Source organism: Pituophis catenifer, unplaced genomic scaffold, assembly GCF_029215685.1.
Source record: "Pituophis catenifer annectens isolate HBS135680 unplaced genomic scaffold, rPitCat1.0.hap2 SCAF_16, whole genome shotgun sequence".
NCBI classification, from domain to species: domain Eukaryota; kingdom Metazoa; phylum Chordata; class Lepidosauria; order Squamata; family Colubridae; genus Pituophis; species Pituophis catenifer.
Genome location: NW_027256896.1, coordinates 21,419,527 through 21,647,014, shown reverse-complemented (window position 1 = coordinate 21,647,014; position 227,488 = coordinate 21,419,527). Strand labels below are relative to the sequence as shown.

General features: G+C 51.7%; 10 protein-coding genes across 15 annotated transcripts; 6 read left to right on the top strand and 4 right to left on the bottom strand.

Annotated features, from left to right (window-relative positions):
- Positions 1 to 5,284: 5,284 nt before the first annotated feature.
- On the top strand, positions 5,285 to 8,112 carry SOCS1 (suppressor of cytokine signaling 1). Its single transcript, XM_070955080.1, has 2 exons — positions 5,285 to 5,427; positions 7,036 to 8,112. The coding sequence occupies exon 2, from the start codon at positions 7,111 to 7,113 to the stop codon at positions 7,717 to 7,719; it is 609 nt and encodes a 202-aa protein (XP_070811181.1). The 5' UTR covers positions 5,285 to 5,427; positions 7,036 to 7,110; the 3' UTR covers positions 7,720 to 8,112.
- A 20,475-nt stretch (positions 8,113 to 28,587) lies between these two features.
- On the bottom strand, positions 28,588 to 66,646 carry CLEC16A (C-type lectin domain containing 16A). Of its 5 annotated transcripts, none has more exons than XM_070954922.1 (24): positions 66,461 to 66,646; positions 64,176 to 64,304; positions 63,770 to 63,903; positions 62,611 to 62,759; positions 62,133 to 62,238; positions 60,649 to 60,772; positions 60,384 to 60,558; positions 59,149 to 59,202; positions 58,351 to 58,464; positions 55,750 to 55,960; positions 55,142 to 55,250; positions 54,812 to 54,912; positions 53,282 to 53,404; positions 52,539 to 52,648; positions 51,910 to 51,954; positions 51,039 to 51,089; positions 50,379 to 50,507; positions 47,477 to 47,597; positions 44,362 to 44,513; positions 43,269 to 43,473; positions 42,777 to 42,941; positions 34,965 to 35,108; positions 31,895 to 32,011; positions 28,588 to 29,576 (listed from the first exon to the last, which is right to left on the bottom strand). In XM_070954922.1, exons 1-24 carry the CDS (start codon positions 66,547 to 66,549, stop codon positions 29,263 to 29,265), a joined length of 3,171 nt encoding a protein of 1,056 aa, XP_070811023.1. In that variant the 5' UTR covers positions 66,550 to 66,646; the 3' UTR covers positions 28,588 to 29,262. The 5 variants fall into 5 exon arrangements, with proteins under 5 accessions (XP_070811023.1, XP_070811019.1, XP_070811020.1 ...); XM_070954920.1 differs by having other exon boundaries at positions 29,493 to 29,576; positions 31,895 to 32,015; XM_070954918.1 differs by lacking the exon at positions 31,895 to 32,011.
- A 435-nt stretch (positions 66,647 to 67,081) lies between these two features.
- DEXI (Dexi homolog) lies at positions 67,082 to 67,697 on the top strand. Its single transcript, XM_070955016.1, has 2 exons — positions 67,082 to 67,415; positions 67,611 to 67,697. The coding sequence occupies exon 1, from the start codon at positions 67,188 to 67,190 to the stop codon at positions 67,392 to 67,394; it is 207 nt and encodes a 68-aa protein (XP_070811117.1). The 5' UTR covers positions 67,082 to 67,187; the 3' UTR covers positions 67,395 to 67,415; positions 67,611 to 67,697.
- A 1,401-nt stretch (positions 67,698 to 69,098) lies between these two features.
- On the bottom strand, positions 69,099 to 81,430 carry CIITA (class II major histocompatibility complex transactivator). The gene is made up of 19 exons (XM_070954997.1): positions 81,130 to 81,430; positions 79,869 to 80,048; positions 78,443 to 78,538; positions 78,175 to 78,300; positions 77,650 to 77,709; positions 77,281 to 77,346; positions 77,017 to 77,058; positions 76,267 to 76,416; positions 76,004 to 76,123; positions 74,163 to 75,816; positions 73,374 to 73,547; positions 72,891 to 72,962; positions 72,545 to 72,625; positions 71,993 to 72,085; positions 71,533 to 71,616; positions 71,146 to 71,229; positions 70,651 to 70,734; positions 70,243 to 70,355; positions 69,099 to 69,689 (listed from the first exon to the last, which is right to left on the bottom strand). The coding sequence occupies exons 1-18, from the start codon at positions 81,428 to 81,430 to the stop codon at positions 70,280 to 70,282; spliced, it is 3,543 nt and encodes a 1,180-aa protein (XP_070811098.1). The 3' UTR covers positions 69,099 to 69,689; positions 70,243 to 70,279.
- A 258-nt stretch (positions 81,431 to 81,688) lies between these two features.
- Positions 81,689 to 87,272, top strand: TVP23A (trans-golgi network vesicle protein 23 homolog A). The gene is given in 10 exon segments (XM_070955356.1): positions 81,689 to 81,694; positions 81,976 to 82,425; positions 83,531 to 83,624; positions 83,627 to 83,640; positions 83,836 to 83,915; positions 84,723 to 84,867; positions 85,513 to 85,602; positions 86,077 to 86,205; positions 86,826 to 86,957; positions 87,201 to 87,272. Coding segments are annotated over 10 exon segments (1,200 nt in total). The 3' UTR covers positions 87,261 to 87,272.
- Positions 87,273 to 87,946: 674 nt separating this feature from the next.
- NUBP1 (NUBP iron-sulfur cluster assembly factor 1, cytosolic) lies at positions 87,947 to 92,945 on the bottom strand. Its single transcript, XM_070955122.1, has 11 exons — positions 92,887 to 92,945; positions 92,060 to 92,164; positions 91,495 to 91,628; positions 91,242 to 91,310; positions 90,743 to 90,775; positions 90,303 to 90,393; positions 89,865 to 90,019; positions 89,312 to 89,422; positions 88,891 to 88,993; positions 88,656 to 88,739; positions 87,947 to 88,435 (listed from the first exon to the last, which is right to left on the bottom strand). Exons 1-11 carry the CDS (start codon positions 92,927 to 92,929, stop codon positions 88,383 to 88,385), a joined length of 981 nt encoding a protein of 326 aa, XP_070811223.1. The 5' UTR covers positions 92,930 to 92,945; the 3' UTR covers positions 87,947 to 88,382.
- A 584-nt stretch (positions 92,946 to 93,529) lies between these two features.
- TEKT5 (tektin 5) lies at positions 93,530 to 103,272 on the top strand. The gene is made up of 7 exons (XM_070955077.1): positions 93,530 to 94,096; positions 95,761 to 95,844; positions 97,025 to 97,095; positions 97,704 to 97,847; positions 98,381 to 98,603; positions 102,129 to 102,283; positions 102,934 to 103,272. Exons 1-7 carry the CDS (start codon positions 93,530 to 93,532, stop codon positions 103,148 to 103,150), a joined length of 1,461 nt encoding a protein of 486 aa, XP_070811178.1. The 3' UTR covers positions 103,151 to 103,272.
- A 10,051-nt stretch (positions 103,273 to 113,323) lies between these two features.
- On the top strand, positions 113,324 to 123,728 carry EMP2 (epithelial membrane protein 2). 2 transcript variants are annotated; one of them, XM_070955229.1, is made up of 5 exons: positions 113,324 to 113,384; positions 118,207 to 118,332; positions 119,318 to 119,408; positions 120,662 to 120,808; positions 121,391 to 123,728. In XM_070955229.1, the coding sequence occupies exons 2-5, from the start codon at positions 118,255 to 118,257 to the stop codon at positions 121,576 to 121,578; spliced, it is 504 nt and encodes a 167-aa protein (XP_070811330.1). In that variant the 5' UTR covers positions 113,324 to 113,384; positions 118,207 to 118,254; the 3' UTR covers positions 121,579 to 123,728. The 2 variants fall into 2 exon arrangements, with proteins under 2 accessions (XP_070811330.1, XP_070811329.1); XM_070955228.1 differs by lacking the exon at positions 113,324 to 113,384 and adding an exon at positions 114,083 to 114,107.
- A 704-nt stretch (positions 123,729 to 124,432) lies between these two features.
- ATF7IP2 (activating transcription factor 7 interacting protein 2) lies at positions 124,433 to 132,397 on the bottom strand. The gene is made up of 11 exons (XM_070955171.1): positions 132,339 to 132,397; positions 131,245 to 131,826; positions 130,652 to 130,788; positions 129,580 to 129,711; positions 129,265 to 129,336; positions 128,431 to 128,567; positions 128,202 to 128,278; positions 127,277 to 127,326; positions 126,969 to 127,017; positions 126,408 to 126,487; positions 124,433 to 125,252 (listed from the first exon to the last, which is right to left on the bottom strand). Exons 2-11 carry the CDS (start codon positions 131,816 to 131,818, stop codon positions 124,851 to 124,853), a joined length of 1,710 nt encoding a protein of 569 aa, XP_070811272.1. The 5' UTR covers positions 131,819 to 131,826; positions 132,339 to 132,397; the 3' UTR covers positions 124,433 to 124,850.
- A 9,925-nt stretch (positions 132,398 to 142,322) lies between these two features.
- Positions 142,323 to 200,596, top strand: GRIN2A (glutamate ionotropic receptor NMDA type subunit 2A). Its single transcript, XM_070955215.1, has 12 exons — positions 142,323 to 142,742; positions 179,101 to 179,693; positions 185,524 to 185,638; positions 188,058 to 188,263; positions 188,689 to 188,857; positions 188,956 to 189,109; positions 190,162 to 190,287; positions 191,040 to 191,269; positions 191,826 to 191,986; positions 196,110 to 196,297; positions 197,233 to 197,471; positions 198,821 to 200,596. Exons 1-12 carry the CDS (start codon positions 142,323 to 142,325, stop codon positions 200,594 to 200,596), a joined length of 4,377 nt encoding a protein of 1,458 aa, XP_070811316.1.
- Positions 200,597 to 227,488: the final 26,892 nt, after the last annotated feature.

Sequence of the window (227,488 nt, the reverse complement as noted above, 5' to 3'; positions counted from 1 at the left end):
TCCTTGGGTGTCCTGTGGCCTCCATCCTGCACCCCAATGTGTCCGTCAGTCCAAAAGACCAGAGATGGCTCAAGAGCTGCACTTCCTGATGTTGCCGGGCAGGCCTCTTGAGCAGATGAAGGATGAAGGGAAGGAGACAGGCTGTGCAATTCCATTGCCCCAAATTCCTGCTCTCAATTAAGATGGTGTGCTAATTCATGGATCTCTTCTTGTTAATTGTCAGGATGACAATAACCTGACAATTAACTGTGGCGCTTCCTGTTGTCTCACTCCCAGCCTCCCTGGCCCTTTGGCCAGTCAGGCGTCCTGAAGGAAGCACCGGCCAGGAAGGCTGGGGTGGGAGGGGGCATCCAGGCCACTCTCAAATTGCTGTTCTCATTCAAGAGAATTTCACTGTGTGAAGAGGAGACCTGAGGATCATTGTTCTCTGCCTGGGATGGGATGGGAGGAGGAGCAGTGGGCAAAGAGCCCTTTGGGCAAGGGGTCTCTGAGCCAAAGCACAGAAGGAGGGCATTGAGGGCATTCGCACACACACAGAACTGAACTTGGCTTCCCAGTTTGCGTGGAGACAGGCAGGAAAGCCGGCTGTCTAATTTTAGCTTGGCGTGGGCGTTGCAGTCAAGATTAAATCCATGTTTCATCTCATTACAGTCTAATGAGTTCACTTTTCTTCCTGAAATCTAATAATCTTAAAACATTTAAAAGCTGATTTATTCATACCACAGCCACCCACTTCCCTTCCCTTCTTTGCCCTGGAAAGATTTTGTGTTCCAAATAGGGCTTCCTTGCATGGATTTGATCCATTCCCCCCACCACCACCACCGCCAGGCCCAGCTGGGGCTGCTTGAAGTTCGGCCTGCAGAGACCCGTTCTAGCCTGGCCTTTGCCGAGTTACGCTGTTCAGGAGAAGCTGTTTTGGGGGAATTGGGTGGAGAAAGGGGCTCTTGCCTCACTAGCCTCCTCCTAACCTGCTGCTGGCCCCACCTCAGTGGGTACAACATGGGCAGAAGGAAAAGAATGGGAGGGGGGAGCTCCAGACTCCTTTCTTGTTGCACAAAAAACTAGCAGGAGCTGAATGTTTTACAAAGGGGCTGCTTTCTGGGGCTGCCCCCTACTTAGGCAGGCAGCCTTGCATCTCTGGGGCCAGGCCTGGTAAGTCTTCCTCTCCTCCCTTCGCTTCGCCTCCTCTCTCTTCTCCTCCCCTCCCCTCATCTCTTCTCTTCTCTTTCCACCCTGTGGTGGAAAATTCACCAAAAAAGAAGGGAGGGCGAACAAGGCTGCCTTCCAAGGGAAAAGACCCTACAGGAACATTCCCTGAAACAGAACCAGTTGACAGGCAGGAGGAGCCAGGCCACCCGAGCTGGCTAGAGGACAAGGAGAGGCAGGTGAGAGATGAGCTGATCTACGGTCCAGCCTTGGCTCTGGCCCTTCTCGCCAAGGACGGACACTTTCTCCCTCAGCCCCAACGGACCAGCCTTAGATTTCTGAGGGAGAACGACTGCGGCAAAAGCTTCAGCCGGGAGGGGGCAGCAGTATACAGAAGTGCCTCTCTTGACACGCTGGATTTCTTTGGAAGCTGAGTAATCTTTGTACCGTTGCTACTTTGGTAATTTCTGCCTCCTGTGTATATACAACCGCTCTTCCTCAGAAGCAGAGCCACAAATAAGCAAATTAATGTAACTGCTTTCCCATTTCCTTCTCTACAACAAACCCCCACCAATGTATGTGCACTCAAAAAGTCCACACCTCCTCAGCATACAAATCCGTGGGTGATGTCCATTTTGCTCTCTGAATTAATGCAAACCTAACCCTAACCAAGTGGATTCCCCCACCCCACCCCAAGGGGACATCTGCTTTTCTGCTACCACATGTAGTGGTGGTGAGTGTGTGGGCCATGAATTACAAGGAGGTTGGTAGCCAATAGATGTCCATCTTTGCAGGGTTCTACTGCTGCTTTTTTCCTCCAGTCAAACCCCTCACCTGCCTCCCCCTTCTGGGACTCTGAAGGAGGTGGAGAAACCACCTTTGCAGTGCTGAATGGCTGGAGGTATCCACGGCACTCAGTCGTGCTCCCAGGGGGGCCCCATGGTCAGAAGCCGTCTAGCCTCCAAGGCAACCATGAGCTGGCTACTTCTTGGCTTTGTGTCCCCCCCCCTTTCTAATCCAGCAGTTCTGTCAAAAGTTTCCTCAGGTTTGTGAGTTTCCAAGGTTTTCCTTGGAAGGAGCCCCCAGGCCATCCCCCTTCCTCCTCTTCCATCTTTCCCCACCTTGCCAGACTGTGATGTCCACCACCTTCACCCCTGGCTTGGCCATGACCTAACAGACCAGGAGCCCCTTCCTGTGAGAGAGAGAGAGACCCCCACCTCTTCCAAGGAAAAGTCCTCGGAAGGACCATCGAGTCCTCAATGCAGAGCCATCTCCAGGGAGGAAGTGGGAGTTCCATGGAATTCTGGGACTGTCTGTCTTGCAGGCGTCAGTCTGCAGTCCAGCCCATCTTTGTCACTTGCATCTCTGCGTGGTTCGGTTTCCCTGAAATCAACCATTTCAGAAAAGAAGATAGAAACCGCAGTTTCAGTCTTTCTGGAGGATCAGAAACTGGCTTCAGGAAACAGAACTGACTTTGATGCTGGTAAGCTCAGCACCCTGAAAGTCTAGATTTCTTCTGAAGCGCTTCCCACAAGAAAAGCGAGTGTCCCTTTTTTAAAAGAAAAAAAAAATCTCCATGGCAACTTGTGTTGCAAACCTCTGCTCAGAGCACCTGGGTCCCTGCCTTGCTGCAAGTCAGACTGAGCTAGTCCACTAGTCAGACATTCAACAGGTGCTGATTTTCCCAGCCTGGAAACGTGTCGCAATCCTGCCTGTTCAGAACTGTTTTAACCTAAAAGATGAACCCAAGCCAGGGGTCTCTCAGGGGAAGATAAATTTCTGAGGCTCCTTTTAAAAATAGTTGCTGTTTGAAAGTGTGTGTGCTGTGTGTGATTAGACTGAACACCCAGTTCAGGTAGAAATTTGTCTTTACAGAGTGTTTTGCTTGTGCAAACGAACACAGGAAGACGTAAACCAGCCACAAAACCTATGTTAAAGCTGGCTTGAGCATCCTTACCAATAATAATCTAGGATTTGGAGATCCTGTAAGACTCTTGTGTGAAAACAGGAGTCAAAAGCTGTAGGCCCAGTTTGCCCGAGGGCTGTGGAAGCCAAGATTCCTGGCTTAAAAGTGACAAGAAATCCAGTGGTTCTCTGGAGGTCCTGCAGATTTCAGGAAGCAGCAGCTGCAGCCTCTTTCCAGGAAAACAAAAGTAACATCCTGCTTTCATTCTCCGATCACTTATCTTAACCTGATCAACTTCTAATGGGATTTCCAAAAAAGCTCTTATTAGAATCTGGGACAGTGAGAAGTGCAAGCATGGGGTTTTCCTGGAAAGCCTTTTGTGAGAGGGAGGGGGGAGGGAGGGGCAGGGGACAGAGAGAGAGAGAGAGAGAGAAGGGGGTGGGGACCGAAGGCTTGAGAAGCAGAACTACTGAGAAGCAGAACAGGGACAGCTGCTGTTCCCAGTTGTGGACGCACCGGAGCAGTGGGGGGGAGGGGCAGGAAGGACTACCTGGATCTGACCCCCCTTACTAAAATCAGCAGTAGATTATTGGACACTCCTGACAGGATCTCCTACTTTATTTCACTGCTCTGCTGGGCCCCTCCCAGAGAAAGGAGAGGAAAGAAGGCTGTAAATACCATTTGGAGACCCCCACCTTCTTATGAAAAGATCACTTGCTCCTTCGGCCACTGCAGAAACCACCCTCTGCTGGAAGTTAGGTGACAGGACAGCCAGGAAGCCCCCTGGTCCAAACCCCTGGGAGATGATGGGAGGGGGCTGCCCATCAGCTACTGGCCCTCTGAACAAGCTCTCTGCAGGATAACCTTCAACTGGGGTGCATCTGGTGGCCTTTATTCGCCAAAAATGTCTATTGATTTATTAATCTAATTTGTGGTCTCCCCAGAAGCCACTCTGGGTAGTGTGCAAATTCACTGGAACAGCCGGGCATTAGGTAAAGAATTCGGTGTTAAACAGGAAGTGGCTTTTCCAGGCTGGAGAGTTGGTTGCCAGCGGTCCCTGATGCAATGCCTCACTTCTGAGTTCCCGTGAAAAACATTCTGCCTGGGTTCTTTGGAACCGTCGCTCCTTCACCTGGTCCAGCAGCAACCAATGCGGCCCCGGATTGCCTCCCCACCCCTCCCGACCTCCGAGCCCAGGACATCTTGTCCCGCTCCGGCTGCCAAGTCAGCGGTGACTCCTGTCGCCTGCCTGGAAGGGGGGGGGGGAGGGTAGAAAAGGAAAGGAAAAGTCTCCCAGAGATGCAGCTGACTGCCGGCCACGTGTTTTCTGAGAAGTGGGCCGGGAGAGGAGAAACCAGCGCCGCTAAGAATAAACAGAGCGCCTATCTGGAGAGGCTCCGCCGCTGCAAAGACGCTTCGGGCCACTTTGGGCCCACCGACCCCCCCCCCCCTCAGCCTGGCCGCCTCAATTGTCGCGTGAGCCACGGGCCCTCCACGTTTGGCCAGTCTTCCGTTGCCCCCTTTTGATCTAGTTTGCCCCATCGGCTGCCAGCCTTCGGAGGCTCCCTCCAGGCTTGGGGCCGCCCCCTCCCCTTCCCCAGCCCCCCTGCTTCGCCTGATCCTAGAGCGGGGCTGAGGGAAGACCAAGATGAACAGGTCGCCCAATGCAAGGCTGCCCCGCGCTGCCATCTGTTGCCAGTTACAATTTTCCAGAAATTGGCCACCGCTTCCCAGCCGAAGATGGTCCCGGGTCCCATCGGCCCTTCCAGCGCCTCCTCCGGGAACGAGGCCTGAGGGATCCAGGAGGGGGTGCTGGGGGTCCCCGTTCCGCCTTAACTGCAGGGACGACTGTGCAGGCCGAGGAGAGGGGCGCCAAGCAGCCCAGAGTCCCGCTTTCCCTTTCTTTCCCCCGCAGCCGCTCGCTTTCCTGGAGCCGCCGCGCCTCCAGAGGTGCCCAGGCGCCCCCCCCCCCCCGCCCGCCCGAGAGGGAAAGCGAAAGTGCCGGGGGGCGGGGCCTGCCAGCCCTTCAAAAGCCCCCGGCGAGGGCCGGCCGAGCAGACGGGCGTTGGGCGCCGCGCCGAGAGCAGCTCCCGCAGCAGCCCCAGAGCAGCACCAGCGGCCGGTCCCGGCGCGGACGATGCGGCTGCGGCGGCCGCGGCGCCCCGACCAAGCAGCGCGCGCAGGCAGCGGGGCCCAGCCTCGGCGAGCCGCGGCGGCGAGGAGTCCCTTTCGCCGGAGAGCTGCGGCGGCGGCGGCGGCGAAGAGAAGGCGGCGGCGGCGGCCGAGGCCCGGCCTTGAGCGGCCCCGCCGCGTCCCCCAGCCGGCCTCGCAGCTCCGGGCGGGGAAGGCAGCCCGCCGACGCCCAGGCGCCCCCGGTAAGAGCCTCGGAGGGGTCGCCGGGCCTTTCGGGACGCACCGCGGCCGGCCGACGCCTGCAGGAACCCGCGGCGGAGTCGAGCCCTCCTTGTCCTGGCTCGGCTCCCGCCCGCTCCCGACGCGGCGGCTTTGTCTCCCCCGCGCTGGAGGGACCCTTTCCCGCCCCGTCCCCGCGCCTCCTTTCGCCATCCCCACGGGCCGGCCAGATGTGACCGCTGTCGCGTTGCCTCGGCCAGCCTCGCCCCAAGGGCTGGCCTGCCGGGGGCAGCTTCGGCGGCGCGGGACTTCTCTCCGGCCAAGCCGCTGGTGGGTCTTGCTTGCCCTGTGCCGGCCTTGCCCGGAGCATCCCCCTGGGGCGGGCACTTCAGTGGCGCCCCCGGTCTCCTTGGTTGGTTCAAGGAGGGCAACTCCAGGTGGTCCTTATCCTGAAGTTGCGACTCCTCCAGCGCGCCTGCTCTTGTTGGCAGGCCAATGGAGCGTGGGGGGGGGGGCGCTGCTGGGACCGCCTACCTGTAGGGCCTCTTACGGCTCTCCTGGTCTGGACAGAGGCACAAGCGCAGGAAGCCAGAGGCTCAGGACCCCCGGCAGAAGTCCCGCATCCCTCAGCTCTCCCCTTCTCTGGCCCTCTCAGGTCTGCTGAAGGAGAGAGCTCCTTCTTTTATTGATCACACTTACATGCTGCCCATCTCACTCACCCCTTAAGAGCCCTGAATCCTCGCGGGGCTCCCCTGGGAGAACCTCCTCTTGCCCCCAGCTGGAACACCCCTTTTGAAGAGCAGCTGAGTAACATTCAAAGGTTCACCTCTCTGGAGGCTGATCTGAAAGTCTGCTTGAAGATGGGGAGGAGGGGCTGCTTGAGCAGGGAGAGCTCAGATTACTCAGGAATTTGGCAAGCAGACAAGTCACAAAGAAGGCTTGATTCTGAGGAAAGGAACTCTTTGGGATCCACCTTGGGGGATTTAGGCCTGAGCAAATTCTTGACCTCTTTTAGGGTGGACTTTCCTATCCCCTGGGTTTCCAGAGAGAAGGAGAGAAGAGATCTGGCAAAATCTGCCTGGACAGTTCTGCGCAGGCTTTGCTGGGGGGTGGGGGGCTGTTCCTGTGCCAGGAAGGCCTCTTTTGTTCCATGCATCACTTAGAGAGCTTAGATTCTGGCTGATGAGACTTCCCTCCTTCTCGTAACCATTCAAAGTAAAACCAGAAAGATGGGGAGGAGTGTAGCCACAGCAGCCCGTTGTGGTGAGGGAGGGGAGGCCGAAAATATCTTGCTGTGGAGGTTGGTCTTTCGCTCTGCCTCTGTTCCTGGAGAGAAGCCGGGCGGAGAAGGGTTGGCGGTTGGAGCATCTGATGGAAAAGGCGTGAAGCTGAGCTGGCGGTTCCTGTCAATGGGCCTCTGTGGCTGAGAGGGGAAACCACGGCTGGGCAGAGAGGCGGCCTTGTCAGGGGTGCCTCATTTTCTGACAAAAGCAGCCGTGAGTTGGGTTTGCCTGGCAGAGGTTCGGATCCGGCACCGTGAGGGATGTTTCTCTTGTTGGTCCCAGCAAGGCTGCTTTGACATGCTGTGGGTGGATCCTAAGTGACCTCTTTTGTTTCTCTCTGATTTGCAGGCGAACCCCAACACAGCAGCCCTCCCCTGGCCCCCCACGCGATGGGAGGCAACTCCAGTGGGCCTCAGTTGTAGGATGGTAGCGCACAGCAGCGTAACGCCCGAGAATGGAATTGCAGCGGAGCTGAGAGGCCGGCTTCAGCCCCCCATCCGGGCCGCTCTGCAGGTCCGGCCTCCCCACGGCACAGTGCAAGCCCCGCGGGACACCCACTTCCACACCTTCCGCTCACAGGAGGACTTTGGCATCATCGTCCGCACCATCACCTTGCTGGAGGAGTGCGGCTTCTACTGGGGTCCGCTGTCGGTCAGCGCTGCTCACGAGAAACTGAAGGACGAGCTGGTGGGGACCTTCCTTCTCCGCGACAGCCGGCAAAAGAATTGCTTCTTCAGCGTTAGCGTTAAGACGGCCACTGGGCCCACCAGCGTCCGGGTCCTCTTCCAGGCCGGTCACTTCAGCCTGGAGGGCAGCAAAGAGGCCTTTGACTGCCTCTTCAAACTGCTGGAACATTACGTCAACTCGCCCCGGAAGGTCCTGGTGGCCCCACTACACAAGGAGCGCCTGCGGTCACTGCAGGATCTCTGCCGCAAAAACATTGTGGCGACTTTTGGGAGGGAGAATTTGCCACGCATCCCGCTCAACCCAGTCCTGAAGACTTACCTGGAGTCCTTCCCCTTTAAATTGTGAGGGGGGGAGCATTACACCAGTGGATGCACCGGAGACCAGGAGGAGGAGGAGGAGGAGGGGTCCCGGCGCTGGGAGTGGCGCCTTGGGGGTGTGCAATCCAGGGAGCCAGTTGTGCCCTGGGAGTTGCGGGAGAAACGGAGTCCCTGCGGTGGCAAAGCGCAGGTGGCACGGAGGCCCCCTGTGGCGCTGGGCATTGTGGCGCTCTGGGAAGATGTGAAGGAGACCCCTGGCTGGATTGTTATACAAGCCCAGGCACCGACATGAGCGCATCTCAATTCTGTAGCAGTTCCACTGAATTCGAACACTTGACTACCAATGTTTACACACTTGAACTGTTTGCACAAACTGAGGTCCTCAGAAGCCTCGCCAGTCATTTTCTGCTATGCAGAAACATTTTTGTTACTTTATATCTATTTTTTCTAAAAGTTAATAATAAACCTTATTATAAAGGTTCTTTTTCTAAGGAAAAAAAGACGCCTTCTCTGGTCTTTGTGTCCTGGGATTTGGAGTAGTTGCTGTTGGAAAAAATGCAAAGAGGCTGGATGGTTCCCCCTCCACTCCCTGTCAGCCTTCACACTGGATCCCTCTCTGGCCCAAAGGGATCTCCCCCAGGAATCCCTGAGCCCAGAAAGCACCCTCTTGGGCAGGGCCATCTCCATCCTTCCTGGGGTAGGGCAGGAGAAGGCAGCCAAGGCCCCCCCCTGAAGGTTCACTTGGGCCCTGCCCACTGGGGGCCCCTCCTGCAGGAAAGCCTCCTTGCTCGGTGGGAGGGGGGGCAGTGGGCTCTGCGTTGCTCATAGGCTTCTGGGTACTTCCCAGGCTCCTCTCCCGAGGATTGTCTTCCCCCAGCAACTCCAGGTCACAAGAGGAGTTCTGAAGGGATGGTGCCAGCCCATCTCCCGGCCTGGGGAAGCGTGTCTATGCAGATGGGCAGCCTAGTTGTGGGTGGGGAAAGAGCCACCTCATCCCCTGGGCTGGAAAGTCAGCTTGGGGGCCTGGCAGAGATATTGGGTTGCTTGGTGGGGAGGGGGCGTAGAGGGGCTCTAAAAGCCTGGACAGAGCCAGGATGCAGGTTTTGTGCAGGAGGGATCCACTCAGTTTTCTCCCTTGGCTGCCCCATCCAGTGATGCCAGCAGAGCATGGGGCAACATAGAGCAAAGCTGGGTTTTCTCTCTGCTCCTGTGTAGAAAATCAGCCCCAGGGTGGGTGGGTGTTCTCTGGGTCTCCGCCAAAGCAGAAACAAAAATGCCACAAAGCTGCTTTTCTGCCTCCTTTAGCCCAGAGCTGCCCTGCTTCACATGACCTGGAGGGTGGGTGGTTAGGCTGGAAGAATCAGCCACCTAGACTGATGCCCCCCTTCTGCATCCATGGGAGAGGATGTTTCTCCTCTCCACACACACACACACACACACACACGCACGGCTGGGTCCAGCATGAGCTTTATTTGAGTGGCTTCTCCATCCATGCCAATCCTGGCCTCCTCCTCCTGCTTTGGTTCTGCGCACATGACTTCTAAGTACAGATGGGTAGTCCTGAGTATTGTTTCCTTTCAGTTGGAGGATGAAAAGCAAATGCCCTAACAAGGTGAAGAAGTAAAATAAGCCAAGAGGTTCCCCCTGCCCCATTGCAGCTCTGAGGGCAACGTGGCCATTGGGAGGCTCAAGACAAAGAGCAAGGCAGGGGGATGTGGGAGAGCAGGAGCCAGGACTGACCTGGGGTTAGGATCAGGACCCAAGGCAGAAGTGGAGAGGATGGACGGCTTCCCTTCCCGAGAGAAGATCCTTCTGCTCACCTTCTCCAACTCCTAACTGGTTTCAGTGCTCCGCTAAATCTTGGACGGTGCCCAGTGCATTCAGCTCCACTTCCTTCCTTGCTGTTATTTCCAAGTAATTTGGAGGAGGGGGAGGGAATAATTGTGCACAACAAAATACATGAATCTGTTTAACTAGCAAAACTGCTTGACAAGCAGAGCAAACTTCTAAGAACTTTTTCCCCAGAAAAAAATTCACTTGGCTCCATGGAAAGGTTGAGTAAAATCTAATAATAGAGCAGCCATAAGGAGGTAATTGTTATACGGAACTGTGAAAAAATGGGAGCGTCTGTAATTTCCCCTCATTCTGAGCAATGCATGCCATTTCCAAGGAACCCTGTGCATTTCCTTAAGTTTCACCAGCTTTCTTTCTTTCTTTCTTTCTTTCTTTCTTTCTTTCTTTCTTTCTTTCTTTCTTTCTTTCTTTCTTTCTTTCTTTCTCTTTCTTTCTTTCTTTCTTTCTTTCTTTTCTTTCTTTTTTCTTTCTTTCTGTTTGTTTCTCATTCTGTTCTCTTTAATTTCTCAGTAACAGAAGGTCAGTTTCACCAGAATCAACAGGGGCTTTTCACTGTACAATGGAGGCCATCTTTGGTTCCCTTTCCGTCAAACAACAAAGGGAATTCTACCCCAAGCAATGTTTTTTAAAAAGAGAAGGGGGGGGGGAATAAACAGAAAGAAACCCCAGCTGTGCTTTGGTGCATCGTGCAGAAAGTGCAAAGCTTTCTCCGTCTCTTTCAGAAGGCTTCGGTTTCCTGGGAGTCCCTGATGCGCTGTTGTCATTCTCCAAATCTGCTTCAGGCAGGGGACTGTCTGTCCATCCTTGCTCAGCTGGATTCCGCCCCCCCTCCTCCCCGCTTAGATTCCTCTCAGTTGAGGAGGTTTGAATCCTGGCTCAGCCGGGGACTTCACCAGAAGCTCCTGCCCAAGCCGGTCTGCAGCCACCCAGGGTTGACGTGAGGTGATAGAAGAAGGAAGGAAGGAAGGAGGGAGGGAGGGAAGAAGGAAGGAACGTGCTGTTCCCTCGCCTCCTCTTGCAGAAACCGAAAGCAAAGGCAGGCAAGTCAACCGTCAACTGGGACGCTGAGCTGTCCTCACAGCCTTAGCAAAGGCTGCCCAAGCACCATCCTGCTGGGTTGGCGAGCCCACAGGGAGATGCCTCCGCACCGTTCCCCTCTTGGTGCCCTGCGGCCCTCCTGCCCCCACGGCATAAGCAGGGGGCCGCCATTAATGGCTACTGCCAGCCAGTCATGCTTGAGGATTCTGCAACTGGTTCTCCTCCCAAGAAGAGCCAGAAGTAAGAAAAGCCTCAGAGACCAAAAGTGGGGCTCCTTTTCTGAATCTGCCGCTCAACAAGGTGGAGGGTGCTGGGGGGAGGGGCAGGAAGGACACCCAGAAGACACCAGCACGGACGCTGTCATAGCCTGGATGTCGTGTATACATTTCAGGGTCTGCTCTCGCATTGGAACCGAGGCAGCCAATGCCTCCCGGTTCTTCCTGGCTTCCCAGGAATTTAGCCCCAGAGGCTCAGGGGCCTCGTCCTGGGCAGGGCCAGGCTGGGCCGCTTCCTTATTTGAGCAACGCCTGGACAGGAAAGGGAGGCAGCTTTTATGGAGCTCAGGCGGGACCTTGCAAAGGTTCTTGATTGGTCTGCCACAGTTTATCCAGAAAAGCCAGATTGGTCTCCGAGCAGAGTTTACATTGCTTAATCAACTCGAAGCATCGTCAATCAACCTGAAACCAATCCTGATTTAACCAGGATTTTGATTCTTCCCAACCCAAAGGAATGCTGGAGAGAAAGGAGCCAGGAAGATGCTTGCTTTCTAGGGCCTGCCCCACACTCTCTGCTCCTTCACCACAAATAACCAGAGGGGGCCATTTTCCAGTCCTCAAGAGGACCCACAGTTTCCCAAGAGCCAAATGGTGTTTCCTGGCCACTGCAGCTGCCCTCCTGGAAGAAAGGGCGTGGCAGGGTCTGAGTCGCATTCTCCAAAGGGTCGCATGTTTATAAATTGCCTCGGTCTTTCAGGGGGGGGGGGGGTTTGAAAAGCAGCAAGCAGGAATAATGCAAAACATGATGCGGAACTAAGACACCATCAGTGCCACTTTTGGCTCTTTGGGCACCGCTGCCCTCTTCCCTGCCTGCCAACCCCAGGACAGGCCTTGGAGGCAGAGCTTCCTGGGGCCCTAGGAGGTCCTGGGGAGACTGCATTGCCACCCACTGTTGGCACATCTATGACACACCTCTGATTGTGCCCCTCAGCAAAACTGAGGCACCTCTGCCAACACCTGCCCTCCTGCTAAGGCGAGGCCTGGGTTGGCAGCACCTGGGAGAGGCCCCTCGTGTTACACAGTTCACAGCTGGAGCAGCTACTTCTTCTCAGCTTACTTGGTAGACAATAACAAGAGAGGCTCAAGCATATTCTGATCTTGGTGATTAAAAGAAGCCACTTCCTTCCTGGCAAACATACAGAATGGCTCTGCTACCTTCCTCCAAGTACAGCACATTAGCACAATTGCAAGGAGTGAACTTCCCACAATGACGGCTCACCTTCATTTGCAGCCCAAGAGACGCAGCCATGGCCGTTAGAGAGAAGCAGGACCTCCAAGGAAGAGCCTGGCGCCCCATGGCGGCTAAGCCTCCCCAGGGATGTGTCTGTTGCGACTGTGTGTGTGTGTGTGTGTGTGTGTGTGTGTGTGTGTATCCCACCATGGCTGAACCGCACCATCCTGGAAATGCCATACGCATTTCAGAGCGACAGATATTGGGAAAATGTCGGGGCTTCCTGGGGTTCTCTTTTCCCCGCCTAGCCCAGCAAGGCATGTTTAGTACTTTCTGGGTTCCATGTAAAATTAGATTAAAGGATCCAAGTCCTCACCTAAGAAACACCCAGAGAGGCTGCAGAGGGTTCCCAGGAAGTGCTTCACAACCAGCCAAACTGCAGCACCCTCTAAAACAGGGCTGGATCCGCACTGTGGGACCAGGACACCTGGAGAGCCCTCTCTGACTCCCAGGAGGTTTCTGTGTGTCTGTCCAAGGCCGTTCTTTGGGGGGGAGGATTCAACAGGTAAAGCTGTCTGTCTTGCAGGCCCAGGGTAGGGAAGGAGAGCAGGGCGGGGGGGGGGCAGGAGTGAAAGGTGAATTTACAACCAGCAGCTGCCCCACCTCTGCCGTAGGGGAGGTCTCAGCTGCCACTTCACATCTCTTGCTGAAGTTGAGTTTCCTTTGCTTGTTGAAACCTCTGATGTTAGTAATCTTGTTATGACTGAGGCCATTTACAAGAAGTCAGACTCCGGTTCCAGTGAGCAACGCGGCTGCTGTTTCTTTTCTTCAACAGCAGATTAAAAAAAGGGAAGAGAGGACATCCTGTCAGCCGGAGCAAGCTGGCCGTATCTCGCCATCAGAACTGCTAATCAGCAACGGCACAAACAGCCCCTCATCATCTGGGTCCCAACCCACTGCCAGCGATCAAGAAGGTTGCGGGGAGGGGGATGGGGAGGATGTCAGACCCTCTCCAGCTCATCTTGAGGCAGCGAGGGATCCCTGCAATCCCTCTAACCAGAGATCCCGGTTCAACCGAGGGTGGAAAGCCGTGCTCAGAAAGGCGAGGTGGGTGGGTGGCGGAGCACCGGCCCCTTCCTGGTCTGCAGGATTAAAGCTGAGCCAAGGCAAAGCATGCAGAGGCTGGGGGTGGGGAGGGGGAGGAGGAGGGGGAGGGGGGAGGAAGCAGAGTTTTATTGGGTGACATTCCCCCTCTAGGTGAGGTTCTCACGTTCTCACCTGCTTGCTACAAGGATATCTTCACCTGCCTGGCTGGGAGGGAACCTGCACCTGGAGAAGCAGTGGGCGTAGTGAGTTTTGGCAATGCAGAGCTTTCCCAGAGAGAGGCCCCGATTCAGAGGCTGCAGTCAGGAGCTGGTGGGGGGAGAGGGGAAGAGGGCCTGGGGAGTCACAACGCTCCCTCCCTCCCTCCCTCCCTCTCGCTCTGTCATCTTGACGCCTGCCATCAGTTCAGAAAGAGAACAAGGGTTGAGTTGCCTTCTGCACAAAGTTCAAGGCTGAGAGGGAAGTTCAGGTGCCTTGTTGAAATTCACCCACTGCGCAAGGCCCTGCACTTAGGCAGGAAAAACCGAATGCCTAGATATGAAGTAGGCGGCCCCTGGCTCAACGTTCATAACTGTGAGGGGGATCTAGGCATCCTGGTGGGCAGCTGCTTACGTACGAGCCAGCCGTGTGCGGCAGAAACCAAAAAAGCCAACGCAATTCTAGGCTGCATCAACAGAGGGACAGTGTCAGGATCACGTCAAGTGTTAGGACCACTTTATACCGCACTAGACCTACTGGGTCCAGTTTTGCTCACCATGATACGAACAGGACGCTGAGCCCCCTGGCCCCCTCCAGATCCCTCAAGAGTCCCTCTCTTCATTTTGCAGAGCCCACCATTGTTCCTGGGCACAGCACAGCCCCCTGGTCCCAGATGCCCAGGGGACATTCCTAGGGTGACTTGGGCATGGTCCAGTCAAGGTTAGCCTCCTCCTCCTGCTCCACCTCCACCTCCTCCACGTGCAGCTCCCCTTGGTTTCAACTGCCCTCCTTTCGGCTGCAGCTTCTGCTTCTCCAGCCAGGAAGCAACTGCCAGGATCTGCCAGGATCCCCTTCCGAGAATCTTCCTCTTCTGTGTTGGTTTCTTTTTAAGGGCAGCTCATGCTGATTACTCAGAATCCAGGGGCGGCTTGTGGCTTTTCTTCATAAATACTCTGCCCTCTTAATTCTCTGGACATCAGAAGGGGAGGCAGAAGGACAAACACACACGAGGCCCTCAACAAGGTTTAATCAACACCAGTTGAAGCTCTTGGAGAAGGGAGAAGCAACACACATTCGGCTCTTGGCTGAATTACACCAACATGTAGCCCGCTCTCTAAGGGGTCTTCTCCTTGAAGACTGTTTCTAAATGTGGCTGCTTGCAGTATTAAAATAAACAGGACACACTTTATCCCCCCATCCCACTGTTATTGGGATTAAGGGCTGATTAAGTTGTGGGGTCGCTTGTCCTCCCTTGGCCCAGCCCACTTGTGGCCTTGGGAATGTATGTTCCTCAGGAGGCATCCAAGCCCTCAGAGCCACACAGATTTTTTGCCACGCATGTCAGATAATTACAACAATAATTCTCTCCCTAACGAGTTCCAGTAAACAATCTGCTTTCACTTTCTCCAGAATATCAGTTTACTCTAAAAGGGAGGTTCTGCATTGACAGTCGTGGCTTTGCTAACCATCCACGGGAGGAAGCCCTGCCCATCATCTCTGCTGTGGGGAGGGGCTGGGCTTTTGAGAACCCCTGGCAAAATGCTGCAGGGTGGCCTTTTGTGAATTGATTCTGTGGAAACAGGTGGAAAAAAACCTGGAAAAAGGTACGAGCCAGGGAAGAGATCAAGCAAGTTCCCAGGATCCAGGGCTTCCACAAGGCACAGGAAAAGGTGAAGCTTTACCCTGCTGAATGGGGAAGCCCCCATGGAGATCTGGCCTCCCAATTTAGCATCTCTGCATCCTCGTAGCAAGTATGCAGTGGATGATGGATGATGATGGCTGGCCTTCTAACGGGTTGATGGAAGCTGCAGCCCAAGGTGGGAAGAGGACCAGCCATGTGAGCTGAAGATGATGGGTGTTGTAGTCCAAGCATTTTAGAAGGCACCTGGAAGGCTGTTTCTGTTGAGGCTTTGTGCAGGAATCAGCCTTCTCTTCCCCCACCCCAAACGAGCCCAGGGAATTGACCACCACAGGGGTGCTGAAGGCCACTGAAGCCGGTTGGCTGAATTTACACAAGGTGCGTTTGTGTTTCTGGATCAATGCTTAATCTTGAGGGCTGAGTGGAGCCTCCTTGTGCAAGAGCAGCTTGCCTCCGATGGAGGCGAGTAAAGCCTCTGCTTGTTCTGGAAGGCATGTCTCTTGGGTTCACACAGTGACCTCCATACTGGGAAGGCCAGAATGGTGAACTGGACCGGCTGGGCAGCTGAGAATCTGGCTGCAGATGAAACACATCTGAGTCACCCAAGAATTCCCTTATTCTCCCCTTCCCCCAACCTCCCCACTCACCTAGGAGTGCCTTGAAATCTTCCTAAATTAGGTTTAAAAAACCTGCTAAATTGGACTGGATGTTCTGAAGAAAGAGAAAAAAAGTCTAAGAGATGCTGGAAATTCCCTCCGTTCCAATTCTTCCGCCTGATTCTCGATTCAACTTCCTTTGTAAACTCGGAAGGTGCCCAAAGAGGCCAGAAGAGCCGGGTGCTGCTCTGTTCTCTACCCTCAGGGGCTTTCCCCAATTCCCCCCACTACCCTGGCCTGAGAAGGGCCACGGGAGGCCTGGACGTGGCGCTGGTGCTAGGAGGCCCTGGGGCTGCAGAGGCTGAGGCAGGCCAGCCTCCCTGACCGGCTCCTTTCTGAAGAAGTGGGGGAGCAGAAGGGAAATGCCAAAATTGCCTTGTCTTCATCCCAGGCCATCCTAGTTCCGCAGCCTCCCAGGCTGGAGCATCGTCGCACTTCCTCCGGGTGACTCACAACTGGCTGGTTTTCTCTAGGGAGATTTGGAGGCACTCAGAGAAGTTGACAAAGCAGCCCAGGGAAGGGGAATCGGCACTTCCTCTTTCTCGTGCAGTTCAAATGGCCTCTAAAAAGAGGCTTAAGCCACTTCTTGTGGAGAGGGGTCAGGATTAGCTCTGTCCACCCAGGCACGCCACCAACCATACGGCTCACGGATTGGCCTTCCTGCTCGACACCTGGGCCAGAGATCTGCCCCCCCCCACAAAGCCCAAGGACAGCCCTCCAGAAGGACAATCAGCACAGGTTGGGCTGTAAGAAAGGAAGGTGCAAAAATAGCTTTTTTCCTTCTTCAGCTCAAGGTCACCGATGCACCTAAGCCTGAACTAAAGTCTGCCACTGAAGGGAAACTGGGGCTGAGAAGACCCCCAGTGGTGGGGCTTATTTCGATCTGAGCGCCTCTCCCTCAAAGGGAAGGTTTGCGGTCTGGTTATGCTAGAGGCAAGGGACGGTTCCTCCCCTGGAGACCTCCCAAAGGTCCTCAGGCTTCGATCCCTCGGAAGGTTCGGCTTCAGATCTCACCGTCTCCACGCCCTGCTGTCGCTTCTGGTGGTGCGGTACCAGGGGGTACAAAAACAGGAACAGCTGAGCTTATCGGTCACTTTCTGTGAAAGCCAACACAGAACAGCAACTTCCCAGGAATTGGCAACAGGGAGGAGGAGCAAAGGGAAAAAGTGAGGGTGTAAGGTTGGGGGGGGGGCATTAAACCAGCTGGAAGAAAACAGCTAGAATTACGTCACCCGTCTTGCACTCAACCACAAACTGAGCCCTGAGAGAAGAGAGCCAGGCTGGCCCTGTCCACAGCTCTTGAATGCAGCCTTGGGCACTGAGAGAGCCCCACGCAGTGACTGCTCCTGCAGCCCAGAAGGGCAGCCGCTGGTGAAAGATGTTGCTGCTCCCTTAGACCTCCTGGGGACTCTTCAAGCAGCAGCAGCCTCTTTTTCCCCCCAAGTCCGAAACGGCTGCTTTCATGAGCAACAGAGAGATGTCTGCACTGCTTTGAATCGCTTTTCATTTTTTTAAAGAAATAACTTTTATTAAACAGTTTGTCTTTAAAAACAACAGATTAGATTAAAACAATAGATTAAGTCTATGTTTAATTATCTCTTTTTCGTTTCTAATTTCCTGGTTGTGGGGTTCATTCTGCATTTTATCTTCTAATTTTCCCAATTTCTTTTTCTATTTGTTGAAAGTAATTTTTTTCTTTTGTTATCCTTTGATTCATGGTCGATCTCTTTTTTCTTTTTTCCTCCCCCTTCCATTTGACTATTATCGGGTTAAGATCTGCCCAGGTATTCAGTTTTATCTCTATTTCCTCTACGGTTTTTCCTGTTTCTGAATCCATCCAGACCATGTCTGTCCGGGACCATGAGTTATGTGGGTTGGAAAAATACGTATATTGTTTTTATTGTGGGTTCATTTCCTTCCAAATATCTTTGAGATTTAACTCTTGGGTCATTTCAAAGAACGTCTTTGATAATGTTCTCCTTTCATAATTTTTTTTACTTCCTGATTTGTAGTCTTTTTTGGGATCAACCACTGCGTTGAAATCTCCTAATACGCATACATTATCTATTTTCAATTGTATAATTTATCAAATTTGCGGTAATATTCTTTCTGTTGTGTGTTTGGTGCATATATGACTGCAATTAATGTTCTTTTTTGTTTTATTAGTACCTCAATCAATAACGTTCTTCCCTCTATATCGGCATATATTTGTTTGGCTTTTAACCGATCTTTTATATAGACTGTGATTCCTCATTTCCTTACTTCTGTTAGGGCCAAAAATATTTTACCTAATTTAGGGGCTTCCAAAAGATTACAAAAGATTCCAAAAGAATGGAGGAAGAAGTGACATTATTTTTGGTTAACATAAACAGACTAAGCTCACCGATAAAGAGAAGACAAGTAATTGCTAAACTCCAAAAACAAAATACAGACATTATATGTTTACAGGAGTTTCATATGAAAAAAGAAGAAGGTAATCTTGAATTGCTTTTCAGATCACGTTCAAGGCTCCAGAACTGATGAAGCTGCCTCTGAAATGTGGGGATGTTTAAAGAATAAAACCCTGTTAGAACACCTTGACATGAAAAAGCACTTCTGAGAATTCATGATATTTGAACAACTGAGCTCTGCTCTCCAGAAAGCTTTTTAAAGGGCCTCTTTCAGCAGAATGTGTCTCCTGCAAAGGCAGTGGCTGCTGTACGGTTTTCAGCCACCAAAATTATTCCTAAAGGGAGAGATGGAAAAATGGAAACGATGAGGAGGACTTCTTGGAAACGGAGGTGGGGCTGGCAAGAGTAAGCCGATTCTGGTGAATTCAGAGGTTGCTTTCAAGAGGGGAACTGGCTCGCCTGCTCCTTTCCCACCAGTTAAAGCAGACAAATGAAACCCAGAAGGACTCGGATGGTGGCAAAGCTGAACCTGCCCAGGGTCGGCTGCATCCAGGTTTGTGTGACGCCAGGCTGGGAGTTTCTGCCCCACAAGGGTCTCTGGGCAGGGGTTTACCTGCCCCTGCTGGGACCAGCCACACACGGGGGAAGAGGGATGTGAGTTCTGCCTACCCGTTTGGCTACCTGTTTCATTTTCAGAAGGAGCATTCTTGTGTCTCCACTGAAGTGCTTTTCCCGTGCAGGTTCTGCCTTGCGACAGACAACCTATCTGGGGTAGAGTGTGGGGCCTCAACAACTGCACAGCCTTTTGCATGGGTGACAAAATATTGTTGTTTTAAGAGCCGCGTTATAACCTTCAACATGAATTCCTTACAGCCCCTTTTCCTGGGGGAATAGATCCATGCATGCAAGGTCCAAGGAATGTCTCCTGAATCACTTATAAAAACAGGGGGGTGGGCTCGGTGGGTCTGTACCTGACCCTGCACCTGGTTGTACACACACACACACAAAGCCTGGAGGGGGAGCCAATTTGACCTTGGTCTCTCCGGAAAAGCTGGATTTTTCTGAGCGTCTTGAGTGAAAGGTGAAGCCAAGCTGAAAACAAGAGAGGCAGCCAGACTCCCAGCTGTGGCGCTGAGGCCAGAAACCCCCTTGCGGAGAACATGCAGTGCTGTCTGCAGGTGTGAACGCAGATGAGGCGGCCCTGAGACATCCCTGAGCAAGAGGAAGATAGAGACGGAAAGAACCCTTGAAAGCCTTGAGTTGGTTTTGTGGACTGGCTTCACATGAAACTCAAAGTTATGGGTGCTGAGCGCAGGGCCTCCCAGCCACGGTGAAGCCAAGATGGGTATTGAACGCCGGCTCCTCAGATAAGGTGGACAGGTGATAAGATCACAAGGCACACGAAGCCGGCTTTTGGATCAGAGGCTTCGTCGTAGATTCTCTTCTGCAGAGGTTGACAGCTGCCATTTCTGCTGCTGTTGCTGTTACAAGGACGATGCACCCGAAGCCTCCCATGGGCTCCAGGGGACAGGAATTCCAGCTGCCAGTGCAAGGCAGACATGGGAGATGAGGCTTTTTGTCTTCCTTGCTGACTTTCATTTCCTCTGTTGCCTCCATTGACCCCATGGCATCACCAGATGCTCGTCTGTCCTGCAGTTTGAATCCTGTTGGGCTTGAAGAGAGCCTCCCGCTGACCCCTCCACTGAAGGGGCAGCCAGGGACCAGTGCAAGGACCCTGGCTGACGGTTGAAATCCCAGCGAGCCTTGTTCCATCACCGGGTTCCCGACCCAGAGCAAAGAGGACCAAACGAAGCAGCTGCAGGTGCAGATGTGGGAGAGGCTGGCCTTCAGCCAACCACAGAAGCCCAGAAGGCCTTGGGCTGAGATGGAAGGAGCCCTTGGCGGCAGCAATCGGGAGGGCAAAGGGCTCGCTTATGGGGCAGGAGCCCTTGTGCCCTCAGCCTCTGCTGCTTCTGATTTTGAAGAGGAGCTGTGGGCGGCTGTTGTTGCTTTAAGGCAAAAAGGGAAGAAGCCCAAACCTTCCTGGTTGCAACTCGGTGTGCATCGCTCTTCTGGAATCTGTTTATCTGGCCTTCATAGCTATGTGGGCTTTTAAACCGCTGATGCTGCAATTTGGACTCTTGATTTAGAACCCATAAGGCTTATTTCCAGGGAAATGGCCCTAGAATTACAAGATTATTTACTTTTTATTGTCTTCCATTTGTCTTGATCTCTTCAATGTTTAGACAGGGGTTTTTCCTCAGAAACATCAGGCATCTGGAGGAGTGGATCTATTGCTGTCCCAGGTGCCTCCCACAGAGCTGGCTCATCGTCTCCCTTTCACAGGTGTGCTGCTCTGCTCTTTCCAGCTGAGGATAATCTTGGGACAGGTTTCCTTCACCCAGCCATGGACACTCTTCCAGGCAGGCCGCGCAGGGTAGATGGGGCCAACCCCCCAATATCTTGCCAGGTGCTGGTCTCCCCTCAGAGGGTATCAGGGCCTGCTATGGCCAAGCCAAGAAACGTTGGCCACAGGGATGGGGAGACCAAGCGGCCAAGACCCACCACGTCAAAACACATCTGGATTCTGGATCCAAGGGACTCCACCAAAGGTTGCTGTTGGGTTTCAGCTGCTCCCTGCCATGGCCATGGGGCAGAGTGGCCTCCTGCAGCTGAGGACATCTTGGCATCTTACTAGGCAAAAGGTTGCCTCTAGTCCTGCTCGCGCTCTCTCTCTCTCTCTCCCTCCCTCCCTCTCTCTCTCTCTCTCTCTCTCTCTCTCTCTCTCTCTCTCCCTGCAGACCTTCCCCTTGCTTCAGTCCGCTCCTGCTTTGCTTGGCAGAGTCTCCCTGCTGGCTGCTTTCCTTGCACAAACCAGGACCATCCTAAACCGATGTCTCAACCCAGGTCCAAATCACCAGACAGCAGGGAGCTGAAGAGGCTGCCCTTAGCAGCCCCAGAGGGACCCAGGCAGCCCCAGGGGAGAGGTTGGGAGCAGGAGGCTCAGCTGGATGCAGGCCAGACACTCCCGGCACCCCTTCCTCTCCTGCTAGGCAGCCTGCAGAAGATGAGGCAAGACAGAAGGACAATGGTCTTGCCAGGAGAAATGGAGCTTACTTCCTTCAACTGCCTCACAGGGCTCTGCCTTCCTGTTTTCCATGACCCAGGAGGGCTGCCAGCCAGGGCAAGACTCTGCAAACAGCACAACAGTCCCAGGTAGCAGCCGTGGGCACAATGTCTTCAAGTGGCACTTCACTCTTGCTGCCACAGTTTCAAGGAAAGGAAGCACTTTGGGGAAGGGAAAGAGAAGCTGGGGAGGGGTGGCGAGGGGTTTCCTTCACTGCCAAAGAAGACTCTCTTGGGAGCCTGCCAGGCTGCAGAGGCAGAGAGGAGAGCCAACAGATCGAACTCTTCCTCCATGGCTTTCGTGAGCCCGAGGCCAGAAGGAGAGGCTGGCGCAAGATCCCAGCTCATCCCAGCTCTGCTGCTGCTTCGGCTCCAGACGGTCTGAGCATACTCCCAGCCGTGCCAGCTCAGCAAGGCCTGTGAGCTGAGCCCAGCAGGCGCTCCAGGATCCATTCCCATCCAGCCCTGCCCTTCACGGGGAGCAGGCCCTGCCTCCCCCCTGCTTTTCCCAGAGGCTCCTGGAAGTCCCACCTGTGGCACTTGAGGTCCAGCTGCTTGGATGCTTTCTCTGCCCTGCATCCAGAATGCAGCCGGAGCAGCTCCCTCCTGCCGATCTCAGTTGTCGGTCTGTGAAGTGGGAATGTTTGGCAAGTCAGAGCATTAAGCAATCATACGAAAATGTTGGCTCTCTGGTCCTGGGACCGTCATCTGTAAGGAGACCATAAAGCCACAGGGGCCACGGGGCTGGCCCCAGATGACCTCAGTGAATGGGCAGAGTGACGTGGGGGTAGTCACCCCATCTGGTGCCACCGTGGCCTTTTCAGCTGGTAACCAGCACTATGAACTGCAGGCTGGCCGGGGATTCTGGAAACGGAGGCTGCTGAGGCTGTGAGACTCTGTCCTAATTGTGGGCTGACGAAGGAGTGACTGTGAGGAATACTTAGCTGCAACACCTGCATTAGGCACCTTTCCATCTATGTAGTGAAGCTCACTTTTTTCCCATTGTTTTTTGAAAGAGCCACGTCCTGAGGAAGGAGGCAGAAGAGGGACGGAGGCAGCTGCCTGACTCTGAATAAGCAAACTGCTGCCAGCTGACCTCAGGCAGCCTTTCTGCATCATGAGGCTTGGAAAAATGGCTTTGACTTCCACACAAGCTGATTACCAATGTGTCTTCTGGACACAGAGAAGGCCGGTCGGTGCCCTTTCCAAGCTCTGTTCGCTGCCTGGCAAAGGGTGCAGCAGCTTCAGCCCCGTGCCCAGCGTGGCCTCTGCCCCCTTCGCCCAGGAGCGAAAGGTCCCCACAGAGAGCCTTCCTGGGCCACAGAGGTCACCCCTGCCCCACCACTCATTCAGCCCCTGGCCAAGAGCACTTCCCCATCCAGCATCTCCATCAGGAGCTGAGTTCAAATCACCCCCCCTCGGGTGCCCTGGGAGCCAAAGCAGCTGCCTGGGGGGGGGTGTTAGGGTGGTGGCGGAGGAGAGGCACAGAGAGTCTCCTTCTCCTCTCTTCTTTTAATTTGACAGCAATCAGTGCCCAGAGGAAACAGTTTAAACAAATTTGTAAAGGTCTTTGGTGGAAACGATTTTGTCACGCTCTTCTGGGGAAACTGAACCTGGATCCTTTCCAGCAGTAAATGCTTCCAAAGAACAAACACTTTTTTGATGTATAAAGGAGGCGCACTCAGAATCTGAGCAACAGCCCTGCCAGGGACCCCCTTGGAGTGCTTGCAGCAGCCCCTCACTGACTCTCTTTGCTGGGGGGAGTTGCAGGGCGGGGGACACGGGCACCCAAACTCCTTGAGACTTTTGAGTGTCTGATGAAAGGCTTATTATTATGGCTGGTTGCCCAGTCAGCTGGATGCTTAGCCTGCATTTGGCATTTTTGTCTGCTTATTGAGTCTGTCCTGGGATAGGCAGATGCCTAATTATACTAAAGGTCTCCTCGCAGGATGTGAGCTGTTCCAAGCTTTATTGTTATTATTGGCAGCATGGGGAGACCAAGCCCACTGCTGGATCCGTATTGACTTCTCTTTGCTTGCCTCTTGCCTTGCTGTCCTAACGAAGGTGCACAAGACCTGGGGCTTCCCGGAGCGTGTCCAGGCCCCAGGCCTGCTTAGCGACCCACATAAAGAAGCCCAGCACACCTCCCACCCCAGGCTCCATGAGGGTTCAGTTGTTGCTTGGATGCAGCATGCAGAGCCCGCCTGGATCCCGTGCAGAAGTGGATGGCCATCACCGGCCCCTTCCCTCCTCCTGGCAGCGCCTTCTCCATTGCCCAAGAAAAGCTGTTCAGCTGGAACAGCTTGGCACATGGCCATCGGGGTGTGCCTGGCTCTGGGCCAGAACGTGCTTCTTACCCAGAAAGAGTGCTGCTTCCAGAGAAGCTGGGGGGATAATTAAGCAGAAGAGAAAATCACACAATAGAGCTGCAGGCTGTGTTCACACAAGCGTTGCCCAACAAGTGTTTCGCAGGCAGCGCCTTGCTGGCAGCCTCGATTCAGGGGCTCCTTCCGACAACTGGATCCACACTGCCCCAAACTCCGACCTCTCTGCCTGTGCCTGGCATCCGCCTCCCCCTTCCGCAGGAAGGCCAGGACGAAGGTCCCAATGACCCAGGCAGGAGCAGGGAAAGCACACCATAAGGAAATGCCCTGGGCACCACGGTTAGGTTTGCTGTAGGGTGCCCCTCCTTGCTGGCATTCCACGTTGCTTGAGTCAGGGACAAGAAAAGGCAGATCTTAGCTTGCTGGGTTTTTCTCGGCATCTAATTGGGGCCATTTCATCAGTTTTTGCTTCAGTTTTTAAGAAAAAAGTCCACACCAAAATGTGCGTATACCAGAAATGCACTTTTCATCAGGCATTTTTGTTTTCAGTGTTGTCAAGTGTATATGCTTCATGCAAAGTGTGATTTTCAGGAACAGATCAAAACTTGAAGAAGTAAGGGTATTCTTTTCCTTCTAACTGAGCTTTGCTGTTGGTTCAAAAAAGTGGAATTAGCTATGTCTAATTTAATTCAGATTAATTTCTCCCTTAACTCTAGTGAAGAGAGCTGTACTTTCATGGAAGTTTCTGTACAGATTAAACTGTGGAATCCTAACGAAAGGTGTCAAAATGAGCGCCTGGTGAAACCCTCTGAATGCTGGAAGGTTTGCAGATCGAGGTCTAGGCTGTGTGAAGATCCTGCTCTCTCTGCCCAGGGACCTTCTGAATGATCAGGCTTTGCAAAGGCCTGGAGGAGGAGGAGGCCCTGTCCCAACGCAGGGCAAAGTGAAAGAAACTGCTGTGGAGGAAACAGAGACTCTGCCATCTGATCTGGACCAGAACTGACCGGCTGAGACAGGCCACTCCCCAGCTCTAAGCCCCAGATCCTGTCAGAAGCCCAGGGGGAGCAAGCTTTGGGCTCACAAGAAAGCCTGAGGTGGGTCCCAAAAATCTGCATGCAGGTGGCAGGAGGGGACCAGGGTTGGACAGGAGTTCTGGCAGGCCTGACTCAGGACCCTTCATGGCACAGGTGGTGCCAATGGTGAAATCCAAATTTTTTTACTACCGGTTCTGTGGCCGTGGTTTGGTTGGCGTAGCAAGGGAAGGATACTGCAAAATCCCCATTCCCTCCCCACTCCTGGGGGAAGGATATTGCAAAATCCCCATTCCCTCCCCACTCCTGGGGGAAGGATATTGCAAAATCCCCATTCCCTCCCCACTGGGGCCAGCCAGAGGTGGTATTTGCCAGTTCTCCGAACTGCTCAAAATTTCCACTTCCGGTTCTCCAGAACCTGTCAGAACCTGCTGGAGTTCACCCCTGGGTTGTGCCCACCTGGGCCTGCACAGCTGGCAGACATCATTATGAGTTCTCAGCACAGACCACAGCCGAACAAATGTATGTGATCTTCTGCCAGAGAATTGGAGAATCCCTCCTGCTTTCCTGGCCATTCAAACCTCTGCATTGGACGAGGAGGGCTGGGGAACACCCCAGCGAAGAGACCCACATTTCCAGCCAGGTGAGAGGCAGCACGAAACGAGGGCAGGGCAGGACAGGGCAGGGCAGGACGGCAGCCCTGATGCCAGACAGATCCTTTATGATCCCTGGCATGACTTTGCCCTCTTTGAACCAGGTTCTGAGGACTTTGATCTTTAGTTCAAGCAAATTCAGGTTGTGTCGCCCTCAATCAGCCCAATTCTCTCCCCAAACAGTCAACTCAGTCCATGCTCTGAAACAGACACCCGCAGGGCTTCCTCCTGTGCAAATGTGTCCCCCCCCCGCGTCTCCCTTTGGGCCTTTTCCAAGCCCTGCTGAGGAGGGGCATCATTGGAGGTCCCTGCCCTGCACAGAACTTCTCACCAAGGACCCATGTTGGGTGCACCTCAGAGGAGTTGCCGAGGAGGGTTTCTGCATTCTCCCTGCAACTTGGGGGCTAGAGGATCCAGCATCCCGGCTACCCCTGGTCCCCTCAGGACTTTGGGGGCAGCAAGGAAAGCTTTCTACCTACCTACATCCCCCCCACCATCTTCTTTAGCCAGCTTGGCTCTTGGCTCAAATCAAGCGGGTGCCTCTTCCTGGGGAGCCACGCAGGGAAGCCGTGGGAGCTGGCAGTCTGTGGCTCCTTTTGGGAGGCTGGGACGGACGGACACCCAAACTCCCCCCAGGCCTGCTCCTTCCACAAAAGGCTCCTGTCCAGCTGTGGGACTATTTTTGCCTGCTCGTCTGCGTCCTCCCTGCCCCCCCCAAGATGTGGGATTTCTCCATGGCCTTATTTGGACTCGTGCCTTCCACTTCCCTCTTGTGGGAGGGCCATAAAATTGCTGCGTGGAGATACTGTCAGAGCAAGTTGGGAAGAGGACGCTCCGTGCTTGAGCAGCCGTGGCTGCTGGGAAGGGGCGCAAGAGGAGGTGGTGAGCCCCATCCTCCCAGCACCGTCCCCCTTGGGTTCCTCTACGAACGGCAATGCACACATAAAGTGAAGTGGAGCTCCCGCACTTGGGGCGCAGGCGGTAAAATTCACCCAGGCAACCTTAGGCCAGGCCTTCCTGGCTGGGGACAATGGGCTCTGGAATGCTACCCACCTGGAGAGCCCCAGGGAAGTGGAGCTGCTGCCCTCCAGCTACTCGCTCTGGTCGACTTGGGCCGCCGGCCAAGAGCTGAACCCAGAGGGCTTCTGGCGCCCAGCATCCTTCCCAGGACAAGGCAGGCCAGGAGAAGGAAGCCGAGAAAGCGCCCACCGCAGGGGGCCTGGCAGGGAGCCAGGAAGGGCCACGGCAGGAGGGGTCATGGAGGACCACCTGCAAGGAAGCTGATCTCTGCCTTAGCAAGCCAGCCCCGAGGGCCACGTGTGCCTCAGTTTACTCATCCAGGAAGCCAAGCAGCCATTTCCTCCAGGAGGCCTGCAACAGGAACTCCGCTGAACAGCACCAGCTCTTGCTTTCTCTTCGTTCTCATTTGCACTCATGACAGGACTGCGCCCCAAGTTAGCGAAGGAAAGATCAAGGAAGGGGGGGGGGCTTTGGGCTGGCTTGCCCACGGCCCCCCCCATTTGTTTGGAGGAGGGGTTACGCCTTCTGCAAAACAAACCCTCCCACTCATGAGGAGCCTGCTGAGAAACGTCTGCACATGGGTGGCCATTTGGCCTTGGCCTGGCTTCCCATCCGCTGGCCACAGGGGGAATGTAGACAGTCACTTTGGGGGGGGGGCACACCTGGATTCTGAAGCTCCCCCCACCCCCACTGGCATACCTGCAGACGCGGCCCATGCCTCTCTGGGCCAAAGGTGGGATCCTTTGTGACGTTCCCGGAATCTGACTCAGCCGGGACCAGGGGCCAGATTTCAACCATGACTCAGAGACTATTGTGGTGATTTCACAGAAATGCAATTTGCCACGTCATGCCATGAAAACTCTTCCCCACTTGGAGGGCTGGACTACAATTCCCAACGTTCTCAGCTGGGGTGGCGGGCAGGCCCAGCCCCACCACCATTAGCCCACCCAAAAGCCTGGGCAGGTTGAGAGCCAGAGACCTCCGGCTCAGCTCACGTCCAGCCCCCTTGAGCCCCTCTCCTTTGTCTGCTGCTGGGCACCTCCCTCACAGAATGTGGGGGGGATCTTCCTGAAAACACAGCAACACTCCACCCCCCCCAAAGTTTGCCGTGTGTTTCTGTGAAGCTGCTGATTTCCCAGGAATTCTTTTCGGCCACTGTCTCAACACGATCAGCTGCTTTCCTGGGAAATCAGCGGTCACAGACAAGTCAACTTGGGCAGCCGGGCTGGCAGGGATAAAAAAAAGGGACTAATTGTTTAAAAAGAAGTCAGAGAGAGATAATGGAGGACAAAGATAACACCTTTTGTATCAGCATCAGAAAGGAAACTGAGTCAACAAAGGATGAATCACAGCCAGTAAGCCAGGATTGGGGAGGTGGGTCCCCAGCTAATTTGGATGGGGGAGGTTACAGAGAGTCATTGGGGGGAGGGACACCCATCATTTGCTCAACTCCTCTGCCAGCTGCAGACTTCCAGGCAAACTCAGCTGTGGCTCCCCCAAAGCCCACATCAAGGGAAGAGAAATAAATCCCCCTCCTCCTCTTCCTGTGGCTTAAACAGCTGCCCACCTCCAAAGAATAAAGTCAGTGAGCTTTTCTAGAGAGGAAAAATGCAGCAGCCACACAATGAGGCCACCCAAATACTGCAACTCCCAAGAAGCTCCAGGCGGGGGGTGGGTGGGAATGCCTGGTCCCATTAGCCGCTTTCAAGGGGTGTTCTGTGAGGGGGGGGGACAAGGCTCAGCCTTGCAGCGCTGCGAGGGAAGCAGGGAGGTGACCCCCTCCTGGGCGCTTGGAAACTCAGCGGTGGTGGCGAGTGGGGGATCAGTGGGCAGAGCGAGAGGCGAGCTCCTCCTCAACTTTTCCAGCTCCACCATGTGACAGTGGTGAAATGTAAAACGTTACTTGTGGGCGTGGCTGGGTGGGCGTGGCCTTTTTTAAAAATTATTTTTAAAAGCATTTTTTTCTACAACCTTGAGGTTACAAAAAAAGAAAAGCTTTTAAAAGCCTCTGACGATCCCAGCTGAGCCGCACGATCATGAGGCTTTTTTTTTTCTTTTAAAAGCATTTTTTCGGCTGAAGAGGTTAGAGAAAAAATGCTTTTAAAAGTAAAAGAAAATAAAAAAGCCTCTGAAGATTGCGCGGCTCAGCTGGGCATGGGGGGAGGGGGCAGGGATTTTTGCTACCGGTTTGGTCCGAACCGGGAGCATTTCACCCCTGACGTGATAATAATGGGGCAGAAGCCAAAAGGTTCCTCAAGAAATGCCATTTTTCTGTTTCAGGAGCCAGGAAAGAGAGTCATCAGTTTCCCCCATAGATTCATTGGAGGAGTTAATTTGAATGAGCTGTGGCTGAAATTCTATTCACCCATCTCTCTCCCATCCCCCACTAAGAAAAATGAAAGGAAGGACAGGATCAGTAAGCTAAAATATTTTACATTCCTCTGAAATCCTTTACACAAAACTCTTGACGACATTCCTCCGTGTCTTCACCTAGAGCAGCCCTTCAGATGTAGGCAAAAAAATTCCAAATTCTGTATTTGTAAATCCCCACCCCTAACAGACGTGTGTGTACAACTTCAAGTTAGAATTATTTCGCAGCAGAGACACACAAGTGGAATATTACATTTGAGGGTGCTAGGAGTACAAGTGGCCAGCTCAGCGAGGATTCCCACATGCCCTCTAATCAAAGGAAAGAAACCAAGAAAAATGAAATGGCGAAAGGCTGACAGACCAGAAGAGTTCTGTGTGTGTGTGCGTGTGCAGGAGCATTCATGGGGGAAATCCCTCTGCAGGTCCTTGAGAGGCCTTTCCTGGCCAAAGCCGAGAGCGTTTGGTGGAGATCCATCCCAAAGGAGCTGGCATCGGGGCTTTGCTGCAGGGGACCTTCTGCTGGCAGCAGGTGGGACAGAACCAGCCCCCAAGGAAAAATCCACAGCTCCTTCCGAAATGTCTCCAGCCCCACGACCACTTGATCACTTGAACGTTTCTTTAACGCTGATTTATTGTTTCAGAGAATTGGGCGACCGGCTGCGCTGGGGAGATGAGCAGGAGGCCTCCAGCAATGGGTCCCTCCGGCTCTCACCTGGCAACGGCTAGGACTGCTGCCTGGGGTCTGTGAAGGCCTCTGACTCCGCGGGCAGGGACTGGACAGTGCCCACGGCAAGGATCCTGTCCACGGCCACGGGGGGCACCAGGGTCAGCGACTCAATGCTCAGGCTGTCCGTGGAAATCAAGGAGATGGTCGGCTGCGGGGCAGGAATCAGGCTGGGCGACCAGGTGGCCGTCTCCACTTCGCTCCTTGAGTGGTTCTTGCCAGGCTTCAAAACTGGCGGCAACGAGCGATCGGCTGCGGACAGGTAACCGGATGAGGAGGAGGGCAGAGACTGCTCCAGCGCGACCGAGTCGTCTGTGGGACAGGAGGAAAGGGCAGCGCCCGTCAAGCTCGGAGGGAAGGCGGCCAGGCGACCTGGATTCGCTTCCCTTGCCCAAAACCCGGGAGGGTTTGCCTGGCACACTTAGGCAATCTAGGCCAGCCCTGCCCAAACCTGGATAAATGTTTGCTAACCCAGGGCTGGCTCACCGCTCTCTGCCCTTCTCTTCCCCATCTCACAGGTTTCTCCCTTCGTTTAAAGCTTTCTTTAATCTTGGAGCCGTCTTTTTTCCTTGATGCTTCCTAAGAACGTTTGAACTGTGCTTAACTTACAAAGTGACTGTTAATGGTCCTGATCTCCACCTTCAGCTCAGGTGACACAGAGATGCCTCTCTCTCCCCAGCCATTTAACAGTCTGACTTTAACATTGAGGTCTTAATGCATTATTGCCTGTGCATCTGTGCACAAAGTGCGGGTGTCTGAAATACATCCTTTAATTTTAAAGGCTCTAATCGACAGGAAAAGGGCAGTGCTTTGGGCCAAGGTTTCCTTCTGGATCTAACCCTGCCTGGTGGGCCTCAGCAACACCGATCCCTTCCCCAAAGAGCCCCATACGCTCGGCAGAACCTTTGCTTGGCAGGGAGGGCACCCACAGACCCCTCCCCCAGGGGAGGGGGAATTCTGCTCTGGCAAACCAAAAACTTCAAACGGGGGAGGGTCAAATCAAGAGAAAAAAAAACAGCAGAAGGCCCAGAGGGCAGAGGGGCAGAAGGCGACTCCTGGGAAGCCTAACCATTTCTAAGAGGCTCCCAACCCAGGAAGAGGGGCCCCTTTGCCACCCTTCTTCTCCTCTCACAGCAAGGAGAGCAGACGCTCCAGGCAGAGGCCTCTGGATGAGGAAGGGAGCACCTGGCCTCAGCAGATGGGGAAGGCCTTCTGGAATCCTTGCTGAGGAGAGGGGGAGCCCAGGAGGCTGAGCTGCTGGGACCTGGAAGCTACCCCCACCAGGTCAGGCCTTTGCCCATGGCCAGCGGGGGGGGGGGGGGAGGAGGAGGGGGGAGTGCAATGAAATTCCGGGGAAGGCTGCTCTCAGCCTGAGCCCAGATCTCTCTTGCCTCCCCTTGGCTTCCTCTGCCAAGGCCAGCTGCTGTCCAGACAGGTTGGCTTTGCTGCTCCTGGCATCCCTCCTGCCAGGGAACTGGGCCATCTCTGCTGCCTGGCATGCCAGCAAGCCCGGCCCTTACTTATCAATGAAGGCAATCTCGGTTTCATCAGACCAGGAGGACTGATCGGTTGATCGATGGAATTGACTTACAAAGCCTTCCCCATAAATTAACACCGGCCCTTCCAACTGTCACAACCTATCACCAGGAAAAGACCAAGGACCAGGATCCCACGAGGCCTGGGCCTTTCTGGTGGCTTCATGGCCACAGCTGCCCAGCCACGGATTCGGGTGCCAGGAACAGGGCGGGCTGGGGGTTGGGCAGCTCAATGTCGCTGGGTCAGGCCCTCTGGAGACCGGCTCAATGAAGCTAGAGCAAGGCCAAAGACCCTCATCTGGGCAATTGGCTGAACGGCCAGTCACCTCTCAGCCCCCAAACACATTTGTGAGCCCAGGAGCAGTTCCCAAGAGGGAAGGCCAGGCGTGGCAAGAGGGAAGACCCGGCTTTTTCAGCCATTCACCTGCAGCGAATATTTTTCTTGCTGGGAAGAATGTCTCCGGAAGAGCTGCACGACCCCTGACCTGAAACTGGGGTGCATTTTGTCAGCTGAGGCACGAGGCTGGGAGAAGGGAGAGGTCTTGGCAGGAGGCCCTCCCCATGGATTCCCCCGCTACAAGGGGTAAGGAAAATTGGGATTTCAAAATTAAAAGATGGGAAGAAAGCCACCCTGGGTGAAAGCAGAACGCAAATAAAACCAAGCAGCCAACACACTGCAGAAGGAAAACACGGCCAGCACCCAAGTTGGAACTTACAAACAAAAGGAAGCTCCTCTCATGCAAACCAAACCGGTGGCTTCAATCAAGCCACGTTTGAAGTTTTCAGGTTCCGCTGAGTTTACCTCCAACCAGGTTGTGGCAGGAAGAGAGGCTCCCTGGATGTGACCCACGTGCCGGTTCCTCCCATGGCTTTGTCAGATCTTACCAGACACACACCCCCCCACCACCACCGCAGAGACCTTCTCTGCCCGGAAGGGGAAAGCTGCCTTTCTTTCAAGGAAGGTGGGGGGAGAGGAAAAGGCCCTGAGATGGGGAGGAAGGCATTTTGGGGCGGGAGGAGGAAGGGGCCACCCGATTAGCAGGGATCCGGGTGCGAGAGATGCGTGCACGAAAACACATCCACGAAGACACCTGCCTGAAAGGGCTTTGCCAGGACGGGGGCCACGGCTGCTGGACGGCCTAAACCCAGTGTCCACCATGACTGTCAGCCTCTGAAAGACTAAGCACTCTGCGGCGTCCTTTCCTGCCCGGCCTTACTAGAGGGAAGCACAGGGAGATATCATAGGAAGCCTTCCACAACTGGAGCGGGGAGGGGGGAACGACAGGAGGAAGGAAACAGGAAGCAGCACACGTTAGAGTGACAACAACACAACTGCCTCCAAAGCAGAGACCTCAGTGGCCCAGCGGCGACTGTGTCCTCGACCTGCCTTGAGGACGGGGCCCCAAGACAAGACCAACCTCCCCACTTACAAAGGAAGCAAGTAAGCCTGCTTTTTCAGAGATTTCAGCAACAGAGCCCTCGTTTCACGACTACAATAAATTATATGGTGGAGAAATTGATCCTTTCACATAGCAGGCCTGAAATCCTACACCTGGAATACAAAGCTAAACGCATGGCTTCATTTATTTAAACCAAAAAGACGACACAGGGAGCAGGATAAAAAAAAGGCTGGGACAAACACTGAATTTAGCATGCTAAACAGCCTGGAAAGTTATGGGGGGGGGGACAGGCAAGAGAGGAAAAGGAGAGAGGGAATGCACTGATGCTGCCTCCTCCTCCTCCTGTTTTGTGAGGCCCGAAGCTCTTCCCAACACTGCCCGCGGGGAGCTCCCACCAGGATCTGCTCTGCCTGGTTTCAGCAGGCCAAGCTCGCCAGAACTCTTGACAACTCCTGTGTGGTTACACAACCCAGCTGGACTAGCTCTCTGGACAGCCCCAGATGGGCCTGGGGATGAAGGCCAGAGACCGCCACCCCTCAGAGAGGGAGGAGGCCCTTTCCTGTGAGACTCTGAGGGGCAGCCTGGCCACCTCTGCTGCCCCTTCACGCTCACCTGTTAAGCAGGCGTCCTCAGGCCACCCACTCCATTCCATAATGGGATTGTTCTGAGGCCTTGACTGGGAAAGCTGCTGCAACCAGCTGACGTTGCAGGTGGACTTTGCTTCCCCACAGCTTGGGCAGCGCACAAAACCGTCCGGCCTGGTGCCACCTGTCCTCGGGCAAGAAAGGCCGGTGGGGGAGAGCGAGGCAGAGACGCAACCCCCAGTGGAGCCACCTCGGCAATCGTTTTTCTCTTTGTTCCACCTTTTTATAAAAATGGAAGCAGCACCAGGGACTTTACGGCAATTCTCTCCAACGGCCACCTTGGTGAAAGCGAAGGACTTTGGGAAACGGACTTTGATCCAAGTGAAAGCACTAAAATCCCCTTCTGAGCTTTGCAGCAAATGATCTCTTCGTAAATTGAAGGGACTTTCCTGGGTGCCCGAAGGAAAGCTTCCTCTTACAAGTTTCTAGGGGCTATTAAGAATTTTCCCTGAAGGCTACTCAGGGAGTAGCCAGAGTAAAATCCTTTGATTGAAAACCAACAAGAAAAAAAGCCAAGCTGGAAGTCTGCCAGCATCTTGGGAGTTGCCTCATTATCAGCTTACTCCTCCAAATACACTACACATTTCTCATTTCTAATCTCCTTACCTGAAGACACCTAAGGAGGGTTTTCAATCATTAAAGCATTTCTCACCATTTTTAGGAACGGCTTGCTAGTCAGAAGCGCAACCCCCCAGCCCTGTGTTTGGGCCGTGTCTTCAACCCCCATTTTGGCACCCTGTGGGGTCCACAAGCCGAGTTACACGTGGGCAGAAGCAAAAGACCGGCAATTTGGCCAAAGCAGGGCAGAGAGCAGAGCCTCCCCATGGAAAGGAATCTGGTAGGCAGCAAAGCTTTTGCCTTTTCATACCATCTGATCCGTCAGCTGGAAAAGCTGCCAGCCTCCCTGGGACAGGGCCCATCACAGAGCTCACCCCATGCAACACCAAAAGGGAGATTTTGCCTTTCCTGGGAAGGGCTACAGAGCAGCCTTTCTCAACCGTGGCAACTTAAAGATGGGTGGACTTCAACTCCCAGAATTCCCAGCAAAGCATATACTGGCTGGGGAGTTCTGGGACTTCGAGTTGTCAAAGGCTGCTACAGAGAAATGACTCGCACGTGACAAGCATCCATGGGCAAGCATTTGATTTTAGAAGTCCTTCCCCCAGAATTCCTGTTTGAGAACCAGGTTTAAGGTCTCTAAGACACAGAGGAAGTAAATATGGAGGGGTTGCTTGGAATACTTTTGGGGGGGGGGTTAAAGCAATTTACCACTTCTAGGCATGACACAGGAAGGCCTGGAGATTGAGGCTGGGGCAGACGGATTTTGGTAGGGATCTAAATCTGAGTTTTGCAAGAGGGATTCTGACGTGAAGCTCGGCCTGCAGCTTCTCCCCAGCCTGAAACCAAAATCCAGGTGGCCCCACTGCTTTGTCTCCAAAGGACACAATTCTGAAAGGTTATTTTCACTCTTCCTCCTGCAGCTACAGCCTGGAATATATCTACACAAAAATTAAGAACCTGGCATCAAAAACATGGGTATCAAAAAGCGGAAAAAAAGAAATATAAACGAATCATTTTGAAAGCTTTTTAAAAACACATATGGTAATCCTGCAGCCATATTAATCCTTGGGATACTCCTGCCAAAGAAGGTGGGAAATGAACAGTGGCGTCCACACAGCAGCCTGGGACACGATGGCTTCATTGCAGAGAAGCCAAGACGGCTCCTCGGAGCCCAGCCTGGAGGACGGAGGGCACAGATTGGGGGAAAGCTTGGGGCTGCCTTCCTTTAAGTGGCTCAGGATGATACCTCCTGTTAACCCAGCACTGGGGAGGGGGGTGGGGGGGGTCAGCCTGTGAACGGGCTGGGGATCCAAAGCTGTGTGGCTTTCAGTCACGTAGCCAGTTAATTTGTCCAAATTGCAGAGAAGCGTTTCTAAGGAAAAATAACTTGGCAGATTGCTTTAAATGTGTTATGTTTTCCAGAATAGTTTCTTAATGATTGACGGTATTTGTACAACTAAGCAGCTTCATTAAAACCTCAAGTGAAGTTCAGACCGAGTTTGTGACCCGCCTGCTCGGCCCCCCACAGTTGCCTTGCGCTAGAAGGCCAGGCGCGGGTACCTGATGGGCTCTGTGCCACGGAGGGGGTGGATGTGGAGCTGGCCACGGCTGAGTCACAGCACCCGGTGCTCCTGCTGGAGGACGGGGACGGTGAGGAAGAGGAGGAAGGGTTGGGCTGGTCGAGACACTGGGCTACAGCAAAACCTGCAAGAGAAGAGGGAAGCAGAATTCACACCACACATGCCGGTGCCTTCATGATCGAAGGAGACACTGCAGGGGGGAGAGGAGGGCAACGTTGCGGGGAAATGGGGCAGGCGATTCAGGAGGGGCCCTGTTGAGCAACTCTGAGGTTCCTCTCCTTTTGCTGTTTCTGGAGAGATGCAAGTGCCGCCAGCGAGGACTCCGACATATGATTGACGGGGCCTCATTCTGTTTACATCCCACCCTTCTCCCTGGGCAGGTGCCAAGAATTGCTGCCCTCCCCATTTGGGCAACAAAAAGCCCCTGCTGGAGGCTGAGCACCACCTGCCCCGCACAACACCCTCCGTGGCCATCACAATTGTTCCAAGCCTCCTATCACGTCATGGAATGAACTTTCTGTAGCTTCTCCAGAAAACTCTCCGGCCCTTTGGGTCTGCTTCTGGAGGAGGCTCCTTTCCCCAATGGAGCCGTATCCACGTTTCCCTGCAAACCAGGCCGAAGACAGCCCGGGACCTAACGCTGCAGGAACCGCTCCTTGCACCAGTCCTCCAGTTGCTCCCTCCCAAGCAGAGGAGAGGTTCCCCACCCTGGGCAAGAAGAGCAGCTCGTTCCTCCCATTGCCTCCTCCTGGGAAAGGATAACCTGCTGCACAAAAGGCAAGTGAGGTCAAGGGCTGGGGCCTGAAGCTGCGCCTGGGATGTCAACTCCCCAATTCCATCCCAACATCGCTAATCCAAATGGAACACACACTCCAGCATCCCTTGCGTTTTGCTTGGTTCCTGCCTCTGTTTGGGGTGGGCACACACGGACCCCACTCGCTGCCAGGCAGCCCACTGTCCCTGGAAACGACAAACTGCCTCCAACCACCATTCTGGGGAAGTGCCACCAAATCAAAACAAACAAAAATCCCGGACTCGGATTCCAGAGATCTACTGGCATTTAAAAATAGTTCCTAGCTCTTGTGACTCTAAACCCAGTTCTAAAAATAGGAGGACAAGGCTATAAAAAGCTAACTGGCTGCAGAAAGGCTGAGAAGGGCCCGTTGGGCAGAACCGGCCTACCCAACGTTTGTTCCCCTACAGACTCCTTGCCCTCCTCCCTGGTCAGACGTTTCCTCTGAGGCCGCTTGAGAGCAGCTGCACATGCTGGCTCTGGAATTCTGGGAGTTGAAGTCCACACCTCTTAAAAAAGGGCCTAGGCCAGTGATGGCTAACCTTTTTGCCGTTGCGTGCCAAAAGCGTGGGGGGTTGCGCGTGCCCATATCCATAATTCCATGCCCCCCACCCCCGCACGTGCGACCCCCCTGCGCTCCCCCACGCACGCACGCACGCACACACACACACCGTGCCCCGTTTTGGGCCTAAACGGCCCATTCCCAAACTTCCGGTAGGCCCATTTTTCCCAACTCCCAAGGCTCCAGAAACTTTCCTGGAGCCTGAGGAGGGCAAAAACGGCCTCGCCCTGCCTGCCTGGAGGCCAGAAAGAGCCTGTTTCACGACTTCCAGTGGGCCCGGAAAGTCCGTTTTTCAACCGCCCCAGGCTCCAGAAGCTTTCCTGGAGCCTGGGGAGGGTAAAAACAACCTCCCTCACCCACCTCGGAGGCCAAAAACGCCCTCCCAGAGCCTCCGTGCGAGCCCTGTACTTACCTGGCATCCAAAATGGGCCGCGTGGAGACTCCTGGGAGGGGAAGAGTGGGGTCAGCTGAAAATCAGCTGGCTGGTGCGTGCATGCATGCTGGAGCTGAGCTAGGGCAATGGCTCGTGTCCTCACAGATTTGGCTCTGCATGCCACCTGTGGCACACGAGCCATAGGTTCGCCATCACGGGCCTAGGCGGAGAAACATGGCTCCAAGCTCACAACCGCACATCCAACCTTCTCCTGGGTCTCTGCCCGAGCCCCCCACCCCTCTCTATAATTCTCACATCAAATCCACCTCCAAACAGCATGGCATATTCATTTACATCAACAGCTAACACAGGGGTAGGGGTCTCTTTAAGACTGTTCTCCAAAGGAACTGCTGCTAACAATGGAGGCCAGAGACTCCAGGGATTAGCGATACATCAATTGATTGGCAGATTTTTCTGGAAAGGGGTGGGGTGGGGAGAGGGAAGAGACCATGATATTCTTTGATTGCCCAAGGCTGTTCCGCTCAAAGGAACGTTTACAGAACTTCTTGTAAGGGGAAGGCTGGGACCAAGTGGGGGAGCTCCACTCTTAGCACAGTGTTTCATCTGCATGGGTGACTCACTTCCAAGTTCCTCCCGCTGCCGTTTACAGGGACTCCAAGGGAAGCGCTGCCTCCCTCCGCTAGTCTGGAAGTGCTGATGGCCGTCCCTTCCCAGCACCGGGTGCCAGCAGCCTTCCCTCTCCCATTTTCAAGGCCCTCCTGGAAACAGGACTTCCAGGACCCCTCCTTCTGAGCAGCCACCGCAGCCTTGGAATTGTGCCTCTGTCCCTCTTTGCCTCCACTCGACAGGACCACACTCGCAAATGACACAGGTTTTCCTTCATCACAGCTCTATTGGCAACCGCCCTATAACTTGAGGGGATGCCCTGGAAGGGCTCCACCTCATCAATGCCACCCAAGTGATGGCAGCTTTGTTTACTGTTCTCCATGGTGACTCTGCCCATAGGGTGCAATCTCCAACCATTGTGTCCCAGCCTCTGTATGGAGACGCTGGGGGTCTTGCCTTGGAGGCTCAGCAAAGGTGCAGAGTTTATGTTTCAAATGTGCTGCCTGGCTGCTAACAATTTGCCCTGTGCCAAATGCTGGATGGAACCAGGCTGAGCTCCTTGAACTCCTTGTGTAACTGGAGCTCATTCCATGTTAAATGCACCACAAACGATGGTACCTGACAGGAACTAGGAGAGGAGAAGGGAGCAGGCTTGCTTGGCAAGGCCCAGCCTCCTCTCAGCACCAGATCTCCGGCTGAATCACCAGCGATCTGAATGCAAGGCAGAATTTTGAGAATGTGATCATGCCACTTTCAACTGAAGAGATAAGAAATCTATGAAAAAGATTCTTTTTAACAAAATCAGCAACAGGAAATAGCACCCATGTCTGCTAGAAAATACAATACTTTTGAAAACCGCAGCTTCACAGAAGTCAGTAAACCTGTTGTTTAGGTAGACCTTGGGAAGACTTCATGGCCTAAAAACCAGCTGTTCACGGCACCAGTGGAAGGAAGGCATTTGCAAAAGAAAGTCTTTGCCCCCCTCCCCTCAAGAAAATCATTGCATTAGAAGGGCAATTTCTAGGAACAGAAATTTCAGTCAAGAGCTGGAAGTCAATAAAATCTCAAGGGTAGAAAGTTCAGAAAGTGTCTGTTTTCAAAGAATGTTAAGCAATGTGGGGAAATGGTTGGTACTTATTATTACTAGTGGACTGTGAGAAGACAAACATAGATACATCTGGATCACCAGGTCATGAAAAGTCAGGTGACAACATTATTTTCTTAAGGCAAAACTTTTCAGACCCATCACTTCTCATCTCCTTGAGATAATTGAAAGCCAAAGAAATTCAGAGGGGCTGAAGGTCTAGTACGTTTATTGAAAATAGTGGCTATTTTCAGGAAGTGCAGAAGAAACCCAACACTGTGATATTTGACTTCAGAAATAAAGAATGTTTTATTTTTTAAAAATGAGGAGAGTGGCCGAAAGGAAATTGATGGGGAAAGTTAAGGGGACCAGGCCTCTCCAGAACACATTGTCTGAAAATGGGCCCTGACCCGTCTTTATAGTCCTCTGAATCAAGTGATCGCTCTCCTCCAGAGACTAGTTTGCTTCAGCAATCTGGGGGCTGAACTTGAAATAGAAGATCCCCCACCCCCACTTCAACACGAGAAAATCAGTGGTTGCATTGAGAGTCTTAAGAGGCGTGACACCCCCCCCCACAGCCCCCCCTTTTCTTATGCTCTACATGAATTGTGGTGATTCAATTTCCAAGCAACAAAGATGACATGATAAGTCTGCCTTACTAAGCGCTACTATGAAATGGGCGACGACAGCTCAGAGGAAAAAGAAGACACCCAAACACCCTGCCCTCCAGGGAAAACCAGGCTCCACTCGCATGTGGACGAGGGGCATTGTGCTGGCTTTGCCTCACAGCAGCCTTCCAAAACCCCACAGCCCTAAACTTCCCCCACTCTTCCCCACAGCCCTGGGGATGGCCTGTGACACGGGCTTCCAAGGAAAACGCAGCAAGGCTTTGCCTCTGAGGCAGGGTGGCCCAATGCTGGGCTATTGGTTCGTGACTCTTTCCCAGGGTTGATGGGAAATGAGCCCGCAAGCTCACTGACTGTCACCCAGCTTTTATCATTAAAAATAACCAGCAGCGCCATAAAACAGGAGGTTATGAAATCCCCTGCCTTGCAATGCAAATTAAGAAACAGGACCTGGGCTTATCTCGCTCTGAGCTATCAGACACCTTATCCCTCTTCTTCTTCTTCAGAAAGGCTCATTTGGCTATCAGGAGGCCAATTAGCACACAGCTAGTTCTCACAAACCTATCAGATGGATTATGTCATTTATAGCTTCTATGGAAGGACACATCATTCTGCTGCCAGTGCAAAGAGGCGGTTTCTGTTTGTAAAAGGAAGAAAGAAAAGCTAATCACAGCCTCTTGTTCACCTAAAAAAGGCATCTTTTTCTTCTCCTGAAATGCTCTGTTGCATTGCTGTAAACTTGGCTACCGTAATGTGGTGTCAGCCTTCCAGCTAAAAAGATTTCAAAAGCAGAACTGGGAGAAGAAAAACAGCCCTTATGAAAGGGTCAAAAGACACGGTTCTGGGTTGAGGCCCAAGGGATTGGCCCCAAGCCCCCCAAGGCCTCGGAGCTTCACCTTCAGCCTTTGCAACCTGCCAATCCTGCTCTAGGCCAGCTGGACGGACGGACGGACGGACGGAGTCCCTGTCCACAGCCTCCTCGGCCATCCATCTGCACTGGGACCACTGGGCCTCTCAAATCACATTTTGGGTCCCCTCCTCTCCCTCCCAACCACTGAAGGCCAGACTGGTACAGATTCTCGGCTGTTTTTAGTGTTCCAAGCTTCCGTGCATCCTTTCCCCCCAGTCCATGTAAGCCTGATTATTTTTCTTCCTATTCGGCAGCCTCCATCCACAACAGTCGGCTTCTTTCGCCTAGCGCTTCTTCAAGCAAAGGAACTGGAAGTTGTGGCGGCGGTGGCAGCGATGAGGAGCGGGGTCCCTTCTGAGGAGTCTCTTCCTCTGTGCCCCTGCTTGCAAAAGAGAGTTGCTCTCAGGTAATGAGTCTGCCCAGGACGATTCTTTAACCACACCTGCTCCGTTTGGGGCCAAAGCCGTGCCGGGATGCCTCATCGCAGGCTTGAGTGAGCCGGGGCTGCTGAAGGGCGATGAAGGGAGGCTTCTGACCCCGAACTGCCAGGCTGCTTTGGAAAGGCTCGCGCAGAAGGCTCCCTAGCCCAGGAAATCCTGGATGGCTGCATCCTCCTGCAGGGAGCAGGTCCAGTGGGCTTTTCCAATTCAGAAGCCGTGAGAGGCGATGGCTTGACAGCCTTCTCGGTGCTGGGCAAGCAGGGAGCACAAGGGACGGGATCCCCACATCCCCGTTTCCAACCAGGCGGTGCTGGGATGAAAACTGGAGGTCTGAACTGAGCTACAGTATTGACGGCTGCCAAGAGGGTACATGACCCTGGTGGGCAAACTCTTCCCTTGGGCCTCTCAGCCAAAACACGCCAACCAGTCGCCAGAAGCAGATTTCTGTGGGTGCCGTTGGTTCTGCCGAATGCCGCCTGGATGGGGGAATCCCAATGAAAGGGAAGCCGAGGGGAGCAGACCCCTCTCGCCCCATCTTCAGAAAACAACATGCCTCGCTCGTACTGCCAAACACCTTTGTTCAGAGCCCAGGAAGCTGCAAGTGGCCCACCTGGGAGGATGGCCCTTGCTCCCAGCCCTGCTCAGGAACCCACTGATCGGGAGATGTGTCAACCTAGGCCTCCACTCTCCACAGGGCTGCTATCTGTGCAGGTGGCCCCTTTGAGGACCCCTCAAGGCCCAGATCTAGGGAAGGCACCAGTCTGGATGAAAGCACCAAAGGGACCGGCTGAAGCCCCCAAATGTGTGGCTTTTCTTTTTGCCACAGCCCTTGACGGAGCCAAAGCAGAAGAGCCTCTGAAACAGACCATGGTTCAGCTGTCAAATCCAAAGCTGACCTCAACTTTCTGTCAGGCCAGCTTCCTGGCCCCTAAGAGTGCCAAATTCATCGCTGGTGCGAGCGTCTCCCTCCAGCCGTGGCCTCTGCACCGTGTGACGCAACTGACGTAATTCCCGTGCCTAGTGTAATGGCCGGCACTCTTGCCCACAAACAAGCAGCAGCTGTGTTTGTCTCGGCCTCCAACTCTAGACGTGGCTGCAGCCCCCCTGCACCTGGAGGCTGCCTGCTGGAAAGGCTGCCCAGCCACTTCCCAAGCACCGACTGGGCTGCCACCTGAGCTCCACGCGGGCTCTGCCTGCAGCCCTTCCAGCACTTCCCTCCTGGCTCATTTTCTGGGTTGGGTTACCTAGCCAGTTTTTTAGGTTTCTCTAGGCAATATCAAAAGAAATGGATTTAATATACTCTGGAACTATCAAGGTTTTGCTTTGATCTATCAATTTGAATCGTTTCATTTTAAAAAATATCACTTTCTAACATTATAGGATCTTTTTTCACAACCACACAGTGTAAGAAAGAGAATCACACCTATAAGAATGAATGCTTATAAAAATTCAATTTTAAAATATTCAGGACTCACATGAGCAGTAAGTACTCTTAGGCAGTAAGCATAGGTGACAAGAGGAAATTTGATTTCAATCCATGATTTAAACAGCATAGTTTCCTAGCTTTATTAAGTTGAAGATTTTAAATAACTGTTGTGTTTAATCTGTTTTAATCGACAAAAGCAGAGCATTTTTGGAGGCTACTTCTATGGGATTCACAGACCAGAGACATAACAAACACAACACAGCCAACTGCAAATAGAAGCACCAGGTTTAAATGCCACATATAAATAAAACAGAATCAGAAATGATGGAAACAAAGGATATTCAATAATCTAAACGCAACAGCTGCCACCCACGGGCTTCTTCCTGTGGAGCCTATTCTCACACACCTTTAAGCCTCTCCCATCTAGGCTCCATCACAAGAAGACTCGGGTAAAGACCTCTTTAGAGAAACAACAAGGCAACATTAGCACGTACCTGAAGCATTTAAAAAATCTTGCTGGAGAGATGCCAGGTTGCACTAAGCCCTCAAAAGCCCCCCTTCCCCCCCCCCCGAAGGTCCCACCAGGACAGTTCCTCAAACAGAGTTTCTTTTAGTTTGCATGTCAACAGCACCATCAAGTTTTAATTACTTTTTAAAAAAGGTTACATCTTTTTATTTTTGCATTTTTAACTCATTTCATTTATTATGTTTTTGGATTCTGAACTTTCTTACGTGTCACTTTGACAGCATTCTTGCTACAGGGTGGCAAAGGAAGATTTTTAAATGAAGTTGTCTCTAAAAATAATAGAAATATTATCGCAGAAAGAGAAACTCATTTGCCAAAGAACACCGGGTTACGCCTTCCTCTGCCACAATGCCGTAACCTCACTGTGGCATCTTACCTAAGATGCACCCAGGGGAGGAGGAAGGCGGAGGGAGGCGGGAGCTTACCTGGGACTTTGTCGACGGAGGCAAACACTGAGCGCTGCACAGTTGGGTCACAGCTGCTCCGCCGGGTTTGCTCATAAAACCGGAATGGCAGGTGTGATGTGGCAGCTGAGCCGTGTCCAAAGCCCATCACTTCATTGGCTGGCTGGATGGGCAGGTCCAGAAGCGCTGGGTTCAAGGAGACACACGTTACATTTTGGCTAAGAAACTAAGAAAGCCGAGACTGCACGAGTGTGCAGGGATGCCAGGTCCCTCGCTTGGAAGGCCTCCAGCTCTCTCCCCTCCGGAGATAAATGCTCCTTTTCTTGGCTGATTTACTATAACTTGGGAGCTGTGATCCCACAATGGCTCTCCCAAGACTAGCCTGGAATAGGAAAGCGAGAAGAAAGAACGGCTTCTGTCTTGCTTGGGAAAAAGCAGGCCGGCCTGCCCAATTTGCAAGAGGTGAAGAAGCCCAATGGGACCCTGAGAGCAACAAGAGGACCAGGCCGGTACCTGCGATTCTTTGCATTTTCATCCGCCGAGCCTGGATCCTTCCCTTGGCCAGGCGCTGCTTCGCAATGATGCAACGGATGTGATCCGAGAAAACAAAGGTGGCCTGAAGGATGGGGAAGGGTTTGGAATGCGGGCTGGAAGCCGGCTTGTGTATGACGATATTCAGGGCCCGGCTATCGTCTTCCACTCCTGTCACCTGCATGTCCTGCAAGGGGCAAGGAAGGAAATGACTGGAGCCGAGATCCAGCCCAGAGCTACCTTTGCAAAAGACAAGGCAGAGGCAGTTTGTCTTTCTCACCGCAGCCAAACCAGCCCCTCTTTCTCCTCTCTCCCTACGAACGGAGAAGGCTAAGCAAGGGGCCATGAGGCTCAGAGGCTTCAGACTGACTGCATTCACATAACACGCTAGCCCAGCTTCAGAGTCACTTCTTCAGCTTGCACAACACACGGAACAAGTTTGCTAACCAAAGAGGCCGAATTTGCATAAGGCACTAAGCAACCGTGATGAATACAAATTGAGCTCCAGGGATTCTGCCAAGGCAGCTGCTAGATCTGTCGCTGAGCTGACTCCCCTTGTCATGTGGAGCCAGTCAATTACGGCATGATGAACCCCAAATACGGTGCTGGTTATTCCTGTTGCTTTAAAGTCGATAAACTGGAAACCGGTTAGCCACAAACAAATACTGGCAAGTCTCCTCTTGCAGGAAGCTGTGCGCACCGGCAGCTGCTCAGGCGCATTCGACCAGAAAAAGGTAAGCCACCTGGCTTAGAGAGGAACAGGATGAAAGAGAAAACGGCCACGAATCCCCGCTCTCAAAACATCCCAGGTGCCTCTCATCTGAAAAATTCAGGAGGAGTCTCAGCACCTTCACCTTTGGGAAGCCCCTAAGAGTTCGGTGGCTTTTCTGAGCAGGAGACTGGTCCCTCTCCACGTGGGGGGCGGCCAGGGGGTGGGGGCAATTGCTCACCATCAGTGGACAAGGAAGGGTTTGCTATACAGTGGCTGAAGGCTCCGCTTGCCAGAACCTGCAGACACCTGTGCTGTCATTTAGGCAGCTCAAAACCTGAAGCATCTGTCAGGTTTTATGCTCACCTGGAGAAGGCCAGCAAATTTAACGACTCCCCAGCCTAAGCGCCCAACATCTGGCTCCACCAAACTCATCTGGTAAATATCCACTGCCAGAAACCTCTGGACCTGACCGCTGTCCTTGGTGATCACAGTGCAGGCAATCAAATCACTGTTATCTGAAGAAGAAGAGCAGGAAGGAGAGCCATTACCGAGGTGATCCAGTGGGTTATCCTGAAGGAGAACTCTTGAATCGCATTCTTTCCAACTACTTTTATTGGGAGGTTCACTCCTCTACATGGTGCTTTTTATCCCTTTTTGTCTGAAGGCCCCAAGAGAGACCCACATCTGACGACCTGACAAAAGGCTGCCCTGGAAGAGGACACTTGCGTAATTAAGGCCTCCCTTACTTGGCATTATCTGGGTATCTATTTGTCTAATTGTTTTCTCCCATCTATTCTCTATCTATTTTATCTCTATATCCTTATTCATATTTCCTTTCTAACCAATCATAAAATTTATCCCATGTCTTGAAGAATGGGGAGGGGGAGGGTAAAGGTAAAAGGGAAAGAAGTGAGATATTATAAAAATGTACACAAATGATGAAACAAAAATAAATATTAATCGAATGAGAAATTGAAATGAGAAAGATAATTAGAAAATCAGGGCTGCTCAAATACCACTTTAGATTGGACTGAAAAGGGAAACAACAAGAGAGAGGGGAAGGAGTAGAGAGAGAGGAAGGGAGAAGAGAGGAGAGCAGAGGAGAGGAGAAAGAAGAAAGGGAAAAGGAGAGGAAGAAAAGGGAGGGGAAAGAGGAGTAGAAGAGAAGGTTAGAAGGGGGAAAGAAGAGAGGAGTGGGGGAAGGGAAGGAGGAGTAGGAAAGAGAAGGAGAGGAAGAATGAAGGAAGTAGGAGGAGAAAGAGGAAGGAAGAGAAGGGGAGGAGAAGAAGAAAGGTTGGAGTAAAGGTAAAGGGTAAAAGAGCAGCCCCTAAAAAGTAAAAATGAAAAATGAAAGTTAAAAGATGAATGAAAAATGATGGATAAATGATTGTACATGTAAATGTGTTTATGAGAAATAAAAATAAAAAACTTTTTTGAAAAAAAAAGAGGCCTCTCTGCGTTGCCCATCGACTTCTATTTGCTCAACTTTGAATACCCTTTGTCCCCACTAAAACGGGGTTGCTTTTCCCCTTTATAGAAGAGAACTAAACACAAGTTGGGCGCGAGAGCATGTTAGCTTGCCTCTTTCAAAATTCATGGTTATCAGCCAGAGCAAAGGGCCAGGACAAGCGCTCGGCAGGTGCGGAAGGAAAGTCTGGGGTTGCAATCAGCGGCTGAGATGGGGCAGAATCACCACCGCAGCTCCTGCCTGGAGTGTGGTTTGAACAGCCTGGCTGGCCCACTAAATGCCAGGAGTCAGTCTTTCACAGGCAGAACATACAGACCAACAGAGCCGGTCTCCTCGAGGCCGAAGACAACTAACCTCCACAAGACAGAATTTGGCTTCCAGGAAAAATAACCGAACTAGTATTATTAAAATTTGCAATAACTGTGATCGGAATGTTGGGAACGGCATGTTTAGTCAAGACAGACTGGGAAACTGAACTGCAAAATGCGATTTAATGCTCCAGAGCGCAATTGTGATTGTTCTATGAAACAGAGTCAGGGTTACAGGAATAGACATTAAAACCACATCAATGAGCATTACTGAAAATTAAAAAAGAAGAGGGAGGGCAAAACAGGTACTAATCAAAAAATCAATATGCAAGAAACAACAATATTCCATTTTGAAAGCCAACAGGAATATTGTAATTTGATTTGTTTCAAGCACATCCATATAAAAGAGTTGACATTGTAATTATATGCAGTTAGTTTGCAAGCTTATTTAATTGCTGCTCTGGGAAGCCTTTTCCCGAGAGTCCAGAGCAATTCACAAGCATAACTCCCAGGAAAGCAAGAAGGGACCCCAGAGCAGCCTCCTCATTTCCTAGCACATGGGCAGAGAGCATCATCTGGCCTGAAGGCCACCCCTCTCCCCTTTAGGCTTTCTCCTCCCCAGGGGCTCCCATTCCCCTTATTTCCATCATGTTTCCCACCCCTTTGCAGTGGGACTGCTGAGCAGGCTGACTGGAACAGAAGAGATGCACCAGGCCAACCACGTCAATTTGGCCTGGCCTTCCCCTCACCTCTCTCAGCCACTGCCCGTCCAGGAGTTGTTTCCCCTGAATCTCTGCCACTGACCCAGAGTCCAGATGGCTTTTTCTCTGGACTTTGGGAGAGGAAGCACTCAGCGGGAAGAGGAGGAGGATCGAATGGCTGCTTGAAATCATCCGGGCTTTCTCGCTCGCTCAGGGCCACAAAGCCAGGTCAAAAAATACAGAGTTCAACTTCCTAAAATACCCATTATAGTAAAATAAATTCTTTTATAATTACTACCGTAATGTGACTGACATTTTTCTATTCATAGAAGCTTTATGTACCCAAAGTGAAACAAGGGCACTGCACTTCCTAGCATACCCAATTTATCCTCATCATAAAGTTATTTACCAGAATGTCACAGGGCTATTTTGGGACTTCCAGTTAGTGTTACTGTGACAAGTGATTTCACATCTCCCAGACCAAAAAAAAAAAAAAAAAAAAAAAAAGGGGGGGGGGGGGGAGACCCACACAGAGCCAGGAGGGACGAAATGGCCTTCCTTCAGCTCAACTGGTCCTTCTGATACGGCATACGTATGATCTGCAACAATGGTTACCATACAGAACAGCTATAGATGGCCCCAAATCAGTGGTGGGTATTACTTACCTTTGCTACTGGTTCGCTTGCGCACGTCCACGCCACTTCTGCGCATGCACAGAGCATTTTTGATGACGTCTGGGCGGAGCCTCCCGCTGCTGCTGCTACTGGCTTGCCCGAACCGGGGCGAACTGGTAGCAACCCACCACTGCCCCAAATCTTTTTCCCTCCCGACCAGTTAAGACCCCACTGTGCACTGAGAGAAGGCCATCAATCAAGGTGTGTGCGTATTCTGGAAGCAAAGAACCTGAAAGCTGGAGGAACTAAAACAATGATGGGGAACCTATTGTATTTTCCCAAGGAAGCTGAACACCAGCTCGGCTTCTCTCCTGGGTGGCTACTCACTCAGATCTAGGACGTCGTCTGTCTTAATTAAGTCTTCCTCCCTCGTCAGAGGCAACTGAGTCTCTGGCTCATCCTGAAGGTGCAGTGACAGAGAACGCAGCATGAAGAACACTCGGATGGCCTGAAGGCACAGAAAGGCAAAAGGGAAGAGGTTCAACCAGGATACGCAATGAAAAGATAAAAGTGTCTTAAAGCACTGAATATTCTGTGTAAAAAGATAAAACTTTTCCACACTTTTCATTGCCAGCCAATTCATTTCCTCTTTGATTTTTAAAACTCTTTTGAGTAGCCTGCCATACAGGTACACAGGAGCAGTTCAGGATATGGCAGCAAGGGGGCAAAATTAGGAACAGTAAGAAATCCAGCCCATAATTCTTTGGTCCAAGAACTGCAGGCTTCTTTAATCATCTCCCCAGGGATGGATGGAAAGAGCCAGCCGCCAACGCTCCACACCAGCATTCCCCACCCTTCAGGGAAAGGTTGGCTCCAAATGTCATCATCTCTGGCCAGCATATCAAAAGAACTGAACTGAATTCACAGTCCAGGTTGGCTGGGAACCATGCGAGTTGTCAGATGATTGATGGAGAGGGGAAAGGTACTTTACACTGCATTTGCTGTGCCCATTTTCTGAGAATACAAAAATACAGAAACCCAGAAAAAAAACCCTGCAAATGGCTGCCACTGCTTTCCACTTTATAGTATGATCTAAGAGATGACAAAGAACAGGTGGAAAAAAGATTTACTGTAGGTCTGTTTGGCAAATCATTAACTCCCAAAGCCATTGTGGATTTGCTGCTAGATAAAAACAACCAGTTCTTTATCAGCAAAGTAATAATTGAAATGGGTCTTGAAACACCAGCTTTTGAAAAAGAAAAACAGAAAGAAAGAAAAAAGACCGGTATGTAAAGTCTTGAATTTTCTTTTTTGAGCCCAGTTCAGGCTACTGGGAGGATGAGACGGATTCCATAAGGATGTTGGAAGGTGCACAGATGGTTTTAGGCTACGTAATGTTGCCCTTGAATGGTCCAGAAGAAGCCTCACCCAGAAACTGCTAGGGGTTGTAGTGGTGTCTCTCTGTATGCACATGCACATCTGGAAACATCTGTATAGGTGTGAAAGAGAGACCAAGAAGCCCATCCTAGGCAGTTGCACCGGCCTTTTTTTCAAACATGGCCCTTGATGGGATCTTAAAATGGTGGGTTAGTGGAGGAAGATGACCCTTCCTTCAACGAGGCCCTTGAGGCCTCCCCTGGTCAACACCATGAATGGGTCCCACATCAAACAGGTAGCCAGCGCTCAGGTTCAGAACCGCTGGCCTGGCAACTTCTTTTTCAACCAGTTCTCCTCTCTGAGGACTTTTCAAAGGCAGCCCAAACATGCAGGAAACAGCAACGATCAAGCCAAAATGATTAGCCTTCACTAGACAAGGCTGGGCTTAATAAACTGGTTGACACAGGAGGATTTGATCGCAGGAGGATTTGTTTGTCAGGCAAAGGATGTAACACTGCCACAGCAATTACATCTTATTTATTCAAGGATTTGGTGGGTTTTCTGAATTCAGCCCGAAAATGTCACTTGGGTCATTTTTAGGTATGCTGGCAAAAATCAAGAAGTTACTCAAGGCTCTACCAAGTGTTTGCAAAGGGATGTGGTTTGTGGCTTCCTACAGAAAGAGATAATTTTTTAATGTACTTTATTTACATGCATTAGAATGCAACCTTTGTTTGTAAGGACAAAATCTATGTACAAAGGTTATCACCACCTTGTAATTCTGGACAGATGATCTAAAATCTCTATTTCCAGGCAGCAAAAACTCTTGCTTCAACTATTATCAAAAATAGGAACATTAACCTTTTTTTAATCGTTCAAGACTAAATGATCCAAGATTCATTACAAATAGATTTATAGTATGGCTTTTCTTCATGACCCCGGCTATTCAGAAACCCCTTTTAAAAAGAGTATGTTTTATTCTAGGAAAAGGCTCCTTGGCTTTCCCAGAAGCCTGTTATAGTGAAAAACAAGATAAGAGATAATGTAGCGATAAGAGCTGCATAAACCGAACTATTCAGAGCCCAGCCTCGTAGCTGGGATTTCCAAGAAAGCTCTTCAGGCTCTTCTGTAGCTCCCCCCACCCCCCCGCCTCCCCAGGCACAGCCCACTTGAGGCAGCTGAGAGCAGAGAGCCCTCAGTGTCGGATCAGCCCAGCAACCAGATCAGGCATTCACACGCAGGACTGCAGAAGGAAAGAAACGGACCATCTGGCAGGAATTCTCCCAGTACCAACCATTCTGTTTCTCATGGACAGCTTTACAGGAAGGAGAGAAGGGAGCCTGTGGAGCCCAGAGCTCCTCTAAACAGGCATTAAGGGGGCCATTTGTCTTTTTTACAGCAAGCTGGTTACAGAGTCTGTGATGCAGGTCTTTCTCAGAAGCTCCTTTCCGTGCGACAGGGCTTGACACGCTTCAACACTTTTGTCATGCTCCACATGCACTCACAGGTGGCTGTGCACTTCCCTAGCTTGCATCACATGTGTGGGGCGAATATAATGCCCCCCTCCCAACTCTGAGTGCTTCTACCTCTCTAGCCTCATGGCATCCCCACATTACTTTCTCTTTTCCAATCATCCTTTGCAAAAGCTCATGGAGAGAAGAGTCTGAGCAGATTTTCTACCAGGGAGGGAGGGAGGAAGCTACAGAGTTGCTGGCACAATCCCTGCAAGCCCCCACAGTGGCAGAATCACGTCAATCTCCTGGCATGAGCAGGGTGGCCAGAATGGCCAGCTAGGAGAGACCCAGGCAAACCTCTACCCAACTGTGCAGCTGTTCCAGGAGAAGGCAGGGGACCACTGCGTCCCTTGAGCACTTAGGACTGAAGGGCAAAGCCCCAAGGGAGGCCCACTCACCCTCCTGGTTCTCTCCACGTCGCCACAGGGAAGCCTCTTAACGAAGTCAATCCCCGTGAGGGGGGTTCCCGTGGGGGGCAGCAGAATGGAAGCGTCCATCATCAAGTACTCCACATTCATGGGCTTCAGCTGGAAGAAGAAATGCTACACTCAACTTCAAGTACAAACCCCAGCCATCTTACCTCCGCCTCCTCCCCCTCTTCCAAGGAGAAGACCATAGCAGGACGAAGACAACCCTTTCCACAAGGGTTGTCTTCCAGAAAGGCTCCGGTCTCTCAGGCTGTGGCCAACATCCACCCTTAAAGACAGATACAGCCCCTCAGGGTTTAGTGCATTTCCCCCCACCTCAGAAAAGAGCCACTGGGGTTGAATAGCGGAGGGTCACCCATTCTGCAGCTCAGATTCATCCCTTCTCCAGCTTTGCCAACGCGTCCAGCTTTCTCCCTGTTCAACTGTTCCATTTATGCAGTGCTATTAATCTTTAATTCATATTTTGCCTATTTTATGGGTCTTCTTCAATACTTCCTCCCCTTTCCTTAAAAGGTGACTGATAAAAGGCTAATAACAATAGCACTTTTAAATAAAACTTTACAACAATGTTTGCAACAATGTTCCACTTTGCCAGTTTTGTATCTCTCTGGCAATTTGTTCATTACTTACCATCATAGTTCTATATTCATCTTCAAACATATCCAGAAAAATTTCTTCTCCCTTTAAAGAAAGTAAAGATTTCATTTTTTTTCCTGCATAAGCATTCTTAGGGTGGTAATGTTACTTCTTTAATGATGGGCTTAAATCAACCTTTCTTTCCATTATCCCACTTTCCTGAAGATCTACTTCTGTCCCTCCAACACCTATTTACTTCTTCTATTTAAAGAAATATTTATCGGGAGGAAAGGTTATACCTCCCTAATTTGCCATGCCTGGAGCCGAGGCCACTTGCTTAATCATGCAGCTGCTTTTGAAGTGTTTCTCTCCTGTTCCCGGTCTTTTGTTTCCTGTGAGTCAAGGACCAATTCAGCAGCTTCAGAAGAAACTCCTGCTCAGACTCTCGCCAGCCGAAGACCCCTTTTCTGAGACAGACTCTCTACCAACCATATCTAAAGCACTCGATTAAATCAGCTGTAGGCATGCTGGGACATCTGACAGCTGGCCAGCTTTCCTGGGCAACTGTTTAAACCATTTAAATGACGATCCACCTGTCCTCTGTCAAACATGTCCCAATGAGGGGGTCCTTTCAACCATGGTCAGAGACTCCTTCCCTGTAGCTCATACTGCCAGCTTGGAAACTCTCTTGCTCCATGCAAACTTTGTGAGGAATCATTCAATGCAGTAACATCCAAAACCTGAAGTGGCTCAAAGGCCACAACTGATCAGGACCAGGCATGAAAAGTTCTATCAAGCGGGAGAGAAACGACCAAACGCCTGGCATCCAATTGCAACAGTCTCTCTGGAAACCTGAACAGTCATGCTCAGCTCCCTTGGATGTTTCCAGAATTCAGTTTGGGAGGGTTAAAGGCTGGGAGGTTACCTTGTAAAAACGCCGCACCAGGTGAACGCTTTCTTCTCTTGCCCCCTTAAACAGAAATGAAAAATCCTCAGTTCAGGACACAAAATGTTGAGGATAACAGAAGTAGCATGCCGCCTCCCTGCATGATCTCCCCTCCCCAACATGAACTCTTTGCTCCCTGAAAATGATTAAGAAAGGAAAACGTGGATCATGGTGCTCCTTAGTCAGGTCCACACAGGCTGGGAGAAATGGGTGGAAACGAAAGAATCAAAGCCTATGAAGAGCGACTGGCTATGGGCAAGGATCACAAATCAAAAGGAGCAGAGATCGCAGGGTGAAGAAAGGGATCCCTCTTCCCAAGAATCCAGGCGGGGTGGCTCAAACTCCGCTGCCAAGGGAGGGAAGGAGCTTCATTCCACGAGGGAATCTCCCGAGGTTCACACAGGGGACCCCTGAGCCTCAGAGTCCCGCTATCAGTTCCAGACACTTGCTGGAAAAAGCAGGGACAGATTCCAGGTGCACAAAGGATTCTCCTATGGGGAAAGGATCATTCGTGGTTTGGCAATTTACTTCGGAAGAGAGATCGACCTAACAGGACAGATCACTGCTGGGAGACAGTTTTGTTTTGTTTCTTGTTTAAAAAGACTCACTTCCAAACAAGCAAGGTGCACATCTTTGATAATGCTGCCGTGTTTGTTGAACACCAGCTGCTTCAACAGGAGGCAGCCCAGCTCCAAGGTGGCCAGACGGATTTTGCCATCTGTGTGTGGGGGGGGGGGGGAGAAGAAGAGGGAAACAGAGCAGGAGAAGATTCAGAGAACTTATTGAACTGTTGATGCTTTTTCCTGGCAGATCCAGTTTCAGTTCACATCTGTCCCACACCAATTCAAGGGGGGGGGGGTTTAACACACCAACAGCAAAATGCTTTCTGCCCCTAAAGATAGAAACATTACAGAGAAGTGGGTGGAAATTCCACCAGGCATTAAGAAGCAGGAATTTTATTCATAGGCAGAAAAAGGGCAGAACCGCTTTGTGTGAGCTATTTTTGATTTTTTTTTTTTTTAACTAGTCCAAGAGCGTAATAGCAGCCTGCCTCTTTGCCGATTGTGGAGGGAAGTTCTTGCCTACACAACTCTGGACATAAGCTCCCTGTCCTGGGAGATACACGCTGCTTGGAACTGCTGCATGCCATAGAAGACTGGTGGGTTTATAATGACTCTTCCCGAAGTCTTTAAACAGCTGCTTGCTGGTTTCTGCTTATTGTCAAAAACTGCTTTCGGAAGAAAAGCTGCATGTTTCCTCCTTTTTCAAAAACGTGTTTTAGACCACACACAGCTGTGCAGTTCCAGGACTGACGTGTGGGAAGTGAAGGTGGTTCATGAGAAACCTCTACCTGGCTGAGCAGCGTAGCTCATGATCCTGATGAGCCTCTCCGCAAGCCCGGGGTTGTAGGAATTCTTCTCCTCAGCGTCCTGTGCCGAGAGCTGAATCCTCTCCAGGGTGATCTGCTTGATTCCTTGGGAGAAACAGGAATTGAATGTTGCAATTACAGCTCTGTCTGGCAAAGCAATTCCGAGGAACCACCAAAATGGAAGGGCAGTTCAGCTTGCAGTACAATTCCTCAAAGCAGCCCACACAAAAATTTGGAAAGCTTAGGAGGCGAGGATTTCTTTCTTTCTTTCATTAGTTTTGGGTGTCACCCCACTTTAAGCCGACTCTGAGCTGCTAATAAAGATGGTGAAACAGTAGCCCCATTCACACAACGTGAACCAACCCGCCTTCCTCTCTCTCTCCTATTCACTGAATTCATCTTTAGCTTCCCTCCAACTCATGACCCTGATAAGCCTCTGAAAGTCTTGGGACCAGGTGATTCTTCTTCTCAAGGAGCTGTTCCACCAGCCCTCCTGTGGTCAACTCCTCCTGGGTCTCCTGACAATGTAAATGGCACTGCTTGATGTTTTTGATCCTTGGGAGGGGGAGGGGAGGAAAGGGCTGATAAAACCTAAATCAACACCTTGAGAGCCATTCAAACCTCCCTCTGAATATGCTTCTCACTTCCTTCGTACAAAGGATGTTCTCACCAGACACTCTGGTACTCAGAGAGGATGCAGAGCCAAGAGGAGGGCTAGCCCAGGTCGCCAAAGGGGGTCTCTGATGCCCGAGGCTCCAGTCCAAGCCAAAAGCTACGTCCACTGGTGTTTAGCCATTGGCACCAGCATCTTAGTAGCACAGCTAGGTCATAATCGGCACCTCTTGTGCCTTCTCTTGCTTACTAAAAGGACTCTCGGGGAAGAGGAAGCCCCACGGGACGACCGAAAGGCAGAGGGGAAGAGAAACAGAAAGCTACAGATTGGCACCGGTATCTGTATTGTTGTCACTAAAGTTACACGCATAGCATCGTGAAATGAAACTAAGGTCCCCTGCAGTTGGGAGTTGAGAGCGACAGTCAAGATCAAGAAAAGCTACTGATGTTTGTATGCAAGAGCAGAGGAACTGAGAAGATTAATTAACTGAACTCTGTGACCCGGAATTTCCAGGAGAGCCATTTGTGACTGGAATTTAACCAATTCAGGAATTCCAACCTCAGGAGTCCCCAAACCTTCGGGCACCAGGGACCGGTTCTGTGGAAAAGTTGCATCTTAGGGCAGGAGAAACCAGAGAGATCAATGGGCTGCCACGAGTGGCTGAGCTTTCTGCCCCCGAGATGGATGGCAGGCTTTCAGTGATTCCCCCGAGAAGTGTGGTTCAAACACCCACCTCTTCCCCTCCAAAAATCTCACTTCTTTTGCTGATGCAAATTAGGACTCAGGTGGACAAAACCAGGGAGGGAAGGGGGACCTGGCTGAAATTTAATTCCATGAGCCCACCTGAAGAGGTTGGAGCAGCAGCCCTTGGTCCCCTTCACTAAGCAGCACAGACTTACCTTTGTTGTGAGACATGGCGTACAGAAGACACAACACAAAAATAGCGTAGTAGTCAAAGTCGGCACACTCCAGGGCATTATACACCATCTCCAGAAACGGCCTGGGGAGAAAAAAAAAAGATTTTTTTTAAATTAAAAAAAAACCCATTTCTGAGGATTCTGCCTTTTATCTGTATGCCTGAGGGTGACCTATCTCCCTATGTGGGCCTGAGTTATAATGAGCAAAAGAGTCCCTGGAGAAACCCATCAGGGGAGGGGCCCTTGGCCTTGCTGGGTTACAAGTTGTGGGTTCCATCGCAGAAGAGAGGGGGGAGAAGACCTCTCGCCCACCTGTTCCAGCTGCACATTTCGGAGGCTGCTGCGCTCTTTTCCTCGTCAGTTATGTTCTGCTCTGTGGCAGAAAGGAGTTTGCAACGCTCCATGATCACCATCTCGATTTCTGGGGGGAGAGAGACACACACACGTTTTAGAGAGAGACGGGCTTATTCCACAAGACGGAGGTGGGTAGACATTGCCCGCGGGGGGTGGGGTGGGGGCTGGGATTCTGGCCAAAGGGAAGAGGTCATGGGGATCTGGTCAAAGGGAGAGAGATGACTGGTGCCCTGATTGTGAAGAAACCCTGCTGACCTATAAACCCAGGGATTCTACTTAAGAGGATCAAGACCAGCAGGTTAGGAAGGGCTGAAGCCAGCCTCCTATCCGGGCACTCTGCAGCGGGAAGGGAAGCCCAGTTTGACCCAGGAGAACCTCCACAAGGCAGCAGCTGCAGGTCCCGGGAGAAGGGCAGTGGGCGGGCAAGGCAGGCAAAGACCACCTGAAGACTCAGAGGAGTAGGAAAAGAAGAGGGGAGCTGCACACAGCAGTCCAGCCAACCTGACATCAACCCCGCAGGCACGGGAGTACAAGAATGGGCAGCCGGCATGGGGGGCCCTGCTCACCTTCACTCTCCCCACTGGGCTTGAGACCCTTGGAGGGGCTCTCGTTGCCTTCTGGGATGTCTTCCGGGCCCCTCTCCTCCTCCTCCTCCTCCCCAACGTTTTTATAGTTGGGCCTCTTCTGCAGCCTCTTTTTTCCCTTGTGTTTATTGATTTCTAGTGAGCGCTCCAAGGTCTCCGAAGGTTTAATGAAGCACCTGATGCCCGCCTTGACCTAAAACATCCACATAGACAGAAGGAAGTCAGCTCCATCACCTTCCTAACCCAATGAACGGGCCAAGCTTCAAATGGAGAAAAGCCAGGAGTTCATCTGGGTATTTTAGAACTGCAAAAGAAACGCCAAGCAGCCTTTCTGCTCCCAAAACATGGCCTCTCGGTGGCCGATTCCTCGCCACTAGCATATGGCAAGAATGGGACAGGACAAGGGATGCCAGCAAGTCTGTGCTCTTACCCCACAGCCTTTAAGGGGCCACCCCCATCTTTCAGGGAGGCAGAGGGACGTCCTCTCTTTGGAACCTTTTATGGTTACACTGGAGGGCAGTAAATTCACGAGAGCCTTGAAGAAAAATCTTGCAAGGACCATTACAGACTGCTTGTCTCACCGGCTCCTAGAAACCTAGAGTTTTATTCCATGCCAAGAATCTTGTTCCACAGGAGCCAAGGGGATTATTCAAGCCCAACCTCACGATAGGATTTCTTCTGTTTCATGGAAATTCAATCAATCCCCAACCAAGTCTAAGTACAAATGGCACTTTCTTGCTTATAAATGTGAGCGCTTGGATTGGTTTAATTCTTGCCCCACAGATCTTCGACAGACACCAAAAGCAGATTTAAGGGTACAATCCAGGAAACCTCTGCTCTTTCGTTCAATTGAAAGTCTACGTTTATAGTCCAAAGAAGAAAGAAGGCAGATTGAGACCACAGCTGGAAAAGCTCTCAGCCTAGAAGGAGGTTTCCGTCTTATGGTTTTTAAAGATCCAACTCTTGTTCAGTTCTGGTGTGCAGTTAGTTATTCATGGGACCCTTCACCTCTTTCCTAACTCTACTGAGCTTGGCAGAGTCTTTCAGCTGAGACTAAGAAGCAAGCCATGCCGAGACAAACATTTATCACGGCTTGTCTGCTTGGGCCAGGCTCTTTACCCACCTACTGTGTACATTTAAAAGTAGGCTGGAGCATCTGCTTGACAAGCCCAACCTTCCCAGGCCCCCCTCAGGGTTACAGGAAGGAGCGAAAGTAGGTTAAGCCCAGCCACATCCGACTGGGGCAGGAAGCAGAGCAAAACCAGTTCAAAGGAGGCCAGGCGAAGGCCGAGTTTGACTTTGGGTCGCCTTGGGTGGGTGTCAGGCAAAGGCGCATGACTCACCGGCCCCAGACAGCGAGGAGGAGGAGGAGACCACCACCCTCCTCTGGCACTTCCCACTGCTGGAAACACAAGCGGCTTCTCGGATCTGAGAACTGCCTCATAGCAAGAGAAGCACTTTTCTCCAGACCACTCAGATTTCGACAAAAGAGTGCGTCAGGGATGGGGGCTGATCACCGAGATAGGGGAAGGTAGGGTGGGGGACAAACTGCAGACTGCTTTCCCAATTTTTCTCAGCTGCTCAGAGAAATAAAGCTTTTCTCGATCACTTGGTACCTCCATTTCATCTAAAGAAAGATGGCACGGCCTGAGCCCAAGACCTGCCTACCAGCAGCAGCGTAGTCTGGGGTGCCATCTGTAAAGGGCAACCTAAATCAAAGCCACTGTGGCCGTCAGAGCTGCTTCGAGGAAGTGGGCAGGGATTCTCCCAAGCGGCAACAGTCATTTGAATTCCCCACGTTCCTTCTCTCCGCTGCACCACTTGCTTTATTATCATCAAGGCTGCTGTTTCCTTCGGTCTTTTGTTCGTTCCCTCCCTCCCCCGGCAAGGGAGGGAGGGGCCTCTTTAAACCCATGCGATATCAGGTCTGCCCAAACTTAGCTGGATCATATTTCTGCCACCTACAGATTTCCAATAACTGTCCTATTCCAGATCTGTTTCCAAAGCTTTAGGAAATCACCCCCATCTTACTTAATAAATGCTATGAGCATGTAACGGTGATTGCTGGATATAGTAAAGGATAAAGCAAAAATGCCATGATAAGCTCTTGAACATGTCCGCCTTTTGAGGGATGAAATTTACCTAGAAAAACCACTAAAATAACATCCACTCTTGTTACAACCCACTGCGAATAATCCACCCTCTCACATACTTAAAAAAAAAAAAAAAAACAAGACCAAGTAATTCTGCAAAAGACATTCAGTGGAAGTCAAACTGCTAGAGCAGAAAAAAGGCGACAAGCTTCTAACCACAGATTTCCCAGTAACAGAACCCACTGAACAGAAAAGCGGGCAAAAGCCCAGAATGAGTCTGCCTGCTACAAAGACAAGATCATTTCCATGTGCCACAGTGCTTTTTATCTTTCAGCTTGCATGCGAGATCGGGCCTGATTTTTTAACAAAAACACCAAGATAAAGGGTACCCAAGAACCCTTTACATGCCAGGCAGAGCACGCCACAGCCCCGGTCTTGCCAAACAAACCAAGAAGGCACCTGAGAGCCGACAGATGTTAGTTCTACTTACAGAGCTTTTCTGGATGTCTGGCTCCACTTTTGAGGAAAACACCGCGAGGTCTCCGTTCAGAATGACTTCGGCCAATGAATTCACCAGCGGGGCATAATGGATGATTAGAAAAACCTGGGGAGGAGGCAGAGAAGCAAAAACTGTTGGGGAGGGAGACTCAGAGAGGGGATGCAGATTAACTTCCCATTTATCTTGCTACTTTCCTCTCCGCTACAGTATAAGAGAAATTACTTTAGGTTGATCTCACCGGATGGTATTTCTTTCAGTGCTTGGGAGAGAAGAGGAGGACAAGGAGAAATATCTCATATTTAAATGCTTCCTGACATCATACTGAAGGGCAGCCAGTCTTCCATAACAGGGAATGTGGTTTGTAAAGGCAGCTGTAACTAATCCAGGAGTTCTCACCCTCCCAATCATTAAATACCACATCCCGCCTATTTGCCTTGACTCTTTATCAAGCCAGCTTCTAACCCTGGTCCTTTACAGTTTTTTTTCCCCTTACCCCACCCCAAATCACAATTGCAAAATGACCGACAACCCCCCCTCTCCCCCCGGCACAGCCAGTTTCAACACAGTTGCTACATCATTGTTAAAAAGTAGACGTGACCTGCTATTAAATTCTTAATAGAGTCTAGAGCAGAGTTTCTCAAACCTCAGCAACTTTTAAGATGGGTGGACTTCAGCTCCCAGAATCCCATGCTGGCTGGGGAATTCTGGGAGCTGAAGTCCACCCATTTTAAAAGTTGCTGAGGTTGAGAAATGCTGCTCTAGAATCAGTACTGGATCATTCGCACTTACTTGTGACAACAGATACAGAGAAACCTGGACGCTTATTCTTGGCCGTTCTCCAGTCTAAGGAGGAAAAAATTAAGAAACGGCTTTTAACTGTGGAACAGTTAATGCATGTATTAACCAACAGCATTCCCTTTCATTTTTGAATTGCACACAAAAACCGCTCTCCAAAACAGGCACAACCGATGAGGAAAACTGTCTGCCATGATCTCCCCATTGCTTCCCTCTTTCTAAAACAGAAGCATCACTCAATTGCGCAACCGTTTGAGGAAAACGTGGGAATCTGGACCAAGTCCTCCTCTTGTCTACAGACCAAGGAACATCCCCACGGAGAACACGCAGGGAACTCCAGGGAGCATCACCAAGGGATTACAACTCAGTGCATGTGGATGCGACTGTTTGATACGTATTAAGTCACTCAGAGGAACTCTACATAAAAACCTGTAAAAGGTTCCAGGAGTACTTGGGGAAAGCTTTTTTAAAGACCAAACACCTCTGTATAGCGCTATACTACAGACTGACTTCTCATTTGGTTTGCCAGAGACCACAGAGGGAGCTGCCTTCCTGAACAGGGGGCTCTGCTTTTCCTTGGAGAAACAGCCAGGTGAAAATACAAGGGAGACAGGCACATGCTGCTGATGAATGCAGGAGGCCTCCTTTCTTGCTTGTGGCAGCCAACAGATCCCTACCCCCACCCCGCCCCTTAGGACGGGGTCTGCAAGGAGGGAGAGCTTCCGACAATCAAGTGAGGAGGAAAAGACAAAAAGCTGAAGCTTTAATCAGAACCCATGAAGTAACTTCTGCGGCTGGCCAAAAGGCGATTAGCCAAGGCAAGCCACAGAATGATTCATACGCATTATTACATCAAGAGGGGTTTAGAAATCTTTGTTATGAAAGGAGGTAGCTGTCCTTTGTCACTCTTTCAACTGAACTGACGGTCCAATGATGACGCTCGTTGTGCTGTCATGACCTCCCTTTCTCCCTCCTTTTGCCCTGACAGGGAAAGAGTGGTGAGAGGAAGCCTCTGTGAATCGGTTCTCTCTCCCTCCCTCCCTCCTCCCTCCCCCCCTGTGCTGAACTGCGCAAGGTTAACGATATAAGTAATAATTATTTTAATAGAGTAATGCAGGTTTGATTCTGTGACTCAATGGAGACTCCTGAGGTTGCATTATTTCAGAAAGATGTCACAAGGCAGCCAGGTTCTCGTAAAGCCACCTCGAGCAAGGAAAGGAACCCCTCACCTTCTCCTGATTGACCAAGGAGTACACGTAGAGAGGCAGGAAGAGGCTGTTCAGCAAGTGGTCCGTCAAGACATCATTTAAGAATTCACAGTTGATAATTAGGATGTCGTTCAGGTAATGGAGGTGATCCAGGTGCTCGGCTACAAGGTCGCTTAGTTTGCCCCGATTTCTGTGCCTGCAAAAAAAGGTAGCAGACTAAATATGCAGTCACTACCACGACCCCCCACCCCAAAGAAAGGGCACCGGGTGAACAAGAAAGGCTCACTCCTCATCTGTTTGAACGCAGTTGTCCAGCTCTATGACATGGCTACCGATGAACCAGACAAGGTTGGAGAAGTAAGGGACGGCCGTCTTGTCTCGAATATAGTGCAGCATCGGCTGGTTGTCCACTGAAGGCAAACAGGCTGTTATCATTGTTGATGTATTTCTCCCCAAACACTCTAAGAATGGATTCCTTCCCCTAACTCACTTTTGGCAGCATGGGCCAAAATCAATTCTATTTCTACGGCAGTTTTTGGGAAATGTCAACATTCCCTTTGAGATATTATTCTAATAATAAAAAGGCTGAAAGCGGCTGGACTCTGCCATCACTGAGAATGGCCCCGCTTGCAATCTAGGGAACTGGGCAACAGCACCAGGCGGGAAAATCCACCAGCAGACTTACATGACACTGTTTTAAGGGAGACGGGATGCGCCAGTGAAGAGAGGACGAGGAGAGACAAGAAAGACAACGTGGTTAACAGGGTTAGGAGCTCCAAAGAGGTCAGTGGTTAAAGCAGCAGAGCATCTAGGCTAGAAGAGAGCAGTTAGAAACAAGCAGGCAGCCCTTGGAAAACCCTGTCCCAAGGCCAGCCACCAGGGGGTGCCCTCCCCTCAACTGCACATCCCAGGGCAGGGCCTATTCATTATTATTTTAATTTTATTTATTTATATCCAGCCTTTATTATTTTTTTATAAATAACTAAGACTCTGACAGTCTTTGGTCATTCACAGACTGTCTAGAAGCCCCGTAGCTGAGAACAGAAGAAATTCTGTCTATATCTGACTACCATTTCTAGAGCATGTGACCAAAAACTCTCTTTGAAGTGGGTTTATGGGGTTTTTTTACATGAGGGATGGGCAAATCCGATGGCCCTCCCTCTCCTCTGTTGCTTGATTCCATAGATTCTGGGCGCCAGCTTTAAATGGACACGAAAACCAGCCCAGAATCTATCCCTACCTTAAAAACATCTTCTACCTCTAATGTCTGGATTCCTAGGGCAAAATGAAGAGATGCATGGCCTCTATTTCTTTACAATGGAAAACATCTGGCTGAGTTCTAGGTTGCAGCTGACATTTTCTTCACTGATGAAGAAGAGTGTGCATGCATGAGAGAGGGAGAGAGACAGAAGCGGGTCAAAAGTTCTAATAAATATTTCAGGAAGCTGCTCTGGGTCCTGACCAAGCAACTCAGAGAGTCTCACTTTCGCATTCTCAAGAAAAATCCTTCCCGAAGTGCAAAACCTCATGCCAAGAGCGCCCTCCAGCGGCCATCCCCTGAGAATTCTCCAGCTTCTATTGCTTCCTCCTGGCTGAGATGACAGCACTGGCTTAAAACACTGGTTCTGAGAAGAGGGTCATGAGATCCACTAGGTCAAATTGGGGTCTACCCTGCCTAACTTTCACCCGATAAACCTGGGAACGCCGGACATCCCGGCTCCTTCCTCCCAAGGCGCATGTGGTGCTGAAACTACCCAAGAAGACGCTTACCTTTGTAGACGTTTAACGTGATGGTTCTCACTGCGATCCTGACCATGCTCTCTGGGTGGTTGAAGAATTTGATGGCCTCGGTGTACAAGGCAAAATCGTTGGTATGCTGAGGAAGAAGGCAGCAAATATGCGTTATGCGCTTTGTGCATTTTTATTCTGCCCTTTCAGACTCTGGACTGTTAAAAGCGTAATCTGGGGCCTCAGTCAGTACAGGAAGCTTCAAGCTTCCCTCGGCACCTGCTTTGCTATACAAGCGTTGGGGCAGAATTTTAAAGCTGCGTCCCTGCAGGCACTCTCAGCTACAACTCCAACAGAAACATCTATTTTCTTTTTTAAATTTTACAGATTTTGAAATGAACAATTAGGATGCACAGTGTATATTGGCAACAATATATACATCATTCCAGAAAATGTTTATCCAACTCTCAACAAAAAGAATTTACTGAAAACAGTGTTTTGTTTCCAACCTGCAACTCACCTCGTTGTAAAAAAAGTGAACCGTGTGATTATTGAGTTTCAGAGAAAGTGTTTTTAAGAATGAAATATAGTATGCCATGATTTCTTCATCTGAGAAGTCAAATTTGTGCACAATGATAGAGTTCACGTAGTTGTTGGACAGTAAATAGTCTGAAGGAAAAAAATACAGATGCATAAAATACAGGTAGTCCTCTACCTATGACCACAATTGAGCCCAACACTTCTGTTGCCAAGTGAGACATTTGTTAAGTGAATTTTGCCCCATTTAACAAGTGTTCTTGCCACAGTTGTTAAGTGAACTGCTGCACTGGTTAAGTTGGGAACATGGTTAAGTGAATCCAGCTTCCCCATGGACTTTGCTTGTCAGAAGGTCGCAAAAGGGGATCTCGTGACCCCCCCCTGGATGCAGTGACCGTCATAAGTATGAATCAGTTGCCAAGCATCCAAATTTTGATCACATGACCATGGGGATGCTGCAATAGTTGTAACTATGAAAAACGGTCCTAAGTCCCTTTTGTCAGTGCTGTTGTAACTTTGAACAGTCACTAAATGAACTGTTGTGAGTTCAGGACTACCGTCCTATACAGATTAGTATAAAAATTAACCCAACAAACTAAAGGATATGCACAATACATTCTAGCAGACCATTTTTTTAAACGATCATTGTCATCTCTGAACTGTCCAATCACAAACAACCAGAAGCACCTAGAGACTCATAGGTCCCACCTTCTTATTCTGTTCGCTGCCTTCTCCTGCCTTGTCTGCACACGTTGACATGCATCAAAGGAGAACTTTCTGTTTAGAGTTCATGGTTTCAGGTGTCAAAGCATTTTAGAAGCATGTTTAAAAGAACCTGATGATTTATATCATAGGTCTTTTGCAAAATTTATGTCTCCATGTGAAAAGAGAAACCACTTGGCCTAGCACAGACAACTTAATAAAATTAAGTGGTTGAACAGTACTGTATGTTGAAGAATATTAACCAGGTCATGTCCCAATTAATTTAATACATTTAATATCTAATACATTTAAAACGTCTCAAATTCTACAATCTTCAGGACAGAAAACAAGAACCTCTGTTACACGTGTAACTTATATAGCAAATGGTTTTCAACAAAAATGTTGCTTTGCATAAAGAGAAAAGAAATGTGCATACTTACAAAGGGATGTTTCATGACTGATGTTCTCAAAGAGGATATTTAAAGTCTGCAGAAGCTGCACACAGACGTAACGGCCCGACTTCTGGCGCAGAATGTTCAGAAAGAACACAAACATGTTTTTCTCCAAGAAAAAGCTGGAATGCAAGCATTTTTACCAATTTACTATATCTTATTGGAGAAATTTCATTCAAATGTTTATTGCTGGAATGTAATACTGGTGAAGATAGTGATATTTTAACTAGCACGATTAGAACTATACTGATATATTTGCTAGCTTCTCAGACCACTGCAGTCAAATAATTCTCAGCAGTTACAGAAAATAAAACATCCATGGAATAATAAGGTGATAGATACACATAATGCAAAGAGTCTGCATTTGTTAAAGCAAAATCCTACAAGCTCTTACTCAAACACTGAACTGTCATTTTGATCTCCCCATATCAGGATCTCGGTTATTGATCGAATGGTTTCCACCAATAGGTTGCGGTTGTGGTCAGTCACAGTGGTATTTTTGGTCAAAACATGATACATATACCTGAAAGGCAAGAAGAGAAAGTAAACATTGGGCCCTCAAAATGGTCTCGAGAGGTTTATGTATGTTGAAGGTTAAACCTGGGAAAATCTGTGGCTCTTTGGAATCACTGCAGAAACAATCCAAATATTCTCATCACTTCTTGTCTCTTCTTTAGATTTGTTAAATGTTCTTCATTAGCATAAGCCACCCTGAAATCAAATTACTTGGCACCAAAAGCATCCCCTATATTTCTTTCTCTGTTCCAGGCATTTTCCCTGCAGAAACAGCAATCAAGAGTTCCATCAGAATGGTCTTCCAGCTAAAGAGAGGCCAGAGGAAACCCCAAGAAAGCCAGCAAGTACCGAAGGGTGCCAATTTTATTTTATTTTTTAATTTGATTTATATGCCGCCCTTCTCCGGAGACTCGGGGCGGCTTACAATCCGCTAAGCAATAGCCTTCATTCTTTTGTATATTTATACAAAGTCAGCTTATTGCCCCCACAACTGGGTCCTCAATTTACCTACCTTAGAAAGGATGGAAGGCTGAGTCAACCTTGAGCCTTGGTGAGATTCGAACCTGCAGTAATTGCAGGCAGTTGTTCTTAATAACAGGTACTACCAAGGCTCTTAAATATAAATAAATAAAACTTAGGCATAATTAGCTTGAACTATATATTTGTTTTACACAAACTGTTCATGTATGGTTTTACAGAATTATGAAATCTATGAAAACAAACAAACCTCAGCCTGTGTTTCAGTATCGTTTAAACCTGGAATACTGTGTATTGTGCACCTCAATTAATTCCTACAGGCATGGGATGCTGATGAAAAATAATCTCCAAGATGGTCAGGGGAGTTAATAAAATATCCTAGCAGAATTTCTGACCTTTTGTGGGGGTAAAGAATAAGAGAGATGCCTGACAGATTATGCTGGTTGAGAAAGCAGTACCAGAAAACTTTCTTCATTTTCTGAAAAAATAATCCGATAAAGCCGAAAGGAAGTAATTCTTACTCACAAAACAAAATTATCAGATTGACTACCACAAATCATTTTGGCAGCCTTTGTAGTAAAAAGCAAAATAAGAATAATTTAAATAAAACAAATGAATAAAAATACAGGGCTGACCACCAATCTTGACACCTTTCGAAGAAAAGTACATAAATGCTCAGCAGTTAAAACTGCTGGTCATGATGGCTCCGTTACCTTGGAAAGACACACCACCTCTCCCTCCCAAATGCAAGGAGCTGTCAGCCCGTGCTGCTCTGCTTAGAGGCCTCCTTCCCTTTACCAATAGCAATAGCCTATATGCCACTTCATACTGCTTTACAAGATGCTACAGTGTCAGCATCTTGCCCCCAACAATCTGGATCCTCCTTTTACCAAGGACGGAAGGCTGAGTCAGCCTTAAACTTTAAACAGGATTATCTTTCAGCCTTCAGCTCAGGAGGCAGAGAAGCGACTGCTGCAAATAATCCTTGCCTTGAAGCGCCTTTGACCTGATCCAGCCTACATCTTGTGACCTTATGTTCCCCTGAGACCAGACTACAGTTCCAATTGTTCTCTCTCCACACACTTCCTGGAATATTAAAAGGTGGGGGGGGGGGAAGAAAGATATTTATGGCCATTTGGGCAAATTGTCTAGTTTATCTCCTCCACTTTGGGAGTCTTGTTTTGTATAGGACTAATGCTAGAGCGATAAGCTGAGAAAAGCACAGAATTTGCTTTGGGCACACGGGGGTCTTTCTTATTAGGCTTCGGCTGCTCTGCGCTTCCCTGTTCCCCACCCAGCCTCCCAACCCCGGCAAAGAGGCAGCAGCCACCCCCGGGGGAGGGAAGCGCCTCCGCTTCTTCCAGCCTTTCCGGCTTCAACCAGACTCACAGGGCGGGGGGGAGGGGGGGGCAAAATCAGCCCCCGCCCTTCATTCCCTCCTGTCTTGGCCTTCAGAGGGAGGCGGGGGGCGGGGGGGGGCGGGGGGGGGCAGGCCCTCCCTGCGTCCTTTTCCTTCCCAGGGAACCCTGGAGCTGTTGTAGTCCACCCGTCCTGCGGAGGCCCCTTCAGAAGCAGCCCCTCAAGAAGCCCCGCAACCACCCCACAGCGGGGGGGGGGGGCGGGGGCGGCTGCGGACGATGGGAACCCCCGGGGGGGGGCAGCGGCGTCACCGCGGCGGGCGCTCACTTGAGGTGCTCGAGCGAGTGGATGTTGCGCGAGGCCTTCCCGCCGCCCCCGCCGCCGCCGCCGCCCCAGCTGCGCGACCGCCCGAACATCGTGCCTCCGCTCCTACGGCCGCCGCCGCCGCCTCCGCCGCTGCTGCTGCCGCTGCCCCTCCTCGGTCGCCTCGTCCTCGGCGGCCACCGCCGCCATCCTCCCCTCAGCCTCTCAGAGTGGCCGGACGCCGCCGCCGCCGCCGCCGCCGTCCTCTCGCTCACCGCGCAGGCGCGGGGCACGCCGGGAAACGAAGTCTTACCCGCCCGCGCCCGCCCCGACGGCCGACGCCGGGCGGACCGGCCGCAAACTCTCCTTCCCGGCGGCCCCTGCGCGCGGGCATCCCGGAAGACGGGCGAGCGGGCGAGCGTTTGTGACCCAAGAGGGGCGGGGCGCGCATGCTAATGAGGCGTCGGCGTCACGCTTAACCCCCTCGCCGCCGCCTCTGCGCTGGGCCTCCGGGTGCGGGCGGGGCGCGCTGAGCTGCGGGTGCGGCGGCCCAGCCGAGCCCCTCCTGCCGCGCGGAAGCCTCCTCCTGGCGGGCTCCGGGGCCGCGCATGGCCGGGGCGGGCGCGGGGCGGGCGGGCGGCCGGCGGCGCTGCGGGTAGGAGGGCGGTGGCGGCGGCCGTCCTGCGAGGCGCGCCCGCGGGGAGGGAGGGAGGGAGTCCGGGCGGCGCTTGTGCTGCCGGGCTCCCCCTCGATGTTCTCCGCCGGGCTCTTCCTGGTCAACCTGCTGGTCCTCTACTACGCCTTCCTGCTGGAGTACATCGCCCTCAACGTGGGCCTCGTCTTCCTGCCCGACGACATGGAGCAGGCGCTGCTGGACCTCGGGCTCCTCTCCGACCCGGCGCTCGGTCTCTACCGGCTGGACAGCGAGGGCGAGCCGCTCGACGCCTACTGGGACTAGGGCCGCCCTCGGCCTGCGGAGGTACGGGCGGCGAAGGAGGGGAGCCCCGAGGGTGGCGGCTCAGCCCTTGTGCGCGCTCCGGCGAGGCTCCTGCCCTCCAGTGGGCTGCGACTGCAGCAATTCCTTCAGGGGCATCTCTGCAGCCCCCCCGCCCCGGGCTTCTGCAGGGAACACGGGGTCACCCTTTAAGCGTTGGCTTCATTCGCATTTCTACAGGCTGCCTTGCTACAGGAGGGAAGGAAAAGAAAAGATCCCAGGAAGGCCGGGCTGAGGCCTTCCAGGGTCCCCCAGGGAAGCTGGACTCAGGATGGGACCTGCAGCTCTTGACGGGTTTGCCATCATCCTGCAGGGATCCGTCCAGGGAAAACCCCAGGAGATTCTGGTCTCTTACACTGAACCAAGGGATTGACTCCTCGTCTCCAAACGCCAAGGAGCAAGGCTTGCTTCCCTTGTCTTGAAGAGGTAGAGGTATGTCTGGAGCTAGCCTGGATTCTCTGACAAGGCAAGCAGTGGCTGTGATGGGGTCACCAGCTTTGAAGGGGGCTGGGGGAATAAACACTGAGCGCCTGAGGTTGCTTGCAACAGCGCATGTTCCTGAACACAGAACTGCTCGGCAGTTGAAACTTGACCTTGCACCACTGTGCAGAAGATGCCCGAATCACGTTTTCCCCGTAGGACAGTAGAATGCAGCCCTCCATTATCAGTACTATCCATATCTGTGAGAGCTTTTTAAAAAAAGACCTTCACTCCTCTTTGATGAAATGTTTTCCAGCACGTAGAAAGGTTATTTGACATTAATGAAGCTTGCTCCCTGACTAGGTTTCCAGCTGCAGGGAGAGACAGGTGTGGAAATATGGCGAAGCTATCAATTTGCACGGGAGTCCTTAAGTGTTATTAGCCATGAAGGCTCCGGTTTCTGCTCTTTCGAAGCGTGGAAATGTTGGAAGCCTCCAACTGGCAATCTTAATTTGCTGTGAATGATCAGGTCACCCTTCTTAAATTTTATTTTTTGAGATCCCCCGAACCTTTGCAATACCCACAAAAGGTCTGCTTTTTAAAGAGTAATAATTTAAAAGTGGGGGGGGGGAGAACTGCAGGGATGTTTCTGTCGCACTGTTACAGAGAAGAATTGATTTTGTAAGTATTTTTATAACTTGAGGGAAGGAAAGAAGAGCCTTGTCATTGTTAGGGCAAGTTATTTTGGAAAACGTTCAAATGCATTGTTATGTAAAGCAGAAAATGTAAAAAAAGCAATATCTTGATAACTGGACCTCTTGCAAATATAGATGTGTGCAGGTGACTACAACTCGCTTTGTGTATTATTGCTGGGACCAGGGTGGCCACTGGGGGGTTTTCACAGCAAAGGCTGCAGCTGGACTGCTGCCTTGGGGCCTTTGCATGCTTAAAAATGTGTGTGTGTAGGTTCCAGTGGCCTAGCACACATCCTCCTCTTTGCTGTCTTACAAAGTTCCTGCTAGGACCACCCACCCATAACTTTCCCCCCTCTGCTTTATCGAATCTCCTCTGCGGAATCCTTGGCAAAGCTGCCATCCTTCCTCAGTTTTCGCCAGTCTGTTCCTAAAGGGAAGGATGCATTGCAGGAAATCAATTCAATACTGCTAGTTTTGCCTCTCCCCCTGGATTTTTAATCCAAGACTCCACCAATATTTCCTCTTTCAGAAAAAAGGAAACACCCATAAGTGAGACGCTTCTAGAAAAATATTTATTGACAGTTTCTCAGGGATATGAAAACTGTACATTAGAGTTAACTCGCATAAGAGGCTCTGTGCTCCGATCACTAGAAATAAGCTTCTAGGCCCTGGTACACACCAACACATACACACCCTCAACAGTTGCTAAAGCTTAAAACAACCCTTGTGGGTCCAGGATTCCAGTTCTGCCTTGCCTACTTGTGTGTTCATTACATTATTCCTCCAAACCTTTTAGCAAGCTGCAAGGGATGATTGTGAATCCATGCAGAAATATCCCAGAAAGGTATCAGCTCTCAAAGGGAGCTGAGTTTATTCAGAAAGCACCAGCATTTTCTTTTGTTTTTAGAAAAGTCAGTTGCTTATTCTCCATAGATATCTGCTAAGTCAAATATGGATGCATCCACTTATGTGCAGAGAGACACAAACGTTTCCCTTGCCTTCGCCCTTCACAAAATTTGGGACCTAAAGCCCAACTGCCCTGGAGAGGATTCTTTCAGAAAGGGGATCCAGTGATCGTGTTGATGGAGAAAAAGAAGCAGCCTTTATGGATCACCCAGCTTTAATTTAGCAGCAGAATTTCCTCCTGCGTGAGAGAAAATGGGGGTGGGGGGAGGTCACTGTTAAAGTTATGCAACCGCCATGGGGGTGGGGGGCGGGGTTCTTAGCCTTGGGTTCGAGGTGAGCCATGGGGCAGGGGAGTGAAGCTTCAGCCTGGCTGATAGGGGGAGGCACCGGTAATAAATGTTTATTAATTAGCTATATTGATGACATTAATTGAAAGATTTTTGTCATAGGACAAATGAAAGGGTTTGGATATCTGGGGGCTCAAAGGGCCCATGTTGATAAATAGCTTTTTATGATTTATTTATTTATTTATTTATTTATTTATTTATTAAATTTATATACCGCCCTATTCCTAAGGGACTCAGGGCGGTGAACAGCGAACGATAAAAATACATGTAATACAAACGTTAATAATAATAAAAAAAAAAAAAAAATTTATGAGCCGGCGGGAGCATCCCCGCCCATTGTGAGAGTGGGAAGCCTGTAATTCAGCATCTACTCCACAGGGAGGAGCATTTAGTAGGCCGAATGTAGAACCAGGGAAGCTCCTACAGGTTGCTGGAAGCACTCACCACTGCAGAATCCGAAGCGACCTGTCAGGGGCTGCCCCTAAAATCTCCTGATCCGAGAATCCAGCTGCTGCAGGTGATCCAGAACCCCGTGAGGGATCATTGGGTTCCACAACCTGGAAAGGGTTTTAAAAAGCAAAAAATGAAAGGCAACTGGAATGAGTGGGTCTCCCTCTAAAACATGCCACCAGCAGCTGCCGCTGAGGGCAGGGCAACTTTCCCGGTCCTCCGTGTCTGATGCGGGGGGCTCCCACTCTGCAGCCGGCCAGGAATTTGGGGACATCACGGACACCCCAGATTGCCCTGCCCATAACCTCTTCCAAATGGCACCTGTTGAATCCAGTGCAGCTCGAAGGGGCACTTGGGACCTCCAGGGATCAAAGCTTCGATCACCAAGAAGCCCAAACTTACGCCAAGCTCTGAATGCAGGGGCATCTCCTCAAGCGCTCCGTCAGACACCGGGCTCCGGCAGCAGACATCCGGTTGCAGTGCAGGCTGTGGGGGGCAGGGGAGGGGGGGAAGGATGCACAGGCAGAATTACAGGCACCTCCTTTGCCAGAAACCTCCCTCGAGGCAGACAGCCAAGGGCTGAGCAGCGGTGGAGTCTTTCTGCACCCTTCTGGCTGTACGAGGCCTCCTGGTATTTGGGGGTTTGGGGGGAGGGGCTCCCCAAGAGCCTGGTGGGGCATGTGGCTGAGCCCCTCAAGTGTTGGGGGGCAGAGTTCCTCCTCTTTTCCACCCCATTCAATGTCCAAGCAGCCGGGGTGACTGTGTAGTAGCTAAAAGGTGCCTGCATCAAGACGGGGGGTGTATGTGTACCAAGTCCTGTGCAAAAGTCTGCTTTGACTCCCGGGAATAAAACCTCCCCCCCTCCCAGCTGTCAGCCACAGACCATGGCACACTTACTCCAGCACCCGCAACGCACACATCTGGGGCAGCACCTCTGCCACGTGCTCTGCACCCGCATCCCCAATGTTGTTTTCGTACAAACTGCGGGAGCCAAAGCAAGAGAGAGGCTGAGCCAGGCTCCTCTGCCAAGGGCCATGTCCCGTCCCCCCTGCCCCCTTAACTCTGTTGAGGGCCATGCAGGGGACGGGGCTGAGGCAAGGAAGGAGGCCCAGCCCCAGAGAGGGGAGATGATGCTTTCCTAACCTCCCTTTGGCAGGTGGGGAGCAAGAGCCAGCTTTCTGATCTGCTCCTGGGGGCTCCAGCGGTGGGTCCAGGCTGCTGGGGGTCACAGGTCACAGCCCCGTCTAGTATTGGCTGACCGGAGTGGGGGGGGGCATGACTCACCTGAGGGTCTTCAGCAAACGCAGGGAGGGGAGGGCTCCAGCCAACAGCTCAGCGCCCAGGTCGGTGATCTTGTTCCGGGACAAGCTAGGAACAAAAGATGGTTAAATTCAGGATGTTTTAGGTGGGGGGGGGGTTCCTTTCCCTTCCTCCCATTATGTGAGGCTGGTGGGAGAGGGTCCACCACTCAGGGGCAGTGTCTTCCTGAATGAATGTTACTCTTTTATTGTTTTCTGGGTTTTTTTATTCTGTTTATAATCTGTCCCAAGAATTTTGGCTGTTAGGTGCTTTGTAACTATTACATGTTCCAGCCTGTTTCATTTGTTTACCTGCACACACACACACACACACACACACACACACACAGTCTCCACAATGATTCTCTGGGAGATGCAATGGGGGGGGGGCTCCTTGTGACATTTCTGGCTTCCTGCAACCAGGAACTGCAGAACAATAAACTTACTTCAACGTTTCCAGAGACGCCAAGCGAGGGAGGACGCGGGTGAGGGACTCCACCCCTTCATCTCCGATTTCATTTTCATCAGGGGAATCCAAGCTGGGGAACAATCAAGCCAGAACGGCTGCAAATTCTGGGTTTGTGGGGTGGGGACTGAGGCCAGGGGACCAAGAGGGCAAAGGAGTTGGGGTCTGCCATGGGACTTTGCTTTTCTTCCCAAGCTCGGAAGGGGCTACGTTCTGAGAACCCCCTTTACGTGGCTAGATGTAAGGCTGTGGGGAGGGGGCTGGCAGGATTAGGAATATCCCAGGAGCCCCGTCCAGCTCCTTTCTGGAGGGTCTTGCTTGTTAGGCCAACATATCCTGGAGACCCAGAAGGGCAACCTTGATTGTGAGAAAAGGACCACTGGGGCTCCCTTGTCCTGCGGTCCTGAAGATCTCAGACCTTGGTGCCTAAATCTGGCATCTGACAGAGAGCCCCCCCGTCCTCACCCCCCCCCCTTCAAAGACACTCCCAAGATGGAAGTTGACTTGGGAAGGGGCCCTTTGGCTCACTTACTCCAAGTGCTGAAGAGCCGAGAAGGCAACCAAAGAATCCGCCAACTTTCGGAAACCCTCCAAGCCAGAGCTGGGCCCGAGGCTGCAAGGCAAATGGGGGGATGGGGACAGTGGGTGCTGGACTCCTGACCCAAGGCCCCTCCTGCACCCCTGCAAGCATGTCCTTCCCTTGTTCTTGGTTTGGCCAAGAAGTCATCACCCTCTCTGAGGCACCTGACTGGCAGCCCAGGTGGAAAGTCATGGATGTTCTGAGGTAGACTGCCTCAGCACAAAGAGGTTCTGCTTTCAACAAACAGCTGCCTGCTGCTGCTGCATTCCGCTCTTAAAATACACATAGATGAACTAACCTGAATTCTAGTTGCAGGAACCCAGCGATGGCTGGAATAAGACGGCTGCTGGAGCCCGCAGAGTCTTCCCTGCTGAACCAAAATGGGATTGGGGGCAAAGACGGTCAGGGTGTGATTCTTTCAGAGGACAGGAAGGGCCCAGAGGGTGGGATCTCTCCAGTTGCAGCTTCTACCCTAAACTAGCATCCTCCATCTTCGCAACCCACCTTCAGCTACGCCTGGTGGAGTGGAGGTGGGGGGGCAGGCCATCTCTGGTCAAAGGAACCCAAAGCTTTCTCCTGGTGGCCAAACTGGGGCTGAGGAGCACAGCACCTTCCCTCCCCCTCCCCAAATCCCTCATCCCAAAATCAGGCCTAGAGGCGGACTGGGATTCCCCATTTCAGAGACCCTCCCTCCAGCTGGCCTTTGGGGCTGCCTGCATGGCCCCCATGTGGCGATCTCTCTCTCCGCACGACTCTGGGCCAGCTCAGCTGGGGGCCTTACCCTTCCGCCATGTCTCTCTGCAGCTGCACCAGGCCGAGAAGGGCGTCCACGTCCCCCAACGTCTTCGCCCTGAAGGGCACCACCAGGAATTTCTCCATGGCTGTCTGCAGGGCTTCCCACTCCTGGACGTCCCACAGGTGCTTCCAGAGCGCCACAGCTTCCCCCAGGGACACCCTGCAAAAAGAGTCCCTGAGGAAACTGCGGGCACCTCAGGCTGCCCCTCTCTCCCACGCTGGGAGGGTCCAACTCTCCTGCTGAGTTGGGGGAGGCGGCGTCACCAGCTCCTCCCGGGTTCAGGACGGTTCTGGTTCTGCCTTTCCCTTGGGAAGATCTTGGGTTTGGATCTGGCCCTGATGGGCACACGGCAACGCTAAATGAACCAAGGTCTGATCTTGGCTTGAGGCTCCTTCCTAGGTACCGACAACTTCCCTCCCCTTCCCAGGCTGTGGATCGGTTTCCTTCCAGCCTTGACAGACCTTCAAGTGAAGATTCCTCGAGTTGTTCCAAAGATAATTTTTATGTGCCCACTCAGATCACTGGGAGTCAACCAAGATGCCTTCATTTTGAATAAATCCCATCGGAAGTCCCTCGGAAATAACCTCTGATATTTAGAAGCATTCAAGATGCTCTTCCAGCCACTTAATCCGCAGTCTCCTTCCCCAAGACTGGCCCTATCTAGACTCATTCACTAGATCCACTGGCCCTTTGCTCCTAACATCTGGTCCTCAGTTCCAGTGACCGGAAGCCCAACCCTCACCCAGATGCCACACTCCAAGAACTTCAGCCAACCTGAACTTGGTGATGTTCTTCAGATCGACCAGCTTCCTGAGTCCATCCAAGTGAAGGCAACTCCCCCTCAGGTCTAAAGAGAACTTCTTGGAGGACCTTCTCAACACAGAGTGCAGGACGCTGACATCTGGTGGGGTGAGTGAAAAGCCCAAGAAAGAGAGGTCCGGCCCGAGCTCCAGGGTCAAATGGTTCAAGAGGTATTGATCTTCGGTTTCATGGACGCAGTGGAGCAGCTCCAACAATCTGTCTGGACTGAAATCCCGAAGGGAAAGTTTCCGGATGAATCTGGAGAGACACCTCTGCTTCCTTGTGATCATCTTCTCCGTATCTAACTCACCTTCCTTACCAAAAAGGAGGGAACGGCTGAGCTCGTCCTTTAAGAACAGCAACCCAGACAAGAAACGGGGCACCAGGCCCCCCGAAGAGAAGAATTTCCTGAACCTGGCCCCCAAACCAAGGTATTTGGTGAGTTTTTTGCCCTTGATCTCTTTGGCAAAAGTCAAATGCAGGGCCAGCAAGAAATTCTGGACAACAAAGTTGGAGAACACATATACGTCCCGCTGCTCCACCATGAGCCCAGTTTTCAGAGCAAACTCCTTCACGTCTGCGGAAGGGAACTGCTCGCTCAAGAGGGCCTTTTGGCACCGCTGCCCAAGAGACCAAGAGACCTCAGCCAAGGCAAGGATGCCTTGGTACCTCAAGGCCCTGCAGTTTGCAGTCGAACTTGCCATCTTCTGGAGAAGGTATGTGACGAAGAGGCCGGTGAGAGTGGAGGGCAGCTCTTGACCTCTTGTTTCAAACACAGCCTGGCAAATGAACCGGCAGAGGCCAGGATTGCAACAATGGCTGAACAGGTAAGGTGAGGCCCTGATCAGGTCGGCCTCCTGCTCCCAGTGGGAAGAGCCCTCAAAAGAGCGAGCGAGACAGAGTGAGGCCTGCTCCAGGGAGAGGCCCACGACCTCCAGGACCGTGTCCACCCGAGGGAAATACTGGGGGAGCCTTTCTTTGGGCCGTCCAGTCAGTAAGAAAGTGCAGCCATTGAGCATCTTCCTTTGGAAGAGGGAGGCCAAGATGGCGCCAAGGCCATGGGCTTCCCCGTGGGGTGGGCTCCCAGAAGCAGACGAGAAGCCCTCTGGATCCTTCAGATCTCCCATGCCGTCAAAAAGGAGGAGGACTCTTTCTGGGTTCTTCAAGAGGCTGGCGTAGACTTCATGGATGCCCTGGCAGGAGCCACCCAGGGAATCCGAGAGCAGGGACCTGAAGTCGTGGTAGGTGCCGTGCAGCAGGCTCAGCCTCCGGCAGTCAAATTGGAAAACAAAGTCAAACTGGGGCATGTGGCCATCGGCCCAGTCCAGGCAGATCTTCTGGACCAGAAGACTTTTCCCCATGCCCGCCTTCCCCAAGACCACGATGACTCTGCTGCCAAGGTCGTTTTTCCTGGTCATCTGGAACAAGCTGCTTCTGTCCACGGAGGCCTCCCACTTCTCTCCCAGCTGGCAGCGCCTCAGGTCCGCACTCCTCCCGCCCCTGCCGTCCAGGTGATGCTGCACCAAGTCCCTCTCCAGGTAAAGGTGTCCCAGGGGCTGCCCAGGGCCCGAACGGCATTCTCTGCGGAAATGCTCTTTCAGCTCTTTGCAGAAAGCCCGGACCAACCCTAGAAAAGGAGGACAGGGAAAGGATCAAGGCCCAGCGAGGGGACAGGGAAGAAAGCCGGACCCTTTAAGGAGTCCGAGATTCCAAAATCCTGGCCTGATGACTTCAGCTTTGGTGCTGTGGTGGTCTTGAGGTCCAGCTCTCTTGGAGTCAGTGGGTGGGCAGGCCGAACGAACAAGAAGAATCACCTGGGGAGGTTGGTGCATCTGGAGGCAAGCAGGATCGCTGGGCGTTTTCAAAGGTGAAGATCATCTGGATGTTGCTCCCATGGCGTGGGATGCACCAGAGCTCCCCATTTGCAGAGGGCCCTGGAAGAGAGAGGGGGGGGAGGTTGCTCTCGGCCCTCCTTCTGTCCCGCAGAAGAAAAGGGAACGGTGGCCCAGCCAGAGTCAACCAGGAACCCTGGTGCAGCTAGTCCAAGGCTGGGATCTCTGGAAGGGCTTTCATGTACCCAGCGCTTCTGGAGATCTGCCCGCAGGGCCCACGGTGGCCACCAAAATTTGCAGGTGGAAGTCGGGTGGAGAGTCGGTGCCATCCTGGCCGGGGTTCAGCGGGATGGCAAGGGGGTCCCCGCTCACAATGCACAGAGCCGGCGGGTGAGCTGTCAAAGGAAAGGAAGGTTAGGCTAGATGGGCTCCGTCCCCTCCCTCCCTCCCTCTCCCAGGCAGAGGCCATGACTCCAGCAGCCCAGGGAGAGCCCCGTGGGTGTTTGCACCCAACTGGCCAGAAGGTGGAGCAGGGAAGGGAAAGTGGAAGCCCCTGGAGGCCCCCTCCTCTGCTCAGTCAGCGCCAAACATTTCCTTGTTTGGAAAAGTTGAAAAACTTGAAAAAGGAAACTTGAAAAAGTTTCCTGTTTCATTTCCTTGCTGTCTTCAGATCCGCCGGACTTCCAAGCCAGTGGCAGGGGATGATGGGAGTTGAAGCCTCAGGCTTGGGGAAGGGCTGTTTTCCAACCCCCGGATGGCTTGCCCTCTTGTAGGGAGGGGAAGGCTTGGAGGGCCGACGGCAGGAGTAGCAAGGGCATCTTGGAAAGCCCCGATCAGGAGGGGAAAGGAACAGGGCGAGGTGGGGGCCATGCCAGCAGCAGCAGAGCTTCGCACGGGGCCTTTCGAGAGCGGAAGGGGCTTGGGGCAGGGGTCCCGATCTCTGCACACCCCAGTTACTGGAAGAGAAGCCGCCACTGAAGGAGCAGCCCACTCACCCAGCCTCTGGCGCTTGGCTTCGGGGGGGTCCGAGGATGGGCCTGCAGGGGGAGAAACGCCAGATGAAGTGGGCCATGTCTCTGCTGATGCCCTTCTTTGGGCAGGGGGCTTAACAAGGGTCTCGGCAGCCCTGAGGATCTGTAATCTGCCATCCTCTGAACCTGAACCTGCCTCCGTCTTAATCTAGCATCTGGAACCTCTGGAAAGCTGGGCCGGGTCAGGCCTTCTGAGCTGCCCCTCCTGCTCCCGGCTCTCTCACTTACCCCAGCTTTTGGCCTCTGCGCAGCCCCCAGGCCCTTCTGCAGCCCCCACATCCCAAAAGAGGCTTTCTGGGGATGAAGAGAAGAGCAAGAGATGACTATTAGCATGGGGGGAGGGGAACAGATGGGAAAATAGCGGCAAGCATCCCAGGATTAACCAAAGCCCAAGGAGCCGGTTCTCATGAAGGACGGGAGGGAAGGAGGAGACAGATGGGCACGGAGTCCTTTGCCCAAGGAGGCTCTCCTGCTTAGGCAGCTCCGAGAGGCAAGGGCCACTTTTCTGCCCCCCCCAATGGGCCCCATCCAGACCAGGGGAAGGCCAGACCCCTCCAGGGGAGCCCTGGAAGCAAAGCAGGGAAAGACAGGGCTCACCAAAATGCTCGTCCGCCGGGGCATCTTGCTGGTCTTTCAGCAAATATTCAGCAAGGGCAGCTAAAGATGGGAGGGGGGCAAGTGGGGGGGGGGGAAAACATGACCTGAAATGTCAGGCACCACAAATCCTTTCCGAAGTGTAACTCCCCCTCATCAAAACGGGGCCATTTTGCCTCCCCCTTAAATGCAGCTCCTGGAGGGGAGGGGCCCTTTGCCATTGTGGAAGTGGGGGGCATGCTCCAGGCTGGCCTGAGGTGTCCTCCTGCCCTGCTGGCTCCCCCAATGTCCTCAGCTGGGCATCCCGGGGGTGCCTTTGGGCAGTTGGACTCCTGAGTCGGGTGGAGTTGCTGCCCTGACTGGAGATGGGCACCGTTTCCCATCAGCTGCTCCTCCAAAGTGGGGGGGGGGGGGTTTGCCCTACCAGCCCCCTCTCTGTCTTCTCAGGTCCCGGGCTGTGACCCAAGGAAGGGCACCGCCTCTGCTCGGATGTGCCCTCAGGCCGCTGACCCTCAAGGAGGGACCCACCTATTTTGTCATAGGCCTCCCCCATATCGGAGCAGAGGCAGACGACTTCTCCGCTTTCGTCCCTCTCCACCGTGTAAAACACCTCGGGGTTGTCTTGATCGTCACTGACCACCTCAGACGCTTGAACTTGGGGGGGGGGGAAGAGAAGATGCCATTTGTGACCCTTCTCTCGAGGCCTGCCCCACAGAGGCTGGAGCTCCCTGCCCTCCGCCTCCAGAGAGACAGGCTGCCCTCCCAGGGAGGCTCCCCTTGAGCCAGGCTCAAGCACCTGCAGGCGCCACGGCCATCTCGTTCACCGATGCCAGGTGGGTCTCACTCTGCAGGCAGTGGGTCTCCGGTGGGATCCCTCCAGGGCTCACATCATCTGAGGCAGAAACAGCAGGGAGGAAAAAGTGGACGAAGCTCTTAAGAAAGGGAAACAATAGACTTTCAGTCCCTTGGCCTTGGGCCGCTTTAAGGTGGGGGCTGTTGCTTGGAGGACATCCCACCACCTGCTTTGGAGAGAAATAATTAAATGCCACTTTTCTTTCCTAACCTTTATGCCTGGATTCGCTTTCCAAAGGTCTGGAGAGAAGATGCTCTGAAGGAAAATGACATTTGGAGGGATTTTTGCACGAAAAGAGATGCAGGTATGTGGCTGATCCAGGCTTTGCTTTATTGGGGTTTACTGAATAAACCACAACTAGATAGCCAGCTTCCCAGTGAGGCACTAAGCTATAAAACAGAGTTTGCAATCTGGCTGGGATCAGTTTATTGAGCCTCTGAGGAACCCTCAGGTGGAAAACATGTGATTAAGCTGCACAATGCAGCCCCAGCAACTTTTCTACACTCCTGTTTTTGACTCTGAACGGTTCAAAGGAGAGACCTCACAGCTGCGCTGTTCACAAAAGGAGAACAGAAAGTGGGCTCAGATCCTCTGCCTTCTATAAATATCTGGGAGGGGGAGGGAGGGGGCGACTCCAGCTTAGCTCAAACAAATGTCAAGGAGGGCAAGAAAACATCCCATCTCTTTGGAAGACCCCCCACACACACACAAGGGAAGGAGAGCTGTGCCACTGGTAGCAATTCAAAAGTCTCCCCTGATTCGTGATCACAGTTGTAACATTGAGGTCTCCGACACCTGACAGGAGGATGGGGTGAAGAACAGAGGGCGAACCCCTTCCCCTCTGGACGGAGGAGGAGTAGAGGCCGGTGGGCGGCCTGGAGCTCCTTTCAGGTCTAGCCAAGCTTGCCAGAGTCAAAATGTTTTGGCTCCTGGTCAGCTGCACTGAACGAGCCTCGGTCCAGCCAGAATGTCTGAACTGGAAAGTGAACCTCGTTTCCCCAATTGCCTTCTTTTAAACAAAGTGCAGTTCGCTGCACGCACAGAACAGGGATGCAACCCGAGGCAGAGCTGCAAGACCCCACCCTGCAATTTAAGAGAGGAGGGGGCTGCCCCCTTCTGCTCTCTTCCCTGAGAATTTGAGGGCAGGGCCAGCTTGCCAGTTTACCACTCCAGGGCCACTGACTTTCTTCTCCACAAGCAACACCACCGGCTAAACTTGGCAGCATCGATGAACAAGGTGGGGGTCTTCTCACAGTCCCTTTCTCACAGTCTGGTTGGCAAAGGAGGCTCACGAGAGCAGCAGAGGATCCAGAAACCAGAAGCAGAGAAATGAGATTCTCAGGGTGCGAGAGGGGAGAAAAAAACCGACCTTGCAGGAAACTTTCAAACCGTCCTTTCTGCAAAAAGGCTGGCATGGCGAGTTCCAGATGATGAGCCATCCTGGATGCCCCTGGGCAAAGTGGCCAGGCTGCCAGTCCTTTTCTCTTGCCACAGGTGACTACCCGTAAACAGTAGGAAAATCCCAACACGGGTGTGAGGAGGAATTCCCCTGTTTCAAAATTCTGTTTCAAAAACAATCTATCGAGAGCTTCCAAGTTGGTAACTCCCTTCCCTGAGAACAGACGCCTGCCTGCCTGCCTGCCTGGCTAATAGCCTGGCTTTCTCCTCTGCCCGGCCACACTCCCTGCAGGGCCCAGGTACCTACCGTCCAGGTGGCCACACACACTACTTCAGGCTCATGCGGAGGAGAGCTTACTCCCAGCGTGCTTCCTCACTTGCTTTGTGTGTGCAACTAACACATCAGAAGTGAAAGTGGACTATGGTTTCATTATCTCCTCTCTCTGATTCTGATTCTATCAGGTCCACCCACTTACCTCTTCGTACCTTCCAGCAGCCTCTGCTCCTCCCACCCAGGACAATTTTGCCTCCTCGAGGGCGGCCAGTGTACACTGCAGTGTGAACGCTGGCACCAACATGACTGCAGTCACTGCACGGGCATCAGTGCACAGGAGAGACCAGGGATGGCAAGGGCTGAGCTGGGAGCTGGCCCGGATCGTCTCAAAGGTCATTGCTGTGGGTGCCCCAAAACCCCACCCCGGGTGAGGTTGATGATGAAATTAGCTGGCGCTCTGGACTGCAATTCCCATCATCCTGTCATCCAGCACATTTGTCTGTAGGTTTCTTTCTCAAATTAATTATTTTTGTTAATGGTTCCAAGATTTTAAAATGAGATTCTAAAATGTGCCCCTGCCCTATTTATGACATTAAATTGAAACTCAACAATATTTAAAACATAAGATCAAAAAAGGCAGTTGGCAAAACCTATGGAGAAAAAATCCCTCGCCCATTTAATTCTCAAATAGGATAAATTCTACCTATCAGACGGATAGATTGGATCTATCCTACTTGAGAATTAGTGTTCATTGATTTCTGAATTAAATTTAAATTCATGTTAGGTTTAAGTACCTACCTATCTACTTATCTGTTTGAAAGACAAAGCCAGTGAAATTATCCAACTGACCAGGAAGGTGTTCCTCAGAGTGAGGTTGGATGTACCTTAATTCCCTTCCCATATAAATACTGAAAAATCTGCAGTGCACAGAGAATCATATGATATTAACCAAGCTTACCGGCCCAGTTTCTAGTCCTCAGTGAGACAGCTCCATTCTTAGCATTTTCTGTAGAATTGCCAGAAAGCTGTAAGGAAGAGAGGCCGATGGAATTCGATGGCCCAGCCTGTTTTCCAAGCAGGGTGAGAGCCACCTTCCTTGCTAAATCATCCACGTCTTTTTCATAAAGTAAGCTCTGATAATATTCCTTGGATAGAATTCCTTCCCTCAGCATGGAGTCCAGGAAGGCTTGAACTTGTGGGGCCGAAGCAGTTAATAAAATATCCCTCACTTCTGGCAAGATTTGCTTGAAAATATCCATTTTGGCAGCAGGAGCGTTCCGATTTCTCTGAATTATTTATGCTGCACTTCCCTGTTTTTATACGGATATTTATATGGCAAACTCATCTTACCAGGGTTCCAAAAAGATGAAGTGAAAAAGAGAAAATGAACAATGCGTTTGATTTGGGGAATCATCACTAATATTTCCTCATTTCGCAGAATGCATGAGAGCATCTTCCAAGGATGCCATCTCCCCTATTTTTTTAAAAATCATTTATAAAAATTGATCTTAGCGATAATGGAGGTATTGCTTGGATGCTTGCAATTAATAGCAAAATTCTACATTGTAAGTGGGATGTTTTTTTTTGTTTGTTTTGAAAAATCCCCTAAGAATGGGAAATTCACTCAAACCGTTGCTAGAGTCAAATAGAGACTTTGTGGCGGTGAGAGCGAGAGCGCCTTGCTTGTGAATCTACACGTTTAATTTTATGTGTTTATTTGCAGAAACGTTTGGCAGAGTTTCTGGACCCTCCAACCGCAGAGTGATGGGTGTTTGGCCCCCTCCCTTTAAATCCACCCCAAGAGACTCCAGAACCGCAGCAGCGGGATCCGAGGCGGGGACGCCTGGTAGAGACCTCCAGGGAGATCGGGGGCGGCGGAGGCGTTTCCACCGGCGCAAACGGCTGGACCGGAGCGAGGCTGATGGGACGCTTCTCCCACCCCAAGGAGGGCACCGCGGAGGCTGCCTGGGCTTTTCATTCCGGGAGAAAGCTTCTGGCGGTTGGGGCAGCCCGGGACAGATGGGGCTCAGTCTGGAAGTTGCTCAGGCTTGGGGTGCATCCCAATGTTTCCAGGAGTTCCCCCAACCCAAACCAGGAAGGGCAGCTCAACAGCGCCCAGGGCAGGAAGGGGAAAACTGGGCTCCCCGCTATCCGCCTGGCAGCCTCGCTCGCTCGCACTCGCGGCTCCCCCTCTGGGTTCACCTGCGGCCACCGCGTCTCCTCGGGGCGCTTCTGCCTCAAAGGGCCCCGGGCAGTCGGCTAGCAAAGTCACCTCCTGAAAGGCGAACCTGCGGGCGTGTCTCCTAACAACGCAGGGAAATTCCACTTGCTCAGCTATGCAAATGCACGCCAGATGCAAACATACTGCCTCCTTTATTTATTTATTTATTTATTTATTTGTTTAAATTTCTATACCGCCCTTCTCCAAATAGGACTCAGGGCGGTGCACAGCCTAAGTAAAAACAAAGCATACAAAATTTAAAAAACAGTATTAAAATAATTAGATATTCTGGCCGTAAATTAAAACAACCCAATTTAAAACCAATTTAAAATTTGGAAAAGAAAGCTTGGGGGGGGAAGGGGGGGCTAGGAGCCCCTTCCCCCTTATGCCCGAGTCTTCTGCTGCAGATTATCAGGCCAAGTTTTGCATTTTGGCCTGGATTTCAGCTGGGTGATGTTGCATTAGCTCCTTGGTTGCCATGAAGCAGAGGCTGCTTTGCAATACCTGGCAGGCAGAAAGGCATGTTAAGTGGAAAACCTCACTAAACAGCTCAAGGATGGGCATCGGCAGTATTCCAACATTGGGAGACCCGAAAGAGCAACCCAGACCGGGGACTTTGGCCCGTCACCCAGGAGCTGCCCAAAGCCAGGCAGTCTCTGGGCCAACCTGCCCCTCGCCCGCCTGGACAGCAGCATCCCTGCTCTGGTCGCCATAGCAACGGCCAGGAGGAGGCAGGATGTTGGGTGGATCCTGCTCACATCCGCAGAGGCCAGAGGAGGAAGAGGAGGAGACGGAGCCAAGAAGATGAAGCAGGTGGGGGAGAAGGGGCTGAAGGGGAGGGGAGGGGAGGAAAACCTGAGTGTTATGGGCTGGCTTTGGACAGGATGCAGGAGGCTGTGAATAAAGCAGGGAGAGAGACTTCCCTGCACAAAGGGGGTCTGGGAGAGTCTTTGGCACTGAGCGCAGAAACAGGACCACAAGGCAAAACGGGCAAGGGGACAATCAGGTCTGGGAGTCGATTATTTTGAACGGGATCCATTTTCTGGAGGGAGGCCTATGTGCACACTGTGTCTCTGGAAAATAAGAGGCAGGGAGTCCCTCTGCTTTGGGAGACACAAGGAGCGACTCAACCCTTCAGTCAAAACAGAGGCTTTGTGTGCTTCCCCAGACCCGGAAGAGGCACCTCCACGCAGGTAGGCAGCCAGCTGGCAAGAGCGAGGCCTGGCGTGAAAAGAGAAGCCACACCAGGTGGGAAAAGCCGCTTGGAAACATTGAGCAGGAGGGGAGCAGGTTTGCCAGTCACAGGAGGGATGGGGGTGGGGACGGGAAAGCTCTGCTGGAAAAGGAGGAGGGAAAGAGGCCTGATTCTGCCAGGGGTGGCTTTTCAGGCCTTCATCACGCCTTCCCTTCTGAGCTTGCTCACACAGGGTCCATCTCTTGCAGACCTTAGCAGATGACACGGAAGACGTGTCCCTCGACTTTGGGAATGAAGAGGAGCTGGCCTTAAGAAAGGCAAAAGTCAGGTAAGGAGGGGTGCCTCTTCCAACTGCCCCCCCCCCAACGGCCTTCTATCCGTTTTATAAACAGACCTCTTTTTTATGTACGATGCATGCACAGGCAAACTTCTTTTTGAGTTTCTGCTTCACTGGTTGAGGGTTTTTTCCCTGCTCAGCTGAATTTGGGGCTTATTTGGTAGAAAGCTTGTTGGAATTCTTTGTTTTGTAACCGCATGGCATAGCTGTTCTTATGGAAGCTGACAGAAGCCTTTGGTATTTCTGGCACTTACTTGCCAAATTAATTGGCTGTCCAGAATCATTGAGAATTGGGCTGCACACAAGTTTAATATTGTTCCAGCAATTGTTTAAGTGTAGCCTAAATGTTTTGGATTTGCTTTTAAAATTACTTGATTAAATATGGTGACCTTTGCTGTTTGGGTCCAGAACTATCCAAAAGAGGCTTCTTTACTGAAATTCACAGGTGCAAATAAAATATTTATCCTTGCTGTTCTCTTGCACCTACTGTTGCCAGGCAGGTAAATATTAGATCATCTCATAATGTCCCAGATGTCCTTGGAATCGGCCTGGCTGTCAACAGTTCACCTTTCTCTTTCTCACTGACTAATGTAAACACACCCTGCAGGGCTGGCTCGCTCTTGCAGCAGACGGAGCTCCACCAGGAAGTCAGTGTGCCAACCCCCAGCCAGGCCCGTCTGGCCTTTGCCCTCCGCCCGGGAGCCCCAGAGCAGCAAAGAAATCCTGCGCTACCCGAATGTTTAAAGCAGGGGTGTCCAACCTTGGCAACTTCCAGAATTCTGGACGGTTCCTTCCTAGGTACCCGCTGGCCACCTTTTTCCACCTTTTCTTCCGCGTGAGTGCCATCGTGACCTACCTCTTCTGTGACTGGTTCAGCAAAAGCTTCATCGCCTGCTTCCTCCTCATCCTCCTCCTCCTCTCCTTTGACTTCTGGTCTGTGAAGGTAGGCCTTCTGTTGGCCTCCGCCCAAGAGGCCCCGCTGGGCCACCTTCATGATGTCAAGGCAGGCAGGTGGCCACCGAGGTCCCTTCTCAGTATCATCTTCTCTTCCTTAGCTTCATAAAACTTACTAGCGCTCTTGTTGGCGGGCAGATAAAAGTGGCACCGAGGAAGTAAACACTGTATTTGCTTTATTGGGTAGGAGTTTGTTATTTAACCGGTGCCAACTATGGAAAAGGCACTTTGTTCTCCTAGATAAAAAGGGAGGAGGGATAAAATAGTCTAAGCCGGGATCAAGCAACTGGAGAAATTAATTTAAAGGCCACAGTTGCAGCAAATGCAAGGAAGGAGACATCTTCTTGCATAGCTTTCCAACCCAGGGCGTGCCAAGCCATCGGCTCCCTTCTAACCAGCTGGCAGTCACAGTGTTGCAATCCTCGACCAAGGGGCTCTGATGGGCGAGTCACGACCGGTGTCTCCAAATTACGGCACAGGGAAATGGAGATGCTGGTCCTGGTGGACCCAACCTGGTTTAGCTGGGATGAAGGGCCTCCTACATTTCTGTAGTTCCAAGAAACTCCCCAAACTCTCATCTTTGTTCCCCGCGATCTCTCCCTAAATGCACCCTCTTCTTTATCTGCCCCATCAGAATGTCACCGGAAGGCTGCTGGTCGGTTTGCGATGGTGGAATCAGATCGATGAGGATGGGAGAAGCCACTGGGTGTTTGAAGCAAGGAAGGTAGTCCTTAGCCGTATTTCTTCTCTTGCCAACACCTAAACTTTTTGGGTCTGTTTATGAAGTGGAGCCATTTGCTCTTGAACTGCAAGAGAAAAGCCTCCAGGCGAACTGGAGCATCTCCTTTCTAGCCTGGGGGCAGCGAGAGAGCATAACCCCCAGTTAACATCACAATAGTTGGAAACGAGGGGATTTTTCATTTCTGGCCTGGAAAAGGGAGGGGGGCTGAAAGCTTTGTGCATTTTGGAGCGCCTACATTTCAAAGAGGATCACAAATTGTTTTGTCTATTCTTTTGGACCACATAAACCCAATCAAAACATCACATTTTAAGGAAGTTTGCTTGCTAGCATGAAGAAGTGAATCTGCTTTCTTAATATGAGACAGTATCTGTTCCCATTTCTGTTGAATGCTGTTGTCTTGAGAGCAACATCCACAGCTGAATAGCTTAAAATAATTTGCTTTTCTCTTCTTTCAAGGGCCTCTCTACTGTGGCTCCCCCCACTGAGGTAGAAGCCCGGATCTTCTGGCTCGGGCTGATCATCTGTCCCGTCATCTGGATCTTGTTCTTCTTCAGCACCTTGTTCTCTCTGAAGCTGAAATGGCTGGTAAGGGCTGGGCCACCCTTGGCAGAGTCCCGCTGGGACTTTGAGAACGCCAAGGGGCTTTTCAGACGGCGGCTTTTGCCCAGATGTTTTGCAACCATTGCTAAATTCTTTGTGAGCAGGTGGGGATGGAGTAAAGCCTGCACGGGGGGTGGGGGGCACACAGGGCCCCTGTGCGATGGAGGCCTCCTTGGTGGGGCACTAAAGCATTTTCTGAGTAAGGAGACAGGGAGAACTCGGTTCTCCTGTGCTTCTTCTGGGTGGCCTTTGACAGACTGGCTGTCACCCGACTCTTGCAAATCTTACTCAGCCAACTTTCCTGAAGCTTTGCTTTCAGCTAGAACTTTGCAGCCTTCCAGGGTAGAAATTTAAAAAGAACCTCAGGTTCTCAGGAATATCTTCGTAATTATGTGAAGGTGCTTTGCACAATTGTAAAAAAAATCTGTAAGAGTCTGCCTTTCTGAAAGTCATCCTCATCCATCAGCCATCCCGTTTATGCTGAGTGAGGGCTGCTTTCCCAGGTCCCAGGGGTCTCTCCTTGGGGGTCTTCCCAGCTCCCTGAAGCCTTTAAGTCACTAGAAACCTGTCTACGAGTCTGCTGCTCCCTACCCTTTGTGTTCCAGGCACTGGTGATAACTGGCATCTGTCTCCAGACGGCTAACCTTTACGGCTACATCCACTGTAAACTCGGGGGAGCTCCCCAAACCATCCACAAAGTCGCCTCACACTTCCCGGCCCAGGAGATCTTCCAGAAGGTGAGCGGAAGAGCCTCCTGCCTGACTTTGGGGGTTAAGCATCAATGGGGAAGACTGGAAATGTAGGTGGCTTTTTAAACAGAGGGAATCGCTCAATAAATCCTGGCTGTAACCGAGGCAGGCCTGAATTCACTTGGGGGTGGGGGGGTGGGGGGGAGGAAATCTACCACACCTCCACACTGGCTTTGGCTTGCTGGGTTTTCCACCTCTTTGGCAACCAGCCTTGTTTTATTGCTCCTGCAGGAACGATCAGAGGACTTTCAAAAAAACGTCCTGAAGCATCTGGGGACCCAAAGCCATTAAAATGAGGATGCCTGGGAAGTCCCCGGGGGACGGTTTCTGCGCTAAAGACCAAGTCAGGCTGCATTTCGCTTCAGAAGGGCCAACACAGCACATTCAGCAGCAGCTTCCTCTTGGCTTCATATCCCACGTGACGCTTTCTAGCATAGCATAGCAGCCCTTTTCTGGGAAGCTGTTCTGGCCTTTTCCTCTGCTGGAGCAGGTGAAAGGCTGATGCCGAGCTCCAAGCTCTGATCCCATCCCTAAGAGGAATGCTGGCTTCTCCCCTTGCGAGGCAGGCCTGGAAACCTCTTTCTCTCCCTACTCCTTTGGGGGTGGTCCCTCGGAACCCTTAGCGGCTCCTTCGCAATTTGACAGGAGGCCTCCAGCAAGCCTGGCATAAAAATTCAGCCCAGCTCCGATTCTGTTACGCATCATTTCAGCATTTGTGGGTGGCTTTCTAGGGCCCTACAGCAGGGCCTGGGTCACACATTTCTTTCTGCCCCCGTTCACCTGTGGAGGGTGCTGGGGTCACTAACCAGTCATCCTTCCTGCCAATCTCTCCCTGGGGAGCAGCAAGGGGCATGAGAGGAGGGCCTCTGCCCACAGTCTTTGTCTTCTCCCTGCTTTCTGCAAGAACATTTGATCTGAGAAGCAGATGAGGAAATGAAACAGCGATCCCTCTGCTTAGAACTAGACTGACACAAACAGACAATGAGTTATTTTTATTTGCATTCTTAAAAGAGCTAATATGGCACTACACGGCATCTCTCGTGAATAGGACCCTGTTGGTATCACCCTTTTAAAACACCTGAAGAATGAGACCAAACAAAATTTGGGGAACTGACTTTAAATAGTCCTCAAATATAAAAAGAAAGACTTACGTTTTTCTCAATAAAAGCAACCTCTGAACTTGTCTCCAGTGGCTGATTTCACTAGTGAAGATAATTATTAAGGGAAGTTATCAAATCATGATAAGTGGATCTGCTCCCAGGAACAAAATGCAGCCTGTTCTGGAAAATTTAGAAAGGCTCTACCTCAGAAAAACATCTCTGATTAGCAAGTATTATTCAAAGGTATTTATTTGCATATACACGCTTATGCACCTATATAGATATGCACAAAGGATCCACATTTATCTGCTACTCAGGTCATGTTTTCTTCCTGTGGGGAGTTCTGATTACAGTAGTCCTGGATTCCTGCAAAAAGACCCAAAGCAAGAATTGCACTCAAATTCCGTGATGCTTCCCTCTCTGGCCGGCTTCCGGCCACAGGCACGAAGGCCACAAGGTGGCTCTTGGGTGGCCTGTGGCTGAAAATGACTCTGCGGGCCATAGAGATTTGCTGTCCAAAACAATGTTTTTTTAAAAAAGGATGACCTGAAAGGCTTGCATGAAGCCCCCGAAGGGCTGAACTCACTTTGGATAATGTTCCTGCAAGACAGGGTGGCTGGAGAATGTGGTGCTTCAGCTAAGGAAGAGTGGCCTCTGTCACAACTTTTTCCTGCTCGAGGAAAGGGGAAAAGGGAAGGTGCAAATTTAGTGAAATGACCCCTCCAGTTCACCATCAGAAGGTCTCCTCCACTTTGAAGAGCAGAGATTCTCACTGCCAATCTGCTGTTTGGCGCCAAAAATGAGCCCATGGGTTACCTTACCTATTTGAGGATCGAGAGGCATTTTCCCCAGGAGAGGCACATTTAAGGTGCGGCACATCATCTCTGCACCCCCCGTGGTGGGAGGAAATATTTGGGACTCTTTCTGTAAAAGGGGAAAACTGTCACACAGGCTCCGAGATGTACCAGAAAGGAGGGGCCTGAACAGAGAGGTCTCTTCCACTGCAGCCCAGAGCAGTGAAACTGAGCCTGCGGCCCCCTCGGGGGCAGGGAAGACTCCTCCCTGGCCAACTACTCAGGGTTGCAGGAGCTCTCTGGAATTCATAGGAGAGCCGTTTTGGTAGCTGGAGAAATAAATTCTTCAGGACTGGCTTGGGGGTAACAGAATCTCGCCGTGGAAGGACTGGACTCAGCAAGAATTAATTATCCTGCTTAAAAGTTATTAAAAGAGCTGTAACAATACCTTACATTTGGGGCATACGAAGCCGCTCATATTTTCCACCACTCCAATGACAGGTAGCTTCACCTTACGGCAGAAGCTGATCTCTTTCCGAACATCTTGAAGCGCTACTTCCTATGTGAAAGAAAAGCTGACCACTAATCCACTTCTCCCGCATTAAAGAGTCGCACTTGAAAGGAAAAAGTGGCCCACTGACCACACTTCCCTTAAGGTTTGGCCTAGGGGTCCTGCAAGCACTGCCGGGGGAACTCACACTTTGATATCTACCTGCCTCTTCTGCTCTTCCCCTCCTCAGGTGACCTCCTCTCCCAAACCCCAAAAGGCTGCAATTCTGGTCGTATCTACCCATTTTCCTTCAAAACTGGTTCATTTACCTCCTGCTCCAATTGTGCTTCCCACTTACCTGTTAGGAAAAAATGGGGACAGCTATGGAGTTTTAATCAGAAGGCTGAGCCGATTAAAATAAAGGCTTATTTCCTGCCATGTGCATCTGGCAGTGCTCGCCTACATGCTTACAGCCCAATTGAAATGCCGTTACTGAGGTTCCGTATCTCACCTGTGGGGTGGTGATGACCACTGCCCCATCAACTCTGGTGCTGCTGAGAAACTGGACTATGGATATATGTTCATCAGATGTTCCCGGAGGGGTATCTACAATCAGGTAGTCAATTTCACCCCAGTCCACATCCCGAAGAAACTGCTTAATCATCCCTAAAAATAATAATAGTGAAAATAAAGGGAGGAACTGGGTCTTTGCGGGGGCTAAAATTTACCCCAATCACTCACATGAAGTGTGTCTCTGTGCTGCAATGTATTTTTCTTAATATATTTTCACATGGCCACCAGCAAAAATAATTATCGACTAGTCATCAAGCTCTAGAATTAAAGCTAGTTTAATTTTAACTAAACTTGTGGAAGTTCCAGAAGTGGAGAAGCCATTGCCATTCAGATGCAAATAAGCTGGTATTCTTTGCAGGGGCTGAGAGACACAAACCGTTTTTTTTCGGTCCTCTCCAAATAACAGCATCATCAGGGCTGCTCAGCAGAAACCCGACTGACATCACACCCAGGTTTTCTTCAACGTACTAGAAGACGGAAGCACATACACAACTGATCAAACAAAAAAACACAGATGCCTTATTATTTCTGTGTATGAAGCAGCTGCAACCTTATCACTCCTAGAGTTCACACAGAGATCAAGTATCTCTGTATCTAAGCCAAACCTTTTCAGAAAGTAAATAAATCTGTCCTCAGTCAATAAAATAATATAAGGGACTTCAGCACCAAAATAGGGGAATACGGGAGAGGCCATCTAATGTTTGCTTTTTCTTGACTAAAACATATTACTTTCTAATTTTTGACTGGGGAGTGGCAATCAGCAGAAAAGACCAGAGTTCTCACAGAGTTTATTAAGAAACAGCCACAGCAACTTACCACTGGAGACCAGCCGGATCCACTTTGATGAACCTGAAAGGAGGTTTCGAAATGTTAATATGAACATGGCACCTGGCATCACAACAATTTGCTATTGCTCTATATTTGTAGTTCATAGTGACAGGTGATTTATGATGATGATATTCATGTAGTTAGAAAAAAACCAATACATAAAGACTAGATATTGGTTAAGAGAGTGACAATCCACAAGCATCCCCCCAAATCAGGGAGAGGAGCCAGGCACCCTCTTTTAGAAACATGCAAGTTTTCTACAACAGAATTTTCTGTTCTGGGATTGATCCTTTAAGTACATCTTATTATTAGTTTCCAAAAGGCCAGTTCCCACTTTGCAGAACCAGTAAACCAAAAATAAAGAGTGTCCAGGTTACTGTATTTTTATCTAGAAAGCTGCAATTTAAAAAGGGCTGCAGGGCACAATCACTGACATCCCGAGTCAGAGAGCAACACAAAAAACCATTTCTGACATACAAAGCCACACCTGTTCTCCCTCAAGGCCCATGATTTTCGGGATGGATGGTCCACAAATGTCAATGTCCAGGATGGCAACCTGGAGTGGGAAGAGACAGTCTGGAATTGCAATTTGCAAAAGGACATAATCACTACTTGCTATCAAGTAACATTGTTTATGTGTGGCCTTCCTCACGAAGCCATCATGAGAAATTGCTTGTTTCTCCTTGTCTCCATTGTCAGGCCACTGTTACAACAACCTCTGTGACACAGAAGACCCTCACCTGCGTAGTTTCGTCCTCTGCTAATCCGTGGGCCAAGAGAGCAGTGAATGTGCTCTTACCCACACCTCCTTTCCCAGACAGCACCAGCAGTTTGTGCTTGACAGCTTTCATTTTTTCCTTGATTTCCTCAATAGCTTCACGGAGGGGAAAACAACAGAAAAAGCTTTAATAAAACATTTTGCATTTGAGGATGGAGGGAGTCGGATATCGTACAGAACATGGTCTTCCTCTCATGACTGAGTGGCTTAGTCCCCAGCCTGCCATTAATCCCCTCCCCCATCTCTTATAGTAATAGCACTTAAGACTTATATACCGCTTCACAGAGCTTTACAGCCCTAAACGGTTTACAGAGTCAGCGTATCGTCTCCAACAATCTGGGTCCTCATTTTACTGACCTCGGAAGGATGGAAGGCTGAGTCAACCTTGAGCCGGTGAGGATCGAACCCCTCACCCACAGCTCAAAGGCAAATGAAAAAAAGCATTAAGAGCCCTGCAAGCTGCCATCAGAGGCTCCCTCCCAAGCTCATTTCTCCAAGCTCAGTTGCATAACGCACACATAACATACCTGGGTCGGGGCCAGCAAGTTGTCCCAAGGAACACAAGCCCTGGTTGGGACATCCTTGGCAAGCATCAGCCTTGCCTGCTTCATTGCTGCCAGTGCCTGGACAGTCTGGTGGGGATATGAAAAAAGGAGGATATTTACAGTGAAGGAAGATGAGGAGCCCCAGAAATGATGGCAACGGATTATGGCCGAAAAGTTAGCATCTTTTTAGTAGGTCAGGGAGAAAGTCCAGCCTGGTTTGAAATCCACAGAAGGGGGTCTCCCTTCCTTCCCTCTGGAAGGACAGAGGACCTTTCCTGCCAGGCTTAAAGTTGCTCTCCTATCAATCCCCTCCACAACCATCTTCCCAGCCCCCTCATCTTGCCCCCCCCCCCGCCCATGCTAATATTTCAAAGGAACCGGAAACGCGGCTCTTGGCGGGGGCCTTTGGCGAGGGTGACTGAAGCCTCCTTCTCTCCTGTGTCCCCACCTGCTTTTCTCACTTGGGCCACCTGGGCTTTTAAACGCTTCCAGCCGTTTGTAAACCGCCCAGAGTGGCTGGCAGTCAGGAGGAGTATGAATTTAATCAATTCGATTTTTGTCCCACCTTTTGTTCACAGACACACACACACAATTGAAGGCTGCAAAAACGGCTCCCTGGTTGTTTAGATATTTATTATTTATTAAATGTTTATCTTCCCTACAGGGAGACTCCGGGCGGCTTACGAGATATAAAACAAATAACTCGCCCTCCCTCTGCGGCCTCGCTCCCAGGCCTTTCCAGGGGCTCCGAGGGCGGCCGTTCGGCAGGGAGCCGCGCCCCCCGTCCGCCCGGCGCCCACCCTGCTCACCGTGAGGCCGGCCGTCGAGGGAAGGCCCGCTCCCCTCGGCCATAGCGGCGCCACTGCCGGAAGAAGAGCGCACTTCCGGCCGGAGGAGAGACTCCAAAACGGCTCCCCGCGGTGCACCCGAAAGAAATCCTCCCCCGGAAAAAGGGAACGGGCGATGTGGTTCCGTTTGGAGCGCGGAGGGAGGCTGGCGGGGCCGAGCGAGCGAAGGGAAGGCAGGCCCCTCTTTTCCGGCCTTGGTCCGGCCCCACAACTTGGGGCAGTGCGCCCCCTCAGCGCCCCCAGCTCTTTGGCTTGGGGTTATTCGGGGGGCTGGGAACCTGGCGGCTGAGGCCTGACCCCCCCCCAGAAGAGTGGACCATCTCCCAGAATTCCCCAGCCGGCATGCCACCTGGGGAATTCTGGGGCTTGAAGTCCACCCATCCTCAGGTTGCCCAGGTTGAGAAAGCCTGGCTCTGGGCAAGCAGGGAGGCATTTTAAGCAGGCAGTGGGGGAGGGGGCCCTCCAGGGCCCTTTTGTGACACCAGCGCCAAGTCACAGTGCCAGGCTGGGCTGCAGGGGCAGAGACCCCCCTCCCCCCCAGGGCAGCTGAATTGCTTTTGGGCCTTGGGCTGCCAGGGAGGTTGGTGACGACTTGCGGAGTTTGATGGAATTCCTGGGCACCACCCAGACGGCCAGCTACTGCGGACCAAAGAAGAGCTGCCTGCTGCCGGAGGTGGCCCCCACCAGCCTCAGCCATGACAGCTACCAGGCTTACTACCTGCCAGGCTATCGCTACCTGAACTCATGGAGGCCGAGCCTCTTCTACAAGGTCTCTGCTTTCCGACCTGGTGATGAGGGGGCCGGGCGCCTCAGTGCCCCCTTGAGGCCCCCAACCATTCTGCCCTCAGTGAGGTCATCCCTCTACGCCCGCTACAGTCCTCATGACTGGTACAAAGCCAATGCCGTGCAGATCAAAGGGTCGGAGGCATACCGGCACTGGGCTGGGCGGCTGAATGCGGACAGTGCGCGGCTCATGCAAGACAAGGACCAGCTGACCCGGCAGCAGCAGGAGGATTCTGGGAAAAACCTGGGGCAGAGGCTGGCCGACATCGATTTCTGGCGGTCCGAGCTGACCTATGAGCTTGAGCGGCTGCTGCATGATACCCGTGCGCTGGACACTGCCAAGCGGCGCCTGGAGTGTGCGGCTGATGAAGCCCAGGGGCCTCTCCAGGCAAGTGTGGCGCCCCCAGTGCTATCAGGCTGCTATTAACGTGGGGTGCTGGAGAAAAGGCACTGGCCTCTCTTGCGGCCGCTGCGGGGTGATGCCTTGCCAGCTGTTTCCCTGGTGGGACTTAAGTTAGTTCTACAACATTCTCCTTCACTGTAACACTGCAGCATGCATCGAATGGTAGGCAAGCCCTTAGAAGGATAGCAACATACTTTTTATTTTTAACCTATCCCTAAACTAGGCCATCAACAGCCTCACAAAATGACAGGCAGGATAAAATGATAAAATGTTTTCTGCCAAAGACAGTTTGCAGTGGTGATGCAGAGAAACACTCTTCCAAATTATAGATTCCGCCATAGAAAAGAGTCCTTGGCATCAGAAGAGATTAAAAATGCTTAGGCAGATTGCTTCAGAAATGGCAATTCTACTTTTTGTGTTGAAGGCCAGAACGGCAATTTCTTTTGAGCTCAGAAATCGGGAGGAATCTGTGCCAAAGGTTTGGAAGCAGTAAAGTCTTAACCTCTCTGCTGGTGGCAGCATTAGCTCAATCTTGACTTGAAAGCTAAGCAAGGTTGTGCCCGGTTGAAAAACAAGTCACCGGGAGTCAGCTTGACTTGGAAGAACCTCTGGCTTTGCTATCAGACCTCTGCACTGGAGACAAATTCCTTGTGTGTCCAAACACACTTGGCCAATAAAGAATTCTACCTGCCTATTTATCTAGTCAGAATTCAGGCTGTATAATTTTGTATCAGTTTGTATTTCTGAACTGCAAGCAGGTAGAAGTGCTCCTACGGAGCCTCTTGGAAGCTTTGTCTGTGTGCCCAAGAATTATTCTGTAATGTTAACGGTATTGTTGGTGCCTTCTCACAAAATACCAGTGGTGGAAGAAAAGGGTGAGAATTCCACTTTCTTGAGTGTAGAAAAGCAGGATTTTTTAAAAGTGTTATGCACCCACTAGAAACCTTAAGTGAGCTGCCCAAGTCAACTTTGCTGTGAGATTGAAACTGGCCATTAGGTGGCATATTAGCTTTTCTCTTCAAATCTGTTCAGGACATACTGTTGGTCCCAAAGCAGCCGTAGCCAAAGTTGGCTTGAGGCAGGACAGAAGCTTTTCATCCTCTCCTCCCTCCACCCCTTGGTTGTCTTTGCTCATCCCTTGGAATGGGGGGTGGGGGGGGAGTTGATGCTAGAGCTACCAGATTAAGGGGGGTGCATAAGAGCACCAGCGGGCCTACCATCCCTGTCCTAATGTTTCCTCTATTTGTATCTACTTTATGTATTCAATTCATGCTTATACTTATATATATTACCTAATATGTTCTTGATAAATAAATAAATAAATAAATAAATAAATAAATAAATAAATAAATAAATTTTGTTGCCAAAATCCAGACAATCACTGGAGAATAGCAAAGAGATTAAAAAAAAAAATCTACTTCCCCCACGAGGTTTGCTGTCCAGATCCTACGGTATAGCAGTCCATGCTGGTCCCCTTTGCATCCAGCAGAATTTTATTGTAGCTGCTTCTAGCTAGTAGGCTAGAAAAAAGAGTGGGCTGCTTGTGGGGGTGGCAGATTTTGAAAAATAAAAAAGCAAAATTCCCAACATCAAAAGCTTATAATTGGGAGCATTAGCCTTACTCACTGATTTGTCTGGATTGCTCATAGGTGGCCTTGGAATGCTTATACAATCGGGAGAAACGGATGGGAATTGACTTGGTCCACGATCACGTGGAAAGGAATCTTATACAGGTATTGTAAAAGAGTGTATCAGCAATTGCCAAAAAGTAGCATTTAAATGGTAGGTTTTTGTTTTCCTGCTCTTCCTGCCTCTTTCCGTGGTTTGCTCACGGAAAGATAAGCTGACCGGAAATTGTTCAGAGCAAGAGCGAATATGCTATTAGCTTGTTTGGAGATACCTGGTTACATACCAGGAAGAGAGTTTTCCTTTTTTCTTTTCCCTCTTCATTTTCTGTGTGCAGGAACTTTTTGTATAAAGCAAGTTGCAGTAATGTAAGGTTAGTCCAGTGGGACAACTTTGGGAGAAACCTTGGGAAACTGGGGTGAAGAGGTGCTGCCCAGGGAATGGTCTGAGAAGAGGCAGCAGAGGTCACAGCTGGAAAGCGGGCAGGGTGAGAGGCTCAGGAGGGACCCTGCCTAGTTTCCCAGGCTGCAAAGGAGACGGTGGGAGAACAGCACTTTCAGGCTTCCAAAATTCTGTTAGTGTAACTTTACAAATAAAATAGAATGAGCTTAGTTGGTTGTGTTTTCTTTTCTGGTCTGTCTGGTAAGGAGATGACTTGTTTAAAATTCACCAATTTCAAGAGGGTGAGGATTAGTCTGCAGCTGGTTTCTCACATTTAGGCTGTGTTGAACTTCAGCTCCCATAATTCCCAGCCACTGAGACTTACTGAAAGATAATAGCTCACAACAATTCTGTGTATGCTTCCATTGAGCTATGCCTCTGCTATGTTTATTAATACCTGTAATGCATCATGAAACCTTTGTCTCAGTTCAGGTTTAAACAAATACCTCTTGAGACTCACGGTGTGTTGTGATGCAGATATCTCAATCTGGAGTCTTCTTTGAATCGTCAGCTCCCCGTTCATTTAACATTCCTGCTGATAAAAAAGAATGAGAATCACAATTCCCAGCATGCAATTGCATATAAATGTAACACAAGGATCTTTTTGCGTTTTAAATAAACAAGATGTCTGCGGATGTCCTGGAGGAAGGCTGGGACAAGCCTCTCCAGAGCTGCTGCTAAATTTACACGGATGTCTCGGTTTTGTCACCAGGCATCAAAATGTCACCAAGACCTTTAATTCTCTGTGATCATTTGTTTTCCTTTCCTGGGCTTTTGCATGGATGGAGGGCTCCACAAACCGCCTTTCCCCCAACTTCTGTAGAATCTCTGTCTTTTCTCTTCCAGGAGGTTGATTTGATCAGGGCTTGTCAAGAGAAAATGAGAAAGCTTGCAGAAAGAATCGACCAGCAGATGAAGTAAGCTCTGAAACAAGTCGGCTGCTATTTGAAGCAGGACACAAGCTGGTCTGATTGATCTATGCTGGGGATGATGCAACACCTGCAGCAGTTCAAGATCAGCATTATGGTTTGGGGAATCTTATTTAGGATGGGTGGGGCCTTCAGCAAGGAGCAGTCAGTTCATTCGGCGGTTCTCAGTAGCAAGAAGTGTCCAACTGGGGAGCATCCAGAGGGCCAACCGGAAGCAGCCTTCAAAGGCAGGGGGGTGAGAAAAAAAGAAATGGCTAAACTAGCATGATTGTTGGGACTCCTGGACCACCATCCCCCACCCACATATTCTACTTAGACTGTCATAGTCGGCAGAAATTCAACAGGTAGTGGTAGCAGGACTCCTTTCTCTTCACTCTTTTGTCTTACTGAAAGGAAAGTGTGATAATCGGGAACTCAGCAAACATCAATTGCAGTCTTCTTGTCAAAGGGACAAAACTGTAGGCTTAAAATTCATGGCTCTCCCCACCCCCTTGCAATCTGGGAATGTAGAGAAACTTCCTGTGCCTTTTCCTTGACTCCTTTAAATAATAATATTGGGAGAGAAAAGAAGATAACCGCATAAAACTTTGTTCCAGCCTTAACAGAGATGCTCAACATGCACTTGAGCGGGATCTCGGTGATAAAAGTTCAGCTCATTTTATTGACGAAAAATGCTATAATTTGAGGAATACTTCGGACAGCATCAACTATTACCATGGAATTGAGAAAATTGATGGAACGTAAGTACCGGATTATCCCCTCATAGTCATTTAAGTAGCGGCTAAATGAATGCGGGGATAAGAAAGAGCCGATCTCATGAAGTTTGTCAGAGCTGGTTCATTGATGATTGGACACTGGATAAGGGACGTCAGTGAGCGCTTTGCCTTACAGAAAAAAGTTAAGGGGAAAAAATCCGTAAGACATTTTTCCTAGCCTGAAATGCATGTTAAAAGTATTCCATACCAACCTTAGATGGCTCCTCAACAATGTTAACTGGTTCTTACATTCCACATTAAAGAGATCCTCTTCTCCATTGTGTGCACGGAGCTGCACATATCCACTAGTTGTCTTTGTTTAAATCTCTGAGGCGTTTTTCACCATCCCATAGTCAGCAAGAAGAGAAATGACCACTCTGCACTTAATGGAACGCTTTATATCCCACCGTCTTTTTTCCTGTTATTAGCACCGGGCTATAATTTTGACCCAGTTCCCTGTCACTTGAAATGATAGTTTCCTTTCATTTTCCAAAGCCACTCTGGTTCTTGCCTTGCAGAGTCTCCGTCCCTGAAACTTGGGCGAAGTTTAGTGATGACAACATCCGGTATTCCCAGAACGCCCGAGCCAACACGGCCATCCTCTGCGAGGAAGCAAACCACACGTTGGAAATCACCTCTGATGATATGTGGAAACAGTGGACTGACAGCAACTTGTCCTTTACCTCTCGCATATCAGAAATTGCAGATGCCAAGAACCAGCTGCAAGCACAGCTGGCGAAGGTAGGACAGCATCCGATTTGCTCTGGGCTGGTGGAATCTCTCTCATTAGTATATTTATGTTCAGAAAAACTATCGGAGTCTCTAGAGCAGGGTCTCCAGCCTCAGCAAATTTACCACTTGTGGATTGTGGGTTGGTGGCTGGGGAATTCTGGGAGTTGAAGTCCACAAGTGGTAAAGTTGCCAAGGTTGGCGACCTTGCTCGAGATAATGACAAAATAACAGAGTGGGAAGGGACCTTGGAGGCCATCTAGTCCAACCCCCTGCTCAAATAGACCCTATAGCAAGACCTGTCACTCAACGTTTTGTTGCTGGAAGTCGCAAGCTGAAATCGCATGCCCCTTAGCACAGGTGGTCCTCATCTTAACGACCACAATCAGGCCCGGAATTTTGGTTGCTAAGCAGTTCAGGGCCTCCACTCCAGGGTTTGGGACGCTGTACAGAATGGTTGCTGATGTACAAAGGTGGAGGCTGTCTGAGTTGGCAAGTCGGGAACTCCCTGTTTGGTCCAGGGTGCTGACCTTCTGTGCTTTTTCGCTCAAGAAGATGTCGGAGAGCTGCCAGTCTGCTCTGCCCACACTGCACTGTGATGTCACCGAAGCGGAGACAATCCAGCAGCATGCAAGAGAGGAAGGTTTTGGGGAAACAAATGGTGAACCTCACGAAAGCGTTGGACAACGTGGGCAGGCAGGCTTGGCATGAATAAGTTTCTTGTTCCAACCTCTTGCCCGGCAGGAGAACAGTCACAAGCACGGATGAATTATGGCTTTCAGTGAAACCTTTGTCAGTCCCCCCCACCTCCCCCAATAACTTCTATAATAAATCTGGAGCTGTTTGAATTCAGATTAAACCAGTATAGTTAGACAGAGCAGGAACATCCATTTTCCACCTAGCTTCTTTCACTCTGTGTCACATTAAAGAGAGGCTAAGTGCTGTCTTCCATAGGTTGAGTCCCTGGTGTTTTGTGTGTCCATTGGACAACAGATGGTAGCATTTCATAGAAGCAGGGGAATTGAAAGCGACCTGTAGCCCTATAAAAAAGGACCGTGTGGCTCTCTTCCTTTGCTCCCAGTGGAGCCAGAAGGGAACTGAACTGAATAGCTAAGAATGCCAGTGAGCTAATTGGTGTTTATGTTCTGGAACAGGAGGGCGTCTTTTGAAGAGCTATAGAAATTAATCTACAGCCACTTCTGAACTTCTTTGTGTTCCTCTTTTTTCTCTCTTTTGCACTGATTTCTGATCCTTCAAATACAGCTCTTCAGAGATGCAGGATTGTTGACATCACCTGCTAGTAAGATCACACCCTTTGAAATGATGTGAATTATTTTGCATTGCGAATTTTATATGTAGTCATTAGGTGTAGTTAAGATCATGTTGCTGGTAGGCAGGAAGGCTGAGGGGGTTGCAAATACGCATCCACTCCCTTCCTGCTTTTCCTTAATTCTACTTTTTAAAATAGAAAGCAACAGAATTATGACTTCAAATCACATCTTTCACAACACTTTCTGCTGAGGTTTAAAAGTGGTTGAATGTTTGGTCTGAATTCAGAATTCACGTTTCAGATGCTGACAGGGAAAAAATTGTCAACTGCTTGTCAGTTATTCTGTTTCTTAGCATGAAATTCAGTGGGAAGGTTTTCCCCCAGAAGAGAAAAAACAAAGCAGAACAAGAAGAAGTAAAGAAATAAACAAGCCAGGCAGGATCTGGCTTTCCACTTGGTCCTTTTCCTAGGCCGAAGATTAAGTATGAGAGTAGCCCCCCCACCGCTCCCCCCCCCCCGCCCTCTTTGCCTCTCAGCTAGAGGAGATTGGATTTCTCCTTCAGATGGGTTCAGCTTTCTTTAAGTATCCCTTAGGAGGAAGTGTTGGGACTCTTGGCCCACCCTTGTTGAATGTGCTTATTGTTTTGAGATCTGACTGTGGGAAAGTTAGAAGCTCATCCTTTTTAATGACTCATGAAGCACTGAAAAGAAGAGAACCAGATATTCATGTCACCACTTGGTTCGTGCCCTCCCCAGGGAGGTCCTGTGTTGGAAGAGCTCTTGGGTGCAGGACTGCTTAAGGGGCAACCTTTGATGCCTTCTGCACAACAACCAGGTTCTTTTGTGCGAATTTGGTATTAATTCATAGAGAGCCGGCACATCTTATTATATTGACAGAAAGTTAAGATTGTGGCAGAGAAGGCCCTCGGTCTCCAAGCAGGCTGGGCGTCGAGCAGAGCATAGAAACATGGAGGACCTTGACCAACTTATAGGGGCACTTCCTGTGCTGCAGCTGCTACGAAAGAATCTTGAATCTTGGCCACAAAGTTGTTTACGTACTAAGTTTATTTTGCTTGATGTATGCACAGATATTTCGGATGCGTTACTCACTTTAACAGAGAGATCAAAATGTCCTCATTCAGATTTATTCTCAGCCCAGCTCCGCCAGACCAAGTGGAGTGCTAAATTTTCCAAACCAATTAGCACAATGTTTTTGGCCTGCTTGCTATACTGGGAGGTTGGACTAACGTGCCTGGGGCCGTAGAACAAAAATGAAAAAGGGCCCTGAACAAAAATGAAATGGGTTTTAATTAAAATCAGGGTTGATCAATTAATTACAATGAATATTCCATGTGCGTTTAATTATTTTCTCCTTATGGCAAGTTAAAAATTGCAATTCAGTATCACCCGTTCAGGGTCTCCAAGGATTCTCTTCCCAATGAAACTTTTAAAAAGAGGAAAAGTTGCCTTCCAGTGAAGATTGATCCTAGCCACTCCACGGGTGGGTGGGTGTTTTGGGTATGTAGTTTCCAGGTAGCTTTTGTGGGAACAATGTGGAAGTGCAAAAGGTTTTGCTGGATCCACAGCTGGCTTGAAAGACACAGTCGTCTTCATGAGAATGGGCCCAGGCCCAGGATTCTTCAACGGTGTCTTGTGTGATGGACTACAGGAAGAGTTGAGCAAATAATACAAAACTGGACAGAATGGCTAATACTCTAAAAAATGCGATTGCTTAGAGCAGCCTTTGTCAACCTCAGCTACTTTAAGATGCATGGACTTCAACTCCCAGAATTCCTCAGCCAATACAGAAACCATTCAGAGTTCATTACTGATGAAAAACAAAACAGATGCATTTGGTACAGGGTGCAGAATACCATTGGGATCAAAGTTACATGTAGGAAAGATAATTTTGTAATGGATCACAAGCTGAAAATAAGTCAGTAGCTATTCAATAAAGTCAAAGATCTTAAGTTGCTCCCACAGTTTAGCCCTATTTTGCATTGGTCAGAGCTCACTCAGACAACCGTGTTCTGTTTCCAGCACCACCTCTTAAGGAAGAATAGAATAGAATTCCTTATTGGCCAAGTGTGATTGGACACACAAGGAATTTGTCTTTGGTGCAAATATTAAGGAAGTTTGGGTGAAACTGAAATAGGGGAAATTCTGTGATTGTGGATAATTCCGATTTGCAGATGATAATATCCCAGTGGAAGCTGGTAGGCATTTTTCTTTCCAAAACTGTCACGGATCTTTACTTCCCCTTTCAGACTCTTCAAGAAATCTTCCAGACAGAAAACACCATCATGTTACTGGAAAGAGCGATCATGGCCAAAGAGTGTCCACTGAAGGTGGCCCAGACCCGTCTGGAAGCGAGGACCCGGCGGCCAAACATGGAGCTGTGCCGGGACGTCCCCCAGTTCAAGTGAGTGCCGTCACGCTTTCCACGGCGCCCTTTGGCGGTGGCCGCATCAGCCCTGAGAGGCGCTGCTGCTTTAAAGGAAGCCAGCGGGGGTTCGGTTTGTGCAGCGGAGCACAATTTTGGGAATCCAGGCTGAGTCCCTGCAGAGCCCGCTGGGTGGTTCCCTCGCCTGGCCCTTCCTGAGCCCTGAGTCGCCTATCCGGCTCAGGCGGTTTTCACATCTTCTGAAGTCGGCATCGGGCCCTGCCGGCTGCTGCTTCTGGCCTCCTGCTGCCTCTGTGTTTTGGTTCAGGGTGTCCTATGCTGAACGTAAGCCAGGCTTCACTGTAAGCGGGGGAATTAAATGCCGGATTTAGGCAGAGGCAGCCGATAGACAGCTCCAGCGCTCGTAAGAGAGCAGAAGGAGGAGGGAACCCGCCCGCCTTGCAAGTCAGCTCTGCTTCAAGGCTTCTCCTTATCGCTGTTAGTCTTGGCTAATTTGTTAACATCTTTTTAAGCACCTAGAACTGATCCCATTAAGAAAGAAGCGAAACGCAAGCAGGTCTCTGCGTGTGCCTCAGAGCCTGGGTTTTTCCAGGCTGCCCTGCCTGGTCTCAGCAGCTTCCCACGAAGGCCCGGCAGCCGGTGACCCCTTCCTTTTCCTTCCCTTCCAGGCTGGTGAACGAAGTGTTCACAATTGACGACACCCTCCAGACCCTGAAGTTGCGCTTGCGAGAAGCCCAGGATACTCTGCAGCTGCTGATCCTCAACAAGTCGAAACTGGAGCACGACCTGATGGTGAAGGCCAACAGCCTCTTCATCGACAAGGAGAAGTGCATGGGGATGCGGAAGACCTTCCCCAGCACGCCTCGCCTGGTCGGCTACACCTGAGGTTGCAATGGCTGCCTTCCACGCTCCTGTCAATCTGACATAAAAGGTTGAAAATCATGGGAGACATTTCTGCTCATTTATTTTTTTGTAGCAAATGGAAGAAGGAGAAAGAAAAATAAAGAATCCCGTGAAAATAAACGTAACGTAACGAAAACAAAACCAGAGCAAGGTCACCGCTTTTCTTGCTTGCAGAAAGTGTGAGACGGAAGGAAGACAGTCAGCCGGGCTCGAGAGCAGACAGGAGCCAAATCCAGAAGAGGGTCTGATCCTGGCCCTCGTCTCCCCCCCTCCCCTGTTTAGCTCCATCCACAATTGAACTTGGAGCTCTAGCAGCCTGTGTGGCCAGAGGATGCGACACTGTGCAGATGCGTCCTTAGACTAGGCGCAGAGTGGACTAACTCCACCTGCAAACGTAGCTTTCCTGCTAATCCGCTTGGGCCAGGGGAAGCTAGCCTGCCGAAGGGCAAAGGGTTCCAGGTGTGAAAGCGCCACGTAAGTAGCTAACATTCATCCTAACTATTCCACCTGTGTGAACTTGATCTACGTGTCTGCCATATGAAGTACAGGAAAAGGACTGTGATGCAAGGATCTCACCATGTTTGCAAAAGGGAGAATGGAATGCACATTGTAGAAAATAACCCATCCTCCCCCAGCTCCGTTTTTTATAGAATACAGTTTACAGCGTAGGGAGCAGAGGGTGCAAACAACTAAGCCGTAATAATCATGCTGGTATTTGCTCACAGGGAATGCATGATCAGATCGTTGTTTCCTCCCCTTCCAGCTCAAAACAGTTATGCTGCCCAGACTTCTGCTCCAAGTCCCTCTCTATAACCTTCCTTCCATTTCTAAAGCATTTACATTTCTGGGCAAGGATGTGCAGTCAGCATCCTTTCAAGTTCAGACACTATCTGTTTCTTAGACATTTAGAAGGTAGTTCATCTGAAGGAAAAGGAGGCGTGTGTGGCGTCAGCTTCCTGCCTTTCCCCCTTCACAGGAGGAGTGCAGGAGATCTTGGCAGGCTGGGCCAGCGGTAGAGAATTGCTCCAGACAATGGACATTGAGCTCATGTCCATTGGGAGAATGTCCAGTTGGGAAGGGGATGAGCCTAGAGATGTTGTTTCGACTCTCTTCTGAGATAATCAGCTTTCCCCTGAAGCCTCACGCTCGCCTGGTGAGAGAGCAGGAATGGTTTGTTCCTCTGTGGTTCAAAGGCTCAGTTTCTTGGCATCTGGGCTTCTTAAATGAAGAGGGAAGCTAATATAATTGCGTTGTGGTGTGCATCTCATTCTCCCTCCCCCCCCCCCCCCGCCAACACTCTCACTGGAAGAACAGCAACTGAGTCGTTATATTCTGAACCACCTCCTGGCTGGTATTGTTGCAGTTTCATTTATCACTAAAATCATATCTCGTTCTCGTAATTATAAGCTGTGTTGATTGAGTGCAGCAAAGGCATGCATATGGATAGATTTAATTACCTTTATAACCAGGGGATATATACATTTAATTACAGGTAACTTGTGGGGCCTAGTTATTAAACAGCTCCTCAGCACTTCTGTTTGCTGCAACGAATCCTTTGACCCGTCTGGATTTACCTAAATGGCACCGTCATGATTTTATTTTCTTAATTTTCCTTCAAAATGCTGCTGCTTCCATAATCCAGCCACATTCTGCTCTCTCTCTTCCTGCTCCCTTTGCAATGTCTTGGTCGAGCAGAAAACAAAGTGGCATTTTGTCCTGTCTTCTGGATTGTGCTCAATGAGTAGCCACTTACCCGCACTTCTGGGTTTCCTTCCTTAGTTTTCTCTGCTGGTATTCAAGAGGAGGTAGAAGACTATGGGTCGGGTGGTATCCCTGGGGGACAGAGGCAAGGCTAGGAGGTTAGACTCTGTTCTCCGTTAATGGAGAAAGCAGGTTGACTTCCAATGAATAACTCCAGATCCTTCTAGGATCCAGATGTGCAAAGGCCTTTCTTGTTTCACCATTCATGTTTTTGAGAATATTTTCAGCCCAGAGATCTTTAATTGTAAACAGGTCCTTCCTCCTGCGTCCTGCCCTCTAAACCCAGGGACTCTTTAATACCGCGTAGGATGGTTTAGGGCTGGTGCAAGGAAGAGGGGAAGGAGGAACAAGCGTGGTGGGTGGAGAGGCTTTGCCAGGGCTGAGCTGCTGTGAAATGTCATCTGGCGTCCAACAGCCTGGCCCTTCGGACAATGCAGATCTCTGGCCCTTGCCGGTGCCGGTGGCCAAGTATTCAGAGGAGTCTTGCTGGTGGGTGCGTTCAGAGAAGAATGGGTGCCTGTTCTGAATGAAAGAGTCCAGCTCTTCCCTTGAACTTAAACAAGAGCCTTGGCTTGAGCTTTTGAAAAGCCCGAGGCAGTGCGGTTAGGAAAGCCTCAATTATTGGCTGCAGTCTGGAAGGAGAACATTTTGCCCAGGATGCTGGCTTGATGTTCTCAGATCCTTCCTTTAGCTGTTCTAAGCACCTTTTCTACACCTTCGGCTTCCCTTCTTTCACCTCCTCTCCTCCCTTGAAGTGCACGACTGATGCATTGCAATGCATGTTTTCTGCCTCTTCAGGGCTCCAGCTTGTAGAGTAGCCATGTGATTTCCCACCAGCACAGCCCATTGGCCAGACCAGCTGGAAGTGGTACGATGGATATCAAGGCACAAATTTGGGGGAGGAGACTACACATTCCTAAAACTCTTTTGACTTAGAGACTGTAGAGGTTAGAGAGCGCTGTAAAGCACTATGAAGCAGTGTATAAGTCTATTGCTCTTCTCTTGGGGGACTTTGATCCCACCCTTTGTGGGCCCAGGATCCCTGCAGATGCTCTTGGCTGACAAAGACAGGGGTCTTTCCCAGGAAGCAGCCCCCCCCTGCTCTCCAGATGCTCCATAGAATGGGACCGGAAGGGGTACCACACAGAATCCCAGGGCAGGGGAAGATGGGGAAGTTGAAAAAAATGGTTTTGGGAAGAAGGCAACAGGACAATCTCTCTCTACCGTTCTTGGGAAGATTGTCTCCATCTGAATTGCAGTGAGTTGAGCTCAACTGGAGGACACTTCTATGACCCCATTGTGTCCGATGTCGCCAGGGTGTTTGGAGACTGAATTTTCTCAGTGTCCCCCCCCCCAACCTCCCGGCTAGGGAAGTCCCTCTTCTAGGAACCGGGGGTGCCTCTCTTCTGCCCTTGTTATATTCTCCGAATGGTAGGGCAGTGCCCTGTACTTTAGTGCTGCTTCATTACTTCTTGCTGGCCCTTGGTGAGTGGTTCAGCAGCCAGCCTTTGAATCTCGGCTTCTTGGGGTTTTGTTAAACACTTCAATTGTGGCCTCAGCTGCTTCGCAACTTTCATCTGTGCAGTGAAACAGGGAGCACAAACACTTAACTAAATAAGCGTCTACCTTTTCTTTAACGTACTGGCGTAAGAGGTTTTTTTTTTTATTATTGAAGAAGCTGGCAACCTTAGGGAACAAACACACAAAGGAAAGCTAATTATACCCACCCCAAAAAGTTGCAAGCGGTGTAGCTTTCCTTTTTAAAAGTGGAGACCAAAATATTCCAGCGATTGCTTGGCGAATGATTGCAAAAGCGACAGCTGCCCTGAAAATATGAATAATAAGAACTTGGGAAGGCCAGGATGACCTTGGTTTATTTTTAATGCCTCCCTCTTCACTAAGGCAAGAACGGTGAGTTCACTTTTAATAAATGGGGCCCTGCCTCCTGGTGGGGGGGGACAAGAGGGGAGGGGAAGGAAGGAAGGCGGGGGGGGGGGCAAGATCTGGCTTGGAATGCAGAAATGCGCCCCCCCCCTTTTGGTTCACCCCAGAGATCTCAAAATAGTTCTGGGTTCTCTGGTCAGAGACAGGCACCCCTGGTCCACTGCCTGGACTGTCCTGGCAGAGATGCCCTAAAGCAGGAATCTCCTTGAGAAGAGAAAGTTTCAGCAATTCCTTCCTGGTTTTCCGGGAAGGAAGGGTGGAGCCAGCTTTGGAAGGTGAGGCAAATTCTTTTCTCCGCCTCCCTAATTTTGTTCAAAGGAAAAAAACAAAAGCAAAATAAAAGGGAGCACTGTAGCAGAACCAGCACCTTCAGTGGCCTGACTCTTGGCAGTTAATTAAGAGCTGTCTCTGTTCCCAGTTGCTTTGATGAGAGCTTTGTGTTGTTCCTGCTTCCTGAAAGTTGAAAGAAAAACCTGTAGAAGACTTCAAAACCAAACCAGGTCTTGTGTGTGGGAAGCTGGACCTTTGGGGAGGATCTTTATGCGGCCTCCTTCCTCCCCCAAATATCCAAATGGGGTTAGAAAATAACTCTTCCTCTACTGGCTCCTCATGCAAGTTTGCAAGATCAGTTTTACAGTTAATGCAAATTGGGAGCCGTGGCGTTTAGAGGGCCTTGTGGGTGGAAGACGATTTCCCAAGGCCAAATTGTCAGCCTCCAGGCCGATGAGTCTATTAGGGAGGAACAAAATCAGATGGTGGGATGGCTGGCAAGAGGACGACTCCTTAATCAAAGGAGGCATAAGGAGGAGGAAGAAGCACCCCAACACCTCCTTTCCACCTGGAGGGACTGTGGGGGCCCTCCAAAAAACCTGTTCCTGCCCTCACCAAGCAGGTTTGGGCCTCTGGAAGAGAATGCGATGAGTCAGCCAAGTAATTGTGGAGTGTCAGGTGGATGTGTGGGCTTCCAAGTCAGCCAGGGAGCTCTAGAGCTTCTCAGCATCCTGCAGGAAGAGCCACAAGGCAAGAAGTGGAAAAGCTGAAATCAGCGTACGGTCTCCAAAGATCTGTTGGCCAAAGCCTTCGGCGTCTCCCTGGTGAACATAAATTGCCTTTGGGAATGGGCAGCTGCTTTGATATGCCTTTCTGTCTAGAGAGGGGCTGCAAAGTAGATCCCTTCCTTGGCCTCCAGGAATCTCCCCTCTAGCCCCCCAAGACGTCCAAGTGGACTTGCATGAAACTCCTCCAGATCCCGATTCAGGAGGTGCTCAGGTCAGCAGGTTCTGCTTTCTAACCTCTCACAGGTGAAAACTGGGACATGCTTCCACACCCAGGAAGGATGACTGTCCTGCTGAGTCTGGGATGAAAGCTTTGCCCCCCCTCCCTCCCCCACACCTCTGTTTTCCTCACCTGCTTGCCACTGACCTAAAACCCGGAAGTGGATTCGTCCTTGGGATTAGCCAGAGATTAGCGTGGGGTAGGCACAGCAGCACCTTCCCTTTGCCCTGTGTCTCCTTTTCCAAGTGGCACGCTGCAGAAACAAAGGCCCAGCCTCGGGCTTCCCCTGCGTATCTCTCTGCCTCTGTGTAAATAAAGATGCTGGATGGTTGCAGGAAGGAAAAGGGCAAGGTAGGGCAGTGGAGGACAACTGGAGGGGGACTCAAGAGGGTGCAGGGACCACCCTGGAACAGTCCCACCTGCTTCCTGATAGATGGATCTCTTGAGCGAATGGGAGACCTTCCTATGAACATAACTCTGTGAGAAGAATAACAGAGCTGGAAGGGACCTCGGAGGTCTTCTAGTCCAACCCACTGGTCAGGCAGGAAGCCCTACACCACTTCAGACAAGGGACTGTCCAGGCTCTTCTTAAAAACCTCCAGTGACGGAGCAGCCAGAACTTCTGGAGGCAACTTCTGTTCCACTGTTTTAGTTGTCCTCGGTGTTAGGAAGTTTCTCCTTAATTCCAGGTTAGTTTTTCTCCTTGATTAGTTTCCATCCACTGCTTCTTGTCCTGCCTTCAGCTGCTTTGGTGAATAGGTTGATTCCCCTCTTCTCCGTAACAGCCCCTCAAATATGGGAAGACTGCTATCATATCATCCCTGGTCCTTCTTTTCATTAGACCTACCCAATTCCTGCACAAGACTCACACTGTGCTCTCAAGAGTCCCAAATGAGTTTTCCACCCCTGTTGAAAAATAATTCCGTATTTGGTCGCCATCCAGATCAATTGGATTGCACCACTTCTGCTGCCCAGCCAATCAAAGATGCCGGGACATATTTGGGGGGTTTTAAGGAGATGAAGTTCAGCACACCTGAAGGCTGGAGAAGCCGACTCAGGTCAAGTTTCCCAGAGAATGGATGGTTGTGTGACCCTTCTCTTTTGTCTCACCCAACATACTCTCCTCCTGCCATGTGGAAAATAAATCCTTTGCACCCCCGTCCTCTCCCACCCCGGCTGAATCAGCCCCACCCAAATCTTTCATTCTTTCTTTTCTCAGATTAATCCTGTCCCAGCCCAGACATGCCTCTGTTGATTTTTAGTGTATTTCTGCATTGAACATGTTCCTAGGCATGCTCCGGAATAAACAACGTGGAACCCAGAACAGGCAAACAAAGAGAAAGAAAGAAAGAAAGAAAGAGAGAGAGAGAGAGAGAGAGAGAGAGAGAGAGAAAGAAAGAAAGAAAGAAAGAAAGAAAGAAAGAAAGAAAGAAAGAAAGAAAGAAAGAAAGAAAGAAAAAGATTAAGCAAAGTTAAACAACAGCAGGTTGCCTACAAATCCTTCTGCACCCCACGAGAGATAACAAAAGAGAGCAGAGGCTGTACGTGCTAATATAAAATCCAGTGTTAGAAATAGTAACTAATTTAAATATGCTTCATTCCACACAGTTGTCTATTGCAATTTGCAGTCCATGCCAATTTTAAAATTCTGGTTTTATCCATGGGTGGGTTATTTTGCCCTCCTTTCCGAGAAGGCTTCCCTCTGGGTCAGCCCCACATTTGCCAAGACAGGCAAGGACAGCCCAGCTGTCAACTGCGCCCGTGGGTTAGTTACTTGTAGTAAAAGACAGCTCACTCCAAATATTGCTAGGAAGATGCAGGATAAGATTTCAAAACATCGGATAGTTGCACGTTTCTTTGCTACAGGGAAAAATAAAAAGCTGGTGCTCTGTTTTATTTTTAGATTTGTATCTTGCTGCAAGGAGAACAAACAGTAATTTTGCGGTTAACTGTTTTATCCTTTGATCTCCCTTATCTAATATTTTTGCTCTGCAGCGTTGATGTCTAGGCAAGTTGGGGAAGCGTCTCCATCTTCTTTGGGAGGCTGCAGCAGGAGGTTGGGTGGGACGGCTGCTCTTACGACCGTTCTGCTACGCTGACCCGGAAGGGCGAACTAGAGCTGGCAGGAATGTGTGCAGGTGGCCTTCCCGCTCCTGGGAAAGAGCCCCGGGATGTCCCAAAACCAGCCATTAGCTGCTCTCTTCTCAACTGACGGAAATGCTCGGCGTCTATAGGCCAGCTGCCTTTCTGATGTGATCAGACGTGCCCCAACAACCCTCCCTTCCTTCCCGCCCAACCTGGGGCTGGCACAGGAGAGAAGGAACTTGCTCTTCGCCAGTTATGCCCAACCGTGGAAGGCTTATGGTTGCTCTGCAGACCTGATCAGCCTCCCAGATCTTGGCAGGAGGAAGCTGGGCACCCTTCAAGGCAGCACCGAGCTCCTCCTTTCTTTGCTGCCATTAATGGTGGCCTGGACTTTTCCCAGCCAGAAATGGTTGGGTTGTGGTTCGGGAGCATGCGGGAAGAGAGGCAAAAGCTCTACCTGGCTTCCCCCAAACGGGCATCCTCCAGGTGTGCTGGGCTGCATTCCCTCTTATGCCCAGCAAGGACAGCCTGAGGGGAAGATTCCTGGTTGTGCCAGGTTTCCCTGCCAGGCCAGCCAGGTCTTCTGGGAAGCCTCTCAGGCCAGCTGGAGAAGCTGGAGAGCTTCTGCTGATCACACGGAACCTTGTATGACAATGAAGAAAACCATGGAAATTGAGGGAGGTCTTGGCTGACAGATATCCCAATAAGCCTTGACTTGGATGTGCATGCCTGTGAACCTCACCTGCCGCCAGGGCCTGAATAGGCACACCTGGCTGGGAAAGCTGCATCCTTTTCCTTCTGTTGTGATTAATGGAGACACTCTGGAAGGAGGCGGCGTTTTGCAAATTGGTGTCTCTTGTACCAGATTTGGTTTTAATCTTATCTGGCTTCTACTTGTTTTATTTTTTTGAAGAGGGAGGGAGAAACCCCCCAAGTTCTCCCTGGCCTGGAGGGAAAGTGGCCCAAAGATCTGCTCCTGAAGTTTATTCTATGGAGGGGCTACAAAAAGAAAAGGGCCCCAGGCCTGCCAACTGCTGCTGGGGCCAGGATGGCCCAGCAACGTCAGAAAAGGCAGCGTTGCCACCCAAAGCAGCCACAGGACTGACAGGAGCATCGGAGATGCCTGACTGGAGGCCGAGGCCATGGCTGAGGCCTCTGCTTTGGCTTTCCCGTTCCAATCAGAATATTTCCAGTGGTGGCTCCCTCCGGCTTAGCTTGGCTGAGCTGCTGGTTGGAGCTTTAGCTGGACCTTAGCAGGACTGGTCACTTTCACAGCCAAGAACATAAGAAAAGGGGCCTTAGGGATGAAGCATCTTTCCCAAGAAACAGGTAAAGTTTACCTGAAAACAGGTAAAGTTTGGCCAAGGGCTTTGATACCTTCAGAGACAGGGAGAAAGATGTGGTTTCCCCCAAGGATGACTAGGTGCCCTCTTCATGCCCTCTCTTCCCCTATCAGTCTTCATGTCCCGAGCCATCCCCTTCTGACGTCGTGGCCCTTTGCCCGAGAGTCTTGCCCACAAGTTCTGAGAGCAAAACAGGCCTTTTGTTGTCCTGGCCAATGTGGCCGTATTGATCCAGAGATAATGGTCTGGACATGAAATGACATGACCGATATTGGTGCCACGTCCTTAGGGTTGATACTTTCACTCATTTGTGCGTGGAAGGAGCATATTCCTAGCCTGGGGCCTCCAGATCTGCTGGATGAACATCCTGTCCTGGTGAAACAGAAGGGGACCGAAGGGTTCCAGTGGGTCATTCAGTTCTCTTGGCAGCAGCAGCATTGTGGGGACGGAGCCCTGACTGGCCAATCATCCGCTTGGCTTCGGGATCTCTCTTCTGCTCTCAAGAAGCAGGAAGCCGTTCTTCTCACCTTCTGCTCTTTATCTGGCCATCGTGCCGTCTTAGACCAGGCTGGATTCCCTGGTCCTACACAGACACACAGACATGGGTTTTTTTAAGAAGGAAAAAACCAACCCTGGGTCTGTTTGCAGAGCCAGCCGGGACCTTCGTCCGAGAGCCTCCAGGCTCTGCTGGGAGACCAAGGCAGGCAGGAGCCTTCGGAGGCCCCTTGGATGGAGCCTTCTGAAAAGGCACCAGATGGCTTCTTGCTGCTCCGTGGGTGTGTTTTCACTGCCAGGGAGGTGAGGAAATGCTGGTGGTGGAAATTCCTACCTCAGTTGCCAAAATAACTTGGCCATCCTTTGGTGCCCTGCAGCGAGGCTGGTGGGAGGGGCCCTTGTTTGCTACTCTCTTCCCTGCAGCAAAATGCCTGGCTTGGGCCTCAGGTGGCATGGGGGTCCCTTTGCCCCCACAGTAGAGGGGAGACCCCTCTAAAGGGCTGCCCAGTAAGTCCGGCCAGTTGAAGAGGCTCAAGAACCCCCCCCTTCTTATCAGTTCCACTGGCACTTTTCTCTATCTGTGTCAAAATGCACTTGTAGGTGATTGGTCTCTGTTGCCCCTCAACCCCCCCCCCCCCGCCCCCGGCCAGCAAAAGGAAATGGCTTTGGTGGGGAAGCCCCCAACCCTGTGAAGTTCTCATAGCCGGAGTCCTGGAAGTCTCTGTGGATGTGTTAGGTTTTGCCTTAAGTGTCTGGTGAATCCAATTGATTCCAATCCTGGACCACGATCCTGGCTTGGTCTCATCCTGGTCTCGGCTGATCTCCTTTGGAAGAAGTGGGGGGGGGGGGCGGATGGGAACCCCGTTTTGACAGAGCTGCCCAAACGGAGAGCGGGGGCGGCCCTGGGGGGACCTGGGTTCTCTACCAGCCGAAGGTCGGAAACGGGTCCTTGTGCAACTCCGCGCTCGGCCCTTCCGAAGCCCCTCCAAGCAGCCACGCTGCTCGCAGAAGGCCTGGAGCGGCGGCCAGCCCTGCCCGGCGCCTCCTGACCATCCGCCGGACGGTCCTTCCCGGGAGGGGCGGCCGGGGCTGCGGCGCCCCCCAGGGAAAGCAAAGGCTGCCCTTCCGCCCGGCGGCCAGAGAGCCGGCCCGGCCTGCTGGCGGCTCCCCCAGCCCGCTGCCTTTTCCCCTCCCCCTTCCCCACCCAGCCGGGCTCCTGCCACGGCCGGCCCAGCAGGCGGCAGACCGAGCAGCCACTCCTCGCGCGCAGCAGCCCCGCCGCCGCTCCCGACCCGGGCCAGCAGCCACCGGCCGTGAGTGGGGCTGGGGCTGGGGGGGGGCGGAAGAAAGGCGCCCCGAGAGAGCGCGCTGCCCGCCCGCCGAGGAGCGGGGCTGGCCGTGGGGCAACCGGAGCTCCGGCCGGCGGGGGGAACCGCTCCCTCCCGCCGCGCTCCGGACTCCGAAGCCGCCGCTCCGGGCTTGGCGTGGCAGAAGCGCCGGGAAAGCGGGCTCGGGAGCCCAGGGATGCCGCTGCCGTTCCGGGCGCCGGAGCGCGGGTGGAGCCGCCCCGCCCTCGATCGGCGGCCGCCCTGGAGCCCCCTCTGCGCGGGGAGGGGGCGCGGGGGAAGCCCGGCTGGAAAGGACGGCCCGGGGCTCTCCCGGCCCAGGATAGCCGGAGCGGGCCGGTCCCTCCTGCGGCTCTTGGGCCTCTTGGGGAGATTCAGTTCCAGCCGCGGCGTCCGGGACTCTCTCGTCCCTCCGATGCATCCCAGGCCCGGCCCGGGACTCGTCCGCTGGTTCGAAGTCAGTTTGGGGAAGGGAGGGAGCGCCGAAGCGGACTGTGCTCCTGCAGAGGGTGAAGGTGGGCTTCAGCCACGCGGCGTCCTGTGCCTCGCTTTTCCTCTCTGTAAAATGGGGAGCTAGGCGGGAGTACCTGCAGGAGCATGAGGAGGACAAGGCTTGGACGGCGGTGGGCTCTCTTGCACTCCCCTCCAGAAAACGGGAGTTGTAGCCGGGGACCTGCAACAGGTGCCCAGGTAAGGGAGACCCACAGCGGTGTGTTTCGCCTTTTCCCTTCTAATCGTGGCAGCAGTTTTGGCATCAGTCTAGATGGTCAGAGATTCAAGGAAAAGTCACACAGAATCGATTTGGGAAACCGTTTCCATGGCGGGGGATGGTTCCTATTGCTTTGCAACCCGGGATGAACAATTTAGTGTATTTTGTGGACCCTGCCAGTTGTAACCTATTCAGCAAACTTAATTATGCAAAGTGTGCATAACACGACATGTGAATTAGGATTATTGGAGAAGGAAAAGTGTTACTCAGAACAATGAGATGAATAGTGAGGATTTCCATATTTATATATATTTATATATGCATATGTGTGAATGGTGAAACCACTGTCCTCTGCATGCCCTCCGGGGTGGAGGCTGGGGCGCCTCCTGTTTCATCTCTTCTGGAGCAGAGCTTTGTCATCCGAGGGGCTCCAGGATTCAGTCTTGTCTAACCTCCAATGTAACCAGTTGCATCCAGGGGTCTCTTCCTTTCTCCAAGCCCCACTTGTCAGCATCTTGCCTTGCTCTGCATCTGGCTTCCCATCCTTACCTAACCGAGAGGAGGAGGAGGGGGCGGAGACTGCCTCATGGTCCTCCAGCATAATTGGCCTGTTCTGAAGACCCTTCCCTCCCCCCCCCCCCCGGAATGACACAAGGACTCCGAAAGCTGAGAAGTAGTGGGGAGATGCCCAAGTCAATCCTGACCTCTGCCAGGGGGTGACTCCGAGGGCAAGGTGTGGCTGAGGGCTGCATGAGATGGCTTGGTTGCCCTCATGCTAGGAACCCCTTGGAGGCAGGCAGCTGGATGGCCTAAAGTTCTTCTGATCGTCTTCAGACTCTAATCATAAAAGGGGTCGCCGGACGAGTGAGACACTTTATTCACGAGGGGGAAGGAAGGAAGACTCCAGGGGGCTCTCTTGGCCCAAGCATTGCTTCTCCTGAACCTTGCTGGCCTCTGGGACCCTCCTTCCCCAGTGGCCAACCAGGTATGCAGTTGGGAAGCTGGACATTTAGATGGTTCCTGCTCTGGATTACCTAGAGTGGGCCCAGAATCCCAGGTAAGGGTTGCCGGGCCAGAGCCCCTGGCCATAAGCCAAGTGGCCTCCGCTCAGCTTCCACAAATCCTGTGTCCGGATTTTTTCTGCCTTCTTTCAAAGTGGGAGCAATTGGAATCCCTGCTGTTTGAGCACTTTTACAAGAGACCTCTCAAGGTTGTTTTGTAATGTTTTCGCTTCAATTTGCATTCCTGCCTGTTTTCTGCGCATTGCTTTGATTGGTAGCTCATAGCTTGTAAGCTTTCCAAGAGCATCTGGCCGGCTGCTCTTGGAAACGGCTTCTTTTTCTTTAGACCAATTTTGCTTCTTTCAATAATACCGCCCAGATTCAGTGGCTCGGGCCAGGGCATAAATTTCAGGCGATGGATCAACCTAATCGAAGTGAACTAAGCTGGCATGGATGTGGGGCTGAGCACGTTGGGCAAACCAGCCCTTGTAGTCTGCCAACAGTGGCTTAAGGAGACGCAGGGTCCCTCCTACACATTGAGGTGTGTGCAAAGCGTCGTCGTAAGATTTTATTACACCGAGTAACGTCCCTCTTTCCATGGCACAGCACAGATAAAACAACGAGCAGCAGGTAAATGTAAGATGAAGCAGGTGGCTGGCAAGAAACTGTAAGAGAACCAGACAACCCTGTTTCATCACAAGTCGGCTTGCTGCCTGGTTGCTGGCAGAGCTTCCTGTGACTTCAGGGATCCTGACTTCATGTTCTCTGGCCACTCCCTGGTTGGGCAAACAGACGTTTCTCAGGCACGATTCCCGCCGAGAGAAAGGCATTCTGGGACTGGCCATCGGCTGAATTGCTCTGCAGGCTGCCCACCCATCAATATTGTTTGGGAAGGCTTGGATAGAAAAGTCCTCCTTTCACAAGATGCCCTTTAGGTGTGGCCACACAAGCCGGGCATTGTGAGAAGCAGAGTTTTGGCTCTCTCTCCCCCCCCACCATTGCCATTTCCTTCCTTCTGCTCTGGAAGCTCTCCGTTGTAGATACTGCACTTTTGCCCCAGGGGTGGCCTTTGGCCAAGAGCAGCAAATTGCATCCTTGAGGCTGGACCTTCCGAGTCTCAACATCTTCCTCTTCTATTTCAACCCTTTGCCCTTCTTCAGAGGGAGGCATCCAATCTGTGCCTTCTCTGCAGGGTTCATTGGCACCACAAGGGGCCAAACGGACAACGAGAAGGGTTCACAATCGAGGCTCCAAACTTCGCAGTATAGAAAAAGAAGCCCATCTCTTCACCTGAGCAGGGGCCCAGATCGTGCAAGTCCTCAGCACATAAGCCATGCTCCTTGGAGACCCTGCAGGGCGCCCAACCCAGGACCCACATGAAGGGCAGCTGCGACCTTCTAAGCCTCAGCTCCTCTTAAAGCAGCCCCTCCCGAATCCTCAGGTGTGGCCCCAGAGCTGCTACACCAAGTTGTAGATCTTTTAATGTGACAGGAGGGAGGGAGGGAGGGAGCAGGTGAGTAATTCTACTAAATGCACCTAAGGAGCCTTCATGTCAGTCAAAGGCAGTTCCTGCTTGTTTGTCCTGCCCGGGTTATAATTTTGAAGCAGAACCGCTGAAAGGCCAGCTTGAGCAAAGTGACAGGCCTTGTTCTGGACGAAGGTTGGGCCGTTAAGGAAAAACAGGCACAGAGGCGGCTTTATAAGGCCATAGAATAGTGCAGGCTTCATCCTGGAAGACCACTCAACAGAGTCAAGGTTTCAAGATTAAACAAGATCAGCAAATAAAGGAGCAGAGCACGGAGCCTTCAGATACCAACCGGCAGAGACAAATCTTTAAAATCTCCTTGAGGGCCAGCAGAGAGGAGTCCATTGGCACATGAATTGGGGCCACCCAAGAAAAGCATCTTCTTCTATTAACTGCCCCCTCCGTCTCCAGCTAAGGAAGACCCTTCAGAGGCCCTCTGGTGCTCCAAAGGCCTCATGGTTGCACCTTCCTTCCTTTGCCTGAGGAAGGTACAGGTAGAGCTGCCTCTTTTGATAGGCCCCTCAGCTGTATAGATTTAGGTATCCTCAACCAATTCCTCCCCCCCCCAAACCTCAAGATATTGGCTCCCTTGTGGCCATCCCACGGAATCCACTATGGTTAAGTGGGCATTTATAAAAAGAGCCATGGTGGCTCAGTGGTTAGAAAGCAGGATTGCAGGCTGACTCTGCCTGCTGCCAGCAGTTCGATCCTGACTGGCTCAAGGTTGACTCAGCCTTCCGTCCTTCTGTGGTCAGTAAAATGAGGATCTAGATCATTGGGGGCAAGAGGCTGATTCTGTAAACGGCTTAGGTAGGAATGTAAAGCACTGTGAAGGGGTACAGTATATAAGTCTATTGCTAAGTGCTGTTTGCAGAGGGAAGAGAGTTCTTTCGTACATTGCAAATGCTTGGGTGCTTAGAGAGAGAGAGAGAAAAGAGAGAGAGAGAGAGAAAGAAAAAGAAGAAAAAAGAGAGAGAGAAAGAAAAAGAAAGTAAGAAAGAAGAAAGAAAGAGAAAGCCCAGAGAGGTTAGGATGGGATCAGCCACCATGGAAAAAAATAGAAAGTCCTGCTTTGGTGTCTCTGGAATTGCAGCAGCGAAGGTGACTCAGTGGTCTGACTGCTTCTGTGAGGAAAATATTCAGCTTCATTGAATTTAGAGTCGTCCTGTAGTCACTAGGATGCTTTTATGGCTTCCTGGGTGGAGGAGACGGTGAGGAAAAAGGCCTCTCTGCCACAGCCACCACCCTTCCATGTCCAGATTTAGTTTTCTTAACTGGCAAATCAAGCTCTTCAACTCTGAGGTAAGAGCTTTTGTTTTAAAAGGAGAAGATCAGGCCCAACCGCATCTCCGGAGTTCTTCTAAATCCGTGTTAGTCAAGCTTGGCAACTTTCAGACATGTCTTTTGAGAAGACAGCTTTGATTCGTGAATTGTTATGTCGAAGTAAAGGAAGCGACAGTCACCGGCTTGGCTAAAGTAGCAGAAGTTTTTGAGACGACACATGTAGCCTCGCCTGGCATAATTCTGCTCTGTTTTCTCTTTGTGTCCAAACAGCATCGCTTTCTTCTCGTCTGAAAAAGCCGCCCCTCATCCTGCTCCACCATGCTGATCCTCCTGGCCTTTATCATCCTCTTCCACATCACTTCAGCCGCACTTCTGTTCATCTCGACAATCGATAACGTGAGTTGCCAGGGCTTTCTGTTTGGGGTCTGATTCCAGGATTGAAGGGGTGTCATCTGAACAAGGAGATTAAATTTTACCAAGCTCTTCTAATCTGGAAGTACACGGACAGCGCCTTTAGTCCAAGGCAGGGTTGCTTAACCTTGGCCCCTTGAAATCGTGTGGACCTCAATTCCCAGAAGTCCCCCAAGCTGGCTGGGGAATTCTGGGAGTTGAAGTCCACACGTCTTTGAGCAGCCAAGGTTGAGAAACATTGGTCCAGGTGCTGCTGAGAAGGTCCCCCGTGCTCTGGTGCCCAACCTAAAAAAGAAAAAAAAACCACGCACACCCATGAACTACGACTCCCACCTTGGGGGTGATGCCAATTCAACCGAGCAAAGCAGTCGGAAGTCTTTCTTTTCAAATACATATTGCACGTGGGTAACTGGTACCACTTTATACTAGTATGCGGGTCGAATCGAATAGAGGAGGGACCGAAAGCGTATCAGTTATCCCAGGAGTCATGTCTCTGTCTGTCTCGATCTCTGATTTGTCGATCCTTGGGCTGTTATGGTTTGTGTTTTCACTGGCCACGAATCACCCGTAAACAAAACGTGATGGATTTACTCAGGCCTGAGCTGAGTTCAGGCTGAATAGAGCTCAAATACTGACCTCACCAGCTGAAACAAAACACCACCTTGGTTTGCGTGCGTGCGCACACACACACACACACACACACGCGCGCACACACACACACGCACACACACACACGGAGCTACTTCCTGACTCTTTTCTTAGGCATATTTACAAAGTTCTTTCTCTGCGTATCCACGGACGAGGTCAGCAGGCAATCACTGCCAGCCACAAAGCCTTGTTGAAAATTCATCATCCGTGCTTCCCGTTTCTTGGGTTTTTATTTATTTATTTTTTTTAAAAAAAGGCTAGTTCCGGGTCTCCTGAGTAGAGGTCCCTGCACTCTCTGTGTCCTCTTCCTCTTCTTTTTCAGGCCTGGTGGGTGGGCGATGGCTTCTTCACAGACATCTGGCACCAGTGCTTCAATGAGACGAACTGTACCGCCTTGGATAATACCTTTCCAGGTGAGCCTCAAGGAGGACTTTCCTGCTTGCTGGGGGTGGGAAGAGACGGACACTTCAAAGGCACCTGTGGAGGGTCTGCTCCACTCCCCCTCCCCAGCCCCAAAGTCTTCTAACTAGCCCGTGGGTGCAAAATGCCAGGACTTTGTGGCATTCAGCATTTCTCCAATGGCACAGAAATATAGCCTGTTACTGGGGGGCGTGGTTAGAGGCTCAGTGGTTAGAGATGCTGAGCTTGTCAGCTGACAGCCTGAGTTCAAGTCCTGAGAGCTCCAGTTATCGGCCCCAGCAGCTGCCCACTTAGCAGTTAGAAAGCACGCAAATGCGAGTAGATAAATAGGGACCGTTTTGGTGGGAAGACAACAGTGTTGCTGGCCACATGACCAGAGAAGCATCTTTGGACAACGCTGGGTCCCTCAGCCAAAGGGAGATGAGCACTGCTCCTTTGGGTCGGACACGACTGGACAGGGAAGCCTTTACCTTCCATCCTTGAGGCTGCCTCAGAGAAGGAAGCTTTCAGGGGGTGGGGGATGCAGGCTGTAGCCCTGACTGCTCCCCCAGGGGCGTCTGGGGTGCCGGCCTCGACTGAAAACCCCTTTCCTCTGGGATTTCCCCCTCTTTGAGGAGTGGGGGGGGGGGAAGCCAGGGCGCTTTGCCAAGGCGCCTGGGGAGAGAAGAGGAGGAAGGGAGCGGCCCACAGCTGCCCGATTCAGAAGTTCCTTGCCGTGGAAGCTGGCTGATTTTCCTGTGGAGGAAATCGAGGAATGGGAGTTGGCAGGAGACCTCGGGCTTCTTTTATTGTCCTTCGGCATGGAATTGGCACGAGGACGTCTCGGGCAGGATGCGGCTGGCTCTGGAGGCGGACAGGCCGATGGAAAATGAGCCTGGGCAGGGGAGGCCCCGAGGTGCTGCTGCTGCTGCTGTCCGGAACGAGGAGGGGGCTTGCTTCAGCTTGCCTTTGAAGCTTCTCCAGCACTGGGCCTTAAGACATCAATCCTGGCTTACAAGCCACGGCGTCTTGTGCTACACAATCAGGCAGGGGTGGGCAACCAGGAGAACTCCCAGAATTCCCCAGATCTTAAACATCCAAGCGAAGGTTGGATGTGCCTGCTCTGGGCTTTCACGATGGCTGGGGAATTCTGGGAATTGTAGTCTCCAAGGTTTGACCCCTGTGCAATAGGAGTCTTGTGGGAACCAGCCTTTTGGGGTGACCTGTCTCCACACGCCTTTTCATTCACCCCCACCCCACCCTCCAGAATACCCGTCCATCCAGACCGTCCAAGCCACGATGATCTTGTCCACCATTCTTTGCTGCGTGGCCTTTTTCGTCTTCATCCTTCAGCTCTTCCGCCTGAAGCAAGGAGAGCGGTTTGTGCTGACCTCCATCATCCAGCTCTTGTCCTGTGAGTATCCCGGGTTTGAAACCTCCTTTCCCAGAACTAGACCGACATTTTTAACGGGATAGCTAAACCAGGTTTGGGGGGGAAGCGTCCCTTTCCTCTTCATCATGGTTTGCTGGGGGGAGGCAGCATAAGAAATGCGACTTTTCTCAAAGCCGCCTCACCTGATCCAAAAGTCACGTGGCGAGAACTCCTTTCGGATTTGGAATAGGGCACTCCTCGACTTACAGCCGTTCGGTTAGTGACTGTTCAAAGTTATAACCACACAAAACGAGTTACAACCTTTCCTTGCAATCCCAACCGTTGCGCTGTCTCCATGGTCACCTGAGCAAAATTTGGGCGCTTGGCAACTGGCGCCGCAGCATCCCCAGGCAGAGTCCATGCGGGGGCACTGATTCGCTTAATGACTGCTTAGCAATGGTGGCCAAAAAGGTCTAAAATCGGGCACGACTCACTGAACGACCGCCTTGCTTAGCAACAGAAATTCCAGCCCCAATTCTGGTCGTAAGTCGAGGACTGCTCCTGCTGTAGGCCTACAGTTTGTGTCTTGTTGTTAAGCGGGGTCCCTCTGCCTCTTGCCCCCAGGCCTCTGCGTGATGATCGGGGCCTCCGTCTACACCAACCGGCGCTCGGAGCTGCACCGGGGCCTCATCTACGGCCGCTTTGAGGTGGAGAGCGGCCGCTTCGGCTACTCCTACGTGCTGGCCTGGGTGGCCTTCGCCTTCACCCTGCTCAGCGGCCTCATGTACCTCGTCCTGAGGAAGCGCAAATAAAGCCGGGCCGGCGGCTGGCAAGGGAGAAGAACAGCCCCCCCGCCCCCCCAGCTCTCCTTGAAGCGCTGGCATTCCAGCCCCCCCTTTGTGTAAATAGAAGCGTTTGTTGTACAGCCGTGGTTGGGCCGCTTCCCCGTCCTTGGCGTGGCATTAGAAGGCCGGCGGGAGGACCGAAGAGAAGAAAGAGGTGGGTGGACTGGCACTTCTGGGCAGGGATGTGCAGCACCAGCCAGCAGCCCCCACGGCTCTCAAGAGTGACTCAAGAGCCCTGGGCATGCCGGTCCCCCTCCCGCTTTTGGGGCTTCTCTGGCTCTGCAGCTCTCCAAACAACTGCGGGGCTACCCGGCCTTAACAAAAGGTGAGGGCGAGGGCACAGAGGTAGGGATCTGGTTGGGACTGGCAGCATGCAACAGATACCAGCCTCCTTAGCCCAGGTTCCCTTTTACGCCGTATGAAAGGGGAGCTCCTCAAAACCCACCTTGCCCCCCACCCCCCAATTCTGTAAAACCCCGAGAGCTGGCATCTTTTTTTTTTTTTTTTTAATTTGATTTATATGCCGCCCTTCTCCAGAGACTCAGGGTGGGTTACAATGCGTTAAGCAATCTTGGAGTTGGAGCAACCGTAGGGAATCCCAGGGCCTTCTGGTGCCAAGAACCCCGCTCTGATCTGCCCCTCGAGTCGCTTCGTGCAACGGCGGCTCTCAGTGGGGCAGCTGAGCGTCTTCCTTTCATCCTGCCCGGGGGGCTCACAAGGGCCCCTCGCCCAAGACGAAGCTGCTCCTCGACGATGCTCATGTGTGTCCCGACCTACCTCATGGTGTACCACGTGGTCCCTGTCTCGATCCACAGCGGGAGCGTTTCCATCCTTGGTGCAGCTCCAGACGGCCCTCCTCTGGCCGCATCCTCCAGTCCACCCCGGCGCAGAATTCCTTCCTGTTTTGTCCTTTTCCCCATATTCTGAGGAACTTCGAACATTCCTGGTGCATCCATCGTGGGAGGAAGCAAAGCTTGATGAGGCAGCTCCGCTCGACCTGAGGCGGCCCTGCAGGTGGCTGCCCATTGGCGCAGGGAGAGGCTGGACTTTGGCATTTGCACCAAAGCTGGACGGTGTTGGCCAACCTCCGAGGCCATGGAAGCCTCAGCTGACGTGGGCAGAGCGACGCTCGGCTGGCGCTGGGGGGGGGGGAGAGGTGCCCAGACCCAGCGGAGCCCAGGGAGACCCTCGAGTTGTTCTTAGTGACTGTCTTTGGCCAGAGGCAAGGCCCACCACATCCCTCCTGGCTGCTGGCGTTCCTTCTCGATTGCTCCCTCAGAGAAACCCTGTCCTTCTCACTAGGTTGTGACTGATTCATTCCTGAGCACCACAGAGCTAATTGGGGCTGCTTTGATGACCGGGAAAAACAGGCTCCACCTGCAAGAACGACAGATCTTGCCTGCTTCCCCAACAGCCCCTGCCTCAAACATGTAGACGGCACCGAAAGTTTGTGTCTTATTAAGTGGGTATTTGGAGTGAGACTGACTTTATTTGGACTGAAATAGCATCCTCAGTCGTGTGGGAAGGGACGTGTTGGGAGAAGACCGTTCCCGCTAGAGATCCTTGCCCTCTTTGGACTTTAATGCTTTTAATTTTGCCTTTAATTCCCGCCACTTCCTCCCTTCGGGATAACCCCTTGTCCACCCACCCACCCACCCCGCCTTTTCCCTGTCCCCAAGCTGGCTCTTTTCTTCAGGCTGCAACTCTGCGCAAGCTTTAAAGATAAGTTCTTGCCACTGGTGAACCTTTGTTCAGAACAACTAACTCCTCTGGTGAGGTTGTAGTTTGGATTTATATTTATGTTTAAAAAAAATAGCACATATACACAAAGATATGTAACCCTATTTACCTTTATATTTCTGACCCCTTCGTAAGAAGCGAACAGGAAGCCTCCCTATAATATAACCAGGCAGTCCTGCCTTATAAATACGAAACAGCCCCTTTTAACCGAAAGTGGAACGAAGCTCTTTACGCTACCGGGAGTTTTTCAAGATTCTGAGTGATCGAGCAATTGGGGTTTCTCAGAGGACAAATTTATAGCTCAATTCCACCAACAGTGCCTTGGTCGTTTTGTATTTTATATACCTATTCAATTGTATATAGAAATAAAACCTTACAACCGGTATCGGGCCAACATTTCATTCCATTGTGGCTGCGAGGCAGACCGTGCTGCGTACCGGATGGTTGACGTATAAACGGGAGACAGCATCGGCTTCCCTAGAATGCTTTTGAAGTTTCTAGTCCTCCTCACAGCTGTGGAGAGGGGCTTGGGAAGTGGCCTGCTGGGCTCCTAAACTGAAGTGTGTGTGTCTTGTGTGGAAAAAGGCCAAAAGGCCCCAGCAGGAGACCCTCGGCTGGAGAGGGGCTGCTCAAGGTCTTGCTTTTCAGCGAGAGCGGCATTTACTCCAGGGCTCCAGAACAAGCACAGAGTTGTTCCTTGGTGAACAGTATTTCTGCACCGTAATCACTTTTCTTACAAGCAAGGAAGGATGCTTGGAATAAGCTAAATGCCCTCTAGGTAACTGATGTCACCAAGACCACGTCATTCCGAGGAAGCCTCACTGGCTACTAAAAGTGGCTTTAAGGTGTGTGGACTTCAACATCCAGATTTCCCCATCTGGCCATTTGGGGAATTCTGGGAGTTGAAGTCAATGTGGAGAAACGGTACGCCCGGCCACCCAGCCAGTGAGATGCCACTCTTTTAGCCACTTCCTCAGTAATGTTGAGAAAGGTGGGAGAAAAAAGTGGACCTTTGGATCGGAACACACCACCCAAGTGGCCTTTTACAAAATCAGGAAAATACAGATAGCCTGCAGGAAAATCCAACAGAAAAGGCACTTTATTTTTTTTAAAAAAAAAATTTTTTTTTTGACCCACTTGGCTTTGGGACAAGAGAACATTCGTCTCTCTCTCTCTCATTCATTGCTGGTGAAAGGATGAAAACAATACTGAAAGCAAAGTTCCCCCTCTTGGAGGTCTTGAGTCTGATTCTCCCCGGTGGAAACCTCCTGTTTCTTCTCTCTGGAGACATCAGCGTTGGGAGGCCATCTTCCCAGCCTTTTCTCTGATGTTCTCCCACATGTGATGCCAGCTTGGTGTGGGAGGAAAAAAAAGGGCAACCAAGAACTGGGCGGGGTGTTTTCAACACATTGAGCTGGGGAAATAATGCCCCTAAAAAGTATCTGGGAAAAGGGGTGTCAGGTTAGGGAAGGGGCCCTGCCGCTCCCCCGAAACCCCCCCTAGAGAGCGGAGATGGACTGGACCTCGCAGAAAGGCCCGTGGCGCCCGTGAACGTCCTTGGACTGCATGGTGAAGTAGCACTTGACGGAGCGGGGGAACTGGGAGAGCGAGCAGGCCATGGGCAGCGGGAGGGCCTTGATGACGCTGGTCCTCTTCCACTCGGAGGTGGTCCCGTTGCTGACGTCCTCCAGGCAGATGAATAGGGAGAAGCTCTCGATGGGGGCGCACCGGGGGTCCACTCGGCTGATGTTCCACTGGAGGGCGATGCCTTTGGGCTGGTTCACCTGAGCCACCACCAGCTGCAGCTTCTGAGGGGGCCGGCTGTCTCCGAGGTCCTTCCAGTGCGCTGGGTCCGGCTCAACGCTCGGCAAGGGAGGCAGGTGTGGAAACCTCGGAGGCACCTGGAGGAGGCAAGAGCGGCGGTTCATGAGCAGGCAAGCGAAGGGACGCGGCCGTCCCACCTGTCCCCACAAAGCAGGGGCTCCGAGCCATGCAACGCCTCTCCCTCTCTCTCTCTCACACACACACACACACACCAGGAAGTTTGGGGGGCGGGTGGGAGTCCATGGGGAAAGGCAAGCTTTGATGACAGCAGAGAAGAGGGGAGAGAAAGGATTAAGGGAAGGCAGAGGGGCAAGGACTTCCCTGCTCCCCCATAACCCTCTGCAGGTGTTCCCCTTTCGGTTCAGCTGGAAAGGTCTGGCCAAACTCTTGAAGCCCAACAGATGTGCTCCACACACAAAGCCCGCCTTCTGTTTCACGTCCTGCAGATGCAAGGAACGGAGCCCCAGCTGGCATCTCCTCCCTTCTGCTTTCCACCTTCCAGAAGACACCCCCCCCCCTTTGCCCAGAGAGAGAAGTAATGCCAAGCCCTGGAGGCCTAACCGAAAGGGAGGCCCAGCAAGAGTGAGCGAGCCTCTTCACCTCTGCAGACATGGCAAAATTCCCAGGGCAGCTGAAACCAACTACCGTCTTTTTCGGAGTATAAGATGCTCCGGAGGTATAAGACGAACCTTATTTTGGGAGGAGGAAAATAAGAGAAAAAGAAATTCTGCTTGAGAGGCTCTGTTTGGGAGGCTGCATATGCACCCAAATCTTCACCCTCTTTTAGAGGGGGGAAAAAGTGAGTCTTATACTCCGAAAAATACGGCACCTTGGCTCATTTTGCTGCACGCTTTGCTCAATGGAGACTCCTGGAGGATTCCAAGCCTTCCACACTATTTTAGGGCCAGGCTGAGAAACGAACAGTTGCAGGAGGAAGTTCAGGATGTTTGGGGCCGGCGACCCCACTGAAGCCCCCAATGGTTTCCAAGCTCAGCAGCTGCTTCAGGATGTGTCCTGGCCTTTCCTACTGCAAGCCTGCCCCCTTGTGGCCGAGCGAATAAAACTTCCCTTCCAATGCAGGACTTCGCTCAAGTGAAGTCAAATTCAGAAGAAAAAAAATCTGTTCCATTTTTAAAAAGTATTCCTTACTATAATGTAGGGTTTGCGTGTGCACCCCATCCTGCCTGCAGGGACACAGCAGTTTTCACAGTTGGGAGTTTTCGTTCAAATACCTGATCCGGGGATTCTCTTGCAGGCTGCAGAAGGCTCTCTCTCCGGCTTTCCTGGCTTCCTGCAACTTTTTTCTTCTCTTCTTTGACCACAGATAAAAAGTGATCAGTACAGCATTTTAAACATTATGCTAAGCACCACCTCGTTAATTGGTGGCAGGTCCACATCAGGTGGCTTCTCACAATTGCCACAGCTACCAAAAGAAGGCACTAAGCTCTGGTCTTCAGGGCAAGGCCAATGAAGAAATCGCCCCCAAGGTGCCCCCCCTCCCCCGGTCCGTTCACCGGCACCCAAATGCTCTGGGCTGCGGAAGAAACGCTCCAGGGCCAACCACCCTCCTGGAGGCAGCCAGTCCGGGACAAAGATTCCAGTGGAAGAAACGTTTTATTCCTCCAGGGGTAACTGGAACATTTTGAAGCGACTGCCCTGCGTTTCATTTGCTATCACGTTTACTCGTCTGCTTTGAGGAAAAGCAGGACAGAGTCCGGAAAGCCATGCAATTAAAATAATGACAAACACCACCTCTACATTGCCATAAAGGTATCAGGAAACCGTCTGCTCACCTTTATCAGGATTGCTTTCTTCATCTGTTAAGTCAATCACCAACGCATCCTGTAATTAGGAGGACAGGTGAATTAAGCGGACTAAGCGGGTCGTGATTTTGGTCCGCCAGCAGCCTCTTGCAGCTTGTAACCACCGATGGACTTCAGAAATACGGGAGGATCAGAAATAGAAACGCATACAAAGCGCAGCAAAGACACTCAGAATTCTGGCTCTTTGGTAACCGCAGAGCAGGAAAAAGACTGGAGAAGGCAGGCCGAGGAGGAGAAAACTGCAGCAGAGCTTCAAAGCTGACCTTGGACTCGCTCACCTGGTCACCTGGAGGGTCTGGGTATCCAGAAGCTGCTTTCTGTGGAGGGGCTGCAGGAATTGGACACAAGCGAGGGCGGTTTTAAAACCCAGAGTTTGCTGGGTGGCTCAAAAAGGCAGAAGCTGGCACACACCTGCACTGGGTACTAGTCAGGGAGGGGGTCTTCTAGATACCCCCACCACCAGCCTCTTGGCTTTTCTGGGCAAGGAGGAGAAGCTGACTTGGCCCAAGGTCTGCGTCTTGCTGGGACCAGAGAAGAGCAGCGCTTGGAGACATTGGCTTGTGTGAACGCCCAGAAGCTTCGTTCCCTAGAACGAGTGACGGGAGGGCATAAGAGCCAAGGGCTCCCTCTCTGCCTTCGGGGCAGTCTTGGTCAGGGGTCTGCAGTCTGCAAGTGGGCTCTGCCTGAGCCACACTCTCTTCTTACCCCTGGACTGCTCCATCATCGGCCAAAAAAGAGCAACAGCTCAGCCCCAATGAAAGGCAGCTGACTCAAGCAAGCGGAGGCCTCTTCCCAGGCCCCACTTCACCTGGGCCCTCTACGAGGCATCTGTGGGTCATTTGGAGCCGAGTGCTTCCATGCTCCGCAGGGGTCTGTGCTGGGCCAAGGAGCTGCACCCCCTGGAAATCTGGGCCTGCTGCTTCAATACTGCTGAATGCCAAGATGCTTGCAGGAGACCCCCCTAATTGCCAGGTTCTGCCCCTCGAGTGTGCTATCATCACAGGTTGTATAATCATCAGTTATTTTCCTTTTCCTTGGGCCAAAGGAAGGAAAATGCACCTGGTGCCCCCTGAAGAAAGACCTGCCAGAGCCTCGTTACTTAATTTGCTCCTTCGGGTCCATTTAGATACGCTCAGATTATGCATCTGCTTCTTTTTAGACATGTTTGTTGGGGAGCTGAAAAGTGAGAGTCCCTCTGCGTACCTGGAGCCCTGGCTGCCAGCACCCCTGAGCTTGGCTTCGGCGCCTCAACGCAAGGGACCACATCAGCACCGGACGACCTGATCAAGAAGCAACCATAGTAATTCACGGCGTCTAGCAAGGGATTAGCAAGCAGCCGGCCTCTCTCCACCGGAAACGTTTCCTCCACAGGGCAGACGCTCCCTCAGCAAACCATCTCAGACACAATCGACAACTGCCATTTGCCACTAACCTTTCTGCGGTGGAAGACAAGATTTCGGTTGATGTTGGCTTTTTTGGTGGCACCGGCTTGCCAACCGCGCTCGTGTTCGGAGGCAGGGTGGCACCATTTAACATTTTACACTGAGCGTGGGCCCTGGGCTGCTTGACCTGGGAAAAGGAAGTGGAAAAAAGCCTTTACTGTCAGCTACGGGAAAAGACATTTTGCCACTGATCCTGGAGCCCGGCCTCCATCTCCCTTCCGGCTCGCCCTTGGCAAGGACCCCTGCATAAACTTGGCTTCCGAGATCATTCGGTTTTCCTAAGGACCCCTAGAGAACCGTGCCTCAAAAGCAAAAGAGTTGGGAGCGGAGAGACCCCCGGCCGTGTTTCTCCCGTTATGTAAGCATTTTAGAGTTTATGAGGAACATCTGAACCAAGGTGACGCCAGCACCTCTGCCTCTCTTGGAAGTTTAGGAAACCACGTTTTTCCTCTGAGCCAAAGCCATTTCCTCTCTGGTGCAAACAATAGGCTTTTCAGGGACAGGGAGGGAGCAATCAGACAACAGGGCGGTATCCTGAAGTCCTTGGTCAGCCCTGAGAAACAAACCCGGCTAGGAAAGGAGAAGATGCAACATATTCTATCTCACGATAACAGAAACAACGTCTTTATTGTGCATCCAAGACTTTGACCAAGTTGAGTGCCTGGATTTTGGGGCAACGGCCCCCTCACCACTTAAAGGAGACCCGACATCATTAGATCCCATTGAGAGGCACCGAAATGGAGGGTTGGGCTGTACTGCAGCCCCCGATGCACCCTGGGCTCGCCTGTGTCTGCGCCAGAGCACTGCTGCTGAAGGTGGCTTACTTTTTGGGATCGCTCCTTCCTCTGGAACGATATCACAGCATTGATGTGTCTGTCCAGTCTGGAGATTTTCTTCTGCAAGAAAAGAGGAGGTCCTTGCAACACTTCAGCTGCACCAGTGGAACATCTGCCTTGAACCCAAGCCCTGCACCAATGCCCCCAACCCTTCCCAGCTCTTTAACGGGGGCAGAGAGGCTTCTTGTGGGGGCCCTGTCAATCTGCGTGTGAGAACCACAAAGACACGTTGTACAAGCTTGTGCCTTGTTCTGTGTGCGTGAGTGACCCAGACCCAGAGCTTTAGAAGAAGCTGCTTCTTACTACAATCTTAATAGCGATGCCTTCGTGTTTCCGCAGGCACTGCGTGCGATCAATTCTTTCATTTAAGTGTCGGAGACCCTGGTCCAATTCTCTCATCGAGGCCTCCAGCCGACTTTGAATCAAGCACTTGACCTACAGCAAGAAAAATACACAAACACGGACAGTTTCAACTAAATATTCACGCCACCCCCCTCCCCTCCCCTCCACAACACAACCGATCAAAAATGGGAGGCCTTTTCCACAGCAGCCAAACCGGACAGTTTTAACCTCCCGTTTTTCCCTTGTGAATTTCTTAACTTTCCCATACCTTTGCATACATGCATGATACATGCATTTATTGTGAAATATTTCCAATTACTGCATTTCTAGCCGCTTCCATCGTTCTGGCGAGGCCCCTCCCCAGTCTTAGCATCCCTTCTGCTCAGCCCAAAGCGAGTCGCAAAGGCCACTGAGGATCTGAAGGGCAGGGGGACTGCTGCCCACCCAGCCGTGACTCTGGCCTTGCCTTCCGTGCTTGCTCTTAAAGGCACCACTTGGTGGGTTTCCAGAATGCAAAAGTAACAAAGACGTGGGAAATCAAGTTTATGCAACTTGTACTTTGGAGGCAGAAGACACCCCCACCCACCCCGGGGTTATTTCTAAAGCCATCCTTCTCCAAATCTCGTAACGAAACCATGGCAGAATCGCGTGCATGGACGAAGCAAGCCAGAGATGCCAGGAAGAAAAGGCAGGCGCTGCTCTTGATGGAACATCCCTGGGATGCAGCTGGAGCGAGACCTTCCCACCACCACCCACATATTGCGACTGTCCATGCAGCATTACCTGTGGACTCTTCCAGCCCGAGAAGGGCCTGAAGCAAGCTATCAAGACAAAAAGAGTGGTTATGAACGGCTAACAGGAAGAGCTCCAACCACACAGAGCGACGGCTGACAAATCTACCAGCGACAAGCCACAGCACTGCCACCTTCGGGCCCTGCGTGGCCTCCATGGGAAGCGGCACTCGCAAGAGACCCCTGCGCCAGAGGGGCAGCATTCGGAAGAGCCAACGTCCCTGTCAGCCGTAGCCCTTTACCTTTCCCAGCCCGGACTCCGCTTTCTCCAAGGCTGGGGTGGTCCCCTCAGCGGGATCCCCGGAGGCTTTGCTGCGCTTGGAAAGGACGTTACCTTCCTCGCCGTTGCTGGATGCTGTCCTCTTCCTCTGACCGTCTCCTGCCAGGAAAGACGGGAGACCTTCATGGAAGGATTGGGGAGGCGAATCTGAGCCCTGCCAGACTGTGCTAGGACCAAGCTCCAGGGCCTTTATCTCTTCAAGAAGCCCCCTACCATCTTGGCAAAAATGGGTTACAATGAATAATAATAATACAATAATAATACAATAATTACGCAAACGTATCCATGTTTTGTGGAAGGCCGCCACTGGCCACCATCCCCTAAAGCAAAGGCAAGCTAGGATGGAACTCCGCTGTCCAAATCACACACTTTACAGGTGGTCCTTGACTTACGACCACAACTGAGCCCAAAATTTCTGCCGTTAAGTGAGACATTTGTTAAGTGGGTTTTGCCTTCTACCAAAACGTGGATCATCAGGGGGTTTGGGACCAGCTGCAAGAGAAAAAAGTCGGCTCACCATCTTTTTATTGGCTTTTAAAGAGACCCCAATCTTACCCAGGTGCACTGTGGGCGCCCTGTCTCTTTCAGGGACCCCGAGGCGGCTTGCTTTCTCTTGCAATGCTGGAAGAGTTTGGCAGATGGGTGTTTTGGCTGCTGCATTTACGGTGGTGTTTTCGTGCGTGGAAGAGGCTACCGGGAGCCGATCCGGGAGCTGCCCAGCCGGTCCCGATTCCAGGGACACTTCGACCGGCTTCAACACAGGGGAGGCGGATTCCTTTTCATACCAGTACCAAAGGATGTCCTGCAACGTGCCGGCATTCAAGAACCTCTTGACGTCCGGGTTCGGGAGCATTTTCTGGGGGTCCTTATAAATGCTGATTTCAGAATTCACCAGCAAGCTGGCCAGGGGCTCCTTGGCCGGTGGCGGCTTCTCTCCGGCTCCGGTCTCGCTGCTGCGGAGCTCTTCCTGGGGCTGGGGACTGAGCCCGTTGGCTTCAGCCGGCCTCTCTTGGCCCCCGGCTCCTTCTCCACTCCTCATCTTCCTCAGATGCTCCATCTGCTTCCGGCTGCTCAGCGCCATCGTCTTCCTGGCCCGCAGCGGCTTCTGGACCTCCACGCCTGGATTCATTCTCCCGGCTGAAAGACAACATGGCTCCCTCAGGACCCCCCGACACCCCCCGCCATGGCCACCAGAGGCCGATCCTGGGGGTCCCGTGGCAGCCGGGGCCCCTGCGTCTCGGGCTCTCTGCCCGCCCTGCCAGGCTCCCGACTGCAAGCAGCAAAGGGCCCAAGTGCCCATGGCCAGAGGCCCCTCCCCTCCCCCACCCCACCCGAGGAGGGGGAGGCGCAGCCCCGGGTCTGATGGCCAGGAGCCCCCCAGACTTTCCCCTCCCTCCCTCCACCCCACCGGGCGGGGGGCTTGGCCTGGGGCAGGGCCGGGGGTCTCCAGGCCGCTTCCGCCCACCGGGGCCGACCTTCCAAAGGGCGGGGTGGTCTCTGGGGCTGGACTAGGTGACCCGCGGACCCCTCCGCCTCCCTTGCCGGCCGCGGGCCAGACCCCCGGGCGGGAGGAGCGCCGTTCGAGTCCCCGGAAGCCTCCTCCCTCCCCGTGGGGGGCACGGCCGTTCCTGCCGGCCACCCCAACTCACAGGCGCTTCTGCGCACGCGCGCCGCCTCCGCCGCTCTGCCCGGAGTTGACCCCCCCACCCTCGCCGCCGCCGCCGCCGCCCGAGGACCGAACGCCGCGCACGCGCAGAGCGAGGCGCCAGCTGGGGGCGGGCCTCGCCGTCACTCCCCGGCTTCGGGTTTGGCGAGGAGGGTCCTGCGACCAACCGGGAGGCAGAGGAGGCGGGACCTTCCCAGTCGCGCCCTATCGGCAGCGCGCCGGGCCCGGACCTTTGTCCCGATTGGCCGTGCTCGCCGAGCCGTGGTTTGTTTGACCCGGTTCCCTCGGTCGCACGTGTGAAGCCGGAGATGAGGGTCGGCGCCCGGTACGCGCGCCCCGAGCCCGTGTGTGGGGGGGTGATGGTTCGCGAGGGAAAGGCTTCCCTTCCAAGGCGGCGCCTGCGGCAAAGGCAGCGTTGTAGCAGGGCCGGAGCGGGTGGGTGGGTGGGTGGGTGAGGAGCCCCCCCCCCCCCCGGGCGCCCTTTTCACGACCTCGGCGGTCCCGGAGCCTCCGGCCTGGCGCGGCCGTTCCTGGCGGGAAGGAAGCCGGCGGGTGCCCGGTCAGGATGGATCTGGAAAGGGACCCTGGAGGTCTTCTAGTCCGACCCTGGACCAGGACGCCCGTGTGTGTGTGTGTGTGTATCTATCTATCTATCTGCCTGCCCAACTCTCTCTCTCGGGGCCCCCTCCCCGCCCCGAGGCCTCTTCATGGGGTCCCTCTTGGACCGGAGCTGCCCCTCCGCCTCCCCCGCCACAGACGTACCTTGTTTTTTGGGGGAGGGGCCCTCCGGATGTGTCCTGGAAGGCCTTGCTAGAAAGCCCTCCCCTCCCCTCCCCCTCCCTCCCTCCCTGCCAATCAGGAGGAGAAAGTGACCGTCCTTCCGCCTCGTCTGGGGCCGCCTAGAGCGCGGGGGGGGGGGAGGGGGAGCAGCCTGGAAGTGGCCCCCCTCCCCCCTCCCTCCCTCTGCTGTCCAGGCTGGGAACCAGCAAAGGTCCAATCCTGGCTCCGTCTGGGGTTCCTTCAGAACCCCCCCATTTCTTCAGTCGGGCTTCGTGTGGATGCATCGGCCCCAAGGTCATGACTACCGCCGGGGATCGCTCCAGCCCCCCCCCCCCCGCCCCACTTCCAATTCTTAAATCTGTAGTAACACTGGACTTCTACCCTGCACTAAAAGCAGATGGTTTGTTTAGATTCAGCGGCTCAGCCTCCTTAATGCACACAATTGTGAGAAAGCAAGCTCAGGCTCAAATTGTTGGAAATGACCGTCTTTTCCTTAAGAAAGCATTTGCAAAGGCTGGTGGATCTCTAAGCTGCAGGCAAGAGGCCTTGCGGGTTACAGATTTCAGTATATTTTACCCATGTCTATTAACTGTCCCTCCTTCCCAGGTCCAGATGACAGGCCCTGGTCAGTCACATGCTAACAGTCTGCCTGTAATCTGCTATTCCAGATTTTAAAAGTTTTAAAATCAGTTAAGTCCTTGTGGCTAAGTGCTCAGCCTTCCTTTCTTGCCTCTTTGGTACTCCCTTATCAGCTCTCTCTGTACAATGCAGTACCTGGTACCCATCCCGAGCCAGAAGCTGCGCAGGTCATTGGTCAGCAAAGTTCATGCGTCACAAACATGACCGCTCAGGCGGTCTGTCCTCGCTGTCCGTCACCTGGCGGTGGGGGATTTTCCCCTCTGGGGCAGTGACTGAGGCCTCCCCAAGCACCTCAAGCTGCTGTGAACAAGTGAAGCTTTCCTCCGTGCGTAGATAACACGGATCATCCCTTAAAGTCTCTCTTTAAAAAAAGCAATAATGCAGCAGCAACCCAGATCTTTGATAGCTTCACAGATGGTTTAATTCAGGTTGACCGTAGGTGGAGCTCTGCCACAAATATTCAAGCTGCTTGACGCGCCACACGTCTCCTCCGGAGGAGCCCACCCTGCTTTGGAGTGCAGAGGATGAACGGCATAAGGGGAGAATTGGGAGCAACGCAGCCCCCACCTCCACATTCCCATCCTTTGGAATGCCTGGTTCCTCCATGTTGCCCCATCTCAGCTCTGTTATCGTTTGGAATTTGAGTTGCTTTCCTGCAACTCTCTGCTCAGAGGTTAAATGTCAGAACTGGGCTGCAGTTTAACCCACAGTTCTATTAATGTTTGTTTGCGTCCTTACGGTCTTTTTCTCATAATGCAACCCGCTTTCCATTTTGTGTCGGAAAATCACTCCCCAGCACAAAGGAATGTATTTATTGCGTTTTTTTAGCAGGGGGAGGGGGGGGAGATGTCACTTTAGCCCAGCCTTGCTGCTGTGTTTCCAGCTGTGGCCAGCCTCGAGGTACAGGAGTTGTAACTGGGTGTCTTTTCCTGCTCTTCCCAAATCACAGAAGAGAACCCCATATTCTGGAGCAAGTACTGCAGAGCGGAAGGAACAAGCAAGACAGACATTTTGCAGCTGAGAAGATGGGAGACTCAGTTAAACTGAAAAGAGAAAAGGGTGTAAATGTGGTAAGCTAATTAATGGAAAGAAATTGTCCCCATGGTGCAAGATTTGTCCCTTCTAATTCGTCAGCAAGGGAGTGTGTCTCTGCCGCCTCCTCCTCCTCCTCCTCCTCCTCCCATTTTCTATGGCAAACCGAGTGCCTGCATTGCATAACAGATTGTGAGATCTCTGTGACGGATGCAGCTCAAGGCGTGCGTCTCTGGGCGGACAAGTCATCTGTGATTAGCAGACCTCTCAAAACCTTGGCCCAAAGTAGGCAAACGGGAGACGCATGGTTGAATCGGTGCATATTTACTCCAACAAAAGCCCTGTATTATTTGGGCTTTACTTACACAAAGGTTTGTGTAGAATAATGGCATTGACCCTATGCTAGAGTGCTCTCTTGTCGTTGAAATACACAACATCCACACAACCTGGTGGCACCGAATTGTATGAGCAATTTACAAAGCACCGCACAGATCTGGCGTGAATAATAGGCGCAGCGCTTCTCTCAAATTGCTGAGAAGGTGCTTTGAACATCTTGCTAACCCATCTCCTCCCAATCACTGGAAGACGTCTTATTTTAAAAAGGCACGTTGGTAGCCATTGGCGCATGAGAAATGACTGAAAATCTAGAGGTTGCAAGGGATGAAAGTATTCCTAATGTTGACTGATAAAAGATGCGTGCGAGAGAATCATAGCTGGACCCCTGGCCAGTCAGGAGATTGGCAACTGAATCTCAGCCATCCAGGCCCTGGTTGCCCCAAAGGTGCTTTTTCAAAAGGCAACTGGACTTCCTTGGTTTTCCTTGAAGATGTTTCGCTTCTCATCCCAGAAGCTTCTTCAGTTCTACTGACTTTTCTTCACTTGTCTAGAACTGAAGAAGCTTCTGGGATGAGAAGCGAAACAACTTCAAGGAAAACCAAGGAAGTCCAATTGCCTTTTGAAAAAGCACCTTTGGGGCATTAGCAACTGAAGACTGCCCATGCATCAGCCCAAGCTGGTAATCCTGCTCTGGGTTTGTTTTCCTCTTCCCTGCCATTCCACTTTCCTCTCTTACCCTGCTTATTAGATTTTGAGCTAGAGGGCAGAGCCTCCGTTCTTTTTAAACCCCTGCACCACCTTCTGGAAAATCAAGGCTGCCTCTGCGTGTGCCTAACTCTCCCGCCTTAGCTGGTGCGGTGGATGCTTGTGGCATGGCCACGCGTGATCCGCCTCCCCTTTCCCTGGTATTTTTCTGGGCTTCCTGTTGGGTGAAATTGTCAAACACGGCACCTGCTGTGGCGTTGCAAAAGGGCACATTAAGCCTGCCTTGCTGGATGCCGGATCGCTTGTCCATCACCGCGGATGTGCAAAGGCGCCTGCCAGGAGAGCCGCCGGCTCCAGCAGGGGGTTAAAATGTTATGGCTGCATCTCGGGGAGTTGTCTGCACACCTCGGTCTGGCCAGCTGTTCACCAAAACCGTCTGCTCCGGTTGAAGCAAAGCAAGGTGAACAGAGACTTCTGGTCTGGGAGCAGGAAAACCGGGCGAAGTTTTTCCTGTCTGTAATAACGGAAGGAAGGTGGAAGGTAGAACCAAGACTGAGAAGCTTCCTGGCTTTCTGTGTGCTTTGAAGCAGGATGGGCAGGCCCGGTTCACACATCCTGCATTCTCAAGGTGTTTAAAAGCATGGTTTATGGAGCTTGAAAAATGATGCCCAGCAACGCCTGGGAAGAAGATCCCACTTTGATTGGTTGAGAAAGAAGCGTCTCACGATTCCCAGAAGTGGAAAATTTTGCTGAGGCTTTTAAGAGGATAGAGCAGCTTAGTCTTCTGGACTGCACTGCCCATCCCGGCTGTGGAGCATGGGGGCTTTCATCCAGCATGTGTGGAGGGCTCCAGGTTTTGGCAGGACAGAGCGGATATGGTGCCCCCCCACCCTGAGGTCTCAAGAGGCTTAGAATCTGCCGAACGTCTATTACAGGTTGGATCCCATAATAAATATCTCAACCCCCCCCATCCTTTCATTGTTTCTGAGGTGGGGGATGAGGAGGACAGTGAAGTGGGCCTGCCCCCAAAGGCTGGCAGTCGAAGTGGCCACACCAAAGAGGCTTATTGTCTTGAGTTCTCCCCCTGCCCAGAGGAGGAAGCCCCCGCCCACAGAAGGGAGTTGCTTCTTTGGATTTTCTGGTCTTCCTTGGAAGCAGGAGTTGTGAGCAGGCCTCCCACCCACTGTGAGAGGGAACAGAGGCCACTTAATTAATTCGCAAGGAAAGCAAGGACACACATGCATGCACGCACGCACACAATGTGGGGCACAAAGAGAAGGCATTAGGGCACCGCTACCTTTCCGCCTGCCTGACCCACTCTGGCCTCGTGGCAGAGGATTGTGGAGAGTCTCAGGCCACCTGGGTGGATCTGAGATAACCCAAACTTCTGCCAGCTTCGTGGGGGCCCCTGAGCAATTGAACAGAAATTGAGCAGAATAATTCTGCTGCCTGCCTCACACCCAGCTTTCTGCAGACCCAAATGCTCCCGTTTGGCCAAAAGGCCCTCCAGGACCTTGGATGCAATGATTTTTCTCCACTCTCAGAAGCAAGAAAGAGAAAGCATTCACAAAAAGGTTTTCTTTAAAAAAAAAGCTGCTAGTCCTCATGAGCTCATGCTCGGTTGGATCCAAGAGATGCCGACTGACCACCCAGGTCCTCTGAGCTGGAGTCTTGGTTTCGGCTTCATCCCGTGAAAAGGGGAAATGGAGGCAAGAAAAGAAAACCACACAATTTTGCAGTGGATTATTGGTCTCCTGGTCCTCAGGAAAGTGCCCAGTGCGAGAAGGCAGCGTTCACAGCGGGGTCTCTGCCAGCCGCTTCCAGGTTCTAGAGCAGCTGAGGCTGGGAGAAGACTGAACCGGACCCAGTTCCTGGTGACTTTCTGGAGACGTCCACCACATTTTCTTGGCAACGGCCCAAAGCTTAATTTATTCCATGCAGCTGCTGACCTGGAGGATGGTGAAGGCCTCGGGCACCTCTTCTTCGCCTGCATGCCCATCCGGCATCTTCCTCCTGCCAGGGCTGAGCCATGCCCTCCACGGAGCCCCCGGGCCAAGGAGGAGCCCCCCATCCTTCCCCCGGGCCTCTCACTCAGCTGCTGCAGGGCCTCCTAATCCAACTGCTGCCTTCTCAGGGCTTGCCGGGTGTTGTATTTTCAAAGCCCCACATATCTTCCCCCCTTCCCCCCCCTGGACCTTCTCATCCCTCCGCCATGGAGTCCCTCTGTGGCTGCTGAAATCCTCCGGCCATCCCTGATCCAGAAGGGACTTGTCCAGCTAAGCTCGGCCTTTTTACATTCCTGCCCGGCCTTTGCGCCGTCTCTTCTCTCTGCATCCGCTGCCTCAGCTTTCCTGCTGCATCCCCAATTCCTGGCCTTGATTGTCCAACACGGAATCATAAACTTGCGGTGGACTGTAAGAAAACGTTGGAAGGTTCTGGAGACTCGGATTCTGGATCTGCATCCCAAGAGGTCAGGCCCACTGCTGGGGTCTCAAAGCCACAAACCGGCCATCTCCTTGGCACACATTCAGCAATCCGTGGGGCTAAATCCTATTGTTTTGGTGAGGGAAGATAGGATGGCAGCTGAAATTGGGGCCTTGCTAGGATCTTGGAAAGAACTTGCTGCCCAAACAAACCAACTCTGTGTTTCTCTCTGGACTTCCTCCAAGGCCGGCCCCTTCAACAGCGCCCCTGTGATGCAAGTGAGCCTGCTTTGAAACCTCTATAGCGCTACCTAAGCCCAAAATAGACTCATTTCCATTCAAAGGAATTGGATTTCTGCTATGTCTTAATTATTTTGGAATTGAAAGTGTGGTGTCTTTCATATTATGGAAGCTACCAGTCTCTTCCCCTCCTCATTTCCCCCCCTCTGTAGGGTAGCTTAAGCCCATAACATTTCCAATGGGGAGGGGGAGGGAAGGGGAAGGGGAGGGGGAGGAGAAAAGGGGAGGAGGAGGAGACCCCTAAGCCCCAGACCTGCAGAGTTGAAAACAATAAAGAGGGCTACTTACAGAAGCTGCCAAGAGACGTTAAGATGGCCTCGTCCAGCAAAGCTGCCCAGGAGGTGGAGCTGGGGCCATCGGTGGCCCTTCCGCAGGAGGGAAAAAGCCCTTTTCTGGGTCAGTCCCTTGGTGAGCCCAGCAGCCCTTCCGTGGCTGAGACACGGAGCAGCTCCACCCTGGACTCTAAGGATCAGAAGGGGAGCCGGGGGTGGGTGGGGGGGAAGACTTGCAGTTTTGAGGCTGGGCTCCCCACACATGGTTTCATGAACTCCAGTTGGCACAATATGCTAAGCCAAGAATCGGGAACAAACCACCTTATATGGCTGTGCTGGACGCCTGGTCGGTTGGATGACAGGCCAGGCAAGGCTGGTGCCGAAGACTCACATCAGGGTTCTGGGTCAAGCAGAACTCTTGACCCAGACTTGGGCCCCTTCAGGAGCAAACCTGGCTGCCTTGTGGCTCTTGCCGACTTTATACACTCTTGAGAGTTTTTAAACCAGGTTTATTTGTCTTCCGTAATTCATTGTGGCCTTTTGGGGGCAAACAACCCTGTTTCCCTTGAGGAGGGGCTGTTTTTGAAGGAAGCTGCACAGGGAGCGGCTGCAGCCCCCCCCCCGCCTGCCCTCTATGGGGGCGTCCCGGAGGCTTCCTGGCAGAGGCGCTGCAGCCCGGTTGCCCGTTCGCGGCCACTTGGATTGGCCTCCCCAGCTTCTGCAGGGAACAGCCCGGCCGGGACGGCGCGGAGAGTCTGCGGAGCCCGTCCGTCCTCGGCCATCCAAGGAGACGCGGCCGGGCCGGCGGGGCCCCAAACGGGCCCCCGGCTGTGCCCCGCGGCGACTCCGCCCCTCCCCTCCCCGCCGGGCGGGGGCGTGGGGGAAGGGCCTCTCTCCGCCTGTCCGCCCGCCCGCCGGCGGGCTGGCTGGCTGGCTGGGCTGCTGCGCGGCTGAGCTCCGCCCGGCGCCGGACTGCAGCGCCGCCGCTGGTCCCGGCCGAGGCAGCGGCCGAGTGAGCGCGCTCCGCAGGGCAGACTCTCCCCTCCGGGTCCCGGGCGGCGGCGGCGGCGGCTGGCTCTGGCTTCGGGGCGGCGCTGGGCTGTGCGGCCGCCCTCCCGCCCTGCGTGCCACCCGGCCGGTGCCCTCGGCCCGCGCGCTCCGCCAACTTGCCCGGAGGAGGAGGAGGAGGCGGCGGCGGCGGCGGCGGGAGCCGCGCGGGCGCTGCGGGCCGGGAGGGGAGCGGAGGGGGTGCGAAGGAGCCGAGCCAGGCGCCCCGGCGAGGAGGGAAAGGCCGGCGGCGGCGCGCCTCTGCCTGCTGCCCGGACGGCCTCGGAGATGCGGGGCGGCCGCCCCCCGGGGCATTATGGCGAAGGCCGGCGCTGCGGTGAGTAGGGCGGCGCGGCCGGGAGCTTCGGGCCCCAGGCACGCTCGGCGGGCGGCGGGCAGGCAGGGCTCCCCCGTTTCCCCGCCGCGCTCCGAGCCTGACTGGAGGGGCAGCCCCGCAGGAACCCGGGGGGCGGCTGGCCGGGTAGAGCGCGGCGCTTTGGGGAGGGTCCCGCGAGCTGCCCGTGTCCGGCCCCGTGCAGGGTGAGCCTTCCCGGGCGAGCAGCTGCGGAGCGTGGCGGGGCTGCCTGGTTGGCGGACTGGCTGCGCCTCCGCAGAGCCCCCGCCCGGCTTTGCGCCCTCCGCGGTGAGGACGTGCCCGGAGCCGGTGCGGGCGAGGGGAGCGCGCGGGGCTGGCCGAGGCAGCGGGACCCGCAGAAGATGGCGAGGCAGCCCCCGGGGGTCAGTAATCCCTCCCTCCCTCCCTCTCTCCCTGGGGCCGTCCGGAGGGGCCAGATCACCTCCCCCCCGCCTTGGCCGGATCAGGCGATGGGATTTGTAGTCCCGTGCTCCCGGAGGGCGGGCCGCAGCCAGGAGGGTGTCTCTGGGATGGCGTTTCGGCAACTTTCTCAAGTGCCGCCGCCGCCGCCGCCGCCGCGGCGTGTGAAGGTGTTTGTTTAAGCGGCTGTTCGTTTTGCGTGCCTGGAAGCGGCCTCGCTTCCCCCCTTCGCCGCCGCTCACCTGGCCGGCCTTCTTCTGACCCGCCCAGAGCCCGTTTGCACCGAGAGGCCCCCCCGCCGCCAGCGGAGGCGATGCGGAGCGCCGACCCCAGCCCCGGCGACGGCGCCTGTGGAAGGACGGACGGCAGCCCCCCTTGACGCGCGCCGCTGAGCAGCCCTGCGAAATGCCAAACTTTGCGGCCGCCTCGTCTACCGTTTCTCACGACCCCGGTAAGCAGCGGAGCCGGGAGGGGAGGCGGGGCCAGGGGGAGCCTTCGCCCCACAACGGGACCGGGAGCCAAGAATAGCCGGCTGCAGTTGGGAGGGGGCGCCCCCCCCGTCACCCAGCCAGGCAGCCTGGTCGCCCTTCAGAGCACCGGCCCAAACGGGAATTAATGAGGCGACTTTAAAAGGCCCACGGAAAGCTTCGTCGTTTTCCCCGGAGCTGCTGCTCCTTTTCACAAAAATTCTTGCCTGATCTAACTGCAGTGGGGGGGGGGGGTGTTGGTAAATCTGCCCTGCAACAGATCCGACCTCTGAGGCCGCATCCAAATGCAGTCTGCAAAGGGGGGAGGGGAGTGGGCAGGGGCTGCAGCGACCCCCTCCTCCCACACACTCCCCCTCCCCTTCCACCTGGGAAAAGCAGATCTTTTAGGAGCCCTGCTTTGCTGAAGCTGTGGGGGTCGGGGGTCAGTTGAGTGGGCACACTGAGCCCCCCCTTGGGCTGGAGGGGGGTACGGTCTGGCTGGGAAGATGTAGGACCCCTTGGCGAGGGCCTGTCTCAGCAGCAGCAGCCTCTCCAGAAGGCATGGCGAGGTGGAGGGGGTTCCTTCCAGGAAGAGGCCTGAGGCTGGGCCCCCAATCCTGCAGGAAGGGCCCCTTCCTCCGTGTCCCCTTAGCAGCCTGTGCTGGGAGGCCCCGGAAGGGAGCAGCCAGGAAGGTCCAGCTGTGGAGGGGCAGGTGGACTCGGCCTGTCTGAAACTGTGCCACAGATGCGGCTGGTTCAGCTTGGTCAGCCAGCCATCCCACTGGCCAGGAGGCCGGAGGATGCCCCTCCGAGGAGTACCGCTGGTTCCCCTTCACTGGCTGTGGCAGGCCGAAAGGGGCCCCCTGCCTGGCTCAGCAGCTTCTCCTTGACGGGCAGCAGCCCCTCCCCGACTCCCCCGGCTGCTGCCTGTCCCCCACCCCACCATCCTGGGCTGCTTCTCTTTTCTCTCCATAAAGGAGGGCTCTTGCCCAGTTGCTCCTGCATGGATGCGACATGAGCCGGCTCTGCTCTGAAGCCAGCGGAGGGTTGGGGGGAGGCAGGGGGACGGTATGCGGCGCCCCCGCCCCTTCGGAGGGCCCGGCAGTCTGGGGTCTGCCTGCCAGTGGGTCTGCCAGCCCCTCCGGCTGAGCAGGAGGGCGCCCGGGTTCACTCTGGCCCCCTTTGCAGGGCATGGTGCTGGTCAAGATGGCATGCGTGTGCTGGAATCTGCTGGTGCTCCACGCGTTTCTGGCGGATCTGGCCCTGGTCCACGGGGCGGAGAGAAGCTCCCCCATCCTGAACGTCGCGGTCATTTTGGGGAGGACCCCGAGCGTCACGGAAAGAGACGTCCGTGCTCTCAGCAGCCGGGATGTGGCAGGGGGGCTCCCCACTGACGTTAACGTGGTGCCCCTCCTGATCAACCAGACCGACCCCAAGAGCATCATCACCCACATCTGCGACTTGATCTCGGGCACCAAGATCCACGGGGTGGTTTTCGGAGACGACAGCGGCCAGGAGGCCGTGGCCCAGATCCTGGATTTTATCTCCTCCCAGACTCTGATCCCCATCCTGGGCATCCACGGAGGCTCCTCCATGATCATGGCAGAGAAGGTAGGGGGGGAGAGGAGGGGGGGACCGAGGGGCATCATGGGTGTCACAGGGTGGGGAAGGGGGCTCTTGTCTGCTGGTCCCGGGGAGGGAGGCTGCAATCGTGCCTTCTCTGAAGGGGGTGTGGGCAACCCTTGCCATTTGGGGCCGCCTAGAATGCTGCTCTCCTTGACAGAATCAGTGTCAGGCTGGTCCATTTATCTGGAGTGGCGTGGGGTCTCCTGCTTGAGCAGGGGGTTGGACTAGAAGACCTCTAGGGTCCTTTCCAACTCTGTTGTTCTGTATTTCTGAACATGGACCTCCCCAATGGTGCTCCTTAAACGTGGCTCCAAAAGCCTTTCTCCGGAGATCAGCCAGGGGAGGATTGGGAGTGGGGGTCAGCCCGGAGAGAGGCCTCACTTTCAGGCTGGCTATTTTCCTTCCTGGGTGTAGAAGAAGCTCTTCCTGCTGATCTCGATGTCCGTTTTGTGGAAGGGGGTTTACTTGCCAGAGGAAACCATCCTGGAGGGAGGGGGGAGGGGGGAGGGAGGGAGGGAGGCAGGGAGGCAGGGGGGACGGAATTCCTTCCTGCACCCCTCCCCCCCGGATCTCTTAGGCCAGGGATCCTTCTGTGCCGGACCTTCCTGTGCTGCTTCCCGAGGGTTGTTGGAGACACGGCTGATGTGCAGAGGTTGCGTGAATTAGCCCCAAGGTCACTCCAGCAGGGTCGCACACCTCTTTGTGGGCGTGGCCTTCAACCCAGGCCTTGGCGTTGCAGGCCGTTGCCTGGCTTTGTTGGCGGCTTCTGGGGCAGTGATTTCGGATGGGGGGGAGGAGGAGGCGGCTTGTGGATGTTGGGACGGATCACAGGATTGGGAGGGGAGGACTTTGTAAGTGGGGTCAGCCGGTCAGAGGCGGTCCTCTTGCAGGCCCATGGAAAAGTTCCGGTCCAGGCGGTTGGCTTGCCGGGCTCCAGGCTGAACTGGCTGCTTTCCGGCAGAGGCTTTGTTACTAGCAAGCGAGAAGGTCAGAGACCACCCAGAAAGCAGCAGATGTGCAGGTGGCCACCCGAGTGGAGCCAGGCCACTGCTTGGCATGGTGGGTGCTCGGTGGCGCTTCCATGCCAGATGCCAGTCAGGACTGGGTGGCTGTTGAATCAGGCTGCTTGTGGAGCTCTGATTGGCACCGGTGGGTGCAATGGCGGTGGGCTGACTCCCCAGTCAGCCTCTCGTACGGCTGGGGGTGCCTTGTCTCGGTGATGGCCTCTGTCCTCTTCCACGCCATGCTCGAAGGCAGCCCTTAGAGGCTGGGGCAGCTGAGAGCCACATTGGTTTCTTGCTCACTTCCACCAGTGGCTGGTGCCAAGTTATGCGGCAGTGAAGCTCACCGGGTAAAGGCAGCCTGCGCAGGGGAGAACTTCCTTTGCTTTTCGAGAAGCAGCCCAGGGCTGGTGCCCCTCAGAGGTGCTAAGCAGGCTCACCTTGCCCCCCCCCGGCAATAAAAGGGCCCCGCTGGCCTGTGTGGAGCTGTTTAGGATCAGGGTAAGCCAGAGGGGGCTTGTTAGGAACCCCTGCCTCTCTGGACTCCCCTTCTCTGCTGATTCTTCGGCCTCCCTTCACTTCTCTCCTGCTCTTCCTCTTCTTGGGAGCCCTCCCCTCGGTTGAGGCTGTGCCACACGGGCTGGGTTGGGGTCCGAGGGAAGTCCGTTTGGGTCGTGCTTGGCTTTCTTTGGGGCTGAGGGACTCAGGCGGTGGGGACCATCCCCGAGTTGCCCAGCATAGTCTCTTCCCTTCGCACCTGGTGCCGCCTCTGAATCGTTCTTTACCCACAGGGTGGGGGGGGGGGGGGTAAGATCCCCACATTTCTTGCTTCAGCCGAGAAGATCTTCCCTCCCGGCCAGAGCCAAGGGGAGCAATCGATCGATCGATCTCGGCCGCGATCTGCCCGCTGCAGTGTGTGCCCCTTGAAATGCAGCAGGGAGAGGGCGGAGGGAGGTGCAGTGGCATCGCAGGTGGGAGCGGGCAAGCCCCCGGCCTCCTCCGCTGCATCTCCAGGGCTGCCTCTGCAGAGTGGCTGACGGACGGACCGGCATTGTGGGGCTGCTGCTGCCTTCCCTGAAATCTCAGCTGCCACCACGTCTCTCCCGAAGGGCTGGGGAGCCAATCTTGCCTCCACTTATGTAAAGAGTGGGGGGGGGGGCTGCTTGATGGAAGGCAGGGCGCTTCTGGCTTTCCAGGAAATGCTTTCTCAGGGCAGCTCGTGCAGCCTGTTTCCCAACAGCTACCGAGCCTCTCCCCCCCCCCAACAAAGGCGAGATTAGGAGAAGAAAGACCCCCCAGGTAGCCTCTCTTCTCTGCCTCCCAGGCTCTGCTCACTACAGAGGCTGCTTCTATGCAGGGGGAGAGAGAGAGAGAGAGAGAGAAAGGGAGGGAGGGAGGGAGAGAGAGAGATATTTGTCTTGAAACAGACCTGTGGATCCAGGGGGCATGTGTGTGTGTGCGCGTGTGTGTCTCTGTTCACCACCCAAAATGCTGTGTCAGTGCTGCAAGTATTGCACAACTGAGGCAGCAGTGAAGTGTGTGGACAGGGGTTGGCAGGAGGAGGCCCCAGGGGACCCCCTCACCACCTCCTTTCCACAGGGATTGGCAGCCGGATAACGTCCAGTGTCCTGATTCTGATGCTCGGCCTCCAGTGGTGGTCAGCTGGAAGCCTCGTTTGCTGGCAGGTTGCACAGCCGTGCTAGATGGCCCGTGTGTAGTGAGGACCTTCAGCTGAATCTTCTGCTTTTGAGCTGGGAGGTGTTCTGGGCACCTCATGGAGAAGGCCAGTCGGGGAGGGGGGGGAGATCCCAGTGGTGCAGGGGCCTCCCACGCCAACCTGCAGCTCTCAAGCACAAGCAGGCCTTCTCCAGCCGGGCTGAGCTGCTGCAGAGAGACAATCGGCCCTTTCAGACACCGGATTCCTCTTGGCTGAGGCTGATCAGAAGTCCACAAAGAAGGGTTGAGTTCGCCCTCGGCACTAAGACATCAGGCCAGCTTCTCAGTTGTGTGAACGTGGCCACTTGCAGTCTCTTCAAGCAACTGGGGGTGAACAAAGCTTCGTTCAGCGCTGTGTGCCAAGCGTGTGTCCTGGGGGCCTCCCCTGCCTGCCTCCCCCTATCTGGGATCTTGCCAGTTGCCTTTGGTGCTTTGGGGGTCTTTCCTGCCCCTCGTAAGGGCTGTCCAAGTCCTGGGAATTGACCTGATCTTCTGCCAAGGGTGGGAAACCAAGCCCTCTTTTGTCTTCGGAGCCAATTTGCCACCTCTCTTTTGGGGGAGACTGTGGCTTAAGTGGAAGGACCCAACGGATGGCGTGCTCCTCGGGCGCCACTGAGGCATCTTATTTGTACGGAGTAAACAGAAGGAGGTCCATATTGGTTCTGTCAAACATGTTTTCTTTCTCCGCTTTGTCATCTATTAAGGGTGCCTGAGAACATGCTGGCTTTAACTGGATCTGACAGTTTAATAGTTTTCCTCTTTCCCTTTTTCATTTTGGTGCAATGGGGAGAGCAGAACGCTTGACCAGGCCTTTTAGACCCGGCGAGGCCTTCAAAGTTATTGTTGCTTTCAGTTGTGGCTCACAATTCTGGGTCTCTTGGGGGCCCCCGACTCTGTGGCCAGTTCTCTCAAGTGGGGAACCCCGGGCACCGTCGCGATTTGTGTGGGTGGCGAGGAAATAACTGTAAAGATTGGCACATGACTGTATTTAGACTTGCGCTTGTGCCCACGTCGGTTGCCAACTGGCATGGGACGTGCCCGGCTGAAGGACCTGGGGGAGTGTTTGGATCAAAGGCTGAACTTAAACGCGCTCGAGCACAGCTGGATTTGCTTACTTAGGGCTTATTGTACAAGCCGTGGTTGGCTGCGTCTCTTCGGCCGGCTGAGGGAGGAAGCGCGGCTCAGAGCCTCCATGACTCCATACACAAAGCCCAGTGTGCCGCAGCCAAGCAAACCGCTTACGGCTTGAACCCAGTGTAAATCTTGGTTGCTGTCCCGCCTGGGAGAACTGCCCCCCTCAACAATGATTCCGACTTGCGTTGGAGAAAGTCAGGGGAAACATGGCCTGTTTCTGCATCCGAGGCACAATCAATGGGGGTTCGTTGCCCTTTGTCTTGGCCGTTGTTGCCAGGGAAGTGTTGTGATTTCCCAGCTGCATTTTCTGGCTTGCTGGTTGTCTGAATCCAGACAGCCTCATTCATACATCTTGTTTGTCTTTTGGACTGAGACAAGCCGTGATTTAGGATTGAGTGTAGGACGTCAATGAAGCTTTGCTGCTGCCTTGGCCATCTCCCATAACTCCGGGGAAAGCTCTCCTTGCCGTCCCAGGCAAGAGACTCCATTTCGAAGAAGGCAGATTTGGGGGCTTCGTAGGACAGTGAGGCCAAAGCAGGGGTCTCCTAGAAACTGGGGTGTCCCCTGGCTTGCTACCTCTTTGGCCCCTCATGCAACCCTCTTCCTGCTGGGGTTCCCCAAGTGCTTGGAGATTTCCCAGTCCACTGGGAGCCCTGGCGTATGGGTCTTAGCCCCCTCCTCAGGGTTGGGCAGGGTAAAGGAATGTAGAGGGGATTCTGGGAACCGCTGAGCTGCTGAGGGAGGGGAAAATGGCCACTCAGTCCAGGGAAAGTGGAAAGCACGAGAAAGGCACTCAAGACTGCCTCCCTTGCTGGCTGGGGAATTCTGGGAGTTGAAGTCCACAGGTCTTACAAGTTGCAAAGGTTGGTCGTCCATGCCGGCTGGGGAATTCTGGGAGTTGGAGCCCGCCCATCTGAAAGCTGCCAAGGTTGAGAAACACTGTGGTGGAGCCCTCCTGGGGAGGAATTCTGCAAGGAGCAGATTAGGAAAGGTGGGTTGAAGCATTAGCGGAGGGGTTAAAAACAGATCACCGATGGTCTGGGATCTAAGAAGAAGATGCATCAGTGGATGGACTGAGAATTAAGTCTCCCCTCCAACCATGCTGTTCCCCCTCCCCCTCCTCCGAGGAGCCTCTTCTCCGCGGCAGCCGAAGCTTTGAAAGTGCCGGCATGTTCTGAACACGGCCTGCTGGGCCAGGACTGGTCTTCAGGCAAGAACATGACGGGCCGAGGATGGAGCCATGAATGTTTCATGGTGCTAAGTGCTCAGGGTGGAGGTTCTCCCACATGGAGTCTGACTCCAGGAAACAGGCTGGGTTGCCCATTGCGGGACTCGTGCTCAAACGGCAGGTTTCCTTAATGGAGAATACGGCTCCTTCTCGGTTTTTTTCCCAAGCAAGAAAGCTAATCGGTTTTAGTAAAGATAAATAAATAAAAACACAAGCCGGATTTCCTTTTTTTTTTTTTACGGCTGACATCCAGCTACAAAATTTCAGCTTATATAATTGTTTCAACATCGCCTAGATGGCCCCATGCATACTCCCCCCCTCCCCCCATTGGTTGCAAACTCTTCCTTGCAGCTTCCTACATCCGGGAGTTGCAAGAAAGAATTCGGAGGAACTTGACTTGGAAAACGGAGGAGGCTCCACCCTGCAGCTGAGACTACCAGCCTCCAGGCCAGGGCCTGTGAGAGAAGGCTCTTCTTTGCTGAGAGAAAAAAAGCCATGCTGACCACTTGGGTTCTTGGCCCTCCAGACGTGGCTTGGAGCAGCGGTCACCAACTGGTGGTCCATGGGCCACTGGTGGCCCACAAGAAAATTTTGGTGGTCCGCAGAAAAAATACTTGCATTTTTTGTATTACATTAAATCAGGGGTTCTCAAACTACGGCCCCCGGGCTGGATACGTGCAATGAACGTTTGTGTTGCTGCAGAGAGTCTCCCCCTTCGGGGTCTTTTTGTGTGGGTCAGAGGGGGTCAGAAATTCCGACTTGGGGTCTGCTTCAGCTTTGGGCGAAGGCTGGAGGGAAGCGCCTCTGGTCGCAAAGATCTGGAGGACCTTGCTCCAGTGGGACTGCATTGTGGCCTGGAACTGGCTGACCATCTCAGCCCACTGAGCCTTCAGGTGCCGGTACCTGGCCTTGCACTCCCGCAGGTCTTCCTTCTGCTTGGAAAGCTTATGCTCCTAGTCCTCCGTGAGGTGCTTCTGCTGAGCCTCCTTCTCGGCCAGATCCAATTTGAACTGAGCCAGCTGTTTTGTCAAGTCTTTCTCGTGGTGGCTGCTTAGCTCCAACAACTGCTTCCTATTGGGGCTCTAAGGAGCCTGGGTGGGCAGGCAAGGAGTGACTGGTAGGGGAGGGGCAAGTAGAGGCTGGCAAGGCCCCCCTCGACGTGAGTGTCATCGAGTTGGCCATGCCCACCCAGTCACATGACCACCTAGCCACGCCCACCCAGCTGATCATGAGGCAGATCATGGTCTGCGGGATTTTAAATTATCAATTTAGTGGTCCCTGAGGTCCAAAAGGTTTGGGACCCCTGGCTTGGAGCATCTCTTTCACCCCGACCAAGAATCCAACGTTACATCGACATTGGGACTGTTAAATCTTTCCTGGGGTCAAGCTGGGCCCATCCAGGGCCGGAAGCAGCCTTCCTCCCGACCTGGGCTCAGCACTTCCACCTGAATAAATAAGGAAACATTTGCTGATTTGGGGGTGGCTGTTGGCTACCAGCTGTCAGATGCATCTAATAGCCAAAGTCGTAGATTTCTGCGGCTGATATAAAAAGGAACCGTTTGGTAGTTGGACGGGAGCCCGAGAGGAGATCAAAGTTGCACATTTTAAGAGCTGCCAGGGAGCTCCAAGGAGTGGCTGGTGCTATTTATTTGAGAAGTGCTTGACAATCTGTCTGTTTGTTTATTTGAGGAAAACACCACACCTCCTGGAGAATTTTTTCCCTGGGGCACAATTTGGCAATCTGTTTCCATTTCTCTGTGCCCACTTTCACCCTCTTTGATGCCTTCTGGTAAGAAAAGCCCAAAGAATGAATCCCACTCGTTTTGACCCAGTGTTTTATTTCTCACCAGTTGCCCTTGGAGTGCTTAGGAGTACGGGAGGGAGGCTCCTTCCCTCCCCCGCCCCAGTTGTCCCCCCAGCAATGCTTTAGCCCCCCCCCCCCCGAGTGGCTGCTTCTCCTTTCCTGCAGGTGGGCAAAGCAGCTGCCCTGGGTGGGATGCCAGTCATGGTGGCCAGAGGAGTGTAGACTTGGTCTTCAGCAGTGCCGAGAGGGGATGCAGAGCACCTTAAATGCCACCCAGTTGGAGAAGAGGAGGAGGAGGATGTGTTTACCCAAAATAGATTTAGAAAACATGACCTAAATCTCTGGCACTCACTGCATCCACCTGCCGTGTGCCAGGCAGCCTGGCCTGGGCGATGGGGGTCAGAAGGCTTTGGGGCCTGTACCCCAGGAGAGTTGGACCTGCCACCCCCCCCTGCCATGCACCTTTGTCCGCCATGCCTGTTCAGATAAGGCGCTGGTAAACCGCCCTGGGAAGACCCAGCTTGGGAGTGGTGGGGCATGCCCAGTTTAGAAATAAATTGTTGCATCAGTTCTGCCAGTTCCCTCGAAGACTAGGTGGATGTTCCAGGTATAGTGGCAGTCTACCTGCAGATAGCAGCTTTAGGGAATAAAGGAAGGGAGGGTCACTACATGTTGGGGGTCTCTAGCAGGTTTTGGCTTTACATAGAACAGGCAAGAAGGGAGACAGTTCTGTGCTACTGAGTTCCTGGGATAATCCTGTGGCCACCTTGATATTTTGGGGGGCTAATTTTATGCTCATCCCAGACGAGATTTCCTTTTTCTCATCTTTGTGAGAAGCAGTTTACGAACAGTGAACGAAGGCCCTCGCCAGCTTTTACAGTGGAGGCATGAAAGGCTCGTGTTGGAGAGGAACAGTTTCCTTTCAGGGTCTGGAGTTGCCCAAAGCAATTTACCATTCAAGAAAAATAAAAATGTCTCCGCTACGAAACAAAACTAAATGGAGCCCATCCAATAAATCAGAGCAGGGAAAATCAAATGAAAAGCTATCAAGACCAACAAAAGGACAGCAGCCCACACAGCCAAGCGAGCTTGACAATGTCTTAGGTGCCACGTGTGCTCTAGATGAGAGATCAATTGTGGCTTGGGTTTGGCCTGAAGGACAGTCAGTAGGGAAGAAAAGGGGAGAGAATTCATGGCAGGACCATTGTGGTCCAAGAGCTGATGGGATGCAAGGCAGACTGGCCAACATCCAGAGCCTTGCCCTGGCCCTTCAGGCTTGATGGTCTGGGGCAGCCCCATCCGTGGCCACCGCAAGACCGATGACGAGAGAAATTGCCCAGAATCAGGGCTGGGCGGGGACTGAGTTGACCGGTGACTGGGATTGGCCACTGTGGGTGGACGGATGGAACTGGGGGAGAAATGAGAAGCTTGTCTTGAATGATGGGAGAGGTTCCATTCCTGCTCAACTCTCTTAATTAAAACAACCTCGCCCCCCTCCCTCTCATGCCCCCAATTTAGCTGCAAGAAAACATTCTTATATGCAATTAGGTTTTGATTAAAGGCAAATGGTGCCCAGGGATGGAGAAGCTACAAATGTGGTTGAAGCTGCCGTTGGTGCAGAGGAACATTTTAGGTCAAGGTGGTTTAATTAAGAAGTACTGAGATCTCCGATGTTGGGCTGGAGATCGGAGAGCGATAGAAAATCTCCCGAGTGATGGGTTCCGGCCAGGAACTCAGCAGTTCAGGATGTGTCCTTGAGCCTCCCTTCCGTGTGTCTTGTGGATCTTCTTCCTTTCTTGCCCTCCCCTCCCTTGTCATCTGAGCAGCCAAGGCCACTCCAGGCACTTTGTACAAAGCGCTTTGTTGCGTAACCCTTGATTAAAGTATGAGATTCCCTCTGCTGAGGTTCCAGGGAGGTTGCTAAGAAGCGCTTCTCTACCATCTAAGGGAAGTTTGCTCTGCAGTTCTCTCAGCCCTGCTGGAAATTGCTGGACTGAGCCTGCTTTGACGGCTTTAAACAGGGACTTGGACGTCTCCGCAGAAGAGTTGATGGTCCTACGGAGCCTCCACCTCACAGTCAAAAGGCAGGATGGGTTTGCTGGCTTTCATGTTGAGACGTTGAGGTTATGACTCTGAGGCCAAAGTTGATGGACAGTTGGGAAATGCTGTTTCCTTCTAACCAGGATCTGCATCGTTCCTCAGTCCTGATCTGTCTTGGCCAAAAGTTTAGGAATGTTCCTTTTCTTGTCCAGAAGCCACCCATGCATGGAGCTGCTTCTTCTTGGACCCAAACCAGCCAAAGATGCTCTGTATCCTGGCGCCTCCATGCAGCGCAAATACCATTTCCAGCTTCCTCATTTCCATGTGGCCTTTGTGACACCTAAAATGTTCCCTGCTTTTTATGTCCCTAGAACATTTGTTTCTTTTGGTCTTTCAAAGTATTTTGCTCGTGAAGGCATTTTGGCTTCCTCTGTGGCAGCGAGGTTGTTTTGGATGAAGCAGAAAGCTTGGCTCTTCAGTACGAGGACAGTCTTTGGCCATGTGCTAGACTTCTGAGAACACTTCCTGTATCTCCCACTTCCTTTTAGTTCTTCAAGCTTTGTCCCAGGAAATGGCAAATGGCACTTGAGGACATTGCTTTTGGGGTGCCTGAACATTGCGCAGTGGGCTTGGGCAAGACACAAGACCCACAAATTAAACGAAGAGGGATCTGCGGCCCCCAAGCCCCAATAGGCTCAGATACCTTCCTGCTTGGAGCATCAGAGAACCATAGATCTCCTCCTTACTCTTTCACTGGTGACCCAGAGATTTGAGAAGACTCAATTTACAATGTTCAGAATGGTTCTTTTTATTTAATGGGAGGTTGGAACATCTTCATCTGTAAGGCCAGTTTAAAAAAAAAGAGTTCAGATGTTCAGGAGTTGGACAGAACCTCACTTCCCTTCCCCAGGAAGGTTCAGGATGAGCAGAGGCTCAGTTTACAGAGACAGAGGGTCCTTCAGGCAGGGCTTCCAGCTGGACCCATTAATTCATGGCAGATGGTCCCTCGAAAAACCAATAACTTTTTCCTTCAAAGCCTCGTCTCTTCCATCTGAAACAGACCCAGAGTGATTCTGTCGGTGGCGTCTGCCCATAGACCAGGGCTTGGGGGGAGCTTGGATTGCCCCATTCCCGAGGTCTCCAGGGAACCCCAGAGACTTGATTTGAAGCTCAGGGAAGCCACAGCTTGGATGGTCACTGAGTGAGATGCTGGTTTACTATTTGGGGAGTCAGGTTGATTGGAGCGTGTCCCAGTCATTTTCTGGTGATCACTTGCGGGTGAGAGCAATGTCTCTTCACACTTCCCATGTCCTGGGAGGCTGCTTTGGCCGAGAGAAGGTGGCCCAGGACAGCGCAAGGCTTTGGATTCAGTCCGTTGGAACTGGTCAAGCAAAGGTGACCGGTCCTTTGGGTCGGCGTGCTTTAAGGTCGATCCTGGAAGAATCGGATGGGGAAGGGGCAGAGAGGGCCTTCACTCTTCTGAGTGTGTGATTCACAACTGAAGAAGACGAGAGGGACCCTGGTTGGCGTTCAGCTGGGTGGCGCCTGGCTGCAACTGGGGCCATCCTGCCCTTCCTTTACCACTTGATTCAATAGTGGCATCTGCCACTTAACAGATTTTCCATGCCCATTCCCCCAAATTGCCAGAAACTGGTGTTAGGGATATGCCATCTCTGGGCATGGAAGTACTGGGATCCCCCAGCCTTTGGTTCTAGATTTCCTAAAGGTAGCACCTCCCACCTGGGCAGCCTTCAGAGGTGTTGGAGTGCGAGCTCTGAATTCTCAGCTCTGGCATTTGCTGTCCTTCAAAAGAGGGATGCTGGAATGAGCCGCTTCCTGGGCCAGGGCCTTGGAGTTTGCGGTGGCTACAGTTGGTCCTTGCAGGGTGTGTGTGGTGTGAAGGAGATCCCCCCTCCTCATCCCATAGTCCTGCAGTTGTGCTCCTGCTGGGTCAGATCCGAAGAAGAAGGGAAGACCCTCCTCCTGAGGCTCCCAGCTCAACGGAGCCCCTTGTCCTGAGGCAGCCTTCCTTCCCTGACTCTGCAGGGGTGGGCTTCTGGTCCTCGGGATCTGCTTTGGGGATTCCCCGCTCGAGTCCCCCCTCCATCCCTAGGACGATCTTACGAGCAGAGCCCCTTCTTGTACCCTCACCGTGCTGTGCCGAGCGGGCACTTTCTCCGAGCAGTCTATTTTTGAGTTCTGCGTGTGGAGGCGTCTCTAGAGAGACATCAGCCTGTGCATCTCATTCGCTTTGTAATGCTGTAGCAGCCTTGCGGAGGGAGTCTTGGCTGACTGATGCCCGCCTTCCTCTTGGCCAACTTGGTTTGGGCTGTGTGTGTGGGGGGTGTCTTTCTCTCCCCCTTCCCACTTCCTTCCCTATCAGAAATCTTCTGTGGAAGCAGCCCAGGAAGAGGCCAGGATGCCAACTCATTTTCTTCTTCTCTGTGTCATTCTCCCCAGGAAGAGTGGGAGGGGGACAGAGGGGGAAATCTCAGCCCTCCCTTCCTTAGCCAGCATTTTGGGGGCGGGGGTCCAACCTGTTGAACAGGAATGGCCATGTTTGGGCCCCTCTGCCCCCCCCACTCGCCCCTGGGCAAAGCTGAGCCTGCCAGCCACTCCAGGCTCTGGGCATCTCTGCTTTGGGTGACAAAGGCAGGGAGGGGGCTTGAACTGGTAGCAGCAGGTCCACCCTTGGTGGGCAAATGAAGGGGAGGGAGCCCCCTAATAGTCATGCTTTAATTGATGATATTGACTGGAGGTGAGATTTTCAAAGGGAGTTTTCGGGAGCTGCTGTGTTTCATCTGGAGAAATGTGGGTTGCAGCATTTCTTTCTATCCCTGCCACTCAGGAGAGCTGACTGTCACTCTCGGCCCAGCCTGCGGGGGGCAGAAGAGGGGCCTGAAGTCGGGGCAGACCAAGAGAGAGCAGGGAGGGCAGATTGAGGGGGATCTGGTCCCAGAGAGGAAGAGAGCTCCCTTTTATTAGAGGTGGTCCAATGAAAGCCCAACCTGGTACGCCTCGGGTGTCTCCGTGGTGCCATTCAGCTCTACGATGCCAAACGCTGAAATCACGAATCTTCACCTCCTGGTTCAGCTGCCAATTCTTGGGGAAGAGGGGTTAGTGGTTAAAGCCGGCCGTTGAGTTTTGCAGCCGACCTGGCAGGATCTCAGGGAGACCCGATGGGAGCCAGGGTGGCTTTTGCCTCCTTTGGCCCAAGAAAGAAAAGTCCCTCTGGATTTGGGCAGGGTGAGAGAGGAGCTGGCAACGCCATGAGCCCTAAATGGTTTCTCAGGGTGGTGTTCAACATCCTGATTCAAGGCTTCTGTCTCCCCGTTCAGAAATGCAGATATTTTCTTTTGCAAAGCAGTTTTCTTTCCCATTTCCCCAAGTTGCTGGCTTCTCCAGAGACCCTCTCTCCACCCAGTAAGGTGACCCCCACCGACGGTCATGAACGGCAAACCCCTCCAGCCCTCCAGAATGTTTGGGTTGCCTCCAGGCTATTGATTTCTGCCCCTGGTTGCCCATAGGGGCTTTAGGGGAGAGAAAGGAGGGGTGCTGTGTGCCCCTAATAGAACCCTTCCTGAGGCCCACCAGGCTGGGTCCCCCCTCCTAAGGGAAGCCTCTAATTCTTGGGTGGGGGGCTCCCTCCAGATGAGACTTGGCACCTCTCCTGGGGAGCATCGCCCGTTGGCAGCTTCTGACGTAATCTCTGATAATATGTAGCCCTGTCTGTCTGTCTAATTGATAGTTAATTGTCAAGCAGATGTGTATTTTAAAGGAGAAAAAACAATCATAGTTAATCACAGCTTATTCCTGCTAATGAATCAGAGTCTCTAGGCTGTTTTCAGATAAAGGCCTGTAATTTACCAGTTAAGAGATTAATTTCCTAAGGTGTGCATATGATTGTCGTCTTTCCTCCCACCCTTTGATTTTCTAGAAGCATTTAATGTATTGGAATTCCAGGGTATTAAAGTGGCTGTATTGAAACCTAAAGGAATCTAGGGAAGGATCTGATCAACATGGTTCTGAAACCCTCAAGATGCACTTAATCTGTCCTTGTGGTTGACCTACCTTCCCACTGCAAAATTGGGCTCTGCTCATCGTCCCAGGGAAGATCCCTGCCCCAAGAACAGCTTTTCACCTTCCAGATGTGTTGCATTTCAACTTCCATCATCCTCAGCCGATATGGCCTTTGGATTGGGAACTCTCAAACATCTGGAGGACCTGGGTCAGAGGAAGCAATTCATGTGTGGCTTGTGCAATTCTATCTCTGCCTGTGTTGGTGCTTCTCCACGTATGGCCAAGTCCTCCACCTTCTGTCCCCTGAGCCATGTCTCTGCCCTCCCGGTCCACTCCCCTTGGCAAGCAGCCCCTGTCGTCATCTTTTTGGGAGTGTCAAGGCGACATCAACTTCCTAGGCTCATCGGTCTCTAAGGGGATGGAGCTCCAGATGCCAATCCCCGGCCCCCTCTAGGAACCGATGCCATCTTGAAGGCTCCTTTGTGAAGAGGCTCTGGTCTTCACCAGCACCAGCATCCACTCCAAAATGAGAAGGCTTTATACGTGGGGCTGGGTCAAGGGTCTGACACTTGAACGGGTCAGAGTCATGTCCCATCCAGTGCTTTTGAATTTGGAGGTCCCCATAATAGCCGCGAGAGATTTGATCCATAAACCTGCTTCCCAGGTGTGTTGCACAGGAGCTTCTTCAAGTTGTAGGTTTGGGGAGACAGAGCTGCGTTAGCTGCTGTGAGTTGGCCAGAATTCCTTCTGGGGGGTCTAGTAGCCCCCTTCCCGGCTGGCATGTGTGAGCCATTCCCTGCCCAGAATCCATCTGTGGGCACCAGGAATGAAGGGCAAACGGCCTCACCAGCCCTGAAATGGGATTAAGCAGTCTGAGCCTGCCCCGGGAGCCTCAGAACCTCCTTCCCTCTCTCCTTGCTCGGCCTCTTTTGAGGTTGCAAGCTTTTTGTTGTTAAAGGAGAAAAGTGTCTCTTCTTCAGGCATTTTGCTTTGTATCCTTTGATCTTGTGCTGGAAAATGGTCTACAAAAGCAAGCCACTCCGGGGTCTTTGAAGGGGTTCTTTGCAGTCCTCTGGGAGGGGATTATTTTCCAAGGACTCTTTCTAAAGACAGGAGATCAGCTGCCTAAGGTTTTCATCCCCTGTGAGGGAAGAGTGCTGTGGATAGAGCCCCTGCTTGAATGGATGAGGGAGAATGAGAGAATGATCAGGTTGCTGTTACGAGAGAGCAGGGCTGATGCTCTCCTGGGCATCTTGGTTCCTTCTGGGGCTCCCTGTAGGCATTTTATTTTGGAGGGGTGGTATAAAGGAAGTTTGCTCTGTAAGGGGAGCCCTTTATTTAGGAGGCGTAGATTGAAAAAAGAAAACAGTTTCCGCACTGTCTCATTCTGAGATGCTCTGGCTGTTCCCTGTGATGTCATCCCTGGCAGTTTCCCTGTGACTGATTTCCCAAAAGGCACCTTTTCTCCTGAAGGCGCCTTGCCAGAATTCATCTCGGGCAGCGATTTTCAAACTTGGCAACTTTAAGACTTGTGGACTTCAATTCCCAACTTCCCCAGCCAGCCCCGAGTTTGGAGGCCCCTGATCTAAGCCAGAAGGAGCCCACTCAGCTGGGCTGATGATAGGCCTGCTGCTCATGGAAGTTTTCAGCTGGGAGTGAGGTGTGTGTGTGTGTCTTCCATGCACTGGTGCTGGGGAAAAAGCCAGGGACCGTCCGGCTTCTCCTCTCGGAAGGGGGAGCTGGCACATTGCCCTTGGTGACCCGGCTTAGTGGAACCAGTTCACAATGGGCAACGCTGGTTTCTCTGGAGCTGCTGATGTGACCTGTCCTTTGGAAATGCTGCCTCTCAATCCCCAGAGGCCCCTTGGGGTTCTGCCATCAGCATTTCTGGAAGCATTCAAGAATATTTGTTCCTTATTTAGGAATTTGGCGACCCTGCTCTTCCTCTGTAAACACACATCTACACCGAGATACCGTTTAAGAGGTTTCATAACAACATTAATGAATGACAACAAATAGAAATTAAACCCACCACAGGAGTAGATAAAAAAGCAATTTTGGTATCACTGTGGAGAGCAGACTGCTGGTCTTTCTCTAAGCTCTGTTTGTTGGCATTTTCTTTAAAAAAGTATTAGGTATTACTAGTGCCTTTTCTAATCTTTTCCTCATCTGGCTTTTATTTCTACATCCTTAGGTAGCTCCTTGCCTCCTGATCGGGGAATAAAGTAAAACCAAGGAGAAAAGGTATTAAACTGCCCCCCTCTTCTGATGTAGAGAGCCCTTGGTAAGGTGAATGCAAGTGCATTGCCTGGTATTATAAATAAATCAGGATATCTTGGGTGGAAATGGATTCCTTTCTCCCTTTGTCTGAATGTGTGGTTAATCAGGTCCATCAGGTGGAAAGCTTTGGACAGTCTTAAGGTTGGCGTCAGCCCTTAATTAAGCGCTTCCTCTCTCTGGTTTTGTGCAAAAGGTATTTTAGGAAAGACCGTTTCTTGGGAGCGAAAGGTCTAACTCTGCCGAGCAGGAAGGTACAAACAGACGGCATGGAGGGAGATGGGAATGGGGGAAGCTTTGGAGGCCATGAAGGATGGGGAACCCCTGCCAAAGGAGAGGTGGGATGTGGGGTGGGTGGGCTGAGGCCCCCCTCATCTTGAGCCCCCTCCCGTCCTACTCTTGCAGTTGTCCCAGGGCGAATTCTGCCTCTGAGCAGAGTTTCGTAAATTTAACCCCCTGAAGGAGAAGTTGGAAATATTTCATATGAGACTCCATTTAATTAAAACCTGGCTCTTAATTGCCAGTTATGTAGTATGTCTATCCTGCTTGGAGCCAAGCTGAGCATGAATTATTCGGACGTTGATAATTTAGCAGAGAGCAGCGAATGGAACTCGAATCGACGCCTCATTTCCCCCTAATGGTTTCTATCATCCTCCTTTCCTCCACTTTCTCTTCTCCCGATCTGGCAGGGGTGGCAGCTAAGACATTACTGAGCAGATGGATCAAAGCTTCTTGATGTCTTAACCATCTCGGTTTGGGAAGAAGCCTGGATGAGGATGGAAAACTGACGTGCTTAATAGGGCGCTTACTGGAAACCTTGGCAGCTCTTCCCTCTGTTTGAAATGCGTAGACGGAAATTCCAGCACTGGAACCTGCAAGCCAGCCAACTCCCCCCCCCCCACAATTAATTAGCTTGATCGGGTAGGAATTGGCTTCAGAAGGGCTTCTCAGCCAAACCTCTGCCGATGGACAGACAGCCTGGCAGATCTCTCTCTCTCTCTCTCTCTCTCTCTCTCTCTCTCTCTCTCTCTCTCTCTCTCTCTCTCTCTCTCTCTCTCTCACACACACACACACACACACACACACACACACACACACACACACACACACTTGGATAAATACAAACTCCCAGATACAAAGAGACCCTTCCCAGATTTCAAAGCCTTTTTGCTCACTTTTTCAGCAGGTTCAGCTCCAGGCACACATTCAGCAAGTGTGAGCTGCATTTGCACCCCTCCTGCTGTTCTGTTGGATCAGGAGGACGGGGGTGGCAGGGTCCAAGGGTATGTGCCTGTTGTGAAATGGAAATCACACTTAGACCTATATGCTGCTTCCCAGTGCTTGACAGTCCTCACTAAGCAGTTTACAGAGTCAGCCACTTGGCCCCAACAATCTGGGTCCTCATTTTACTCACCTCGGAAGGATGGAAGGCCAAGTTGACCTTGAGCCAGTCAGGATCAAACTTCTGGCAGTGGGCAAAGTCACCTGGTAATATTGCCTTCTAACCCCTGCCCCACCACGGCTCTGGTGGGAAGGAGAAGCGTGAAGCTCCAGCAGTGGCTGAGGCGCAGAGGCCCTTCGGGTGCTCTGTCAGGACCCCTCGGCATGGTCTGCGGCCATTTGTGGGTGGGAAGCAAAGAGGCAGAGCACGTCTCCTAAATGAAGCGCCCCCAAATGGCACACCTGGCCCTGCTTTTGTTGGCTCTTGGCCTTCCTGAGTGCGCAAGAGGTCCCTCCCACAACAGGGCTTGTGCAGAAGAAGTGAAGGGTTTTAAGCGGAAGTGCCATAGCGTGAAGCTCGATCGATGCTGGGCCTCCGTGGTCTCTGCTGAGAGCAGATGCTGGTGGCAAAATGATGAAATGCATCAAAGGGACATTTTAGAGCCTCTTGGCTGAAAACAAAGATTCTGCTGGATTGGGAAAAGGTACAAAAACAGGCAACTTAGCAAAGCAATATTTTATTATTTGAAAAAATGGAGTGCGGGAAGAACCAAAGAGAAGCTTACAGAAGGATTACTAGCATGGAGAAGATGCTTGGGAGAGACCCACCCACCTTCGCCCCATAGGAAGCTCCAAAGAAATAGCTGGACGGGGACTCTGGGCAAATATAAAGCAATATTTCTTCACCCAACATCTAATAATTTCAGGACTAGAAGGTACAGAGACAATCAGCACCCTGGACAGTTCAAAGGACGGAAGGAGCCCCTTCGGTCCAAGTTGGTGGAGATCAACTACGATTGAGTGTTGGCAAACAGCAGAAGTTTAGTTTAGAGCGGTGGTTCTTGACCTTTTCTTTACCATGGCCCCTCTTTAAGTACCTTTTAGGACCATGGACCCCCCAAGACTTAACTCAAGATTTAAATCATAACATTTCTTCAAGCCTTCGCAGGACTCTCTGGGATGATATCGCGGCCCCACAGAGGTCCGCAGATCACAGGTTGAGAACCACTGGTTTAGAGGACCTCAGAATTTGAACCTGAGCTGGCTGCCTTCTCTTAGGAATTGCTTTCTTAATTTTCTATTTCCCCCTCCTGGGCTGCGTGTCTAAATAGGCAGCCAACAACTCTCTCTTTTTTTTTTAATTCATGTCGATTGGATGTAATGGGATGTGGAGCTGGCGTTTTAAATCCCTAGCAAACTTTCCCCCTTGGCGAGTCCTGTCTGAAAGCTGCTTTCTGCAGCTTCTAAATGGAGGGGTGGGTGTGCGTGTCATTCATTGGAAAGGGAAGGCCCCTTCCCCCAGCATTTCCTATGAAGGAGCAGCCCTTGCCCAGGGTCCTTCGGCAAGGAGGCTGCCTTCGCTCTTGGTGCAGAGTCTTTATCTCCCCCGGCAGATGGAGAGTCAGGAGCCCTATGAAAATGTTATTTATTGCTGTGGCTCACTTTCCTATTAAAAAACAAACATTTGACTTGGTTTTATTTCACAGAGAATTACATCAGCTCACCCAGGATAGCCATGGCATCGCCAGCAGTAGCAAAGAGTTTAATTTTCATCTGGAGCCTGAAATGGCTGCCCAGGGAGCCGGAGTGATGATTTCAGTCTGGGCGGGCAGTGCCAGGCCTTTGCACCTGGGCGGGATTCGGCCTCAGCAGTCGAGGCGGGCTCATCGTGAGAGGAGAGAAAGGCATAAGCAGTCCCAGACTGGGGACCCCAAAGAAGCGAGGGAAATCTCCGCCAATTAGTCCCGGGAGCGCTTTATTTCCACACCAGAGTCCTTGAACTGCATAAAAGCAACAAAATGAATGACAAACGAATCAATCCTCTTTTGGGGTTGTTTGAATGCGGAGCTTCGGTTCAAGCGCAGCTCACTTGCAAGGGAGGCCTACAACAGCGGCTGCAATTTTGAATAAGCGGAGTTACATTATTTTGGAAAATCTCCCTGGATTGCCTCTTTCCAAAGATGATTACAATTTGTAATTTTATTCATAAGCATATGCTTCCCTTTTTTCTTTCCCCGAGCCCCACCAAGGGCAGAGAAACACGCTCTCTTCCCGTTGCTAGGTGTGTCGCGCTGTAGTTAGCAGGCAGATGACTTCGAAAGTTCTTGTAAGGATCATGTGGAACAGAACCGGAATACATTTTTAGAACTTGCCGGCTGCAGGGTTTTTTCCCCATTACTCTTTTATACATTGCAGGCAAGAAAGTACTATTTCTTAAGCAAAAAATTAAAGCTTTTCTCTCTGCAAAGACTGCCCTGTCTTAGGTTTTTGGAAGCTGCACAAAGCCAGTCTCAGTCAGCCCCAAATTGAACAACCAGCCCAATCCATTTATCTGCGGGAACTGGTCAAGTCTGCAAAGATTTCAGTTTTAGTAGCAAAAGCAGGATGATAGTCAAAGCTTATCTAGATCCATTCCAGTCGGGCTTCAGGCCTGGGTACAGCACGGAAACGGCATTGGTCGCATTGGTTGATGATCTCTGGAGGGCTCGGGACAGGGGTTGCTCCTCTGTTCTGGTCCTGTTAGACCTCTCAGCGGCTTTTGATACCATCGACCATGGTATCTTACTGCACCGGCTGGAAGAGTTGGGGGTGGGAGGCACCGTATTGCGGTGGTTCTCCTCCTTTCTCTCCGACCGGTCACAGTTTGTGTTGGCAGGGGGGCAGAGGTTGACCCCGAGGCCTCTCGTCTGTGGAGTGCCGCAGGGATTGGTCCTCTCGCTCCTTCTGTTCAACATTTATGTGAAGCCGCTGGGCGAGATCATCCGTGGCTTCGGGGTGAGATACCATCAATACGCTGATGACACCCAGCTGTACATCTCCACCCTAGGCCACCCCAACGATGCCCTTGAAGTGATGTCTCAGTGCCTGGAGGCTGTGCGGATCTGGATGGGGAGGAACAGGCTCAGGCTCAACCCTTCCAAGACTGAGTGGCTGTGGCTCCCGGCATCCCGATATAGTCAGTTGACTCCATCACTGACTATTGGGGGCGAGTCCTTGGCTCCCACAGAAAGGGCTCGCAATCTGGGAGTCCTCCTGGATATGCAGCTGTCCTTGGAGGAACATCTGACGGCTGTAACCAGGGGGACCTTTTATCAGGTTCACCTGATTCGCCAGTTGCGGCCCTTTCTTGATCGGGATTCCCTGTGCACAGTCACTCACGCCTTGGTCGCCTCTCGCCTTGACTACTGCAATGCTCTCTACATGGGGCTCCCCTTGAGGGGCACCCGGAGGCTCCAGCTGGTCCAGAACGCAGCAGCGTGGGTAGTGATGGGAGCAGCATGGCGCTCCCATGTAACACCACTCCTGCGCGAGCTGCACTGGCTCCCGGTGGTCTTCTGGGTGCGCTTCAAGGTGTTGGTTATCACCTTTAAAGCGCTCCATGGCATAGGGCCTAGCTATCTTCGAGACCGCCTGCTGCTACCGACGACCTCCCAGCGACCCGTGCGCTCCCACAGAGAGGGCCTCCTCAGGGTGCCATCAGCCAAACAATGTAGGCTGGTGACCCCCAGGGGGAGGGCCTTCTCTGTGGGGGCACCTACCCTCTGGAATCAGCTGCCCCCAGAGATAAGGAGAATCCAAGACCTCAGTGCCTTCCGCCGTGCCCTTAAAACCCACTTTTTCCAGCAAGCCGGGCTGGCTTAAGAAGAAATTTTTAAATGTTTTAATTGGTTTGTGATTTTTTAAATTTTTGGGCCAAATTTATATAGATTTTAATTGTTTTTAATATTTGTATTTCATGTTTTTAATTCTGGCTGTGCACCGCCCTGAGTCCTCAGGGAGAAGGGCGGTATATAAATTGAAAATAATAATAATAATAAAAAAAAGTAAAAAAAAAAGCTCTGGCAGAGAATCCATTTTCTGAGCAGTGGCAGAAAGCGACTGACTAGAAGCAGGGGTATTGGCAACTTTAAGACTTGTGGACTTCAGCTCCCAGAATTCCCCAGCCAGCATAGCTAAGACCAGGAAGCATAGCCAGCTGAGGGAATTCTGGGGGTTGAAGTCCACAAATCTTAAAGTTGCCAAGTTTGGAGACGCCTGGAGTAGAGGTCTCCCAGGCTTTCCTTCTGCAGGTGCTGATCTCCGAAGCCCCCGGTCACTGCCCCAAACGCAGCCCTCTTCCCTCCTGCTCTGTTGCTGGAGGCACCAGCAGCGGAGCCCTTTGGGGCAGAGCCTGTTCCTTGACGTCAGTCTGGGAGAGCAGGGTGGGGGGGAGGGGGAGGTTAAAAGGGAGCCTTTTTGTGGGAATCTCAAAGCCCTGGCAGATGCTCCCTCCTCCTCCGGTTTCTGCTCCTCCTCAAAATGGGGCTCAGATTGGCCAAAACACGGACCAAAGCAGACTGGTTCCAGGGAAGAAATGACGGAGTGCACATGTGCAGAGGTTGGTTGGTACCCAATAACAGCAGCAGTCGGGATGCTAATGAAAAGAGGCAGAAGGATAGAGCGGTGGGAGAAAGTGGGTGGAACCATGGTCAAGATTCCTTGATTTTTGGATGGGGAAAGTACTTGTGGGTGTTTATTGCAGGGTTTATACCGGAACCTTTGTATACTTCTAAGTCAGCAAGGCAGGAACCTGGGCAAGGAAATGGCATGGTCGTTCGGGTAAGAAGTTGCTGCAGAGTTCACAGAAAAAGAATTATTTGAGGACTCAGGAGGTCTTCTCCTGGCCTACAGCACTGGAGGTTGCTGAGCTGCTGCTCATTTGTATTTAACCTGCTCACAGCTTTTTGCAAATCGATCTTAATGGGCAGATTTAACAGTGACTTAAACAAGTGTCACTTTTTCCATTGATGTTGAGACTGTGTGGCAGGGCAGACCTGGAGTAAGGACCGTGTCTCGCTGTAACCAAAGGTTCCCGGTGGATTGGTGGCCTTCCCGAAGATTGTGGGTTGCTGTGCAGGAACAAAATAGGTCTCTTCCCTCCATGTTGCATCCTTGAGGAAAGGTCCCCGGTCTAGAGTTGCAGATGACCCAGGAGATGGGAGGACCTTTAGGAACAGGCTAGACATTAGGGGAGTGGCGGCCAAAGAGCCGAATCTCACCCCAGCACTGGAGCAAGCCAGCCTACTCTGGGCTCAAGCGGAGTTTCCAGTCCGGAGTGGTGGTTGGTGAGCAGAGGGATCATCCTGTTTCTTCTTTTGAAGGCAGCAAAGAATCTCCAGAACAAAATCTTCCATCAGAGCGGAGAAGCCTTTTTGCGTGATTAGAATTGAGTGATGGCCAAGGCAGGGGCTACCTTCTTCATGCTTGCTTGCCTGCTGCTTGCAGGTCCTGCCTTGGAAGTGACTGTCCCTCTGGACCTCTGCTGCCTCCTCCCTGCCAATTTATGGCTTTGGGGAAGCTTCCAGACAAGGCTTCACTAATTGCAAGAAGGGGGTGTCTTCCATTTCTGCTCCCTCCCTCCCTCTTTTCCCACTAAGAATAACAAGAGGGTGGATTTGACGCATGGATTCTCAGTGGCCGAGTGATCGCCCAGGACTGCTGTGTCCAGAATCTCAGAGGTCACAGCTGTTACAGCCCAAGCTTAGTGGGTCCTTTTGTGGGGGAGACTCTGGGTGAGGGGCTCTTAAGCAGCCAAGGCTGTTTGTGTGGGTGGGGTGGGAAGATGGCCTCCCAAGGTCTTCAGGGCAGCGTCCAGCATCTTAGAATTGTGCTCGGACAACCCTACCTTCCTCCATGCAGTTCCAGCTGAGTGGCTGATGCTGCCGGGGGTGGGGAGGGGAGTTGAGTTTGCTAATCTTGGCAGCTCCTCCAGCAGTGCTGCCTGGGATAAGCTGACCTGCTTGATCTCAGCGCAACGTTTTTAAGAACAGTTTGATTCTGGCTTGCCAGCTGGAATGGCTCTTCCTCCCCCCTCCCCCCAATTCACTTGGCCTCCAACCTTTGTTTGAGGGCACCACAGTTTGGTTGAGGCGTCCATCTGTGTCTGTGCAGCTGAGACGTGTGTCAGTTCTCCTTTCTTATTAGCTTGACTTGACTTTGAAAATTGCTTTGATCTGGGGAAGGAGGCTTTATTTGCAGGACATAAAAAAAGAACCTTCCTTCCTTCCCTCCCTCCACCCATCTCCCAATTTTCAGTGTAAATCCATTGGTTTACATCCTTTATTCCTGCCATTTACATTTAAAAAAAAACCAAGTTCCCTCTGAGGAGCAACAGAGCTGAGGAAGTGGCAAACATCTTCTGGAAATACCAGTTGATTGATGAATGACATGGAGGCAGGATAAACAGTTTGGTAGCATCCGTTTCTCCAAAGTTGCTTTTAGTCAGCAAATAGCAAAAGTCAACATACGTCTGATGTATTAGCCAGATGCAAATAGCAAAGCTATTGGTGGAAATAATGTGCATTTCCGTGCAAGGGATAAAAATGAGACTTGGTTCCCCCATGTCCGTTACACTCCCTATCCACACACACACACACACACACACACACAGAGCTTCTGCCTTGATAAACTCTCTGTCTGCATATAGATTAATATTGTGCTAAATGGCCTTTTTAATTCTTTAGAATTGCTCTACAGTTTCTCTCTGGCTGCTTGCCACAAATCAGTGACAAGCGTGCACAGAAACAACCCTTTGAATTGGCTCTGAGTTTTTATCTGCTCGGTCTTTAGATAGTATTTAAGTGGAGATGGAGAAGAGTCTTAATTAGCTCTTTGGCGCAATGGATTGTAAAAACAAACTGAAGAGAAAATCTAACACAACTTTTCTCATACTGGCCCTGGCTAAGATGTGTGGACTTCAACTCCCAGCATGCCCCAGCCAGCATGCCGGGAGTCGCTCTACCCATCTCAAAAGCAGAGTGACTTTCCTACTCCGCAGACTCTGATCACGTCCCTTCTGAACTTGCACCATCTGAAATGAGACTTTGCAAAGTTGAGCTTCTGATGCTGGTTTAATATCTGGATTCCAGATAAAAATAATCATGTACATCTCAGTGGGTGGGCTTTGAAATCTCCTGTCGGAGGGCTTCAGACCAGATTCTTGGAGGGGAGGGAACTTTGCCGCCTCTTCTGGATTTCCCTCCAGCCTTTCTGGTTTCAATTCCCAGAAGCTTTGCTGGCTGGGGGATTCTGGGAGTTGGTCCACCTATCTTAAAGTCGCAGAGGTTGAGAAACCCTGGTGCAGAAAAGACAGAAGGTAGCAGAATTAGGGGAGACCCAGGGAAGGGTAGGGGGGTATCTCAAGCTGCTTCCACAAAGGAATGGAATGCCCCTCCCCCTTTCTGGCTTGGATCATGGAATTGTTGTCCTGCCGTTTGCTTGTGGTTAACTCTAGGTAAGATCCAGCGAAGGTTGTGATGGATCCAGGCTTCCCTTTTCCCCCAAGTTTGCTCCTCCTTCAAAATGGCCTTCTGTTTTTCCTTCCTCGTACTTCAGGGATTTTCTGAATTGATTAGTGGGGAGATGTTTTTTCTTTCTTTTTTAAAATAGCTTTCCTGGATGTGGATGTGGCTGGCCAGATGGTGACCTCCCCACTTCATTGGGTCCCTCTTAATTTCTGCTGTGGCATAAGAGACTTGCCTCTAAACAGATTCTCCCAAGACACTCCCAAGATTTAATTTTTGCTTCGTTCAGTAGATCATCTGGAGGTTAATGCATGTTAACAACCATAAATGGAGGGAGGAGGAGGAGGAGCAGCAGCAGCAATGGAGGAAAAAAAGAAAAATTAACAGGCAGCAAAATGTGGGGATCTCATAGTCTTAATGCACCAGCTCTCCTCCTCTTCCTCTGTGCTGGATGGAGAAGAAAGGGTTTGGGCAGCTGCAGGGGCTCTTCTGGGGGCTTCCTGACCAGCCTTTCCTGCTTGGCTGTTGGGGGGACAGAACCACCCCCTCCTGCAGCCTTGAAGGGGAGGCCACAGGCACCTATAGTTTTTTCATGTTCCCAATGGCATTATTTTCTGACGGGGGCTTTTAAGCCTGATGAACTGAAGCCTCTATAAGATAGGGTGCGTGTGGCAGAGTCTTCCTTCCATCCTTCCTTCCTTCCTTCCTTGCTTCCTTCCTTCCTTCCTTCCTTCCTTCCTTCCTTCCTTCCTTCCTTCCTTCCTTCCTCCCTCCCTCCCTCCCTCCCTCCCTCCCTCCCTCCCTGGTGATCTTCCCATCAGGAGTCTTGGTGTGTCCAACCCAGGATCTGGTCCAGCGACTTGGGTTGGGTTGGCAGGGGTCAGTGCTGCCTTAGAGGGAGGTGGTCTGGACTGCTCTGAAAAGCACTGAATCGACTTGGAGACCAAAGGCAGACAGGCAGGCAGGCAGTGGGTGGGTGGGTGGGTGGGTGGGAATCCATTTCAAATCTCCAGCGTTCTCTCTGTGCAGGGAGATCCTCTCTGGAATACATGCGAAACATTTGTTTAGCTTAATTCCCTTGGGGGTGTGGAGAGATCATGAGTATGCCTGTGTATCCAGAGCTCTCAATGGGCTAAAGATGCTGAGCGCAGGGACAAGGTCTGGGGAGAAACTCGGCTGGAAAACTAACACTTTCCTGGCTGCCAATTAAATAAAATATCACTAGCTTTTCCCCCTTAAATGTAGTATACTATGTAATGTTTCTCCAAAACAGAAAAAAATTGGTTATTATTATATATCCCCATAGATAGACAGAGAGAGAGAGAGAGATTAGTTGATTGATTTAAGAGCATTCACCTTTGCATCTTATTTCATATTTTGCTACTTGTTTTTCTTCCGTCTTGAAGAGGAGTTTTGCATTCTTCCTGCCCAAAGAATGCACAATTGTATTGCAGGCCGAGGTGCAAGCAGGCCGTGGCCTTCTGTCTGTTTTTGTATTTTCATCATGCCTAAAGACTCTGGTCTCCAAATGAGGCTCCTGCTCTGCTCAGAACCACTTCTGAACAGTGGCTTTTCTCATCTCCTTGTTCCATAGAGGCTCCTCTCCCTTTGCTTCCATTGCCAACTAATATCAAGGTTTATTAATTTTGTAATCATATTTTACTCCCCATTTCATGGTGCTTTCTTTGCAAGAGATAAGCAAACTGAGTGTGTAGCCTCCACAGGGCTAACTGGATGTTGGGTAGTTCTGGGGAATGAAAACTTATGCGAAGCAAAGATTTTGCCAGAGTGCATCTCGCAGTATCTCACCTGTTTTTGTTTTCACCGTAAACCTCTCGTAAATAGTTCTGAAATGTGAGCCTGTGGAAATGAGCAGATCAGTGCAAATCCAGCTGAATCCCTTCACTTCCCTCCTCCTTATCTCTCCACAAACATTTTGTTGGCTGCACAGATTCTGCCCGTATTTTACCACAAGGTGTGCCTGTGTCTCTAAAAGTCGTAAAATGGGACAAAAGTCACTTAGCAACAGAAATTTTGGGCTCAATTGTGATCATAAGGCGAGGATCACCTGTAAAAGAAGGAAATTGCAAGCGAGCAAACCCTTCAGTTGAGCAGCCAGATATTGGCTACAAGGAAAAGCTGCACCAGCAGAAAAGAGGGGCGAAGGTCCCACTGGGCTGGACTCCCATCAGCCCCCTGGTCTTCTGCCTATATATGGGACCCCCCTCCCCCCGTTTAGAGACTTGCTGGTGCTCCGGAAGACTTTGGCTCTCCATGCTGTGACCGAGCACCTTCGCGGAAGGCCATCGGGGCCAGGGGTGGGTTCTACTTACCTTTACTACCGGTTCGGAACAAGATCGCGCATGCACAGATCGCCGATGACAACATCCAGGGTGGTGGGCGGGGCCTCCCGCCAGTTTTACTATCGGTTCTTGCGAACCGGTCCAACCAGGGGCAACCCACCACTGATCAGGGCGCTCCAGAGCAGATGCTTCCTAGGAAGAGGCCTCAGCTCTCGCAAATGGGGCTGCTGGTGCGTCTCCCTTGGCCTCTTTCCGGATGAAAAAGAGGGCCCGCAATCTGGCGCCTTCTCCCTTCCCGTGTGTGCAGAGATGCTTCAGCCGTCCCTGCTCCCTTTTCCTCAACTGGTTATTAATATTGGTATTTTAAAAAAATTCTTGGGAACAGCTGTGTAAAGAGGCTTAGGCTTAGATGAGAGCAGTCCCGGAGCTTTGGCAGCTGGATCCCCTTAGTTCTGGTGTGGGGCTGCCCCGCACTGAGCCTCCTGGGTCAAAAACGGGTGGATTAAAAAAGTTCGTCTTGCAAGCTGCCCCCCGTTCTCTGCAGCCTCCATCTCTTCTCTGGCTTGGAGCTGGAAAGCCTCAGGTCTGTCCAGAATCCTTGGCGTGATAAATATGGTAGCCAATTGAGGAAGAGGGGGAGGAAAGGGCTAGGTGCAATTTGGAAAAGGCTTAATGGAGATTTGAAAGGCCTCTGCCTTCACCAGGTGTCTCTGCAACGGGACCCCCGGTTTGCAACACACGCGAGGAGCTGCAAGTGGTGCAGAAGGAATCTGACAACGTGGCTGGTTTATCAAACCACTGCAGTCTCTGTGCGGAGCAGGCGGGGGATGGGAAGGCTTTGCTTTGATTTCAGGAACCCCTGCAGCCCAGCCCCAGCCCAGCCCCTCTCTTCTGGCTCCAAGAACGGCTTGGCTTCCCTCAAGACTGTTCTTGGCTTTCTGGACTGAGAGGAAGGTCATCCTGGGGCTGCCTGTGCAGGAAGCTGTCCTTGAGCTGGCCAAGAGCGCCGTGCGGCCTCTCACTCCATGTTCCTTCCGACCTGTTGCTCTGGAGCCCAACCGGTGGCAAGAGAGAGATTCCCCATTCCCTAAAACCTTTGCCTCCTTACCTTCTTGGTGACCTAAGATGTCTGAAGTGCAGCAGGGATCGGAGCCTAACAGGTGGGCTTATTTAAGAAGCAGCAAGTGGCCAAGACTTAACCCACCTTGTCTGGGCTACAAAGCGAAGTGTAGACAGGCTGAGTTGGGATCTATCAGGAAACCAGGTCAGTAGATGAAAAGTTGGAAAAAAAAAATAGAAGTGGAAGAAGGCTTGGTTTTCACAGAATTGCCAAAAAATCTGCAGGGTTGCCCCATCCACATCCTTTACCTTGGGCTGTGGTTGACTGATCTTTTTTTCTTCCCCTGCCAGCTGTTGCTGGGCTCTGAGGAGGGAGGGCAAACCTTCCCAGACGTTCTGTGGCTTTGGTTCCTTCCTGGGGGAGGAGACAAAGGGAGGGAGGCCCTCCTGGGACCTGCCCTCCCCTCCCCAAACTGGCAAGGAGCCATCCTAAAAACTCTCACTGGCCACCCTGAAGCTGCACCCTTAGAAGAAGTCCTTAACTGTGTGAAGAACATCTCTGGCTTGGTTGCCTCTTTTGTGAACCGCAGAGGAGTGGAAGGGAATCCCTGGCCTTTTCTGAGTGGGCATCCACGTTGGGGGCATTTTGGGGGCTGGATCAGCTGGGGCTGGTTGCAAGGTGGTGCTGCACAAGTGGGAAGAAAATGCAGTGAGCAGCAACACCTGAGACGATCATGTGAGAACGAAACGTTTGTTTCCAAACAAATCTGATGAATGCAGACAACTTTAAACACACCCACCCTCTGTGGGTTGCACTTCATTGAGGGAGCAGGTAAACCAACTTTGTAGGCAGCTGAAAAGTAAAAGTGAGCCGGGAGGGACGGGGGGACAGACGGACGGACAGACTTGAAATTCAGGCGGAATGAACTTAATTCCTTCTTTTAAAAGTCCCTTCGTTAATTACTCGTGTTTAGATGTTAACCTATCGGAATTAATGTTTCCCTTCCATGTTCCCTGACTAAGGAGAGGGTGCCTGGGGTGCTTTGGGGTAGCTGCTTGGAAGGCTTTTCTGTGCAAATTAGAACAAAGGGAGGCTGATTGGGGGAGGGGAGGGGGGCTAAGTGGAGCCGTTCACTTTTGAGACCAAAGAAACAAGGCAGGGATGCCCCTCTGGGCGGAAAGCACTAGAGCAGCTCCTGCCTACTGGGCCCCCTCTCGCTCTTCAGCCCTGCTGTGGGCCCAGTCAGCTGTGCTGGCCCCAGAGTGTCTGTATCCTCGGCAAGGCGAAACCCCTGAGCTGTAGGAGGCAGCCCTGCTCGGCTTCAGCGTCTGAGGGCTCAACGGCTAAAGCTGGAGGGTTTGCTTCAGAAGCACAAAGTCTGAGCGTTGATTCTTCTAGCTTTGTGGGTCCTGACAAGGTAGGCTGGCTCCTGGGGGAGAAGCTCCGGTGGGCTTCTGCCAGTTTCTCCTTCCGTTCCTCAGCGTCCAGGGCACTTCCTCTCCAAAGGGTTTGGCTTTCCTGCCCCCAGACCCATCCCGAGTCCAGGCTGTGGAGTGGCTGCATCTCTCCAGAGACCCTCCTGATCCCTCAGGAGCCTCCTGGCTTTCGTCAGACGTGCACTTGAGGTGACCTCAAAACCAAACCCATCCCAGCCCCCCCCCCCCCCGTTTGGTTTCAGTGCTGCTGGTGTCCTCTGCCTCCCCCTGGATTTCCTCCCCCCCACGTCACTGAAAATGATTGAAGGCCTTTCATTCTGCAATCTGTAAATCAGGTAGCCGGACGTCTTGCGGTGAGGCTTATGCAACTGGAAGAGTTTTGGTACCTTCCTTCACTCCTGCTCTCGCTTAACAAGCATGGCATGACTTCCGAATTCTGCCTGGCACATGAGTCCACATCAAACTGAGCAAATCTAAGATGAAAGCCTCTGAAACCCAGCCGAGCGCAATTAGGTATGGGAAGTGTGGTGCTCCTTCCACGAGGAGCTGAATCTGCAAGAACGATTCTTTTGAGGGCAAAGTGTTTTCATTCTGCTTTTGAAAGAGGGCTGGGCTCATCTCTTCAATATCAGAGAGAGTTTTAATTTCCAGGCTGCGCCCTATTTTCCTGTTTAGAGCATCTCCCTTGATGGGGCCCCAGAGATTGCCTCTCCTTGTGCGTCAGATCCCACAAAATATGAGAATCCTGGCTTTGAATCTTGATCTCCAAGGACCTGGCCCAGGGATGCTACTCCTAGGGCGGAGGCTTCCTCGCCGTTGCTGCGTTCAGTAGAAGTGCTGTGTAACATTTCTCACACCCAGATGTCCTGGTGCTTGGAAGAGAAGCGGTGGGCACGAGGGAGCCACCAACAGGCTAGATCAGGGGTCTCCAAACTTGGCAACTTTAAGACCCGTGGACTTCAATTCCCAGAATTCCCTAGCCAGTATGGTTGTGTTCGCACTTTAAGGATCTACCGCATGGCTGGCTGGGGGATTCTGGGAGTCGAGGTCCACAAGTCTGAAAGTTGCCCTGTCTGGAGATCCCTGAGCTACGGAACTTGCAGCTCTGCAGCCAGTGGAGGAAGGAGAGACAGACTCCCCTTCCCACCAAGTACTTGGAGATGGAGAATCTTAGCCCACCTCCAGAAAATGAAGGAGTGGAAAACTGGAAGGGTTTGTGTTCTGCCTTCCAAGCAAAAGTTTCCATATATATATTTCCATCTTCATCATCTCCATGATCATCTCTCTCTCTGCCCCTCTATTACCCTCCTCTCTATCCAGCTGAGGGTTCTGGAAGAGGTGAGCCCAACACATCTCAGAGGTGCTCGATGGAACCTCCACACTAGGCCAGTCCCTACAGCCCCTTTCCTGTTCTGACCCAAAAGCTCCGGATGGCATGCAGGCAGAGGGCCTCAGGACAAGAAATGCCTCTGGGCGGCCCAGTTCTTGTGCAATGCAGCCAAGCCAAGGATGGGCCTGTGGAAGAGAAAAACCAACCACATTTCTGGAAAGTCCCCTGCCTGTTGACTCAGTCGCTCTCCAGTTTGGTTAATTTCTTTGGCTGCCTGTAATTAGTCTGCTTGGCTTTCCAGAGGAGACAAGCCCATCCATTGTTTGGAAGGGAGAGTAGGCAGAAAGCAGTGAAATAGTAATCAAAGTTTTCTCCAGGGGGAATTCGGGGGAGAGTGCCATCTGCCTACTCATCAGCAGCCAGAGGAAATTACATCTCCCAGTTCTGCAGAATTCTTAGAAACACATAAATTGCACGGTAAGGTTGGACCTGCGAGGAACACCTTGGGTTTTGTCAAGGCAGGGACACGGAGGAAGGGTCCGTGGACGGAAACACCCCCTGGCGTCTGCAGGGGGCCAAGATCTCCAAGAGGGAAGCTGCAATCCAGACTCTCTCTGTTTCCGTGCAACCACCAACACCCCCGTTTCTCTTTCAAATTGTTCCACCCTGCAAGCTTTTTTTAAATCAAAGGATAAATCTGCAAGAATCGATTAGTTGGGAGAGGCTGATCTGGGCTTCCTGGAACCCAGTTGAGCTGCCAGGGAAGGCCCCCTCAGCTGGGATTTGGCCTGGTGGCCCTCAGTGATATCCAGTAGTCATAGGATTTACTCAGGAGGATCTCTAGGGACGGGCTCCCCAATGCAGGTTCCTATTCCAAGGCCCTCCATGGGGGCCAGAGGGAGCTGCATGGGGCCCAAGGGTTATGCTTGGCTGGGGGATTCTGGAAGTTGAAGTCCAAAGTTGCCAAGGATGGACATCCCTGAGTTCAAGGGCTTGGTCTCCAGTGATTGGTATTCAATCCTCAGGAAGCTGGAACTGCAGCCTAGGGGACACCCTTTGCATGCTGGCTTGTACTGGAAGGCAGGGAGGAGCTGGGGTTAGGTGTTCATCAGCTTCCAGGAGGCCTTGAACATCAGCTGAACATTAGCTTCCAGTAGGCCTTGGCAAGGAATGCTGGTTGGACCACTAGGTCTCCAGCTGCCCTGGCAGGAGAGGGTGCCAATGTTGCTGGAGTCTGGTTAGGGATTCACTTGCCCCGCAACGCTTACGAAATAACTACGATTGTGGACACCCCACAGCAGCCTTCTCTCTCCCTGCTGCCTCTCTTGCTTGGCCTGCGGATGCTTCTCCGCTCTGCATTCCTGGAGCCTGTCCCCAGGACGCCCGTTCCCCAGCCAGCTGCAAGCAAAGCCCCAAACTCTGCAGGTGCCTCCGATTCAAGAGAAGAAGAAGGGTCCATTTCAAGCCACATTGGCCAAGAGCGTTGTGTGAATGCCAAAATGATCTCTTGCCCTCCTGGGGTTTCCTGCTTTTGCATCTCGGCTTCGGGAACCTAGCTCTTAATGCTTTTGCCCCCTCCTAATAAGAGCATAAGAGCCCCAGCGGGCCTACCATCCCTGTCCTAATGTTCCCTTTATTGGTATTCATTTTATGTATTCAATTAATGCTTATACTTATATGCATTATCTAATATGTACTTGACAAATAAATAATAATGATAATAATAATAATAATAATAATAATAATAATAATAATATAAATAAATAAATAAATCGTGTGTTGTCCCGATTGTAATTGGAGCCCTTGGAGCAATACCCAAAGGGCTACTCTGCTATTTAGAAATTCTACATTTGCCGGACTTGAACATTTTGACTCTACAAAAAACCACCTTACTCGGAACAGCTTACATCCTCCGACGATACCTTAACAGTTCCTAGGTCCTTGGTTAGGACTCGAGCTGCTGAGCTATTAACCAGCCTCAAAGGCTGTGAATCTCACTGAAGATTAACTAATAATAATAATAATAATAATAATAATAATAATAATAATAATAATTGCTGCAGGCTGTGAAAACGGAGAACATGATATAAACAACAGAAACAAAGGCAGACTATAAGGAGAAACAGCTGGATGACAGATTAAATAGATGGAAAACCAAAACTCTGCATGGACAGCACTTGAAAATGTGATGACAACTTGACATGGGCCTGGCTTAAGATGGGAACCATCCAGAAAGAAACGGAAGGTTTAATCCTCGCTGCTCAAGAACAAGCACTACAAACTGATGCCATGAAAGAGAAGATACTGCAATGGTCATGAGTGTGAAAAATGGACAACAGCGGCATTGCAACTTTGAACAGTCACTATATGATACGGTTGTAAATTGAGGACTACCTGTACTGTTTTCCAATTTGACAGCAATCCTTGACTTATGACCGTCATGACCAGCCATCACCAATGTCGTATGTCCGTACCTAAGATGGCGGATGATGGCGGGGAACAGCAGCCCAACTGCAGGATCGGGGGTGGGGTGGGAAGAGAGCAGAATCTTAGGTACAGACATATGACATCGGTGACAGGTGGCCATGACGGTCGTAAATCAAGGGTGGATTGTGTAAGGTGTGTCAAAACTCACTTTAACAATGCTCTTGTGTAGCAACCAAAATCTTTGGCTCAATTGTTGTCATAACTCGAGGACTATCTCTGCCTTCCTCTGCATAGCAGCCTTGCCTAGTAAACTCCTTCCCTTTTCTGGGAATTTCTCCTCTGTGTTAGAGGCACATCTAATTATATCAAGATGATAGAAGGTCTCCTGCTGGAGCTGGGGGTTGGACTGGATGACCTCCAAGGTCCCTTCCAGCCCTGGATTGTTGTGACTGAAGCTGCGTCTAGTGCCAGGGTTTGTGGTTCTTCCTTCCTCTCCTTTTTCTCTCTCCCTCCCTTCTCACCCTCTCCCTCCCTTCCTTCCTTCCTTCCTTCCTCCCTCCCTTCCTTCCTTCCTTCCTTTTTCCTTCCTTCCTTCTTGTCTCCCCTTTCTCTCTTTCTTCTTTCTCTCTCTCTCTCTCTCTCTCCCCCTTTCCTTCCTCCTTCCCTCTCTCTCTCTAAGGCTAGGATACCCACCTGAAACCAAGACTCCTTTGGATGAAGCTGGCTTCTGGCTGCCAGCATTGGCAACTAGCTGATTGGCTGGCGGCTAACTGTCCCAGGAGGCGAAAAGCCCCGGAATAACAGTGTGGCGTCGAATGGGCTGTGCTGAAGCATGTGGGACGGAGGGGCCGTGGCCGACTGGCTGTGGCCAATGGGCGTGGGCGTGTCAGACGAGGAGAAAAGCTAGAGGAGAATCCCCTGAGGTGGAAGCCTGGTGGAGAAGCAGGCGTGGCCAAGGGTAGGAGGCGAAAAGTCCCAATCCGAGCCCCAGCGGGCCTACCATCCCTGTACTAATGCTCCCTTTATTTGTATTCATTTTATGTATTCAATTCATGCTTATACTTATATGCCTTATCTAATACGTACTTGACAAATAAATAATAATAACAATAACAACAACAATAATAATCACCGTTGAGTTGCCCGCCCTCCCATCTCTGCCCTTCTGGTCCTTCAAAGGGGGGAGCTCAGGAGCCGCCTTTCTCCCCATTGTATTACTCTAAGGCAAAGCTGGCCGTTCTGCAGTTTCTCTTCTGTGAGTTGTGAAGGAGGTTCCAGAACAGAAAACCCTGAAGGCGAGTGCCAATTAAAGCTTAATGCACACCTGCTGGAAAAGAGGAAAAGAAGGAAAAGCTAATTTATTTGGGTGGGGGGGGGGAGGGGGGCTGTGCTGCTCTCGTATTGTGTTCCGGGGAAAGGCACTTCTTTCATGAGCTTCATGCGCAGAAGCCAGAACCATTCCATTTTCAGGGTTAGCGCTGCACGTCCAATAAAACCACCTCAGTGGCGTCAGGGCTTATTCATGGACGTATTAATGGCTTTTGAGGGTTGGGTGATGTCCTCCTCCTCCTCCTCTGCTGAGGACAGCATTGCTCCCCCTCCCCCGCCCCCTCCACATCTTGCAGCCACTTGGCTTTCCTCTAATCCTTGCTTTCGGCTGCTGGCAGTGCAAACATGACTGCTTGGAGGACGGTGTGTCCAGAGTAGTCCGGAGGGAACTGGACCGGCCTGAGCTTCCTTCGTGTCCAGCTCATGTGCCTTTGCTCTAGCCAAGAGGTCACACATGGGATCACCGCTCAGAAGTGTGGTAGAATCTCACATTCACACAGACTGGAGGGAGGCCGAGAATAGAGTCCTTGCACTGCAGTAAGCGGCACCAGACTGGTCTCTCCCCAGAATCCCTGCAGCCTTCTCTGACCGCTCCCAGGGGCGGGCGGGCGGGCGGGCGGTTGGGCAGGCAGGCAGGCAGTCTGGCGAGAATCTTGTAACCTGGAGGACTAGCAACGAAGCTTCTGCTTGAGGCTGTTCATGGGTGGCTCTGGTTGCGAGATGGAGCTCCAGTCTTTAGGCCACTGGTCGTTAGCCATGATGGGGGGTTGAGTGGATCTTCAGAGGTGCTGAGGTGGGCTATAGACAGTAGGACCCCCGTTCTCTGCTGAATCTCCTCCCAGTCTGAACAAGCAAAGTGAAGAGGTTCTTTTTCTGATTGTCTGATTCTTGCTCGGGCATGGAGTCCTGCCTCTGGGATTTTGGACAGGAGCCCCCAGAATTTCCACCGGTGGCAAAGGTCCACCAGATTGGAGAAGGCTGTGATACGATAAGAGGACAAAGGGGTATTGGGAGGTGGCCTAGTTTCCTTTCAATGACCTTGTGGAGTGATACCGTGTTTCCCCAAAAATAAAACCCTGTCTAATATTTTTTTGAACCCTGAAATAAGCGCTTGGCCTTATTGCCATGCGCTCAAAAGTCCGATTGGGCTTATTATCAAGGGATGCCTTATTTTGGAGAAAACAGGGTACTTGTAGGTAAGTACACTGAAGATAGCTGCTCAACTTACCTGGGAACAGGTGGAAACACTTGCTGTGTGATCTCCCCTCTGCCTTCACCAGGTGGGTTTGCAAATGGCCATCTGAGCCTCAGTTTCCCTTTCTCAGGAATACGGCCTGCCAACACTGCCCTACCTTGGAGGCCTCTGGGATTAATCACAACTCTGAAGATCTAATTCCCTCATCTCCCCTCGCTGCAGCAAATTCCTCTTTTTGATGGTTGTCTGCATGATTGCCCCACAATCTGTTCTCAGGCCGTTTGTGGTGATTTGGACACGGTGTTGCTTAGCAAGACAGGGAAGACTTATTTAGGGGTTAGGTTGTTTGGAGAAGATGAATTGCCCACTGTGGAAGCGGCTCTTATTGTTGTAAATGGGGGCAGAAATGGCAGAGGCGTTGGTTAAACGAAGGTGGGTTTCTCGTTCCACTCATGAAATGTGCAGGGATGGAAGCCCATGAGGGGACTTGTGGTGAAGGGCCTTTTCAGGGGACGATGGGTGGGGAAGGTCACCCAGGAGATCGGGGCCTCTGCTGGCTTGTGGATTCATCCCATTTGCCCACCAGATTCTGCAGAGCTTGAGCTGGCACAGATACAGTTATGAATAACCGAGGGAATGGCTTCGCGTAGTGTTTGAAAATTTCTCTGTATGCACAATTAGGCTTGATGACTAACAGTTTGGATGCGTTTGCTTTTTCCTTGAGATGAGAGCGAAATCATCTTTGTGTGGAGTTAATCCAGCGGTGGTGGGCACGTGGGAACCGGCCGTTGAGGCAGAGAGAGTAGAAGGGTCCCTGGTGCTCTCTGAGCTTGCTTCTTTTCTTGCAGATGTTTCATGACCCTAACTAGGTAACATCATCAGTGCTGGTAGTGACTACTACTGGTAGCACTGATGACATTCCCTAGTTGGGTCACGAAACGTCTGCAAGAAAAGAAGCAAGCTCAGAGAGCACCAAGGAACCCTCGTTTCAACCCTGAGCTACAAATCTTCTCCACTACAGTAGAAGCTGCAAGGCAGTTTCACTCACCAGAAATCGTAGCTGGGAAGACAACTCTTGAGTAGAGGTGGAGGGATGAGCCAGTGGACGTGGGCGACCCAAGAGAGAGTGCCAGGCCACAGGGCGCAGGGGAGTACGTGGGAAGAAGCGGCTTTCAGGGTCGCAAGCCAGGAGCCCCTCAAATGAAAGTTCTCCCCTTGCTGATTTTAATCCTGGAAGGAGCAGAGGGACCGTGAGGGAGCCCCACTTCTTCTCCGGCCTAACACGAAGCCACCCTTCCTTTTCTCTCTTGCCCTTTGCAGGATGAGATGTCGACCTTTTTCCAGTTTGGGGCGTCCATCCAACAGGAGGCCATCATCATGCTGAAGTTCATGCAGTACTACGACTGGCACATATTCTCCGTGGTGACCAGCATTTTCCCTGGCTACCGGGACTTCATTAGCTTCGTCAAGTACACCGTGGAGAACAGTTTTGTGGGCTGGGACATGCAAAACGTGGTGACCCTCGACGCGGCCATCGGAGATGCCAAGTCCACAATTCAGCTGAAGAAGATCCACTCTTCGGTCATCCTGCTCTATTGCTCCACGGACGAGGCCACCTACATCTTGGAGGAAGCCCGGTCCTTGGGCTTGACAGGCTATGACTTTTTCTGGATTGTCCCCAGCTTGGTCCGTGGGGACATAGAAATCCCACCTGACAATTTCCCAGCAGGGCTGATTTCAGTGGCCTATGACGGGTGGGACTACAGTTTGGATGCTCGGATCCGGGACGGCCTTGGGATTATTACAACGGCCGCTGCAACCATGCTGGAGAAATATTCCTTCCTCCCCGAGGCCAAGACCAGTTGCTACGGGCAGTCGGAGTACAACGAACGGCCCTCTCACATGCTTCACAAGTAAGGCTTCTTTTGTTCCCTAAAGCCCTGGGAAATAAAACCATCGGTTTTTGAGAGGTTGAGCGATGCTTGTCTGTGTCGACTAAGGGCATCCTTCGTCCATGCAGGGAAGCGTTTGTAGAAGGCCGAAGCCCTCAGCAGTTGCCTCCGGTGGCCTTGTAGGTCAGGCGGTCTGATGTTGGCTGGGGCAGGGAGGCAGGGAACTTACCCAATTAGGCTGGTTAATTTAGCCAGGAAACATCCTGAAGAATCTGGTGGGTTGTGACAGCTGGTTCAAGGGAGCCGGGGTGGCTGCAGGCAGCTCCTTCTATGCAAGGACATGGAGCTCATCCGAGGCTGGCCAGCAGAGGAAATTCAGGCTGCTTGTCTCATCTGCATGTGGCTGAAAAGCCGGATTCCATTCGTAAGGCCTTGAGCCAGGAGGAGCTGGTGATGTCACTGGATGCAGAACGGGTGGCCACCCTTGGATAAATGGCTTTGAACTGACCTTTGCCCTCTGTCCCAGTCAGCACAGGCTGTCTTTCTGGGGGTGGCCCGTTTGTCTCGGTCAGTGCTCGTGCCCTAAACCCTCCCCAGGCTCCTTCGCTGTCTTTACCAGCAGCTCCAGGCCGAGAACAGTAAGCAACGCAAGTAGGTGCCAGAGCCCAGAGCTCCTTGGCCAGGCTGCCTCAGTGGAGGAGCAAGGGCAAGTGACCTTGGAAGGAGGGTGGCTTTAAGAAGGGGAGGGCCGAGATCCGAGAAGGGTCAGATTAATATTCAGAAACCATTCCGCAGGAATCCTGGAGATACAGCCTCCAACCTTGGCTGTTGTAACCTGAATACAAATAAGAGGCAGGTTTGAAAAACAGTCCTTACTACTAGGGGGCAGGGCTGCCTTTAGTTGTAGGTTTCCTTCTTTAATGGCCAGAGGCTTTTCCCCCTCTTGATGTATGGAGTTGTAGATGAAGCCCAGAAGTGGCCCATCTCTGCAGATATGAAATAAGCACGGAGGAATAATGGTTTGGCGAGCGGCTGCGTTCGTGGCATCTGTGCTAATGCAGATACCGATTCCCCCCCAAATCCCTCTCCCCTTTTCCCAGGGGGCACCTCTCAGCAGCCTCTCGCCTTCATCTCTGCAGAGTGCCGGATATTGATCACACTTTTCCCAAATGTTGTCCGCTTTGGGCAACACAAATCATGAATCTGGATACTATCACCCATGGACTGGCACTGATAGTTTTGCAGCCAGAAGGCTAGAGATTCACTTTAAGACTCTTTCCCCCCGTGTGGTGGCTCCCACCTCCACGAAAGCATTGAGCCAAATGCTGGTCTCCAGCCTCCCTCTGGAAGCTGGGATTTGCTTCTGTTGCCACATCCTTCTGTTCTAAGGACGGGGAGGGGGGGCACCAAATCACTGGCTGGACTCCCAACCCGTTGCTGACACCGTCCTGATCCCAAGGCCACAATCCTGCCCAATCGGGCTGCTTCCTGAGGTCTCCTCCAGCCCTGGTTAGCAGCCACCAAGGAAGGAAGCAGATCAATGGGCAGCTGTCCTTGGTGCTGCAGGCAGCAGCCGAATCTCCTGACGCAGCTGCAGTTTCTCCACGAATGAAGCTCCTTGACCAACTCCTCCACCCTTCCCGATGGCCGTGGCCCTCTGAGCCACGTGGTTGTCTTGCCTTGTCCCCCACCCCCACCCCCACCCAAAACTTTACTTTTGCAGTGTGAAGGCCTGCAGGCAAATGCGTACAGACTTGGGTGATGTCTGTAGGCAGCCCAATCCCGGTGAAGAGGGCCTTTTCCGGGTTCTGAAAAGCCCAGGGCCACCATGTCCCCCTGAGCCCCCCCCATCCTGTTCTCACTGCTGTCAATGCAGCATTTTTCCTCTTTGCTTCCTGTGCCCATTGAAGCCATGGCCTTGCAAGAGAGAGAGAGAGAGAGAGACGCTGGAGTGTGTGTGCTTGTCATTCCTGTGATGCGGCTGCCTTTGTTAACTGTTGCCAGCCTGCACGGCCCTTACACACAAAACGCCTCCTTCAAATGGAACACGATCCTGTTTGCACATCCCCCTGCAGCCGAGGAAGGCAGGCAGCAAGCCCAGAAGCAACAGCCAGGATGGGGCTGGATTGACTTCCCTGCTCCCTTCTCGCTTGGCTACGGGCTTAAGGCACAAGCTTCTGAACCCTAAATTACCTGGGAGCTTCCAAAGACTTTATGGGAAAGCAATTTGGAAGGGGAGGAAGTTGTGAATTAAGGGCAGAAAAACGGAAGGGGAAGAGCCTTTCAGGGACCAGGAGAGATGGAGAGGGGGGAAGGTGGTTGAGTCTTACAGTGTAGAGCATGTCAACTTGCCATGGCCAACTCACCACGGGACAAGAGTTAACACTAATATCAAAGAAATGGTGGAATGGGGTCATTAAAGAAAGGATGCAAAAAGAGGGACTGAATGAAATGTGAATGACACAAATTAAAATAATTTTAAATTTATTTTAAATAATTAAATTGAATTGTTAAATTGCTCTGTGGCGAGTTGTCCTGCAGTGAGTTGGCTGTGGCGAGTTCTCCCATTGGAGGGACCAACAACAGAAGTTTCTTTTGTGTTATTTTGTTTAAAAAAGGTTTCTCTTGAGTGGAGCTCAGGTGTTAGGAACAGCATGGAAACAGTTTGCTGCAGAAAACTAGAGTTTTCCAATTTCCTGCTCTAACCTGTTGGGATTTTCTGGTGTCCCCCATCCATCTTAAAGGATCTGTCTGTCTGTCTGTCTGAGCCTGTGTTGTCTTTCTGTTTCCAAGATGGGTGGAAGGGCAGAAGAGTGTGATAATCACATGATTGGAAGATCCTGCTTCCTCCTGCCTGAGATTTTAAAGCTGGAACCAGGGACTCCTCCTTAGACACCCAATTCTCGAGTGTTGCTCAAGAACGCTCCTTCCTCATGACTCTTGGCCTAGATATCCCTTGCATTGATTTAATCTGACATGAGTAGCATTCCGCTGATCGAAGAGCCAAGAAGCGGATGCCAACAAGGCTGCAGATCAGAAGTGGACCAAACTGACATTCTGAGTTGAAGCCCTCCGTTATGGCAAAGGAGCTCTCAGCCGTTCCCTGGAGAAGGGGAAGCTGTAGCTCGTTTCCTTGATGAGAAGGCTGAGCTGAGGCCTGGAGGGTTGAAAGGACTGATGTACAATTAGAGAGCATTGTAATGGGAGTGTGTGTGTGTGTGCGTGTGTGGAATTTAGGCCAGATAGGTGGTGAATAAAGAGAGTGAGGCCAGTTGCTTGGCCTTCCTTCCCAGTTCATCCCCCCCTTCCTTTTGGCTGGAACAGAAATGGGTGCTGGGACTTCATCTTCTTCCCAGTCATGAACTTGCTTGGTGGAAGCGTGTCTGCTTTGCTGCCTGTTGGTCATGAGAGCCATATATGTCTTCCAGCGGAAGGGACAAACTCTCCCCGAGTGGGCAGGGGTGAAACCTGAGAGGGAGATGACTGGGCCTCTTCCAAAGGCATCTGATGGCCCCTTATGAGAAACCAGCTGGGCATCTGCAGCAACCCTGGGAAGGGGTTGGTCTATTCCAGGTGGCGTTGGGCCCAGGGGGCCTGGGGCATCTTCCTGAGCTGCCTTCCTAGCTGGCAGGGACCAGAAAGGGGAGGGAGGGCAGCTTTGGGCAGAGGAGGGAGATCCCTACTTAGACTTTGAGTAAAGCAGCTGCAGCCGCCAGAGTCCCACCACCACCAAAACACCGGTGACTGTGCCAGCTTAACAGCCAGAGGCCTTTCCTTCTCCCAGCTGCCCGGCTTCAGGGTTTTGGCTGGGCTCCAAGAGGAAGTTTAGTGGTTTGCAAGTAAGGTGTTGGTTGGGTCTTTTTCCCCCATTATGAAGAGGAGGAAATTTTGGACCAGAACAGGCAGGGCTGGTTGAAGACATCCTGCACCAAGGGTGCAACCCGGAAATATTAATGCCATTGACAGAGCTTTCCATAATTCCTCTTTCTTATGCATTCCTGAATGGAGGGTGGTGTGGAGCGTGGATGCCCCCGTCTCTGGGTTAGACTCGTTGCTTCCTCCGGCTCAGTTTTGTCTCCCCTCCCTTTCCACTCAGCAAGTGCTCCGGATGTAACGAAATGGTGAGAAGTTAAAAGCGTGAATTAAACTGATGATTGAAACCAATTGAGGGTTAAAGGCCTGATGCCTCTTTGCAGAGCGGAGCGGGAAGGAGCAGGCAGCTCCTGTGGAGTGTGTGTGTGTGTGTGTGTGTGTGTATGTGTTTGTGATCCTGGGAGCAAAGCAGCAGAGGGCCCCTTGCAGGTGTGAGGCAGGTGCAAGACCCACTGCAGACCTTTTGAGGCAGGCATTGTGGGATCCGCCTGCTTTTAGGCTGCTTGCCAGCCTCGTCTGCTGCATTCCGCATCGGTTGCCACTTCTGGGGCCTGTGACCAAGATGGCATCAGGCAGTCAAGCAAGCCCAGTTTACGGCATGTTTCTCTTGGTCCAGCCTCCCTCTGCCCGTTGCCATCCCCCTGCGGGTTTCAGGAGGGTGGTGAGTGGTGGGATTCCTCCGAGACGACGTTTAGCACCTCAAGTGTTGTGCCCCTCCAGCGTAAGGAAGTTGTTTCCGCGTAGTATTTTTTTACTTGCTTTTTAACTGCCGTTGCAATGTTTGTGAGTGTGGTCGTTGTGCTCTGCACCGGAGTATATCGCACACACACGCAGCTGTAGTATTGCGTTGACTGCCCTGCCAGCGCGGTGCTTTCCGGTTGTTACTCCCAAAGGTGAGGTTTCACTAAAACGGCCTCATTCCCACATTATCCCTGTTCTTGTTTTACCTTGTTGCGTATTTTATCCCTCGGGACAATAATTTTTCACCGGTTTCGTGGCAGAGGGGGTCCCTGCACATCTGCAAGCCAGAACGGACCCTCGAATTGGACCGAGTTTGCAAGCGTCCCTCTCTGCTCTCCAGGGAGGGCTCAAGCCGGACGGGCTCCTGGCTGCTTTCCAGCCACCGAACTGGCCGGGCTGGAGAGGTCCCGTTTTCCCCACTATTTTCACAGCTGGCCACAAGGTGGCCCCCTTGCGTTGCCCAACCGCCTCTGAAATAAACCCCCTTCTAATAATTGCATTTATGAGCAAGGCGAGCGGTTTTTTTTTTTTTAAAAAACCCATTCCTTCCCCCTATCTGATGTCCCTCTCTGAGTTAGGCTGACCGGGTCTGTGTGTCCAACTCTCTCCGCAGCTTCCTCCACTGCAGCCCTCAGCAGCCCCAGGCCAAGACAGCTGCCCACTGGGTCCCTGTAGATTTTGTGTTCCTGTTTAAAGGATGTGTTTTGAAGGCAGCCTTTAAAGTCCATTTAAAAGCAGACGTCCGTTTGCCAGCCCTACCTGGAAATGCCGCAGGTTGGACAGAAGATCTGGGTCTGGAGTTCCTTGGGATATTGGCCCAAGGAATCTGATGCCCCTTAAGGACTCCAGCCTTAAAGATGCCCAAACAGTGAAGGGATAAACAGTGCAGAATGGCTGGTCGCCTAAGGACGAGTGCAGAGGATTGAGCGGCCTTTCCTTCCTGGGCATCTCAAGTTGGCGCCTCTTCCTCCCAGCTCCTTCCTGGCATCGGTTCCCCCTTGCCAGTCCCTTCTAGGTCCACCCTTGGATAGGAAGCAAAGGCCACTCTCTTAATGGGACTCATGGCCAGGCATGCGTAGGATGGATTGGATCCCGGCTCCTAAAAATGGGTTCTTCGCAACAAAGGGAGGATTTATAGCATATGTTTCATCGGAGTTAATCCAGTGACTGAATTAGCTTGCTCATTAACTGCTGGACAGCTCATTAATTTCTCTTTGAACATTTCCTTTCTTTCAAGGTTTATGATGAACGTGACTTGGAAAGGCAGAGACTTATCCTTCACCACAGATGGCTACCAAGCCCAGCCGCGGCTCGTGGTCACCGTCCTAAACGAGAGCCGGGCCTGGGAGAAGGTAACCGGGAGGGCTGGGCCAGTAGAGAGAGGAGGGGCTTGTTTTGCAAAGCCAGCACTTCCACTCGGGCAACGGGGGGGGGGGGGGTGTCTGTGAGTGCAGCCGCCTTCAGAGTTTGTTCAGGTGTGCCTTTCCCCTCCCAGGGACTGTTGGTGGGGCAAAGGCTTTGATTAAAAGGTGGCGTTATACCTTCTTCTTGGGAGAGGCAGACCCTCCCTTTGGACAGCCAAGGAGGCCCAAAATGGACCCCCAAGAGTCTCAGGCAGGAAACGTTCCAGAATCTGTGATCCCGCAGAGCTGCTGGGAGGCAGAGTCCGCAGTGCTGACACATGGAGAGCGAGACCGGATCTCCAACCGACCAGCTTTCCACAGGGTGCTTGAAGCCCCCTGGTGCAGTGGTGGCAGGTGGGCTTGGCCTGCAGCTTGGAGACCCTTGTTTTCAAAGAGCTCAGAGGGTCCAAAGCTTCCCCTGCCACCCACCTGGGAGAAATCTTGACTGATCAGATCAGGTGGGGCTGGAGTGGTTTAGGGAGGCTGGCCCTAACCCCGAAAAATAGTTTAAAAAAGGGGTGCCGATCGATGCAGGCTTAGTTCCTGGATGCAGCTGCAGAATCAGTTTAACTAGATAGGCGACAGGTGGGGAAAAGCAGGCTCTGTTTAGGCTTTTTCATCTTTCGATTTGCAAGGTTTTCAAACTGAAGGTGTCTTGAAATTGGGGCTTTCCTGTGTAGGTGAGGAATACCTGGTCTGGTGTAAAGTAACGCCAGGCCTACATGGTAGACCAGGCTAAGAACCAACACTATGTGGCTCAGTGCTACTCTTATTGTAAAGCTATAGTAAGAAAATCTTACATCGCTGAATGCACCTCCCCCTGCCTGCCTTTTTCTTCACGTGAATGAAGGAGGGCCTTGTCCGAGATATTTGCTCACGTTGCTTTCATGGCCTGGACTCAGATCCCCCTTCTCTGACCGTAGAGGCTGCGCCTCCTTCCATCCTGCAAGGCCCTTCCCTCCACCCTCTGCCCCCCAAGGGTGCACAGTAAAAAAACAACAAAAAAACCCCACACACTTACATATAGATAAAATATTTGCAAAGATCATTTTTAAAGAACACCCCTCCCCCCCATGGTCTTTCCGCAGCAGGAAGCAGCCGTTTGTAGCTATCGTGTACCTTCACCGAAAAATAATTGAAATAAATGGCTCATGTGGTTTAATAGGGGAAGACGTTGTCCAGTGTTTTTTCCCTATTAAAACAATGCATTGACTAAACATTGCCATTTAATTATGATTAGTAATTATTTTAATGCCGGGGCTGGTGGAAATGTTACCTGGCTGTTTGAAGTGTAGCTGGATGTGTGTTGGATTATTCTGAAGGTCCATAGGAAGGAAGGCTCTGTGTGTGTGTGTGTGTGTGTGTGTGTTTGGGTGTGGGTGCAACCTTTTGCCTCCTGCTGTAGCCCCAATCCACTTCAGGCGTCTGTTCCTGAACGGATGGCGTTGTCGTGTGTGTGTGTGTGTGTGTGTGTGTGTGTGTGTGTGTGTGTGTCTACTTGAACACTGCAAACGGGAGCCCTGAAGGGTCCATCTGGGTGAGAGTTTCTGGCTGGGCAGTCAAGCAAACAGACTCCAATTGTAGTCTGAGGTTACTGGATTTAAAGCCGAGAGCATTTTGTCCTGGAGAAATCCTTTGACATCTGGATGGTGCCTGTGACTCCAGCAAGAATTCCTGGTCGATATGTGAGCCCTTCTGGGTCTCAGAGAATTCCTCCCTGCAGCCTGGCTGCCTGCGCCGTGATCTGAATTTGTCTCTGAAAACAGGAGGGGGGGGAGGAGGGGAGCAGGCAGGGTCATTTCCATCCCTTTCTCCCCTTCTCCTCCAGGGGCTCTTTGCCCAACTTCGCCAGGGCTTCTCGCCCCACTGAAGGGCCATTTGGGCCTGGAGTGAATGTCAAGAGTTCCCATCAGAGCAGCCGAAAGTCAGAGCGCATTAATTCAGAGGAATGGCAGTTCTTGGCGCTATTGAGTTGAAGTGGTGGGGGGGGCAGGAAAGGGGGTCGGGGGGCACAGACTGGCTGAATAGACCCGACTGACCTAGAAGTGACTCAAGAGGGGAGTATAAGAAACGAGGAAATGAATCTGTGGACAGACGGTTAGTAGAGCCAGCACCAACCCTGGAAACCCTGCAAGGCAGCACAAACTCTTCAGGCTTCTTCCTTGCAAAAAAAAAAGAGTTTGAAAATGTCTTCCTGTTCATGCAAAGCACCAACTGCAAGGATCATAAAATACAGGCCTTAAACAAAGCCCAGGGACAAACCATCCCAGGATCCTAAGGGACCTTCCGCCCTCCCCCCCTTCCATTCTTCTCCCTGGAAGTGGGGCTGCCACTCACCTGTGCCCACCTGCCTGTCTTGGCTCCTCAGGTGGGCGAATGGGAGAACCAGACGCTGACCCATAAATACTCGGTCTGGCCCCGGTTCAACTCTTTCAACGACAGCGACCCGGACCACAACCACCTCAGCATCGTCACCCTGGAGGAGGCGCCCTTCGTCATCGTGGAGGACATGGACCCCTTGACGGAGACCTGTGTGAAGAACACGGTGCCCTGCCGGAAATTTGTCGTCATCAAGTAAGCCCAGGGGTCTCTCGCCCTTCCTGAACCCCAGCCCTCCCCTCCGTTTCCCCAAGAGCTGCGAAGGTCTGGGAGGGTCTTGAGGTGGGGGCCCAGGTTGCGCATACGCCCCTTTGCCCTTTATTTGGATGTGGGGGTGTCCTGCCCTCCCGCTGGGGGACCCCCTAACCCCCTTGCAAGGGGAAGGCGCCTTCCAAGGATGCTGGCATTCCTTGGCAGGCACTGAAAGGGCCCTTTTCCCATTTCCTCTTGATTTTCTAGTGGCCTATTTAGGTTGTCACGATCAGTCAAAGTTGACTAAGAGCTGCCTCCCATCTGAGTTTGCAACCAAAGCTGTTCCTCTACCTGTTTTCTTCCTTCTTCCTCCTTTAAAGCTAAAGAAAGGGAGGGAGGAAAATTGACCTGTGTGCTTCTCTCCTCAGCAACATCACCAAAGAAGGGAAGAACCTGAAGAAATGTTGCAAAGGGTTTTGCATCGACATCCTGAAGAAGCTCTCAAGGACCATCAAGTTCACCTACGACCTCTACCTGGTGATCAACGGGAAGCATGGGAAGAAGATCAACAACGAGTGGAATGGAATGATTGGGGAGGTACGTTCCGCAGCTGGAAGAGCCGCTCAGCTCGGCCAAACTCCTCTCCTCTGCCTGAGCTGGAGCTTCCCCTTCCCCTCTTTTCCCTTTGCCAACAGGTGGTCAAGAAGCAAGCCGTGATGGCTGTTGGGTCCCTCACCATCAATGGGGAGCGCTCGGAGGTGGTCGATTTTTCGGTGCCCTTTGTGGAAACTGGGATTAGCGTCATGGTCTCGCGGAGCAATGGCACAGTTTCTCCATCTGCTTTTTTAGGTGAGCTTCCATTCCTCCCATCCATCCATCCATCCACCCAGGGGTGAAATCCAATTTTTTTCCATACTGGTTGCTGTGGGCGTGGCTTGGTGGGCGTGGCAGGGGAAGGATATTGCAAAATCCCCATTCCCACCCCACTCTGGGGCCAGCCAGAAGATGGTATTTGATGGTTCTCTGAATTGCTCAAAATTTCCGCTACCGGTTCTCCAGAACCTGTCAGAACCTGCTGGATTTCACCCCTGGCTTTGCAGTTGGCCCATCTGTCTTCTGAGGTTGGCTGTCATGGCCATTCTGGGGTCCGAAGGCCCCCGTGAAGCTGGCTTTTCCTTCTCTTGAAGGCTGGTTTCTGCCTCGCTCGGGGCTTGCTCAGCCCTCCGGGTGGGACCCCACTTTCCCATGGCAAAAGCAAGTCGGAAAGCGCCTCCTGTGAGCTCCACAGGCCAAGCTCCTTCCTAGGGGAAAGGCCAAGGAGGAGGGGGAGGCAGCTTCTTGGCTTCTTTTCTCTTCGCCAGCCTTGCAGGCACTCAAGACTTGCCTGCCCCAGGCTGCACTTGGGCAGAGAGCCTCGATCCGGAGGTGTCCTAACGATGTAGCCTCTGGGCCAGATACAGGGTGCCCTTCCCACAACCGCCCTCCCCCCCGCCTCTTTCTCCTCATTTGGCCACAGGCGCCCTGCTTGACTTTCCTCCTGGCGGGCATCTGCAGCTGAGCCCGGCAGCCCCTTCCCTGAAGTTACTTGGCAGGGTGGGAGGGGGAGGATGCTCCTTCTCCCCCCCACCCTCTTCCTCCGGCTGCAGAGGCCTTCCGGGCCCTCCGGAGCTTTTCCTCCCATGTTTGCCGCTCACCAGTCTGCACTGCGGCTCAGCCAACGTGGCTGCGTTGTGAGAGGAGCAGCTGCAACTTGGCTTGTGTGGAGGGATCCCCTCCAGGGAACCAAGGGAGGGGACGGGGTGGAGGTGGGGCAGGAGGGGGCGGCTGGCAGCTGGGGGTCTCTTTGCGTCATTGCTCCTGCTGCAGACAGGCTGTTTCACGGGGCGCTTTTCTCATTGCAGAGCCCTTCAGCGCCTCTGTCTGGGTGATGATGTTTGTCATGCTGCTGGTCGTGTCGGCCATCGCCGTCTTTATCTTCGAGTACTTCAGCCCGGTGGGCTACAACCGCAACCTGGCCCAGGGGAAAGGTAGCCCATTTCTGCCCCCCCCAGAGCTCCTGTTCAGCCAATGGGCCGAGGCCCCTCTGCGCACCCCCCCCTCCAAGCAGGGGAAGCAGACAAGAGAGGGGACCTTTCTCCCTCACTTGCCGGTCATGGGTCACTCTGCCCAACCTCTTCACCTGGGGGAGGGTGCCCCATATGGGAGGCCGAGGTGGGGTCTTCCCACCATTCTTCACCTCTGCCAGCCCTGGCTCAGCAGCATTCAGGAGTGGCAGGGTCTTTGAGCCAGGAAGAAAAGGAGGAGTGGTTACTCAGTGGATCCTCCAGATTCAAGAGCAGTCTGGACGGAATGGACTTCTGGCCTGAGCTGCCCTGTCCTTACCTGCTTATTCTCAGCGTAGCTTTTCAGAGGGTTCTTGGTCCCCGCTCTAGATGAGGAGGAGGAAGCAGCAAGCCCTCCGTGGGGCAGAAGGGCAATGGGCCCTGCTGGCTGGGATTCTGGTCCAGGGCATCTCCCCCCTCGCCAGATCTCTGGAGTCCACATCGCAGCCACGTCTGGCCTCCTTCTGTGTAGACGTGGCTCTGATTTCCTTTCCTTGGTGCGATGGAAATGACCCGGGACGAGGCTTAGCAACGGGAAATCCAATTCTGGTCCCAGGCGAAGGGCTGCCTGGGCTAAGGAGCAAACGGAGAGAGCGGGAAACGGTTTGGCGGTTGTGTTGCGTGTATGGAGCGACCCCTAAGCTGAAGGGCCCCTCTCGCCCCCTTTGTCCCACCAGACGCTCACGGGCCCTCCTTCACCATCGGGAAGGCCGTGTGGCTCCTTTGGGGCCTGGTGTTCAACAACTCCGTGCCGGTGCAGAACCCGAAAGGCACCACCAGCAAAATCATGGTCTCGGTCTGGGCCTTCTTCGCCGTCATCTTCTTGGCCAGCTACACAGCCAACCTGGCTGCCTTCATGATCCAGGAGGAGTTTGTGGACCAAGTCACGGGGCTGAGCGATAAGAAGGTCAGTGGGGCAGTTCTCTCTTTCCCCTTCCAGACATTCTGCGGCATTTGGGGCCAGGACAAGACGGGCAGGCCCTGCACGCACACCCCCCTCCCAGTCTAGGCCCTTTGCATGCTTTTTCTGATGCAGGCGCTCACGCGAGCAGGTTGTAGGCTTTGCACACCTCTCCTTCTCATTCGTGTATTTTTGTTGCCTACGTGCCTCTGCTGTCCGCTCGTTTGAGCCTGGTTGCTGCTGCAAACTGCTTGGCAAAATTCTGGAAGGTTCAGCTGAACTTATGTGATTAGGCTCCGATCGATAAGTTAATGGGATGCGCTTCTGCCCTCCGTGCCGGGACTTTCAGAGTGGGGTGGGGGCGGAGGGTGGTCACGGCAGGGTCCCTGAGGCTGCAGCAGTGAGGCAGGCCAGGCAGGAGGACGTGTGCGTGTGCGAGGAGGGTCTTCTTGGGCTCCTCCTGGGTTGCGGGTCTGCTCTTCCCCGGATGTTGCTGGCGAGCCTGGTGCCCCTCCATGCCAGCCTGGGCCTGGCCTCTAACGTCTTCTTTCCCCTTCCCCAGTTCCAGCAGCCCTACGCCTACTCCCCTCCTTTCCGGTTCGGGACGGTCCCCAATGGCAGCACCGAGAGGAACATCCGCAACAACTACAAGGAGATGCACGCGTACATGGTGAAGTACAACCAGAAGGGAGTGGAGGACGCCTTGGTCAGCTTGAAAACCGGGTAGGTGGGGCGCTGGTTGGGTTCCGTGGCGCTGCTTTTCTTCAGAGTGGCAGATCCTGATGCTGCGCAAGGCACAGTGGGGGCCCCGACTCGAGCATGCAGAGATCCCAAGGAGGCATCTTACCCCACATCGAGTCACCTATTGGGGGGTTTGGGGTGGCTGGAGCCTCCCAGAACAACTGGAGGAAACCTTTAAGGGAACTTGCCCCATCTCTGCAGTTGTTTGACCCCCCCTCCCCCCCACGGAAGGGGCTGGCTGTCTCTCGGTCGTGGGCAGGAAAGGCTTAGCGGGGTGACAAATGGCTGAGCCTCCCTGGGCCCCCCCTGCCATCTCCCCCCTGCCCCCATGCTTCTCCTGAAAGGGCTTGGTGGATTGCAGTCCTGCTAGTGAAGGGGTGGGGGTCCTTTTCGAGGGCTGCTAGGGATTATCCAGGGAGGTATTCCTGCCAGGAGGGTCGGGGCCCCCATGGAGAGCCTGAGGCCTCCCCAGCTGCCCCTTGCCAAGGACTCCCCCCTCCCTCCTTCTGCTCCCCCCTCTTTCCGGATTGGTCGGCTCTGGCGATCCCCAGGTGCTCTGCCGCCTCTGCTGAGGGACGCTGCCTGCAGCAGATGGCGCAAATCGCCTGTCATGTCCCATGATTTGGTGATCAATATGCCACCGCTTTGGCTGCAGGCTCTGGAGCATTTGGGGGTTGATCCTGAGGAAGGGGGGGAGGGGGGGAGGGAGGGAGGGAGCTGCAAAGAGCTGCTTTGAGGGAGGGAGAGAGAAGTGCCACGTTCCGAACATCTGCACCGCATTATCCTTGAAGGGCTCAGCTTCGGCAGGTGAAGAAATGCCAGGGGAGCCGATGTGTTGACGTCCCCAACATCTTCAAGCTGCCGAGGCTGAGAACCGTTTGCTTTGGAGAGTTTTTTCCCTCGTCCGAGACCATCATCCTGAGCTAACAAGGCAAACAGGGCAGAGGGCAGGCGCTTTCTCCCAGCTGCTCGAAGATAGCCATAGCCCTTGGACTTGCAGGCCGCTTCACAGGGCTTTTACCGCCCTCTCTAAGCGGTTTACAGAGCCAGCCTCTTGCCCCCAACAATCTGGGTCCTCCTTTTGCCCACCTCGGAAGGACGGAAGGCTGAGTCAACCTGGAGCCGGTCAGGCTCGAACTCCTGGCAGTGGGAATGCAGCTTAGCCTGCGGTACTGCATTCTAAGCACTCCGCCACCATGGCTCTGGCAGATAGACTGCCTCTGGTCCTGGAGGCTTCATTAAGGGGGCGCAATCTCTCCAGCTTAGAGCCCTGTTTCCTGAATTCAGCCAAGAGGTGCCTCCTTTCCCCGCTCCGAAAGCTGCCCTGCATCCAGGCCTCCTTTTTCCCCATTCAGGCGAGGGAAGGACGGGGCGCCTCCTGCCTCTTTCCTGGGGCTTCGGAGGGGAAAATCTCTGCCTGCCCCCTCCTCCCCTTCCCCCCCATTGTGGAAATTCACGTTGGTGTTTTATTCGCTGTCAAGTGTCGTTAAGGGGGTGATGAGTCTTCCCTCCGAGCTGAAACATGACGCTCTGTGCAACTGACAGGGCACCGTCTATTTTGAGTTACGGATGCGGTAACTGAAAATCGTGTCCGGGGGAGGAAGAAGCAGCCACCGCACAGCCGGGGTGTGTGTGTGTGTGGTGGGGGGGGAGGGGAGGGGAGGGGAGGGGAGGGGAGGGGGGGAGGATGGCAGCCCCATCTGGCCGATGGGGAGTTTGGCCACTCTGGGAAAGGCTGCTGGGGACGATTGTTTTATTGTGTGCCGCAGACGTCTAGAATGGAACGCTTTGCTTATTATTCATAAAAGTAATTGTAAATCACGCCTGGCCCAGCCGGAGCTCGCAGTCAGGTGCACAAAGCAAAAACAAAAAGAAACCAGGAAATAAGAACAGAGAGCGAGGCTGCTTGGAACCAGGGAATGGATGGCTACGATCTGGCCGGCCGAGGGCTCATCGAGCAAGAGCCGTCTCTTTATTAATGGAAGGGCCCCCTCCTCCCTCCCTCATGAGTCAGCCTGGATTTAAAAGCAAAACCCCGTAAAATACCTCCCCCCCCCCCACAGCAACCCCATCTATAGCAGAATAGAAGCCGGGTAGCAATCGATCAAAATACTGTTTTTATTGTATTGCCTGAAACTCAAAAGGGATCCAGGGGCTTCCTGTGACCCCGACTGGAAAGGGCCCTGTCCACACCTCCAGCAGCAAAGCTTGGCTGGGGAAATGCAGGTCATCCTCATTTAGTGACCTCAGTCGAGACTGGCAACTCTGCCGTTAAGTGAACAGGTTGCTAGGTGAAACCGCGATTGTGTTTGCCACCTTCCTTTGACTTCCTTTTGCTTTGCAGACCCGCAAAGTCGCATAGTGATTGCCTCACCCCCATATGTCACTGCAGTCGCTAAATGGGGACTGTCTGTAGCAGTCCCTCGTGGAAGGAAAAAGCTTCTTATTTTGAGGGCGTTGGATCGCAGAGCAAAAGGCTGCTTGGAGAGCCTCATGGAAGAATGAGCCCCGACCACAGAAAGCTCTGCTGGGCTCAGTCAATGGAGCCTCCATGCCCAGGGGCAGCCTGCTTTACACCTATGCTGGGAGAGGGTTTACTCCCCGCTCTGATCTGGTTGGGTGCAGGGAACCGGATCGGTCTCTGCTGAGATCTGGCTGGGAATGTCGAGATCAGGATCTGGGAGGGGGGGAAGAGTAGGGGAGAACCCTGGTGTCCATTTCTCACCTGTGGCAACTAGGAAGACCGTCCCAGCACCGGCCATTGTGTGAGACGGAATGACTTCAGATCAATAGATCAGGTGTAAGAAAAGTGGAGATCGATTGCGGAAGGATTCCTCAGGCCGTATTTATAGAGCCCGGAAGCGGCTTCCTTGCGCTTCTCAAGAATCCAGACGTGGCTTCAGTTGCAGTGTGACAGGCTTTGTTCCCAAAAGAAGCAAAGCCTCGTGCTGGGTGTGTGTGTGTGTGTGTGTGTGTGTGTGTAAGGCGAATTTGCCTGGAATAGCAGAACACAGAAGTTTGGGGAGGGGGTCCCTCAAGATCCCCCCAGGACCGGGCTGCTGCCGTTTGAAAAATGGTGCATTCGTTGCCATGTTTTATGATGCATTCTGATTGCTCATAATTTTGCCGGTGAATTTAGTGTGTTGTAAGCTGATTATTTTGGAGGAACGTAGCTCGGAAGGGCAGCTTTTGAAAAGAATAAAAACCAGCCCTTAAAATCAGAGAAAATCGGCCCTCCCTCGAGGCTTCAGATAGTACTCTGTCATCAGACGAACCCCCGTTCGTCCTGAGGCTCTTCCCTGGACACCAGGCCTGGTGCCTCTGCAGAGCAGTTTTGTGGTCAGGCTGGATTGGCACAAGGGTCCATTGGGGGAGGGGTGGGATTCCTGACCACCGGTCAGGCCAAGACGGGCCAGGATAAACAGCTTAAGAGAACTTCATCTTCATAAAGCATCAAGGAAATGCTTTAACTGAGGAGAAGGGAGAAAGGAGGAGAGGGTGAAGTGGAGAAGAGAGGAAGGAAAAGGAAGGATGGAAGGGAGGGAGGCTGAAGGAGGAGGAGGAGGGGATGATGACTCACTACAGATGGAGAGACAAAGGGGGACATTATTACTCGACTGTTCTCTTCCTCCATTCAACTTGGCTTCCTCTTCGTCTCCCCAGCTATGAAGGAGTTGCTTTCAAAGCCTGACATTTGTCCAAATCTGAAGGAGCTGGAAACCCAGAAGTGGGACCTTGCCCCACGGGAAAGCACCTGTTTGGGGAAGGGCCCAGGGGTACACCTCGTGGTTGACCCCCCAAAGGCCTGGAGCTCTTCTGGGCTGGGGGCTGCTGCCCTCTTGCGGGGCATCTCCCCTCTTCCTGCACCTGCGGAAGAAACCTCGAGGGATGGACCCGTGTGAGCAGCCGGTGCCAAAAGCTGGGCAAGGGCTTGCACTGTGGGTCTTCCCTCTCATTTAGCTTCTTTTTCCCTGCAGAGAGTTAAGGGCTGCAGGCTGTCCCTGAATCTTCTTCCCCAGGCCTGGATGGGTCAAGGCAGGGTGTGGGATGCTGCCATGCGCCCTCTTCCCGTCCATCGGCTGAACTCCCCTTCTTTGTATGGCAGGAAGCTGGACGCTTTCATCTACGACGCGGCAGTGCTGAACTACAAGGCCGGGCGGGACGAAGGCTGCAAGCTGGTGACCATTGGCAGCGGCTACATCTTTGCCACCACGGGCTACGGCATCGCTCTACAGAAGGGGTCACCCTGGAAGAGGGCCATCGACCTGGCGCTGCTGCAGTTTGTGGGAGACGGTGAGTGGCAGATCGGCCTTCCTTGAAGGAGGTTCCTTCTGTGGAGCCAGGAGAAGGAAGGCGGTCTCTGCGTGATGCCCCGTTCCCTCTTGGCTGAGGTGGCCATGATTACAATGGGCGAATCCGGAGAGAATGGAGCCTGGAAATCTGCAGGAGCCCCACCATTCCTCCAGTTTCATCCCTCCCCCCACATTGCAACACCCCTCTTAGTTTCTAAGCATGGACAAGATCAGGAAGGGGGACCCCCCCCCCCCATTGAGGCTTTGGGAAATTTGCTCTGGTGGGAACTGGAAATGCCCAATAAAAACCTTCTTTTGAGAGTTCTACAAAGTCAGGGAAAAGAGAAGCAGCTGGGTTTTTAATTTAATTTCACTTAATTTTGCTCTGCACAGATGATCCCATCTCTCGAGGTGGAGGGGCATTCTGGCTCCCTCCAACACTGAGAGGGGGAGTTGGGGGTGCCGATCCCCTGCCTTTTGCAGACCTCACGTTCCTCCCATCTGAAAATTGTTTTTTCTTGTCAGGTATTTAATAACCTTTTTGCCTTGTTGCAAAGGGAGGGAATCCATCTTTTCTGTTTTCAACAGCTCCTTTTTTTTTCTAGCTGAAAAATGATGACAAAATCATCAACACCCTTTGCTTTTTAAAAAAAGCAGAAAGAAGATAATATTGAGCTTCAGTGCGCCCAGATTCTTTTATTCTTTAATAACTGTGCACAACTCTAGCATTCCAGCTCAGTCGGGGGAATTTCCCTTAACCCTAACCCTAACCCTAAGAGAATGACCTTTTCAAGCCAGATTCTGCTTCTGGAGGGGGAGAGGCTTGGTGACCAGATCTCCATAAGGAATCCTTGAACTCAGCGTCCTTCGTGTTGCCCTCCCTTCCTCTAGCTTTGGATGTCCGTCTCTCTGACCTCGGCTGGCCTTTCTTTCTAGGGGAAATGGAAGAGCTGGAAACCCTCTGGCTGACTGGTATTTGCCACAATGAGAAGAACGAGGTCATGAGCAGCCAGCTGGACATCGACAACATGGCGGGCGTGTTTTACATGCTGGCCGCCGCCATGGCGCTCAGCCTGATCACCTTCGTGTGGGAGCATCTGTTTTACTGGAAACTCCGCTTCTGCTTCACTGGGATGTGCTCCGACCGGCCAGGGCTGCTGTTTTCCATCAGCCGGGTGAGCGTGGACACGAGTCGTGCTCAGGAAGGGTCGGGATCCAAAGAAGGGCTGCTTACTCTCTGGGCCCCTGTTTGCAAATGTAGCAGGGAGCAAACCAGAAGAGCCTCTGAAGGGTTTCTCTCTCCGGATGATGATGGGATGATGGCAATAATAGCAATAATTTACCTGCTGTGGCTCCCAGCCACTCTGAGTGGCCGTTGAAGGACGTGCTTCAAGGGAGCTCATCCTTTCCGGGTACAAGTGATTCTTGAAAAAATGGGCAAAACAGGAGGATTCAGGATTCATTCCTATTTTTTTTTCCTCCTCCACAAAAGAAGGGAAAAAGTCTGATCTCAGACAAGGGGAGGGGAGGGGAGGATTTTAAGGAAAGAGTCTTATACAGCCCCACTGGCCAAAACGGGTTTCGTTCCAGGACCCCAAAGCTGCCAGTGTATCTTGAATGTTCATGTATTCAGCAGCAGAGCACCTTGAGCAGATCTTCCCAATTAATTAGGCTGCTTCACTAAGTGTAATTAGCATTCTGAATGAAGTTACTTGTCCCTGAGAACGCAAACTGGTTGGGGTTTGTTTTTAACACTTTCACCGGTGGCTTCCTACTTCCAAATAAGTTGGTTTAAATGCAAGTTGTTTAAACTCGGAGCAGTGTCTGGGTTGATCTCCTTTAATTGGTTAATTGACTCTGCGGTTCTGTTCTTGTCAAAAATTATACAGAAATAATTGGATGGAGCTACTCAGCCGTAGAGCTAATTATCCCAGAACAAGGAAGGAAGACTTCAAGCATTGTGTCACTCAAACAGAACCCGCCTTTTCTGCTGGTTTGAGGCATTTCTTAGGATGTAGCCGGCACCTGAGTGGTGGGTGATTTTATGGGTTCCTCCCACCCACTCAGCCTGGCCTCTGTTGAGAGAGGCGGCCAAACCACCAAAAACCAGAGTGCTTTGTTAGGAGCGATTATGTAGTTAGGTAGCTAGTTACTTCTGAGTACAGGTGTTACTACTCAGAAATTCTTGAAGATGGACAATATGGGGGAAGAGATTTCCTTCCTCCTGGACTCTCCATCTAACGGTGCCTGATTTCCGTTTCTCTCTTGGTTTAATTCTCAAGATGGTCAGTGTGAAGAGTCAGTTTACTTAAATTGAGCGCCCCCTGATAACGAAGACTCTGCACCAAGCTTACAAGGGTACAGTGTCCCCCCCCTCCCCCCCGCTGTTTAAAAATCCAGGTTTTAAATGTGCATTAAATTCAAACGATGCCTCCAAGAGTGGCACATAGGAAGTGTTTTCCCCTAGTTCCTCCAAAGAATTGGAGACTGAACCCAGCTCTCTTTCCCGTTGCTCCCCCTGCAGGGTATCTACAGTTGCATCCATGGGGTCCACATTGAGGAGAAGAAAAAGTCTCCCCACTTCACCCTGACCAGTTCTCAGACCAACATGTTGAAGCTCCTGCAGACGGCCAAGAATATGACCAACGTGAACCCCGGGCGGATCAATTCCCCGCAAAGAGCAGCTGAATTCATCCGCCGTGGATCGTTGATGATGGACCTGATGATGGAGAAGGGCAGTTTCATCTTCTCGGACAGCAACCGCCCTCTGACCCCCAAGGAGAACATCTTCAGCGACAACACGAACGAGCTGCAGACCTTCCCTGCCAACCGCCACCCGGATAATCTCAACAACTACGTCTTCCAAGGGCCGCACCCGCTCACGCTGCACGAGTCCAACCCGAACACGGTGGAGGTGGCCATGGCGGCCGAGGGCAAGGAGAGCTCCCGCCCGAGGCAGCTATGGAAGAAATCGCTGGAATCTCTGCGCCAAGACTCCCTCCGGCAGAGTCACGGTTCTCAGAGGGACGATGGCACGGGGGAAAGCCGGCGGCACTCCCTGAAAGGTCCCAGGTACCTGCCTGAAGACGTCCACTCAGACGTCTCCGACTCCTCCAGCAGAGCCGCTGGCCACGCAGAGGGGGAGAGCAACAGCAAGCCCCCCAAGACCAAGGACAACGCGAAGAAGAGGCCTGCATCGAAGTATCCCAAGGATTGCAGCGAGGTGGAGCTGACCTACCTGAAGAGCAAGCAGTCCTTACCCCGGGACAAAATCTACATCATTGATGCAGACAAACAGCACAGTTTCCACCTTGATGTTTCCCCAGAGTATGTGGAGAACATTATCCTTCCTGAGTCGGCTGACTTTTCCAGTCTTTATCAGGATCGCAACGACAGCTGCCGGGCCCCCGAGCAGAGCAACCAGATCCCCTTGACCAACGAGGAAAGTCTTCCAAGTAACGGCCAGTACAAGCTCTACCCAAAGCACTACAGCACGAAAGACAAAAACGTGGCCTACGGCGAAGCAAACGAGCGATACCGGCAGAAGGCCACGCACTGCCGGAGTTGCCTGACCAGCCTGCCCAGTTACGCGGGGCACTACTTGAGCCGCTCACCCTACCGGTGCGCCGCCTGCGTGCGGATGGGCAGCCTCTATGACATCGAGGAGGGCCAGATGCTGCAGAGCCCTGCCAACTCCGGGCCCCGGGAAGAACTGTGCCAGCAGGACTGGGCCCAGGCGGAGAAGAGCCAGCCGCCCCGGAAGAGCAAGCTGCAAATCAGCAGGCAGCGTTCGTTCGACAACCTCTTCAGTAAGCATCGGGACGGCAATGGGGGCAGAACGGCCCGCAGCATCAGTCTGAAAGAGAAGGAGAGGCTTCTGGAAGGGGGCCCCTACGCCACCCTCTTCAGGGCTCCCCAAAGCAAACACTCGAGCGGCAAGCTCCCGCTCTTCTCACGCACGTTGGACGACGGTAAGAGGATCAAGTCGCTGTACCTGGAGTGCTCGGCAGAGAACCCTTTTCTGCGTTCTTACTGTGACGACCAGCACTTGGTCCTGGCGCCGAGTCCCACCGGCCTGCACAGACAGCCGGCCTATGACAGCGTCTCCAGGTCGTCGGTCAAATCGGCAGCCTCGTACTGTTCCAGAGATGGCCGGGTCCACAACGACGCGTGGGTTTCGGAGCACGGGATGCCTTACGTGGCCACTCAGAACAGCCTGTACTCTGCTCCACGAGGGTTCAACTCCTGCAGCGACAGACGGGTCTATAAGAAGATGCCCAGCCTGGAGTCGGACGTGTAGCCCTGACCTCTAGGGGGACATAGTTGCCAGAGGCCAAAGGGGGCGGCCCTTAGCAGAGCGTTGGAGGAGGGGGAAGAGACCGGTTGCCTTGCGTAGATCCCAGTCCCATGTGCTTAGTTCCACCAGAGAGAAGGAGCAGGAAGGGGCCGTGGGAAGGGACAGCCCACTCCCCAGGGGTCACTGCGTGGACTACACTACCCATAGTTCTGTCTCCCCCTCCCCCGTCAATTAAGTTTGGTGAAAAATCTCTTCTGCCCCAAGCAGAGTTCCAATTCTTGATCCAAAGGAATAGCCATGCAAAGGAAGGCCGATCTGTAGAGCAGATTTGCCCCCCCCCCCCCGGGATGGTTGAAAGCAGGACACGAGTGGCCACCCTGGATGGTCACTGCATTGGGAAAAAGCTGCGCCCCCTGTTGGCAACTAGGTTGTTTTTCTACCAGGATGGTTCTTTTGCCCCGTCGGTTGGACTCCGTCCTCCTAGCACTTTCGCCCTCTGTAATTCTGCCCTCCCAAAATTTTATTTTTTAACGGAGAATAAGCAATATGGTATGCATGTACTTTGACACAGAACAAAAGCTAAACAAAACAAAAAGCAAGTTTAAGAATGCGTTTGCACACTTACCGTGGTAAGACTTATCCAAGAGATTAGAAAGATAGTCCTTTTTTAAACGAACAACTATCTATCGCTATAGCTCTATGATTTAGCCTCATATTTATTTTTAAACACAGACAAAAGAAAGCAAAAAAACAAAAAAACAAAAAAAAACCAAACCTCAGGGCCCATGAATGGAATCAATATTGTCTTCATCTGTCTCTGTCTTGCAGAGAGCCAACTGCAATTCACCCTGGACTCCTCCTCCTCCTCCTCCTCCTCCTCCTCCTCCTCCTCCTCCTCCTCCTCCTCCTCCTCCTCCTCCTCCTCCAGATCCCATTGCAAGGAAAGACACTGCTGAGGTGGGTCACTGGCTCCACACTGGGCCTTCAACCAGGAATAGGGGTCTGGGGGCTTGTCTCAGGAAAGGAGGGCCAGTGACCCCCTCCTGCTCCCGTCTAAGAGAGAGATCCTGTAGTGGCTGGGTGCCCTGGGAGAGGCCGGTGTGGGTCTTCTTGGACCAGCTGCCAATCTGGAGAAGGTCCTGAGCCTAAGCATCCAGCAGCCCAGACAGGAACCAGATGCAGGAAGGTCTCTGTGGCAGAGATGACCCCAGTGGAGAGTCTGGAAGCCTGGGATTTATTCTCGTATTTCTTCCGAAGTAGAGCCAGTTGGGTACCCCCCAAATTAGCACGTGAGGACACCCCCCCGTCGCTTGTTCTTTTGGGTGATGCTAAGCGTTGGTTTGCACATTTCTGTTCCCACAACTTCCTTCTTCCTGACCCTGTGGGTTTTACGTTAGACAGGAGGTGAGCAGGCGGCCCAGGACTTTCCTTGGCAAGGAAGAGAAGGGGAAAGCCTTTGTCCGGCTGGATCCTCTGTCTGATGTTGCACTGCCAGGTGTTGTGGGATTAGGGCAGTGGAAAGGATCTCGGGGGCTTTTGAGGTGGGAGTTGGGGATGAAGGGAGCCATCAGCCAGGGAGGCTCGTCCCAATTGCTGCATTGGGGTCTGAGGCTCATCGAGCGAGAGGAGCCGTTTCTGGGAGATTGTCCCCTGATGGTGGAAGTCATGGCCTTTTGCTCCACTTTTGAAAAGATGGGCATTGTTTGCGCTTTAGGGACAGACCTGGATCGGAAGGAAGCCAGGGCTGCTGTTACGGGAAGCAGCGCTCGAGTCTCAAAGGAATCTTGTTGCTTTGGGAATGATAAGAGTAGATCCCAATGTGGTCACAGCATCTAGGGAAAACTCTTCCCTCGAGTGGAAGACCATAATTCCAGTGAAAAGCAGGGGGATCAGGGACTGAGTGGTTTGGAGGCTTTAGAACCTCCGCTTGTAAACAAGGGAGCTTCAACCTGAAGCTGAGGTGTCCCTTCAGCCCCTGCAGGACCAACCTTGTCATGTCTGGAGACACCCTTGGTCCCTCTTCTTTCTCTGGTGAGACAAATTCGGAGCAGAACCCCAAAACAAGAGGAGGTGCTGGAATCCTCATTGGCCCAAGGGGTTGGACCTGTTGGATGATGGTTTCTGTGCCCCATCGCTTTGTTTTATTTCACAGCTCATTCTGCAGCCGAATTAGTTTGCTGGAACTGCACTGCCCAGCTTCACACCTAGAAGCTCTTCATCCCCGTGGAAGGAAAGCATTTTTCAGTTTTAGTGCAGGGGGCAGATACGTCGGCACAGCGCGTAGACCTCATAATCTTAACTCCACACCCAAGGTTTCCATGTGTTTGCGTCCGTCTCAATGGTGGTATCTCAGGGCTTAATAGTATCTGTCTTTTTGTCTCCTCACCTTGATTCAAAATACACACAGACAGGCACTTCCATTAAAACAGCCGCAACTTATAATGTTGACTGCCCACTTCTTAATATCCAAGGCCAACAGTCATATGTATGGAACGGACTTCACTGGGAGGAGAATGTCTCACCTAGCTTGGGAGCAGCTCTGTAATGATGAGTTAATTTGTTTTCTGAATATTACGATCATCTGTCTGTATGTTTGGAACCGGCGTCAATTTCTCTAAACAAGTTTATTTTAAATGTGTAATATATGCACCTAACTTGCATAACCTTGGAGTAGCAAGGAGAACATCACCCAAGTCTTCCTAAATTAGGGACCCGCTCTAGGTTTGGTCTAGGGGTGGATTTACACACTCGCGTTCCAGGCAACCTTATAAAACCTGCACTGTGAATACAGGTCAGTTCAACACGAAAAGCAGGAAGAGGAACCAAAAGGTTTCAGGCCTCCGTTGGCCATCCTGCTCCAGCTTCCGTTGCAGGGTGGGGGACTCGGGGGCGTATGGAAAAACACGGGGCCTGAAGTAGAGAAGAGGGGTGAGGTTGGGCTCCACGGCCTGAATGAGAACCGCCAGGGAAGGGTCCCAATCCACTGCTGAAGAGACAGGCCCAGCAGGAGTCTCCTGCTTGAGCAGGGGGGTTGGACTAGAAGACCTTCAAGGCCCCTTCCAACTCCGTTAGTCTTGAGTCTCTCGCTGCAGGCGGCCTCGGGTCTCCTGGTGACCTCTTGATCTTTGAGAATCGGTTAGTCCTTCTGGACACGTGGCCTTCAGCTGGCTTTCTCTTCAAGGAAGGTCAGCATTTCGCTGAAGAACATTATTCTATAGATTTATTTATTTATTTACCAAATTTATATGGCCGCCCATCTCATGGAAAGTGTCTCTAGGCGGCGTACAACAGATAGATCATCTCAGGGTTGAAACGAAGAAATGGACGGTTGGGAAGCTGCAGTTTTCATGTAGAAACTTCTGCAGTTCCGGAAAGCCATGTTTACATGTTGTTCTCTCTTGGGGGTGGGGGTGGTGAGAGAAATGGGGTGGCCCTCTTGGGCGAGGCAGACCGAAGGTCTGGTCCAACGGCTCCTGTTCTGGGAGAGGAGCCTGGGCTTCATCATTTCAAACCATCCATCCTCCCTCGGGCTACCTGAACTCGTAGGTGGAATCTCTCCTGGTGAAGCTGTGGTTGTGTATTCCGTCTCAGTGTCAGTTCTTAAGAAAGAATCCATGTAGGGCCTGGGGCAGAGATTAAGCGGAACCTCCCTGATTCATCCGCTAAATGTTTCTGTCAAGATCTCCAAAATGTTCCTGGGTGGCAGGATCTCCTTGGTCCTGAATCTTCAGCGAACAGGTCTTTTCAGAGAGAACTCTCCAGTGGGGGGGTTTCAGAAAGAAAAACTGCACCCAGATCTTACATTGGTCTGCTGAAAACACAGCTGGTTGGCTCAGATAACAGCCAAGCATCTGCCTTTCGGAAATCCAATAAATCTGTTAGATAGTTGTAATATCCTCCCCCCCTCCACACACACACACACCAAAGTTTCTTTCTAGCACTGTTTACTGTTGCATCCTTGAGAGAATAATTCCTCAGAGGTTCAAGTGTTTGGATGTCAAATTGGTACATCGCACTACACCGGCAGAGAAATCTCTAGCTGGCTCAGTGGTAAATAGAGCATTTTGCAGATTGAGAGAAGTGCACATAACAACTCTTCCCTTCCCCCCCCCAAAGAGAAAATTTGGGTAGAGTCGTGTGTAACTTAATTTTTCAATACTCCATTTCAAATGAATACAAGCCCTTGTTTGCTAGGGAGTCAATTGTGACCCCAAAATGCGACCCTCCCCCACAACCCAAAGGAGAAAACCTCTCCTAGACAGAACAGCCTAACCCTTCATACACAGTACTCTTGGTTATACGTGTACTGCTAAGTGCATTCGAAGTACAATTAAGGTGACCACAATGCTTGGGCATTGGCATCTATCAAGCCACCCTCCTCAGCTGGCACCCACCAGATGTGCGAGGCCTGGAGCTCTAAAAATACTAGGGGTCAATTCCTTGCGCATCTGAGGAGGGGCTGGGGAGATTACAGAAGAGTTTGCCATTTCGGAATACAATTTGCATAGTGTGTATATGATGGTGAAAAACCAGATCACAAAGAACCAAATGGGAAGCTGGCCAATTCACCATTTCATGTATAAACATATGGTTGGGTCAATTTAACTCAACGCCATCACATTACAACAATTTCTGTGTTGAGTTTTTTTCTGTTGTTAATATTTGAAGGACGTGGACTTCTGGGCAATCTCTTTTGTACCTGCCAAATGGGTTCTTCTGGGAGGTGCCCTCCTGAATTGATACACTCACAAATAACCAATTCATCCCCATGACATCCAAGTTGACCCATTGAGTTCTTTTGTGATTCTGACCTACACACCCTCTAAATTGTATTAAATAGATATGAAGACTCACTCCTGTGACTCGTTCTGTTTCAATCTCTTTGGACCCGTGGGTTCTGATGCATTTTTGTCCTTTGGAGCCTGTTCTCAGGGCTTCTGGAGGTGCTTGTCCTACAGCTTGTTCAGAGGAAGCATTGAGCAGACGCATCTCCTGGTGAGCATCCTTGTACGATATTCATGTATCCAAGCACCTGCTTGTTGCATTCATGTATTATGCATTTTAGATGTACATGCACACCAACGTAGGTGTTTAAATACACAGGAAGTCTTTACTGGACTCACTTTACTAAAAGCCAGAATTGATACGACAGTCCTATCCCTGGAGGCCACCTGGAAGGATCCATTACATGTTCAAATCAATACTTGGTATTGATGTCATCCAGCAGCTAACCTACATTGTGTGAGTTGGCTATCAGAAGTGGAGCATAAGCATTTTCAACACACAAAGCAACAGTTACAGGTTTTAGAACTCAACCATTTTAAAATATGCACCCACACTCAAAGGATCATGAACGTTCTGACCATCCACAATTGTAGATGTCTTTAAAAATCTTACATCAATAGTTGGATCTGCTGGTCTAAAACAGATACAGGATTCAGGTAAAATTTTGTTTGTTTGTTTCTCTGTTCTGTACACTCAACGGCAGTTTTATCTTCATCTGCATATTTAAACCCAAATGCATGACTAAGCACTTAATACTGTATAAATAATATTTTGAGACATATCTACAAAAACAAACCCACAAATGTTTGCTTTAAACTTTTGTTGATAGAAAAAAAGTATATAATGACTACTATTGTCTTCAAATTGTATTGTATTTTTCATTTTTGTTAATGATAATGAAGAGAAGAGAGAGAATGAGAAAGATGCTAAGGGAGTGATGGAACTGAGTGTTTGCCTATGTTGAAATGTACATACCTGTCAGAGAAAACACGTGCCAAGTATAACAAAATGTACAAAATGTAAATACATGAAAAATTTCATTTTTCTAATAAAGATAATTTCTGCCACTTGATACCAAAATAAGGGGCTGGGGAGGGAAGGAGATCTCGGTCACTCTGTTTTTATAGTGGTTTTCTTTTTCTGTATTCATTGCTGGAGCCCCCAAAAAGCCGAGAACGCTGGGTAAGAAGTCCCAGGGGGTTCTGAGTGATGGGCTGGGCTAGTTTGAATATCCTCCGGGTTGATTCCATCATTTCTCCATCTTGTCAAAGCTCAATCTTGACTTGTTCACTAGAGTTGCAAGGAAGAACATGCTGAGATCCTAAGCATGTAAGGTTTGTGTGTGAGCCTATAAAATTAGGGAGGTATGGGTCCTGCAAACCCTGGATCTATCCCCACGAGCCCTGGAAAGGTATTTTCCAGTTCATAACTTCTGGAGGAGTGCTGGGAAGCCAATCAGAGAAGGTCCGAAGGATTTTGGCAGCAGTGATGCCTCCAGCAGAGATGGGCTGCAGAGTTCTTAAATCAGAGAAGGGCATCTGGCTGCTCTTGGCTGTGGGCTTTGGGGAAACGTAGTGGCTTCATTGAGCCAAGAGAACAGCAAGAAGGATCACTGGTCAAGGGGAGAAGGAATGGCAGAAACCCCTTGGCACTCTCTTGCCAAGTTTATTATGAATTCTAAAACAATTTCACCAAAAATAACAACAGTAGACTCTAGTGAAAGGAGGTTCGCTTTGTTCTAAGATGTCCATAAAATGCAGCTTCTATTGATTTCTTGGTCTATAGAGATTCTCAGTTATCCAGGTTGTCTATGGTTGTCCCAAAGGTGCTTTTTCAAGAGGCAACTGGACTTTCTGGTTTTTCCCCTTGAAAATGTTTCCCTTCTCATTCAAGAAGCTTCCTCAATTCTGAACTGAAGAACTGAAGAAGCTTCTTGGATGAGAAGTGAAAAAGCACCTTTGGGACATTAATTCCTGTCTTCTTTCAGATGTTTCTCCAAAAGGTTTGGCCTCCCAAGATTTTTTGCTATTATATTCACAAGAAGGACGTCAACAAAAGCTCCTGTTGGATAAATTGTCTCTGCACTTGAGCGTGCAGGAAAAAACCCTCTTGGCCATCCAGCCAGTCCAGTTGTTTTATGTCTCACTGTGGCAAACACCGGAATGACCTCAAACGGAGCATTGCATCCCATCAAAGCAGACAGCCAAGTTCTGCACCAAATCTGAAATAAGGTCGGACGTATTACTGGAGCAGATCTACATATAAAAAGCAACACCTTTTCTGAACTGGCTTTTTTCCATCCAAAGGAGATTTAAACCGACTGTAAACCAACTGCCACAAAGCCAAACAGATTTACACAACAATTCACAGGCTGTTGGCTGCTTCATGATTACGGAAATAACCTTTTGCAGAGAAGAAACAGAAAAGGACTAAATTTTCTCTCCTGTGTGGAAAAAGGTGCTTTCCTTGCTGTGTTGATGCAACACAATAAATCATAATGAGATTTGTGGCTTAATTTGTGCAAACCAATTACTGTGGTTTGCAAATGACATTGTTGGGCTTAGCGTGTTGCATAAACTCCGTCTACTATGGATCCTTTTAGAAATGGTATTTAAGAAAACAGGCCACCCTTGAAAAGGAGGAGGAGCTTCGGCCCCAGAGGGTCCTTTGCTGTATTTTAACGATGGTGGAAGCGGTAAAACACAAGCCTGCTCCAAAACGGTTCCGGCTCCATGGATTCTCCAGCAGTCCAGATGCCGGCTGATCCCTGGAAACGGAGGAAAAATACAGCCATTCAAGGTATTAAATATTCCATTTGCTACTAATGGGAGCCATCGGCTCACTTCCCTCCAGGAGCTGGGCCAAGCAGGTCAAACACAGTGAAAGTTGGACAGTCCAATATGTAGGAGAGAGAGAGAGAAAATATAAATTTTCTTTTACTAAAGCTTTTGCTACAGCAGATACAAACGTAAAATTCTCTGGAGGGTCAGTTTTGGAGTTCTTCTGCTTCATCCTGTCTCTGGTCTTAATGAGAAGTTTAGTGTTAACCAATGAGAAGAATCACACCTATTTTTGAGATATAAAAATAGTAACCATTTGGCCAAAGGACGGGACAAATGGCTTTCTCACAATTGGGAAAAAACCCACCTTTTATATTAGGCTGCACGTCGCTGTCCAGGTGCTGAAACGCAGAGGACCAAACATTTGAAAATGTAGAAATCATTGTGATGGTATTGTGTTTTTATTTTTAATGAGCCGGATTGCAATTCTTGGCAGTTCAGTCCAAAGAGATTTTCTGGTGTTCAGTGACATATGCTCCCTTGCCAATGCTCAGAGCATTACAGGTGTGTCTGTGATAAATTTGAACCGAACACTTGCAGAAATGGGGCAGCCGTTTGGGAACCAGGAATCTGGAATGGAAACAAAAAGCAGGTTGGAGATCATCAGGTCCAGCAAGGACAGTCCTGCACTGGGACTGGGACTGGGACATCTGTTAGAGGTTTCAGCCTGGAGGGCCGCTTGGAGCCCTGCTGGACTTGGTGGCTCAAAAGACTCCACACCTGTCTCCCCCCCAGGAAGCCTAAAACAGGAGGCCCTTGTCCCATGGGAAGAAGAGATGACAGGAGCAGTTCCCCAAAGAATTGAATGGGCCCCAGTTCTCTCTGATGGCAAGGAAAAGTCTTACTGTACTTGCTGGCCACTACTAGAGATGGGGTTTGGGTCAATGCAGGGCCACCAATCAAGACAAGGAGCTGAAGAAGAGCTGACCTTACCTGGCCTGCATCAGAGTCTTCACACCAGGCATTGTCTGTGGTGAGAAACCCAAAGTATTCCCTGAAGTGTGCTATGGAGCCCCTCGGATTGGCAAAAGCTTCTGGTTCCAGTGGCTTTCCAGAGGGCAGGCGGGCATCCTTACCAACCTGACAGGGCCAGGAAGTCCGCAGAAGTTGAGTTTGATCGGCAGAAAAGTTTCCTCTACATCTATTTCTAGGCATTTTCTTGTTAGCTCCATGATCAAAGGGAGCTTGCTAATCCAGCAGTTCTATGCAAGGTGCTGAGACAGACAGTGAACCAATCAATGGGCTTGTGGACTAGGAGAGCTTTGCAGCCTGGCAAAGACGCAGCTGCGACTGAGCTCGGCAAACGTCTCCTTTTTGCACCTTGGGATTTAATCGCCTGCTCTTTTGAAATAAAGAGGACGCATTTAGAGCCTTCTACCTCTGCACGTGGGCTTTGAAAAAACTCCCGGCTCCGACTCGGAGGCCGAATGAAGGCAGCTGAAATGCGGCTTCATCTCCTTCTTTGAATGCCTGAAACTCAATTGGACCCGATAAGATCAGCCCGGAGAACTTTTCAGCTGGGGTTTAATCACCTCTCAAGCAATTTCCCATTACGGGCCTCCGCACCTCCCATCGCGTCCACCCGTGTCCTCCACTATTGTTCTCGGCAGTCGTGTAATTCTCTTCGGTCGCAGTTGTGTAATTGTCAAGCTTTCAGCTCCACGTCCTCCCTGATTCATTGGCCTCTTCTGGAGCCCTTCACAATGGGCCTTTGACAGATCGTTTCGTACGGTAACAAAAAGAGCGTCAGCTGCTGAATTAGTTCAGATGGGCATAAATCCATTCCACACCAAACGAGCAACCTGGAGCAGCTGCTGCTTCAGGAGGTGAGCGCCAGGTGTCTCTGCTAACCCAAAGCCACGTCCGGCCCCGGGACCCACCGGGCTCCCTTTGACAGCCCTGCTTGGATCTGGAGGGGGAAAGAGTGGACAAGCCCCAACTGTTCAGCACCAGCCGGAGCAAAAGAGCTGCAGCCTGGAGCCCATTGAAGGCCAGGGAGAGAGACCACTGCTAGTAAACCTCTTGCCTTTCTTTCTGCCTTGGGTCAAAAACCGGCCTCTCTCTCCCAACAATCCATCCTCCAGGCTGTCAGAGTGATTGAAGTTTTCTTTTTAGATTTCTCTTGGGGGCATTTTTGAATTTCCTTCCTTGCTGCTGTTATGGGGTGGCTGTGATGCTTCTCCCCACTGCTCTGCAGACTCCCTGCCTGCTCCTGCCCACCAGTCAGTCAGGCTGGCTGAGCCTTCATGGTGGGTTCAGTGTGCTGTATGAACCCAGCTGGTTGGGGCTGACCAGAGGGAATCCTGGGGGCCCAACTGAGGGTGAGCCCCAGACCTTGCCCTTCAATGGCAGAGGTTGAATGGAAGACTGGGTGGATGGGGGGCTGCCCAGCAAAAGTCATTTCTCTTACTCCTTCAGCAAAAACAAGCAACTTCTCGAGAAATCTCCATGGTTTCCCTTGAAAGGAAAAAAAAGGAAGGGGAAACAACTCCCCCCTCCCACTTCCCCATGAAGTTGAATGGGAAAATTGGGGGGGAAATTGGGATTGAGGCACTACCCATTTACCCCCAGCAGGAAGAGACCCGAGGTGTTCGTATTGCTTAGCCAGTTTTTAGGCTGCAGTCCTGCCCGGCGATTGTCCATGCTAAACTAGAGAAATATCAGAACTAGGTGATGCAGGCACCTCCTATCCTACAAGAAAAAAACAAAACTAAACAAAAAATCTCCAGCATAGAAAATTAGGACATTACCAAAGCCTTCCGTCATTCATTGTCTTAGCACAAAATGGCCGGGATTTGTTTTGATCTGCAGTGGCAGAAAATGCGCCCCCCCCCCCATGCACACATGCTGATTTTCAGAGGAAGTGATTTCAGAAATAAAAAGGGGCTCCAAACTGTTCTTGGAGCTGCAGGTCCCTTCTGTGGCCTCCTTCACCCAGGGCCTAAGGCAGCTCCATTCCTGGTCCATCACAGGAACAGAGAAGGGGAGCAAATCTTTGGGTGGCAGTTTCTGTGGTTGATGGACACACCAGATCTTCACACCAGAGCCATCTTCTCCAGAGCCATCAGGGAAGGGCATTTTTGGCAACAGAAGAGCAACATGAATTATAGTTGTCCAACAGGAGCAAGGACTTCCGGTCTTTACTGATCTAGCAAACGAAGGAAAAAGATCTACACCAGGGCGGTTTAATTTCCTCTCTTCAGGGCCCCATTGGGGGAAGAGGAATATGGTGGGGGACCCAGCTTCCATGACTTCAATGACATTCTCTAATTAGCCCTCCCTCCCACCAAAATAAAGAGGCCCATTGCTGTGATGTCCTATTGAATTGCAATCTCACTTCCAACTTGCTTGAGGGCCAGTCAACCAGACGGTTTCTCTGCTCATAAAATGACCTCCATGTATCCAAAGAGGTGGTGGAGATCATAGCTTCCAACCTCCCCATCTGTAAAGGCTTCCTTTGACCATTTTGCCATAAAGGAGACCCAAGAGGAACTGGGTCCAGGTGGCAAACGAGAAATAAGTTCCAGGCTGAGCTGGGAAGGGCCATTCCAGGAGGCTGAGCAGATGGCCGCCTTTCTGCCAGAGTGAAGGAGGCCTGGGGGTGGGCAGAGAAAAGGGGGGGGGTGTCAGGTCCTCCCATTAACTCATCAGCCAAACCCTTCTCACCAGGCCCTCCAATGTGCTGTGGCTTCCGGACATTTCTGGCCTGCAAAGAAGCTGTGAGGGTTTCTCGCAACCTGCGTTCCCTCAAGGATATCAGCTGCTGCTCTCCGATTTTTCTTTCCTTGTGGCTCTCCATTTCTCCCTTCACTGACTTCAATCCCCGTGTTGGTGAAAGATGTGCAATTAATCACTCGATCTCTGCTTCAGCCCTCTGCTAAACCGCTATTAATTAAGATAACCCATCAGTGCAGAAAAGACCATAATGAGGCATATTGAAAGGTCCTGGGCTTTGAGAAACATAGGAGACTAAGTGCATGAGGAGGGAGCTGAGCTCTGGCAAATTCATGGTAAACGTCTAGGAGATTTTGACTTCACAGCTCCCCTCCCACCCACCAAGTGTTATTTTTTGGGGAGGAAATGAGGAACTCTCCAAAGTTCTGGCGGCCATCGATCTCACCTGAGTAAATAAATAATAGCTCTCATCCCAGTTCACTTCCGCCTTGCAATTCTTTCCTTGCTCCATTTCCAGAACTCTGTAGGGGATTGCATTCTAAAAGCTGAAGAGAAGTTTCCAGCTTTCAAGCCAATGTTACTTAATCTTGACAAATTTAGATGTTTGGTAGGTCAGGTTGAAGTGCTCAGTTTCCAAGAGGAGAGTTGGGTCTAGCCAAAGCTATCTCTGGCCAAAACGGTTGGATCTTTTCCCCAGATTCCAGGAATTTAGTTCCTGGAAAAAAAAGTCAAGTTCAGATCCTGATGACAACTTCTACTGTCTACTGCTGAAGGCCAAGAAACCTCTGCCCTCTCCCTGCCAATTTTCACTGGAGGGTCTTCTAGGAAACAGAATGTCAATCTGGGGGCATGAGAGAGGCCTTCTGAGTGAATCTTTCCATCTTTTCCATGAAAATTATGTATGAATCCATATAAAATTCTGTCTTTTTGTCACAAGCAGATTTTCCCCAGTTCTCTTCTTTTAATGCAGAGCAATGGAGACTGGATGCTGGAGAGAGTAGTTCAGCATTATTTGCAAAGCCAAATTTATTTTTCCCTGGTTTCTTAAAAGCCTGAAATTTAAAAAACTGAAATGTGGTTCTACTACCACCACACCTCTTCCTCCTCCGTGCTGAATATTCCCGGAGCTAAAATAATGCAAAATTGTTTATATGCCCATAATATAGAAAAGAACCTGCACAAAGGGGACAGCTTGGTAAGGAAGAGGCTTTGAAGGTGGCCAAGGGGGCAGGATTTGTGTTGGGGGTCCTTGTCCTTTGCCCACTGGCCAGCAGCAGCCCAGGAGGCCTCCGAAGGCAGGACCCTGCTCCGTTTTACCAAAGGAGGAAGCGGAGAGATCATTAATTCAGGCATTTGTCCTAATGGTTTCCTAAGCTGCTCTTCCAACTTGCTGTAAATCATCTTAAATGAAACTCTCACAGTAGCACCATCAATCCTTGAAATAAGCAGAGAAATGCAAACATTCTATTTGTTTATTTTGAAAGAAAAACAGTGCAGGAAATCAGGGCAGGGTGGGTGGGTGGGGCGAACATGGGGGCCTTCCCCAAAGGGGCTTTTCTTTATTCATTGGCTGCAAAGCTGCGTTCATAATATGCAGCAGGGATGAAAAGCTGCTCACCTGGAACAGAAAAGGCTTTGCCATCGATTGTTTTGCAGAAGGTTATCAGTGGCACGTGTGAAAGGAGAACGAGAAAAATGTGCAGGTCTTTTACAGGTAATTTATGTCGTTTGGCTGAGTGAGTGTGGGAAGCTGATGGTGATATCTTACAGATGTCTTCATATCTGGAGCTCATTAGGAATACAGAGCGTGTTTCTTGTAAAAAAAAATGCTCCTGGAATTATTACAATGGAGCTTAGCTCTCTACTGCATTAGTCTTTGGATGTTTAGTTTCCTTTAAAGGAATTGTAAATAATCGTTCAGAAGTGCTTAGAGCACCAGACTGTGGCTTCTTCCTAGCTTCGGCTCCCAATTCAAGGGGAAACATCTGAGTTTAGGACCCTTCTTTGGGCCATCGGAGACCTTCCTGTGAACCTGAGTGGATACTGTACATTCCAGCAATGATGTTCTCAGCTTGATTGGGGTCAAGATAGCCTGACCAGCAGTGGCTTTAGAATAGTTTCTTGACTTTGGCAATCAGAAGAAGTGTGGACTTCAACTCTCAGAATTTTCTAGCCAGCAACAGGAGTTGAAGTCCATCCCTTCAATTTGTCAAGATTGAGAAACAACCTGCTTTAGAAGGAAGAGAGGCAAGTTCCTTGAGGAGGAGGTCAGTGATGGCTGGCTTCTGAGGGAGGCTCTAGTTGGGAAGCTGGAAGTATCTCAAGAACTTTCCTGGAGCATGGTCCTTTTCCTCATATTGATAGAATTTAATCTCATCAAGCCCCTGGTTAATTACTCTACCACTGTCCACTGCTGGTGACTCTTGATAAAGTGGCTGGAGGAGATGACCAGGCCAAGACCAAGGGAGGGGTCAAGGACATCATCAGTCTCTTGTCCCTTGGCACCCACAAGAGATCTAGTCTGAATTCTGTTGACTCATATCTACCGCCAATTCGCTTTGACAGTTAGTAGTTCAGATTCTTGTATGCAATAAACCTCTAGCATGCAATAAACCTCTAGTCGTTTGAACCTCCTTCCTTCCTGACTTCTTGCACCTGACAGTGGCTTCTACAAATGATTCAATATAATTTACAGTGAGCTTAATTTCCTGTGCGTTTCCTACTTAGTGGCACTACACAACCTAATTTTGCTCCTTGCATGAAGTGCTCCTGACACCTGTGGAACTAATGGCAGCCTTGCCCAACCCCGTCAATTTGTTCTCGGCTGCAGTCCATCACGGCCGTCCCATTCCTTTCCCAGACCCAGCAGGCCTTGAAGTCCGTCCACAGGCACTCGGCTAATGAGCCCGTTGAGTAGCCTCATCTTTCTTCATGCTCATCAATCCTCTTCTTTGGATTTCTAGACATTGTGCTTAATCTGTTCTTTGGACCTTGTATTCAGGTGGTTTATGAAAGACTAAAAGCCAAATGGCAATCATTTAATTGCAAGGAAAGCAACCCTGAGCTTGGGTGAGCAGAGTTTGTGTGATTGACTTTCTCTGGCTGGGAGTTATGGTCCTTGGGCCCTGGACAGGACTGATGTGAGGAAAGCAACCCTACTTCTCCCCCGTTATAGTTGGGAAGGTTGCATCCATGGCATTGACCCATGCTCAAGGCCAAGCTTCCCAATCTGGATACGCAACTGAAGTTCTCTCTTAATTCCACCTCCCAACTTCTGTTGGGGATTTGAAGAGTGACCAAAGAGCAAAACTTGGTGGTGTGTATTGAGTTTGCCTTCCTTGTTGGGAGAATGGAGCGTCCCTATTTCCATTGGTGAAATCCGGGCGATTATGTAAATTTAGAATATGAGCAGAAAGGATCAAGGCATTCTTTGTTTTGCAAAGAGAGAGTCATGAATCATTTGTTGACAAGTCTTAGCTAATTAACACCATCTCGGGCCTAGGCAATATCTCTGTCTACCAGCGCTTAATTAAAAACGATCGTAAGAGTATCAGGTGTTGCACTTTAATCCACGTGGCTTGTTCTGTGCTGTCAGGCTGGGAATGAAACTTTATCCGGCCTGAGGCTGAACTGCTCTGTAAGGTTCTGAATTCAGGTAAGGTAGAACAAGAAGGCCGGGAGGAAAGAACACCCCTCCGGACCCCTCCCTTCATGCTCTCTGTAGTTTCAGAATAACAGAATACTAGAGTTGGAAGGGATCTTGGAGGTCTTCTAGTCCAACCCCCTGCTAGTGCAGGGGATCCATTTCAGACAAATGGTTGACCAATCTCTTCTTAAAAACCTTCCATGTTGGAGCACCCACAACTCCTGAAGGCAAGCTGTTCCACTGATTAATTGTTCTCACTGTCAGGAAATTCCTCCTAGGTTGCTTCTCTCCTTGATCAGTTTCCATCCATTGCTTCTTGTCCTGCCCTCAGGTGCTTTGGAGAAGAGCCCCTGAGATATTGCTATCACATCCCCCGTAGTCCTTCTTTTCTAGACTAGACTAGACCTACCCAATTCCAGCAACTGTTCTTTGTATGTTTTAGCCTCCAGTCCCCTAATCCTCTTTGTTGCTCTGCTCTGCATGGTTTCCTCCATGGATTCTGGAACCATGAAAGTCCTCTGGGTGAGCCTCAGAAGCAAAGGATCTCAGTGGAGTCATTTCCTTTGTTCAGAGCTGAATGCAATCTCGCCTTTTGCATCTCTGAACCAATAGGTGAACTTGGGGATTCTTCGCACCCCTCTGGATTTCCAAATATAGCAAGTCTCCAATAAACATCCTTCACCACCCCCTGAATGGCCTACCTGAGGACTGTAATTGCAGGAGAGAAGAAGCTTCACTTGTTCCTCCCTTGGAAATGTTGGCCAAGGTGATTGCTGACACTTCTACAAGAGCTCAGAGGTTGGGGACACTCATGCCATTCAATTCCACGGCCTTCTGCAGCTATTTTGAGCAGAATTGGTGTCTTTCCTGGGGACTAGGAGGAATTGTGCTGCAGGGTGCCATCATTCCCAGCACCTGCCTGGGGGAGCCCTGGGTGCAGAAAAGGCCCGGGGGGGGGATCCAGTCTAAGGAGCCAGAAGGATTTGAGCACTTGCTTGACTTGGCCATCAACTTCAAGAGGGCCTGGAAGGATTTGGTGTCTTCACCTTGGCGGATTGGGATGCATTCATAATGCATGTCGGAAACCTCACTGCGGATCCAGAGGATGGTATAAAATATTAATGGGATGCGATGAATAATTAAAGTCATAGACTCAGAACAAAGCCATGAAAGTCACACTGCACAGGAACTTAGTTCACACTTAGAGCTGGGGCCTCTCTCTCCTGCCGGGCCAGAGAGGTGAGAAGGCCACAGGCAGGCAGGGAGGGAGGCCTGGCCAAGCACTGGAGGAGGCCAGAGGTGGCCTCTTTGATGTTGACCCTGCGAGGAAGTCCAGACAAGGCCCACAAGCAGGGGCTTCACTCGATCTTTATGTGAGGGTTACAGCCACAGAATCTTAAAAGGATCCCTTCCCTCCTTTCTTTTTACGCTCCGGAAAAGTGGGGAGGGTCCCTTCTGAATGTTTTTCCCGCCCTCCCTCTTTGTGGGGGCTGAAATTTCTTTTACAATGAGGTTGTCCCGTCTGCGGTTCTCTCTCCTGTCTCCCAGGGCTCTTCCACCCAGACTATCGCATTTGGCGGGAGCCCCCCCAGAAGCAGCCCAAAACAAAGCGCCCTGGCAAACGTGCTTCCCCTCCTGGAGATGGAGGTCGCGCCTCTCTGAAGCTTCTCACAATCCTCAACAGTTCCTCCTGGCAAGGACAGCAGAAGAAGCCAGGAAGGGTATGGGGAGCCAGAGGGGGCCCTGGAACTTGATTCTCCCACCCTCCTTCCCCCCCAAATTCTCCCCTCCTCTGAAATAAATTTGGAAAATATGTTATCTTTTGCTGAATTAAACAAAAACAGTGAAGGAAAAAAAATCCATGTTCGGGGTGTCTTCTGCAAGGCACTAACATTCACTTGTCACCACCCTGTGATTATCCATGGATGCTGCTTTGCATCTTTGTGCATTTCCCTCCTTTCTATTTTGACACGTGAGGAAGTTCAGAAGCTCCCTGGGAAGGGTGCCGGCCGTCGCCAGCCCATTTCGCCTAATCAGTCTCCGAGCTAATTTAATTTTTGCACTCAACCTCTCCAAGCTTCTTGGAGTAAGGGAAGGGTGCAATTTTTGCTTGCGCAGAGGGAGGACTCCTCGCCAGATGTTTGCAGTAACAAGCGGCAGCAGCCCACAGCCATCTCCAGAGGGCCGAGAACATGATCCAGGAAGACGAGAGCTGTCAAATTTAATGAAGGCCAGTTAAGCAGACTGGGAGCAGGGAGGGGAGCAGAGCGGAAGGCTTCGGTGGGAGTGTGGCTCCAGATCAGGTTTAATTAGTGGTCATTAGTTCAATGCCATCAGACATCCCCTCCCCACACTCAGGGTCTTCAAATGATTGGAACCACCTTGAACCTGTTTCAGAATCAAGCTGACCAGGGAAAAGCTGGTCCTTCCATGCAAGGAACGTCTGTCCATCCAAAGGGAGGAAAAAGGCATGGAACAAGAAGACTCGGCTGTCAAATGGAAGGACATAGAGGGAAGCAAACCAGCTGGACGTCACGCCCTGTTTTGATGTCCATTCAAATGCTGAAGGGAATTGTGTTTTCTACGGCATAGTAACTGGGCCTCTTTGCTGTTTTCCCACTTTAGAATGTCAATTATGAGACCCTCAATCTCCCCACATCTTAATATCTCTTCTGGCTTCAGTTTGCAGGCTGGAAAAGAGAGAAGGCAGAATGGCTAAATTTGCTGTGTGCCCATCGGCAACATCTCCTTGTTCAGGCTCCAGGCCTTAGAGTGATCTATCTAATGCCCACTTGGTCACCATGTTCTGTGGTCACCATTCCTGCCCTCCCCAAAGGTTGACAGACTTGGATGTCTCCTCAGATGGAAGATGGAAGGCTCCATAAGACCCGTGGCAGGAGCTGTGGAAGATCTGTGTCTTCTGAAATGCTCAGAGTCCCAACCCAGCCCTGAGTGAGAGGAAACATCCAGGATGTCGAAGCTGCCAGAAGGTTGCCCAACATTACACCAGCTGCTTGTGCAAGAACTGCTGTGACAGCCAGCTGACCAATCCAGTCTCCCTGTTTCCCAGCCTTTGTGGCTACCCCAAAGTCTGACACCAAGCATGGTCACACCAGACTTCTGATTTCACCTTCCCAGCTAGCTCACAGCTTTTCAGCCAAGTATTTGAGGCATGAATCATTCCTGCTTTCCTGGCCCTGGAGGTCAGGAGCTCCCTCCCTTGTAAGCAATTCTTTCACTGCTTTGATCCGGAAGGCAGGTGGGAGTTCTTGGCTCTCCTCCAGTTGCTAAGCTCAATGGTTGTGCATGACAGAAATATCTCAGAAATGTGGACCAGAGGCCAAGAGACCTCACCGCTCTGCAGTTGATGCCAGAAAGCCTGCCCGGGCGATCTGCGCCAACTCGGTGCCAGGCAGGGAGTGGCGGAGTAACCCAACTAACCTTGTACTGGTTCCAGGGAAATACTTCCTTTGGGGAAGAGGATGATGGTCTTGTGATTGGCCTCCATGTGTTTGTTTGTGTGTGTGTGTGGAACATTAATACTCCAGGTCCTTCCAGAGCCCCCTGTTTCCTCGTCACATGCAAAGCCCCTGAAAGCTCCATCATCATGGAAAATCTCCTGGATCCAGAGGAATCCCCACTTTTTTCTGTAAACGTCCTGAAAGTCCTGGTTTTAGCAGTGAAATGGTCCCAATTCAGTTGGAAGCATCCTTAACGCTCTTTAACACTCCTTGCACAAAACTTCATCTCCAGAGGAGACCACAGGCAGAAATACAGGCGGCGGAACTGCTGTTGTCTTCACATCCTGCTAACTCTTCCCTGGGGTTGCCTCCGAGCCTCAAACCTGCAGGAAAAATGTTCTTCCCTTTTAATGACCATCCTCAGAGGTGCCCCTTCTATCCTGGAGCACAGATTGGCTCAGGGCAAGCCAGACCTTCTCCGTGGTATCTCTTCAGGCACAGGATGTCTCCACAGCTGCCAAAGACTGCAGCATCCATGCCAGCCCCCTTCAAGCCCACCTGCGCATTTCCCCAGCTGCACCGGTGATAGTTTCGGGCAGCCACTCTTGGCATTCTGCTGATGAAAAGGGATAATTTTTGGAGTGTTTGTTAAGAATTCCTCCACCGTGATGAGTGGCTCCCGAGGGCCTTCTGTGTGCTGCGCATAGAATTTATTTAGACTTCAGACACAACCAAGTGGGATACAGATGTGCTGCAAAAAATGTCTCCCCCAAACAGGATTCATTGTTGAATGATGGTTGACGGGATGCAAGATGAATCAAAGGACTCCCTATGATATTGCGTGTCTGTCAAAGATGTGTTCAATAGTTCATTCGGAGGGATTTCTCTGAGGGCAGCTTTTTTCTTTGTATTTTAATATCCTTTAAGGTGGAGTCTCCAATCTATTTTCCAAAGCACCTAAAGGCAAGTCAAGAAGCAATGGAGGGAAACGAATCAAGGAGAGAAGCAACCTAGAATGAAGGAGAAACTTCCTCACCGTCAGGACAATCAACCAGTGGATTAGCTTGCCTTCAAAAGTTGTGGGTGCTCCATCACTGGAGGCTTTTAAGAAGAGATTGGACAACCTCTTGTCTGAAATAGTATAGGGGCTCCTGGTTGAGCAGGGGGCTGGACTAGAAGACCTCCAAGGTCCCTCCCAACTCTGTAATTCTGTATTCTGTGGAGCGAGGGGACATTAGCAGAAGGATGCCCCAAGCTAACCACAGTGTTTTGCTTCAGATGAATGTTGTTATCCCCAGTGGTGGTGATCGCGCGCTTTGCCCAAACTGGTCAGAACCAATAGAATCTGTTCTGACTTAGGCTTCCTTAGAAATTAAACAGCACAAACTTAGTCCTGGCAAACCTCTTTAATTCATACAGCTGTAAATTACTTTTATTTACAGTCCACAAGGCTTGATAAACGGTCTTTCAGAGGAAGATTATCAACATCCCCCTATCTCACATGGACCGCTGGCAAAGAGCTAATGTCCAGATGCAGGGCAAGGCCAAACTTGGCACAGAGTCACAAACAGAATTTTCAAATCTTGAATCGGCCAGATGAACTAATTGCTTCCTGCAAAAGCTCACATCCCATTTGCTCCTCTTTTATACCTTATGGGAGGGGCCAATCATCTCCAAGCCTTACTCCCAAGTCGACCCTGTTTCCTTAATTGTTCCTGTCTCCTGGCAGCTCTGCACATGCGCACCCTGGGAACAGGCTCCCGCTGTTCTTCTGCCTCACTGATGTCAGACTCCGGAGACTCTGGAGGCAGCAAAGAACTACCAGATGGCCTTGGCCCCCTCTCTGCCTCCAACTCAGAGCCATCATCTGAGCCTTCCCCAGACTCCAGGACTGGCCCACATTCTTCCCCAACCTCCTCACAGTCTGAATCTGCTGCCAGCTCTGCTGGCCATTGGCGAGCCACAACAGAATCCCACCCGTGGTAATCCCCTACCAGACCTTCTGCCTCTTGTGGGCCAGGAGGAGATGCAATAGCTCATTCCACAGCACCAGGGATGGTCAAGGGTGGGTGTGTAGATTGCACCAAACCAAGGTTTATTGAATAACCCATTATTGGCTGAGTTTGCACATTACAGCAACTCAACCAATGGTCCGTGAGGCTGAAATGGAATCTAAGAACTGCCATCATGGCTTAGCCCAACGCCACTGCAACATCATGACAAGCATTCAAGCAGCCCGTTGTCCCTCAGGACCTCTGCTGTCTCTTTGCTGAGAATTTTAACCACCTCCATTTATTTGCCTGTTTTTAAAAAATCCCTTTTGTCATCTTATTCATTTTTTGCTCAGAGCAAAGGAGCCGTTCTTGGACTGATGTTGCACCGACTCCCTCTATAACCTTGATTAATGCTTCAATAAAAAGGCACATAAATTATATATTAATTCTCTGGGGAATAAAAATGCTCTAGCAATGGCATGTATGTAAATTCTCTGTAAATAATATTTGTCTTGTCAATGAACAAAATGCAACTGAGTGCAAATAAAGGGGACCCGTTTTTAGCTCTCCAGGAAAGTTCTCCTTGAGCAGCGACTCTTGGCATGGTGCTGCTGCTGGCCTTTTCGGTTCTGCAAAGCCTCTTTGTCTCTGGATGATGGATGGCCATCACTCATCAGATCAGGCTTCTCAAGACTGTCCCACCACTTTTTCATAAAGTGCCTCTGAAATTTGAACTTGGAAATCTGTGGTAGGATTAGCTCGAACTGTGCAATGTTTCACAGTGTCAGAGAAACAACTTATGAAGACAAATCGCTTCCACAATATTTTTCTGCATCATCTGGCGTAAGATTGGAGGCTGCCCAGCACCTCTCAGCAGGGACCTGCATGCCAGGATCCCACCGTCACATCTTTCTTGCAGACAGCGAGGTCTCCAGCCCTGGCTTTGGGGTGGACAGCCGTCAGAAGTCCCGTGGAAGGGCGCGAAGAAGGAAGCCAGCTTCTGCAGAAGCCACCAGCAAATAAATAAATGGCCTCTGAGTGATTAAATAAAAGGTTAGGACTGTTGAGTGCGCTAATCAATAATGCATGGCTTAGATGAACAGCATACTGTACTTAGCAGGGCAAGATCAATAATGCATTTTCATGTTCAACTTTTGAATCCTAAAACAACTACATCAAAAATTTCACACCAGGCTGCCCCGAAAAATCAATAATGAAAAAAAGCATTCTCCCCTCCCTCTCGCTTTCCCTCCCTCCCTCCTTCCCCCCCCCCCAACAACCTACCCAACCATCTTTGGCTCAATGGAGTGCAATTAAAAGCCCAGCCACTTCCTTGGCTCTAGAAAAAAGCTGCGGACTCTGGAAGTGAAACTGGAGAGGTGGTTTTTGACATGGCTTTGTCTAACACCACATCCAGAGAGTCTTTGCCAGAGGATCAGCCGCCAAGGCCTCCAGGTGTTCTGTGGGACCAGACAGGGAAGGTTTGATTCACTTTCTCCCTTCATTCTTCCTGGCCTGCATTGGTGCAAAAGAGCCTGTATTTGGATAACATTATTCTCTTCCCAGTCTTCCTTGCCTGTCCTGCTCAGCATTCCTGGGCATTGGGATAACTCATCAATGAAAGCACATAAACTGGACTGAGGCTGTCTCATCAGTGACTGGATGTTTGTCGCTTCGGCTGTTTGCATAAAGGTGTCTGTGTCTGTGTGAGTCCGTGTGCACATATGGTGAGAGAACACTGGCAGAATAAATGCATGACACATGGAAGATGAGAGGGTGGCCTTTTCCCATCTTCCTTGCTTTTGCCCCGGAATTCAGAGAACCGGCTGCATCTGACACCCACAGAATTCAAAATGAGGTCCGAATGCGTCCGTGGAGCTGAGGGCACCTTTTTCACCCTAATGTGCCATGCATATTTTATAGACCCCTTTCCCTGAGATGCTCAGAGCCGCGTGCGCTGTTTCGAAAGAGCTTCTGACTCAGCCTTGGAGCTGAGCATCTCAGAGCCAGCCAGGCTCCCAGGTCAAGGAACAATCATCTCACCCAACTGGTTTCTAAACCAGCCCAGCCCTTTTCAGCTTCCCCTCGGAAGGCCAGAGTGAAAAGGTTGAGACCGGCCCTTGGTTGGGTTGGGGGTTTCTTGTCTGGGCGTGATGCAGACCTCACTCAGCCCTTCCTGTTTCTCCACCTCTGGGGTCGGAGTTGGACTGTGAGCAACACTTCAGCTGGTAGCTTTCAATTTGATGTGCTCAGAACAGCTTCCCTTGGTTAGCTGGGGAGATTTGCGGATCGCATTAACGAAAAGGAGAGAAGGCGGACAACTTAGTTACCTGAAATATTTTGGTTCAGAAAGCCAATGGCTCAAACTGAACCCGGAAACACAGGCACGGGCTGCCTTGAGGCTGGTTTGGACACCTCAGCCAGCAGCTTCTAAGTCTACAGGGAGATTCAACCCATGGCTTTGTTTCATTATGAGCCGTGGTGGCGCAGAGGTTAGAATGAAGTATTGCAGGCTACTTCTGCTGACTGCCATTTGCCAGAAGTTTGGCAGTTCGAATCTCACTGGCTCAAGGTTGACTCAGCCTTCCACCCTTTCGAGGTTGGTAAAATGAAGACCCAGATTGTTGGGGGACCGGCGGACAAGATGCTGACTCTGTAAACTGCTTAGAAAGGGCTGCAAAGCCCTGTGAAGCAGTACGTAAGTCTAAGTGCTATTGCTATTCATTAAGAACTTAGCTCGGTCTGCCTTTCTAAGCCAATTGACTTTTGCAAAGTAGTACACTGATTTAAATGTAATGGTTCCTCAGATGTTGCTCTTCTCTAAAAATAATGGAACAGAGGTCAGTTTTCAAATGCATATAACAAAAATGCATATTTTAGAAAAGTCTACCAAAGTCTGCACTTTGGTAAGGTAAACCACATGTAATTTAAATTTGTGAGCTTTTTCTTATTTATGATGTTGCAAAATCCAGAAGATCAGAGTCTTATCTTTGAACACATGTAGAAGAAGGGATGTAGAGTGGACCTAATCTGGAAATAATTCCTCTTTAGTTTGGCTGGGTGTAAAAGAGCAGGGCAATTTTGATTTGCTGCCAGGATCACCCTTTCTGGAGCTCAGCGAAGGCCCCACTGGCCAAAGGCTCTTCCAGCTAACCACTTGGGAAAACAGAAGGGCAGCTGTTTTAACATTAGAGCCTTGCCCAAGACCTGAAATGAATTGAATAGCAAATTATTTATAAAGTGCCAGATGGCTAAGGATAACAAGGAAGTGTAAATTCCGGTGCCGGGTTCTGTCACCTGTGGTGTTTGAGGACAAACCCATGTGAAGGGTTCCTGGCGATGGCTCAGATGGGCCTCCTTGAGAAGGCGATGCCATTCATCTGGGAACCTGCTGAGTTAAATGGAATAAATCAAGTAAAGATCAAGATAATTAAGCAAGGCTGATTTTAATGGATAGACGCTGTTTAATGAATGAAAATGAGTTTATTTTGTATCTGTTGGGTGACAATAACTCAGAGATTCAATATTTGAGTTATCACGCTGGTTTTCTTTTAAAGAGGCAATCAATTAGTCATAGGAGTTTTAATTCATGAACACACAAATTCAGTCCATTGGCTAGCTAGTGAGGGCAGTTTTGTAACCAAGCAAAGTGTTGTAACAAATCCATTTGAACTGACAGATTTCTGTCCAAGGAACCCTCCCAAGAGCCCTTCTATCCTGTGCACAGAACCTGTCCCTCCCCTCGTTTTTCCTTGAAATGCTGGAGGTTGTGATTCAGCCTTTCCTTCTGTTCCCGGTGACTAAATTGGATCCTGCAGATTCTGTAAGGCCTGATTTGTCAACCCGAGTAAGGGGGTTATGTGAACAGGGGAAGAACAAAAACAGAAGAGATGTTCCTTTCCAGAAAGGAAGGGGGAAATTTTGTGGAGAGCCAGCAGAAGCGCCAGCAAGAGCAGTGGAGAAAGAGAAATGAGAAACCATCAGTGTTATCAAATAATATCCAGGGCCATATTTTCTCGGCAAGGCTGCTCAGCAGCCTCATTCAGCATTTTGTTTTTATTTCAAGCAGCCTCTCTTTGCTTCAGAGCTCCCATAAATCTCGAGCCACGGAATTAAGCTGGCTCTATAACTTATTCCCTTGGCCTTTTTCTTTGGAGGGGAGGGTCAGGCTTTTCAATTGAAACTCACGTCACCCTTGCCAAGTTTAATCTGGGGTGTCAACAGAGGCCATTCATTTTGCTTTATCCCAAATTAAAACCATTTTTCCTGCACGGCTTCAAGCGTGAACCTCCCTCCCTGCTCTGATCTTGATGGAATCGGCTGCTAGCACAGAATATTCCTAAGAAGGAATTTTGTTCCGTTTCAGAAGATCTGTTGCTGCTGGGTTCATTCTGATGGAAGACCTCCATGGTCCGTGCCTTACAGGGGAAGGCGGTCTAGAATAGGGCTTCCCAACCTTGGCAACTTTAAGACTTCTATTCCCAGAATTCCCAGCTCTGCTGGCTGGAGAATCCTGGGAGTTGAAGTCCACATGTCTTAAAGTCACCAACGTTGAGAAACCCTGGTCTAGGAGGGGGAAGACCTTCATTCAGGTGGAGACAGCTGGGGGTCGGGGACCCCTCCCTTTGGGGTCTTTAGCAGAATGGTTTTGCTGCTGCAGCAACTGTCATGAGTAAGGCCATGCCTTCCTGCCCTGCTGGTAGGATCAGAAGGCCAGGCCAGACTATTGAGGTAGGATGAGGGGAGGGGAGAGAGAATGGAGAGATCAAGAAAGGTGCATCCTGCCTCCCAAACTTGCAGCAGCAGCATGTCAGTCTCTCTTTTCCTCCTGTATCTTTCCAGCAGCACAACAGATTCATCAATCGGAGGGTCTTCTTACTTCATTCTCTGAGGTCTTCTAGATCCAAGCAATGTGCAGTGCAGCTCTTAAGCAAGTCCTCCCCTCCCCTCCAGCTCATCTCTGTCAGTCTCTACCAGAAGTCTTAGCACACACTGCTCCATAAATATAAGAGAGCAGCCCACCTAGGTGGGTGTTGTTGCATATTTTTAGAACGAACCCAACAGAGAGACATTGTCTTCAACATTCAGTACATGAGCTTTGAGCTTCAGGGAAAGAAGAAATGACTCAATGTGTTGGGCACTGGAGACCCCGTCCAACATCTCTGATGGGACGCGTTTGTCAATCCTCCATTCTCATCACCCTGAAGGAGGGCTTCAGGAGGGTCACTGAACAACATCAGGGATTCCCCCCCCCCACAAGGCTCCTCCCAATTTTGAAATGATCTAGTAGGTTCTTTCTAGAACATTGGAAAGAGATCTTGTCAGAGGATCAGAATTCTGTCCAGCCTCAGCAAGATTGTTCTCTGAGAATGAAATTGGACCAAATCTTTTGTGGGAGCGGCTGGGAACCAATAAAGAGAAGAAAGACGGGGGCTGAAAGGGTGCCAGATCCGGAGGGAAATCCAGATACTGTCATACTACTAAATATGAGTCAGTTGCCAACTATCTGGACTTTGATCACATGACCCTGGGGATGCTGCAATGGCCATGAGCCACTTTTTTCAGTGCTGTTGCAATTTCAAACGGTCACTAAATGAATTGTTGTAAGTCGAGGATTGCATTTACCAGACTGTATCGTGCCTCCTCTTCCAGATTAGATCCACAATATTCAGGCTACGCTTGTGCTTTGGCTACAAGGGCAGGGCTCCCTGTTTATTTGCTTAACTCCTTTTAGTCCCCTAGAGAATATCTGGCTGGGAGGTCAGCCTGTAGACGACCTCCATAAAGTCCAACACTTCCGCCTTTTGCTCCCTGGAAGGAAACCAAGCGGATCAAGGTGGCCTCCTCCCAATCCTGCCCTGCCGCACAGCAGCTGCTCAGGAAAAGGCCTCCTGCTAAAAGGGCAGCCAGGAAGGTCTGAGGCTTCCCACTTTCAGGAAGGGATGAAAGGAAGAAAGCTCATTTCATAAGACTTTTGGAGTTTTTAATTAAATCCGTCACTCAGAGACACTCTTGCTTAAGCTCTTTAAAATGATATTCAGGACACTTTTCCTCCTTCAAAATGGCTTTCGGAGCTTGATTTGCAAAGGTCAGGAACAAATAAATGTCTCTTTTCATTTTCTCAACCTGGCAGCAAATATTTGAAACCAACAAGGACAGTTGATCTGGAGAGGGAGAAAAGAAATCTGTTTAGGAAGCAAAGCTACCGGGAGGGAGGGAAGCAACGGTGCAGGAGGAGGACGAGGAGTTAGGTGAAAGGAGAGCTGAAAAGAAGCCACTTCCTCTGCTGGATTAGCTCCCTTTTCTTCTCCCAGCTGCAGCTTGAGGGTCGGAGAATTGGCAAGAAAAGCAGGATGAGCAAATACGGAAGATCCCAGAATCTGGAGCTCCTCTGCCTTTTATCACCCATCACTTGGTGACTGACAAGGGAAGGCAGCCATGTTGTTATGCAGCAGTAAAGTTTCTTGGGTCAACCTGCAGAAGGTGGAAAAGGT

What these genes read in the sequence shown, in the direction of transcription:
- SOCS1 (XM_070955080.1), top strand. Translation starts at nt 7,111, where the DNA reads ATGGTAGCGCACAGCAGCGTAACGCCCGAGAATGGAATTGCAGCGGAG.
- CLEC16A (XM_070954922.1), bottom strand. Translation starts at nt 66,549, where the DNA reads ATGTTCGGGCGGTCGCGCAGCTGGGGCGGCGGCGGCGGCGGGGGCGGC. An exon ending in AATGACAGTTCAGTGTTTGA is followed by an intron (nt 63,904 to 64,175) that starts GTAAGAGCTTGT and finishes CTTGCATTCCAG; the next exon opens with CTTTTTCTTGGAGAAAAACA. An exon ending in AGACGACGTCCTAGATCTGA is followed by an intron (nt 44,514 to 47,476) that starts GTGAGTAGCCAC and finishes CTTCTTCTTCAG; the next exon opens with ATAACAGTGATTTGATTGCC.
- DEXI (XM_070955016.1), top strand. Translation starts at nt 67,188, where the DNA reads ATGTTCTCCGCCGGGCTCTTCCTGGTCAACCTGCTGGTCCTCTACTAC.
- CIITA (XM_070954997.1), bottom strand. Translation starts at nt 81,430, where the DNA reads ATGGATATTTTCAAGCAAATCTTGCCAGAAGTGAGGGATATTTTATTA. An exon ending in CGCAGAGGCCAAAAGCTGGG is followed by an intron (nt 77,059 to 77,280) that starts GTAAGTGAGAGA and finishes CTCCCCCTGCAG; the next exon opens with GCCCATCCTCGGACCCCCCC. An exon ending in CGTTTGCTGAAGACCCTCAG is followed by an intron (nt 71,230 to 71,532) that starts GTGAGTCATGCC and finishes TGGCTCCCGCAG; the next exon opens with TTTGTACGAAAACAACATTG.
- NUBP1 (XM_070955122.1), bottom strand. Translation starts at nt 92,929, where the DNA reads ATGGCCGAGGGGAGCGGGCCTTCCCTCGACGGCCGGCCTCACG. An exon ending in CAGAGGACGAAACTACGCAG is followed by an intron (nt 91,311 to 91,494) that starts GTGAGGGTCTTC and finishes TTCCCACTCCAG; the next exon opens with GTTGCCATCCTGGACATTGA. An exon ending in GATCCGGCTGGTCTCCAGTG is followed by an intron (nt 90,394 to 90,742) that starts GTAAGTTGCTGT and finishes TCCGTCTTCTAG; the next exon opens with TACGTTGAAGAAAACCTGGG.
- TEKT5 (XM_070955077.1), top strand. Translation starts at nt 93,530, where the DNA reads ATGGAATTCCTGGGCACCACCCAGACGGCCAGCTACTGCGGACCAAAG. An exon ending in TGGAAAGGAATCTTATACAG is followed by an intron (nt 95,845 to 97,024) that starts GTATTGTAAAAG and finishes TTTCTCTTCCAG; the next exon opens with GAGGTTGATTTGATCAGGGC. An exon ending in CGGGACGTCCCCCAGTTCAA is followed by an intron (nt 102,284 to 102,933) that starts GTGAGTGCCGTC and finishes CTTCCCTTCCAG; the next exon opens with GCTGGTGAACGAAGTGTTCA.
- EMP2 (XM_070955229.1), top strand. Translation starts at nt 118,255, where the DNA reads ATGCTGATCCTCCTGGCCTTTATCATCCTCTTCCACATCACTTCAGCC. An exon ending in TCATCTCGACAATCGATAAC is followed by an intron (nt 118,333 to 119,317) that starts GTGAGTTGCCAG and finishes CTTCTTTTTCAG; the next exon opens with GCCTGGTGGGTGGGCGATGG. An exon ending in CATCATCCAGCTCTTGTCCT is followed by an intron (nt 120,809 to 121,390) that starts GTGAGTATCCCG and finishes TCTTGCCCCCAG; the next exon opens with GCCTCTGCGTGATGATCGGG.
- ATF7IP2 (XM_070955171.1), bottom strand. Translation starts at nt 131,818, where the DNA reads ATGAATCCAGGCGTGGAGGTCCAGAAGCCGCTGCGGGCCAGGAAGACG. An exon ending in CGGAGTCCGGGCTGGGAAAG is followed by an intron (nt 129,712 to 130,651) that starts GTAAAGGGCTAC and finishes TTCTTGCTGTAG; the next exon opens with GTCAAGTGCTTGATTCAAAG. An exon ending in CAAGAGAATCCCCGGATCAG is followed by an intron (nt 125,253 to 126,407) that starts GTATTTGAACGA and finishes TGCCTCCTCCAG; the next exon opens with GTGCCTCCGAGGTTTCCACA.
- GRIN2A (XM_070955215.1), top strand. Translation starts at nt 142,323, where the DNA reads ATGGTGCTGGTCAAGATGGCATGCGTGTGCTGGAATCTGCTGGTGCTC. An exon ending in CCATGATCATGGCAGAGAAG is followed by an intron (nt 142,743 to 179,100) that starts GTAGGGGGGGAG and finishes TGCCCTTTGCAG; the next exon opens with GATGAGATGTCGACCTTTTT. An exon ending in GCTGCAGTTTGTGGGAGACG is followed by an intron (nt 196,298 to 197,232) that starts GTGAGTGGCAGA and finishes CTTTCTTTCTAG; the next exon opens with GGGAAATGGAAGAGCTGGAA.